The 244,315-nt window shown below is 44.3% G+C and overlaps 2 protein-coding genes across 6 annotated transcripts; one reads left to right on the top strand and one right to left on the bottom strand.

Annotated features, from left to right (window-relative positions):
* Nucleotides 1–27,774: 27,774 nt before the first annotated feature.
* Nucleotides 27,775–169,793, bottom strand: DAO (D-amino acid oxidase). Of its 5 annotated transcripts, XM_073582591.1 has the most exons (12): nt 169,731–169,755; nt 128,654–128,778; nt 82,245–82,457; nt 80,296–80,410; nt 79,583–79,659; nt 64,473–64,538; nt 62,978–63,032; nt 62,781–62,885; nt 49,713–49,795; nt 49,461–49,578; nt 33,938–34,036; nt 27,775–28,615 (listed from the first exon to the last, which is right to left on the bottom strand). In XM_073582591.1, the coding sequence occupies exons 3-12, from the start codon at nt 82,436–82,438 to the stop codon at nt 28,487–28,489; spliced, it is 1,041 nt and encodes a 346-aa protein (XP_073438692.1). In that variant the 5' UTR covers nt 82,439–82,457; nt 128,654–128,778; nt 169,731–169,755; the 3' UTR covers nt 27,775–28,486. The 5 variants fall into 5 exon arrangements, with proteins under 5 accessions (XP_073438692.1, XP_073438691.1, XP_073438693.1 ...); XM_073582590.1 differs by lacking the exon at nt 128,654–128,778 and having other exon boundaries at nt 169,731–169,793; XM_073582592.1 differs by lacking the exons at nt 128,654–128,778; nt 169,731–169,755 and adding an exon at nt 127,632–127,740.
* A 12,676-nt stretch (nt 169,794–182,469) lies between these two features.
* Nucleotides 182,470–244,023, top strand: SSH1 (slingshot protein phosphatase 1). Its single transcript, XM_073582588.1, has 15 exons — nt 182,470–182,850; nt 198,493–198,530; nt 209,673–209,776; nt 215,051–215,115; nt 219,483–219,604; nt 221,305–221,373; nt 228,285–228,350; nt 229,272–229,466; nt 229,634–229,727; nt 229,814–229,942; nt 231,206–231,252; nt 237,971–238,117; nt 238,850–239,050; nt 241,277–241,796; nt 242,573–244,023. Exons 1-15 carry the CDS (start codon nt 182,785–182,787, stop codon nt 243,608–243,610), a joined length of 2,901 nt encoding a protein of 966 aa, XP_073438689.1. The 5' UTR covers nt 182,470–182,784; the 3' UTR covers nt 243,611–244,023.
* The last annotated feature ends 292 nt before the right edge of the window (nt 244,024–244,315 follow it).

The following is a 244,315-nucleotide window of genomic DNA, read 5'->3' as shown; positions in this document are numbered from 1 at the left end:
TTTTTTTATACACTCGCAAACTTAATCTTAGGGTTCTTTCACAATGCGCTCACGCACCCATTTGGTGGCCCTTTTGGGGCTTACGCCCAAACCGCCTGCAAGATGGGATTTGTACATATGCGCCGATGGTGCCATAGACTATAATGGTGTCGGTAGAGTAAATGTGCACTCTGTCGTGAATCATTTTCAGGCGTGTAACTGTGTCTGAGTGTCCTCTACCAGTAGGTGTAAACGCCCAAAAATGATGCACGGCAGGGGCAGGAGAGCAAACCTTGGAGAACCGGTTTAGGACTATTGGTTTCAAGAGTAAGATGCATATGGCATTCGGGATCCGAAAATTGGACTGCAACTGAAGCGTTTAGGACACAGCACAGGGTTAATCTGCCTGAGAATCTATAACGGTACGGAGGAACAAACTTGTATGAAGGCACCTTCAGTCGAATGAGAAGATAACCAGACCTTATCTCTGGGGTGGTACTGAGGTGGCAAACTTTTCTTGTCTTCATGAATCTTCATCTGAGACCCGGTAAAACAGGCCAAATTAACCCCTGTCCAGATTAAACCCGGAACAATTTGGCCCTGGCCAGAGTATACCCCAGGGGATAAACTGTCCTAGGTCAAACTATATCTGGGGGTGTATGTAGGGAAGGTGACGTGACGGACGGACGTGTCAGCATAGAGAAAGATAGGTTTGCACAGTTTAGACAGGTGTCAGTTACTACAGTGGGAAAACAGCTAGGAAAGTGTAGTGGACGTGCAGTACCTTGGGTTGACCATTAGATGGCAGGGAGGAGTGTGAGCAAAGGACTTGACATCAGCTTAGGGCTTTAGAAACCGTTGGTCATGGGGGGCGGAGTTACAGTGACAGGGGACCGGGAGTGCTATAAATACTGAGGGAGGGTTCCAGAAGGTTCCAGTCCCCAGGGGGAGCTCCAGTGACAGGAGGACTGTGACAGTCTGTGCGCTGTAAAGAGAATCCAAACCAGGGGGACTGAGGAGAGAGAACGTCAGGGGGGTGGTCCTGACAGGAATACCGCAAAACAGACGAGACACAGAGGTTATATCGACGAGGCACAGAGGTTACGGATACCGTGTTAAGAAAGACGTTGTGACCAGTGAAATTACTGTTGGTTTACGGGCCTAAGGCGGCCACAGTGACGGACCTGTCAAAAGCGTCAATAAGAGTAAAGGGACAGTACGTATATATACGTCCCTGGCGAAAGTGCGGTGTTCTGTGGTGTATTGTAACCGGAGAGCCTTGAGGAAGATTGCGGAGTGCTGTGAGGCTGTCAGGCGGACAGCGAGCGAATAAAGCTTGGACCTGTTGCACCCAGAATCTGTCTCCATCTTGTCTCTGTTTCGTCTCTGCGTGGTGAGAAGAGGGACCACCCCCCAGCTCGCCCACCGACCCTACATGTACAATAGCCTAAGCCAAACTATACCCCTCCAGGCTACAATATATCCCTCTATTTTATGAGCCCTTGTAAATGAGATTAAGTTAGGTCCATATATATTCGGACAGAGATAACATTTTTCTAATTTTGCTGCTAGACATTACCACAATGAATTTTAAACAAAACAATTCAGATGCAGTTGAAGTTCAGACTTTCTGCTTTCATTTGAGGGTATCCACATTAAAATTGGACGAAGGGTTTAGGAGTTTCAGCTCCTTAACATGTGCCACCCTGTTTTTAAAGGGCCCAAAAGTAATTGGACAGATTAAACAATTGTAAATAACATGTTCATTTCTAGTACTTGGTTGAAAACCCTTTGTTGGCAATGACTGCCTGAACTCATGGACATCACCAGATGCTGTGTTTCCTCCTTTTTGATGCTCTGCCAGGCCTTCACTGCGGTGGTTTTCAGTTGCTGTTTGTTTGTGGGCCTTTCTGTCTGAAGTTTAGGCTTTAACAAGTGAAATGCATGCTCAATTGGGTTGAGATCAGGTGACTGACTTGGCTATTCAAGAATACTCCACTTCTTTGCTTTAATAAACTCCTGGGTTGCTTTGGCTTTATGTTTTGGGTCACTGTCCATCTGTAGTATGAAACGACGACCAATCAGTTTGGCTGCATTTGGCTGGATCTGAGCACACAGTATGGCTCTGAATACCTCAGAATTCATTCGGCTGCTTCTGTCCTGTGTCACATCATCAATAAACACTAGTGACCCAGTCAGCCATGCATGCCCAAGCCATCACACTGCCTCCGCCGTGTTTTACAGATGATGTGGTATGCTTTGGATCATGAGCTGTACCACGCCTTCGCCATACTTTTCTCTTTCCATCATTCTGGTAGAGGTTGATCTTGGTTTCATCTGTCCAAAGAATGTTCTTCCAGAACTGTGCTGGCTTTTTTAGATGTTTTTTAGCAAAGTCCAGTCTAGCCTTTTTATTCTTGATGGTTATGAGTGGCTTGCACCGTGCAGTGAACCCTCTGTATTTACTTTCATGCAGTCTTCTCTTTATGGTAGATTTGGACATTGATACACCTACCTCCTGGAGAGTGTTGTTCACTTGGTTGGCTGTTGTGAAGGGGTTTCTCTTCACCATGGAGATTATTCTACGATCATCCACCACTGTTGTCTTCCGTGGGCGCACAGGTCTTTTTGCATTGATGAGGTCATCAGTGCTTTCTTTCTTTCTCAGGATGTACCAAACTGTAGATTTTGCCACTCCTAATGTTGTAGCAATTTCTCGAATGGGTTTTTTCTGTTTTTGCAGCTTAAGGATGACTTGTTTCCTTCACAGCAAAACCTTCCAAATGCAAGCACCACACCTCAAATCAACTCCAGGCCTTTTATCTGCTTAATTGAGAATGACATAACGAAGGGATTGCCCACACCTGTCCATGAGATAGCCTTGCAGTCAACTGTCCAATTACTTTTGGTCCCTTTAAAAACAGGGTGGCACATGTTAAGGAGCTGAAACTCCTAAACACTTCATCCAATTTTAATGTGGATACCCTCAAATGAAAGCTGAAAGTCTGAACTTCAACTGCATCTGAATTGTTTTGTTTAAAATTCATTGTGGTAATGTCTAGAACCAAAATTTGAAAAATGTTGTCTCTGTCCAAATATATGTGGACCTAACTGTACATTTTAGAGGACATTTTTTAATTACTTAAAACTGACTTACATGATGAAGATTGATCGAAAAATACAATGTGACTAGTAACGGACAACAGTCATTATATCGGAGATTACACTGTTGTTCATTAAGATAAGTGCTTTTACCTTAGAATGCAATTGTAACTTGATCTTGTCACCACTGGTTTTCTAACTCTGTCTTTGATTGGTTGAAAAGTGTGTAGATCTCTTTCTATCATACTCAGACACACAGCTGCTTTTTTTTAAACTAAATTTTTATTACATTTTATATTTCACCAATTGAAAACAAAAATCCAAATAATTACACTCTGAACACTGACATGAACATTTTCCAGAAGACAATGAAAAGGACAAATACAAAAATTGAAAGGAGCCACAAGTAGAGCGTACAATAAACTGAAATACATCTGTCACGGTCACCCGTGGCTGGACACAGCGCCCCCAGCAGGGCGGCTTTAGATGACACGTGTATCCAACTGGATACACCGCCTCCAGTTGGGCGAATTTAAATAATAAAACGTGCAGCTGGATACGTCGCCTCCAACAGGCGAATTTAGGTAATACACGTAACACGTAAATCTGGAAACCCCGCCTCCAGTGAGGCGAAATTAAACAAGGGAAAACCTAGGTAACAATAACAATGGTGGCCCTGCGATAGGGAAACGGGGAAGTGGAGACCTCCTGCACTCCCCTGAGTCAGTGTCTCTACACTCCTAGCGTTCCTTAGGCCGGTTCCGCACCGGGCGCCGCTCAGGATACCTTTAAACCCTAGCTCGCCCTGCACCTAAACCCTCACTAGGGAAATGGTTGGTGCGGAAACTAATCTCACCACTGCACTAAACACGCATAAGGAAAAGTGACAAAACAGGGGAACACCACTTAGCTTTGCTCTGTTGCTTACGCTCCCAGCAACACAGCCCACCACCTACATGCATCTTTTCTTCCGACCGGGTCCAACACCATAGAGCAGCCTTGGAGCAAACAGAGTCCACCACCTATGTGCAGCTGTCCAGAAAACAGTCCAGCATACGAGTCCAGCTTTCCGCAAAAGAGTCCAGCATGTTGAGTCCAGCTTTTCAGCAACCGAATCCAGCATCATGAGTGCAGCTCTACACCATAGCTGCCACTCCACCAAGCCATGCGAGAACTCCTTGCTGACACCATAGCTGCAACTCCACCAAGCCATGCCAGCCCTCCTCGCAGGCACCATAGCTGCCACTCCAGGACTCTCACTGAGCTGCCCAGGACTCTCTTTCAGCTCCATCCTTCACCCAGGCTTGCTTTTAACTGAGGACTAATCACCAACCGTGATTGACACACCTGACACTCTCTTATAGAGCAATCACACCTTTTACATAATTGCATGCACCTACTAAAGTAACTAAGTGCAATAACGCTCACCACCACCGGGGGCAAATTTAGAACAAAAGACACCACAGTGCAATAATCCTAATGGCCACCGGGGGCAAAAACCAAACCTTAGCACACAGCCAAAGGAAAAAAAAAGGTTACTTTGTGCATTTAATCTGTCAGATCCAACCTGGATCATGACAACATATAGGGGAACACTTCCTCTAACGGTGGAAAACCAAAATGTTAAAGGATTTATTGAATATCAATAAATCTAGGATATTTCTCAATAAAGGATTATTTAATACCACCATGAGCTACAGTAGCTCCATCTGTTAATTAACTACTTGAATAATAATCCACACATAGAAAGACAAGACATAGGCAAGAAGGGGAAGGGGAGAGGCACGAGTCCCTATGGAGGAGACAAGAAGAGAAAGACCTAGACGCTAATCTGAGCCAAGTAATAGTCCCACGTGGCCCAGACTGTATCAAATCTGTCCACTCTCCCTCCCAGTAAGTCATATATTCGATCCTGCAAATATCAACAATTCTATTCAGTAAATGTTGATATGGGGGGAGGTCTGCTTCCAGTGTAGGGTTATCAATCATCTAGCTGCTGTAAGAATGTGGAGTAACAGTCTAGCTGAATTCTTTCTCATCCCCCTAGGAGAGAAATTTAGGAGAAAGATAGCCATATCCAACTCAACCTCCACGAAAAGAACTCTGTGAATTAAGGCTCTCATGTCTTCCCAAAAATTAACAATCTCCAGGCAGGACTAAAAAATGTGATACCGAGATCCCAGTTCTGAGCCACAAATACAACAGGGGTTCGAGACCTGAGGGTTCAGTCTTTGTAGGAGCTCTGCAGAATGATACCAGAACATCAGAATTTTATACTGATTCTCCTTGTAAATAGCACAAATAGAAGATTTAGCTGCTTTCTCACAAATGTGCTGCTCGGTCTGGGATGAGAGCCCCCTACCTAAAATAGACTCCCATCTGCTCATGTACAAATGGTTAACTGTTGACCTCCTTGAGAGCTATTTATAAACCAATATATCCAAGATCAATCCCTTAGTTGATGGTCCTCGTTTACAAATCCTATCAAAATCAGATGGTAGAGACACCTTTGACCCTCCATATAGCGATAGATCGAGATGTTTAATATGCATATACTAAAGAACTCCCTTTTAGATAAGGCAAATCTATCATCAAACGAAAGAAACTCCAGTGTGTCCCCCTCTACCAGGTCCGCAAATCTGAATAATCCAGCTGAGATCCCATGGTGAACCATTGCAGAGTCCATGCTATTTTGTTTCAGGGGTTGATAAATAAAAGATATCATTGGCGAATTGGGAGAAGAAAGTTTAAACCTCCTCATACACGACAGCCAAACCTCCCTCGTAAACTGCATAAGACCCAATAACGAAACTCAAACCTTAGTTGTCCACAGTAGGGAGTTTGGATGCATTGGGGCCAGCCATAGTTTTTCTATTTCCGGCCATTTGTTAAAAGCCAACAGTGAGACCCAAGAGGGGATCGTACGCAAATGGGTAGCCCCATAGTACCCCACAATATCAGGAATGTTGTGCATTTTATGGGAGATGAAGACACGCTTAAAAATTCGATGACGCTTACCATTCCAGATGAACCTCATTATAGCTGCCTGGAGGGACTTAAGTTCCCCCATGGGGATCATGACCGGGAGAGTTTCAAAGTAATAAATCACCTTGGCGAGGAAAGACTTTTTAAATGAGTAAATGCGGTCCGTGAAGGAAAGCGAGAGCAGCATCTACCTATCCAATAATTTTCTCAGATCGCTAAATAATGGGTAATTGCAAGAGTATAGAGTTCTAAAGTAGGAGGATAAATATACCCCCAAGTACTTGACAGCTTCCATCTAAACTTAAAGTTTAATTTTAAATGGTCGAGAACAACCGGAGGAATTCTGTCTTGGTGGTATACAACTTATATCCCAATAGGCCTTCATACACTTTTAAAACATCCATTAGGTTAGGTAGTGTAGTATGAAGTTTAGTGAGGGTCAAGAGGACATCATCTGCGAACAATGATAGCTTGTAGGTTTTGTTCCTAACCTCTACCACTGAAATATTAGGATTTTGTCGTATCATGGCTGCTAGAGGTTCTATGCACATAACATAGTAACAATAACATAGTTAGCAAGACCGAAAAAGACATTTGTCCATCCATTTCATCCTATTTTCCGTCAGAATAAATCCCTAGATCTACGTCCTTCTCAAGATCCTAATAACGGTAAGATACAATTTTGTTACGCTCCAGGAAGACATCCAGGCCTCTCTTGAACCCCTCAACTGAGTTCGCCATCACCACCTCCTCAGGCAGGGAATTCCAGATTCTCACTGCCCTTACAGTAAAGAATCCTCTTCTATGTTGGGGGAAAAACCTTCTCTCCTCCAGATGCATCGAATGCCCCCTTGTGACTGTCACATTCCTTCATATAAACATCCTCAGAGAGATATTTGTATTCTCCCCTTATATACAGTCATATGTTAAAGTTTGGGCACCCCTATTAATGTTAACCTTTTTTCTTTATAACAATTTTGGTTTTTGCAACAGCTATTTCAGTTTCATATATCTAATACCATCAGTTAAATTTTGTTTAAATGCAGATTGCACATTTTCTGTTAGTACAATAAACCTCATTTGAATCCAGAAATATAACTGAGTCCATCAGTTATTAGATATATGAAACTGAAATAGCTGTTGCAAAAACCAAAATTGTTATAAAGAAAAAAGGTTAACATTAATAGGGGTGCCCAATCTTTAACATATGACTGTACTTATACATGGTTATTAGATCGCACCACAGTCATCTTTTTGCTAGACTAAATAATCCTAATTTTGCTAATCTCTCTGGGTATTGTAGTTCCCCCATCCCCTTTATTAATTTTGTTGCCCTCCTTTGTACTCGCTCTAGTTACATTACATTATTACAGCAAAGGTGATAGGGGACATCCATGGCGTGTGCCTTTCGAGATGTTAAAAGGAGAGGATTGAAAAGGCAATTTAATTGAGGCAGAAGAAGATCTGTATAATGCTCTTAAGGGCCTGTCACACTAAGCGATATCGCTAGCAATATCGCTATAATGTCACTGGTTTTTGTGACGTTATAGCGATATCGCTATGTGTGATACTTACCTCCGACCGCTCCCCCGCTGGTTATCGCTGATTGCGCGAGAACTCCCTGGGCTGTTTCTCGTCGTCAGCTTCCTGCTGCGACGACGAGCGACGCGTGGACGCGGGCGGGAGGACGTCAGGATCGCCTTGTCTGACAGGTAAGTAGCGACCCCCGACCCCTGCGATGTCGCTGGTGAGATCTGCCTGTGTGGCAGCTCACTAGCGACCACTTAGCGATGTACCAGCGATCCTGACCGTGTCATATCGCTGGTCGGGATCGCTGGTGCATCGCTAAGTGTGACAGTACCTTTATAGCCGTGACAAAGGCACCCGAGATACCAAACGCACTCATAGTCGTAAACAAAAAGGACCCGTTTAGTTGATCAAACGCCTTTTCTGCGTCTAGGCTCAAAATAAGGGTTTCAAATATAAGGAGAAACATGAGTCAATGCTTTATCATTAAAAATCTTTTACATTTTATTAGAAAAATGTTAATAACAAAATTATACACATACAAATACATAGACAAAATTGAGCAAAAAATTAATAAAAGTGAGATTAGTGACACTAGAACCAAAGTAGGTAGGGCAAGGAGTGCTATGTGTGCACATAGCCCTTGGGTTAATGTCCACAAAGTCATCAAAATATTATAGCCATTTCATGAATAGTCAAGGTGATGGTGCCCATAGTAATAATATTTATACATGTGTCATTCAAGTGCGACATTCAGAGTGGACTGCAGCAGTATGTAATGTTGATATCAACGTGAAGTCAAATATTACTACATACCCACATCAAAGTCCTCACTGAAGGGGATGGTGCAATGTCACCCATGACATATAGTTACAAGAGTCAATCTAGTGAAGGTTGGCAGATACATACACATATTGATCAAATATAGCGGTCATTATCCATAGATGTAGACAGGCTAGCACTGTCCCCGACGCACGTTTCGCTAGGCGGTAGCTTCCTCAGGGGGCGTGGTTTAACATTTTCAATATCCCTCTATTTATATCCAGAGCCTCCGGTCAGCTGACCAGCTGGGGCCATTTATGACGCTGGTGCATGTGCAGCAGCCAGGGGTGGATTAAGGGTAGCAAGGGCCCCGGGCTGTTCAGTCTCTGTGGGCCCCCCGGTCATGTGACGGGGTCGGGAAGTCACTAGTTTTCATGACGCATACTGTGCATCAAGGAGCGGGAAGGGGTTAAATACTGAGGTAAAAAACTCAGAAAATACACGTGTGCATGAGGCTTCACAAATACTGAGGTAAAAAACACCAAATACTCAGCGTGTCCATGAGGTCTTACAAATACTGAATGAAAAACTCACCAAATACTCAGCGTGTGCACGAGGCCTTATAAATACTGAGGTAAAAACTCACCAAATACTCAGCGTGGGCACGAGGCCTTACAAATACTGAGGTAAAACCTCACCAAATACTCAGCGTGTGCACGAGGCCTTACAAATACTGGAAGGCTTCCACCCAATATCTAGTCCTGACTCACCTGTACCTAACATCGAAACCAGCTAATAGTCTGCAATCACCTGCTGACCTGGACCCATGACCTGTCAGACAAGTTACTTCACATGAGTCACACAGAGGCTTCTGCTTCATGAACTTCCCCAGATAGAAGAAGCAGCCTCCGGTGTGCAGCCTGTGGCCGGATACACAGGAAGAGACGCTCCTCGTCACAGGCTGTGCCCAACATGGCACAGAGGGGTTAACGCCACAGACAAGTCACCGTCTCCTCACACACTGGACACGACGCTGCATCCGCCGATGAACAAGGGCACGTTGCGCAATATTAGTCATGTCTCAGATGTTCCGCATGTGGAGGACCAGGGGGGGACAAAAAAGACCTCAGGATTGGAACAGGAGAATGGGAAAGTGGACGGCGGTCGGAGGGGCAGGGTTTATATAGGGGTCGGAGTAAGTAAATATATATATACTGTGGTGCAGTGACCACTGTGTCCACTAGGGGGCGCTGTGTGGATGTCCTAGGAGAGAGGATGAATGGCAGAATCCTGAATGAGCTTTATGTATCTCAAGGTGGGTGGGGTCACGGTGAACTATACGGTAGACAGAATGATATTTGAGGGGCCCATAGGTGGTGAGTGCCAAGGGGGCGGGATACCACGGGACTTAGTCTGTGCCTTGGAGAGGGGCCGGGACTTTGTCTTGTTTGATGATATATGGCAGGAGGATGGAGGCGTTCCTACTGTTGGGTTAGCAGACATGGTGACGGTGACGCCTGCTAAGCTGGACAGGTCAGTGGTAGAAGTGACTGGAAGAAGGGGTTCATCTGCCCAACTTACGGACCTGACGTCTCCTGACATGACGGATGGAGGGCTGGGAGATGAGATGACTGGAGTGGACACACGGTCAGAGGGTAACTGGAGGGTTCTCTTGGATGATCGGTGTCACTCAGACTCTAGGGGTGACTGTGGCTCTGAGAGAGGAAGCACAGACTGGATGAGCTAGAGAAAGAAGTCTTCGAGCCCAAAGGTCACCTGGCATCATGGCAAGGTCTGAATAAGTCCCTCAGAGAAGAGGTAGGAGCAGTCACAGAAACTGTAAGAGGTCTTCTGCGGGAGAAGAAGTGGGACGAAGACTTACAGCGGCCAGGCCTGAGTGATGAACAGAGTGAAGACAAGAAGAAATTGGAGAGTATGAAAGCAGAGATGATCCATAAGCAAGAGAAGCTTGCTGCTGCAAAGCATGCTAAAAGGCAAGCACAGCAGGAAAGAGATGAACTGGCTGATGTGATTGCCAACAACAGTGGTAAAGATGCTCTGGCTTTGGAAGAAAAGAGGCGGTTAGAGTCTCACATTGTTCAGCTGGAAAAAGAAGTGTAGGAAGAACAAGGCAACGTTGAATTAGCCAATAACAGGCTGACAAAGGCCACACTTCAGGTTGACCAGATGAATGCTGATCTGAAGACAGAACGTAGTAATGCTCATAAGAATGAGAATGCCCATCAGCAATTAATTCGCCAGAATCAGGAGTTAGAAGCAAAGGTTGCACTACTGGAGGAACAGCTTGATGCGGAAATTAAAGTGCGACAATCTGCAAGCAAACAAGTACGTCGTACGGAGAAAAAACTGAAGGTTGTACTACGGCAAATGGATGATGAAAGGCGTAGTTCTGAGCAGTACATAGACCTGGCGGAGGGAAATAATGTGTGTCTGAAACAGCTAAAACGCCAGGTGGAAGAAGCAGAGAAAGAGGCTCAACGTGTCAATACGTTACAGCGTAGATTACAGTGTGAACTGGATGATGCTACAGAGACAGCAGGTGCAATGAACCGTGAGGTTAATGTACTGAAAAGCAAACTTAGACGTGGTGGGGTACCATTTGTTACAAGACGCTTAGATAAAGAAAGGATGGTGACTAAACAGTGTCTGACGACGCAGACAGACCGTGACTGGAGGGTCAAAGACAACGACCGATATTTTGACCGCTGAGGGCGGGGGAGGCCTAACATAGGGATGAGGCCGTATGACAGATGGAGACAGTTCTCTCGACCTGTGGGGCAAGGTGTAATGAGTGCCCGGTCTCGAGATCCTGGTGTAATGTTGTGTGTTTAACCCCACAAGTTTGAACAGAGGGAGGAGGTATAGGGTGTAGTGACCACTGTGTCCGCTAGGGGGCGCTGTGTGGATGTCCTAGGAGAGAGGATGAATGGCAGAATCCTGAATGACTTTTATGTACCTCAAAGTGGGTGGCCTTGAGATGGAGACTTATGTGTGTGTTGATCAGCAGTGATACTGCTGAGGTGCTATTTCAATGTGTCAGGGAGAAGTCTCCAGGTAGCTGGGGAGACGGGCTGACCCAGTTACCTACAAACTCACCCAGGGGGTGTGTTTAAGAACGCTAGAAGGGCGTCGGCAGCCTTATATCCAGTCATTAACTCCACTCAGCCAGTCATCATCATCAGCCCCAGGTGTTTGACAATCAGGCTCACTACCTTTCTTCACCAGAAGAGGGAGTTCCTCGGGCCTCAGTAGTGAAGGGGAAAATGAACTCACAACAGTACCTCCCCCTTGAGGAGGGGTCACCGAACCCTCAACCACGCCACCAGGGCGATCAGGGTGAGCCCGATGAAAGGCACGCACCAATCTTTTGGCATGAATATCAGAGGCAGAGACCCAGGAATCATCCTCCTGACCATAACCCTTCCACTTAACCAAATACTGGAGTCTCCGTCTAGCCAGTACAGGGTCTGGAGGTGCAACCCCCGGAACAACAGGTTCAGCAAACCTCTTCAACAAAGATTTATGGAACACATTATGGATTTTAAATGTGACAGGAAGAGCCAAACGAAAAGAGACCGGATTAATAATCGCCAAAATCTTGTAAGGTCCAATAAATCTAGGCTTAAACTTAGGAGAAGCCACCTTCATAGCAATATTTTTTGATGATAACCACACCATATCACCAACCTTAAATTGGGGACCAATGGTCCTATGTCGGTTGGAAAACCGCTGGGCCTTTTCCTGGGAGAGAGATAACTTATCCACCACTTGGTCCCAGATCTGGTGCATTCTCTCCACCACAGTGTCAACCCCTGGGCAGGCAGAGGGCTCCACCTGCCCTGAAGAAAATCGAGGATGAAACCCAAAGTTACAAAAAAAAGGAGACATCAAAGTGGCAGAACTAGCTCTATTATTTAAAGCAAATTCGGCCAAGGGCAAAAATGAAACCCAATCATCCTGATCAGCAGAAATTAAACATCTCAAATATGACTCCAAGGTCTGGTTTGTTCTCTCAGTCTGCCCATTGGTCTGAGGGAGAAAAACAGAGGAGAAGGACAACTGAATTCCCAGCTTGGAACAGAAAGTTCTCCAAAATCTAGACACAAACTGGACTCCTCTGTCAGATACAATGTTCTCAGGAATCCCGTGCAAGCGAACCACCTGTTGTAAAAACAGGGGCACCAATTCAGAGGAAGACGGCAACTTAGGGAGTGGTACAAGATGAACCATCTTAGAGAACCTATCACAAATCACCCAAATAACAGTCATCCTTTGAGAGACAGGCATATCAGAGATGAAATCCATTGAAATATGGGTCCATGGCCTCTTGGGGACAGGCAAAGGCATCAACAACCCACTAGAGCGAGAACACAATTTAGACCGGGAGCACGTCCCACAGGACTACACAAAATTCCTGACATCACGAGACAAGGAGGGCCACCAAAAAGACCGACTCACCAGATCTCTAGTACCAAAAATACCTGGATGACCAGCCAAAGCAGAGCAATGAACTTCAGACATCACTCTCTTCTTCCACTGGTCAGGAACATACAACTTTCCACTGGGACAACGCTCAGGTTTGTCCTCCTGGAACTCTTCCAGAGCACGTCTCAAATCGGGCGAGATGGCAGAAAGAACTACCCCTTCGCCTAAGATGGTAGCAGGCTTGGTCACCACAGGAGAATCAGCAAAGAAGCTCCTAGAGAGGGCGTCAGCCTTGACATTCTTAGTTCCAGGAAGAAAAGAAACCACAAAATCAAAACGTGTAAAAAACAAGGCCCACCTAGCCTGTCTAGGGTTCAAGCGCTTAGCCGACTCTAGGTAAATCAAATTCTTGTGGTCAGTGAGGACCACGACTTGATGCTTAGCTCCCTCCAACCAATGTCTCCACTACTCAAATGCCCATTTCATGGCTAACAGTTCCCGATTCCCCACATCATAGTTACGTTCAGATGGAGAGAACTTTCGGGAAAAGAAAGCACAGGGATTCATTTTAGATGTTACAGGATCCTTTTGGGACAAAACAGCTCCAGCACCAATCTCAGAAGCATCCACCTCTACCTGGAATGGAAGTGAGACATCAGGTTGCCGCAAAACCGGGGCGGAGGTGAATCTTCCCTTCAGCTCCTGAAAGGAAGAAACAGCCTCCGGAGACCAATTTAACACATCAGCACCATTCTTAGTCAAATCAGTCAATGGCTTGGCAATACTAGAAAATTTTGCTATAAATTTCCGATAAAAATTAGCAAAACCCAAAAACTTCTGGAGGGCCTTCAAATAAGTGGGCTGAACCCAATCGTAAATGGCCTGTACCTTGGCCGGGTCCATTTCAATAGTTGACGGGGACAAAATAAATCCCAAAAAAGAAATCCTCTGTACTCCAAAAAGGCATTTAGATCCTTTGACATACAGGGAATTCTCCCTCAAGATCCGGAACACAGTCCGAATATGTTCCACATGAGAATCCCAATCCTTGGAGAAGATCAAAATATCATCCAGATAGATAATCAAAAATTTATCGACAAAATCTCGGAAAATATCGTTCATGAAGCACTGGAAGACAAGGGGCATTAGTGATCCCAAAAGGCATCACCAGGTACTCAAAATGTCCTTCCGGAGTATTAAACACCGTCTTCCATTCATCCCCATGCTTAATGCGAATAAGATTATACGCCCCCCTGAGGTCAAGCTTGGTAAAGCAGCAAGCACCTTTAACTCTGGAGAATAGATCAGAAATCAGGGGTAACGGATACTGATATTTAACAGTAATTTTGTTGAGAGCACGATAATCAATACAAGGTCTTAATGATCCATCCTTTTTGGCTACAAAAAAAAAAACAGCACCTAAGGGTGACGAGGATGGTCTAATATGACCCTTCTCCAACGCCTCCTTAATATAGGATCGCATAGCCTCGTGCTCGGGTACAGATAAATTGAAGAGCCGACCCTTGGGAAATTTACACCCCGGGCTCAGTTCAATTGCACAGTCATAACTCCTATGAGGAGGCAGAGGCGCAGACTCATTCTCATAAAAGTCCGCCAAATAATCAGGAACATCATGCGACTGAGGAGAGGTGGAAAACACCGGAGCCTCACTAAAGGCACACCGACAACCCCAACTCACCACAGACACAGATTTCCAATCCAAAACTGGATTATGAATTTGTAACCAGGGAAACCCCAGAACAATAGTATCATGCAGATTATGTAACACCAAAAACCTGCAATTTTCTTGATGGTCTGGGGCGACCCGCATTACCACCTGGGTCCAAAACTGAGGTTTATTTTTAGCCAAAGGAGTAGCATCAATCCCCCTCAAAGGGATAGGCGTCTGCAGAGGTGTCATCGGAAATCCACAACGTTTAGCAAAATCCAAGTCCATTAGATTTAGAGCTGCTCCCGAATCCACAAAAGCCTTGGCGGAAAATGTGGATAGGGAGCAGATCAGAGTAATAGCCAGAAGAAACTTAGGTTGAACACCACCAACAGAAAACGTGTGTGCAAATCGTTTCTCGCGTTTAGGACAGACAGAAATAATATGCGAGGCATCTCCACAGAAAAAACACAACTTATTACGCCTTCTGAACTCCTGATGCTGCTTTCTGGAAAAAACTCTATCACATTGCATAGGTTCAGACATCTGTTCAACAGGTGGCAACACCTCTCGTGCAGCTCTGCGTTCGCGTAAACGCCGATCAACCTGAATGGCTAAAGACATAGAATCGTCAAGACCAGAGGGAACAGGAAATCCCACCATAGTATCTTTTACGGCTTCTGACAACCCCTTCCGAAAGAGAGTAGCCAAGGCATTATCATTCCAGGTAGTAAGTACTGCACACTTTTGGAATTTTTGACAGTACAATTCTGCAGAATCACGACCCTGGTTCAATGCCAGCAGGGTCTTTTCAGCCTGATCAATGGCATTAGGTTCATCATACAACAACCCCAAGGCCTGAAAAAATGCGTTCACATTAGTCAGAATAGGATTATCTGGTTTCAAAGAAAACGCACAATCCTGGGGATCGCCACGCAGCAAAAAGATGACAATTTTAACCTGCTGCGCGGAGCTCCCTGACGAGTTAGGCTTCGAGGCAAAAAATAATTTACAATTATTTTTGAAATTCAAAAATTTAGACCGATCCCCAAAAAATACATCAGGTGTAGGAATCTTTGGTTCAGCAGCATGTGAATGAGCAAGGTAGGCGGAAATTCCCCGCACTTCCGCAGCGAGCTGCTCCACACGATCAGACAATTGCTTTATCTCCATTGAGAGAAAAAAAAATTCCCCCTACGGCCTCAGAGATATAGAGGAAAAAATATACACACCTTTTTTTTTTTATACAATTCTTTCCTGCTATTGAATACCCTAGAATCTGCGGTATGGCGGGTGATTCTGTTATGATTGAGTCACCGTAGGAGGCAAAAATAGAAATGCTAGCTAAGTCCAGAAAACCAGAGAAGTTGGCAGCTATCGGATTGCAGACCCCTGAACCTATCAACACAACTAGCAGCAGCCGTGGGGGGCTCCTACGATGCCCTAGGCCCCTCGATCACAGCCGGAGGACTACATAGCCTAAAGACAGAAAGGGAAATCTAAACTGCCCCAGAGCAGACCCCAAAGTAAAAGGCAGCCCCCCACATATAATGACGGTGAAGCAAAAAGAAAGAACAAAACACAGACATAAAAAGATAGACTGAGCAAAGATGGGGCCCACGCTAGCTTAGATAGGAAAGGACAGGAAGGCTGCTGTCTGCAATCCGTGAAAAACCCTATGAAAATAAGAGCCAACAAACTGACAGTAAAAAAGGCCCTGAAGACGCTAGGCTTCAAAAAAGCTATGTCAGTACTCAGGAATAATCTGAAGACAGAGCAACAGGCAAAAGGAGATTCAGCTAACCCCAGCAGGGAATGGCAGAATCCAGAAAAGCAAGGAAAACAAAACACTAATGCAAAAAGGCAAAGCAGAAATCTTAGCTTTAGATGAGCAGGAATCAGACTGGTTTCCTAGAAGTCCACAGAGAAATCGCCCGCAGGCCAGAAGGGCGTCGGCAGCCTTATATCCAGTCATTAACTCCACTCAGCCAGTCATCATCATCAGCCCCAGGTGTTTGACAATCAGGCTCACTACCTTTCTTCACCAGAAGAGGGAGTTCCTCGGGCCTCAGTAGTGAAGGGGAAAATGAACTCACAACACACACGGCTCCACTCCGTACACACACCCGGCTCTACTCCGTACACCTCGTAAACGCGTGGCTTCGCTCCGTACACCTCGGACACATACGGCTCCGCTCTGTACACATACGGCTCTGCTCTGTACACCTCGTAAACATGCAGCTCCGCTCCGTACACGTCCTACACGCTCGGCTCCGCTCCTTACACGTCCTAAACGCGCGGCTCCGCTCCGTACACATCCTACACGCGCGGCTCCGCTCCGTACACGTCCTACACGTGTGGCTCCGCTGCGTACACCTCGTACACGCACGGCTTCGCTCCGTACACCTCGTACACGCGCAGCTTCCCTCCGTACACCTCGTACATGCGCGGCTCAGCTCCGCACATCTCGTACATGCGCGGCTCCGCTCAGTACACCACTTACACGCTCGGCTCCTCTCCGTACACCTCGTACACAGGCGGGTCCGCTCCGTACACCTCGTACACCCACGCAGCTACATCCACCCTGTAAACCCCTCCTGACCCCACACATACTTGACTGATTCAGTACGATGACAGCCAGCACAGCAGAGTCCTGCATAGTTACATACATCAGGGCTGTGCGTGCGCACAGGACCTGTGATGAGGTCACAGGAGGGGAGGAGTCAGGAGTTACATGATCAGGGGCCTCCGACTGAGATGCCTGATCATGTGACCCCTGACTCCTCCCCTCCTGTGACCTCATCACAGGTCCTGTGCGCACAGAGCAGGGATATATCAGTGAGGGGCTGCGGTGGCCGGTGGCGGATTATAATGGGACAATTTACCATGGGCTGGTGGGCCCCCCCACTCCACTGGGCCCTGGGCTACCGCCCATATTGACCTCATTATAATCCACCACTGGCAGCAGCGTCCGCAAGATCCTGCAAGTGTGCGTCCGCCTGGCGCGGTCATGTGGGATGGCCGGCGCCTGACTGTAGCCACGCAGCCACACCAGGACAAAATACGTTTAATCTCCACTCTTAATTATGAATGGTTGTCAATGAAGGAAAGTCTTCAAAGGCATTGGAATGTCTTAAAGACTGACCCCACTCTGTCTAAATATCTACCACAACAGCTACTCATGACACCAAGGAGGAGTAATAACTTGGGCGACATTTTGGCGCATAGCCATTATGTTCCAACTATTAAAAACCCATTTAACTCACACGGACCTCCCCATGGATGTTTCCCCTGCGGCAATTGTATTGCCTGTAAAAATATCCAACGGGCATCCTCCTTTGATACCGCAGATGATACAAAAACTTATTCCATCAGACAATATACAGTATTACCTGTACAACTACACAGGTGATCTACTATGCAGTGTGTGGGTGTCCTAAAGTCTACATAGGTCTAACGTCACATCAATTAAAAAGTTGCACACGAGAACATGTGCGTGACAGCCACAGATGTGGAGCATCTGAAAACACTACCCTAAATCATTTAAAATAAGAGGCATCCAACACATGCAATGCGGTATCAGAGGAGGGAATATAAAACGTCTTCTTGCCCAAAAAGAGTGCAGGTGGATTACTACCTTGGAGACTATGACATCCCATGGCCTAAATGAGTCTCAAGGCTTCGCCTCTTTCTTATGAAGAAGTAGCAGGTTCCGCTGGTTCCTACATGGCTCCTCTTCTCTTTGCCCACCTTATCTGGTATTTTAATGTTTTTTTAATTTTGTGTCTATGTGTGTGACTTGTTCTTATTTTTACACATTTGTTTCTTTCACAGTGACACAGTATGTAAAATCTGTTTACACCATTCCAATTTTTTGGATACTTACCTTTTGCTCAGCACTTCTGACCAGCGTGTGAGGAATGACTCTACTCTGAGGGAGAAATCTCTGAAAAATCAACAGCGAATGTATGTTTCTATTTAATAGTATACAAAATATGGTTGTCCATTACTACACGGCATGATGTTACATCTATTGCATAATATGGTCTTATATGTAATTAATTCCATATAATATTGATATGCAAGCTATATATTGATGGACTTTAATATCATGTATATACAAAGCTATGCATTAATGGACTCTATCCTCATGTATATACATTATGCAACTGTAATGTTCGAATTGCTGTGTCCTTCATGCAATTATTGCATTAGGTATGCTACCAGCCCCATGTAGTACTACATTCGCATGTTGCTCACACCTATTTATCCACAGGGTGCCAGCTTCATGACGCGTGCGCCATCCCCTGGGGTCCTTCACTGTGCATCCTCCTGTCTCAATTACCTGGTGCGGCTGCGTGGCTACGGTCAGGCGCCGGCCATCCCACGTGACCACACCAGGCTGACGAGCGGACGCGCACTTCAAGGACATTATAAACAACAGAAACAAAGGAGTTCATCAGAAAACCATTAAATAATAAAATAAAATAAAGATATATCCTTTATTAATAAATCAAATGAAGTACAGACAAAATGAATCATTACCAGAAGTACCGTAAGTAGAGTGGAGGAAGCAGACATGTACACTAAGGGAAGATTGCAGGTCCACAGTAGGACTTGGGAAAGCAAAAAGAATTAGGCTGTCACATCCAGGTGCTCAGAAATCATATGCAAATAGTATCACTGAGTAGCCTATCCTGTAAGGTAATACACTGCACCTATTTACTGCCAACACGTACATTGCTACAATGAGGCAAACGCTCACCCATCATTAGTCCGGACCAGAAGCAGCCTCCCCACGACCCATGATGCACATTTCGCGTGCTCGCTTTATCAAAGGGGGAGTGGTAAGAATATCCAGTCTCTAATACTCTATAGGACGATACTTTGCTGACGTAGATGGCGCATGTGTGTCGGACTCCATACACATGATATCACCTACTCAGCTGCCGTCAGTACCCAGTGTGCATGCGGGCGACGTAGCACCCAATGATGTCAATAAACATGCGCAGTGCGTGTGTATTAGACGACAGTCGGAGAAGCGAAGTGTCGGACAAGTCTCAGCGCGCATGCGCACTATCAGCAGCTATTTTGTTGAGGAACAACGGGGTCGCAGCCATCATACCTGGTACCTAAAGAAATATCAAATCTCATATGGTGACACCATTATAGGTGCAGTAAAACGCTGCAGGACAAGGTAAGAAAATATAGTATATCGAATATTGCTGACATCAAAAAATCTGAAAACCTGTAAAATCTGCGGGGAGGAAAAATAAAAACATATTAGAAAAATATATAAGGGAAAGGGGAGTGATTATATTATATAATTAGTATCATGAGATAAACAACAAGGGGTGAAAAAAAATAAGTGCAATAATGTTAAATATTTAAAGGGAAAGAGAATAATATAAAAGTAAAAGAAGCCTAACAAATAATAGATCATCATCACAAATCAAAAGACAGTATAGATAAAAGTGACAACAGTGCAAGTGAACCACACTGTAATAATGCATATTTAAAGTGCTAACCAGGCACAAAGCCATCAAATGTTGTGCCTGGCATGTAGAATGAAGTATGGAAAATACAGACCATGGAAACTAATACATTTTATAATTATTGGTATTATTTGTATTGGTAGTTAGAGCAGTCCAATGGATCCCTCCCAGCCTTAGGAACAAGGATCAGATAGGAGTGTGACTGCGAGTCCGGAATGGGAGAACCCTCCATAAAAGAATTAAACATCTTGATCATATGAGGAGTAAGCTCCTCTGCAAAAGTTTTAGGGTATGTGCACACGGATGCAGAAAATTCCTGACAGAAAACCGGACTCCTTCCCAGAAAAAGCGTGTTTTTTTCCGCGCGTTTTTATGCGTTTTTTCTGCGCGTTCCCAGTCTCATAGAAAATAGCTAGAAATGTGGATTTTTCTGCAAAATTAATGAGCATGCTGCGTTTTTTACCGCGATGCGTTTTTTTCGGGGAAAAAAACGCATCAATATGTACAAAAAGTGCAGAATTCATTAAAATGAATGGGATGCCTCTTGTAAGCGTTTTTTAAGCGTTTTTACTGTAAAAACGCTTAAAAAACGCGAAAAAACCGCTTACGTGTGCATACAGCCTTATAGTACAAATAAGTCAGCCTATCCGGACCAGGGGATTTACCCAGTGGTAGATCTTTTAACATGTCTACAATTTCATTGTTAGTAACTGGTTGATTCAGAAATGTTATAGCTTCTGGGAGAAGGACAGGGAGGTTTAGACCTACAAAATAATTTTGCAATAGGTTGTCTCTAGTATCCTTATTTGGGGGAGGGTATCCTTTAGGCTATATAATTTGCAATAGAAATGATAAAATAAGTTTGAGATTTCAGCTGGATTATAACGAATCCTACCGTCACTCCCCCTAAGAGCCTAGGGATTAGAGGACGAGACCTTCTCCTTCAACTGCCTAGCCAATAATGTATGAGCCTTGTTACCCTTTGTGTTTTGTATATAGAAGTAGTTTATCAGCCTTACGTATGGAAATATCTTCTAGCCTACTCCTAATCCCCACCACCTTCCTCAATACCCCTAGAGAGGGTGAAGCAGCTAGTTTTCTTTCAACTTCCCTAAATTGGGAGGTTAGTTTCTCATATTCAAAGTTAGCATTTTTTTTCATTCTGGAGCCCTCCTGTATGTAATAACCCCTCATCACTGCCTTGTAAACCTCCCACAGAGCTGACGGAGAAGAAACTGAATCCTCATTAAGATGCAAGAACTCAGTGAGATGGTCCAATAAGGTATTTCTAATAGAAGGGTCCTTAACTAATAACTCATTCACACGTCAATAACAGGCCCGAGAGTGAGGTTGACCCATCTCCATTCTTTCCAGCATTCTAATAAATATGATATTAGCAAAAAAGAAATAAATTCTGGTATAGGTATGATGGCGAGGAAAGGAAAAGGCCCTATCCTTAGGATGATCTATCCTCCATAAGTCAAAGAGAATTAGCCCTAATTAATTTCCTAAAGTCTAACGCTAATCTGAGTTGTGTGATGGGGGCCAATTCCCAAGGGAATACCTATGGAATACCTCCGAAAACAGAATATTAAAGTCCCCTCCAACTAGTAAAGGCGCCAGCAGAAGTTTCTGTAAGAGGGAAAGCACTTTCTGTAGAAAACTAATCTGCCCTGTATTTGGGACATATAGATTACATAGGATAATGGGCCTACCCCTCAGAGAAGCTTTCAGAACAATAAATCTACCCCCATGGTCGATATGTGTCTTATTAACCTGCATGATGAAGATAATAGAATTGCTACACCTCTCCTCTTACTATTATTAAAAGCCAAATAAGACTGAGGGAAGGAGCTGAGGGCAAACTTACATGTTCTAGTATTATAATGGGTTTCCTGTATAAAGGCAATGTCAGCTTTCTGAGACTACAATTTCTGTAAGGCAAGCCTCCTTTTTCTAGGGGAATTGAGACCCCTAACATTCATTGATATTATACAAGTCATGTTGAGCAAGTGAAATACTCACATAAGCAGTAAACCCTAAATGTCTCCCTACTCAGGCTTCTCAGCAGACGTTGATTCTCTGAGCTCTTCAGATAGTCACCTTTCTTCTTTCCAAAATATCTTACCTGAACAAGGGTGAAAACAGAAGAGCAAGGAAAAGACAAAGACAAAAACAGACAAAAACAGACAAAAGAACAGAATGCGTCCGGACGCCTGCACTTGCCTGCTCCTACAGGAGAAATAATAATAATAATCTTTATTTTTATATAGCGGTAACATATTCCGCAGCGCTTTACAGTTTGCACACATTACCATCACTGTCCCCATTGGGGCTCACAATCTAAATTCCCTATCAGTATGTCTTTGGAATGTGGGAGGAAACCGGAGTACCCGGAGGAAACCCACGCAAACACGGGGAGAACATACAAACTCCTTGCAGATGTTTGTCCTTGCATCGAAAGCCGTCGCTGGGGTGGCTGGAGTTGCTCCCAAGAGCCCCAGAGTCTTCACCCTCCTGGGTCTCATATGAGCAGCGAGTAAGTAAGCCGGTACAAGCCACTTTTAATCCAGGCCCTGCTGGAGCTCCACCAACACACATTCATTCAGAATGGCATCCAGACACATCCCCCACACAGCTGCTTTTCATGTGTAGCTACTGAGAAGTGCGGTAGGATTGTTTACCTCATTATAGCTTTGTGAAAGTGTAATATTTTACTGATTGAAGTTTTTTCTGGTTCACGTAATAAATATCTATGTGTTTACAACTTTAAGATTTAAGTCAGTTATCTTCTCACATAACTTACCTGACAAACAAGACAAAATAAGATGTTGAAAAATTAAGTAATTCTTGTGTATACCATTCAACAGTGCTGATATCAAGGGTGTTATCTCTGGCTTGAGGAGGTATGAAATTGCCTAGGCCAATTTATACCCCGGAGTATAAATTAGCCTATGCCATAATATACCCATGGTATAATCAAGCCTAGGCTGCTTTAACCTCTGGTATAGTCTGGACTCGAGGTATACTATGGTTGGTTACACAAGCCTTCAGGAGGCAGGACGGAGTTTGTCTCCAGATCTGAAGGAAGTCGCCATAGGAGGACTCAGAGGCTGGCACCCTTGAGGAAGTAGATATAGGAGAGGATACTTGAGGATGCTGGTAGTATACCACAAAGAATGGAGATGCTCTGGAATATTCCCCAACAAGGTAATTGTAGAATAATTCCACCTAGGGGAGTAGTTGCAGCAAGTCATCCTGACGGACAGAGATGAATAGGGGACAGTAGCTCTCGAGGATCTGATTTACCCATTCCACTTGCCCATTGGTTTGCTGATGGCACGTGGAGAAGTTTGGATGGACATTCAGCAGTTTGCACGGGCTCTCCATAACTTAGTCTCTGACCATGGAGTCCAGTACACTTCTATGTGGAGATAAAGACAGTGGAGACTAAATACATGCTGTAAGAACTGCATGACGAGCTTAGGAGATGAGGGAAGGCCACTCACGGGTATGGAATAAGGCATCTTAGAGAACGGATTCACCATGACCCAGATGGTGTTGCAATCCTTGGTCCATGGTCAAAGCTAAGGTGAAAGGCGCATTGGGTGTGGCGGTGAAAGCAGGTAAACAGCATTCAGCACCATCTGGCACTTTCCTCTCCTTTCCTTACTTTCAAGCACTTTACAACTGGTCAGCTATTACCTCATACTGCCTTTGAGTACTTTATATGATGCTATGCCACTGTGGACACTGGTACTGACATAATATAAATAAAGTACTTGTAATATAACCTGCATTAAGTTATTTCACTACTTTTCGGTTACCAGTGTACATCTTGGATATATTTTGTCCCCTATCCCCATTTCATTCAGTTTTCATCCATGGAATTAAGTATCATTATTAATTATTTATTTATTATTTATTCAAATCCTTTCTTTAAAGCTAAATTTGTATTGAACTTGAGCAGTTTCAGGTTATTAGTCCTTTCCTATGATGCTGCTACAGGATTTATGATTACCCTGCAATATAATGTTACCTCCCATCTCCTGCACTCTTTACTGTTTAAAGTTTTTATCTGTTATTGTGTTTACATGTTGTGTATAAATATACTAATAAATATTTAATAATATTTAAGGTAGAGATAGGGGTATACACCCACACTCCGGGAGAAGTGCCAGGTAGGAGATCAATGTGACAATCATAAGGCCTGTGGGGTGGCAGGACCTCGGCCTTTTTTTTGCAGAAAACATCTGCAAATGCATGATAATGGATGGACAATGAGGCAAGGTTCAAAGACATAGAAAGCGGAGTCTTGGGCGTGACCTTGGCTAAGCAGTTGGCGGAACAGTGCGATGCCCAAATAAGTACCTGACTGGAGGACCAGTTAATAACCGATGTGTGTAGACACAGCTATGGAAGGCCCAGGAGAACATAATTCACCGATCTGGATAGCATATAGAAGGAGATCCTCTCGGTATGCAGCACATCGATCCACAGCGTAACTGGCAGTGTACTGTATCAAACAGTTTCAACCAGGAGTTGTCCATCTATGGAGGCAACAGATGGAACGATGAAACCTTTGTGTAGGGAGCTGAAGTCGACAGACGAGCTCCAGATGAATGAAGTTGCCCACAGAGCCGGAATCCAGATAGGCTACGAAGGAGAGGGACCGCTTCTGCCAAGTAATGGTAACTTCAGACATTAGTCTTAGAGAGCAATTATTGTCACCTACGGTCATTTCTCCTGCCAACCCTAGGTGCTGAAATTTCCTGGTCTCACTGGACATTGTTGAACAAAATGTCCCTTCCCTCCACAAATGCATATTAACATTCACTCTTTACCTCCGCTGTCGTTCCTGTACAGAAATTGTAGCCTGCTCAACCTGCATTGGTTCAGAAACTGGTGGTGTTACTTGCAGTAGCAAAGGAGCTCGAAAGTTCAGAGCCAGTATGGGAAGTACTCTGGCATGAGGAGACGCTGAAGCTTGTTCCAAAACTCGCTGATTGAATCAGAGATCAATCCTGGTGGCCAGGTGTATAATGGTGACCAGCAAGGAAGGTAAGTCTGTCAGCCAGCTCATTCTTAATTCAACCAGACATACCCTGCCACAAGGACAGAAAAATGAGGCAGCAGAGAAAGTATGGCCTGGAGCCTCAAAAACTGCACGGAATATCTCTAGGAACTGCTCAACATCGCAGGTTTACGGACCACAACGGCTTCTCCAGACAGCAAAGAACCATAAACTCTATCTTAGTCTGGTTCAAATTAAAGAGGTGAGCATGGAGTGTAAGGTGAATCTTACACTGATTAACTAAACAGCACATCTCCTTAGGATATCCATCAAACCGGGACAGAAGTTGAAGCTGGAGCTTAGCAGTTTCACCAGAAACTAGAGCATAAGGCTCATAGAGACCTACTGTCCAAAGAGGCTGGCTGAACATGGTACAAGTGGAGGGCAGGTGATACTCATGCTGAGAGTGGTCCTCCTCATACAATTCTTCTTATTTTTTTTGCTTATATAGCACTGTCATATTTTGCACCGCTTTAAAGACAGTCCGTACTGGGGCTCCCAATCTAAATTCCCTATTAGTATGTCTTTGGACTTTGAAGGGGAACTAGACTACCAGGAGGAAACCTACGCAAAGACAGGGAGAACATACAAACTCCTTGCAGATGTTGTCCTTGGTGGGATTTGAACCCAGGACAACATGCTGCAAAGCAATAGTACTAACCACTGATCCACTATGTTGCCCACATGTACAGTCGTCTTGGGAGCCTTTGGCCCTGATTTGTCAAAAAAGTCAATGGCCAAAATATTTTGTAACACTGGTGGCTGTGGACCCACTGCACCACAGACCAGGCTTACCAAGGAGGGGCATAAGTAACTGCCGGGTATTCGTTAGAGCCTCTGATGGTGAGGATAGGCTGGGCCGCAGGACCACTCCAAGGCAGTTCCCGGGTCTGCAGCAGCTACCTGGAAGGTCAGAGGCACGGTATGAGACACAGATGGGCAAAACAGAGGCATAGTCAAGTGGTCAGAGGTCAGGGCAGGCAGCACAGAATCAGAAAATGTAGCCGAGGTCGGGCAGGATGGGAATACTTGACATGTTGGTAACAGGGAGTGAAATAATAAGGAAATAACAAAATATATATATATATATATATATATATGCTCTGTGGCCTCCCCTCAAACACTCTCGCACCCCTCCAATCTATTCTAAACTCTGCTGCCCGACTAATCCACCTGTCCCCCCGCTATTCCCCAGCTTCTCCCCTCTGTCAATCCCTTCACTGGCTCCCAATTGCCCAGAGACTCCATTACAAAACCCTAACCATGACATACAAAGCCATCCACAACTTGTCTCCTCCATACATCTGTGACCTCGTCTCCCGGTACTTTCCTGCACGCAACCTCCGATCCTCACAAGATCTCCTTCTCTACTCCCCTCTTATCTCCTCTTCCCACAATCGCATACAAGATTTCTCTCGCGCATCACCCCTACTCTGGAACTCTCTACCACAACATATCAGACTCTCACCTACCATCGAAACCTTCAAAAAGAGCCTGAAGACCCACCTCTTCCGACAAGCCTATAACCTGCAGTAACCAACGATCGACCAAACCGCTGCACGACCAGCTCTACCCTCGCCTACTGTATTATCACCCATCCCTTGAAGATTGTGAGCCCTCGCGGGCAGGGTCCTCTCTCCTCCTGTACCAGTTATGACTTGTATTGTTTAAGATTATTGTACTTGTTTTTATGTATACCCCCCTCACATGTAAAGCGCCATGGAATAAATGGCGCTATAACAATAAATAATAATAATAATAATAATATATATACATATATATATATATATATACATACATATACTGTATATGTAAACCTGACTTTAACATTATGTTGTTTTCTGTTGATAGCTTCCCTTTAAATGTCATATATATACTTCGATTTACAGAGACATTATCTCTTAGGCTGTGTGCACACGCTGCGGATTAGGTGCGGATTCATCCGCGCGGATTTTGTAAAATCCGCAGGTGAAACCGCAGGTCAAAATACCTGCGGTTTTACCTGCGGATTGCTCTGCGGTTTTGCCCTGCGGTTTTTCATCTCCTCAATGGAGGAGATGGCAAACCGCAGGGGAATCCGCAGAAAGAATTGACATGTCAATTCTTTCTGCGGATTGAAAACCGCAGATAATCCGCGCGGAAAATTCCGCACCGTCTGCACTGCGTTTTTTGATTCCCATAGGGAATCATTGTACTGTACACCGCAGCGGCCAAAACCGCTGCGAGTCCGCAGCGGCCAAAACCGCTGCGGAACCGCAGCAAAATCCGCAGCGTGTGCACACAGCCTTAGAAACAATAACTTTGGACATGCCCACAGCCTACATCACCTGTCTTCTGATGGATCATCATAAAATCTAACAGGTAAACTGAATAAAACCAGAGGTGTTGGTATATAAGAGGTCCCATTTACTTCTGTGTAAAGTCCAAACTCGACCATGTCCATGAGCCCTAAAGCTGGTCGATCACATAAGATAAAACCGAACCCAAAGATAATAACAGAACCAGACAACTCCCTTGTGTACAGTGTAGAAGAGAAACAGGAATCTAACATGTCGGACTTTAACATGACTGATCCATGTGCCACAGAGATAGAAGATGATTACTGACTTAAAAAAAAAAAGCAATCAGTTTACCGAGCATTTGGCCAACAGCTATTGTGTGCTGATGGTTGTCTTTGGCTTGAGTCAGGTCAGATCTTCGAATGGCCCTTCATATAACTCAATTAAAAAATACACTTAAAAAAGTAATGTTGTTTTATGATGTTGATAAGAAAGCAAACTATAATGCAATAAACATACATTTCTAATAAAATTTACTTATTTTGTAATCAGTACAGATTCTGAGTTATTAACATTGAAGAAATAGGTGGTCGTTTGTCAGTTAGTGAATAACACGGTTCAATGTCTTTGAGATCCACCAGTCTGTCTCAGTAAAGGATTACATGATTTATTAATTGTTGTCAGTTATGCTTCCAACATTTAGTGAAAATCATATTAGTGGTATTGTTTCTACCAAGTCAGGATAATAGATTTTGGCTTAAGTGTTAGACGTTGAAGAGGAAAGAAAAATGATTGTGCATGATGTTAAAGTGAAAATATGAATGTGTTAATGAGTGTTGGGTAAATTTAAGGATTGTCAGGTTGTATTTTATTGGAGAACTTAGTATTTAAGCACTGATAGAGACCCTAAATTGTATTTTTTTTATTTTTCATTTATTGAAGAAAAGAGGAGGAAACTTGCCCTCCAGAATGTTAGCTTTATCCTAGTGTGAATAAGATATTTCTGTACTTAAGTTGCCATTTGAATAACAAAGTGATAAAATTAGATCAGCAACAGGATCAGACATCTCCTAATCCAGATAAAAATATAAATTTTTCGTATTAATACAGTTCCTTGATATTATCACAGATGTTGTGAGCATTGTCTAACTGTTCATTCTGCTCATGATCATAAAGAGGATTTAGGCATTCTTTTTTTCTTTTCTTCAATGATTTGGCCCAAAATTTTGGCTGCTTCCATAGCACACCCCCAATGGATGGTGAGGCCAAAACCACCATGGCCATAGTTGTGTATGATCTATGGAGAAGAATAAACATAGTTGTATAATATAGTAGTATATATAGTATAGTACACAGACTACATGCATCCTAATTGTACAGAGAACAGCTACATTAAAGGGAGAGGTCCTCATTGAAGTCTTTGCCACCCAGCACAGAAAGGGCCAGGTGTGCTGGGTGGCAAAGACTTCATTGAGGACCTCTCCCTATTCCTAAGTCAATTCCCTATGATCTTACTTGCATTTTCACTGAATGTAGTTAACTTAAACAAATTCTTACCACCAGCAGTGAAAGGGAAGGGACCGACCACTTGGCAAATGAGATTTAATGTTGACGAATGTAGAGTAATGCACCTAGGACAGAGTAATCCTATTGCTGCACACACAGTTGTGCTCAAAAGTTTACATACCCTGGCAGAATTTTTGCTTTCTTGGCCTTTTTTCAGAGAATATGAATATATGAATGATAACACCAAAACTTTTTCTCCACTCATGGTTAGTGGTTGGGTGACGCCATTTATTGTCAAACTACTGTGTTTTCTCTTTTTAAATCATAATGACAACCCAAAACATTCAAATGACCCTGATCAATAGTTCACATACCCCATTTCTTAATACCGTGTATTTCCCCTCTAACAACAATGACAGCTTGAAGTCTTTTGTGGTAGTTGTGGATGAAGTTCTTTATTTTCTCAGATGGTAAAACTGCCCACTCTTCTTGGCAAAAAAGCCTCCAGTTCCTGTAAATTCCTGGGTTGTCTAGCATGAACTGCGCGCTTAAGATGTCCCCAGATTGGCTCAATGATACTGAGGTCAGGAGACTGAGATGGCCACTCCAGAACCTTTACTTTGTTCTGCCGTAGCCAATGTCAGGTCAACTTCGCCTTGTGTTTTGAATCGTTGTCATGTTTTAAAGTCCAAGTACGTCCCATGCGCAGCTTCAAGGCTGATGATTGCAAATTTGCCTCCAGTGTTTGCTGATAACGTGCTGCATTCATCTTTCCTTCAACTTTGACCAAGTTTCCTGTGCCTTTGTAGCTCACACATCCCCAAAACATCAGCGATCCACCTCCGTGCTTTACAGTAGGAATGGCGTTTATTTCATCATAGGCCTTGTTGACCTCTCTCCAAATGGTTGTGGCCAAAAAGTTCAATTTCGGTGTCATCACTCAAAATTACCTAGTTCCAGAAGTTTTGAGGCTTGTCTCTGTGCTGTTTTACGTATTGTAGGCGAGGTACTTTGTGGTATTTGTGCAAAAATGGCTTTCTTCTGGCGACTCGACCATGCAGCCCATTTTTCTTCAAGTGCCTCCTTATTGTGCATCTTGAAACAGCCACTCTGCTAGTTTTCAGAGAGTCCAGTATTTCAGCTGATGTTATTTTGGGTTTTTTCTTTGCATCCCAAACAATTTTCCTGGCAGTTGTGGATGAAATTTTTGTTGGTCTACCTGACCGTGGTTTTGTTTTTACAGAGCCCGATTCTCCATTTGTTAATCACAGTTTGAATGCTGCTGACTGGCATTATCAATTCCTTGGATATCTTTTTGTATCCCATTCCTGTTTTATACAGTTCAACTACCTTTTACTGTAGATCCGTTGACAATTCTTTTACTTTCCCCATGAATCACAATCCAGAAACGTCAGTGGCTGGATGAAAGATGCAAGAGTCTGTCTGGATCCCAGAAACTCACTCAACTTTTATACACACACACTGATTACAAGCAAACAGGTCACAGGAGAGGATGTTACCTTTAGTAGCCATTCAAACCCATTTGTGTCAACTTCTGTTCATGTTATCAGGCCAAAATCACCAGGGTATGTGAACTTTTGATTAGGGTCATTTGGATGTTTTGGGTTGTTATTATGATTTAAAAATGGCTTCACCCAACCACTAACTATAAGTGGAGAAAAAGTTTTGGTGTTATCATTCATATTTTCTGAAAAAGGCCAAGAAATAAAAAATTCTGCCGGGGTATGTAAACTTTTGAGCACAACTGTACATTAAATGGAAGTATTCTGGGGACTACAGAAGAGAAGGAATTTGGTATTCTGGTTACAAGTAAGCTGAGCAGCAGTACTCAATGTCCAGCAGCAGACGCAAAAGCAAACAGGATTTTTGGATGTATAAAAAGAGAGATAAAATCCTGCAATCCCAACGTATTGTTACCCCTTTATAAATCACTTGCCGGGCCAAATCTAGAATAAGGGTTCCAGTTTTGGGCACCACATTTAAAAAGCATATTCAGAAGTTATGAGTCAGTTCAAAGGCTAGATTATTACAAGGGATAGAAGGCCTCTCTGTCATGATCCATGATGGATCATGTCAGATAAAAGCACTGGTAACCTTTTTTTTTCTCTCTCTAAGCTTTGTGCTTAGAGATAGTTTTGCCCCCGGTGGCCAGTATGGTCATTGCACTGGTGTCTTTAGTTCTACTTTGCCCCTGGTGGTGGTTAGTGTAGTTGCACGGGAATCACTAACAGGTGTGTTTACTCAATAAAGGTGTGTCAGTTGTGCTCACTCACGTTGGTGATATTGTTGGGCTTTCCCAACCATCCTGGGTGAAGGAAGGAGCTAGGAGAGTCCTGGAGTGGCAGCTATGGTGTCAGTGAGGAGTTTGTGTAAAGCATGGTGGAGTGGCAGCTATGGTGTCAGCGAGGAGTTCGTGTAAAGCATGGTGGAGTGGCAGCTATGGTGTCAGTGAAGAATCCTTGCAAAGCATGGTGGAGTGGCAGCTATGTTGTAGAGCTGCACTCAGTTGCTGGACTGTTGCTGGAAGCTGCACTCAGGTGCTGGACTCCGTTGCTGGAAAGTTGCACTCAGTTGCTGGACACTGTTGCTGGACAGCTGCACTCAGGTGCTGGACTCTGTTGCTCCAAAGCGGCACTCGGGTGCTGGACGCTGTTGCTGTGGAGCTGCACCCAGGTGTTGGACACGGTGGGAGGAAAATGTACTCAGGTGTTGGACTCTATTGCCAGGAGCAAGTGCATCAGAGCAAGGCTAAGTGTTTCCCTGTTTGTCACTTTTCCTCATGTTGGTGTTAGTGCAGCGGTGGGGCCAGTGCCTGCGCCACCCAGCTCCCTAGCAAGGGACAGGTGTAGGGTGTGCCAGGGCTACAGGTTCCTGAGCGGCGCCCGGTGCAGAACCGGCATAGGGAACGTTAGGAGCGTTAGGGACACTGACTCAGGGGAGTGCAGGAGGTCTCCACGTCCCCTTTCCCTATTGCAGGGCCCTCCGTTGTAAATGTTTCCCTATCCCCTTTGTCTTGTTGTATTAGTTACCGGCCTGCAGGCCGTGTCACACTGGACAATCACACGTGCTGTGTCCTGTTGTATTAGTTACCAGCCTTCTGGCCGTGTCACACAGGACGGGGCACGTGACACTCTCATATGATGAGATGTGTGGTCAGTACACAGGACTGGCACACGACTTATTCCTTCCAAATGTCAAACTAAGGACTAGGGGGCACTCATTACGTGGTGGAAGAAAGGCAATTCCGAAAGGGTTCTTTACAGTTAGAGCAGTCAGACTGTGGAATGCCCGACCACAAGAGGTAGTAATGGCAAACATTATAACAGCTTTTAAAAAAGGGCTGGATGATTTCCTCAGTATATATAACATTGTGGGTTTAGTGGATTTTTTAGTAGGATTTCCTCAGTATATATAACATTGTTAGTTTAGTGATAAAATGTATTATTGGTGGAGAAAGGTTGAACTTGATGGACCTAGGTATTTTTTCAACTATGTAACTATGGTTGAGTACCTTCCCTCTAAGGGCTGTTGTGAACTCTCTTAATCCGACTTTTGAAGCAGGGCTCCCTCTGGTGGATACTGCTGGTAGTGGAGCTGGTAAACAAGATGTTAATCCAACAGCTGCAGAGGATGATTGGAGGAGTGGGGGTAGTGACTGGGAGTACAAAAGCGAGCAAGCTTCTCTCAGTGGCTGCCGCTGATACTCCTTTCTCTGCTTTTTGAGGATATCTGTCTCCTGCCTGATCCTGCATTTTTTCAGCTAAGTGTCTTTTGCTAAATCCTTTGCTTTTGATTTTGCCTTGTTGTCAGGGGTCAGCTTGCTCCCACTGGGGCTGCTGGCTCCTGCCTTGTATTTTGCATCTTGTGTTTGTTTGCTCAGTCCCCTGCTGTATTAGCCTGTTGTGAGGCCCCCAGTTCACACCTGAGTGCTAATATAGTGGGGGCGAGGTTATGCAAACCTCAGTATATTTGTGCATCAGTCGTGTTGGAATTTTTAGGGCTTTTGCGTAATTGCAGACAGTGCCTTTTCTGTCCTGTCCTATCTAGTCAGTGTGGGCCCCATCATTTGCTCAGTCTATTTTCTGTCTGTGCTTCATCTTGTCTCACCGACAATATATGTTTGGGGGCTGTCTATTCCTTTGGGGATCTGCTCCGGGGCAGTTTAGATTTCACCTTTCTGTCTTTATGCTTAGTTAGTCCTCCGGCTGTGACGAAGTGTCTAGGGCATCATAGGAACGCTCCACGGCTAATGCTAGTTGTGTTGTTAAGATCAGGGGTCTGCAATCCGCTGAGTGCCCAACCTCTCTGGTGTTCTGGTGGCATAGCCTTTTGCACTTTCCTCCTCGGTGACCCATTCATAACAAAGGGCCTCATAGCAAATACCTGGTTTTACATTATAGTATGTAACCCATTTACAACAAAAACTACACACACAATGGACTCAAGGCCTCCACACCGAACCAACCATTATCATTAGGGTAAACCAACAATTTGCTGTATATGCGGGCCTCCCAAAATTGGAGGCAGATGACAGGGAGGAGATGATGAAGGGAGATGAGGGTCTAGCAGAGTGAAGGGTGCATTTACTCTGCATGAATTTAGGGATAAGGAGGGTTCATTGTTTAGGCTGTGTAGTGTAAACGGGCTATCACAGACACCGACTATCAATCACTATCAGGTTATCAATCACTGACAATAATCAAAACGCTCGTTCATTAGGTAAAATGATCTTTTGACTGGCTTAAAAAAAATCATTATTCTCAGCAGCACATCGGCCTATGTAAACAGGAACTGTGCTACCATGAAGGGTCACAGCGTATGCACACTGAACGGTCTATTGCTGATCTTTCTGTAGCAAAACCCTCCATGCAATGTGCTGGATAAGCAAGCACATGATTATTGTCTTGCCCTATCTCTCCCAGTTACTCTATCAAAAACCTACCGAACTTAAATAGGATAAAGGGCAATAAATGATATATACAGCTTCAGATTGTTAGCAGACGTTCTGGAGGAAATGCATACAAAGTATAGTGCGCATAATAACATTGGCGCTTTCTTTGTCAAGGCATTATTGCCTTCATTATCTACTTACATCACTCTTAACAGCTCCAGACGATAAGGCCTCTCTCTCCAACCGTACTTTGGAGCGTGCCGGTCTCAGTCCAGCCCAGTCGTGCACAATTTTTGCATTCTACAAGGGTGACAAAGATCAGCACACGTATCAGTCATCATATCATTTAGATAGGTAAGTAAAGCTGAGCATATACCTACCTAACTTATCAGAGTTAGTCAAAAAGGTGTAAATGCAAAAAAATGTATGGGATGAACCATGTTGTCCACTAACGCCTGTTAGGAGCATGATGGATTTAAACTTACTTGATCCTTTGCTTTCTAAAAATTAAACAATGACAGCTGTCTCACTTGTGTTTTTTGTCTTGTGTACAATTATTAGACAAGTGACTATTTTGACCGTATCATCATATTTATGCAGATTTTCCAACTCCATGCTGTATAAACCTGGATGCTTATTGGATAAAGCAGATCAGGTGATGTGTATTCGTGTAATGAGCGAGGGTGCGGCCTAAGGATATCAACATTATTTATCAAGTTCTGAAGAATTTTTAGGCAGCTTGTTTTCCTCAAGCAAAATGGGGCAAAAAGGAGATGTAACTGACTCTGAAAAGTCAAAAATTGTATAGTCTTGCAGAGGTATACAGCACTTTCACAATTCCTAAGACTTTGAGACGCGATCACAGAACCATCAAACATTTTGTTGCAAATCGTCAACAGGGTCGCAAAAAACATGATGGGAAAAATGCACATTAACTGACAAAAATTTCAGAATAATCAAATGTGAAGCGACCAGGAACCCATTATTCTCTAGGCTGCCATATTCCAGACCTGCAACCTCCCTGGAGCACCCAGAAGTACAAGTGTTCAGTGCTAAGAGACATAGCCAAGGTAAGGAGGGCTGAAACCCGACCAGCACTTAACAAGACATAGAAGATGAAATGTCAAGACTGGTCTAATCTGAAAACAGATTTTTCTAAATTTTTATGGACTGAAGAAATGAGAATGACTCTTGAAAGATCAGATGGATGGGCCTTTGGCTGGATCAGTAACAGGCGCAGACCTCCACTTCAACTCAGACTCCAGAAATGTGGAAGTGGAGTACTGCTCTGAGTTGGAATTATCAAAGATCCAAGTCTACACGGCTTGGCTGGCCAGCAAAGACCTTACAGATGAAAGAATAATGATATGGCCCCTTCCTCACTTGACCTAAACTCTATTGAGAACTTGTGGGCCCATCTTAAATAGGAGATTTATGGTGAAGGAAAACAGTCCATTTCTCTGAACAGTGTTTCTGAGGTTCTGGTTGGTACAGCCCAAAAAGGTGTTTTTCAACAGATTGAGGCTGGTTTCACATTAGCGCTTTTTAAGCGCACGCACGGCCGGGGGTAGCTCCGCCCCCGAGCCGGCTCTCTGCCCGGCGTGCCCGCCCCTTGCTTGTAGCGCCGCCTCCTAGCGCACAGCGGCGCCTGCAATCGGCGCACCCTATCTTTAGCATAGGGTGCGCAGATCGTGCGCAGGCCGTGCGCTAGTTGCGCTTTGACCTGCGCTGCGCACTTTTGACGGTGCGCCGTGCGCGCCAAAATCAAACTTTTCGGATTTCGGCGTGCTCGGCGCACCGTCAAAAGTGCGCAGCGCAGGTCAAAGCGCAACTAGCGCACGGCCTGCGCACGATCTGCGCACCCTATGCTAAAGATAGGGTGCGCCGATCGCAGGCGCCGCTGTGCGCTAGGAGGCGGCGCTACAAGCAAGGGGCGGGCACGCTGGGCAGAGAGCCGGCTCGGGGGCGGAGCTACCCCCAGCCGTGCGTGCGCTTAAAAAGCGCTAATGTGAAACCAGCCTGAGAAACTGACAGACTCCATAGATGGAAGGCTTATGACTGTTTTTGAAAAGGTGGTGATTATATTGGTCACTGATATATATTTTTTAAATGTCAGAAATTTATTTTTGCACATTTTGAGCTGTTTGATTATTATTCTCACCTTAACACATTAATGACCATGCCAATTTTGACCATAATGGCTAAGCTAAATTTTACAATTCTGACCATTATCACTTTATGAGGTTATAACTCTGGATGCGAGAGACCCTGAGAAAATTTGGTTTCCCCCCAATAGTTGTTGAAGCCATCTTCCAAATGTACAAATTTCCATCCGCAAAAGTAAGAGTAAATGGGGACTTCTCGCCCCCTTTTGAGATCAAAAATGGCACACGCCAGGGCTGTCCCCTCTCACCAGCGTTGTTTATCTTAACCATTGAGACATTAATACAGAGTATCAGACAACACCCGGCAGTAGAGGGCATTAAGATTGCGGGTACTCCACATGTAGTAGCGGGGTTTGCAGATGATCTTCTCTTGCTTCTATCGGACCCAGTGAGAGAAATCCCAGTGGTGCTGGAGAGGTTCGAGACTTTTGGAGAGCTCTCGAATTTTAAGATCAACTTAGAGAAATCTGAGGCGATGGGAATAAACATAAGTCCTAGAATAATTCAAAAGCTGAAAGCGGCTTTCCCAATTAAATGGAACTCTAAATATATTAAATATCTAGGTATTAAATTAAGCCCACTTTGGAACTCCCTCTTCGCACTCAATTTCGTACCCCTTCTCGATAACACTCTAGGAGCTATTAAGTCGTGGAGAGCCCCCTATGTCTCCTGGTTGGGAAGAAAAAAACCTCATCAAAGGTTTCCTATTACCCAAGTATAGCTATATCTCCAGAATGTTACCAATCACAGTTCCAAACATGTTTTTCCAGAGGGTCCGGTCTTTTTTCGGAAAATACATATGGGGGGGTCTAAAGCCTAGAATGAGTTATAGCACACTTTCCCTACCTAAACACAAAGGGGGTATGGGAATCCCAGATCCACAAAAATACCATGCAGCGGCGACTCTATCTCTTCTGATTGACTGGGTAAGGGACAGTGACCACAAACTCTGGATAGAGATCGCGAAAGAGTCGTTGTCGGTTCCAATTGCCACTCTACTCCATTCATCCATGGCATTTTTAAAAAAGTCTTCTCCCAAAATGCAATCACAAAGAATTTGATTAAGTCCTGGTCTACATTTTCATCCTCGCTGATGCCGCTCCCGTCCCCTTTGATAAAGGTAAAAGACCTACCTGGCCTCTACCTAGACCGTCCGGATAATAGAGACACAGATGCTTTACACAAGATAAATGACAACCTAGATGACTTCATGGAGGACGGAGCGATCCTCCCACTTCAGGATTTACAAGCGAAATTCCCGCACTACCACATTAACTTCCTTCATTATAACAGGCTCAAAAACTCGTTTAGGTCATATTTACAATCTGGATTCCCATTTAGAGAGCTGACTGCTTTCGAAAAGTTGTTGGCCCAGACAAAGCAAGGGGCGTGCTAGGCAAACTTTATCAGATGCTTCTTTCCCATGCTACCTCAGTTAAAAGAGCGTTCATATTAAAATGGGAAGGAGATCTTGGGGTGGAGCTACAAGAATGGGAGGTTGACAAGATTTATAAAAACTCGCATGGTCCTTCTGGATGTGTAAAGATCCAGGAAAACTGCTACAAGGTCCTTGCTAGGTGGTACGCCACTCCGGACATAAAAAAGAAATGGCAACCTGAGGCGTCCTCGGATTGCTGGAGATGTTTTGAGGAGATGGGATCTTATATACATATATGGTGGCAGTGCGATAAAATTCAGCCATTCTGGAGTAAATTGCTTAAAATTTCGACAAAACTCTGTCAGCTCCCAGACCCTCCATCCCTGAGAATGATCTTTTTGAATTGGTCAGGTGAAATAGTACAATCCAAACACAAAAAACTTCTAATGTATTTATTGGCAGCAGCTAAAATGTTAATCCCTTTATACTCGCAATCTCAGACCTGCCCTTCTGTGGCAGAATGGCTACACAAAGTTAACCAAATTTATTATATTGAAGAGATAATGGCCAGCACGACCTTTGGAACAAGTAAATTTAACTTGATCTGGGCGCCTTGGATACTTTTTAGAGAATCAGATGAGTACCTAAATCTTCTAAATGCACAGTAGAATGTATTCAATTTACCTGCAAGTCAATCATAAGGAAAGGTAATATAGGTTGCTTCTTCGTGCGGACAAGGGATTATCTCTGCTGACTGGACACTTACCTCCATTGTTTCCTACACCCCAAACTACCCCCAAACCCCTTTATTCTCTAGATTTCCACACTATTTTTTTCTTCTTTCCTGCTGCTTCAGTTAAAATTTACCCTACACTGTGACAAATGTAGGCATATTACTGGTAATGTATGTTAAAGTACCGATATTGTCTTTTTCATGAAGGCCCTGAAGAAAACACGGCTACTTGTTACACTGTGTGACAAGTGGTTTTGTTTGTAAAAGATAATATTCCAGTATTGGGTCAGGAAGATGGGCTAGGAAAGTGATGTAACATTTGACAAAGCATTTTATCTGTCACATGTATTGTTTTTTCCTTCTTGTTTAAATCTAATAAAAAGAAGTTTAAAAAGTAAAAGGTTATAACTCTGGAACTCTTTAAGGGATCCAGCTGATTCTGAGATTATTTTTTCATGACATATTGTACTTCGTGATAGTGGTAACATTTCTATGATATGACTTGTGTTTATTTGTGAAAAAAAAAACGGAAATTTGGTAAACATTTTGAAAATTTTGCAATTTTCAAACTTTTAATTATTATGCCCTTAAATCAGTGAATTATGACACACAAAATAGTTAATAAATAACATTTCCCACATGTCTACTCGACATCAGCAGAATTTTGGAAAAATAATTTTTTTTTGTTAGGAAGTTAGAAGGGATAAAAGTTGACTAGCGAGTTCTCATTTTTCCAACAAAATTTACAAAACCATTTTTTCAGGGACCCCCATCACATTTGTAGTGACTTTCAGTAGCCTATATGATAGAAAGTACCAAAAAGTCACACCATTCTAAAAACGGCACCCCTCAAGGTGCTCAAAAGCACATTCAAGAAGTTTATTAACCCTTCCGTTGCTTCACAGGAACTGAAGCAATGTGGAAGAAAAAAAATCACATTTAATTTTTTTCCACAAAAATTTGCTTTAGACCTAAACATTTTTTATTTTCACAAGGGTAACAGGACAAAATAGACCCCAAAATTTGTTGTGCAATTTCTCCTGAGCATGCCAATACCTCATTTGTGGGGGAAATCTACTGTTTTGTGCAAGGCAAAGCTCCGAAAGTAAGGAGCACCATTTGACTTTTTGAATGTAAAATTTGCTGGAATAATTAGCAGATGCCATGTCCTACACTAACCCTACCCCAATCCCAACCCTAACACAACTCTAATCCTAACCCAACCCTAACCTCAACTCTAACCCTAACCCCAACTGCAAAGAATGTAAAAAAAATATATATTTTATGATTTTTTTTTATAATTTTTAGCTAACTAAGGTGGTGACAAAGGGGGATTTGATTTACCGTACTTTTTTTCTTTTGATAACTGTGATAGCAGTGATCAAAAGGAACCAATAGGAAAAAATTCCTATTGTTGCTGGGTACCAGCCGGCAGAGTACTGCCAGCCATTTTCTGCCACCAGATTTCCTCCTGACATTTTTTTTCCAGGAAGATAACGCCGAGTCAGAGAACGGATCAGGAGGGCCCAGGAATGGCGGATGTATCAGGTGGTCTCGTGAGGCATAATTTCTCTCTCCTTTGACATGTATATCATGTCAGAAGAAAGAAAAATCATTGCAACAGCGGGTACACTTTTTTTTGTGATCGGGTACCGGAAAATACGGGCCTGATCATGTTCTCGGGGGTCTCAGCTACCCCCATTAGCTGAGACTCCAGAGATTTCTGGGAGTGTTACAGCCTTATTCGCGATTGCCGTTTTAAAATGGCAATGAGGGAATAAGTACCCTTAGCAGCTGCTGTTTTAATGTGTATCAGCGGCTGTTAAGGGGTTAACATAGGAAAATAAATAATTGTGATGGGAAAATTTAGGTTTTTCAATTGGTTACATAATAATTCTGCAAACCAATAGTTGTCCAATAATTATACAGTATACACATACAGTCATATGTAAAAGTTTGGGCACCCCTATTAATGTTAACCTTTTTTCTTTATAACAATTTTGGTTTTTGCAACAGGTATTTCAGTTTCGTATATCTAATAACTGATGGACTCCGTTATATTTCTGGATTCAAATGAGGTTTATTGTACTAACAGAAAATGTGCAATCTGCATTTAAACAAAATTTGACCGGTGCAAAAGTATGGGCACCCTTATCATTTTCTTGATTTGAACACTCCTAACTACTTTTTACTGACTTCCTGAAGCACTAAATTGGTTTTGTAACCTCATTGAGCTTTGAACTTCATAGCCAGGTGTATCAAATCATGAGAAAAGGTATTTCAAGTGGCCACTTGCAAGTAGTTCTCCTATTTGATTCTCTTATGAAGAGTGGCATCATGGGCTCCTCAAAACAACTCTCAAATGATCTGAAAACAACATAGCTTTTCAGGGGAAGGATACAAAAAGTTGTCTCAGAGATTTAACCTGTCAGTTTCCACTGTGAGGAACATAGTAAGGAAATGGAAGAACACAGGTACAGTTCTTGTTAAGCCCAGAAGTGGCAGGCCAAGAAAAATATCAGAAAGACAGAGAAGAAGAATGGTGAGAACAGTCAAGGACAATCCACAGACCACCTCCAAAGACCTGCAGCATCATCTTGCTGCAGATGGTGTCACTGTGCATCGGTCAACAATACAGCGCACTTTGCACAAGGAGAAGCTGTATGGGAGAGTGATGCGAAAGAAGCCGTTTCTGCAAGCACGCCACAAACAGTCGCCTGAGGTGTGCCAAAGCACATTTGGACAAGCCAGTTACATTTTGGAAGAAGGTCCTGTGGACTGATGAAACAAAGATTGAGTTGTTTGGTCATACAAAAAGGCGTTATGCATGCGCTGTATTGTTGACCGATGCACAGTGACACCATCTGCAGCAAGATGATGCTGCAGGTCTTTGGAGGTGGTCTGTGGATTGTCCTTGACTGTTCTCACCATTCTTCTTCTCTGCCTTTCTGATATTTTTCTTGGCCTGCCACTTCTGGGCTTAACAAGAACTGTACCTGTGTTCTTCCATTTCCTTACTATGTTCCTCACAGTGGAAACTGACTGGTTAAATCTCTGAGACAACTTTTTGTATCCTTCCCCTGAAAAGCTATGTTGAATAATCTTTGTTTTCAGATCATTTGAGAGTTGTTTTGAGGAGCCCATGATGCCACTCTTCATAGGAGAATCAAATAGGAGAACTACTTGCAAGTGGCCACTTTAAATACCTTTTCTCATGATTTGATACACCTGGCTATGAAGTTCAAAGCTCAATGAGGTTACAAAACCAATTTAGTGCTTCAAGAAGTCAGTAAAAAGTAGTTAGGAGTGTTCAAATCAAGAAAATGATAAGGGTGCCTATACTTTTGCACCGGTCAAATTTTGTTTAAATGCAGATTGCACATTTTCTGTGAGTACAATAAACCTCATTTGAATCCAGAAATATAACTGAGTCCATCAGTTATTAGATATATGAAACTGAAATAGCTGTTGCAAAAACCAAAATTGTTATAAAGAAAAAAGGTTAACATTAATAGGGGTGCCCAAACTTTTACATATGACTGTATATATTCTCATAAGAAAGACAAACCTTCATTTTTACTTTGTAAAATATTCTGGTTCCGGATTTATTAACCTTTTGGATAGAATGACAGCAATGTAGTAGTTCAATAATAAAATGAATCATCAAAAATACAAACTGACTAAAAACTGTGCACACAGTGTATAAAGTAGATGCTTGACTGATTCAGATATGCCTATGGCAAAGACAGGGGATACAGTATGGTCGATGGCTATGATCCATGTAGTCTACCTATAAAAACATTATATACCCCAAGTATAGATCTAATGTTGATTCACAGGCAGCTATCTCTCCTCTTTACCATCCAGGTGACTAGTCTAAAGGTATTGTCACACTTAGCGATGTACCAGCGATCCCGACCAGTGATATGACGTGGTCAGGATCGCTGGTGCATCGCTAAGTGGTCGCTAGTGAGCTGCCACACAGGCAGATCTCACCAGCGACATCATAGTGGTCGGGGGTCGCTACTTACCTGTCAGACGAGGCGATCCTGACGTCCTCCCGCCTGCGTCCACGCGTCGCTTGTCTCCACAGCAGGAAGCCCAGCAGGAAGCTGACGACGAGAAACAGTCCAGGACGATCTCGCGCGACCAGCGATAACCAGCGGGGGAGCGGTCGGAGGTAAGTATCAGACATAGCGATATCGCTAGCAATATCGCTATAACGTCACAAAAACCAGTGACGTTATAGCGATATTGCTAGCGATATCACTTAGTGTGACAGGCCCTTAAGAGGCAGATCCCCAGCGGCTTCTTCCCACCCCACTGTGATAAATTGACAGGTCTCTCCCTTTATGCAAACATAGTGGCGCACACGTCAGTCTAGGGGAGCCGGTGGAGAGAAATCACTGAGGACCCATGAGTTACACTTGTCATTGCAGATGCATTGTCCTCAGCCAGCTTTTGTTTTTTCTAAAACAACGCAGCATTAAAGAGTAAGGCCGGAGTCACACTAGCGATAAAATCGGACGAATCACATTGCAGTCGTCCCAATGTTATTCTATGGGGCAGCTCACATCATGCGATTTTTTATCGCATCCGATCCTCGGACCGAGACAATCGCAGCATGCTGCGATTGTCACCGATTTTCGGATCGGATTCAACAATGCAAGTCTATGGATGCGATTAAAAATCGCATTGAAAACGCACCACACCTGTGACTTGCGATTAAATCGCAAGACTTCTCCAGGTCAACAGGAAAGAGCATCAGGCATTGGCATTGGATGTCAATTTGATGCTTAGATGCGAATAAAATCGGTTCATCGCCGAAAAATCGGATGACAGACGGATCCATGGACAAGAAATCTTTGTGCGATTTCGTACTGTTAAAATGGGACCGATTTTTTATTCGTTGTGTGTGACTCCAGCCTAAAACATATTTAAGGGTGGTGGACAATGACTGTCGGGCTTCTGCCCCTGAAGACACCAATCGAGTCAATGCATTGTAATGTGAATAATGTCTTGCGTTATGTAAATATTGTGTAATGGGAAATGTAATGTGTTGTGACATAATATGTCGTTTGACTGTAGAAATGTTTGTTTATGGCAAATTTATCGTATCTTGTTAGACACACTCAGTAAACACTAGAGTTGAGCGATACCGTCCGATACTTCAAAATATCGGATCGGAATGGATCGGCCGATCTTTAAAAAAAAGTATCGGTATCGCCGATGCCGATACCGGAAGTCCCATTCAAGTCTATGAGACTTCCGGTATCGGAATTGGAAAAACCCTTTCCTGCCCTTGTACAGCCTCTCGGGGGTCTGTACGGGCCTTCCGGGGGTCTCCGCCGGCCTGCCGGGGGGCTGTGCCGGCCTGCCGGTGGGCTGTGCGGACTGCACCGGCCTGCCGGGGGGCTGTGCCGGCCTGCCGGTGGTCTGTGCACCCTGTGGAGTTCTGTACCGGCCTGCCGGGGGGCTGTGCCGGCCTGCCGGTGGTCTGTGCAGGCTCCGGTGGTCTGTGCCGGCCTGCCGGGGGGGCTGTGCCGGCCTGCCGGGGGGCTGTGCAGGCACCGGGGGGCTGTGCAGGCATCGTCCGATGGGACTACAACTCCCATCGGGCGATGCCTGCTACCATGACAGTGATTGACACATTAGCCAATGATGGGACAGTAGTAGTCCCATCATCCGGCTAATGTGTTACTTAAATGTAAAAAAAAAAAAAATACTACATACATACATACTACATGCATGCTACATACATACTACATGCTACATACATACTACATACATACTACATGCATGCTACATACATACTACATACATACTACATACATACTACATACATACTACATACATACTACATACATACTACATGCTACATACATACTACATGCATACTACATGCATGCTACATGCTACATATATACTACATACATACAACATATATACTACATGCATGCTACATACATACTACATGCTACATACATACTACATACATACTACATGCTACATACATACATGCTACATACATACTACATGCATGCTACATACAATACATTCATACAATACATACATAGACATACAGTACATATAACATAGAGTAACATACTTACCAATACTTGTCACATTGTTCCCCGAAGCCATTGTCTTTTACGGAATAAATATTAACATAACAAACCACAAAAATACTCACCCATGATCCGAAGCAGTCCACAAGTGTGTCCCACGACGATCTTGGGTAGAGAACTGCAGCATCAGCTGATGCTGCCGCTCTCTACGGGCTGCAGGAATCCAATGACGGAAGGTAGGTATCCTTCCGCACTGTATTCCTCCGCCACTTGAAAAAAAAAGTCCCTAGTCTCACTTTATGGTAAAAGCTGTGTGGGAATTTCCCACACAGCTTTTACCATAAAGTGAGACTAGGGACTTTTTTTTTCAAGTGGCGGAGGAATACAGTGCGGAAGGATACCTACCTTCCGTCATTGGATTCCTGCAGCCCGTAGAGAGCGGCAGCATCAGCTGATGCTGCAGTTCTCTACCCAAGATCGTCGTGGGACACACTCGTGGACTGCTTCGGATCATGGGTGAGTATTTTTGTGGTTTGTTATGTTAATATTTATTCCGTAAAAGACAATGGCTTCGGGGAACAATGTGACAAGTATTGGTAAGTATGTTACTCTATGTTATATGTACTGTATGTCTATGTATGTATTGTATGAATGTATTGTATGTAGCATGCATGTAGCATGTATGTAGTATGTATGTAGCATGTATTATGTATGTAGCATGCATGTAGTATGTATGTAGCATGCATGTAGCATGTATGTAGCATGCATGTAGTATGTATGTAGTATATATGTAGCATGTAGTATGTATGTAGCATGCATGTAGTATGTATGTAGCATGTAGTATGTATGTAGCATGCATGTAGTATATATGTAGTATGTATGTAGTATGTATGTAGCATGCATGTAGTATGTATGTAGCATGTAGTATGTATGTAGCATGCATGTAGTATATATGTAGTATGTATGTAGTATGCATGTAGCATGTAGTATGTATGTAGCATGCATGTAGTATATATGTAGTATGTATGTAGCATGTAGTATGTATGTAGCATGTATGTAGCATGTAGTATGTATGTAGCATGCATGTAGTATATATGTAGCATGTAGCATGCATGTAGTATGTATATAGTATGTATGTAGCATGTAGTATGTATGTAGCATGCATGTAGTATGTATGTAGTATTTTTTTTTTTTTTTTTTTTTTTTTTTACATTTAACACATTAGCCGGATGATGGGACTACTACTGTCCCATCATTGGCTAATGTGTCAATCACTGTCATGGTAGCAGGCATCGCCCGATGGGACTTGTAGTCCCATCGGACGATGCCTGCACAGCCCCCCGGAGCCTGCACAGACCACCGGAGCCTGCACAGCCCCCCGGCAGGCCGGCACAGCCCCCCGGCAGGCCGGTACAGGCCCCCACAGGGTGCACAGACCACCGGCAGGCCGGCACAGCCCCCCGGCAGGCCGGCACAGCCCCCCGGCAGGCCGGCAGAGACCCCCGGAAGGCCCAAAATGACGGCGCATCATGATGCGCACACACCGCGCATCATGATGACGTCATTTCGGCAGCCAATCAACTTTGAACTTCCGATTCCGATGCCCGATATTGAAAAAATATCGGATGTCGGTATCGGAATTCCGATACAGCAAGTATCGGCCGATACCCGATACTTGCGGTATCGGAATGCTCAACACTAGTAAACACTAATATAGCAAATATGTGAGAATTCTTCTAAAACAAATTTTCTTAATAATATTTAAAATTAAAACTCAAACAGACAAAAAGACAAAGGGTGGGTGCTCAAATACCTATGTACTGTGCCCTACAGTCCGATAACATTTATGTTATCGCCCGCCCGTAAGCGCAGTACAGAGAACTAGTGGAGTATATAATTAAACATCCATAATATCATTGCCCTTATTGGCCATAATTCTTTATTGTACAGAATCACCTTTCAGAAATAAAGGCCCCGTCACACAATTTTTGTGACACAACAGCGATCTCACCAGCGAGATCACTGTGTGTGACAGCGATCAGCGACCGGCCCCCCTGCCGGTATCGCTGATCACTGCAGGAAAGGCCAGGACTTTTTTTGGTCGCTGGCCTCCCGCTGGCCACCACGCATCGCTGTGTGTGACAGGCGGGAGACCAGCGATCAGCTGGTAACTAACGTACACATCGGATATCCAAGGGACATGCGTCCCTTAGATACCCGATGTGTACGTTAGTTACCAGCTTCCTGCATCAGCGCGCTGGTTACTAACGTGCACAGCGACGCCGGGCGCTCGGCGTCGCTGTGCTGATCGCTGGTGAAGCTGTCTGTTTGACAGCTCACCAGTGATCACATAGCGATTCACCAGCGATCCTGACATATTGATATCGTTGTCAGGATCGCTGGTGAGTCGCTATGTGTGACTCCAGCCTAAGTTTGATCACACAGAATCACATTAATCATATAGAATCACCTATCAGCAATAAACTTAATGGTCTCTCTATATCTATGTGGTTTATTAGCTTATGTAAGAGCAGAACCTGTCAACAGTGGTAAATAGGGCCGTTACTCATGAAAAACAGCATTCAAATGTCAAAAAGCTTCTTAATAATATTGTGTCTGCTTCCTGCTAGCAAGACAGGTAAGGAATAGAGTGCTGAATAAGTGGACCGAGAGTGCCACATTCGAGGGTGACTCTAAATAAGAGGAGTCCGAAGAGAAGGGATAACGAGATCCTGAGGTTAAGTGACAGAGACACAGAGTGGCCTTCCGGAGACAAGTCCTAGGAGAAGATGCCTAGCCATGAGACCTTGGGCTTGTAACAATTAAAGGTAACGGGCCTAAACAGGACTGAGAAGCTGGGACTAGTGAGTGGCCCCGAGTGGGAGTTCCATGATACCAGTAGTGGAATGACTTGAATGGAAAACCACTGAACAAATTAAGGAAATTTGTTAAACAGGACTGGAGTTAAAGATGGGTTGTGGGGAAGTAGGGAGAAACAGTGGATATAGAAATCCCTAAAATATACTACAGAGGAAGGATACTGTGTGTAAAATGCTTTATACTGTAAAGTAAAAGTCCATAAGCTTTGTATCTTTGATAAGGGTTATACAGAATACACGGGATAGCCTTACAAAGTGGCCATTCAGTAAAAAGTTTATTTATGAATAGTGGTCTCTCTCATTGAGCTGTGAACATCTAGTCCTGGCAAACGAGCAACATCGGTTACATATGGACTGCATGGGAGTAATGCCCTCACAGCACAAGTCCACACACCCAGCCAGGACCTCCACTTTCATGTAATGTGTCGGGGCATCACAGACAAGTGCCACGTCCGTGGCTACCACCCCACGGCACGTTACACATGCTGTAGAGTTTCACTCTCTCTAGTAGGCATTAGGCCTTAGGTAGCGTTCACACAGGCGATGCAGTGTTAGTCAAAACACATGCAGTTTTTATTTCTTTCCTCTGCCTGCACAGCACCAAAACAACAAAATCCTAAAGATAAATCCCTAGCCTTGAAAAGTTGATAACTAAACAAGAACAGACCCTGTCTACTCATACACTACTGACCTAGCCCCAACTTGCTCAAACAAAACAGCTACTGTCCATAGCAACTACTGATACAGTGGCATGCAAAATTTTAGGCACCCTTGGTCAAAATTACTGTTATTGTGAACAGTTAAGCAAGTTGAAGATTAAATGATCTCTAAAAGGCCTAAAGTTAAACATGACACATTTCCTTTGCATTTTAAAGACAAAAATGTATATATACTGTATATATTTTCAGCTTTTACATTTTAAAGATTACAAAAAGGAAAATGGGCCAATGAAAAGTTTGGGCACCCTGTATGGTTAGTACCTAGTAGCGTCCTCTTTTGAAAGTATCACAGCTTATAAAGGCTTTTTGTAGCCAGCCAAGAGTCTTTCAATTCTTGTTTGAGGGATTTTCATCCGTTCTTCCTTGTAAAATTCTTCCAGTCCTGTGAGATTCCTGGGTCGTCTTGCATGCACTGCTATTTTGAAGTCTAGCCACAGAGTTTCAATGATGTTCAGATCAGGGGACTGTGAGGGCCATTGTAAAACCTTCAGCTTGCGCCTTTTGAGGTAATCTATTATGGATTTTGATGTGTGTTTAGGATCATTATCCATTTGTAGAAGCATCCTCTTATCAACTTCAGCTTTTTTTTTTACAGATGGTGTTATGTTTGCATCAAGAATTTGTTGAAATTTCATTGAATCTATTCTTCCTTCTACCCATGAAATTTCCCCTTACCACTGGCTCTCTCTCATTGGTCAACAGGACTGGTTTCCAAAATTCATCAGGCTTGCCAGGATGAGGAACAGCATAGCAAGCTTGGCAGGAGAAGTAGGAGTTTCTATGGCCAATGCTGCAGTCCACTGACCCCCAACATTGTGGACCCCAGTTCAGATCTTCACAACTCCACTTGAAGAGAATATTGCCATTTCTAATTGCTCCCTCGAGCTGCATCAGCAACACCATAACACTGAGGCAATGTCACATTCTGACAGTACAGCACCTCAATGCTTTCAGACTGTGACTGCAACACTGTAGCTGCATTTATCCAGGACATTCAATCCTTACACTGTAATCGCCTGTTTTCTCTGGGATTTCACAGCCGCATTTCATACACCAATAGTAGCGTTTCAGTCTCTCTGGTAGGCTTTAAGCCTTAAGTAGTGTTCATACAGGCAAAGCAAATTTGGTCCAAACACTTGCAGTTTGTAATTGCCTTCCACCGGTTGTACATCACCAAAACAACAAAATCATAAACATAAATCCCTAGCATTGTTGATGCACTAACTAAAGAGAACAGACCCTGGCTACTCATCCACGACTGAGGTAACCACAGCTCGGTCATAGAAAACAGCGATTGTCCATAGCAACTACTGATACATGAGGTTCTATGCACACGACCTGCACAGACTCTTCTCAGAGATGCGTTCTTGCCTCTGTTACATCCAGCAAGCTGACTCTCCAGTGACTCCATTCAGAGAGGGACCCCAGCAAATATCTCTCTCAGACTACACCTCATATCTTGGCTGGTCACTCACCCAGCCTGTGCATTCAACTCTGCTTCATCAAGCAGATTGACAGTCTCTCAGGAAACTGACACTCAATGAATCTACTTCCTGCTTCTCAGAGATGCACTTCAGGTGCTTCTATTCAAACACTGCAGAGCTGGAGTTAAGCCTAGTTTTCCCAGCTATGCTACAATACACAGCTACAATAGCGCAGCCAGTGTCTTATTCCTGTTGTCCATGGTTCAGAAAACATAAATCTCCTGTAAAGTTCTCTTTAACTCTGAGGAACTAAAGAAGTCTACAGGAAGGGTAATAAGGGGATATTCATATTTCTTACCTTTAGGCTAGGTACCAGTTTACAACATTCTTCCCAAATCCAGTCATGATCGCTGGACACTTCCTCCTCATTCCAGTTTCCCAGTTGATAAATGCCTCCTAATGTCACCAGCTGAGATCTTCATGCACAGAAGACACAAAAATGTGTAAGAGAACTCTTTATCCATAGAGATTACAAATTGAAGCTTACAAGAGAGATTTTTAGCTTTTGTAAATGTAATATTAATATTTATGCATTTCATGTAGGACTCACCCTGGAATGATATAAGGTGTGGTATATACTCCTGTCTTCAGATCATGGGTTAGAATAAAATGCTTCATCCATGGAGCAGCCACCTAGGACACAAAAAAAGGAAAACCAATAGGATGATTAGATTTACTTAGACAAATGTCATGGCATTAAAAGGACCAAGTGTTCTAAGCAATATATCACCCACAAGAATTCAGGATGGTTGAGAATTGGTTGTTCGTCAGACACATTAGTGTGTTTTAACATGGGCAGAATTTTTTGCTCGAAACAAGGACTGAAGAACAATATATATGTCAATTACCACTCAGCTTCATTTACATGGGAAAAATCAGCAAGCTGTATGTTTATTTTAATTTACTCACTTGTATAGGGCCGTCATTTTACAGACATCTTTTCACTCCCCATTGGGGCTCACAATCTAAGTTCCCTATCTGTATGTTTGGGGAGCGTGGTTGGAAACCGGAGAACCCGGAGGTTACTCACGAAAACTCAGGGAGAGCATACAAACTCCTTCCAGATGTTGTGCTTGGATGTGACCGATGATCGGATGTGACTCTGTTGAGCAACATAACGCTGTTTGATTACCAGATATCTTTACATTGTCCAGTTTACTAAAACCAACGTTTGTCTGCCTGGTAATGGACTCCTGTTAGAGGTGTTTTGCTCCCCTATTTCTTTATCAAGTAGCTTAGAGGAATGCCTTAGATCATTGTCCTGCTGCATAATGAAATTTGCATAATTAAGGCATTCATTAAATGCTAACAAACATGTATTCCAAAACAGAGCATAAAGAAAGCACAAAAACGTATTAAAGGGCTTGCCTCATTATAATGATTAAAAATGAACAGTTTTTGTAAAAACAAGTAACTTTGTCATTATCGCTTTTTAAAAATTCTCTACATTCTTAAGAATGGAGGGATTTCTAATTCTGTAGTCTACTTCTCATTTGCTATTCTTCCTTTGCAGTCTTTGAGGTGGCCAGTTTTCTAGACAAGGAGCACCACTACGCTTGTCCGGATCACTGGATCCAGCCTGCTTCAATGCCCCTATCATTTTCTCATGCTGCACTGGCAAAGTAGCATGAGAGAGCACACAGTTGAGATCAGCGTTGTGGCCATACTGCTGGTTCAAACTGACAATCTTCAGGAGCGCACAAGTACTGTATCAGCAAGTAAGAAGCTGGGAGGCTGAGCAATGGGGCGCTCCTGAAGAAAGAAGATGATACAATCTCCTTAATATAAAAATTAATATAACTGGTAGAAAATAAAGCTTTTTTTTTAAACATATGCAAAGTTAGGTCACAAGAACAGGGCAAATGGAGCTGCCGTATAACATGTACAGGAATTTTCAAGAGTAACTATAGTTGAAATAGTCATCTTCAACAAATCAATAGGTTACCTGCTAAAGGTCAAAAGAAGTCTATGAAAAGGGGATGGTGAAGGAGGATGGAGATAATTCGAAGCAAAGAGACACACATGTCTTGAGCTTTTCCTTTGAACATGATTCACAGCTACACTGCTCAGTACTGCTGTATAATGTCCTTCATGCTGCTGTTCTTTCTAAGGCTATGCTACAGAGATAGGAGAGCAGAATCTCATATTCCCTATGTGTGTAATATATGAGAGAAATTATAGCAGATACTTTACGCCTACTCTACAAACTAAGTCAGAGAAAATTAACATACGTTTAGCAAACAGAAGAGTAAAAATGTAAAAAGAGTCACTTAATGACCATGTATACAAGTGATATCTTATCCTAAAAAAAATCTAATGACACTTTAAACTAAATTCCTGAAGAAAATAGGCAATGTGCTAGGGGATATTGGAGTAGCTGGCAGTTATGAAAGTCACAGCTAAAGAGATGGCTTTGCCGCATTGTGCTGCATGGCTTGATACCTTGAGAAAGTGGCAAAGTGCCACAAAAACAATGACTGGGATTGACTTTTTGCATAACTGTTAAGTATCTTATTTGCATGCAAATTGTACAGGAGACAATAAAATGCAAATTATTGGAGCTTGCTTGTTTTCTCTTTACTTTCTCAGCAATTATAGCAGATGTTTCAAGACTATATTCATGCCTGCAAACATTCATTATTGCTACAAATATGTTTAAAAATTCCTTTTTGTGCATACTGTTCCTATACAAAACTTATGTGACTCTATTGTTACAGCTCATAAATAATCTTTGTGTGTAGTCTGATCCTCCAGGCATATGTTATTCTCTTCTACGTCTACCTTCTTGTTGGATACCAAAGTAGAAAACTCCTAGCAACAAATGACTGCAGGACACACAGGATTTGCATGTAGTTTGTAACCAGAGAAGGGCATATGTCTGAATAGGAACCACATGACGATAGAATGTGTATTAAAATACAGACACGGGTAATGCAAAGATAAATGGAATATACACAAGTGCAATGCCCAGTGAATGTATTTATACAGTTAATCCCTCCAAAATAGGTTCAGTGGTGTAATTTGCTGATGGTGGTGTCAGCTGTATGAGTTTCTGGATCCCTGTACTGTCGGTTCAACTTACCATACCTATAACCTGCTGTGTTATTTTCTAAAAATCTTCACTAGAAAACCAGAAGACTCACAGAGGCAGCGGTCACCTCTGATGGTGACCCGTGCAGTATGGATTCCTGCTTTTCATGCGCATATTCTGCTATAAGGCTACCAGTGATGTCTGGAGTGGCTATATAGTATTTTAAAAAAGTTGCACCTTGGAGTTTTGCTACATTTTAGCAAAGTCTGGTGTTTACAAGACACTTTCTCCCAGTTCCACCGAAATGGGCTCACACAGCTTTAATAAATTTATGTATGTGGGGAAAATGGTACATTGGGTCATCTGTGGTGGTTTTGTCCAATAGTCACTAAATTTTGGGAGGGGGTAGCCGATCTTATTAAAAAGGTTCTCATGATGCAGATATTATTGGACTCCAGCTTAATGGTACTTCACATTGGAATGGATAAGGGTTTTTTGACCTTAGAGGTTCCCTAACTCACATTTTAATTGCAGCTATATTAACTCTCGTGGCTAAATGGAAAGATCAGAATGTACCTACTATTAGAGAAGTGTTTGAAAGAATTAACGTAAATTGTCAGCATGAATTATCTTTGGCTCAGTCCTTAGCAGGTAAGAATGGAATATCCCGCATATGGGATCCCTGGTTAGACAGTCCTATGTCCACCCCACTTCATTGAGATAGGGCGAGAATTAGAAAAGTAATGGTGAAATCTCCAGCTCCTATGTGACCATACACATGTTAAGTTTGGGTGTGATTATGGAGTAATAGTTCATATTGCCTCCTTGTCCACTACATTATGTTTACTGCTTAATATTCAAAAGTTAATATACAATACATAATTACTTGATGGAAAAGCTGAGAGTACAGTGTTATGGTTCCGCCAGCCTTGGTGGCAGGTGGCTTCTTTGTATTGAATTTTGAACAGATTCCATTTTGTGACAGTGGTATCCATCTTGTCTTGTAACCTCTGTGTCATGGTGATCAAATAACACTGATGGGTGGGGAAGTTTTACATTTCTATTCATGCCTGTAAAGTTTTTATTGGCTCATAGTTCAGAGAGAACTTTTCCTTTGTCCACAACACTACTTTATTTTACATGTGCTAATAAAGCAGAAGTCCTTAGTACATCGTAGAAGCCTGTGTTGTTTTGATTTCCCGAGCGCTATTAAGTTGGGGTTCAAAAAGCATAAAAACGATTGGATTTTGCTCACATGCTTCTTTAAACCATTCACGACCAATGATGTACCCCCTTTGATGCGGGCTCCAGCGCTGAGCCTGCATCTTTTCCGGCACATTACAGCTGATTTGATCTGTTGTCATGTGCCCCTATCAGCCACGTGTAGAATTGCCATCCACTCACGGCTGTTAACATGTTAAATGCCGCTGTGAATCTCTTACAGGTCATTACCCTTATCTGATTCCTGATTCTGATTCCTCCCCCACCCAGGGAGGTGAGGAGCCGAAGTGTATAAGAAAACACTAACCAGACAGACAGGGTTAACAGACAGGGAGAAAAGAAAGCTACAATAATACAAATACACTCACAAAAAAAACAGAGTGGGAAACAGAGGAAATATTTGAAGATGAAACCAAATGTGAGAGAATAAGGATAAATACGCAAATGAACTCTACACAGCAATCTCCAGAAAAACCCTCCAGCCGTCAACTCCAAACACAGAACTTTATCCTTCCACCTACCACCAAACCAGGAAGTAGAACTATCACTGGCAACTCCCAAGTGCCAGTGGCAAGCATATATACCAGAGGGGAGAGACCAACACAGAACAGCTGAGACAATTCAGAATGGCGAGCGCCAGGAGATCAATTGACCTGATTAACCCTTGCCATGACAGCAAGGAAACCTGCCTGGTTTAATAGGATGGTAAAGCAGTTCTAATAAGTGCAGGAATTTGTGTAACCAGATGTTGCAATCTTCTGGCTCCTCTCTGTCGTGGTATCCCCGTGACATTATCATTGCCCTGACTAGCTCCCTCATGCCAAGTTGTCCAGCTCTGCCCCCTCCTGTGCTAAACAGCTCACTGTCAATAGACTATGTACAAAAAGAACCTGGTGTGGGTGGGGGCAGCTTTCTCAGCTCTGCTCCATGATACATTTAAGACCTCTGATTTTCACAACTACTGCACCCTGTAAACTAAGTGATACATCATTGGAATCAGGGTCTGTTTTCATACACTATGCTGTTTTCAGATGAAGTAGCAAAATCCTAATGACAGATTCCCGTTAATGATAAAGATTCCTGCATCTAAATGCCCACATAAACATTAGACTAATGTCAGCTGAACCTGATGATATCGATGTGTTTAGTTCACAGTCTAATACAGGGATCCCCAACCAGCTTGAAACTGTATGTGATAGTGGGGAGGGTGTGCTTAAAGTGCAAGAATACAGAATGAAGGCAAACTAGGAATCCTTCTATGTAATTATACTGCTTATATAGGAGAGGGCAAAAGGTCTCCGTGTGCTTTCTGGGGGGAAGCTTTGGCTTTCATAATACTGGTGGGCTAGGAGTGTCACTACTGTGGGGAGAGGGCCTAGATGTGGCTCATAACCTCTTTCATAGTTGAATTAGACTGTCAAGATAAGAAAGATTGAGGACCACTGGTCTAATGTGTATGTCTGGAGAATTTAAACAATACCTTCCCACAAGTAGACACAAAGGTACAGCAATTAATTAGCTGCTGTGCTGGTGCAGTTAGCAATGGAAACCAGCTTCACTATACTGTCGCCATCCTGTAAGGAATTGGGTGAGACTGGGTCAGGGAGCACACCTTGTCATGCTTCACTAGATAAAACTGTCCAGGGTCAGCTGAGGGTTTAACGTGTCACACCAAATTGCCAGATGCAAACAACAGTCCCTGATAAAGACACAAAATAAAACTTAACTTTTAATTATTATGACATAAATCACAGAAAAAAGAAGTTTTAAAAACACATTCTAGATTAGGTTGGTCAATCATTAGTTCATTAAAGTGCTTGTGATTTTCTCAATAGTGGTCACTTGCCAATAAAGTCCAGTGTCAAGATTATATATGCTATGATGTTAAGCTCTTAGTAATTTAATTGATTCCTATAGCATTCATAGCCTCAATGATGACACCGCAAGTTGAAACATGTTGGGGAAGCTAAAGGCTGCTATTCTTTAACAGAATACAATAGCTTGGGACAGCATTTCTCTCTTACCCATGACAGCACCACGGAGAGAGGGGATCCACCCTTCAGGGACAGGAACCTACAGATAAACAGGGTGGAACCTCTCCTCCGCCTTCAGTAGGGTTCCAGTCCCTGACGGGTGACCCACAGTACGGCAGTGTTACACCCTCGGGCAGCGAACCTCCATTTAACAGCATGGAATTTGAGAGGGCGCTGATGAGGGACAGAGGATTCTCAGAGAACCTGATAACTACATTACAAAAAAGTAGGAAACCGGTTACGATGAGAGCCTATGGGAGAACATGGAAAAAAATTCTTATCCATTTCGGGGGCAAAGGTTCAGGACGGGGTTCAGATTGATAGGATCCTTGAATGTCTACAAAAGGGCCTAGAACAGGGTCTGGCGGTCAACACATTAAAGGTACAAATAGTGGTGTTAGGCGCCCTTTATAACCATGATGTGGCAGGTAACCCTTGGGTGGCAGGATTTATTAAGATCGCAACCAGATCTAGGGGAATAGCTAGTCAAAGGTTACCGTCATGGGACCTGAATCTTGTACTTTCCACACCGACAGGCCCTCCGTTCGAACCTATTCACTCGGCATCCCTAAAAATCCTGTCATTTAAAACGGTGCTTCTGGTGGCACTAACATCAGCTCGTAGAGTGAGCGATATTCAAGCCTTATCAGCAGGGCCACCTTTTACAAAAATTCTAGAGGATAGAGTCATCCTAAAATCTGACCCGGCCTATCTACCTAAAGTATCATCATATTTTCATTGGTCCCAAGAGGTAGTCCTTCCTTCCTTCTGCCCAAATCCAAAAAATAAGGGGGATAAGGGGGAAGAAAAATTCCACACCTTAGATGTAAAGAGGTGCCTAGTACAGTATTTAGAGGCCACCAAAAAATATAGGAAGGAAGGCTCTCTCTTTGTGTGTTTCCAGGGTCCTCGGAAGGCGCTCAAGGCATCTAAGAGTACCCTGGCAAGGTGGATAAGGGATGCGATTGCCCTGGCATATTCATCCAGTGGAAATACCATCCCGGAAGGGCTGACAGCCCATTCCACAAGGGTGATGGCGATCTCATGGGCTGAAAGATCTGAGGTATCGATAGAAAAAATCTGTAAGGCGGCCACCTGGTCATCACCTTCGACCTTTTTCAGGCACTATCGATTAGATCTAGCCTCTACGTCTGACCTGACCTTCGGGAGAAGGGTCCTTCAGGCGGTGGTCCCTCCCTAAGCTACCAATCTCTGTAATTCTCTCCGTGGTGCTGTCATGGGTTAGAGAGAATAGCTTAGTTACTCACCGATAACGGTGTTTCTCGGAACCCATGACAGCACCTGCTTATTCCCCTCCCCTTCATGAGTGTGGTAAGCACGTTTTACTGTTAGTAGAGTATTTCCGTTTAGGCACGGTGCTTCTTGATAAGTAAGCAATATTATAATGTTGTGTATATATTTCTGTTGTTTAACTAACCTGGAGACCCTCTGATGCTCTGTAACCAACTGAAGGTGGAGGAGAGGTACCGCCCTTTTTATCTGTAGGTTCCTGTCCCTGAAGGGAGGATCCCCTCTCTCTGTGGTGCTGTCATGGGTTCCAAGAAACACCGTTATCGGGGAGTAACTAAGCTATTACTTATAGGCATCTCATAGTTTAAGGTGTAGTAAGTGTCAGTGAATAAAACATCATGCACTGCATTCTGATCCAGTAAGTTAAGGAAACACAGGCAGAGCCATTGATAACAGGCCTGCTACTCCAAGAGTTAGCATAATCGGGTGTAGGTGCTATAGGAATCAATTATATTATACTAAGAGCTTAACATCATTGCATATCTAATCTTGACACTGCGTATTCTGCCTCTTCATGATGGCTGTATATTCCGATCGTTCTAACTATCAGCTTCTTAGATAATTGTATAACTCGTACGCACACCAGGCATCCGCAGATAGTTTAACTCCACCGGCAATGCAACTGTAGAAAGACCAGGAGAAATGATGCTGTTTTCTTCCAAAATCTTGTATTAGTTTACATTGAACAGTAGGTAAAAAGGAGTAATCTATACAGAGCAGTACACATGCATCTAGAGTAATGGCTGCTGTAGACTAAACTGAAGAAGGGAGGGCAACCTAATACAGAGTCCAGCTACGGGAGGGACATAGGGACAATCTTCACACAGTCTAATTCTACCTAGCAACAACAGAAAATTTTGCTAATTGGAGGAAAAACTAAACACAGAGAAATATACATTACAGGTTGTTCCCATTCATGGGACACAACACTGCGCCTTATTGGCAAGTGACCACTATTGAGATAAGCACAAGTACTTTAATGAACGACTAACCTATTCTACTAATACGTGCTTTTAAATCTTCTTTTTATCTGTGATTTATGTCATAATATTTAAAAGGTAAGTTTTATTTTAGGTCTTTATAAGGGATTTTTGTTTGCCTCTGGTAATTTGGTGTGCACCATGTCATGCATCGGAACCCTCAGGCTGGCCATAATTCCTCTTTCACACGTCCTAATATTTCAAGTACCGGAAAAACTGGTACTGGAGATATCTGTGTCCGTGTGTGTAATACGTGCAGCACACGTGTGGTAACCGTGTGCCGCCCGTGTGCCACATCAGTACCATATGGGTGGCCGCTGGGGAACAGCGCTTACTGTAGAGCTTCTTCCCCAGCGCCGTTGTCACACGAAGGACATCAATGTGTGTTCTACGTGTGCGGGATGTTTTCGGCCCGTGCTGCCGGTAAAAAACAGACATGTCAGCGTGCTTTGTCTACGGACACACGGTCTGTGGAAACATACTGACATGTGAACAGACCCATTCATTTAAATGGGTCTACGTGTGTCAATGTCTCACTGAGGCTACTTTCACACTAGCGTCGTGCACTGCACGTCGCTATGCGTCGTTTTGAAGAAAAAACGCATCCTGCAAAAGTGCTTGCAGGATGCGTTTTTTCTCCATAGACTTTTATTAACGACACAGTGCGACGCATTGCCACACGTCGCAACCGTCGTGCGACGGTTGCGTCGGACCGTCGCAACCAAAAAACGTTACATGTAACGTTTTTTGGTGCGTCGTCTGCAGCATTTCCGACCGCGCACGCGCCTCCCCGCACCTCACAATGGGGCAGCGGATGCGATGAAAAACAGCATCCGCTGCCCCCGTTGTGCGGCGCTTCCACACTATGCGTCGGTGCGCTGCAATGTCGCATAGCGACGTGCAGTGCACGACGCTAGTGTGAAAGTAGCCCGAGACGTTTTTTGTCTCAGTCAAAAAGACGGACGGTGACGGATCCGTCACCGTCCGTTGTCTGCTATAATGGACGCCTATGGGTGACGGATCCATCGCCGTCCGTCACATGACGGAATCCAGGGGGTTCCGTTTTTTCAACTGAGCATGCCTGGAAGAATTTCCCTTTCTTTAATTTAACCCCAAAATCAGATCTGGCACAGAAAAGTCTCTCTCTCTCCCTATTCCTTTAACCCCTTAGCGACAGAGCCAGTTTGCAGCTTAATGACCAGGCCAATTTTTACAATTCTGACCACTGTCCCTTTATGAGGTTATAACTCTGGAACGCTTTAATGGATCCCGCTGATTCTAAGACTGTTTTTTCATGACATATTGTACTTCATATTAGTGGTAAAATTTCTTCGATAAGTCTTGTGTTTATTTATGAAAAAAATGGAAATATGGCGAAAATTTTGAAAATTTTGCAATTTTAAAACTTTAAATTTTTATGCCCTCAAATCAGAGAGATGTGTCACACAAATTTCTTAATAAATAACATTTCCCACATGTCTACTTTACATCAGCACAATTTTGGAAGCAAAATTTTTTTTTGTTAGGACGTTATAAGGGTTAAAAGTTGACCAGCGATTTCTCATTTTTACAACAAAATTTACAAAACCATTTTTTTTAGGGACCACATCATATTTAAAGTCATTTTGAGGGGTGTACATGACAGAAAATACCCAAAAGTGGCACCATTCTAAACACTAGACCCCTCAAGGTGCTCAAAACCACATTCAAGAAGTTTATTAACCCTTTAAGTGCTTCACAGGAACTAAAGCAATGTGGAAGGAAAAAATTAATATTTAACTTTTTTTGCAAAAAATTTACTTCAGAACCAATTTTTTTTATTTTCACAAGTGTTAAAAGAGAAAATCAACCACAAAATTTGTTGTATAATTTCTCCTGAATACGCCGATACCCTATATGTGGGGGTAAACCACTATTTCAGCACACGGCAGAGCTCGCAAGGGATGGAGCGCCGTTTGACTTTTTCAACGCAGAATTGGCTGGAATTGAGATCGGATGCCATGTTGCGTTCGGAGAGCCCTTAATGTGCCTAAACAGTGGAAACCTCCAACAAGTGACCCCATTTTGGAAACTAGACCCATTAAGGAACTTATCTAGATGTGTGGTGAGCACTTTGAACCCCCAAGGGCTTCACAGAAGTTTATAACGTAGAGCCGTGAAAATAAGAAATCTATTTTTTTCCACAAAGATGATCTTTTCGCCCCCAAATTTTTATTTTTTACAAGGGTAACAGGAGAAATCATACCCGCACAGTTGTTATGCGATTTGTCCTGAGTATGCTGATACCCCATATGTGGGGGGGAACCACTGTTTGGGCGCATGGGAGAGCTCGGAAGGGAAGGAGTGCCATTTTGGAATGCAGACTTTGATGGAATGGTCTGCGGGCATCATGTTGCGCTTGCAGAGCCCCTGATGGGCCTAAACAGTGGAAACCCCCCACAAGTGACCCCATTTTGGAAATTAGACCCCCTAATGAACTTATCTAGATGTGTGGTGAGCACTTTGAACCCCCAAGCGCTTCACAAAAGTTTATAAACGCAGAGCCGTGAAAATAAAAAGTCTTTTTTTATTTCCACAAAAGTGATTTTTTAGACCCCAATTTTTAGACCCCCAAAGTTGGCAAATAGTGGAAACCCCTCAATTCTTGCTCCAACCCTAACCCCAACACACCCCTAACCCTAATCCCAACCCTAACCCTAATCCCAACCCTAATCCCTAATCCTAATTCTAACCCTAATTCTAGTTCGCCCTAACCCTAATTCTAACCCTAGTCGTGACCCGAGCCCTAACCCTAGCCCTAGCACAACCCTAACCCTAACCCTAGCCTAACTCTAGCCCTAACCCTAGCCCAACCCTAACCCTAGCCCAACCCTAACCCTAGCCCAACCCTAACCCAACCCTAACCCTAACCCTAGCCCAACCCTAACCCTAACCCTAGCCCAACCCTAACCATAACCCTACCCTAACCCTAACCCTAGCCCTAGCCCTAACCCTACCCTAACCCTAGCGCTAACCCTACCCTAACCCTAACCCTAATGGAAAACTGAAAAAAAAAATATTTTCTTTATTTCATTATATTGGCCTATATAAGGGAGTGATAAACGGGGGGGTTATGTACTATTTTTTTTATTTTGATCACTATGATCGTTTATCATAGTGATCAAAATAATGAATGGAATCTGCCAGCCGGAGCCGGCAGATTCCCGGCGGGCGCACTGCGCATGCGCCCGCCATTTTCAAGATGGCGGCGCCCATCGGAGGATGCCGGCGGGACGTGGGACCACCGGGAGGGGACGGAGGGCCACGGAGAGGTACCGGGGGGGGATCGGGGACCCTATTTCTCTCTCCTCTGATGTGCGATCACATCATAGGAGAGAGAAATTAAATGTAAAATCGCGGCTTTTTTTTTTGCGGTCGCCGTTATAGGGTTAATAACGGCGATCGCAAAAGCGGGGGTCGGTAAAAACCGACCGATTCATGTTCTCTGGGGTCTCGGCTACCCCTGGCAGCCGAGACCCCGGAGAAAATCCGACACTCGGGGGCCCTATTCACTTAAATCACAGCGCCGTTAATTAACGGCGCTGTGGTTTTAGTACCCTTAATTACCGCCGTTAAAAGGCGTATCGGCGGTCGTTAAGGGGATAAATTTCCAGCTGCGACGGATCCGTCAAAAAAACGGATCCAGTGCATCATTTTTTTTCCAATCTGCACTGGATCCGTTTTTTCACAGTTTGACGGATAGTGACTGACGCCAAAAGACTGAAGTGTGAAACAGGCCTTACATATAAATCCAATGTGACCTTACTCTAAAAGGTAAAAAAAACATTTTTACTATTTGCTACGTAACAATTATAAACAAAAAAATAAAAGTGTTCTCCAAATGATTGGATACTTATAAAAGAAAGACAAAAATAGTCTCTCCTAGTCCAAAGCCAGCTCCCCGCTGCAGCTCTGGTCTCCGTGTTTTGGTTACAGGGACGACTTCACAATTACAGTGCACACCACCACTTCAGCCAATCGCTGAGCTCAGAGACTCTGCTAATATACACGGCACAAGCTGCTGATTGAAATCAGTGATTAGGTGCAGCGCTTATGCGCGTTGTGGTGGTGACATCACTGCTGTTGCCAAAACACTGCAACCAGAGCAAAGCTGCAGGTCACAGAGAAGCAGAGTACCTGATGGGTTTGTTTTTTTACAAGTATACAATCACTTGGGGCTATTTTATTGAAAGTGTAAAACCACTTTAAATAATCCGCACAATGAACTAAATCAAAAACCTAAAATGAATTCTGAAATTGCTGTTTTTCTTCAATTTTTCCCCAAAAAAGAACTTTTGCAGAAAGTTTTTATCATACGATACCTTAGGCCGCTTTCCCACGTTTTGCAAAAAAAACGGATCCGAAATTTTTCTTGGCGGATCCGTTTTTCTTCCCATTGACTTGCATTATCGGCGGATCTTGACAGATGGTCATCCGTAGGATCCGTTCTTTCACGGATCCGCCAAAATTTTGGCGTCCGCTGACATGACTGGACGGACACTGAAACGTTTTTTTGCAGGCCAGTTCCGCATTTGCCCAGAAGAATTGCCTTTGCCGGAAATTTAACCCTAAATCCCGTTCTGGAGGCTGAGAATTTCTCTCTCTCTCTCTCTCTCTCTCTCTCTCTCTCTCTCTCTCTCTCTCTCTCTCTCTCCTTTTTCCAGGCACGGGTTCCTTTAAAGTTCAACCTTACACGGATCCGTCAACGCAACGGTCCGGTGCCACCCGTTTCTTTCAATCCGCCTACAGATCCGTTTTGCGCCATTTTAGCGGATTTCGAATGAGCTGAAAAACGGATGTGTGAAACAGGCCTTAATAGATGTTATTAGAAAATAAAACTAGTTAAAAAAAAAAATAAGCGATCAAGCAGCTATGTTGGTGGAGAAATAGAAAGTTGCAGCTCTAGCAATGCAAAGTTGAAAAAATGAAAGCAAAAAAATAATGAAGTTAAAGAAAACGTGAAAAGGGACAACTACCATTAGATCACATTGTATCACACTTGCCTTTATGATTTGTCCTCTTCCGGGTTTTAATTCTGGATCATGCTGCAGCTGCCCAGAACGTATGCCTGTGCAGTTAATGATGACATCTGCCCCTAGTGCGGCCAGCTGGGGATTAGACACAAGAACCATGGATATCCTCATCTTGTTGCTAAAAGCGCATTTTACGATGGCTCATACAACTCTGATAGTGAAGTTACCTCATCAAAGCTTTTGACAGTCTTGTGGATAAGCTTGACTCCTCTCTCTTCTAATCTACAGAATAATTCCAGACAGAATGAGACACAGGCACACTGCTAATTCCTCATCTCTTCACAATATTTAAAAGGAATCTGTCAGGAGGATTTTACTAATCAAACTAGTTGTAAGTCAGTATAGGTCATAGAACAATAATACAAATGAGAGATGTCTTTTAGTAATCAAATATACCATATCTGAAAAATAACATATAAACCTTCTACTAAGCCTGGAAGCTCCTCGGGGGTGTGTCACTGCACTCTGAGTTCTTTTACATACCTCCCATGCACTTCCTGGCTAGTTTAAAATGGCTTCAAAGCTACAAATGTAATTTTTTATTGATCGATTAGTGAAATCGTCTTGACAGTTTCTCATTAATGACACTTTTTGGTACAAGTGTATCTAATTAGGCTTGTGTATTTATGCTATCTGTTCTTGATTGTAATGTAAGGAAATCATCCTGGCAATAAAGAAATAAGCAGGGACAGGAAAAAAGATAGGTCACTGCCAAGAAGAGAGTGCATGGATGATGTCAGTCCACTGCACATGTGTGTATACGAAGGAGACTTGTCACTCAAGAAGAGTAGTGAAAAGAAAAAGGGAAAAGGTGCTACAAGTGTGTTACCCTCAATATGGGACACAGAAAGCAAAGGATTGTATATGCTTATCTGCCTAGATGTAACCTGGCTCATTCTGTAATTTTAGGAATGAAGGGCTGCTGCTCTGTGGGAAGAAACCAAACAGCCAAATGAGTGGCGATTCCTGTGCGCTGCCACAGAGTGAGAACAAGGGTGCGTGTTCTCTGGATCTTTATTCATACAACGTGCTTCGAAGTCGGGTTGACTTCTTCATCTGGTAGAGTGTACCTATTCTTGATGAAGGAGTCAACCCGACTTCGAAACGCGTTGTATGAATAAAGATCCAGTGAACTTACATGCTTGAATCACCATTCTTTTTCCTGTTAGGTTTGACTGTAAGGTGAATAGGGCAGGGAGAAGTTGTCTGGGACTAGCCCCTTGGATTAATCATCCAAGCCACACGGTATGCTTTACTCTGAAGTGCCACAATGCTAAAATAATCAATAAATGATTCATGCTGCCTTCGATTCTGGCACCGTGAATTATCTGTCAGATTCAGTTTAGGGCAAATTTAGGTATCAGTGAAACATGGTCTGAGTATGGACCGCCATGCACAGATTGGCCCGGGTTTTGAGACTCAAATGTGACAGTCTCATAGACATATACCGACGTCTAAATTCAACCTTAGGAAAACCTACAGTACAATACACACATTGGGGCAAGTTGTGGTTGAAAACAAACATTAGGGTTTAGGGTTTCCAAAATATACTCCACACACTAATAATGCATTGTATGACTAGGAATTTTACGATATATACATTGCCCTGTGTGTAAATGGCCTTAATGCAATACACAAGACAGTATCCGTGTTGGAACTTACTTTTTGGTCAGCCATGGTAAGTAGCTCTTCCCTTCAATCATCAGCGCAGTGTTGAACCACCCATAGCTGTAATGAAATAATGTAATATAACAGTTATTAAACATATACTGCAAAGAGTTCAATGTGTCCCATTTGTCTTCATCCCTGAAAAGCAGAAATCTCTTTAATAAAAGGCCTAATGGGCCAGCAATAAAAACTGTTATAAATTCTGAATTCCAATTTGCCCCCAGTAGCAAACATTCACATATCTAATTTCCATGATTATTGGATAAATGTGTTGGATTTGTACAAAAATTTTGTATCTGTGCACCTGTATAGTTAAATGCATTATGGTAAAAAGTGTTTATTTCTGGTACTGAAGGATTAAACTGTTATATTGTTTTACAAAAATGGATTTAAAAACAAACAAATAATGCCTCCCATTATCCAGTAGATGGCGCTCATTTTCTAGAACAGACTTGATTTGTTCTGTGCAGGAATAAGGAGCGACATATAAGATAATCATTACGTCTACAGCCACAATCATTGGGTAAAAGCGCTTTTTCGGATTGGTCCCTAAGGCATAATGTTTTGCATTTCTGCTAGATGAGAGAGAGGCCTTTTAGTTATTTTGGATATCATTTTTTTCAGCTGTAGGTACCTCGTACTTTATAACATTCTCCCTCGATCTGAGTTGATATGGTGCCTAAGATGGGGAATGATTTACTAAATGTAGAGTAAAATTGGGGCCTGTGTCATTAGGTTTTGTTGCATGTGCAGAACCCATTTACATTATAATGTTTACACCATTTGTGTACATCTTTTCATATCATGGCCAACACAGTAAGACAGGGAATTGCTTTTTTTATGCCGTACCTAAATGTTATATAGTGTATCTTCTAACCATTAACATCACAGGTTATTGAAAATATTAGCTCCTTCACTAGGAGAATTTTCTCTTTTTTTACTTTTTAATTCATTTTTTGGAAGGAAGGATTTAGCAAAGAGCAACAATTTTGGTATTTTTTATTTATTCACTATATATATATATATATATATATATATATATATAACATTTTTTTAGTACAAGTCACTACAAAGGCAGCAATACTAACTTTGTAAATGTTTTTATTAGTTTTTTTTCTCCCAACAAAACATTTTTAATTGTACAAAAAAATTGAGCTTAGTGTCCATGTGTAAGAGGAACACTTATATGTCTGTTAACCAGACTACAGTTATCTGAAGCCAAAATCACACATTATTGCATTACTGTCCGGGTACGGACTGCCATAAACCAACAGGCCATAGGTCTCCTGACCTGAGCTCGACTGCCTCATAGGCATATGAGCGGCTGTCTAGTTAGGGTCAGGAGGAGACCAACAATTGGTCCTTACATCACAGTGTGCACTCGGACCACAAAAAAAGGATGCACGAATGTGACCGAAGGTGTGAGGACAAATTCCAATGATTGATTCAATCTATCATCTGAGCAGTGCAGGTCAGGGGCAGACCTACCGCCCGTGCATTGAATGGGGCCCCCAGGGGAGAGGGGCCCCTCCCCGCCCCTCCCCTCCCTTCCCCTCCCCTCCCTTCCCCTCCCCTCCCTTCCCCTCCCCCTCCAGCACCGCATGGCTAATTATTTCAAAATTCAAATTAGCCATGTGCATTAGCAAGGAGGAGAGCAGCGCTGCAGGAGGCAAGGGTATGACTCCTCCTGAGCAGGGCTGGCCTTAGGGGCAGGCAGCTGCCTAGGGGCCCCCAGCCAGCGGCACATCACGCAGGGGGGCCTGCCTGCCCCCAGCGCCGACTTCACCCCCGCATTGAAGGAGGCAATGATGGAGGAGGAGAGAGTGTCAGCTGCCTCTCCCATCATTCCCCGCTCTGCCTCTGACACAGCGGGTGCGTGATGATGTCATCGCGCTCTCACTGTGTACCAGACAGTGCAGGAGAGGAGACAGGAGCCGGGAGCAACGCAGGCATGAGGAGAAGGTGAGGAGTGTTTTGTTGTTTTTTTTTTAAATCAGTGTGAGTACTGGACTGTGGGGCCATGCTGGGGGGGGCTATATACCATGCTGGGCTGTATTATACAATCCTGGGCTGTATTATACCATGCTGGGCTCTATTATACCATGCTGGGGGGGCTATATACCATGCTGGGCTGTATTATACAATCCTGGGCTGTATTATACCATGCTGGGCTCTATTATACCATGCTGGGGGGGCTATATACCATGCTGGGCTCTATTATACCATGCTGGGGGGGCTATATACCATGCTGGGCTCTATTATACCATGCTGGGGGGGCTATATACCATGCTGGGCTCTATTATACCATGCTGGGGGGGCTATATACCATGCTGGGGGGGCTATATACCATGCTGGGCTGTATTATACCATGCTGGGGGGGCTATATACCATGCTGGGCTGTATTATACCATGCTGGGGGGGGCTATATACCATGCTGGGCTGTGTTATACAATCCTGGGCTGTATTATACCATGCTGGGGGGCTATATACTATGCTGGGCTGTATTATACCATGCTGGGGGGGCTATATACCATGCTGGGCTCTATTATACCATGCTGGGGGGGCTATATACCATGCTGGGCTGTATTATACCATGCTGGGGGGGCTATATACCATGCTGGGCTGTATTATACAATCCTGGGCTGTATTATACCATGCTGGGGGGGCTATATACCATGCTGGGCTGTATTATACCATGCTGGGGGGGGCTATATACCATGCTGGGCTGTATTATACCATGCTGGGGGGGCTATATACCATGCTGGGCTGTATTATACCATGCTGGGGGGGCTATATACCATGCTGGGCTGTATTATACCATGCTGGGGGGCTATATAGCATGCTGGGCTGTATTATACCATGCTGGGGGGGCTATATACCATGCTGGGCTGTATTATACCATGCTGGGGGGCTATATACCATGCTGGGCTGCATTATACCATTCTGGGGGGGGCTATATACCATGCTGGGCTGTATTATACCATGCTGGGCTGTATTATACCATGCTGGGCTGTATTATACCATGCTGCGCTGTATTATACCATGCTGGGCTGTATTATACCATGCTGGGCTGTATTATACCATGCTGGGCTGTATTATACCATGGTGGGCTATATACCATGCTGTGCTGTATACCATGGTGGGCTGTATACCATGGTGGGCTGGGCTATATACCATGCGGTTCTGAGCTATATACCATGTGGTGCTGGGCTGTATAGTATGTGGCTGTGTTATATACCATGTGGGGTACATTTTACATTATATTCTATAGGGGGAGGCTGTGTTATATAATATGGGGGGCTACATTATTTTTTATGGGGAGGTGGGCTGTATTATATTCTATTTGGGGCTACATTATATTCTATAGGGGGCTGTATTATATTTATTATATTCTATGGGGGCTGCACTATACTATATGAGGAGGGCTACATTGTATTCTATGGAGGGGTTACATAATACTATAGAAGGGGCTGCATTATATCCTATGAGGGGGTTGCCATATATTCTATGGAGGGGCTGCATTATAGTATATGGGGGGGACTGCATTATATTCTATGGGGGGGGTTACATTATATTCTATACAGATATTATATCCAGCCCTACATAGCCTCAATATTAGATAACAACAAATAATAAATAACTTTGTTGCCCTATGAATGGCGGGGGGGGGGCCCGAAAAATTTCTTGCACAGGGGCCCACTACAGTCTATATCCGCCCTTGGTGCGGGTGAATCTGTGCCGATCAAGTTCGCTAATCAGCAATGCAAAGATAGCTCATTGCTAGTCACTGTTTTGATTGGTTCTAACCAGGACCGTAACGAGGGGTAGGCAGGGTAGGCAATCGCCTAGGATGCTGCTTCCTGTCTCCACGAGGTGGGTGCATTTTTGGAGTTAAAAGAAAGTGACATGGCTGAATGCCTGCAGCTTCTCGGCCCCTTGCTCCCGCCGCAGGCATTCAGCACAATGACAGCTGGGTCACGGGCACACAGGGGAGCAGTGTCCTGCCATGAACTCTAGCAGAATGCAGGCCACTTACGGCCTGCACTCTGTTTGAGACGGCAGACGCAGGGGATGTCAGATGGTGTGATACCGTGATGTCATCCAGCGTCCACTGTTGCACAGGAAAGAAGAGAGGATGGCGGTAGAGTAAAGGGAGCCTGGATTAGATCAGTACAAGCCTTTTTTTCATTGTATTTTGCCAATGAATAGGGGACATATGAGGGGCTGGATGTGTGGGAACATAAGAGGGGATGGCTGTGGAGGACATAAGAGGGTCTGGTTCTGGGGTAAATAAGAGAGGTTGTTTATGGAGATATAAGTGGGGCTGGCTGTGGCAAACATAAGAGGGGCTGATGTGGGGGACATAAGAGGGGCTGGCTGTGGGAGACATAAGAGGGGATGACTGTGCAGGATATAAGAAGGGCAACTGTTGGGACATAAGAGGGGCTGGATGTGGGGGCATATGAAAGGCTGACTGAGACATATGCGACAACATATGAGGGTCTGACTGTGGGAAACATAAGAGAGAATGGCTGTGGGGGACACTGAGCACACGCTGTTTAGTGTCTCTGCTGAATGACAGGCTATATGTTCGCATCATGCAACCATGCAGCCTGCCATCTAGATGTAACAGAGCGTCGGAGAAATGGATGAGGTCGTAAGTATGGTTTAATTAAGATTTATTAAAGGAGTCTGTGTCATTCTTTCAATTAAAGAACTTTATTTTGGGTGTCTGTGTTTTCATACAATGTGACTATGGGGTTTGTAATGGGGCATCCTATTGATGCCTCTCCATTACTAACCTTGGGGCTTGATGTCACCTGACAATACAAAGGTGACATCTACCCCTCAACTATCACCCCACTTCCCACAGCTAAAGGGCAAGTGGGAAGAGCAAGGCTAAGTGCCAGAATTGGCGCATCTTAGAGATGCCCCTTTTCTGGGGCGGCTGAAAGCTAATGTTTTTAGCCTGGGGGGGTTAGTATCCATAGCCCCTTCCTAGGCTATTAACCCATTAACCCCCAAGTGTGGTTTGCACGTTCATGACCGGGCCAATTTTTACAATTCTGACCACTGTCCCTTTATGAGGTAATAACTCAAACGCTTCCATGGATCCCGGTGATTCTGACACTGTTTTATTGTGACATATTGTACTTCATGTTAGTGGTAAAATTTCATTCAATAACGAAATTTGGTGAAAATTTTGAAAATTTCACAATTTTCCACATTTGAATTTTTATGCCCTTAAATCACAGAGATATGGCACACAAAAAAATTAATAAATAACATTTCACATATGTTTACTTTACATCAGCACAATTTTGGAACCCAAATTTTTTTTTGTTAGGAAGTTATAAGGGTTAAAAGTTGACCAGCGATTTCTCATTTTTGCAACACCATTTTATTTTTACGGACCACATCACATTTGAAGTCACTTTGAGGGGTCTATATGATAGAAAATACCCAAAAGTGACACCATTCTAAAAACTGCACCCCTCAAGGTGCTCAAAACCATATTCAAGAAGTTTATTAACCCTACAGGTGCTTCACAGGAATTTTTTGAATGTTTTAAAAAAATGAACATTGAACTTTTTTCACAAAAAAATTACTTTAGGTCCAATTTTTATATTTTACCAAGGGTAACAGGATAAATTGGACTGAAAAAGTTATTGTGCAATTTCTCCTGAGTACGCTGATACCTGATATGGGGGGGAACCACTGCAAAATTGGCTGGAATTCAGATCGGACGCCATGTCACGTTTGGAGAGCCCCTGATGTACCTAAACAGTGGAAACCCCCCACAAGTAACCCCATTTTAGAAACTAGACCCCCCATGGAACTTATCTAGATATGTGGTGAGAACTTTGAACCCACAAGGGCTTCACAGAAGTTTATAACGTACAGCCGCACAATTAAAAAATCATATTATTTCCACAAAAATGATCTTTTCATCCCCAATTTTCATTTTCCCAAGGGTAAAAGGACCCTAAAAGTTATTGTGCAATTTGTCCTGAGTACGCTGATACCCCATATGTGGGTGTAAACGACTATTTGGGAGCATGGCAGAGCTCGGAAGGGAAGCAGCGCCATTTGACTTTTTTGGCTGGAATTGAGATCGGACACCATGTCACGTTTGGAAAGCCCCTGATGTACCAAAACAGTGGAAACCCCCCACAATTGACACCATTTTGGAAACTAGACCCCCCAAGGAACTTATCTAGATTTGTGGTGAGCACTTTGAACCCCCAAGGGCTTCACAGAAGTTTATAATGCCCGGGCGTGAAAATAGAAAAATCATATTTTTTCCACAAACATGATCTTTTAGTCCCCAATTTTTTTATTTTTACAAGGGTAACAGGAGAAATTGGACCCCAAAAATTGTTGTCCAATTTGTCTTGAGTACGCTGATACCCCATATGTGGGAGAAAACTACTGTATGGGGACATGTCGGGGCTCGGAAGGGAAGTAGTGACGTTTTGGAATGCAGACTTTGATGGAATGGTCTGCGGGTGTCATGTCGCGTTTGGAGAGACTCTGATGTGCCTAAACTGTTGAAACTCCCCACAAGTGACCCCATTTTGGAAACTAGACCCCCCCATGGAACTTATCTAGATGTGTGGTGAGCACTTTGAACCCCCAAGTGCTTCACAGAAGTTTATAACGCCCGGGCGTGAAAATAAAATCATTTTTTTTTTCACAAAAATGATATTTTTGCCCCCAATTTTTTATTTTCCTAAGGGTAAAAGGAGAAATTTAACCCCAAAAGTTGTTTTGCAATTTGTTCTGAGTAGGCTGATACCCCATATGTGGGGGTAAAACACTGTTTGGGCACATGGCAGAGTTTGGAAGGGAAGGAGCACCATTTGACTTTTTCAACACAGAATTGGCTGGAATTGAGATCAGATGCCATGTTGCATTTGGGGAGCACCTGATGTGCCCAAACAGTGGAAACCCCCCAATTCTAACTCCAACCCTAACCCCAACACACCCCTAACCCTAATCTCAGCCCTAAACCTAACCCTAGCCCTAATGGGAAAATGGAAATACATTTTTTTAATTTCATTTTTCCCTAAGGGGGTGATAAAGGGTGGTTTGATTTACTATTTATAGCGGGTTTTTATTTTTGGCAGCTGTTATACGCTAAAAGATGCTTTTTATTGTAAAAATAGTTTTTGCATCACCACATTTTGAGAGTTATAATTTTTCCGTATTTTGACCCACCGAGTGAGGTGTTATTTTTTGCGAGACAAGCTGACGTTTTTATTGGTACCATTTTCAGGCACGTGACATTTTTTGATCACTTTTTATTCCGATTTTTTGGACACAGGATGAACAAAAACCAGCCTTTTAAGAATTTCTTTTGGGGGTGCGTTTACACCGTTACGCGTGCGGTAAAATTGATAAGGCGGTTTTATTCTTTGGGTCAGTACGGTTACAGTGATACCTCATTTATGTAGTTTTTTTATGTTTTGGCGCTTTTATGCAATGAAAACAATTTTATATAAAAAATAATTATTGCATCGCTTTATTCTGCGAGCTATAACTTTTTTATTTTTTCACTGATGATGCTGTGTGGTGGCTCGCTTTTTGCGGGACAAGATGACGTTTTCAGCGGTACCATGGTTATTTATATCTGTCTTTTTGATCGCGCGTTATTGCACTTTTTGTTCAGCGGTATGATAATAAAGCATTATTTTTTGCTTTGTTTTCTATTTTTATTTTTTAAGGGGTTCGCTAAGGGGGTTAACTCATGGGACAGTTTTATAGGGCGGGTCATTGCGGACGCGGCGATACCCCAATATGTGTACTTTTATTGTTTTTTTTATTTCCAAAAAATGAATTTATTTTTTTAACCTTATTACATTGTCCCAGGGGGTACATCACTGTCATGTGACAGATCGCTGATCTGTCACATCACAGATCGCTGTGACAGATCAGCGATCTGCGATCTGTCATAGGCAGTGCATAAGGCTTCCTCGTGCCTGTGCTTTGCAGACATGAGGAAGCCAGCTCCCTGCAGGCCCCTGAAGGTCCCCGCCGCCATTTTGGATCCGGGGACCTGCAGGGAAGGAGGCCCCTGGAGCAGCACTGCACATCTGGCTGCTCTGAGGGGCTCAGGGAAGCACGGAAGGAGCCCCCTCCCTGCCGATGCTTCCCTAAACCCCGGGTACACTGCAATCGTGTTTGATCGCAGTGTGCCAGGGGTTAACGTGTCGGGGGCGATCCGTGACCGCCCCTGACACATAGTGCTGGGTGTCAGCTGTGATAATCAGCCCACGTGAGCACCGCTGATCGCTATGACGTACTATCCCGTCCCCGGGAAGTAAGTCCCAGGGCACATAGACAGGATAGTACGTCATATGGCAGAAAGGGGTTAATATGAGCCCGCAGCTGTCTGCATAGCCTTTGCTGGTTATAAATTATAAGGTGACGCTACGTCATTTTTTAGGGTCCCCCATTTTAATAGCCAGTAAAGGCTAAGCAATTTGTGAGCTGATATTCATAGCCTGGGAAGCTCCATGGGTTTTACCCCCTTCCCAGGCTATAAACATCGACCCCCAGCCGTCGGCATTCCCTCTGCTAGTTACGAAAATTACACGGGAGCCCACGCCATATTTTTCAGAAAAATTATCTTTTATTAATTAGATATATGTACAGAAATCTGCACACACTGTACTAATAGTATTTGTCACAGACACCTATATATCTACCTATTCTATTTGTATTTACTGTATGTAATTCATCTATTCCATCCTGTTGGATCCTGCTGTGATTTTACACTATGTGGCTGCTGATTTACTGGCTTTTCTTGTATCTATCTATGTAATATATATACATTTATATACTGTATATATGTGTGTATCACTGACATCTATATAACGATGTATTCTTTGTGTATATATCTATTCGATCTATTCTATTCTAACCTGTCAGTGTGATTGCACTGTACGCAGCACATGAATTGCAGGCTTTTCAAAGGACACCGGGACACCGATGCATAAAAATCGGACAGCACTCGCATGGTCCGAGTGTTGTGTGATTTCTTTCTCGCTTCCATTGGCAAGTATCGGCCGAGTCTCGGTGACAGAAGCGGTATGCTGCAATTTTACACACACGTCAAATACACCTGAGAAAAAAAACGCTGATGTGAGCTGCCCCTTATTGCTATGCAATGTTTTTTCACATAGTACTCGGCCGTATTCTACGGTAGGGCTCATACTCGCTTGCGAGAAATATGGACGAGTGCAATCCATTAAAAAATCGGATTGCACTTGGACCAATGTTATTCAGTAGGCAACATCTAATTTGCGAGTTTTTTCTCAGCTGAAATCGGACTGAGAAAAAAAAACACAGCATGCTGTGTATTGCTGCGTATCTCGGACGAGACTCGCCAATGCAAGTCAATGGGTGTGAGAAAAAAAAATCTTACAGCACTCTCACCATCTGAGTGCTGTCCGATTTTTACGCAGCGGTGTCCTTTGAAAAGCCGTCAATTTATATGTGGCTATACAGTAAAATCACACTGACATGTTATAATACAAAAGATAGAATACATGTATATACATAGAATAGGTGTGTATATGTATGTGTGTGTATATATATATATATATATATATATATATATGTGTATATATATATATATATATAATGTCAGTGACACGCATACACATATCTATATATTTCATAGAGAGATACATAGTAGAAGCCAACAGGATAGGAGACATGGTATGCATACAGTAAACAATTGCAGAACAGTTAGGGTGTGTGCACACGCTGCGGATTCTGCTGTGGATCCGCAGCAGTTTTGGTCCTGCGGATCCGCAGCAGAATTAGCTGCGTTGTACAGTACCTTTATAGCCTATGGGAATTGAAAACCGTTGTGCAGATGGTGCAGAATTTTCTGCGCGGATTTGCTGTGTTTTTCAGCCGCAGAAAGAAATGACATGTAAATTCTTTCTGCAGATTCCGCTGCGGTTTACCATATCCTCCATTGTAGAGCTGATAAACCGCAGGGAAAACCGCAGGCTAATCCGCAGATAAACCGCAGGTCTTTTGACTTGCGGATTTTGCAAAATCCGCGCAGATCAATCCGCAGCAGAATCCTCAGCGTGTGCACACACCCTTAGATTTATATATGTCAGTGACTAATAGTGTTAGTAGCATGTGTGTGTAAAATTTGAAACCTGTATGTATTTAATAAAAGAATGTACAGTCATGGCCAAAAGTTTTGAGAATGACACAAATATTAATTTTTACAAAGTCTACTGCTTCATTTTTTCTAATGGCAATTTGCATATACTCCAGAATGTTATAAAGAGTGATCAGCTTAACAGCAATTACTTGCAAAGTCAATATTTGCCTAGAAAATGAACTTTATCCCCCAAAACACATTTCAACATCATTGCAGCCCTGCCTTAAAAGGACCAGCTAACATCGTTTCAGTGATTGCTCCATTAACACAGGTGTGGGTGTTGATGAGGACAGGGCTGGAGATCAATCTGTCATGATTAAGTAAGAATGACACCACTGGACACTTTAAAAGGAGGCTGGTGCTTGGCATCATTGTTTCTCTTCTGTTAACCATGGTTATCTCTAAAGAAACACGTGCAGTCATCATTGCACTGCACAAAAATGGCCTAACAGGGAAGAGTATCGTAGCTAGAAAGATTGCACCTCAGTCAACAATCTATCGCATCATCAAGAACTTCAAGAGAGAGGTTCCCTTGTTGCCAAAAAGGCTCCAGGGCGCCCAAGAAAGACCAGCAAGCGCCAGGACCGTCTCTTAAAAGTGTTTCAGCTGCGGGATCGGGCTACCGGCAGTGCAGAGCTTGCTCAGGAATGGCAGCAGGCAGGTGTGAGTGCATCTGCACGCACTGTGAGGTGGAGACTCTTGGAGCAAGGCCTGGTCTCAAGGAGGGCAGCAAAGAAGCCACTTCTCTCCAGAAAAAACATCATGGACAGACTGATATTCTGCAAGAGGTACAGGGAGTGGACTGCTGAGGACTGGGGTAAAGTCATTTTCTCTCATGAATCCCCTTTTCGATTGTTTGGGACATCTGGAAAACGGCTTATTCGGAGAAGACCAGGTGAGCGCTACCACCAGTCTTGTCTCATGCCAACTGTCAAGCATCCTGAAACCATTCATGTGTGGGGTGGCTTCTCAGCCAAGGGAATGGGCTCTCTCTCAGTCTTGCCTAAAAACACAGCCATGAATAAAGAATGGTACCAGAATGTCCTCCAAGAGCAACTTCTCCCAACCGTCCAAGAGCAGTTTGGCGATCAACAATGTATTTTTCAACATGATGGAGCACCTTGAAATAAAGCAAAGGTGATAACTAAATGGCTCAGGGAACAAAACATAGAGATTTTGGGACCATGGCCTGGAAACTCCCGAGATCTTAATCCCATTGAGAACTTGTGGTCAATCATCAAGAGACGGGTGGACAAACAAAAACCTTCAAATTCAGACAAAATAAAAGCATTGATTTTGCAAGAATGGACTGCTATCAGTCAGGATTTGATTCAGAAGTTGATTGAGAGCATGCCAGGGAGAATTGCTGAGGTCCTGAAGAAGAAGGGTCAACACTGCAAATATTGACTTGCTGCATTAACTCATTCTAACTGTCAATATAACCTTTTGTTACTCATAATATGATTGCAATTATATTTCTGTATGTGATAAAAACATCCGACAAACACACATAAAAGCTAGAGGGCAGCAGATCATGTGAAAAAATATTTGTGTCATTCTCAAAACTTTTGGCCATGACTGTATTCACGGGAAAAAATTGCATGGGCTCCCGTGCAATTTTCTGCACCAGAGAGGGAAAGCCAGTGACTGAGGGCAGATATTACAGCCTAGGAAGGGACCATGGTTATTGCCCCCCCCCTGGCTAAAGACAACAGCCCCCAGCCACCGCAGAAAATTCTGACACTTAGTCTCTCTCATCCCACTGCCCTGTAGCTGTGGGATATGGGGTAATAAGGTGTTAATGTCTCCTTGCTATTGTAACTCGGCAGCGTGGGAAAATGTTCAGAAACTTTCCGACGCTATAGAGTTCATGTCTGGTCAGGCGGGAGAGGCTGCACAGGCAGGTTTTCATTCATTACACAGTGGTTTACAGCCGAGACGGTAGCATTAGCACCGCTCCCGGTTGTAAACTATTTAACCCCTTGAGATGGATTGCAGCGTGGGATTTGACTGTACGTCAGACAGGTATAGGATATTGGTTTTTATTTTTTACAGGAGAACAATGGCTTCGCTTGGATTGGGAGTTTAATAAAGATGGGAAACCTGTGTGTTTAATTATTTCATTAAAAGACTTTATTCTTAATGTGTTTGTGTTTTTTTAACCCTTTCATACTCTTGGATTAATAATGATAGGTGTCTTATTGACACCTCTCCATTATTAACCGGGCTTAATGTTACCTTATAATAGCAAGGTGACAGTAACCCCTTATTACCCCATATGCCACCACTACAGGGCAATGGGAAGAGAGAGGCTAAGTGCCAGAATTGGCACATCTTACAGATGCGCCTTTTCTGGGGTGGCTGGGGGCAGATGTTTTCAGCCGGGGGTGCAAAAACAATGGTCCCTTTCTAGGCTATTAATATCTGCCCTCAGTCACTGGCTTTCCCTCTCTGGCGGAGAAAATTGCACGGGAACACGTGCAATTTTTTTCCATGATTATATTCTTTCATTTAACACCTACAGATCCAAAATTTTACACAAACACACTAATAAAATTAGTAGTCACTGCTATATATAAATCTCCCTGAAATACAATGGTTTACTATATGTAAACCATGTCTCCTATCCTGTCGGCTTTTGCAATTATTTTACAGAAGCCGACAAATGAATTAACGGCTATTCTGCTCTCTATCGCATATATACTGTGTGTGTGTATATATATATATATATATATATATATATATATATGTTTGTGTGTATGACACTATATATATGTATATACACTCACTGGCCACTTTATTAGGTACACCATGCTAGTAAGGGGTTGGACCCCCTTTTGCCTTCAGAACTGCCTCAATTCTTCGTGGCAGAGATTCAACAAGGTGCTGGAAGCATTCCTCAGAGATTTTGGACCATATTGACATGATGGCATCACACAGTTGGCGCAGATTTGTCGGCTGCACATCCCTGATGCGAATCTCCCGTTCCACCACATCCCAAAGATGCTCTATTGGATTGAGATCTGGTGACTGAGGAGGCCATTTGAGTACAGTAAACTCATTGTCATGTTCAAGAAACCAATCTGAGATGATTCGAGCTTTATGACATGGCGCATTATCCTGCTGAAAGTAGCCATCAGATGTTGGGTACATTGTGGTCATAAAGAGATGGACATGGTCAGCAACAATACTCAGGTAGGCTGTGGCGTTGCAACGATGCTCAATTGGTACCAAGGGGCCCAAAGAGTGCCCAGAAAAAATTCCCCACACCATGACACCACCACCACCAGCCTGAACCGTTGATACAAGGCAGGATGGATCCATGCTTTCATGTTGTTTACGCCAAATTCTGACCCTACCATCCGAATGTCGCAGCAGAAATCGAGACTCATCAGACCAGGCAACGTTTTTCCAATCTTCTACTGTCCAATTTCGATGAGCTTGTGCAAATTGTAGCCTCAGTTTCCTGTTCTTAGCTGAGAGGAGTGGTACCCAGTGTGGTCTTCTGCTGCTGTAGCCCATCTGCCTCAAAGTTCGACGCACTGTGCGTTCAGAGATGCTCTTCTGCCTACCTTGGTTGTAACGGGTGGCAATTTGAGTCACTGTTGCCTTTCTATCAGCTCGAACCAGTCTGCCCATTCTCCTCTGACCTCTGGCATCAACATGGCATTTCCGGCCACAGAACTGCCGCTCACTGGATTTTTTTTCTTTTTCGGACCATTCTCTGTAAACCCTAGAGATGGTTGTGCGTGAAAATCCCAGTAGATCAGCAGTTTCTGAAATTCTCAGACCAGCCCTTCTGGCACCAACAATCATGCCACGTTCAAAGGCACTCAAATCACCTTTCTTCCCCATACTGATGCTCGGTTTGAACTGCAGGAGATTGTCTTGACCATGTCTACATGCCTAAATGCACTGAGTTGCCGCCATGTGATTGGCTGATTAGAAATTAAGTCTTAACACACAGTTGGACAGGTGTACCTAATAAAGTGGCCAGTGAGTGTATATATATATATATATACACAGTATATATACACACACACCCATACTATGTGTATATATCTTTATCTATTCTATTCAAACCTATTCTATTCTTTACTGTACGCGGCATCTGCCTGCTTTTACTATATCTATCTATATGTATATCTATATACAAACATATATTTATATGTTTTGAAGATTATTTTGTTTTAAAATGATGTGTACAGTTTTTTTTTTACAATGCTATTTTAAGATGAGATTTAACATAGAGAGAACTGCTGTACATAAACGCTCATGTTAAAATCGCATTGCATACGGATTGCATATGCATGTCATACGGATGTTCTGTGGAAAAATTGCATGGAAATCGCATGACACTCGCATAGCACCTGTCCGTTTTTTCGGTCTGGAAATCGGACGGTTATTTTTCTCGCAAATGGGTATGAGACCGGTGTCTGACTCCAGCCTAGCATCCTCTATCATTACGTGAAAAAGGTAGCAGTATTCAGCTTACACGTCCCAGCTTGCAGCATTAAACGACTATCAATCAGCTACTTGGCAAATTGGCGGCCATTTAATTGCCTGTTTCGACAGACAGCAATTGCTGCATGCACTGAATGATCAGTAATAAATCGTTCATCTTACAGATGACAATGTGCTGCCGAGGACGATGATTTTTAAGTCAGCTGAAAAAATAATCTCAGTTTTGCACATTCTGATAATCGTGCTGTGTAAAATAAGGTTCATTCTATATTTATTCATATAATACACAAATATGATAATATATAGATAGATATAAGATAAGAATACATTGTAGAGATGTTTGAGCGGTATGACGCTTGACAGGAATGAGCGAAAGCAAGATATTATAATGTGAAGAATCAATTTTGCTTAGCTATTGGATGCGTTTTTTTTTAGAAGACTAACAAACCTGTATCCAGGAAATAATTCCAATTCTTTAGGTGTAAGGTGTCGAAAGCCAAGGACATCATCTTTCCATGACGGTTCCTGGAAAAATAGAGAACACAGGTGTGACAAACAGCGTAAGATTACATTTTAGACATAAAATATACTATTCTGGCAGGCTCCAGCCACAATTAGTAGAAGGATGGAAGCATACGGTATTATGGAGTTCTGTGCTTACCAGTATGCGGTAAGCTCCTACACGCCCTCTAACGGCGGATCCAGGTAAGCAGAACCATAACCATTTATTAGTGAAATGATCTTGCTGCACAAAAGATCACCATTCTACCATTCTCGGCAGCACATTTTCCGGTGTAAAAAGGAACTGTGCTACCGAGGACAATACGAGCCTTCTGAAATGGTAACCCATAAGCAGTATAATGGTCCCATTCCAACTAATGTGCGTTTTTTTACAATATATAGACACAATCTTCAGTGTGAGCTTCTCGGAGCATTTCCTTTAGCCCCCCATCAAGCAAATGCCATCGATTCCCGAGGCTGATTTTGATTGCAAAATGTGCAGCTTTAGATCAATGGAAAAAAAGAATGCTGTGTGAGCACACCCTTATCCTGTATTAATGCCTCTTGTCCAGTCTTTACATAGAAGAATACATTCATATCCATTATAGCTTTTTTATAAATAACTACAGGAAAAAGCCATAACACTTTCTCATTACGTACCGGTGCTGGTTCTTTTAGCAAATTGTATCCAGACTGCAGAAATAGCCCCATGTCTTGGGCATCCTCAGACTGTACAAATTTTAGCAAATAGTCAAAGGTGTCCTTGCTCCATCGACTTAAAAACAAAAAACATTAAGCATGATAAATACAATGAAACATTTCATATAAAAAAAAACAAGTGATTTTTATACGTAACTAGCTGAAGAGCCCGGCGCTGCCCGGGCATAGTGACTAACTACGGTTAGTTAGAACAAATTATAATGATTATATCTATATATATAAAGCTGAGTGTATAGTCCCACCCACTCCGCATAGCCACATTCACTATAATATCCCACATCATCCCATCAAAGCTACCGGACTATTACCTCTAATATCCCACATCATCCCGTCTGCCATAGCCACCGGACAACTACCACTAATATCCTATATCATCCCGTCACAGCCGCCAGACTACTACCCCTAATATCCCACATCATCCCATCAGCCAGAGCCACCGGACTACTACCCCTAATATCCCACATCATCCCGTCAGCCTGGGACAGAACCAGAGTGCTGAGTGGAATGGCCCTAACTTCCATACTGGGGATCCCTTTAAGAGAGGCCTGGCATCAGAACCAGAGCGCTGAGTGGATTTGCCCTGACTTCCATACCAATGATCCCTTTAATAGAAGCCTGGAGTGAGAATCAGAGCACTGAGGGATTTACCATAACTTCCATACCGGAGATCCCTTTAAGAGAGGCCTGGGGTCAGTACCAAAGCGCAGAGTGGATTTGCCCTCACTTCCATACCGGGGATCCCTTTAAGAGAGGCCTGGCGTTAGAACCAAAGCGCTGGATAGATTTGCCCTGACTTCCATACCAATGATAACTTTAATAGAAGCCTGGGGTCAGAATCAGAGCACTGAGGGATTTGCCCTAACTTCCATACCGGAGATCCCTTTAAGAGAGGCCTGGGGTCAGTACCAAAGCGCAGAGTGGATTTGCCCTGACTTCCGTACCGGGGATCCCTTTAAGAGGGGCCTGAGGTCAGAACCAGAGCGCTTAGTGGAATTGCCCTAACTTCTATACCAACGATCCCTTTAAGAGACCCTGGGTCAAAATCAAAGCACTGGATGGATTTGCCCTGACTTCCATACCAATCATCCCTTTAAGAGGGAAGATGTGCCTATGGGATGGAGGAGATGTGATGGGTATATGGTTACGGGAGGGGGTGATTCATTTCTGTCATGTGCTCGCTGCTCCTTTCTGGGGGGGCAGACAATGGCTGGGAGCTTATGTTTCTGGGGATGCTAGATTTCTCCCACCCCATCTGCAGAGGTGTTGTCGAGTGGAAAATCTGTTGCTCATAGCAAGCAATCACAGCACAGCTTCTTTGAAACAGCTATGGTGAAATGAAAGATGCTTCGTGATTGGTTGGTGATACACACTCACACACATTCAATTTTATATATATATATATATATCTTCTTATACAGTATATCGCTACTAGGACAGCAGATCACTCATACGTGTGAATTCCTTACTTACCTTTCTATTTTCAGTGTAGACGTAAAATGCACTTTTTCCTAAAATTAGAAAAAGCCCCTACAAATAACAAGGGTATTTTGTGGTACTTTATCATTTTAGGTGCTTGGGTTTCTTCAAAACCGCATACTCTCTGTATTTTTTTTGTCTGCTATTTTTCCATACGCTTCTCTAGAGGTCAGAAAGATGTCTAAAAACAAATGTCTAAAAAAATCCAAAATGAGCTTGTATAAAAATATGAAATTCTGAGCGTTTTTTTTTTTTAAATAGGCTTAATAATGCCATTGTCTCATACTTGGTAAATCATATGCACTAAGGAGTAATTGCTACTGCAGGAATAGTTACTAAAATGACACCCATTCTGTGTTTCTAAAAATGAAATAGAGGAATGAGAGGTCAAAAGTAGAGTTAAAAGAACTTACGTCTCCTGCCTGTTTCCATTGTCATATAAATATGGTTGCCACAGGCCTGCTGCTCCATCACTAGTGGTGAGTGGGGTAAACTTGTCTGCATACACCTCAATCTTTAGAGGATGTACTAAATTATGGTACTGGTTGTGAATACATAGGGCTGTGGAGAGTCCAATCACTCCAGCTCCTATTACAGCAACATGCATGTTCCTGGCGATTACTATCCTGCAGGACAAAGCACAGAATAGGTAAATGTTGAAAAATACAGATCCAAAAGCAGAACCTATTTATGTATTACCTGTATTTGTGGTGTCTCTTGAGAATACAGTATTGTGCCATACAAACTGTCTTAAATTATGCAGGAGTATCTAGTAGCTAATGCGCCTTGTAGCCAAACTGAGTTAGTCAGTCAGTAAGTGTGTGACAGTGTGCAGCACAGCCATTTTACATGGGTTCTGCATTTAAAGTTGGACGTACCTAATACAGGAGTGTCCCTGACACCTGTTGCGAAGAAGGATTGCAGACCACAATCAACACCCATAAACCTGCTGTAGACTGTCAATTTTGGGACTGCTGGAGAGAGAGTGGAGGATATCTATGGATACTTAAAGTGATTGTGAACTTCTTCCTAATGTGTACTCGCCTGTGTCATTAGAAAAAGAGATTTCCTGCTAATGAGGGAGTGTGGCTATCTTCTGGGTTAGTAAAACGTGAAAACCATGGGAAATGTATGATTCTTTGGATCAGTACTGCTAGTATATTCCACAAGAGTTAACCGCAACAACCTGCCTGCCCTGCAACCAACAATGATGGATAATTATGTGCACTGTGACAGTAAAGGAATCTGTGTATAATATAGCGTGGCACTACTACAGGGTGCACAAGTAGGTCACCCAAACCAAAGTAAATCGTGACAATAACTTGGCACTCAACTTTAGATGTCCTTAATCAGACGACAAATTTTTATTAATGCAGTCTGTACAACATTTCGGCCTATATGGCCTTCCTCAGTCCAACTGCTTAAAAATTGGTGGATAGGTGATGAAGCTTTGTATCAGCTCATAGTAAAATTCTGTGGTATGGAGTGTAGAAAGTGTGTCGGCTCTCTGTATTAGGACGGTTTCTGTGAATAGGCTCTGTATCAGGCCCCCGCAAATGTGGTGTGCTAATTACCTGTGAATAGGCTTTGTATCACACCCCTTCAAATGCTAGGTTGGTGCGCTAACGTATATAAGGCCCCTGTAATTCATTGGTGATTCGTGGGTATGGGCATGCAGGATGCGGCTTCCACCGCCTGTCTCGTGCATGATCTTAAATTGTGTTTCTCTCCGAAATTCGTTAATAAAGTTTTTCTTGAATGACTACCAGCCTACTCTGATTTTGTTAGAAATATCAACATCATCTAATACCTTCCACCAATATTTAAAAAAGATGTTTGGGTACCTCTAGTAAGGTAGGTGTTATCATGGAATAGAGTGACGCTATGGAAAGTGATTATTGGAGAGGAAAGGATGGTGGTTAACTCATTATGTCATTATGTCAAAGGTGACGTCTTGTAAGTTAGCCATGATGGAGGGTCAGATTTTTGCATGTTGTAGATAACGAGAGGGATGAAGGCGATATTTTTCTACCCAACTGAACTTAGGTGGGAGATATTAATTATACAAGCCTGATGTCACATTGAATAAAACTTATTCTTCATGCCCTGGGGAAATTCAGGGTTGTACCACAGGGGTAGATACTTTGAAGTTCTAAAAGACAGGCCAAACGTTTTCGCCACTGCTTTCCAGGTAGAGATAGTGTCTCTAAATACTATTGAGTGTTGAGCGCGGGAGGTACGGAGGCAATGCAAGAGTGAAGGAGTGCTGTTAAATTTAAAGGATGATCAAAATTAGACTTCAGTGTAAAATCTGAGCAGGTATCAGAACAACCCCTCTTAATAGTGCTTCATAAAAAGGTTTACGCTACCTATGTATGTGGATGATCAGTCTGTTTTCAGGTAACAGAATACATTTGGTGATTTCAATACCCCAGGCTTACAATGTCCTAAGTGCTGGCTATCCCATTTGGCAGAACTTTAGGTCCACTAAACTCACTGGGCATGCAGAGGGTTACATACTGACATCACATGTTCCCAAGTACATCTGATGCCAGCCATTGCTTGTTGTGGACGTTTTACTGAATGAGGTTGGTGCTTAGCCAGCTTCAATGGTGATTTCTCTATTATATGATTTAGCATTCTTGGAATGTTTAATATTAACTCAGCAGTCAGCATAAACCAGCAGCAATAGCAGGAAAAGTATCAGCATTTTCTGTAAACTAATTACAACTCTGAAATATTGGGGAAAGACTACTAATAGTATCTAATTAATAAACAGTGTAAACTAAATATGACAAATTTATCCTAGTGGTTCAGGCTGTTTGATAAATGTGGTTCATCTTTAGTCTGATTAGCCTTAGCTTACACAACCTATCAGTTGTCTTACTTTGTACTACTAATTTGCAGCAAAACATTGGCACAAAATGTCCCATATTAGGCCCTGCTCCATTACCCACTGAGCCACAACCACTTAATAAAAATAATAATTTTATTTCTATAGCGCCGACATATACTGCAGCACTTTATATTTTAGAGGGGACTTGTACAGACAATAAAAGACATTCCAGAATAACAATAATCACATAGATCATAACAAATACCAAGAGGAATGAAGGGCCTGCTTGCAAGCTTACAATCTATGAGGAAAAGGGGAGACAAGGAAGGTGGATGGTAACAATTGCTTTTGTTGTTCGGACCAGCCAAAGTGTAAGAATCGGACATACATGTGATGCTGTATGAACCGATTATCAGCCTATGTATGTAACAGTACAGACACAGAGGGCTAGTAAATGCATAAAGCGTGTGAGAATATGATGCAAGGAATCTGGTTATGGCAAAAGATTTTGAATGGGCAACACAGTTTAGGTTAATGCGTTGAGACGGTAGTCCAGTCTGAACAAATGCGTTTTTCGGGTATGCTTAAAACTGTTGGGATTGGGGATTAATCGTAATAACCTGGGTAGCGCATTCCAAAGAATTGGCGCAGCACGTGAAAAGTCTTGAAGACGGGAGTGGGAGGTTCTGATTATTGAGGATGTCCACCTCAGGTCATCAGCAGAACGAAGGGCACGGATAGGGTGGTAGACTGAGACGAGAGAGGAGATGTATGGTGGTGCTGAGCCATGGAGTGCTTTGTGGGTGAGGGTAATAAGTTTGTACTGGATTCTGGAGTGGATGGGTAGCCAGTGTAATGACTGACACAAGGTAGAGGCATCCATTTAACGATTGGTAAGAAATATGATCCTGGCTTAAGCATTCAAGACAGATTGGAGCGGGGAGAGAGAAGGCACATCTGTTGTGAATTCTCTTTCTGGCTTCCCTCCGGTGATTACTGAAGGTAGTGGAGCTGGTCAGATTGACAGAGGGGTTGCGAGTTCTCTTTCTGGGCTCCCTCTGGAGGTAGTGGAGCTGATCTGATTGACAGAGGCTTGCCACCTGATAATGAGGAAGACGATTGGAGATCTGGGGTTTCTGATTGGGATTTAAGACAGCTGACTCCCTCTATCCCTGCTGGTGATTTTCTTCCTGTGCCTTCTGAGGTCTGATGTCTTCTGCTCTTTCTCTGCATGGTTCAGCTAAGTGGTTCATTTGCTATTCTGTTTGCATTGGATCTGGTTTTGTCCATCTCTGCTTTGTGCGGGTCAGCCAGCTCCGGCTGGGGCTGTGCTGAATTACCGCCCATATGTTACTGCATGTGCCAGTTTGTTTTGTCCCCCGTTATATTGGTCTCTTTTTGCTTTGCTTTCAGAATATACCAGAGTGCTGATATAGTGGGGGTGAAGTCGTGCGACTTCAGTGTTTTTTGTGCATCAGACGTGTTGGACTTTTTGCAGGTTTTTTTGCGTGATTGCAGACAGTGTCTTTCCTTTCTGTCCTGTCTAGTCAGTGTGGGCCCCGACGTTTGCTCAGTCTATTTTTCTGCCTGCATTTGTGTTTTCATCTTGTCTCACTGACAATATATGTTTGGGGGCTATCTATTGCTTTGGGGTCTGCTCCGGGGCAGTTTAGATTTCCCCTTTTTTGCTTTAGGCTTAGTTAGCTCTCCGGCTGTGCCGAGGCGTCTAGGATCATCGTAGGTACGCTCCACGGCTACTGCTAGTTGTGTGGATAGGATCAGGGGTCTACAATCCGCTCAGTTACCAACCTCTCTGGTTTTCTGTGGCTTAGCCTGGGCCTGCTATCCTCCTTGGTGACCCATTCGTAACACACACCCCATTGACAGATATGACACAGAAAATGTCTAAAATACATAATAAATGTAGTGCAAAGCATGTGTAATAGTTTTGGCTAATGTGCTAAAATAGTCACATACTTATATTAATATACGGTAATATATTTCCCCTATTAATAAACTATACATGATTGGTATCTTCATACTCGTACATCCCTATTGTGTTTTTTTCCCTAAAGCCAAGAAAAAAATCCCTTAGGCTAGTTTCACACTAGCATATGGAGGAGCTGCGGAGTGATGTGTAGCTCCTCTGTTTAGCTCCGCCTCCTCGGCATGCTGCCTGAGTACCCCATCTTTAGAATTAGGTACGCAGGCCGTGCTGATGTATGCGGATGCCTTCGCATGTGTCGTTTTGACGGTGTGGCGACGTGTTGCATTTTGGTGCGGTCGCATCCCTCTGCAGCTCCTCCATATGCTAGTGTGAAACTAGCCTTAGATCCTTTCACTCATCAGCAAAATTTCAAGCTCAACCAGGTACTAAAAAAGCAACTGCATTCTATTTTTTTGTCCCATGAGAATGTATTGCCACCTGACTTTGAGCATAATGAGAAAAAAAAAATTGCAAGACCCTTCTCAAGCAGCCAATCCTAACGTCATGCCGGTAGGATACTTGTTCTGTCCAGCCATATAATTGCTGTCTAGAAAGCCTAGTCATTTTTTTTATGTCTCCAATTATTACAGACATTGTATTTTTGTGTGTATTAATCCTTCATATATTTCATGTTGTAAGGTAACAGCACCACCTGCTGCCCGTTTAATGCATAGATTCTAGTTTAATTTGCAGTGTCTTGTGGGAAGTTCCTAGGGCATTGTGGGATTGTTCCTGTTGCATCATGGTCTTATTTATGACACTGTGAAGTGAACAGCAGCCATTATTCCTCCATGTGTCTTAGGAGAAACTACACCATTCGTGTTCTTCATGCTCCTTAAACAGCCTGCTCTAAGCATAGTTGGTAAGCACTATCTAGGTGTTATAATCCTGTGTTTATCAATACGTTTGTTGTACTAAGTAGGTAATCATCAGTTTGTATATTACCTCATGTTACCTGTGTATTGCAGACTATTTGTGTTTCATGCTCTGTGCAGTTACAGTATATATTCTGAAATGCTCCTGTTATTGCATTCTATAGTTTCACCCTTTCCTGTCACATCTGCAATCAATAAAAGAAAGTTATAATTTTACAGCCTCTTTTCTTAAAGAAGACAGGGGGTTTAGCTACATGTCTCATTGCACACCCTGCTAACGTGTATGAGGACAGCATAATACAAGACCTGACAACCCCCTACTACCTGCAACATCTGGGACCCCTCATATGACTAGTAGACTACCTCAAAACATGCTGCAATGTAATGACTGTGGCAGCCTACTAATAAGAAGAGGTGCGGAGATGTTGCATTGCTTTTCTGCAAAATGCCACATTTTGTTGTGGTGTTTTTAAGCAAAAACTGATGTTGGCAGTTGGTTGTAAGCCAATAGGGATATACTAAATCCACTACTGCTTTCTCCTGTGTTGTCTTCCTTCACTGAACTTGCCTTTTTTGTGTCAGCAACTTTTAATTTTTCTAACGCAGCATGATAAAGGTATGGCTTTATTTTTCTCCTATTGTGATATATATAGCTGTCATGTTCGGGGTAAGATGCAGGCTCAGCATCGGAGCCCGCATCTTAGGCCAGGGTCAGACTTGCGTGTGCAATGCGAGTAACTCTCTCACATCTATACCCGGCATTGCCGATGGGGCTGGAGTGTACGGCTGCATAGAAATACATGCAGCCGCACACTCCGGTCCCGAGTGCAAGCGGCAGTGCCGGGTATTAATGCGAGAGACTTGCCCAAGTTTTTCGCATTGCACACGCAAGTCTGACCCTGGCCTTAGTCAGGGACACAACATATGATGTAAATATACATCATGATTAACACATACTAGGGTACATATAGTGAACATGGTAAATAAAAATTCTGAAAAACTATTTTGCAATTTCACTGCATTTGGAATTTTTCCCCCGTCTTCTAGTACACTACATGGTAAAATCGATGAGGTCATGCAAAAGTACAACTAGACCTGCAGAACCTGAAAACCCATCTTTTCATGAAAGCTTACAGCCTGCAATGACCATTCTGCCGCCTCATCACCCCCGACCTTCTGTCTCTTCCCCGCTATCCCGTAGAATGTAAGTCCGCAAGGACAGGGTCCTCTCCCCTCTGTACCAGTCTGTCATTGTAAATTTGTTTACTGTTAATTATATTTATAACTTTGTATGTAACCTCCCGTCTCATGTACAGCACCATGGAATTAATGGTGCTATATAAATAAATAATAATAATAATAAAAAAATCCAGCCCTCACACGGCCATATTGACAGAAATATAAAAAAAAGTTATGGCTCTTGGAAGAAGGGGAGGAAAAAACAAAAACGAAAAATGGCCCAGGGTGAAGGGATTTAAAAAAAAAAAAAATGAAGAAATTTTTATGCCTTTAAAGGGAATCGGTCTCGTGAAAAATGCTATTAACCTGCAGCTATGGAGGTTAATCTTCAAGTTAATAGTGTTTTAAACCACCCGGCGTTAGCACTTAGACCCCCACTGCCAGACGGAAATGAACTTTATTCATCCTGGTAACTCTCAGCTTCCAGCTATAGGGCCGGCGTGGCTTCAGTCAGTGTTCTGTGTATAGAGAGCAGCTGCTGTAACCTCATCCCGGCACTGACTGATAGCCTGTAGTGATGAGCAAATGTGCTTGGACAAGGTGTTATCTGAGCATGCTCGAGAGCGGAGTGTCTTCGACATGCTTTAATAATATGTTCGATTCCCTGCGGCTGAATGTTTTGATAACAAAATGGCAATCCCTGCATGTGTTACAGCTGTCGAACAGCCCAAAGACATGCAGGTGCAGGGACTCAAACATATTTTTCAAGCACGCCGAAGACAATCGGTTAGCACCCGAGCATGCTCGGATAACACGTTCATCATTAATAGCCGGCCCTTATGCTGAGCTGCTGTCAGTCAGTGCCGGGGGCGTAGTAACAGCTGCTGCTCTCTATACACAGAGGGGAGACTGAAGCTGTGCCGGCACCACCTGCACGACTGAGGCCTGATCGCTGTTGGGTTAAATAAAGTTAATCTAAGTATGTGCGCCACTGCAGATTAACCCCATATCTGCAGGTTAATGTTTTTTTTCAAGTAACATGATCTTTTTAAAAAAGGAATGAATTGGAAAAAAAACAGGTTGCATAGAAGAAGTGTGGTTGCAGATAGCAGCTACAAAGCTATCGCCTGTAAGCATGCCCGTAGCCCTGTAAACATGTCTAAACTTGTGCATGGTAAGTTGATTTTTAGCTGTGCTGTTCCTTTAAACTGTAATGACAAGATTTATACCACATGTTGCAGTTGGGGGTTGTGATGTTACATTGTTGGGCACTGAAATGCCAAGCTAATATCATAAGCATACAATGTGGCATGGAACAATAAGAAAGCAGTACCTGGCAGTGGGACCCAGACACGAAGAAGCGCCCTTCCAGAACATAGCTCCAAATGAATAAGTTCAGCTTCCCACATGCGAGCAGCTGAGCACAAGGAAGTGTCTCCTCCAAGTTTCATTTTCATTTGTAGTACTCTATGGTCTGAGCACATTGGGGCCATTGTCTGCAGCACTACAGTGGCTGAAAGAAAAACGACAACCTGCGCTATGGGAGAAAAGGGCGGCTGTAAGGAGGCAATCTGTAGCAGGCACTTCTTGGGACACTGTATTACTACGTCTTCTAGTACTATAAGCGGTATTATAGTACAGTATTATACTATAGTAGAGGACAGCTAAAACATGGGTTTCAAGAATGTGTCACATGTCAGGCTGTGTGCTTTTGTTTACTTACAATGAAGGTTTTATCACCTGATGATTGTCATTGCCTGGGCTACAGCAGTGTGTGCATGCTAGTCCAACTCCGCCCCTTCCTGTGATAAGCAGCTCACTGTCTATAAACAATATACATACAAAGCCTGGTGTGGGCGGGGTTCTCTTTCTCGACTCTGCTGTATTTCTAAATCTAAGAACTCTGATTCTGTCACCACTACTGCACCCAGTAAACTAAGTGATACGTTGTTAGATTCAGCATCTCTCTTTGCCTACTGTATTTTTCAGACTATAAGACGCACTTTTTCCCCAAAAAATTTGGGAGGAAAATGGGGGTGCGTCTTATAGTCCGAACACAGGCTTATGGGAGGATGCGGCAGTGGTGAGGCAAGCATCCCTTGCTCAGGAGACAAGCAGCGGCAGAGGTGTGGCGATGCTGATGCTCGGTGTTGGCGGTGGGTGGTGATGAGTGCATTGTTGTGGTTTCCCTGCTGCCATCTTCCTGAAAATTGAGATCTTGGCGGCAATTTTCCTGAAGTCGGAGGCCTCCGAGATCTCAATGAGCGCACACGCGGCCTCAGGAAGATGGCCACCTAGAAACCGGTGATGCACTTGACTCGGCTGTGGCGTCGCCACATTTCTTCTTTCGGCATCCTGAGTCAGTAATAACGTGAAGATGCTGCAGTGTCTGGTAAATCATAAATGACTCCAGGGTCTGCTACTTGATATCTGCTCTGCCTCTCCACCGACCCACAGCATCACACCGCTGGGATACCCCAGGACTGCAGCATTGCCCCACTGCTGCCGCCGCATTCCTGAGGGAGGGACCATGCCTCCTATGACCCCACTCTACCACCGCCGGCCCTCAGGTAAGATACCTTAAATTCAGACCATAAGATAGACCCCCATCTTATAATAATCTTTTTTCTGCTATTTGGGGTGCATCTTACGGTCCGGTGAGTCTTTAGTCCGAAAAATGCGGTATATCATGCTGCTCTCAGATAATGTAGCAAAATCCTGTTGGCAGATTCCCTTTAAGTCCCATTACTAACATGAAACTTAATTGTTCTGACTATCTGATCTTTTCAGTTGAGTATGTTCATTAAAAGTAATGCATTCATGACCACAAAACCACTGGGCTATAGTAGATTACAAAGGCTACTTGTGCACAAGTAATAAAATATACCAGTCATTTATGTCTCCATTGATTACAACAACCAAAGGACCACTAGAGATTATGAAGCCACTGAATGTATCATTGATACTGGACACCAGCAATAAGAGTATAACACAAGAATGTAGTAGAAAAAAAATCAGGATCTGGAGTATTTTCAATCAAGCTAATATTTTTTAGTGGAAATATGTTCAAGTTTCCCATTGGCTGAGGGTGCTACAACTTACAAGAAGCAACAACACACTGAGGCCGGAGTCACACTAGCAAGAAATACGGATGAGTGCTATGCACAAAAACAACGCATTGCACTTGGACCAATGTTAATCTATGGAGCAGCTCCTATCAGCCAATTTTTTTTTTCTCAGCCGTATTATACAAGCTGAGAAAATCGCAGCATGCTGCGATTGTCAGCGTATTACGCCCGTAATACGCCAATGCAAGTCTATGGGGGCGAGAAAACTACGGATTACACACGGACCAGACGTGTGACTTGCGAGAAATACGCACCGGTGTCCTTTAACAAAAGCCAGGTTAATAAAGAATAGAATGAATAGATATATACATATAGAATACATATTGTAAGTTAGTGCTTATTGTTAGTGTTGGGGGACACTCACTTGGCTGCGAAATTGATGCATACAGGAACACTTTCCACTTAGTGCAATTTATTATGCCTTCATAAACCGCTGAGAAACATGTTACACGCCACATGCTTACACATAGTCCATCACAATCCTTGGTACACGGCTTTAACACGCTGTCATTAAACACGCTGGACCTCTTTGTCCAGTTACTGTGGGGGACTGCCTGCCGAACAGTTCATTAGTGTCCATAGAACATCACGGGCACCAAGAGTTATATCCCCATGTCCGGGGTTACCTCACAGGAGCTCCTACTCCAGATGCTGACTCTTTGGTAGTCCTCTCTCTCAGGGAAGCTGCCGAACTGGGATCACCGTCCTGGACAACGCCTAGCTCACCAGGCCACCTGACAGTCCAGATCCACAGATGGACAGTAGCTCCCCCAATGCAGTGCCGTCACTGACTCTGCAAACACACGTGGCCTGTCTGTGTGCTATTCAGGATGTCCATCTCCACTTTGGAACCGTCCAACACACAGGCCTCACCGGGTGCTATTCAGGGATCCGACCCTCCCCCCAGGGTCTCCCAACACACCGGTCACCAGGTCCAGGGCCTCAGCGTGTGCTATTCAGGACGTCCGTCCCCTCCTGAGACAGTCCAACACTCACGCCTCACCAGGTCCAAGGTCGCAGCACATGCTCCAGGGATCCGATCCTCCTAGGATCTCCCAACACTGACCCTCCAGGATCTTGCACCCTGAACCATTCAGGTACACACTCTCTCCCATGTGACCAGACCTCAGGCACATTATATGGTCCATAGTCACACCCACAGGTGAGGTATGGATCACATGGCTCATGACCTCATTGCAGGTCCTTTCAACACACCCAGCCATACACACACAGGCTTTACATTTGGTGTTCAGACACACGCCCCTGGGTGGGTTTGTAGGTGACTGGTCCCACTCATCTCACCAAGTCACTTGGAAGCTTCCCTATTGTAAAACATAAACCATCAGCAGTACCTCTGCTGATCAATACACATTCCAGCTTCCATCACAAGGCACCCACCCTTGTGATACTTATCGGCCATTTACAATCCTGCCGCTCACTATTTCCCCATCACAATAAAGGGAACACCTGCATGCATGTCCTGGGAAGCCCACACAGCGCCCCCTAGCTGTCACAGGGTCACTGCATTACAATATATACATGTCATTGTCATACCACTGACATCACTGAGGTTGTGCGAAGTCCCCGGCTGACCGGAGGTGAACTGACAGTGTGAGAAAAAGTTCAGAAACTTTCCCACGCTTATTAGTTCATCTCCGGTCAGTAGGGCGTGCCTGGGGGGGGCAAAAACAAGGCTATTAATATCTGCCCCCACTCACTGGCTTTCCCTTTCTGGGGGAGAAATTACCATGGTAGCCCACGCAATTTTTTTCAACAAATTTAACCGTTAATTTAACACCTACATGTCCCAAATTTGACACACATACCCTAATCTAATTATTAGCCAAAGACATATATAAAACTAAATGAAATGAAATGGTTTACTGTATGTAAACCATGTGTCATTTCATGTCGGGTTTTGTAATGATTTTACAGAAGCCAGCAATTGATTTAGCGGCTATTATGCTATGGAGAACGCTATGAAATATATATATATATATATGTGTCTCAATGACATGTGTGTGTATATATATATATATATATATATATATATATATGTATTCTATGTGTCTATATCTAATCTTTTGTGTGTGTTTTAATCTGTCATTGGGATCCATTATATGTTCATTTTGCAAGTCGGCAAGAAAATCTCGGCATACGGATGCCATACGGATTACATACAGATGCTTACATGAGCAAAAAACGCAGTCACGCCTAGCCAACGGATGACATATGGATCACTGTTCAGGGAACATTTCTGCGTATTACGAATGTAAAATACTCACCGTAGTTTTCTACGTTGTGTGTGACTCCAGCCTGACATTTATTTACAAGCTCAAACTGCTGAAGTTGTACTAGATCTCCTCTCACATCAAGTATTTGTGGCACAACCACAGCTAAAGATAAGGACAACAGTCTAAGTGAGATTTTTCTTTTAGGGTATTTTTCCACGTTCAGGAATACATCCGGATTAGCTGCGGGTTGAGCGCTGCATTCAGCCACAGCGTTCAATCCGCAGCGTCCAGATGTTACAGCATAGTGGATGGGATTTTATGAAATCCCATCTCCACTATGCGTCCTAATATGCGGGTGACACACCCATTAAACCTGATATGTGGCGCGTCTTTTAGACTGCAGCATGTCTGTTTACCTTGCGGAGATGCTAAGTCTCCGCAAGGTAAATAGCCTACTCTATGTATACGCTGCGGAGATTCCGGATGTGTTCAATGAGCACATCCGGAATCACCGTGCGCACAGAAAGGGGCGGCGCTTTGGGCGAGTGGGGTTTCCACCTTAATGGTTGAAACCATATGATACAGTCACAGTATATAGAAATGCTCCATTCTTTTGTTTGCCAGGGATCTGGCTTCTACTTGCATCCATAGGTAAACAGCTACAGTAGAACAGGAGAACTTCCCTTGTCTATGCACCCTGTGTGATATTTGGTATAATAGGTGTGGTTGGAATTGCTGGAACTCTTTGGCACTGTTCTTTATTTTGGACTTTTTTTTATTTACCGGTATGTTTCACTTAGATCCTCTGCCATGTTTCCCATTGTCACAATGTTACCTGACATTGCATGCATGAAATGTTCTCTTAGGGTACCGTTACACTTAGCGATGCAGCAGCGATCCCGACAACGATATGGATCGCTGGTGCATCGCTAAGTGGTCGCTAGTGAGCTGCCACACAGGCAGATCTCAACAGCGACATAGCTGGGGTCGCTACTTACCTGTCAGACGCGGCGATCCTGACATCCTCCTTCCCGCGTCCACGCGTCGCTCGTCGGCGCCACAGGAAGCGCCCGATGAGAAATGATCCAGGACCCTCTCGCACGACCAGCGATAATCAGCGGGGGAGCCGGTCGGAGGTAAGTATCAGACATAGCGATATAGCTAGCAATATCGCTGCTACGTCACAAAATCGGTGACTTTACAGCGATATTGCTAGCGATATCGCAGTGTGTAATGGGGGCTTTACCCGCCATGTCAACAAATTTAATGTAGTAGATCTTTCTGTCATGAAGATGCATATATTAGTGCGTGTGGTTTGATTTCTCTTCTGTACCCTGCAGTGTAAATGCACATAGAGTTGTGCTCATAAATTTTCAAACCCCAGGCAAATTGTGGAAGATGTGTACTATTTTAATAAGGGGTGATGGTATCACCTACCTATACAGCAGATAACTTATGGATTGATGAAGGAACCACACTTATCAGCAGAACGGGGCACTGCTATACCAGTTAAAATCGATCGGTAGTGTGCATGCTTGCCGAGTTCAGCATGCGCACTGCCATTCCATTCTAAGGGTTCACTCGCACTGTCGAGTAGCATCCGATGATTCTCTCATACGAGATAATAGGATACTATTTGCAGATAACCCTCGGCTCAAAATCTGCTGTGAGAGTGAGCCAAGCGTCATTCTACAGTGATCCGATTCTCTTGCATGCAAGAATCACAGCATAGGTGCAGAGCAGTCTAAAAAAGTAATTTCTCCATCTCCTCAATTGCCAGAATCCGCTATTAAACGGACTGCACTCAGACTATATCCGAGTGCAGTCTGGTTTCAAATGAACCCACAGACATGTATGAGTGCATGCTATCCGACTCTCTGAGCTAATCCCAGGGTGCTGCGATTGTTTTCTAACGCTTAATCAGAATGAGAAATTACTCGCAGATATGCACTGCCCCATAGAATAACACTGGTCCGAGGGCTATGTGATAAAACATTGGATAGCACTTGACCATGTTATACGGGACCGGAATGTGCGGCTGCATGTATTTCTATGCAGCTGAATGCTCCGATCCAAGTGCCGGCAGCAGTGCCGGGTATAAACATGCGAGACTTGTCAGAGTTTCTCGCAAGTGTAACCCCGGCCTAAGGCTAGTTTCACACTTGCTTTTTTTTGCAGCGCGTTTTTCCCGCAAAAAAACGCATTGAAAAAACGCATACATAAGCATACAACTGCTGCGTTTTTTTCAAGCATTTTTATGAGCATGCATGAAAAAAACGCAGCGTTTTTATGCGTTTGTATGCGTTTTTAGTGCGTTTTTACCGCGTTTGCGTTTTTTTCCAACATTTTTAGGTGGCCCCTCACACTACCCAAACCATGACTTTACTAACCCTAACCCTGACCCTAACCCTAACCCTGACCCTAACCCTAACCCTTAACCAAATCATACTTAACCCTAACCCAAACCCTAAACCCTAACTAACCCTAACCCTAACCCTGACCCTAACCCTAACCCTAACCCTGACCCTAACCCTTAACAAAACCATACTTAACCCTAACCCTGACCCTAACCCTAACCCTAACCCTGACCCTGACCCTAACCCTTAACCAAACCATACTTAACCCTAATCCTGACCCTAACCCTGACCCTAACCCTAACCCTGACCCTAACCCTTAACAAAACCATACTAACCCTAATCCTGACCCTAACCCTGACCCTAATCCTTAACAAAACCATACTTAACCCTAATCCTGACCCTAACCCTGACCCTAACCCTAACCCTAACCCTGACCCTGACCCTAACCCTAACCCTGACCCTAACCCTTAACAAAACCATACTTAACCCTAACCCTAACCCTAACCCTGACCCTGACCCTAACCCTTAACCAAACCATACTTAACCCTAATCCTGACCCTAACCCTAACCCTGACCCTAACCCTTAACAAAACCATACTAACCCTAATCCTGACCCTAACCCTGACCCTAATCCTTAACAAAACCATACTTAACCCTAACCCTAACCCTGACCCTAACCCTTAACAAAACCATACTTAACCCTAATCCTGACCCTAACCATGACCCTAATCCTTAACAAAACCATACTTAACCCTAACCCTGACCCAAACCCCAACCCTAACCCTGACCCTGACCATAACCCTAACCCTAAACCCCCTTAACTAACCCTAACTCTAACCCAAACCCCTAAATTCCATGGTTAAAAAAAAAAACGCATATGCAAAAAAACGCATACATGAGCATGCCAGTGCGCACATATGCGCATCCATAGGCTATAATGGCCATTTTTAGCGCAAAACGTGCGCATATGTGCGCATGCGCTTTTTTGCAGGGCCAAAAAATGCAACATGCTGCGTCTGGAAAATCCCAACGCACACCCCAAAAAAACGCAGCGCATGAAAATCGCATACATGCGCTTACCAGCGCGCAGGTATGCGCACCCATGTTAAATATAGGGGAAAAAACGCATGCGCAGGTGTGCGTTTTTTTCCAGCGCTAAAAAACGCAAATGTGAAACCAGCCTAACAGAGATAAAGGGGCCCTTAACTGCTGAACTACCACCGTTTTATAAATTATCGCTTAGGCTAAGTTCACCCTTGCTTATGTTGCATTTCTGTGCATTCGGCGGCACGTCAAAACACCGCATGCAGACGCCTCCGCATACAACGCATGTCCCTGCGTACCCAATGTTAAAGATAGGCATGTGGAAGTAGGCGGAGCTTAAGGGAAGACGTACACAGCCATACGCAGACCAGCCATATGCAGGTGTGAACATAGCCTTATAGACCCGTTATTACTAGAGTTGAGCGACTTTGGACGGATCGGGTTTCATGAAACAAAATTTGAGTCGGATGAAACTGGTCCGACTAGGGCAAAAAAGTTGGAGTTTCATCCGAAACCCGACCCCCAATGCAAGCCAATGGGAAATAAAAGTCGGCATTGAGTGGATGACATTCATCCACTCAATGCCGACTTTTATTCCCCATTGACTTGCATTGGGGCCGGGTTTCGGACGAAACGCAGACTTTTTTGCCCTTGTCGGACCAGTTTCATCTGATTCAAATTTTGTTTCATGAAACCCGATCCGTCCAAAGTCGCTCAACTCTAGTTATTACTTATCGTTACTAGACCATGCCTTTAATGAAAGCCATGAAAAAAAAATGTATATTTTCAATGTGTTTCAAATTCATCTATGAGACATCATAGAATTTCACTATCATAAATAAGCCATACTGATCAAAAAATAATGTAGTTTTACTGTTCAAAAATTTCCATTAAAAGTATAACATTATTTTTTGCAATACATATTGTTAGATAGAATATTAGCAACAATAATCATAACAGCATGAAGGCTTTGTTCACATTTTGCATCAGAGCCTAAATTACAGATTCTGGCAGATTTGAAAGAAAGAATAGCTTGGCATGCACTGGTCGCATGCACTGGTGGCATGCACTGCAACTTGATTACTGATAAAAAACAGAAACTATGATGCAGTTGTGAACAGAAGAGGTATGATAAAATACAACCCAATCTATATTCCCTGATGATAATCTTATTTTCTTTGTATTTTTCATTATTTTGCCTTGAATTTTAGATTTGTATTTTAATTTAATAGCATGCAAAGCAATAAAAACATGTAACAATAGAAAATACAACTGAATACAGGTAATAAAGGCACGACGTACTGCCTGGGAAGGAATTGTCGACGTAGCATCTTAATAACCAGAACAAGCGATTGTGTAACCATATCAGTACAATACATGCCACTCTGAGAAAAAGGCAAATAATCACTAGACACAAAGTACTCAACACCAAAAATGCCCAGCATATGTATATTATTTTTATATTCTATAAGGCAACTCTACTCACTTTTCTCTCCACTAGATTAGGATGTTTTGCTGTAAAACTGTGTCACTGGATGTTGTGTAAGATTACTTATTCATAATCTTGCAGAATTAATGGGCATTAACATTACTCCACCCGCATCAGACTGTAACCACATCCCTGCTCCTGTTATACATGCAGAATTCAAGATTTCCAGGCACCTGATATATGAACACTTTTATTTATTCCATCTGAAAAAAAATTACAGTGTAGTTTTGGACATACTTGGCAAACACTGGCGATATTGACCACTGTATCTTCTTCTTCTTCCTCAGTTCCATCAGACTCATCATAAATAACTCTGGAGATAAGCAAAGGTTAAAATAAACCTGTTAACTTGGAAAGCTCTATACCTGAAGATATAGGGTTAATCTGCAGGTGCATACAAATTACAATGCTGCCTTGATGCCTTACTGAGAGTTTGGCTACAAGAAGAAAAAGAGCTTAATTCCTCCTAGGAGCTGCCAGACTTCAGTCATGGGGATGGTGCACGGAGCAGCTACAGTCACCACTCAGAGCACCACTCACTGTACGTTAAAAGGCACATTCCATCATTTTGATTGACAGTCAGCAGTGTGTATGTGCAGCGCAGAGCAAGCTGTCAATCAACTATCGGGAGATGTTTACAGTTGCCTCTTTGAAGCCGCTCTGGGCATGACCCAATGACTGATAACCAGTTGTTCTCTGGAGGATAAAAGATAATTTTCTCCTGGTAGCCTCACTTTCAATATGTCAGCCAAGGAGCATTGTAAGTTTATTATCCTGCAGATTAACCCTGTGTCTGCAGGTAAATAGTGTTTTCCAAGGTGACAGGGTTCCTTTTAAAAACATCTAAATACATCCATTCTACAGTATAGGTGTGATACTGAGTCACTTCTCACTGGCAAGCCGTGAGACAGGAAGTCAAGGATTCCGTGGTCAAATGCCAGGAGGGTACGTCATAGACAAAGGGATAATTCAAATGGATACTCAAAAGCAAAGTCCGGGGTCAGGAAAGCAAGCTCAGAGTGTGTCAAAGGGGTAATAAAAAGGGATAGTTAAAAAGGCAAATCCAGTTCCGGTGACAAAGACAAGGATATCAGAATACAGATCATAGAGAAAACACACCCCTACAAGGTCTGATAATAGCCAATCAGCTAAATAGCCAGGTAATCACCCAGAATGAGTGACACCTAGAAGACCCTGAAAGCCCAGCCAGATCGCAATCTGTCTATCACAATCAGGGCTGCCACTGGGAATTTCAGGGCCCCATACTGGCAAAATTTTCAAGCCCCTTTGAGACTCCACTCAGACTTGATCCTTGGAACCTTCCACAGTCCCACCGCCCACTCTTGGAAAAACTCAACTTCTGCACCACATCCTCACCAATCAGATATTAAAGGGAATCTGTCACCCTTTTTTTGCCCTATCAGCTGCTGGCATTGACATCAGGGGCTTATCTACAGAATTCTGTAATGCTGTAGATAAGCCCCGATGTAACCTGAAAGATAAGAAAAACACGTTAGATTATACTCACCGGAGAGGACGGTCCAGTCCGATGGGTGTCGCGGTCCGGTCCGGCACCTCCCATCTTCATACGATGCCGTCCTCTTCTTCCCTTCCTGTAGTAGCTCCGGCGCAGGCGCACTGCTCTGCCCTGTTGAGGGCAGAGCAGAGTCCTGCAGTGCGCAGGCGTCAGGAGAGGTCTGCACCTGCTTACTGCAGTATTCTGCTCTGCCCTCAACAGGGCAGAGCAGTGCGCCTGCGCCGGAGCCACTACAGGAAGGGAAGAAGAAGACGGCATCGCATGAAGATGGGAGGAGCCGGACCAGACCGCGACACCCATTGGACCGAACTTCCCCCTCCGGTGAGTATAATCTAACGTGTTTTTCTTATCTTTCAGGTTACATCTGTCACGATCCAGGTTGGATCTGACAGAGTAAATGCACAAAGTAACCTTTCTTTTTTCCCTTGGCTGTGTGCCAAAGGTGGTTTTGCCCCGATGGCAGTTAGGGTCATTGCACTGTGGTGATTTCAGTTGTAGTTTTCCCCCCGGTGGCCATTAGGGTCATTACACTCTTGTGCATGTAATTATGTAACAGGTGTGATAGCTCTATAAGAGAGTATCAGGTGTGTTAATCACTGTTGGTGATAAAGTATTCATTTGCAAGCGGGCCTGGGTGAAGGATGGAGCTGGGGGAGAGTCATGGGCAGCTCAGTGGGATCCCTGGAGTGTCAGCTATGGTGTCTGCAAGGAGTGCTGGCATGTCGTGGTGGAGTCGCAGCTATGGTGTCAGCAAGGAGTTCGTGCATGGATTGGTGGAGTGGCAGCTATGGTGTAGAGCTGCACTCAAAATGCTGGACGTTGTTTCTGAGAGCTGGACTCAAGCATGCTGGACTTTTTGGCAGAAAATCTGGACTCATTTGCGGGACTCTGTTTCTGGACAGCTGCACGCAGGTGTGGACTCTGTTTGCTCCAAGGCTGCACTATGATGCTGAGAAGGTCCGTTTCTGGACAGTGCACCCAGATGTCGGACACGGTGGAGGAAAAGATGCACGCAGGTGGTGGGCTCTGTTGCTGGGAGCGTAAGCAACAGAGCAAAGCTAAGTGGTGTTCCCCTGTTTTGTCACGTTTCCTTGTGTGTGTTTAGTGCAGTGGTGGGATTAGTTTCCGCACTGATCAATTCCCTAGTGAGGGTTTAGGTGCAGGGCGAGTCAGGGTTTTGAGGTTCCTGATCGGCGCCCGGTGCGGAACCGGCCTAGGGAACGTTAGGAGTGTAGAGACACTCACTCAGGGGAGTGCAGGAGGTCTCCACTTCCCCGTTTCCCTATCACAGGGCCACCATTGTTATTGTTACCCAGGTTTTCCCTATTCCCTTTGTCTTATTGTATTAGTTACCGGCCTGCGGGCCGCGTCACATAGGACAATCACACATGCCGCGTCCTGTTGTATCAGTTACCGGCCTGCTGGCCGTGTCACTCAGGACGGGGTACGTGACAACATCAGGGGCTTATCTACAGCATTACAGAATGCTGTAGATAAGCCCCTGATGTCAATGCCGGCAGCTGATAGGGCAAAAAAAAAGGGTGACAGATTCCCTTTAACAGCAGCTTGTTCTGGTCAAAAGCTTTTTTAAGCTGTCACCAAGAAAAGGTAGACTCTTTTGGCCAGGCCCTACTCTGCTCTAGCCTATTAAAAATTTCTTATAATAACAATACTCTTTTTATGTATATTTTTATGTATATTTATGTCACATATTTTTTTTAAATGACCATTAATACCACTTACAAGGGATAAATACCGTCCGTCACACCATGACCAGATCACATATTACCATCAAATAGTGACCAAATAATACCATATACAAGGAACAAATACTGTCACACTACGACCAGATCACATATTACCTCCACATAGTAACCGAAGACTACAATACTGATCATTAATAAAAAAATCACAATACTAAATGCCATTATACACAATGTCATGCCGTTCTGTCTGTATCTGCTTGTCGGCATGACAATGCATGTTTTTGCTTTAACCCTTTGGTCCAATTGAGCTGGGATTCTGTTGGCTGTTACCTGTTTGGAGCCTGCCCAGTTCCCTGCTCTGCTGCGTAGCCGTACATGTGTTGTTAGGTCTTTGCTCTGCTGCATGACCATCCGCATGAGCCGTCCTTGGTTGCCTCTGTGGAAGCTGTCTGTGGGTTGGGAGGTCATTTGCAGCTAGTGCATGACTTTCCATGTGTCTGGGCGTGCAGCCGCTGCCAGGAGTCCTGAGCCTCAGTTCCTGCACTGACTGTGCTGTTATGGTTTCTGTTTGTGCTTATGGCTTGCATGGCCACGTCTTCCCTGCTTTTATCAGGCTTAGCGTGTGTAATTGAAATGCTGTCCCCAAACAATTGCTGAGGGCCAACTCCTATATAGAGTTCCCCTGCCCTATGGATGGGGCCAGAGCTACTCATAAAGCTCCTGAACTTTGCCATGTGTGGTTTGTGTTCCTTGACCTCTCCTGTATGTTTTGGTACCAAAGTCCTTGCCTTGATTCCAGTTCCTGCGCCTGTCCTGGAGGCGGTATATCCAGGCCTGAATCCTTGATCCTGTACCTGACCCTATCTGAACTGTCTGTTGTGTTGTGTTCCTGGAATCCCTTTGTGTCTGGAGCCTCGCACCCAGAGATTCTGAGTCTCTTGTAACTGGTGTTTCCGCTAAGCATCTACTACCGTCTGCTCTGACTACCATGCGGTGCTAGTTCCAGCAATCCTGCGGTTCTAGCACCATCACGCTTGAGTTCCTTCCTAGGTCCGATGCCCGGAGCCTCATGACCGCAGTCTGGAACCTGATGACCGCTGCCTGAAGCTAGGAGCCTGATGACCGCAGTGGTGCCTGTAGGTCATGTCGGATGTCCGGAACCAAACGACTGCTGTCTGATGTCTTGCCGGTGTCCCTGATGTCTTGCCGGTGTCCTGATGTCCTCGTGTACCCTGATGTCCTGCCTGCGTGTACCCTGATGTCCTGCCTGCGTCCTGATGACCTTGTGTACCCTGATGTCTTGCCTGTGTCCTGATGTCCCGATGACCCGCCTATGTGTGCCTCGGTGATTCGTTGGTGCCTTGGGGTCCACTGGGTGGTACCCTTCTGGGAGGTGTGGAATCGGGAGCCTGGCATAGTCATGTTTGGCTTATGTACTGTGTGACTTTACTTTAGTAAACTTTATGTTCTCTATACCTGAAGTTGTGTGGTGTAATCAAGTCCTACGTGTCTTCTCATTGTCCACATGCTCAGCTGCCACAGAATCCCGGTCACTGCTCATTTCTGGTTCAGGGTAGTCCCGGGTCCCCCTCTGCAGTATAGAGGGTCCATATTGCGTCCCTGGGAGACGCCCGCCCCACACCGTCGTGGTCAGTCGGTGTGGGGGTGTTTTTGGGATGGGCCACGTCTGCGGCAGCAGTTTTCTTTGACACACAGGAGCTCTGTATTTACTGTCAGTGTACAGGTAATACAGGGATCACCAGTGACATTATACACAGGAGCTCTGTACATAGTGTACCGACCGCCATCACGTCTTCTAGCCCGGTCTCGTCTCTGCATAAAATAACACATAGTTACCTAGAGCCCTGCTTCCAGAGCACATTCCCCACTTTTTCCCTTTCTTCAGCTAAATAGAGACATGCACCCATCATTAATATTTAATTCGTTATTATGCAACCCACCATTTCAAATATAAATTATAATCCACCACTGTGACCCTACTAACTATGCATAGCCACTTTCCCCACCTAATAAATATATAAATTAATTAGCACTTGTATTCTTTCCAACAATTTATTACCAGTCACTGCATCCTCAGCGCCCACACTATGTGCTTCCTGCTCCCCCGATTCATTATATTTACATGCTCCTTCCGCCCCAATTTATTGTCATGTCTTCTCGCTCTCACCCTCTATTCATTATCAACTGCTCTCCCTCACATTCAATATATCATTTACTCCCCCACCCTCAAAATTCTCTATTATTTGGTCTCCCCCCAAGTCATCATTTGCTCACCCCACCCCGACCTTCAGTTCATCATTTGCTCTCCACACCCCGCACCTTGAATTCAATTCCTGTTCCCGGTCCCTCACACTCAGTTCATCATTTTCAGTCTCCCATTCTCCCCTCACTTAATTTGCCGTCCCCCCCACTTCATCATTTGCAGTCCCCTTTCAGACACACTTCATCATTTGCAGACCCCCCAGATACACTTCAACATTTGCAGTCCCCCCTCAGACATACTTCATCATTTGTAGTCCCCCCTCCCCCTCAGATACACTTCATCATGTGCAGTCTTCCTCACCCCTTCATCATGTGCAGTCCCCCCTCACCCCACTACTTCATTATTTGCAGTTCCCCCTCCTCCTTCCCTCACCCATTTAATTCATTTTATAAAGAAAACAAAAATGTTTTCATACTTACCTCAGGCAGGTGCAGTTCCGCTTCTAGTGTCCTAGTACATGTCGGCGTGTACGCAATGACATCGTTGCATACGCGCAGTCACCTGATCGGAAGTACAGAGAAGGTGAAGGGAGCTACAACTGCGCAGAAGGCAAGGTTAGACAGCCATGGAGCTTCAAGAAAGCTTGCAGGCCAAAGCGCCGATGTGTGCGACGTAGAGCACAGCACTTTAGTGCGTGACAGGGCCTGGTGAGCAGAAGCATAACGGGTGGGGCCCGGGCCCCCTTCTGTACTGCTGATCACCAGGCCCCATACAGCAGTAAAGGCAGTAATGCTGTGATGGCGGCCCTGATCAAAATACCGACAGTCCAGCACATCTCTGCTCAGATTGGGCGATTGGGCTGTCACTCACAAGACTGACAGCTCAACACGCCCCTATCCTATAGAGTGGCTGAGTTGTCACTCACATAGGTGAGCAATTCATACTTGCGTGCATAAGCCACATGCCTCATGTTAATTTTCACACTTGATATTTTTTGTATTGTTGCCATGCATAATAAATGTCATGCTGTCACTCATTAGCACTTTATATCTGAACATATACAGATACCGACTGATGACCGATTCATGCGGTGTTGCATAAATACCCTTATTTATTATAATGATGGCTGCTTCATATACTACAAACACTTTTTACCTACTGTTCCCCCCTACTTCTGTGTAGACTGAATCTAAAATAAAAACAAAATGAGTAAATATCCTGCAGTAAATAAATAAATAGCAATAATGCAGAAAAGTAACATAAGGTACTTAGTTAACACTGTTTTAAATAAAAAAACGTAAAAGACATCCCACCACGTCAAGGTGACCCTAATCCGGTACATACACTACATGCAATTTTACCTTCTGTTTCTCCTCTTCTTCCGAGTAGATTGTAAGCTCTTATGACTAGGGTCCTCACACATCTTATTTGAATTGGTGAACTATATATTATTCTATAATGTCTGATTTTGTTTGGATATGTAACCTCTGAATTGTAAAGTTCTGTGGAATATGTTAGCGTTATATAATTAATATTATTGTTAACATTCAGATACATTATAGTGAAGTGTTACTCATATATCCAGTGACTTGAATTTTTGAATTCTACAAGGTTTATCAACAGGTAGGAATGGCGAACCAAGTCTGGAAGGAGCCATACTATTCAATGTACACCATCTCCATGCTACATGTAAACTAACCATAGAAAAAGAGGTTATTCCCATCACAGAAAGTGATGGCATACCACTAAGATTTTCCATAACTTCCTAATCAACGAGGAGCCAACTGCCAGAACCCAACTGAAATTGAGGGACTTCATTTTGCACTGCAATTTCCAGTACAGTGAGTTACCAGGAGCACCAGCTTGCAGTGAAAAATTGTGGTAGGGGTTTCCATTTTAATTGGTCCCTTTATCATATAAATCAAGTTGTCTGAAATTAATGTCATGAATAGTAAATCTGCAAATCACTTAATTTGAAAAATTCTGTTGTCGTATCTCTATAAATCACTCCACGGGCCACTAGTGTGCTGGACACTCTTGTCTGTACAGTGCTTGGCAAGTGACCTGTCTTTAGCAGCCGAGATGCTGAGACAAGTACAGGAAGTGATGGTGGGATATTGTTTCCTCTGCTCCTCATCTATCTATGAAACTGCGCACAGACCTCACAGTGAAGTGAAATTAAGTTTCAGCTCATATAATGCAGGCAGAGTGCTGATGTTGAGGAACAGCTCACGAAAGTAGTGGATGGCAAGCTATAAAACATAAGAATCTGAACTCTTCCCGGAAATCCTAAACTGGTATATGCACCATAAGCTGTTTTAATTTGTTGTGGGAGATGAGGATAGCAAGATGATGTGTTTTGTACAAGTTTCGAGTGAAAGAACAGGTACAATGTAAATTAGCACTGTGGCCCTTTTAAACTGAGTATTGGTCACAGCAGTCAGAATCTGAGTTGGAAGTAGTGGCGTATTTTAGCAATTTGCATACATGCGGTCACATGCCAACTAGATGAGTGCAACGACTCTCAATAGAAGTGAAATGATCAATGCCTTCTAACTAAGTCTAGTCGGAATGTGGCCAGGAAGTATGCATATGACCGGCAGCTACTGGCACCAGCACTGGAAAATCCTGATAGCACAACCTGTGAAGATTCACAGGCTGGACAATTCCTTTAAGTAGTAGTATGAATATGTTTGGGTCAGTAGCGTAGCTACCGGGAGGGGCAAAGGGGGAGGGGGCCCACGGGAGGGGGCCCACCCAGAGCTACGCAGTATAGTCCCGATTTGGATTCCCCCCACCCCCCGCTGTCCCGCGCGGGATTTTACTTTCCCGCACTGAAGGGAGATAAGCCGCCACGCCCCCCCCTGCACCGACCCCATCTTCACCCTCCCGCAGAGACCCGGCCACCGCAGCTCCTCACAGCCTGCAATGATGTCGCTCGGCTGTTCTGAGTGCACAGGGCCTGTGATGAGGTCACAGGAGGGGAGGAGTCAGGGGTCACATGATCAGGGGCCTCCGTGTCTGCAGGACTCTGCTGTGCTGGTAGTCATGGTCCACTGCTGGATGAGGGAAGTTTATGTGTGGGGTCAGGAGGAGTTTACAAGTTGACGTATGAGAGCTCTGTGTGTACGAGGTGTACAAGCAGAGCCGCGTGTGTATGAGGTGTACAGAGCGGAGCCGTGTGTGTACGGAGCGGAGCCGTGTGTGTTCGAGGTGTACGGAGCAGAGCCGTGTGTGTACGAGGTGTACGGAGCAGAGCCAGATGTGTACGGAGCAGAGCCGAATGCGTACGAGGTGTACAGAGCGGAGGTGTGTGTGTACGAGGTGTACGGAGCAGAGGTGTTTGTGTACGAGGTGTACGGAGCGGAGATGTGTGTGTACGAGGTGTACGGAGCGTAGCCGTGTGTGTACAACGCGAACAGCAAGATCACCTTGGAATCAGGGATGTCAGCCAGGTGAGCGGATCATGATATGTCCTGCACCAGGAGGCTCAGGTGGGCATTACAATGGGAGCCGGGCTGCCTATGTATCTTTATAGAATCTTCCTTTCTCTCTCTGTTTTCTTTTGCTCTGTTCTTTCTTTCTTTCTATCTCTGTTCTTCTTTCCCTGTTCTTTCTCTCTTTCTGTTCTTTCTTTCTCTCTGTTCTTTCTCTCTCTCTCTGTTCTTTCTTTCTCTCTCTCTGTTCTTTCTCTCTGTTCATTCTTTCTATGTTCTTTATTTCTTTCCCCTTTTTCTTTCTCATTCCTTCTCTGTTCTTTCTTTCCCCTTTTTTTCTATCTCTCCCTCTTTTCTTTTTTTCTGTCCCCTGTTTCTTTCTCTCTGTTCTTTCTTTCTCTCTCTGTTTCTTTCTTTCCCCTCTTTCTTTCTCTCTCTGTTCTTTCTTTCTCTCTGTTCTTTCATTCCCCTCTTTCTTTCTCTCACTCTGTTCTTTCTTTCTTTCTTTCTCTCTGTTCTTTCTTTCCCCTCTTTATTTTTTCTCTCTCTCTCTGTTCTTTTTTTCTGTCCCCTCCTTCTTTCTCTCTGTTCTTTCTTTCTCTCTCTGTTTCTTTCTTTCCCGTCTTTCTTTTTCTCTCTCTGTTCTTTCTCTCTGTTCTTTCTTTCCCCTCTTTCTTTTTTTTTCTCTCTCTCTATTCTTTTTTCTGTCCTCTCTTTCTTTCTCTCTGTTCTTTTTTCTCTGTTCTTTCTTTCGCTCTGTTCTTTCTTTATTTCCTTTCTTTCTCTCTCTGTTTCTTTCTTCTTTCTTTCTCTCTGTTCTTTCTTTCCCCTCTTTCTTTCTCTTTCTCTGTTCTCTCTTTCTTTCCCCTCTTTCTTTGTTTCCATCTTTCTCCCTCTGTTCTTTCTTTCCCCTCTTTCTTTCCCTCTCTTTTCTTTTCTTACTTTCTCTTTCTCGTTTCTTTCTCTCTCTGTTTTCTTTTTTCTCTCTCTGTTCTTTCTTTCTTTCCCCTCTTTTTTTCTCTCCCACTCTCTGTTGTTTCTTTCCCCTCTTTCTTTTTTCTCTCTCTCTGTTCTTTTTTCTTTCCCCTTTTTCTCTCCCTCTGTTCTTTGTTTCTTTCTCTCTGTTTCTTTCTTTCCCCTCTTTCTTTCTCTCTCTGTTCTCTCTTTCTTTCCCCTCTTACTTTGTTTGCTTCTATCTTTCTCTCTCTGTTCTTTCTTTCTTTCCCTTTTTCTTTCTCTGTTCTTTCTTTCCCCTCTTTCTTTCTCTCTCACTCTCTGTTCTTTCTTTCTTTCCCCTCTTTCTTTTTTTTCTCTCTCGCTCTCTGTTCTTTTTTCTGTCCCCTCTTTCTTTCTCTCTGTTTCTTTCTTTCCCCTCTTTCTTTCTCTTTCTCTGTTATCTCTTTCTTTCCCCTCTTTGTTTGTTTGTTTCTTTCATTGCTTCTTTCTCTGTTCTTTCTTTCTCTCCTTTCTTTCTCTGTTTTCTTTTATCTCTCTCTCTGTTCTTTCTTTTCCTCAGTACTAGTCAATGTGCCAACAGTACCAGCTACTGTGCCCATAATGCCAGCCACTGTGCCCTCAGTACCAATCAGTGTGATCAGCAGTGCTAAATGGGTGGGGCTCTGGACATTATTAAATGTAAAGTGGGCACTTATTGTTATAGGGGAACTCGGGTAACTGTGACTGTCAAAGGGGCACACAGGGCGTTATTACTTTCTAGGGGGCAAAATGTGGGCACTGTTGTCTAGGGCACTTGCACCCGGCATCACTATATTGTAGAGGGTTGCTTTCGAATTTAAAGGGCACAGAGAACCACCCAGCAGGTGCAGTAATAGGGACACATACGGCAGCAAGGGCTCAGCATTGGGGTATCAGTAGGATGAGGGGTTTGCGCAGGTTGGGGATAGATGGTGATGGGGCTGGAATATGAGAAGTGAAACGTGTCTTTCTTGTATTCTCTGTAGCCAAGTCCTGGCTAGAGAATTGTCATTGTCGGTCTGGGCCAGATGGAAAAGACGTGAAAAGTGAACGATTCCATCAGAAAGAACGTCGGCGGTAAGACACTATCTGTAACTCTGCTGTAATCATGTGTTCTGTAGGACTGGTATCTACCACTGACCATATGGCGGTAATATCAGTATTGGTCTTTATATAGAGACTAGCTGAATAGCTCGGTGCTGCCCGAGCATAGTAACTAACTACGGTTAGTTATAACAAATTATAATGATTATATCTATATATATAAAGCTGACATGTGAAACAAGAGAAATAAAGAGCTACTAGGTAATAAATCTAAAAAAGGAGTATCACTTTATTGAGTATATGTAAAGGACTTACAACAATAGACTGAATAAATATAGAAATGACAAAAATGTGGCAGAATAATCCAGGTGCGACATAAAGGGGGACACCGCTGCCAATATATGCATAAATACCAAGACAATAAAGGGTTAATAACAAGTGTATACCCTAGGTAAAGGTAAGAATGCAGAGGGAGAGAGCTCAAAAATAAAATGGTCAAAGTATATAGGGAATTTGTCAAGTGATACTCCTTATGGAGATAAACCAAAAATCCCTGACATCCTTGGAACTAGAAATAGAGGAATTAAAGATTAAACTCCGCAGTGATATGAATAGTGATGATTTAAAAAAATTCAATCAAGAAATGGATACTCTCTCACAAAAATGGGCACAGGTGATACAGTCCACTAAGGCAAAAAAGTTCAAAAGAGATGTTGAGGACAAAAATAATTTCTGTGTCTACAGATGGCGGAATATGCCTGATCGATCACGATCGAAATATCGCGGTTCCTCATTTTCAAGATCAAGATCAACTTCTAGAAGATCTAATATGTCCGGGGATGACAACTTACCTATAAAACATCCCCCTAAAAATCCTTCCAAAAACCCCCCAGTGGGTGGTACTAATGGAGCGGGTGGCACAGCTATACGTGCGGTTACGAGGCAGACTATTAAAAACAAGTCCAATACGCCTACCCCTGCTCACTCACAGGGGGGTTTACAGGTACTCAACTTATCCGATCATGTTCTCAGTGACATTCAGTTGAGGGTCCTATCTAAGGGCCTTTCTTTTTCTCCCACCAACTCTTTTCATTTTTTTACAGCTTTGAAGGATTTGCATCTTTTTTTCTCGTAAGCTGCTCCTCAGGACACTTCACAATAAAAAAATGTCTCGTGGACCCATGAGTGAGGTCGAGAGAAAGGCTCTCCAGAATCTCGAGGATCTTCTCGGTGAACAGGCCACTCCTGATTCAAGTAGGTTTCCATCTTTCATTTTTCCCAGATCCACAAAGTTTCCCCCCTTGTCACTAAGTCCTGCCATTGAGATCTTCACTAGACTTGTCAGTGAGGAATTCAAGAAGCTTTCTAATCGGCGACATTTTGATAATTTGACTCGCGCTGAACGAGTTGCGATCACTCAATTACAATCATTACCTGATGTATTTAAACCGGCTGACAAGGGGGGAAACATAGTGGTCTGGCCCCATAAACTATACGAGCGAGAAGCCTTTCGTCAGCTAAAAGATATTAATACCTATACTCACTTACCATCCAGTCCTCTGGATTCCTTTTCTCTTGGCCTCCAGTGCATTCTCATTGATGCTCTGAATGATAATATCATCACGAAACAAATTTTTGATGGTCTGATTGTGAAGTGTCCTAAGGTCCCGACTTTTTATCTCCTACCCAAGGTCCACAAAGATGCCCTCGACCCTGCAGGACGTCCTATAGTGTCTGGCATTGATGGACCCTGTGACCGGATCTGTCATTTTATTGATTTTTATTTAAAACCTGTTGAAATAGTACCATCTTTCACACGTGACACTACTGACGCCCTGGCTAGGGTCGACGGCATCTCTGTGGACCCCAACACTCTTCTTGTCACTGCGGACATGGAGAGCCTTTATACTTGCATCGACCACTCACTTGGACTGGAGGCAGTTCGCTTCTTCCTCGGGGCGTCTGACCTGGGCGGCCCTTTGTGTGAGTTTATCCTCGGGCTGCTGCACTTACCCACAATTTTTTTGTTTTCAAGGATCGTTTTTATTTACAGAGACACGGCACCGCCATGGGTGCAGCCTGTGCGCCTTTGTATGCCAACCTATTCCTGGGTTTCTGGGAAAGATCCATCTTTGGCGACGGGGGTGTGCCGGACGCATCCCATGTTCTGTGCTGGCATCGATATATCAACGACATTTTGTTTATGTGGGATGGGACGGTGCAGCAGCTCGATGATTTTATGGGTACACTGAATCAGAACACATCCAACATCCGCCTTATATATAACTTTGATTATAAGCAGATCAATTTTCTTGATATTACATTGGATGTTGACCATCGTGGTCAAATACAGACCGATGTCTATCGTAAACCAACTTCGGTCAATGCTCTGATTCATGCGTCCTCAGCTCACAATCCTTCCACCATTAGGGCCGTCCCGGTCGGTCAGTTTCTGAGGATGAGGCGAATTTGTTCATCTGATGCCAGGTTTGAGGCTCAGGCCTCCGACCTGGCTTCTCGCTTTCGGGCCCGTGGTTACTCCAACAGATGCATCAAAAAAGGCTATGTTCGAGCTAGGGCTACTCCACGTGCCAGTCTTCTTAGGTCTGATGGGACTCAGCCGGTGCCCACAGGCTTTCGGCCGATCAGGTTCATCTCTACTTTCAATCACTGCTGGGATGACATGAGGCAGGTACTCCAGAAACACTGGTCTGTACTGGGTGCTGAGCCATCTTTGGGTACTTCTCTTGGTACCTCTCCGGCTTTGACTGTCAGGAGATCAAGAAATCTTAATGACCTCCTGGTTCATAGTCATTATGTCCCTCATGCCAAATGTCCGTTTGGCTCCCATGGTCCCGTACTTGGTTCTTTCCAATGTGGCCGTTGCCTCGCCTGCGCAAATGTCCTGCGCTGCTCCACATTCCAGTCCTCCGATGGCAAAAAAAGTTTTGATATACGGCACAGGATCACATGTAATACAGCAAATGTGATTTTTTATGCTACTTGTGACTGTGCAAAATTTATATTGGTTTGACATCTAGAGAGTTGAGACTGCGGGTGCGGGAGCATGTGCGGGACATTTGCGCGGCCAAGTCTACGGCTGACCCCTCTTTATTGAAAACAATCCCACGCCATTTCTTTCTATATCATGATTGTGATCCCTCTAGCTTTAAGGTTAGAGGGATTGATTGCATACATCTTGGCGTGAGAGGTGGAGATTATAAAAAGATTCTGGCACAGGTCGAAGCCAAATGGATAGTTACTTTGGGTACCATGACTCCCGCTGGCCTTAACGAATCCCTTTTTCCTCTTTTCTTTGACCACGGTGGGTGGATTCTTGCGAGATGTATCTGTCCGGGCGCAATGATTCCTATTACTATAGCCATTTTTGTCTCCACTTGTATCCCTGTTTGACCCCTATCCGGGTATTTTTGGTATCGTTGTTTTTAACCTTTTAACATTTATTTCTCTTTCATGTTTATGTTTTTAGTTGGACCTCATGACACGTCTTTTCTTCTTGGACTTTTCATCCATCTGGGCCAGTGTTCCGCTATTCCTTTGTGAACTGTTTCCTGTTATATGATTGATTTTTACTCTTTTGTAAATGTTGTAGTTTTTCACTATAACATTGTTGTTTCCATGAACAGTGTATATTATGATGTTTACATTATGATGTCTGTAATTTATGCATATATTGTTGCTTGCACGTAGCACTTTCTTTATGCTATATGCATATGTGCAATACTTATCATTGAAGATACATCTTGTTATTGTGATATTCTTATATATGGTTTATTTCTGTGGCTATTGCTACCAGCTCATATTTCGATGCCTGTGTATATATATATATATATATATATATATATATATATATATTGCTTTACGCATTTCTTTATATGCTTATGTGTAACACCTATTACTGCTTATACGCTATGTCATTATAACATCCTTCATTGGGTTAATTTTTGTGCCCACTGTTCTCATGGACACTTTCATTGTCCTTTGGCTGTGCCTGTGTGCGCATGCGCCTTGTGCTCACGTGTCCCGGGGAAGCGGGGGGCGTCTTCTGCGTCCTCCGTGCGCTCATTGGGAATTCCCCTCCCTCTGCGCGTGCGCCTGGAGACTTGACGTCTTCCTGCTTCTGCCGGGTCCCGTGGTGCGCAGCGCGCATGCGCCGACCTCAGCGCTGCCATTGGCCCAGTGATTACCTGCTGACCACGTCACATGTGTTATAAAGGTCCTTTGGTACACTTTTCGGATACTCCCCTTGAGAAAGCGGTGCTTTGTGCACGCAAAACGTGCGTTGTGGCTCTTCCACTCGGTTCTGGGGTCGTGTCCGCTGCCTTTTACATCTTTTGGTGAGTGTCTCTTCATTTGGTCTTCTCTGGCATTGGCCCTTATTAGACTCTTTTGGCGCTGACAGTTTATGTGCATACACACGTTGTTACCTGTCTCATGCTCACTTGCCAAATTCCCTATATACTTTGACCATTTTATTTTTGAGCTCTCTCCCTCTGCATTCATACCTTTACCTAGGATATACACTTGTTATTAACCCTTTATTGTCTTGGTATTTATGCATATATGGGCAGCGGTGTCCCCCTTTATGTCGCACCTGGATTATTCTGCCACATTTTTGTCATGTCTATATTTATTCAGTCTATTGTTGTAAGTCCTTTACATATACTCAAAAAAGTGATACTCCTTTTTTAGATTTATTACCTAGTAGCTCTTTATTTCTCTTGTTTCACATGTCTTGTTTGAGCGGGTATTTTTCCCTTTTCAGGGAGTTTTGGCATTTTGCCAATTGGCATCTTTTGTGCCATCAAGGTGTTTTGTTTCTACTATATATAAAGCTGAGTGTAGAGCCTCGCCCACTCCGCATAGCCACATTCACTATAATATCCCACACCATCCCGTCAGCCAGAGCTACCGGACTACTACTCCTAATATCCCACATCGTCCCGTCAGCCAGAGCCACCAGACTACTACCCCTAATATCCCACATCATCCCGTCAGCCAGAGCCACCGGACTACTACCCCTAATATCCCACATCATTTCATCAGCCAGAGCCACCGGACAACTACCACTTATATCCCACATCATCCCGTCAGCCTGAGCCACCGGACTACTACCCCTAATATCCCACATCATCCCATCAGCCTGGGGTCAGAACCAGAGCACTAAGTGGAACGGTCCTAATTCCATACTGGGGATCCCTTTAAGAGAGGCCTGATGTCAGAACCAGAGCGCTGAGTGGATTTGCCCTGACTTCCATGCCAATGATCCCTTTAATAGAAGTCTGGAGTGAGAATCAGAGCGCTGAGGGATTTACCATAACGTCCACACCGGAGATCCCTTTAAGAGAGGCCTGGGGTCAGTACCAAAGCGCATAGTGGATTTGCCCTCATTTCCATACCAGGGATCCCTTTAAGAGGGGCCTTGGGTCAGAATCAGAGCGCTGAGTGGATTTGTCCTAACTTCCATACCGGGGATCCCTTTGAGAGAGCCTGGGATCAGAACCAGAGAGCTGAGTGGATTTGCCCTGACCTGACTTGCATATCAATGATCCCTTTAATAGAATGCTGGGGTCAGAATCAGAGCACTGAGGGATTTGCCCTAACTTCCATAAAAGAGATCCCTTTAAGAAAGCCTGGGGTCAGTACCAGAGCATTTGAAAGCATTTGCCCTGACTTCCATACCGGGGATCCCTTTAAGAGAGCCTGGGGTCAAAACCAGAACGTTGAGTGGAATTGCCCTAACTTCCATACTGGGGATCCCTTTAAGAGAGCCTGGGGTCAGAATCAGAGCGCTGAGGGATTTTCCCTAACTTCCATAAAGGAGATCCCTTTAAGAGAGCCTGGGGTCAGTACCAGAGCATTTGAAGGCAATTGGCCTAACTTCCATACCGGAGATCCCTTTAAGAAAGGCCTGGGGTCAGTACCAAAGCACAGAGTGGATTTGCCCCAAATTCCACACCAATGATCCCTTTAAGAGAAACTGGGGTCAGAACCACAGAGCTGAGTGGAATGGTCCTAACTTCCATACCAGGGATCCCTTTAAGAGAGGCCTGGGGTTAAAACCAAAGCGCTGGATGGATTTGCCTTAACTTCCATACTGGAGATCCCTTTAAGAGGGAAGATGTGCCTATATGATGGAGGATGTGTGATGTGTATATGGGCACAGGAGGGGTGGATTCATTTCTGTCATGTGCTCTGTGCTCCTTTTTGGGGGGCAGACAATGGCTGGGAGCTTATGTTCCCAGGGATGCTAGATTTCCCCCACCATGTCAGTGTCTGCTGAGGTGTTGTCAAGTGGGAAAGCTTGACCATAGCAACCAATCACAGCTCAGCTTCTTTTAACCAGCTCTGGTGAAATGAGAGATGCTTAGTGATTGGTTGCAACGACAACTGTTGCTCATAGCAACCAATCATAGTTCAGCTTCTTTTGAACAGCTCTGTTGAAATGAAAGATGCTTCGTGATTGGCTGGTGATACACACACACACACATTCAGTTTTATATATAGAGATTATTTTCAGTAACATCGCAGTGATCTGCTGAGGTTCTCGAACCTCCACTATTAGGGTGCGTCACTGAGTTGTAATCAAAATTACCTGGTTAGGGGCCCACTCAAAAGTTTGCCCCCCCCCAGCTACTCCTCTGGTTTGGATCTTTATTTAGTACTAAAAAAGTTGGCCCATTCTTGCGCAGATCCAGTGATGAGGAAAATAAGGGTCAGGCTCAAGAAGCAAATCAAGAATAACAAATCACAATTTTGACTATACTGTATGTATCCAAGATATTCAAATGAATAGGAGTGGATCTGCAGTACCCTGCTGTGGCCATCATACAGCTGACGGAGCTGTGCTGTTCCAGTTCACAACTGATCACATGTGGGCTGTGGCCACTGGTGACACCAGAAACAACTGATTGGTGGGGGAGCCAAGTGTCACACCTCCACCGATATTAATGATGACCTATCCTTAGGATAAGCCATTAGTGTAGAAGTATTGTACAAACCCTTTAACAATTTTGTATCTGGTGTAGCTCTATTATCTGAGCTCTGCCTCTGCAGTATTTTATAGCAATGAGGTACAACAAGTAACGTTCCACATAATAACCAATGCAGTCCATTTGCACATGTTTGGTAATCTATCTTTCACAATTGTAATTAGAAAGGTGTGGTACGGGTATTAATCATATGAGATGTTGTGATCTAGCCAAGTATACACAAATGTCTGTACATTGTATGAACAAGTTTATCTGAGTAAGACCAGAATGCCACAGTGACAGATCATCCCTAATCTTCATCCTCTAGTATTTCACCTAGTCCAGACTATAAATCCAGGTGTCATTACAAAAGTCTAGCTTAACCCCTTCACCCCCAAGGGTGGTTTGCACGTTCATGACCGGGCCAATTTTTACAATTCTGACCACTGTACCTTTATGAGGTCATAACTCTGGAACGCTTCCATGGATCCCGGTGATTCTGACATTATTTTCTCGTGACATATTGTACTTCATGTAAGTGGTAAAATTTCATTCAAATAACTTGCGTTTATTTGTGAGAAAAACGGAAATTTGGCGAAAATTTTGAAAATTTCGCAATTTTCCAACTTTGAATTTTTATGCCCTTAAATCACAGAGATACGGCACACAAAAAACTTGATAACTAACATTTCCCACATGTTTACTTTACATCAGCACAATTTTGGAACCAAAATTTTTTTTTGTTAGGAAGTTATAAGGGTTAAAAGTTGACCCGCGATTTCTCATTTTTACAACACCATTTTATTTTTAGGACCACATCACATTTGAAGCCACTTTGAGGGGTCTATATGATAGAAAATACCCAAAAGTGACACCATTCTAAAAACTGCACCCCTTAAAGTGCTCAAAACCACATTCAAGAAGTTTATTAACCCTTTAGGTGCGTCACAGGAATTTTTTTGAATATTTAAAAAAAAATGAACATCTAACTTTTTTTCATAAAAAAAATACTTCAGGTTCAAATTTTTTTATTTTACCAAGGGTAACAGGAGAAATTGGACTGCAAAAGTTATTGTGCAATTTGTCCTGAGTACGCAGATACCTGATATGTGGGGGGGAACCACTGTTTCGGTGCATGGCAGAGCTCAGAATGGAAGGAGCGCCGTTTGACTTTTTCAATGCAAAATTGGCTGGAATTCAGAATGGACGCCATGTCACGTTTGGAGAGTCCCTGATGTACCTAAACAGTGGAAACCCCCTACAAGTGACCCCATTTTGGAAACTAGACCACCCAAGGAACTTATCTAGATATGTGGTGAGAACTTTGAACCCACAAGGGCTTTACAGAAGTTTATAACTTACAGCGGTACAATTAAAAAATCATATTTTTTCCACAAAAATGATCTTTTCACCCCAATTTTTATTTTCCCAAGGGTAACAGGACCCTAAAAGTTATTGTGCAATTTGTCCTGAGTACGCTGATACCCCACATGTGGGGGTAAACCACTATTTGGGCGCATGGCACAGCTCGGAAGGGAAGCAGCGCCATTTGACGTTTTTGGCTGGAATTGAGATCGGACACCATGTCGCGTTTGGAAAACCCCTGATGTACCAAAACAGTGGAAACCCCCCACAAATGACACCATTTTGGAAACTAGACCCCCTAAGGAACTTATCTAGATGTGTGGTGAGAACTTTGAACCCACAAGGGCTTTACAGAAGTTTATAACGTACAGCGGTACAATTAAAAAATCATATTTTTTCCACAAAAATGATCTTTTCACCCCAATTTTTATTTTCCCAAGGGTAACAGGACCCTAAAAGTTATTGTGCAATTTGTCCTGAGTACGCTGATACCCCACATGTGGGGGTAAACCACTATTTGGGCGCATGGCACAGCTCGGAAGGGAAGCAGCGCCATTTGACGTTTTTGGCTGGAATTGAGATCGGACACCATGTCGCGTTTGGAAAACCCCTGATGTACCAAAACAGTGGAAACCCCCCACAAATGACACCATTTTGGAAACTAGACCCCCTAAGGAACTTATCTAGATGTGTGGTGAGAACTTTGAACCCCCATGGGCTTCACAGAAGTTTATAACATAAAGCCATACAATTAAAAAATCATATTTTTTCCACAAAAATGATCTTTTCACCCTCAATTCTTATTTTTCCAAGGGTAACAGGACCCTAAAAGTTATTGTGCAATTTGTCCTGAGTATGCTGATACCCCACATGTGGGGGTAAACCACTATTTGGGCGCATGGCAGAGCTCGGAAGGGAAGCAGCGCCATTTGACGTTTTTGGCTGGAATTGAGATCAGACACCATGTCGCGTTTGGAAAACCCCTGATGTACCAAAACAGTGGAAACCCCCCACAAATGACACCATTTTGGAAACTAGACCCCCTAAGGAACTTATCTAGATGTGTGGTGAGAACTTTGAACCCCCATGGGCTTCACAGAAGTTTATAACATAAAGCCATACAATTAAAAAATCATATTTTTTCCACAAAAATGATCTTTTCACCCTCAATTCTTATTTTTCCAAGGGTAACAGGACCGTAAAAGTTATTGTGCAATTTGTCCTGAGTACGCTGATACCCCACATGTGGGGGTAAACCACTATTTGGGCGCATGGCAGAGCTCGGAAGGGAAGCAGCGCCATTTGACGTTTTTGGCTGGAATTGAGATCGGACACCATGTCGCATTTGGGAAAACTCCTGATGTACCAAAACAGTGGAAACCCCCCACAAATGACACCATTTTGGAAACTAGACCCCCTAAGGAACTTATCTAGATGTGTGGTGAGCACTTTGACCCCCCCAGTGCTTCACAGAAGTTTATAATGCCCGGGCGTGAAAATAAAAAATTCGTATTTTTTCCACAAACATGATCTTTTAGTCACCATTTTTTTATTTTCCCAAGGGTACCAGGAGAAATTGGACCCCAAAAGTTGTTGTCCAATTTGTCCTGAGTATGCTGATACCCCATATGTGGGAGAAAACTACTGTATGGGCACACGTCGGGGCTCGGAAGGGAAGTAGTGACGTTTTGGAATGCAGACTTTGATGGAATGGTCTGCGGGTGTCATGTTGCCTTTGGAGAGCCCCTAATGTACCTAAACAGTGGAACCCCCGACAAATGACCCCATTTTGAAAACTAGACCCACTAAGGAACTTATCTAGATGTGAGGTGAGCACTTTGAACCCCCAAGGGCTTCACAGAAGTTTATAATGCCAGGGCATGAAAATAAAAAAATTGTATTTTTTCCAGAAACATGATCAATTAGTCCCCAATTTTTTCATTTTCCCAAGGGTAACAGGAGAAATTGGACCCCAAAATTTGTTGTCCAATTTGGCCTGAGTACGCTGACACCCCATATGTGGGAGAAAACTACTGTATGGACACACGTCGGGGCTCGGAAGGGAAGCAGTGACGTTTTGGAATGCAGACTTTGATGGAATGGTCTGCGGGTGTCATGTGCGTTTGGAGAGCCCCTGATGTACCTAAACTATTGAAACTCCCCACAAGTGACCCCATTTTGGACACTAGACCCCCAAGGAACTTATCTAGATGTGTGGTGAGCACTTTGAACCCCCAAGTGCTTCACAGAAGTTTATAACACTCGGACGTGAAAATAAAAAAATCATTTTTTTCCACAAAAATGATATTTTTGCCCCCAATTTTTTATTTTCCTAAGGGTAACAGGAGAAATTGGTCCCCAAAAATTGTTTTTCAATTTGTCCTGAGTAGGCTGATACCCTACATGTGGGGGTAAAACACTGTTTGGGCGCATGGCAGAGCTTGGAAGGGAAGGAGCACCATTTGACTTTTTCAACTCAGAATTGGCTGGAATTGAGATCAGACGCCATGTTGCATTTGGAGAGCCCCTGATGTGCCCAAACAGTGGAAACCCCCCAATTATAACTCCAACCCTAACCCCAACACACCCCTAACCCTAATCTGAGCCCTAACCCTAGCCCTAACCCTAGCCCTAACCCTAACCCTAGCCCTAACCCTAGCCCTAGCCCTAGCCCTAACCCTAACCCTAACCCTAATGGGAAAATGGAGATAAATACTTTTTTTTTATTTTATTATTTTTCCCTAACTAAGGGGGTGATAACAGGGGGTTTGATTTACTATTTATGGCGGTTTTTATGTTTGGCGGCTGTCAGACGCTAAAAGACGCTTTTTATTGTAAAAATAGTTTTTGCATCACCACATATTGAGAGCTATAATTTTTCCGTATTTTGACCCACCGAGTCATGTGAGGTCTTATTTTTTGCGGGACGAGTTGACGTTTTTATTGGTACCATTTTCGGGCATGTGACATTTTTTGATCGCTTTTTATTCCTATTTTTGGGACGCAGAATGAACAAAAACCAGCGTTTCATGAATTTCTTTTGGGGGGGTGCGTTTACACCGTTCCGCGTCCGGTAAAATTGATAAAGCGGTTTTATTCTTCGGGTCAGTACGGTTACAGCGATACCTCATTTAGGTCGTTTTTTTATGTTTTTGTCGGTTTTATGCAATGAAAACTATTTTATATAAAAAATAATTATTTTTGCATCTCTTTATTCTGCGAGCTATAACTTTTTTATTTTTTCGCTGATGATGCTGTGTGGCGGCTCGTTTTTTGCAGGACAAGATGACGTTTTCAGCGGTACCATGTATATTTATATGCGTCTTTTTGATCGCGCGTTATTACACTTTTTGTTTGGCGGTATGATAATAAATCATTATTTTTTGCTTCGTTTTTTATTTTTATTTTTTAAGGGGTTCGCTAAAGGGGTTAACTAATGGGACAGTTTTATAGGGCGGGTCATTACGGACGCGGCGATACCTAATATGTGTACTTTTATTGTTTTGTTTTTTTTTATTATTTCCAAAAAATGGATTTATTGGGGGAATATTTTTTTTTTTTTTCTAATTTATTTGGCGATTTTTTTAAATTATTTTAACACTTTTTTTTATTTTTTTTTTACTTTATTAAATAGTCCCAGGTGGGACATCACTGTCCTGTGACAGATCGCTGATCTGTCACATCACAGATCACTGTGACAGATCAGCGATCTGACACAGGCACTGCAGAAGGCTTCCTCATGCCTGCGCTTTGCAGGCACTGAGGAAGCCAGCTTCCTCAGGTCCCCGAAGGCCCCCGTCGCCATCTTGGATTCGGGGGCCTGGAGGAAAGGAGCCCCCCGCAGCAGCGCTGCACATTGCGTTGCCGTGGGGGGCTCAGGGAAGCACGGAGGGAGCCCCCTCCCTGCCGATGCTTCCCTTTAACCCCCGGTACACCGCGATCATGTTTGATCGCGGTGTGCAAGGGGTTAACGTGTCGGGGGCGGTCCGTGACCGCCCCTGACACATTGTGCCGGGTGTCAGCTGTGATAATCAGCTGACACCCGGCCGCGATCAGCGGCGCTCACCACGTGGGCGCCGCTGATCGCGCCGACGTACTATCCCGTCCATGGGCAAAAGGGCCCAGGTCCCATGGACGGGATAGTACGTCGGATGGCAGAAAGGGGTTAAATAAGTCAAGTGTTTTGCTGGCTTCCCAACTGATATGGCAATTACATACTAGAAGATTATGCAACTTAGGGCTCATACCCATTTGCGAGAAAAAAATTGGTCCGATTTCCGGACCGAAAAAACGGACGAGTGTCATGCGAGTGTCATGCGAGTGTCATGTGAGTGTCACACACACACACACACACACATATATATATATATATATATATTTTGGAGAGAGAGCTAGATAGCAGAATAGCCGGTAATGCATTTGTCGGCTTTTGTAAAATAATTGCAAAAGCCGACAGGATATTACACATGGTTTACATACAGTAAACCATTGCATATCAGTTAGATTTATATATGTCCCTAAGTAATAATGTTAGTAGTATATATGTGTAAAATTTTGGAGCTGTAGGTGTTAAATTAAAGAATTAATTAACGGAAAAAAATTGCGTGGGCTCCAGCACAATTTTCCTCTGCCAGAGATGGAAAGCCATTGACTGAGGGCAGATATTAATAGCCTAGATAGGGATCATGGTTATTGCCCCCCCAATAATCGGATTGCACTCGTCCGTATTTCTCGCAAGTGAGTATGAGCCCTTAGAGATATGTTATAGATTGTGTGAAAACAAAATGTATAACTGCTGTTTTCACACAAGGAAATGCAGTGCAAATTTACACTAAATCCACTGACAATAATGTAATGCATGCAAATGGACGTTGCCTCACTGCAAATTTTCACCCATTACATACAGTAGGGTGAAATGTGTAGTTAGATCCAGATAGGAATCCAGATGGTGCAGATTTGATCAAGAATTCAAATCTTTTCCTTATTTGTTCCAACACATAGGACCTGTATTCTTGATGGCAGAATCAGTTGTTGCATAACAACCAGTCTGTCGGATATGTTACAATTTAAGGCGTTTTCTAGAGATAAAAAAAAAACTAAAATAGTAAAATAAACTTTTCAATTTACTTGCTTTAAGAAATCCCTGCTGCTTCTTCTTTCCCATTTTCAAGATGAATATAAAATGTGCAAGCCACTGCAGTCATCCATACTGTTGTTACTATGAACTAGTTCACACTGTGTTTATGCAGTGCCCCGGGAGGTTTACCTGAAGCTTGTCTATCAACTTGACGTTAACAGAAGCTGTAAAGTCACCAGTAGGAGTGGTTTGTGAAATTGGTGTCTGGCAGAAGAGGCAGGTACTGTAGTTAGCAACAACCTGCCTGTAAGTTCTTAGCCCCATACACAGTGGATTGCGAAAGTAATCACCCCCTTGGCTTTTTACCTATTTTATTACATTACAACATGTGTTTAAATATTTTTGTAATCCAATTTCCGATGTATGATGCATCAGTTGTAAATAGTCTAAGCTGGTGAAGTGAGAAAAATATAGGCATAAATTAAATTTATGGAATCAAATAACTAAAAATTGTTATGTGCATATGTATTCACCCCTTTCGCTATGAAGCCGCTAAAAATTTCTGGTGCAAGCAACTACCTTCATAAGTCACGTGCTTATTGATAGGATGTCCACCTGTGTGCAATCTAAGTGACACATGGTCTGTCAGTATATACACGCCTTTTCTGAAAGTCCACAGAGGCTGCAACACCATTAAGCAAGAGGCACCACTAACCAAACATCATAAAGACCAGGGAGATCTCCCAACAAGTCTGGCACAAAGAACATGGTACCACGACAAACCTGACAAGTGAAGGACGCCCACCAAAACTCTCAGCCCGGGCAAGGAGGGCATTAATCAGAAAGGCAGCACAGAGACCAATTGTAACCCTGAAGGAGCTGCAGAGTTCCCAAGCAGAAGAGACTGGAGAATCTGTCTGTCACGGTTCCACCCCTCAGTGTGTCTGGGATGCGGTTACTGACAGCTCGGCCATCAAATCTGGTATAGGGGTGTGCTGAAGCTGTAATACTTTGATTAACTGATCAGCCATCCTATCTGGTACAGGGGCGTGCTGAGCCGTCAGTGTGTTGATTGACAGCTCGACTATCCAATCTGTCAGCTGTTTCCAAGTGTTCATTATCCCAGGTGATTCCCATGCTACTTAACTTAGATGTTTCTCCCAGACCTTTGCCAAACATACATTCTGCTAGTGAGGTTTGTGATTCCTGTGCCTTGAGTTCTGTATGCTGGATTTTTTGTTGCCTGACCTTAAAATTCGTTCTGACCATTCGTCTGTTTAACCCCTTCTGCTCTGATCTGTTATCCTCCTGGTATTCTGACATCGGAACGTTACCTGACCACGCTTTTGTCTCTTCTCTTTGTTTATGACGTACCCTCCTGGCTTCTGACCTTGGACTACTTGACTATTCTGACTCACGGCTTGGCCGTGAGGAGTGACTAACGTCACACTGTCCATATGACCACAATAAGCCGTAAACCCCATACAGATAACCTTTATAGAAGAGTGGACAGAAAAAAAAGCCTTTACTTAAACCAAAAAATTGCAATGCTTGTTTTGAGTTTGCCAAAAAACATGTGGTAGACTCCCAGAATGTATAGAGGAAGGTGCTGTGGTCAGATGAGACCAAAATTTAACTTTTTGCCCACCAAAATAAATTCTGTTTCTGGTGCCAAACCAATACCGCTCATCACCCCAAGAATACCATCCTGACTGTGAATTGTGGTGGCATCATGTTGTGGAGATATTTTTCAGCAGCAGGCACAGGGAAAATGGTTGGAGTTGAGGGGAATATGGATGGTGTTAAATACAGGGATATTCTTGAGCAAAACCTGCTTCAGTCTGTCAATCAATAATTTAAAACCGTGACAGAGGTTCAGATTCCAACAAGACAGTGATCCAAAGCACCCTGCTAAAGCATTGGTTTAAGGGGAAATCTGTAAATGCTTTGGAGTGGCCTAGTCAAAGCCCAGACCTTAATCCAATTGAGAATCTGTGGTCAGACTTGAGGAATGATGTTCACCAGAAGAAACCATCTAACTTAAAGGAGCTCAGTCTTGAGTGTTGGCCACTCTCCTTTGCTATATATACTCGCCTCTGGTAATCAGAGATTGTCAGTGTTAAGACCCCGTCACTCATAGCGACGCACCAGCGATCCCGACAGCGATATGAACTTGTCAGGATCGCTGGTGTGTCACTACATGATCGCTGGTGAGCTGCGAAACAGGCAGCTTCACCAGCGATCAGCACCAGCGACAGGAGGGTAACAAGCGACGCACGTCGCTTAGTTACCCACTGTGTACCTTAGTTACCAGTGCGCTGGTGCAGGGAGCTGGTAACCAAGGTACACATCGGGTTTCCAAGCAGCACGCGGCACTTAGAAACCCGATGTGTACCTTGGTTATCAGCTCCCTTCACCAGCGCGCTGGTAACTAAGGTACATATCGGGGTTTCTAAGTGCTGCGCGCTGCTTAGAAACCCGACGTTTACGTTAGTTACCAGCGCGCTGGTCGCTGGTCTCCCGCCTGTCACACGCAGCGATGCGTGCTGGCCAGCAGGAGACCAGCGATCAAAAAAATGTCCTGGCCATTCCAGGACGATCAGCGATAACAGGTCGCTGATCAGTGTCATACACAGTGATCTCGCTGGTGAGATCGCTGTTGCGTCACAAAACTTTAGTTTCTTCCTGACTGCTTCTGGAATTGGAGATGTTGATTGTTTGAGGAGGACTTTGGAGTGTTGTTCAAAAGACTATTGCTTGGTGATTTGTCTGCGTGCATATCCTCATACTCTCCTATTTGTTTTTTCCTTCTTTTACTTACCAGTGTTCCACTCTGTTGTTTGTGAACGTATATTTGTATGATTAGTATTTTCATTTACCCTGTACGTCTTCCCTTGTTATTCTGGATTGTGTATTCTTGTACACTACAATTTCCCACTCCCCTGTGAGGGGGAAGGGACAGATAAGGGCTGATAAAGGATCTCAGCAAGGCACGTGGCCCCCTCGTCTTAACCATCAGAAATAATCCGGGGAGCAGGGATAGCTATGGCGCCCCTAGCTTTAAGCATAGGGAAAGAGCCCCTAGCCCCGGGATATCCTACAACAGTGCAGTAACACTTATTCAAAGTGACTTGCAGCTGTAATTGCTGCAAAAGGAGGCTCTACAAAGTATTGGCTTTAGGGGGGTGAATAGTTATGCACAATGAAGTTTGCAGTTATTTGGCCCTATTTGCTCCTTGCTTCACTTAAAAAGAAGACCAAATGTTCACAGTTGCAGGCATGCTCTTTACATGAACTGATACAAACCCTAACAAAAAACAGTGAAATTCCAGTTTGTGAGGTAGTAAAACACAATGTCAAGGGGGTGAATACTTTCGCAAGCCACTCTAGAAAAAAAATCAAAAAGTCATGGATATGATAATCTTTTTAAAGAGGTGTAGAGCTAAATACCCTTTTCAGTTTTTTTTATTCCCCTCACACTGCAGCACAGTCCTGCAGGTAAATGTGGCCGGCTACAGCTCCCTGTACAGATAAGCTGCCAGACGTGCTGTGTATGGAAAAGGTGAAATGGGTGCAGTACTAAACCACAGTACATTCTCATGATTGTTGGGGCACCAGAAGTCTAACCCTCACCGATCATGAAGTGATGGCATATGTTAATGAGCACTTTATGAGATGGGTTTGAAGTTTATTTTTTATTGCTAGTAATGTTACACTAACATGTGTTTCTTGATTTTGCACAAAGAATGCATTCAGGTTATAGGTTCCCTTTCTCTGGGAAAAAAAACCTTTTAAGGGATTTACCCTTCTTTTCTACAGTCTATATACAGGTGAGCCCATAAAGAATTGCCCGAGACCCGTTGGATTGGAGCAACCTCAGGAGTTATTTACAGGATTGACGTTGCACCACCTCTCCTTACAAAATGGGGCTGAGGGGCTTTAAGTCTCTAAGATAGTAAAACCCCAAGATCCAAAGAAATTAATTGAAATGAGCATGTTTATGGAGTGTGGGAGGAAGCTGGGGAGCCCACAAAAAAATCCCTTGTGAATTTAGGAAACCATAAGAACTTACTTATTTGTCGACTAAGGAAAGTTTAACGCTCTCAGGATAGGAAATGAAAGCCTTAAAAATAGTACTAAAGTCTAATCAGCAAAAAGTCGAGTAAAGCAGTCTGATTCCAATGCGTCCTTCCGCACTGAGCACAACACGAGCACAATTACACGTAGACAATACTGGAAAACTAGATTGTTAGGAAGCGAGCAAAAACATAACATGAAACAATATAAAAGTGCAACAGATGTGGCTTTACTCACTCATTTATTCATGTTCCTTTAATAGAGGACGTGCTGGTGTGCGATTACCAGTGACTCACTGTCTGCACAGCAACACATTGGCTGCAGCTAGAATGACAGACAGGCCGACCAACAAGATCGTCCTCGCTAACCAAAGCTCTGTTAACTGATTCTGTGCCGGATATGCTTGACAGTCCTGTAGCGTGTACAGCACATTCTTTCAAAAGTAAAGAGTTTTTTAATATTTCCACTTACAGGACGCCTTTTGTCAGGTTTCTTTCTATATTTAAATTCTGTCTTTGTAGCGGCAGGGCACATTATGCTGCTGGAAAAGGACACTGCCAATAAGAAATACTATTGCCATGAAAGGAAGTACTTGCTCTGCAACAATGTTTAAAGGGAATCTGTCAGCAGGAATTCACCCATTGTAACTAATTATATGAGCATGTCGCTCTATCAAAGACAAGTCCAGCAATATTTTTATATGGCCAGTCTGTTCCACTTATACTGATGTGTAAGCTTTAGAACTGACATGCAAATACAGTTGGAGAGCTATTTGTTAGTCTAAAGCCTCTGTCACTCCAGCTCTACTCCCTGTTTCCTCTTGCTGACTGACAGCCTCTATGCTGTGTGACTTCAGGCAAAAGGAGTTGTCAGTCAAGCTGGAGGAGGCGGCACTCGGCAGGTAATAGAGCTGGAGTGACCGAGACTTCAGATCTACCAATAGCTCTTTATTTGCACATTAATTGAAACACTGATTTCTCATGAATGGAGGAACAGACTGGCTATGTAAAGTTATTGCTGGACTTTTTCTTTTTAAAGAACTGCATTTGCAAGCTCTTAAATCAGGGGTCATCAAACTTTTTAAACAGGGGGCCAGTTCACGGTCCCTCGGACCATTGGAGGGCCGGAATATAGTTTAAAAAAACGATGAACAAATTCCTATGCACACTGCACATATCTTATTTTGAAGTAAAAAACAAAACAGGAACAAAAACAATATTTAAAATAAAGAACAAGTAAAGTTAAATCAACAAGCTTACCAGTATTTAAATTGGAACTATGGGCCTGCTTTTGGCTAATGAGATGGTCAATGTTCGGTTCCATATTTGTCACTGCTAGTCATAACAAGTGAAGCAATTTTTCTCTTTCTTGATATCATTGTTTCCTAGGGATTCCAAAGCACTATTAGTAAAATACCAATATATATACAGCGCTACAAAAACAATATACCAGCAATAAAATTGCCCACACAGAGACATACAAACTGCACTGCCCATCAATGCCATCTGATCAATGCCCATCAATGCAGCCTCATCAGTGCCCATATTGGTGGAACTCCACTTTAACCTCAGGCTCAGACTGGTGTGGTGTGAAGAGTCCCCAATAGACAGGTAAATGTCCCTAATAGGCAGCATAGGTCCCAATAGGCAGGTAAATGTCCCCAATAGGCAGCATAGGTCTCCAATAGGCAGCATTGGTTCCTAATAGGCAGGTAAATGTCCCAATAGGCAGCATAGGTCCCCAATAGGCAGCATAGGTTCCTAATAGCCTAATAGGCAGGTAAATATCCCAATAGGCAGCATATGTCCTCAATAGGCAACATAGGTCTCTATTAGGCAGGTAAATGTCCCAATAGGCAGTATATGTACCCAATAGGCAGCATAGGTCCCCAATAGGCAGGTAAATGTCCTAATAGACAGCATTGGTCCCCAATAGGCAGGTAAATGTCCTAATAGGCAGCATTGGTCCCCAATAGGCAGGTAAATGTCCAAAATAGGCAGCATAGGTCCCCAATAGACAGGTACATTTCCCCAATAGGCAGCATAGGTCCTCAGTAGGCAACATAGGACCCCAATAGACAGCATATGTCCCCAACAGGCAGGTAAAGGTCCCCAATAGGCAGGTAAAGGTCCCCAATAGGACCCGGTGTTAAAAAAAAAAGAAAAAAACTGTACTCACCTATGTCTCCCGCTGCTCTGAAGAGGCGCCTGCTGGTCTCCGTCTTCTTCCAGCACAGGCACAGCCGGCGTGGCGTCATCAGGCCAGGCACGCGGTGTGATGACAATCACGTCATCTGTGTGTGCTCGCTGCATACAGAGGGCTGCGCAATGCCTTTCCTTGGTGCCTCGTTGTTCTGCCCGTGATTTCAGGGTCCGCCGGCCTTGAACTGCAGAGAAGTTCAATGTCGGCCGAGCCCAGGGGGCCGGATAAAAGTCCTCGGAGGGCCACATGTGGCCCGTGGGCCGTAGTTTGAGGACCCCTGTCTTAAATAGTTTGTGGGGAAAAATCCTGGTGACAGATTCTCTTTAAGTTTGTGGTATGTGTCAAAGTAGCATCCACATGAATGACAAAACCCAAGGATTCTCATAAGAACATTGCCAAAGAGCATCACAACATATCTGTTACCTTGCCCTCTACCTAATGTGCCTCCTGGTGCCATCTCTTTCCTTGTCTGTCCTCAGGTTATAAAAGTAATAATAGTGTTTCATTAGATCAGCCACCTCGTTCTATTGCTCCATGGTCCAGCTCTGATGCTTATGTGCAGGTCGCATATGTTCTTTTAGATTTGGCAGACAACATGGGCACTTTTACCATAGTCTGTGCACCAAAAACTGCAATGTACTGTTTGGTCTGACACTTCTGTTACTTTCTTCTTCAGCAATTCACATTAACCCCTTCACTACCAAGGGTGGCTTGCACGTTAACTCCCGGGCCAATTTTTACAATTCTGACCATTGTCCCTTTATGAGGTAATAACTCTGAAACGCTTCCAAGGATCTTGGTGATTCTGACATTGTTTTCTCGTGGCATATTGTACTTCATGTTAGTGGTAAAATTTCATTCAAATAACTTGTATTTCTTTGTGAAAAAGACAGAAATTGGCGAAAATTTCGCAGTTTTCCAACCTTGAATTTTTATGCCCTTAGGCGTTTCACACTAGCGTTTATTCGACGCAGCACATGGCGCCGCTAAGCCCCGCCCCCTGCCAACTCCCTGCCCGCCCCATCCGGTCATCGCCGCCTACTATCGCACATGGACGCTTGCGATCTGCGGACCCTATCTTTAGCATAGGGTGCGCAGATCGTGCGCTGGCCGTGCGCTAGTAGGATTTTGGCGTGCGCTGCGCACTTTTAAAGGTGCGCTGTGCACGCCGAAATGCAACATGCTGCGTTCCATGCATTTTTAATAGAAAACGCACATGTTGTGCCAATGGTGCGTTTTTTACCGCTGCTGAATTGCTTAGCGGTAAAAAACGCAGCATGTTCATTAATTTTGCGGAATTGCCCGCGATTCCACATACCATCAATTATATGGGCAAAACCGCATGGGAAAACGAATGCAAAAATGCTTGACAAACGCTTGTCAAAAACCGCATGCGTTTTCCCGGGAGCAGGGTGTGCAATTCTGCTCAGGTTTATTCTGCATGAGAATCGCTACGTGGGCACATAGCCTTAGGCTGTGTGCACACGTTGCAGCCTGAGATGCGGATCCGCAGCGGTTTTGGCCTCACGGATTCGCATCATATCCACAGTGTAGTGCACAGCCAATGATAGTAAATGGGAAATTAAGAAGTGTTGTGCACATGGTGTGGAAAAATCCACGTAGAAACGCAGCATTTTTTTTTCTGCAGCGTGTCGATCATTCTTGCAGATCTGCAGCGTTTCTGCACCCATTGACTTCCATTGAGTCAGGCACATCCACAGCAAAACTGCAGATGTAAAAAACATCTGCGGATTTGCTGTGGATGTGGGTGCTAGAGATGCTGCAGATCGGGAGGAGGGAAGTGTGTGGGCGGAGCTATGTGCGTGTATGTGTGTGCGGAGGTCTGCATGAATCTGTGTCTGTGTGAGGGGGTCTGCGGGGCTGTGTGTCTGTGTATAGGCAGACTGTCATGGTCACTGTGTGTCTGGACGCAGATGTTTCCGTAAGGCGAACCCATAACACACGTGACCCTGGAAACACCGCCTCCAGTGGGGCGCATTTAAATAATAAAACGTGCAGGTGGATACGCCGCCTCCACCTGGCGAATTTAGGTATTACACGTTATACATACAATAATCAAATAATAAAGGGGGAACCTGGGAAACTTTAACAATGGTGGGCCCTGTGATAGGGAAGGGGACATGGAGACCTCCTAAGCTCCCCTGAGCCAGTGTCCCTGCACTCCTTACATTCCCTAAACAGGCTCCGCACCTGTCGCCGCACGCGTACCTTAATGCCCTTGCTCACCCTGACCCTAAACCCTCACTAGGGAATGGGTCGGTGCGGAGACTAATCCCACCACTGCACTAATAACACACATGAGGAAAGAGACAATACAGGGGAAACACCACTTAGCTTTGCTCTGCTGCGTGCACTCCCAGCAACAGAGCCCTCCACCTGAGTGCATCTTCTCCTCCACCCGGATCCATCACCATAACAGGATCCTTCACCTTAGTGCAGCCTTGGAGCAGAGTCCACCACCAGTTGCAGCTGCTTAGAACCAGAGTCCCAAGGATGAGTTCAGCTTCTGACCCGAAGTCGAGCATGCTTGAGTCCAGTTCAGCAGCCAAGTCCCACATGGTGAGTGCCACTCTCCATAGTCGCCACTCCACCAGCCCATGCAGACACTTCCCGCTGACACCATCACTGCGACTCCACCACGCCATGCCAGCCCTTCGTCCAGACACCATAGCTGAAACACGTCCCCCCTGGCTAAGCTGCGCAGGACTCCTCACCAGCTCCATCCTTCCTCCAGGCTCTCCAACTCAGAGTGAAAACAAACTCACAATATCACAGGCCGTGAGTGAACACCCTGAGCACACCTTTATAGGGTGTCACACCTGATCCATAATTAAGTGAACATTAACCTAAACCTAAGGTGCGATACCATTCCCCACCACCGGGCAACTTAGAATGAACGACACCACGTGTGATAATTCTAATGGCCACCGGGGGCTATCATGACACACTTTGAAACCAAAGGATAAAAAGTTCACTTAATGCATTTAATACCGCCAGATCCAACACAGGATCATGACACAGACATCGTCCAATGTGACTACTAGTCCCATCCGGCTATGCCTGCCACAGTGACACCATTGGCCAATTATGGCAAAGTAGTAGCCTATCATCCGGTTAATGTGTTGAGTGTTAAAAAAAAAAGCACATATAGTACACATAAAGCACACATATTTACCATATACACCTAATCCCCAAATCCATTGATCATCTGTAAATAAAATTAAAATAATAAACAAACAATATACTCCCTGTGTCTGACGAAATCCAATTAATAACGATTGTCTCATGACGATCTCTCATGGAGAGCTGTCACATCAGCAGATGCAACCACTCTCCAGGAGCTCCGGTGATACAATGACGGAGATAATCCTCCACACTGTATCACTCCGCCGCTAACAGGTCATCTGAGTTCATCCTGTCACTTGCGGCACCGCAGCGTGAGAATTTTCTCATGCTGTAGTGCAGTAAAGTGAGAGGCTTAACTCCGATGATACACTGCAGGAAGGTTATCTCCGGTCATTGTCATCGGAGGCCTTATAGAGCGGTCACATCTGCTGATGGGACTGCTCTATAGGGGAGATCATCGTGGTATACTCGTTATTAAAGGGATTACGTCGGACCAGGTTGTATTTTTGTTTATTATTTTAAATTTTTTACAGGAGATCGATGGCTTCAGGGAATTAGGTGTGCAATAAAAAGATGGAAAACTGTGTAATGTTTTATTTAATTAAAATATTTTTTTTCTGGCTGTGTCTTTTTTTTAACCCAATAATACCCCCTAATACTGTAAGGAGCACTGTGTGGTGCCCCTAATACTGTATGGAGGACTATGTGGTGCCCATAATACTGTATAGAGGACTATGTGGTGCCCATAATACTGTATGGAGGACTATGTGGTGCCCATAATATTGTATGGAGGACTGTGTGGTACACATAATACTGTATTGACGACTATATGGTATCCGTAGTACTGTATGGAGGACTATAAGGAGGAGGAGGAGGAAAATTACTTTGTAAGGGCTGCAAAGTTGTGAGATATGCTCTTCTGTGACTCTGCTGAATATTACGTTGTTTTGGCGGGAGCAGGGCAAATAGAACTTCTGATGATGATTTCTATGTATGCCCCTGCTCTGAAGACATCAAATGTACAGTATATGTGTACAGTGTCACAAGATATTACATACACTGTGTTAAGGTAATGTAAAATGTTAATATACAATATAAATAGTGTATGGCATAGGATAGCATAGGGTAACACATAACTCAGAACTTAGAATATAAGGTAATGACAAAAGACTGACTGGCAGCCATCTCCATATACAATAAGCAAAAAAAGTTGCACTGTATTGTGCTAAAGCATGTCAATATGAAATATATGAAATATGAATAGCAATACTTCTTATGGATACTAGGAAAAAACTGAGGCGCTTAGCACACAATTTGGTCAATTCATGCTTGCCCATTAGCCAACGACAAGGCGATCTCAGATCTGCTGGGTCCTTCGTGTCTAGTGTGAATACCTCTCTAAGGCTAGGTTCAGATTAGCGTTCAGGGGCTCTGTGGAGGGCTGCGTACTTCCTCCATTAAGCCCCGCCTACTTCCGCATACGTCCTGGTACCTATCTTTAACATTGGTTACGCAGGACATGCGGATGTATGTGGATGTATGCAGATGCGTTATTTTGAGGCGCCCGTCGTCTGTGCAAAACGCAACTTGTTGCATTCCCGTGCTGTCATCGGGCGCGTCATAACAACGCATCCGCATACATCTGCATGTCCTGCGTACCCAATGTTAAAGATAGGTACGCAGGATGCATGCAGACGTATGTGGAAGTAGGCGGGGCTTAACGGAGGAAGTACACAGCCTCCAAATCCTAATCTGAACCTAGCCTAAGACTGAAGTCTGAATTGACTGACCGGCACTTCAAAGCTAGTGATCAGGTGCATATTAAGAGCAGTTAAAACACTAAACTCATAAGACCCAGCAGATCTGAGACCACAGGGTGCAACTTTTTTTATATATTGCATATGGAGATGGCTGCTTCTCACATGCACCTGTTCACACCAGCTTGGAAGTGGCAGTCAGTCTTTTGTCATTTCTATATTAGATCTCTGGCCGAGCACTCCGCCCTTCAGCATATGGTGGATTTTAATTGCAGCAGGGTCTTACCTACCCTTAAATTCAGACTTAGAAGAGAGGTATTCACATGTACCCAGAAATTCAGACTTCAGTCTTAGAGAGGTATTCACACTAGACACGTTAGGACCCATCAGATCTGAGACCACCATGTTGTTAGCTGCTGGGCATGAATGAATTGGCCAAATTATATGCTAAGTGTCTCAGTTTTTTCTTAGTATCCATAAGTAGGTCTGCTATTCATATTTCATAGATTTCATATTGAAATGCTTTAGCACTACAGAGTGCAACTTTTTTGTTAATTTTTAAGGACACAAGGTAGTGATAAACGGATAAGACAGTTAGTGATAAGTTACTTAGATACATTGATGTTAGTTAGCTGATTTCAGAAGGATAAGACACAGTTAATATATAATACTAGCCTACAGTGGGTAGAGACTAGTGTTAGTAAAAAGAGGGCACTTCCTGGTCGTACCATTTGTTTGAGGCAGTGGAACATCATACTGGAATCCCGAGCGGATGCTCTTGTCATGTCCAGAGCCCAAGGTCTGGCGGGCACATCGTATCTTCTGGCATACAGGGAAAAATGGACAGGGACCTGTATAGAAGGAAGGTAATGGATTCCGTGTGCACTCCTGAAGTGGACAGGAAAATCAGGAGGCTGACAGAGTTAGATGGCTTAGGGATGGTCCAGGATGAATGAGTGGTAGGGCTGAAGATGTGTTGTACTAAGTAAGTAAGAAATACACTATCGTTAAAAAGTTTGGGGTCACCCATACAATTTTGTGTTTTCCATGAAAACTCATACTTTTATTAATCAAATGAGTTGCCAAATGATTTCAAACCTAGTCCAGACATTTACGAGGTTGAAAAAAAAGATTTTTATTTGAAATAATAATTTTCTCCTTTGCTTTCGTCAAAGAATGCTCCGTTTGCAGCAATTACAGCATTGCAGAACTTTGGCATTCTAGCAGTTAACTTGCTGAGGTAATCTGGAGAAATTTCACCCCATGCTTCCAGAAGCCCCTCCCACAAGTTGGTTGGCTTGATGGGCACTTTTTGCGTACCATACAGTCAAGCTGCTCGCACAACAGCTCAATGGGGTTGAGGTCTGGTGAGTGGGCTGGCCACTCCATTACAGATAGAATACCAGCTGCTTGCTTCTTCCCTAAATAGTTCTTGCTTAATTTGGAGGTGTTCTTTGGGTCATTGTGATGATACCACAGGGTATGGCATGGCGTTTCAAAATGGAGTGAAAGCCTTCCTTATTCAAAATCCCTTTTACCTTGTACAAATCTCCCACTTTACCAGCACCAAAGCAACCCCAGACCATCACATTACCTCCACCATGCTGGACAGATGGCATCAGGCACTCTTCCAGCATCTTTTCAGTTGTTCTGCATCTCACAAATGTTCTTCTTTGTGATCCAAACACCTCAAACTTGGATTTGTCTGTCTATAACACTTTTTACCAATCTTCCTCTGTCCAATGTCTGTGTTCTTTTGCCCATATTAATCTTTTCCTTTTATTAGCCAGTCTCAGATATAGCTTTTTCTTTGCCACTCTGCCCTGAAGGCCAGCATCCCGGAGTCGCCTCTTCACTGTAGAAGTTGACACTGGCGTTTTGCGTGTACTATTTAATTAAGCTGCCAGCTGAGGACCTGTGAGTCGTCGATTTCTCAAACTACAGACTCTAATGTACTTGTCTTGTTGCTCAGTTGTGCAGCGCGGCCTCCCACTTCTCTTTCTACTCTGGTTAGAGCCTGTTTGTGCTCTCCTCTGAAGGGAGTAGTACACACCGTTGTAGGAAATCTTCAGTTTCTTGGCAATCTCTCGCATGGAATAGCCTTCATTTATAAGAACAAGAATAGAATGTCGAGTTTCACATGAAAGTTCTTTTTTTCTGGCCATTTTGAGAGTTTAATGGAAACAACAAATGTAATAATACAGATTCTCAACTAGCTCAAAGGAAGGTCAGGTTTATAGCTTCTCTAATCAGCCAAACTGTTTTCAGCTGTGGTAACATACTAGCACAAGGGTTTTCAATGGTGTTCTAACCATCCATTAGCTTTCTTAAACAGTTAGCAAACACAAAGTACCATAAGAACACTGGAGTGATGGTTGTTGGAAATGGGCCTCTATACACCTATGTAGATATTGCATTACAAACCAGATGTTTGCAGCTAGAATAGTCATTTACCACATTAACAATGTATACAGTGTATTTTTGAATCATTTAATGTTAGCTTCATTGGAAAAAACTGTGCTTCTCCTTCAAAAATAAGGAAATTTATCGGTCGTCCATGACAGCACCACCTGAGAGAGGGGATCCGCCCTTCAGGAACAGGAAACCTACAGATACAAAAGGGCGGCACCTCTCCCACGCATCAGTTGGTTTCCTGTTCCTAGAGGACGGGACTTCCTTCAGATCGTCCATCATGGAGTCGCCGAGGGATTCCCAGGCCGGCTGACCGACCCAGGTAGCGAGGGGGTCTCCTACCTCGGTCAAGCTCGGGTCCCTGGAAGCGCCACGGTGGGGCCGGGTAGGTCGCCACGACGGTGGTAAGAGCAGGTGGAGCAAGGGTCCGGTGGACAGCCGCCTCCATAATGCCAGCACCAGGAGGTATGTATGTCTCGGGCCCCTCCTGGTGCGCTCTCCCCGTGGTCCGGTCTCTCTTCCTCTCCGGGCCGGCGGTGGCGCCTGGTCGGCGGGCGCAGGCCGGCGCGCGTGGGGGCTGTGGCCTTGCCTGAGCCGGTGGCGCCGTGCCGGCTCCCTCTGTGCGCTCCCTGCAGGCCCCAGACGGGCGGCGGAAGTGACGCGGCGGAGGGGGCAGGGCCGGGGACGCCAAAATCGGAAGTCGGGTGCCGGCCGGCTTCCTGCGTGCGCCACATGTGCGCGACGGTACTGGGCGTCGCGCGGTGCCCGGGGCAGGGGGGGATGGCCAGAGCATGCGGGGGGAGGTCGCGGGGGGAGGTCCCGGGTGGGAGGTGCCGCGCCAGAACCCTGCTGACCCGGACAAGGAGGCCCTAAAAGGCAGGAGGTGACGCTGCTGGGGTGCTTCTGAAGGCCCAGCGATGGATACGACAGAAGCCCCCATACAGCAGCTGGACGAGGTGCAGGAGCACCCACAGAAACAGGCCACAGTGAAACCACATGTGAGTGGCCAGCAGAAGAAGAAACGGACGGGCGAACAAAGCCACAGAAGTTCCACCAGGCTAAAGGACCCTCCTGCCTCCCTCCATGATCCGGTACCTGCCTCATCTGCATGGGTAAGAGATCTCCGTGAATGTACCCTGATGCAGTATTCCCTTATGTTTCTTTCGCAGGGGAAGAAAGCTACGGGAAAACAGAAGCACAGGGAATGTGCTCTCTGTAGTTGCCCCTTGCCGGACGGCCACCCTAAAAAGTTGTGTCAGCCATGCGTGAGACAAACGGTAGGGGTGGAAGGGGACGTTGGCCCAGGGGTAGATTGACAGGCCCTTACACTCTCCCCCGTCCATACAGGTAGCGGAAGAAATGCCGGACTTCACCACAAGCCTGAGGGACATAATCAGGACAGAGATAAAGGCCCTATCTAAAAAGGATTCTTCTAGGGGAAGAGAATTTAGTTTCTCAGGTTCGGAGTCTTCGACCGCCCTATAGATCGATGACTCTTCAGATTCCCCGGCCTCCACTTTGTCTTCTTCGGAGGAAGACTCGAGTCGATTCTGCTTCCCCTTAGACCAGATGGATAAGCTAGTTAAAGCAATAAGGTCCACCATGGGGGTAGCAGAGACAAAACCGGAACTTTCAGCTCAGGACGTGATGCTCGGAGGTCTAGATCCCAGGAAGCGGAAGGCCTTTCCATTAAATGAAAACGTCCAGAGCCTAATAGATAGGGAATGGAAGAGACCTGAAAAAAGGGGCTCCTTACCTCCTGCCTTCAAGCGGAGTTACCCGTTTGATGACCCAGTGGTAAACAGATGGGATAAGGCCCCTAAGCTGGATGCGGCAGTAGCCAAAGCCTCCAAAAAATCCTCCATACCCTTTGACGACATGGCCTCCTTAAAAGACCCCCTGGATAAGAAAGCGGATTCTTTTTTGAAGGGAACATGGGAGATGTCAGCAGGTGCTCTAAGACCAGCGATAGCTGCCATATGCACGGCCAGAACCATGATGGTCTGGCTAGACCAATTGGATTCCCAACTAAAGGACGGAGTCACAAGAGCATCTATCCGGAAACCGCTGCCAATCATCCAAAGTGCGGCAGCTTTTTTGGCTGATGCTTCAGCGGACTCTGCGAGGATGGCAGCTAGAACTGCGAGTTTATCTAACGCAGCTCAAAGGGCCCTTTGGTTAAAATGCTGGCCGGGGGATATCCAGGCCAGATCATGACTCTGCTCCATTCCATGTGAGGGTGAATATCTGTTTGGCCCAGTCTTGGATGAACTCTTAGAGAATGCCGGGGATGATAAAAAGAAGTTCCCCAGTCTACCGAATCCTTCTTACAGACGTCCCTTTACCAGGAAAGGCTATTTCCGTAGAAGGCCGTCCAGAGATCAGGGCAGATGGGATGACAAAAGAAGGAGAGGTACAGGTTTCATGTTCGGAGGAGGGGGGCGTCAAGAAGGTCCAGCACGTGACACTAAAAAACCAGCCCAATGACTAGTTGCTCCAGTAGGGGGGAGACTAGCTGCCTTCTACCCAGCCTGGTCCATGATTTCCAATAGCAAATGGATACTGGGGGTGATAGCTGCGGGTCTACGCCTAGAATTCGCCCGGGTTCCCCAAGATCGATTTAAGGTCACCCCGCTCAGGTCTTCCACACCAGAACAAGCTGCCCTGGAGGCCGAGGTGCATGATCTCTGCTGCAAGAGGGTCCTAACGGTGGTCCCAGAGGGAGAAACGGGGAAAGGGTTTTACTCCCCCCTGTTCCTGGTCCGTAAACCAGACGGGTCCTTTAGGACTATAATAAATCTTAAATCCCTCAACGAATTCCTGGTCATACGCCCGTTTAAGATGGAGACAATTAAATCAACAATAAAATTGCTGTTTCAAAACTGTTTTATGGTGGTGTTAGATTTAAAGGATGCTTACTACCATATTCCCATTCATGCAGCTCATCAGCGGTTTCTCAGAGTGGCGGTTCAGCTGGATGGGTCAGTCCAACATTTCCAATATGCGGCCCTCCCCTTTGGGGTGGCAGTCGCTCCCCGTGTGTTTACCAAAGTAGTAGCGGAAGTTATGGCCCATCTACGTGAATCAGACATTCTTGTGATCCCCTACTTAGATGACTTCCTGATCGTAGGGAAAACAGCAAAACATTGTTTGGAACAGCTACAAAGGGCAATGTCTGCCCTAGAGGGGTTAGGATGGCTGCTTAACATTAAAAAGTCTCAGTTACAGCCGGTGAGAGTCCAACAATTCTTGGGCCTGATCCTAGATTCTGAGAAACAGGAATGCTGTCTGCCCCCGGAGAAGCTTGTTCGCCTACACTATCAGGTCCTGAATGCTTGCAATAACCCCACCATGTCCCTCAGGAAAGCCATGTCCCTTCTGGGTTCCCTCTCGTCCTGTATCCCGGCACTCCAGTGGGCACAGTTTCATACAAGAAAACTGCAGGGCGAGGTCTTAAGGCATCAAAGAATCCTTGAGGGTTACTTAGAGGGCCAGCTAACCTTGTCCCGAAACACAAGGGAGTCCCTAGAGTGGTGGCTAGACAAGGATAATTTATCCAAAGGGGTCCCCTGGGAGTATGACATATCCCGCATAATCACCACGGATGCTAGCCCTACCGGTTGGGGGGCTCATATGGGGGAGATCCTAGTCCAGGGCCTATGGGAGCATCATCAGATAGAAATGTCATCTAACCTGAAAGAGTTGACAGCAGTAGAGCAGGCAGCTAAGGAGCTACTTGTGTATCTACAGGGCCATCATGTGCGAGTGTTCTCCAACAATCAGGTCACCGTGGCTTATATCAACCACCAAGGCGGGACTCGTTCCAAACCCCTGATGAATGTGGCAGAACGAATGTTCCGGCTAGCAGAGCAGCATTTTCAATCTTTAACAGCTCTACATATAAAAGGGAAGGAAAATATCACAGCAGATTTCCTAAGCCGCAATCCACTAAAACAAGGAGAATGGTCCCTAAACACCTCCATCTTCGACCTGATTATACAAAAGTGGGGACAACCAGAGGTAGACCTCTTCGCTACCAGGGAAACAGAAAATTAAAACAATTTTGCTCCCTAATTCCCAGAGAGAACCCCCTGGCGGTAGTTGCCTTTCTGATAAAGTGGGACTTCGGGCTAGCATACGCCTTCCCTCCCCTATCGCTACTCCCCCTGGTGATGAAGAAAATCAGGAGAGACAGAGCAAGGGTGATAGTTATTGCTCCATTTTGGCCCAGGAGGGCTTGGTTTTCTTGCCTCAGGACCATGTAGGTGTCCGACCCTTGGGTCCTTCCGGACATCCCGGATCTCCTATCCCAGGGCCCAGTGTTCCATCCTCAGGTGGCTGGCCTACATCTGACGGCGTGCAGTTTGAACGGACACTGCTGAGAGAAAAAGGCTTCTCCCCAGACCTAATTAACACCCTACTTAAAAGTAGAAAAGTCATCACTACCAAAATCTATGTCAGAATTTGGAAAAAATACCTGCAGAACTCTGGAGTGGTCGCTGGCGGTTCGGCACCTGTAAAACTATCAGAAAGGTCTGGATATGGGGGCTCTCCACTAGTACCCTTAAAGTACAAGTATCAGCCTTGGGGGCCCTCTTTAGCTGCAACATCGCGGGTAATTACTGGATCAGTAGATTCATTAAGGCAGCAGGTAGATCCAGGCCAATAGCGAAAGATAGATTCATGCCGTGGGACTTGAACCTAGTCCTCACGGCTATGACAGAAGCCCCATTCGAACCTATCTCATCAGCTTCCATAAAAAACCTGTCCCTCAAAGTAGCCTTCCTGGTAGCTCTAACCTCAGCTCGTAGGGTAAGCGACATCCAGGCATTATCTAGACGTCCTCCTTATTTACAGTTCAAGGACGATAGGGTAATACTCAGACCTGATCTGGCGTATTTACCTAAGGTAGTTTCCAGCTTTCATAGGACACAGGAGATAGTCCTTCCATCTTTCCTCCCTAATCCAGCTAATGAGAAGGAAGAGAAACTTCACACCTTGGATGTTAGGAAATGCCTCATAGAATATCTGGCAGTTACCGATCCCTGGAAAAAAGATAATGCCCTGTTTGTCTCCCATCAAGGCCCTAGGAAAGGTTGTAGAGCGTCAAAAAATACACTAGCCAGGTGGATTAGAGAAGCGATCTCAATAGCATACACCTCAAAGGGCAGGTCGCCACCCCGGAAGCTGAGGGTGCATTCCACCAGAGCCATGGCGACCTCGTGGGCCGAGAGATCAGAAGTTTCCATTGACCAGATATGTAAGGCGGCTACTTGGTCCTCTCCGAGCACCTTTTATAGTCATTATAGGCTAGACTTGGGTGCTTACACAGACCTCTCCTTTGGTATAAGGGTGCTGCAGGCTGTAGTCCCTCCCTAAATAGGTTTACTCTCTGTAATTCTCTCAGGTGGTGCTGTCATGGATGACCGATAAAGTCTTAGTTACTCACCGGTTAACGGTGTTTTTCGGAGTCCATGACAGCACCCGTATATTCCCTCCCTTTAGTTTAATTTGGGTGTGCACTTCTTCCTCTTGTATGTACACTGGTAAGGAATAGTTGTGTAAAAGTATTGTATATAAATTATGCTATTAACCATTGTGGTCCTCTTGTGCTCTGTAATCCAACTGATGCGTGGGAGAGGTGCCGCCCTTTTGTATCTGTAGGTTTCCTGTTCCTGAAGGGCGGATCCCCTCTCTCAGGTGGTGCTGTCATGGACTCCGAAAAACACCGTTAACCGGTGAGTAACTAAGACTTTCTAAGTGACCCAAAACTTTTGAATGGTAGTGTATGAAGTTTTGTGCCTTATCCCACATGTTATAACCTAATGAACTTGAACTGACCAGTAAAAGGTGCTTGTTGCAATGAACTTGGTGTCCCCTGGATTATGTGCGCGGCTCCTGAGGATGGAGGCCCGGAGACAGTGGAGACCTGTGCTCTACAAGTGACTGTGATGCACCCCACACTCGATAGGACACTGGGACTGGGACACTGCTTTCCTGTAAAGTGCCAGAATTTAACAGACAGCAACTTGGTCATGACTACTGCTCTTGGCAACTTTACACTTCTGTCAGGGAAGAGTCGGGAGAGACACATACAAGTTAAATGGTTGTCTGAGACCTCCCCAATAGGGGGTTTGGTCGACTTTTGACTAATGTGTATTGGAGCGTTAACCTTGGAGCTAAGCTGACCTACAGTATGTGATGGCTCTCCAGAACTACACAGACTTGTCTTTTTAACCAGATGGGGCCAACATGCTAAGTGGTTGCTTTTATGAAACAGTACTGTAGATTGCATGCAAATGTAAAACAAATTTAACTGAAGATTACGTAAGCGGTATAATTGACCATTCTTAAGCAATAGTTGTCGGCACATTTAACAGCCGTTTATTTTACCTTATCATAGGCATATTTATTTAAATGGAGAGAGATAAGTGAATCACTGCCAGGCTGCTTTAGTTGAGCCAGGCAGCTTGCCTTTCCCATTGTGCAGTGAATTGGGCCTGGTCACTAGGTGCATGCAACAAAATAACCTAATAATTTATTACACACATATGATGTGAACAGTGCTAGTGATAATGAGCACATTATTGTCCTGAATCAACTACCAACACAATCTCTGTGATAAACGTATTCCTTTGTCTCGTCTATTGGTGCTGAGATGTTTAACGCCTACACTGCATAAACATCACTCCTACTGGTCGCTGCATCAGTAAACTCTATTGGCTTCATTTATACAATGAGTTCCTTTTATTCTATGAAAAGATTTAGAATAGAATGGAAATGTATGTATCGCAGTTATTGTGCTCCATAAATGTTTGTAGGTGTACAGAAAAACAAAAGATCAATTCACCAGTGATCAGTCCCTCTGTAAAAATAAGCGCTTAGGCTAGTTTCACATTAGCGTTTATGGCTGCAGCGTCAGGCTGCGCACGGCCGCCACTAAGCCCCGCCCCTGCCACGCCTCCGCTGGTAGCTCCGCCTATGGGCGCATGACGCTGCATGCGTCCTGCGTCCCCTATCTTTAGCACTGGGGACGCAGGCCGAGCGCAGGTATGCGTTTGGCGGCACATGCGTCCTTTTGACGCTGCGCCGACCAGCGCCAAACGCAACCTGTAGCAATTTGGTGCGGTCGGACCAGCGTCAAAAGGACGTATGCGCATGCCCGACGCTGCGGCCGTAAACGCTAATGTGAAACTAGCCTTAGTCGTTACTCTTAGCGCTCACGCAGATGAGTGTATTAAGCAGACGTGTGCTATCCGATTTTTGATCTGACAGTACACTGACCCCATGTTATTCGATAGGGCTGTTCAGACAAACAATTATTCTTTCGGTCCGATTGTCCAACAGAAAAAAATCACAGCATGTGCTACTTTGGACTGATTTACGGACCAAAATAGTACATGTAAATGGCAGGCAGTTCCTCGACTCATCCAATGTTCAGAAGAGCACAGGGAGATTCACTTGGAACCAGTCATGTCTGTAATTGGAACAGGGGACAAGCCCAAGGCTCATCTTCAACCAGCTTCAAGGATATGGTTCTTGAAGGGTTGGATCACTATACTTTAACAAACATGTTGGAGATATGATTTTGTAACACTAATATAGAGGTATTACAGGTTCTCCTCTGTCACAATAATGGCTGCTAGTGGAGAAGCATGTGACCAGACCTGTTCATCAGTTTCTTCCAACTGAAAAATATTGCACATGAAAAAGGTGTTTTTCTATTGGATGCGGTTTATTGACTGGTATGGTCTGATCACATGCTCATCCATCACTAGCAGGGGTGTAACTATAGTAGGTACAGAAGTTGCAATGACATCCGGACCCTTGAGTTTAGGGGGTCCAAAATGTCCCTTTAGCCAACATTAAAATAATATTACCATTGATGACCTTTAATAGTTGGGGGCCCTTTTGGAGATTTTGCATTGGGGCCCATTAGCTTCACGTTACACCACTGATCACTAGCCATTTTATAGATAGAAGTGCTGTACAGTTGTAAAGAAGGAGCACTACTTAGGACATGTGCACTAGTTAAGTATTTGCAGCATTAGTCTCTTGGTAGGAAAAATGCTGCTAAAAACATGTGATTTTTGCCCCATTTGTGCCTGCGTTTTTGATAGGTTCTTTTCCCATTCATTTGAAGAGTTGACATGCTGCAGATATGAATCTACTTCCAATCTACAAGGGAAAAATGAGCAGGACACTCAGCACATTTTACACATGAAAAGAAGGGGAAGAGTTTTCTACTGCTCATGTCCACAGGCACCTCTAACCTTCTAGGACAGGTTTCTATCACGCAGGTGGGTATGGAGCCACTGCGCCATGGACCGGGCTTACCCTTGTGACTACCTAGTCTTCACAGAGCCTCTGATGGTGAGGTTAGGCTTGAGGTGCAGGTATCCGCCAGGTACCACCCCAGGGCGGTCTCCGGTACTTCAGCAGCTGACTCCAGGGGTCAGAGACACAGATACAGACTCGGAGTGTCAAGCAGAACAGGATCAGGATCACTGACAGTATGGATACTGGTGCCGGTTCAGACAGAATGGATTCAGGTTTGGACAGAATGGGTTCAGGTTCTGACAGAATGACTTGCTCAGACAGGATGGACTCAGGATCACTGGACAGGTACAGGTACAGGCTCAGGTACAGACTGGGGGTCAAATTCAGTCCTGGCATTTGAAATCACACAGGCCCATGTTGTCCCCATCCCCATGAACCAGATGGGATATATTACTAATATTACCCTGGATGGAGGAAAGGAAGATTTTCTACAAGACCAATATTTCTAATGATACTCGTGGCCTGCTGGGGTAAGTGACGAAGTCAGCAACTTTATGTTCCGTCACAACTCTTAACAGTACGGGTACCTTGAGAACACCAATTCTGTTAACAACGTAGTAAACAAGGCAGCCTATGACCAGACAGAATTGCCAGATGGCCAGTCCGGCCCTGTACAGGATCACAGAACAAGTTTAGTAACAGTGACATGACAATGGACTAGTAGGTAGACGACAAACTAAGTACAGAAATTGCTCAGACACCTCCCTACAAAGGAGGGTGACTAAAATACCTAATGCCTTCTAGATATAGGCTGGGGACACCTCTGGAGTACGCGCACTGCACCTATAAGAAGCGGGGAACCCGTGCACCCTAAACGCATTGCCGTGACATGCCCGAGCCCTGGAACCTGGGAGCCATGGGGGAAGCTTGAGCAGGAGACACCACTGAGTGGCTGTGGCGGAGGGCATGTTGGCGTCCATGCTGGAGGGAGGGAGAGGAACAATGGAGGGATGCCGGTGTTACAGCATCTAAGGCCGGAGTCACACTAGCCCTCCGTCAGGCGCAATAGATCTGACAGGCACACAGTAATTAGTTTCACTTCTCTCTCCTTGCCCACTTATCAGAAAACCCCACCCCTCCTAGTTATCTTCTGACTCTACATGCTCTGTGAAACCTGATATCACAGTGACTCAGCAGACCTTCTAGTGCAGGGGTCCCCAACCGCCGGTCCGCGGCCCAGCACCAGGCCGTTGCAGTGCCCTTGCCGGTCCGCGGACACAAGGGGAGCCGGGGGGCGGTGCAGCAGCTGATACTCACCCTGCATCCCGCGGCGGCTTCATCCAGCGGCGGCTTCATCCAGCGCTGAGCGGTCACGTGCTACCGCTCATTTAAGGTCATGAATATGGACACCACTCATCTCCCATAGGCGTGGCGTCCATATTCATGGACCTTAATGAGCGGTATCACGTGACCGCTCCGCACAGGAAGAAGCTGAAGCGCCGCGAGATGCAGGGACGTGCAGCGATGGGAAGGAAGTTCAGCGACGTGAGGGTAAGTATGATGGGGAGGATGGGGGAGCCGAGCGGAGCCATAAGGGAGGGAGAATGGGAGCGGAGCCATATACACAGGGGAGGGAGAATGGGAGCGGAGCCATATACACGGGAGGGAGAATGGGAGCGGAGCCATATATACAGGGGAGGGAGAATGGGAGCGGAGCCATATATACAAGGGAAGGAGAATGGGAGCGGAGCCATATACACAGGGGAGGGAGAATGGGAGCGGAGCCATATACACAGGGGAGGGAGAATGGGAGCGGAGCCATATACACAGGGGAGGGAGAATGGGAGCGGAGCCATATATACAAGGGAAGGAGAATGGGAGCGGAGCCATATACACAGGGGAGGGAGAATGGGAGCGGAGCCATATACACAGGGGAGGGAGAATGGGAGCGGAGCCATATACACAGGGGAGGGAGAATGGGAGCGGAGCCATATACACAGGGGAGGGTGAATGGGAGAGGAGCCATATATACAAGGGAGGGAGATTGGGAGTGGAGCCATATATACAGGGGAGGGAGAATGGGAGCGGAGCCATATACACAGGGGAGGGAGAATGGGAGCGGAGCCATATATATAAGGGAGGGAGAGTGGGAGCGGAGCCATATATACAAGGGAGGGAGAGTGGAAGCCGAGCCATATATACAAGGGAGGGAGAGTGGGAGCGGAGCCATATATACAAGGGAGGGAGAGTGGAAGCCGAGCCATATATACAAGGGAGGGAGAGTGGGAGTGGAGCCATATATACAAGGGAGGCCGGGAGAGTGGGAGCGGAGCCATGCATACAGGATGGGACAGGGGAGCCATGTATACAGGATAGAAGAGTGGGAGCAGAGCCATGCATACAGGATGGGAGGATGGGAGCGGAGCCATGTATACAGGATGGGAGAGTGGGAGCAGAGCCATGTATACAGGATGGGACAGGGGAGCCATGCATACAACAGGGGGAGCCACACAGAGCTGGACGGGGGGGACCACACATACATTTTCTGATGATTAGAAAATAATCAGCATGTACAGTACTCCAGTACAATTGTTCTTAAGTGCTCAATGCTCCATTTCCTTGTAGGTTCCAATCATCATTAGCAGTGACGGTCATCAGTAGAAGTAGCCCAGTGCTCCCACTGAAACAGAGAAACAAGCCAGGTGCTCACACTCATTCAAAACCTATGGTGAGTTGAGTCACATTAAAAATGTTATAATTAAATGATAAATATGCACTGCTAAACTACAACCGCGTCCATAGCCCCGCCCCCTTATGACCAAAGCCCCGCCCCTGTCACACCTCCATCCCCGCCCTGCCGGGCCATGGAAGAATGGTCTTGGTTCAAGCCGGTCCCTGGTGCAAAAAAGGTTGGGGACCACTGTTCTAGTGAGCAGATATCAACACTTTGGCTTCTCAGGCACATTGCGCCTGATTTCAACACAAATTGAAAGGTTAGTATTTTCTTTTTTTATTCATTACGATTGTGTATTTAGCTTGTTTTATGAAGGATTAATGCTAAGTTAGTGTACATAAGTACTGTTTTCTTAGACAAAAGGAGGGTGGCTTCTAAGGCACATTGCGCCCTAACACATACTCTTTCTCTCTTGCTTCAGATTTTCTGCTGCAATGGCCAGAAAACAGTATGATTCATCTAAACCCCTTCATTTAGAAGAAATGAAGATTTTTTTGTTAGAAGATGATGAGGAAGAACCAGCAGTAACTGAGGATTTAGAGGAATCTAGTGACATTTCATCTGAAGATGAGGTAGCAGAATGTAACACTGATTCTGGAACAGAGCAGGATGGTGATGACACTGATACAGAGGAAACAGACACAGATCTAGCTTATTATTTGGGCAAAGATAAAAATACTAAGGACGTCCCAAGGACGTTCCAGAACAAACACCGACTCTACCACCTTCTAAAAGACGCAGTTGTACTACCTGCTCATTTGTATCTGGTTTCAGAAGGCTTTCTAAATATGACTGCAAAATATGTAAAGAATCAATCTGCCTTTCCCATGCAACTTTCGTCTGCCAGCCTTGCTTTTCTAAGTGTACCTGTGCTGCTTCTGCTGCAATTGAAACCACTGAAGATGAGTAGAAAATAATTAAGTAACATCTAAGTGCAATATCCTTTAAGTTTTTTTTCCATAATTTTATATTTAAGCAATAGTTAAGTAAAGATAACTGGAGCCTATTTGGCGGTACTACCGAAAAGTGGTACTTTTAGTTTTAATAAGTTTATGGTTAATAAATGTTTTTTTTTGCATCTGATTTGGTGTAATCTCTTTTAATACATTCCTATGAAGGTCACTGACTACTTCTATAGTCCTGAAATTGAAATATGTAGCTACTATAGGTGGTTTTCTGACCTGTGCTTGTCAGGCACATTGCGCATGAACTGAGGAGAATCTATATTGCGCCTGACGGAGGGCTAGAGAGGAATATGGGCGAGTGCTATGCGATAAAAAATCGCATAGCACTCGAACCAATGTTAATCTATGAGGCAGCTCCCATCCCCGTTATTTTTCTCAACCATATTACACGTGTGAGTGAAATTGCAACATGCTGCAATTTGCACCATGTATCGGCCGAGTCTCGCCAATGCAAGTCTATGGGTGCGAGAAAAAAATGGACAACACATGGACCATGCGTGTGACTTGCGAGAAATACGCAATCATTCTCCAGGTGACAGGAAATTGATCAAGCATTGTCAGGAAGCTTTGGAATGCAAATTTCCCTGGCAACCTCTAGAAAAATCCAGGAAACATGGAGTACAGCCTCATGGCCACACACATAAACAAGGAGATGCTCATAGTTCTGGTGCAAGAGAGACCAGAACTATGGGATCAACGGGACTCACACTACGCAGACCGGGCACATAAAGAGGCTGCATGGAGGAGAATTTGCACACAAATTATTCCCCGATTTTGAGGAAAGACCTCGTGAGGTCCAGCAACAAATTAGTAAGTACAATCATAAAAAAATAAAAAAAATAATATGTAAAGTTTCACTTGAGGTACCAAATTAAAATAACCTCTTCATATGTGATGTGGTTTGTAATAAGTGGCATATTTCAGATTATACACATGCTAAGTAGCAGGCCATATTACACTGAAGCCTATATTTGGAAGCCACAAACTGTGATTGAAAGTTAATACATTTCTTGTGTTTGCAGTGACTGATGTCACAAGACGCTGGCGAAGTTGCCGAGACTGGGAACAGCAGCATTGGGGCCGGAATGGCGATGCAGCCCCCAAGAAACACAAATACAGTGGGGAAAAAAGTATTTAGTCAGCCACCAATTGTGCAAGTTCTCCCACTTAAAAGATGAGAGAGACCTGTAATTGACATTATAGGTAGACCACAAATGAGAAAACAAATCCAGAAAATCATCTTGTCTGATTTGGCAAGATTTATTTAGCAAATTGTGGTGGAAAATAAGCATTTTGTCATTAATAAAAGTTCACCTTCATATTTTGTTATATATCTATCCTTTGTTGGCAATGACAGAGATCAAAAGTTTTCTGTAGTCTTCACAAGGTTGGCACACACTGTTGGTGGTATGTTGGCCAATTCCTCCATGCAGATCACCTCTACATCAGTGATGTTTTGGGCCTGTCACTGTGCAACACAGACTTTCAATTCCCTCCAGAGGTTTTCTATTGGGTTGAGATCTGGAGACTGGCTAAGCCACTCCAGGACCTTCATATGCTTCTCATGAAGCCACTCCTTCGTTGCCCTGGCAGTGTGCTTGGGATCATTTTCATGCTGAAAGACCCATCCACGTTTCATTTTTCAATGCCCTTGCTGATGGAAGGAGGTTTGCACTCAAAATCTCACAACATGGCCTCATTCATTCTTTCATGTACACGGATCAGTCATCCTGGTCCCTAGCAGAGAAACAACCCCAAAGCACGATGTTGCCACCCGCATGCTTCACAGTAGGTATGGTGTTCTTTGGATGCAACACAGCAGTCCACTCGTCGTATTTGGAGGATACAGAATGCTGTATCCTCCAAATATGATGAGTTTTGTTTCTACCAAACAGTTCTACTTTGGTTTCATCAGACCATATGACATTCTCCCAGTACACTTCTGGATAATCCAAATGCTCTCTAGAAAACTTCTGATGGGCCTGGACATGTACTGGCTTAAGCGAAGGGACATGTCTGGCACTGCAGGATCTGAGTTCCTGATGGCGTAGTGTGTTACTGATGGTTGCCTTTGTAATGGTGGTCCCAGCTCTATGCAGGTCATTCACTAGGTCCCCCCGTGTGGTTCTGGGATTTTTGCTCACCGTTCTTGTGATCATTTTGACCCCACGGGGTGAGATATTGCGTGGAGCCACAGATCAAAGGAGATTATCAGTAGTCTTGTATGTCTTCCATTTATTATTATTGCTCCCAAAGTTGATTTCATCACACCCAACTGCTTGCCACTTGCAGATTCAGTCTTTGTTTCTGGTGTCCTTCCACAGCTCTTTGGTCTTCACCATAGTGGAGTTTGAAGTGTGACTGTTTGAGGTTGTGGACAGGTGTCTTTTATACTGATAACAAGTTCACACAGGCACAATTACTACAGGTAATGAGTGGAGGACAGATGAGCCTCTTAATGAAGACGTTACAGGTCTGTGAGAGCCAGAAATCTTGCATGTTTTTAGGTGACCAAATATTTATTTTCCACCATAATTTGAAAAATAAATCTTCCCAAATCAGACAAGGTGATTTTCTGGATTTGTTTTCTCATTTTGATTCTCATAGTTGTGGTCTACCTATGATGTCAATTACAGGCCTCTTTCATCTTTCTAAGGCTATGTGCACATGTTACGGATTCCGCTGCGGATCCGCAGCGTTTCTGGCCCTGCGGGTCCGCAGCAGTTTTTTCACGTCCGCCATGTCTGCCATGTCTGTTTGTCTCAAGAACTCCTGGAGCGATGTGCATGCGCATGTTTTGTCTGCTGTCCTGCATGTTCCCTAGAGCAGTGTGCAGACTCACCTCATGTCTGAGCTGCAGGATGCCTGCGTTTCTGCTCTGCCTTCTGTGATCTTCTCGTCATGTCTGGAGTCCTTGATCACGTGACGTTTCTTAGGATCCTGCAATCATCTCATCATGTCTAGAATCCCGGATCATGTGTTCTTCCTAGGATCCTGCACTGGTTGGTTCGGTGATCATCTCGTCATGTCTGAAACCCTGATCATGTGACGTTTCCTAAGATCCTGCACTGTCTGGTTCTGCTATCATCTCGTCATGTCTAGGATCCTGGAAGTGCTCCCCTGGTCCTGACCTGGAGGAGGAGGTGCTATGCCCTATATCAGGCCGCCCCTTCCTATGCTCAGGGCCTGATTATTGTGTTGCTTCCCTGCAAGGCTCTGGGTCTGTGGGGTTGCTCCCTCTATTCTGTGCCCTTGCACTTTGCTCTGTAGTGCGTCTCTGCACAAGCTCCGTGCTCGTATTCCGCCTCTTGTCTTGTGCCATGTCTTGTGTTGTCTCTCGTGCCATGTTTGTCTTTGCCTTGTAGTCCTTTTGCTGTTCTCTGTCTTGGTCTGTTTTGCTATGTCTCGCCTTAGCTATTCTTTGACTTGTAGTCCTTCCTCTGTTCTCTGCCTCGCCTGTTTTGCCATGTCTTGCTTTAGCTATGCTTTGACTTGTAATCCTTCCTGTGTTCTCTGCCTCGCCTGTTTTACCATGTCTTGCTTTAGCTATGCTTTGACTTGTAGTCCTTCCTGTGTTCTGTGCCTCGCCTGTTTTGCTATGTCTTGCTTTTGCTATCCTTTGACTTGTAGTCCTCCCTGTATTCTCTGCCTTGCTATTCCTTGCCTTGAGTTCCTCCCTATGGTCTCTCTTCGCTTACTCCGCCTCGCTCTCCTATGGCGCCCTGTAGTGCTCCCTGGCACACGCACCATTTCGCCTCTCCTTAGTGCTCTTTCCTATGTCTAGTCCCAAGGTCTTCCCTTGGCCCGGCTCTGGGCTTCTGCCTACGCTCCGCTGCTAGACTCTGTCCTCGCTCTGACCTGGCTCTGTTTCTGCTTGTGTTCCTTGCCTTGTTCCCTGCCATGTCCTTGCATTGAACCCTGGAGTGGGTTCCCCTTGGCCGTCTCCTGTGCCGTGGTAAGTTCCACGTGTTTGTGTACAGCCGTGTGCACTGGCCAGTGTGGCGTGCCCCCTGCGTGGCTCCTAGCACGCAGCCCTTCCTTGTGCCCTGGCGTGGCTCCTAGCACGCACCCTGCCTTGAACGCTGGCGTCGCTCCTAGCACGCACCCTGCCTTGAACCTTGGCGTGTCTCTACACGCACTCTGTCTTGTACCTTGTGCCTTGGCGTGTCTCTACACGCACTCTGTCTTGTACCTTGTGCCTTGGCGTGTCTCTACACGCACTCTGTCTTGTGCCTTGGCGTGTCTCTACACGCACTCCGTCTTATCCTATGCTTTGGCGTGTTCCCTAACACGTGCCCTGCCTGGATATCTTCGTGCCTCCTTGCCTGGACCCTGGTCTGCCTGCCGGATGCCCGGAACCTGTCGATCGCTGCCAGAGATCACGAGCTGGATGACTGCGGCCTGACCTCCGGAGCTGATGTCCGCAGCCTGATGCCTTGATGATGTCGATCATTGCCAGCAGTCCGGAGTCCGATGCCATTACCTGTACCTAGGCGTGCCACCTGGCACGTACCATGTTATGGACCTTGGCGTGCCCACGCGCGCACCTTGCATGTTTTGCTTGTTTACACTGTATGTGATCCTGAGTTATTCTAATGAAGATACCTTGCACCTACGTCTAGTCTCGTCTTGCTTCCTGCTCGTCCTTGTCGTCAGACACTCGTCTAGTGTCCCCTGAGCCGGCCGTCTGGGCCCAGCAGTCGTGGTGGCTCACCCCCTTGGTCTTGCCCCTGACACTCCCTGTATAGGGGGTGGATTCTCACAAGGTCAGCTCGCCCTCGGTGGGTGGGTGCCACGACCCAGAGGGTCCACTCAAAAAAAAAAAATGGGCTCAGCAGGAGCTGAGTCCGTCACGAGTTTCTGCTGTGTTGAACAGTACCATTGTTTTCAATGGTAATGCCAAAAACGCTGTGCACATGCTGCGGATTTTTCAGCGCGGATTTGCTGCAGGTTACAATCCGCAGCATGTCAATTCTTTGTGCGGATTCCGCTGCGGTTTCACACCTTCACCATTGTGAGGTGTGAAACCGCGGGGCTAAACCGCAGGCTGATCCGCAGATAAACCGCAGGTATTTTGACCTGCGGATTTTTCAAAATCTGCAGCACTTCCAACTACGTGTGCACATAGCCTAAGTGGGAGAACTTGTACATTTTGTGGCTGAGTAAATACTTTTTCCCCCACTGTATCTCTACTATGACAGGCTCAATTTTCTTGCATCGGTGATGGATGTCAGACCATAAGTGCATGCATGACATCACATCTTTTAAACATGCTCTAACGGGGATATTTTATTTTTTTTCCAACTTTGTGTTTTACAACAGAACGGAGTCAAACCTTTCAGAGAGGAAGACAGCTTCGGACTCTGAGGTCAACACTGACCCAGTTGGGGAAGGTGACGAAGTGGCTGGCCCAACTTCGGCAGCACCCACCCACCACTACCAGCAGTGTCTTCTGCCACACAGGAGGCAAACCCAGAGGACAAGGACCGGGCCCACAGCAGCAATCCAACTTTGCCTCTGGATACCTCACCCCAGCCTTCTGCAATCCCACGCCGTGGGTGGCGCAGGAGGAAGCTACCCACCACAGGCAACAGGAGGCAAGTGGACACTGGGATGTTGGACTATTTGTCCAGGACTGTTACTGACAATGTGGAGGACGCGTACACACGCAGTTTGGCATGCTACTTACTGCCCATTCCACGTGAGGTGAGGCTGCGGGCCAGAGATGCCATACAAATTCTTATTGATGCTTGCACACCCCCAAACAACCCTAACCCTGTTTTTCTGTTCATGGAAAGGTGGAAAATGTCATTAAATAACCTTCTTTAGATGCCAGGAATCACAGAAGAGCAGGCAGGATCAGTCGCTGTGTGGCACCCCCAGGAGTATGGTCGCCACAGTGGCATTGCCTTCCTCCAGGGAGGGTGATGTCAGGCTTGGAAGCAATGAAGGGTCTCTCTAGCAGTTAACCATAACGTGCAACACAGTTACCACTCCAGGCCAGCAGAGGGAGCTCTGAACCAGAATTGGGGGAGGAGTGCTCTCTGAGGGCCAGGAAGGGAAATTAGTCAGTTCTGTGAGGAGGCTGAAGTGTGTAGACGTGGAGAGAGAAGTTGGGGGGACTGAGCAGAGTTGAGAGCTCGTTCCCAGCTGGAGTGCATGATCTGGAGCCTGGTCTCCACGGTTGTATGGATACTAATGGTCCTGCAACAGAAACCAGAGGAATAGGAAGCTGTAAATGCTCTATTTCCATCTAAGACTCGGAGGCACAACAGCAACGGGTGAGCCAAGAGAAGAGATAGAAGGCTACAGCTGTCTGCCATACGAGGTAGATCTAAAAGGAAACAAGAAGGAGGAACTTCAGTGTAACACATTACTGGATGTACCTCAAGTAAGCGTTAGGAAGGAGACTACACAACCTATCTGCATAGACAGATTCCTGAGTTGCTTCCAGGCTAATTAGCTCCTGTGCCATCTGTAATCTGGACCCTGGACTGCATTTACCAAGCAAAGTAAAGGTAAAGAAACTGCACCCTGTTGTGTCCTTGCCTCCTTCCCGCAACATCTTCAGCACTGCTACATCTCTGTGCCAGACACTGCACCCTCTTCCTAAACACCTATCCTCGCTGCCCTGGGACTACAGACCTGCCTGTGGAGGGCTACAACATCATTGCTGCACCACACCATCTGTCTCAGAGGATCTGTTTGCAGCGTCGGCTTAACACCTTCCTTGCCGAACACCACAGGTGAGGTCACGAATCATCCACTCACAAACTTTTTTCCCATCAATTAATCCCTTTCACATGGGCGCCCAGGGCCACGGACCGGTTCACCGCTGCTGTGACATTCCCCTCTGAGAGACCGGCCCAGTACCGAGTACCCCACAGCCCTGGGAGGGCGACCCAGCTGCACCAAGTCTTCCACGTATGGCACCTCAGCCAGAGCCCATCCCGAACCAACATCAGCCCCAACCTGTGCAGGTTTATGAGCGTACAGCACCTGACCAATATGGCCACTTGAACAGACCCTCTGTTGGAGGCTGGTCCCACAAAGTAATGCTCGACATGGCCATATTGGGGGGTATGAACAAATTGGCCACTCCACTACCCAGGAGTTCATTCAGCCATACCCTCAAACCCACTATTATGCTCAGCAACAGGATCGATCCTTGGTCCAGAATCCTGCCTCCACATCTTCCATAACACAGATTGACAGTCAGGTTGGACAACAACCTAGGCCTACTAGCTCACATGCTGCCCTCCCGCCATCACCACCCCCAAACTACCAGAACCTGTAAGGTTCATTGGAGATGGCCCTTTTTTATGTGCCATATGATGGAAATATGGTTGATTGTTTAAGCCTTTGCGAGCGATGACATCCGTTCTCACGGGATCACAAAGTCTCGCGGTCATTCGCGTGACGTCATCGCGAATGACCGCGAGAACAGACGTCAACGAGGTAATTGTCGCAAAGGATTACTGGGACCGGGAGAGCGTGGAGAGGCGGGAAGGCTGCGCAGAACGTCGGAAGGTGAGAATAACAATATATATATATATATTTTTTTTTTTTTTTTATTTTTTTTTTAACATCCTATCTTTTACTATTGAGGCCGCATAGGCGGCCTCAATAGTAAAAAGTTGGTCACACTCGTCAAACACTATGTTTGATGAGTGTGACAGGTTGGTCAATCAGTTCTCCAAGCGATGCTCCAGATCGCTTGGAAAACGCTAGCAATTCTGCAAGCTAATTACGCTTGCAAAATGCTAGTTTTTCTGCGGGAAAATCGCGGGAATTTAAAATGCGATTTTCACGCGGAATGGAATTCCGGAATTCTCGCGGTAATTTCCGCGAGAGTTCCGTTACGTGTGAACCCAGCCTTAGTGTGACTCCAGCCTAACAGTGTAACAAAATGGCGGTCATTCAAATGTACAATAGTAATTAGCTTCTTAGACAAAATGAGTATGTATTTTCTATTCTTGCAGAAGCCCCATAAATGAGTTGCCTTATGAAAAAAAACTCATGCTCCTATGTCCTACTAAATAAGAAAATCAGAAAACTCATTTACATTGATTGTACAGATTGCTACTGTAATGTAGATGCCAAATACAGCTAAGTTCAGAAATATTTGGCCAGTGAACAAATCTTTGTGATTTGGGCTCTGCATGCCATTATTTCTGATTTGAAATTAAAATGAGATGCCATGCTTTCAGTTGTTTATTAAAAGGGTTGTACTGAAATATCCGGTAAAACATTTTTGGAATTGCCACGATTTTTCTCAAAGCCTCAGTTTCTCGAGGGCTCAAAAGTAATTGGACAAATTAACTTTGCCTTAAATAAAATGTTAATTTCTAAGGCTGTGTGCACACGCTGCGGATTCCGCTGCGTTTCCGCAGCGGTTTTGGCCGCTGCGGACCCGCAGCAGTTTTAGCTGCGGTGTACAGTACCATTCAAATGAATGGGGAAAAAAAAACCGCTGTGCCGACGCTGCGGAAAAAACCGCGCGGATTTGCTGCGGTTTTGAATCCGCAGAAAGAATTGCATGTCAATTCTTTCTGCGGAAACCGCTGCGGGTTCCTATCTCCACCATTGTGGAAATAGTGAATCCGCAGGACCAAACCGCAGGCAAAACCGCAGATAATCCGCAGGTCTTTGGACCTGCGGATTATCTGCGGTTTTTGCAAAATCCGTGCGGATTAATCCGCAGCGGATTCCGCAGCGTGTGCACGTACCCGTAGAGAATCATTTGCAGGGTTGCCTGAAGTTTTGCTGCGCTGGGTTTCATCTTTTGTGATGCTTTGCAGGCCTTATGTCATGCTGTGACGGTCTTCGGTAAGGAAGGGGAGGCGTCAAATTGTCCCTGGAACTAGGACCCTAACTATCTCTGTCCCGGAGCACTCTTATTTAGAAAGGCCTGAATGTCTGACTTTAATATGCTCCTGTTAATGTCCTAAGCTGTCCTTTCCCCCACCCCCAGGAGGCCTGGTACAGATATGTACTATATATACACGTAAGACAAACAGGGATAAAAAAAGCAACTTCAATACAAAAACACTCAGCAAGGATTGAGAGGAATAAACGGAAGGATAAGAATGTACAAACCAAATGGGAATAGGATAATGGGGAAAGCATACACCCAAAAACAGCAGACAACAATCTCCAGCAGCAACTACGAACTACAACTTCAGAACACCAGCAAACCAGGAAATCAAATTTTCACAGGCACTTCTGGCCAGGTTTTATAGAGGGAGAAAATGAGCAGGTCAGGAGCAGCTTTGAGATGGAGCTGCGTGTTTCTAACCGGCATACAAAGAGTTGTTAACCTCTTCAGCATCAAATGAAACTAAGTCCATTTAATTTGAGGAACAAAAACACAAAGGCTAAATGGAATATCTGTGATTTACAGTACGTAAAGATCGCCTAACCCCAGATCTCCGAGGAGGACGTGACACATTTGTGACACCTTTGTTTCAGCTGACTTCAGTTGTTGCTTATTTGTGGGTCTTTCTGCCTTAAGTTTTGTCTTAACCCCTTTCTGACATCAGACGTACTATCCCGTCCATGGGACCCGGGCCCCTATGCCCATGGACGGGATAGTACGTCTAGCGCGATCAGCGGCGCTCACGTGGTGAGCGCCGCTGATCGCGGCCGGGTGTCAGCTGATTATCACAGCTGACACCCGGCACAATGTGTCAGGGGCGGTCACGGACCGCCCCCGACACGTTTACCCCTTGCACATCGTGATCAAACACGATCGCGGTGTACCGGGGGTTAAAGGGAAGCATTTGCAGGGAGGGGGCTTCCTCCGTGCTTCCCTGAGCCCCCCACAGCAGCGCAATGTGCAGCGCTGCTGCGGGGGGCTCTATCCCTGCAGGTCCCTGAATCCAAGATGGCTACGGGGACCTTCGGGGGCCTGCAGGGAGCTGGCTTCCTCAGTGCCTGCAAAGCGCAGGCACGAGGAAGCCAAGGGAAGTGCCTGTGACAGATCACTTATCTGTCACAGTGATCTGTGATGTGACAGATCAGCGATCTGTGACATGACAGTTATGTCCCCCCTGGGACAATGTCAGGCTGGTTTCACACTTGCGTTTTTTTTTCGCGGTATTTTAGCGCTAAATAGCGCATGCGTTTTTTTTTTCCTATACTTTGCATGGGATGCGCTTATGTGCGCATACACATGCGTTTGTACGCGTTTTTCCGCGCATTGTTTGCGTTTTTTTGCGGTATGCGCTCGGGCGCACAAAATGCAACCTGTTGCATTTTTTGGTGCGTCCGACTTGCCTCAAAAAAACGCATGCGCGCGCAATGCGTTTTTTTACAGCAAGACACCCATTATAGTCTATGGGTGCGCATATGTGCGCATTGGCATGCTTATGTATGCGTTTTTTTGCACATGCGTTTTTTTGTTAACCATGGAATTTAGGGGTTTGGGTTAGAGTTAGGGTTAGTTAAGGGGTTCAGGGTTAGGTTTAGGGTCAGGGTTAGGGTTAGTTAGGGTTTAGGGTTTGGGTTAGGGTTAAGTAGGGTTAGGGTTAGGGTTAGGGTCAGGGTTAGGGTTAGGGTTAGGTTTAGGGTCAGGGTTAGGGTTAGTTAGGGTTTAGGGTTTGGGTTAGGGTTAAGTATGGTTTGTTTAGGGTCAGGGTCAGGGTTAGGGTTAGTTAGGGTTTAGGGTTTGGGTTAGGGTTAAGTATGGTTTGGTTAAGGGTTAGGGTCAGGGTTAGGGTTAGGGTTAGTTAGGGTTTAGGGTTTGGGTTAGGGTTAAGTATGGTTTGGTTAAGGGTTAGGGTCAGGGTTAGGGTTAGGGTTAGGGTCAGGGTTAGTTAGGGTTTGGGTTAGGGTTAAGTATGGTTTGGTTAAGGGTCAGGGTTAGGGTTAGGGTTAGTTAGGGTTTGGGTTAGGGTTAAGTATGGTTTGGTTAAGGGTCAGGGTTAGGGTTAGGATTAGGGTCAGGGTTAGGTTTAGGGTCAGGGTTAGGGTTAGTTAGGGTTTGGGTTAGGGTTAAGTATGGTTTGGTTAAGGGTTAGGGTTAGGGTCAGGGTTAGGGTTAGGGTCAGGGTTAGGGTTAGTAAAGTCATGGTTTGGGTTAGTGTGAGGGGCCACCTAATGTTTGGAAAAAACGCAAACGCGGTAAAAACGCACTAAAAACGCATACAAACGCATAAAAAAGCTGCGGTTTTTTCATGCATGCTCATAAAAATGCTTGAAAAAAACGCAGCAGTTGTATGCTTTTGTATGCCTTTTTTCAATGCGTTTTTTTGCGGGAAAAACGCGCTGCAAAAAAAAGCAAGTGTGAAACCAGCCTAATAAAGTTAAAAAAAAAGTGTGAAAATAATTTTTAAAAAATCGATAAATAAATTAAAAAAAAACAAACAAACAATAAAAGTTCACATATTTGGTATTGCCGCGTCCGTAACGACCCGCCCTATAAAACTGTCCCATTAGTTAACCCCTTTAGCGATTTATTATCATACTGCCGAACAAAAAGTGCAATAACGCACGATCAAAAAGACGCATATAAATATCCATGGTACCGCTGAAAACGTCAGCTTGTCCCGCAAAAAACGAGCCGCCATACAGCATCATCAGCAAAAAAATGAAAAGGTTATAGCTCGCAGAATAAAGCGATGAAAAAATAATTATTTTTTATATAAAATTATTTTCATTGCATAAAAGCGCCAAAACATAAAAAAAGACCTAAATGAGGTATCGCAGTAACCGTACCGACCCGAAGAATAAAACCGCTTTATCAATTTCACCGCACGCGGACCGGTGTAAACGCACCCCCGAAAAGAAATTCATGAAACGCTGGTTCTGCGTCCCAAAATCGGAATAAAAAGCGATCAAAAGATGTCATGTGCCCAAAAATGATACCAATAAAAACGTCAACTCATCCCACAAAAAATAAGACCCCCACATCACTCGGTGGGTCAAAATATGGGAAAATTATAGCTCTCAATATGTGGTGATGCAAAAACTATTTTTACGATAAAAAGCGTCTTTTAGCGTGCGACAGCTGCCAAACCTAAAAACCCGCCATAAATAGTAAATCAAACCCCCCGTTATCACCCTCTTAGTTAGGGAAAAATAATAACATTAAAAGAAAATGTATTTATTTCCATTTTCCCATTAGGGTTAGGGCTAGGGTTAGGGCTGAGATTAGGGTTAGGGGTGTGTTGGGGTTAGGGTTGAAGTTATAATTGGGGGGTTTCCACTGTTTGGGCACATCAGGTGCTCTCCAAACGCAGCATGGCATCTGATCTCAATTCCAGCCAATTCTGCTTTGAAAAAGTCAAACGGTGCTCCTTCCCTTCCAAGCTCTGCCATGCGCCCAAACAGTGTTTAACCCCCACATATAGGGTATCAGCCTACTCAGGACAAATTGCAAAACAACTTTTGGGGTCCAATTTCTCCTGTTACCCTTAGGAAAATAAAAAAAAATTTGGGGGCAAAAATATCATTTTTGTGGAAAAAAATGATTTTTTTATTTTCATGCCGGGCGTTATAAACTTCTGTGAAGCACTTGGGGGTTCAAAGTGCTCACCACACATCTAGATAAGTTCCTTGGGGGTCTAGTTTCCAAAATGGGGTCACTTGTGGGGAGTTTCAACAGTTTAGGTACATCAGGGGCTCTCCAAAAGCAACATGACACCCGCAGACCATTCCATCAAAGTCTGCATTCTAAAACGTCACTACTTCCCTTCTGAGCCCTGACGTGTGCGCATACAGTGGTTTTCTCCCACATATGGGGTATCAGTGTACTCAGGACAAATTGGACAACAACTTTTAGGGTCTAATTTCTCCTGGTACCCTTGGCAAAATAATAAAATTGGTGACTAAAAGATCATGTTTGTTGAAAAAATACGATTTTTTTTTTTATTTTCATGCCCGGTCGTTATAAACTTCTGTGAAGCACTGGGGGGTTCAAAGTGCTCACCACCATCTAGATCAGTTCCTTAGGGGGTCTAGTTTCCAAATTGGTGTCATTTGTGGGGGGTTTTCACTGTTTTGGTACATCAGGTGCTTTCCAAACGCGACATTGTGTCCGATCTCAATTCCAGCCAAAAACATCGAATGGCGCTGCTTCCCTTCCAAGCTCTGCCATGCACCCAAATAGTCATTTACACCCACATATGGTGTATCAGCGTACTCAGGACAAATTGCACAATAACTTTTAGGGTCCTGTTACTTTTGGGAAAGCAAAAATTGGGGATGAAAAAACTTTTTTTGGAAAAAATATGATTTTTTAATTGTACCGCTGTACGTTATAAACTTCCGTGAAGCCCTTGTGGGTTCAAAGTTCTCACCACATATCTAGATAAGTTCCTTGTGGGGTCTAGTTTCCAAAATGGGGTCACTTGTGGGGGGTTTCCACTGTTTAGGTACATCAGGTGCTCTCCAAACGTGACATGGCGTCCGATCTGAATTCCAGCCAATTTTGCATTGAAAAAGTCAAACGGCGCTCCTTCCCTTCTGAGCTCTGCCATGCGCCGAAACAGTGGTTCCCCCCCACATATCAGGGATCAGCGTACTCAGGACAAATTGCCCAATAACTTTTGAAGTCCAATTTCTCCTGTTACCCTTGGTAAAATAAAAAAAATTGAACCTGAATTATTTTTTTTTTGTGAAAAAAAGTTAAATGTTCATTTTTTTTTAAATATTCAAAAAATTCCTGTGACGCACCTAAAGGGTTAATAAACTTCTTGAATGTGGTTTTGAGCACCTTAAGGGGTGCAGTTTTTAGAATGGCATCACTTTTGGGTATTTTCTATCATATAGACCCCTTAAAGTGGCTTCAAATGTGATGTGGTCCGTAAAAATAAAATGGTGTTGCAAAAATGAGAAATCGCTGGTCAACTTTTAACCCTTATAACTTCCTAACAAAAAAAAATTTTGGTTCCAAAATTGTGCTGATGTAAAGTAAACATGTGGGAAATGTTACTTATTAAGTTTTTTGTGTGCCATATCTCTGTGATTTAAGGGCATAAAAATTCAAAGTTGGATAATTGCGAAATTTTCGCCAAATTTCCGTTTTTTTCACAAATAAGCGCAAGTTATTTGAATGAAATTTTACCACTAACATGAAGTACAATATGTCACGAGAAAACAATGTCAGAATCACCGGGATCCATGGAAACGTTTCAGAGTTATTACCTCATAAAGGGACAGTGGTCAGAATTGTAAAAATTGGCCCGGTCATGAACGTGCCAACCACCCTTGGGGGTGAAGGGGTTAAGCAACAAATGCATGCCATTGCAGAATATTCCACTTCTTTGCCTTAAAAACTCTTGCGTTGCTTTCATAGTATGTTTTGGGTAATTGTCCATTTGTGAAGCACCAACCAATCAACCTTGCTGCATTTGGTTGAATCTAAGCAGAAAATATTGCCCTGTACACTTCAGAATTCATTCCGCTGCTTCTGTCTTCAGTCACATCATCAATAAACACTAGTGACCCAGTGCCATTGGAAGTCATGCATGACCATGCCATCACACTGCCTCCACTATGTTTTACAGAGGATGGGCTATACTTTGGATCATGAGCTGTACTGAGCCTTCTCCATACTTTCTTTTTCTCATCATCCTGGTACAGATAGATCTTTGTTTCATCTGTTGAAAGAATGCTTTTAAAGAACTGGCTAGCTTCGTTAGAGGTTCCTCTTTTGCAAAATCTAATCTGGCCTTTCAATTTTTAAACCTGATTAATGGTTTATACCTTGTGATGAAACCTCAATATTTGCACTCATGAAGTTTTCTTTTAGTGGTAGACTTGGATACTGAAATAACTAGATCCTGGAGAGTGTTCTTCACTTCAGTGGATGTCGTAAAAGGGTATCAGGATCCCAGTGCGGGTTGGACCCGCATGCTTGGGGTTAATGTCTGGAACCAGTGCTGGTGGACCTGCACTTCTGGGGTTAATGTTATGATCTCAGTGCAGACTCTTACCTGCACACCTGGGGCTTATTATTGTGGCCTCTCCTTGGTTCTGGGAAGGCTTCTTATAGCCTCAGGAAGCTCCTATCCCCGTCAGTTATACTTTCGCCCTTGGCAGAGTGTGTTGACCCCTGAGTGTGCTTGTGCTGTGTTCTGGTTGCCTGATACTTTGGTTTTGACTCGGTCTGTTCTCTGGATACTGCTTGTTGGATTCTGCTTTGTACCTTCTATGTCTGTTTGGTTTTGACCTCTGCTTGGCCTTGACTATCCGTTCTTTCTCATCCCGGGTACTTTACTGCTATCTCTTGGTATGACCCCGTTTGCCTGACTTAGAGCATTCCTGTAGTTGTGTCCTGCCGATCTCTGGCAGCAGGACGCTAAGCCCCGCCCCTTGCAGTCACATGACTGTAGGTCCTTCACTGCTTGCTAAACTTCAGCGTCCCCAGGTCCTATTTGTCTGAGCTTCCCGGCCGTACCTGCCCCCGGGCCCCCCTACAGTGCGGGTGAGTCCCTGCTCTGCGGAGGCTGCACGCAGGTGCTGACAGGACCCTGACATTGGGTTTTTCTTCACCATAGAAAGGATTTGGCGATCATCCACCACTGTTGTATTCTGTGAAGATCCTGGCTTGTTTGAGTTCCCAAGTTCACCGGTGTGCTCTTTTTTTGTGTGGAGTGTACCAAACTGTTGATTTGGCTACTTCTAAATTTTCTTCTATCCCACTGATAGATTTATTCCTTTTTTGCAGCCTAATGATAGTCTGTTTCTCTTCCATTTAAGAGCTCCTTTGACCGCATGTTGTGGGTTCACAAAAACAGCTTCCGAATGCAAATGCCACACCTGGAATCAGCTTCAGACATTTTACCTGCCCTATTGATAATTGATTAACGAGGGAATAGTCTATGCAACCAATTAAAAAACTTTTTAGATAATTGTCCAATTACTTATTTTTCAATTAGATCCTTTTTTTATTGTGAAAGATACATTCACATTTTAATTTTGTGTTTAGAAACAATTAAAACTAAAAGCAAACACACAAATGAAAAAAACATGCAAGTTAGTCCAATTACATTTAGTCCTTTTAAAAAGAGGCAGCTACATATCAAAAAGCTTAAATTCCTAAACCCTTACTCCAATTAGGATGTGAATACCCAAAAATTAAAGCTGAGAGTCTGCACTGTATGTGTATATTGATTATATAACTGTATCAAGAATATGTTTTCATAAACAGCTACTTTGCGAAAACTTGTGTCACTGTCCAAATATTTCTGGGCTGTATATATTGGTCTATTAAAGATGGCATATTTCTTACCAGCTTTATGTTTTGAAGACTTGAATATTGCATATAAATGTCTGTAATATTGATGATAACCTTGCCTTGGGTAATAAGCGAACACAGCTTTACTGTGTCTCCCAGAAAGTTTAATATTAAATCCAAGCTAGTGAAATTCAGCAAAGTTTATAGCAGGGTAATCATCATAAAAGTTAAGTGTCTTAAACTGCTGAAATTAATAATTCCCTAACGCACCACATTATATATTAATATATATTGTGACAAAGTCACTGGCAAAGTACTGGAGGGGAGATATGTTTCACTGAGGCTGTTTGCTTCAGTGATCTGAAACCTAGAAGTTTTCTTCAGCCCACTGAGAGGTGTTAATCAACCTTTTTTTTAAGGGCTATGCTTTTCATTGAACATCTTAAGAAAGGGTGGGAGGCTGTTCACCAAATCTCCTCCTCAGGGTGGTGTTTAGAAGGTAAATAGACATCCTTCTGAATCGTTTGGTGTGCCGAGAGCCGGCAGATCCAGAAAAATGCTTTGTGTTAAACTGTACTTAACCCAGGTATATCCTGAGTGGGTAGATTCCCGCAGCTGCAGAGACTGCATACCATTTTGTTTTGTTTACCTGTTTTGCCTGAAGGGCCATGTTTATTTTCACCATGCACTGGTTTATACTGCATGTATATGTGGCATTCCCATGTGGTGTATGAATGAGGGTTGTACTCCTGACAGGGTATGATGTATCTTATGGTGACCAAGCTTTCTGTCAGGAGAAAAGTCTTTCCTTTTCAGACGGCACGCACACAGTAAACTCCACAATCAAATGTTTGCACAGTAACTGCCACTAGGCAGAAGATGATGATGGTGGTAATAGTTGGTGCATTTGAGCCCCAGTCATGAAGCAGCCATAAGAATTTGAAACAGAAGTCTTTTTACTGAAGGTAATGGGGCAAATTATTATTCATAAACAGTAGTAAACTGAGGTACAGGATTACACTCACGGTTGATGATTGCTGTGTACCTGCAGACAGGCAGATCTTAGTAACCTCTGGTTTTATTAAGTCTGAATATCCCTTCAGCACTGTGCTCTGTTTCTGCCCTGAGGTAATTCTTCTTCCTAGAGGTGCAATGGTAGTCTTCCTCATATGAAGACTTTTAACTCCACTTATCGTGCCAGTCCCTTTTTTAGGCAAAGCCAGCAGGGAGAAAATAAGTGATTCCTTCACCTACAAAATGGCTTCCTCTTCTTAAGATGTCTGACCACCAACTGCTACTTAAAATTTAAGACTCTCCCCCAGGACTTGACTCCTTCCCCTTCTATTTGACTGTAGAGCTGACTGCCTTGAGGCGTTTTCCAGAACTTTCTGCATATTAACACAGAGCTGGGTCACCTGATCAAACCTGGGAGGGAAAGATTAACCCTTTTTGTGCTGCCTGTCAGCAGGTCTCACAATGTATTTAAAATGCACAGTCCACATAAAAGTTCACAGTTCACAGCATTATATGAAAACACACTATATATCCGGTATCCCATAGAAATGGTCACTTTGTGAGATACCACATATATAATAAACCAGTGGAAGATTTAAAGAGACAGTGTACCTGTTTCTAACTTCGTGTGCAGCCAAGTGAGCCAATCTACCACAATATATACATATACAGTTGAAGCCAGAAGTTTACATACACTATATAAAAAGACAAATATGCTTATTTTTCTCAATATATGACATGAAATCAGAATAAACCTTTCCCATTTTAGGTCGATTAGGATTACCATAATTATATTTCACAATAATGAGAGAATGTTTTAAGGCATTTTTATTAATACTGCAAAGTCAAAAGTTTACATACATTTCATTAGTATTTCATACCATTGGCCTTAAACAGAATGACTTGGGTCAAACATTTGGGATATCCTTCCACAGGCTTCTCATATTACCATATTTTTCAGACCATAAGACGCACTTTTTTCCCCCAAAATATTCCCCCAAAACTTTTTTTTCCCTGGAATATACTTAGAAATACTGTGGTGGCGGTCCCAGTCCAACACTGCAGGACGATGCAGCCTCCCTTCTCAGACTGGTGCGGCTGTGGTGTTGCAGTGGTGGTCCTCTGTGGGGCGGCAGTTGTGGTGCTCATCTGTGGGGCGACGGCAGTGGTGGTGCTCTGTGGGGTGAAGGGGCTCCACCGGCATTTCGTGAGAGCCCGGAGGCCCCACAGATCCAGTGCTGCGATACAGTGGCCTCCAGAAACATGGCCGCCGGGGGCGGCACATGCTCAGAATCAGATCTCAGCAACGAGATCTCATCCTTGAATCTGAGCATGCGCCGCTGCCGGTGGCCATTTTCCCAGAGGCCGCTGCATCGCAGCACTGTATCTGCAGGGACCTACGGGCTTTCACGAAGTGCCGGCAGAGCCCTGCCACCCCACAGAGGAGCACTGCTACCCCACAGAGGAGCACCACCACTGCTGCCCCACAGAGGAGCACAACAGAGCGCTACCACCGCCGTACCTGATGCAAAATGGCAGTGGAGCCCCACTGTACCACAGAGCAGCACCACAGAGCACCACCGTCGCACCAGCCTGGGATGGGATTTCCCGGAGGCCACCGCACCAGCCTGGACACCAAACAAACCATGTGACCACTCCTCCACCTGTGCCGATCCCTCCGGTAAGCTGAATTTGGACTGTAAGACGGACCCCCATTTGACACATTATATTTTGTTCCCTATTTTCCTTCTGAAAATTTGGGGTGCGTCTTATGGTCCGGTGCATCTTATAGTCCGAAAAATACAGTAGTTGGTCGTAATTTGGACCCATGCCTCCTGACATAGCTGGTGTAACTGATCCAGGTTTGTAGGTCGCCTTTCTCGCAGCTGCCTTTTCAGATTTGCCCATACATTTTCAACTAGGGGCAGGTCACTGACATGTCAGAAGCCATACAGATGAATACCTAATCATAGCACCACATGAAGACCCCCCTACAGGCTGCGCCGGAGCACGAGCATATCATTAACTCAAAACTGAATATAAAGATTAAACAACAACCACAAGATGGATTTCATCAACCAGGGTATCATTTTAATCAGTAAAATGACACCGAACTGACAATGTGTGTAGGTTACCGTGGACAATCCTGCTGACAGGTTCCCGGTAATTGCTGAAAAGGTATAAAAAATTAACACCAGAATTGCCATATTTGGTTTGTGCACTTGAAAAATGCAATAAAAAACAATCAGCAAGTCTTGGGTATCCCAAAATAGTATGAAAAAATTGTCAGCTCAAGGAGCAAAAAACAAGCCCTCAGCATCAGTGGCAGAAAAAAAATGTATCCACTAAAAATAATATTTTTTCATCACTAAACTATTAAAAAATAATGGTCAAATTTGGTATCACCATAATTGTACTGACCTGGAGAAACATGTTGTCTGGTCAATGAGGTCAACCAGGTTTTGTTGGCACACAATGAGTGCTGTAAAAACAACCCCCCCAAAAAAACAACGGCAGCATTACAAAGGTTTCCTATTTTCCAGTATGTATGGGGTAATACAAAATTATTCCTCATCACACAAAAAAGTTACAACAAATAAAAAACGCTATTGAAGCAAGGGGATGAAAAAAATCAAATGCACAAAAAATGAAAAATTCTCTGATCTATAAAGCATTACGGTACTTGATCCAAAAGTAGAATAATTCTTTTCATATGTACCTCTGTACAACAGCATTCATTGCTGCATCCTGTCGAAAACGTATATGTTCCTTCCTAATGCCAGATCCAATTATTTATAAAATATTCCTTCAGGTTGGAAGAAATCATCAGCAGCCACAGCTAACTTTTAGATTGATTAGGGTCCTAATACTTCAACTGGGGCACTTTATCTTTTTCAGAATGGAGTGGCAGTGCGCACATGCGACCACCGCTCCAGTCATTCTTTATGGGCTGCAGGAGCCATGTACTCAGCTTTCTCCAGTTGTTCTGTAGAGAATGAATGGAGTGACTCTCAGACATATGCACTGCCGCAATATTCTAATGAGGACATAAGTGCCCTGCTCATGCGATCATTGAGAATCCCTGCAGTTGGACCCAAATTAATCTAAATGTTATCAGTTACCCTACGATGGGAAAGTCTACTTACTTCTTCTAATTTAAGCATGTGTCTGTCATGGAGTCAAATCTGCATTAAAATAGGTAATACATTTACAAATATCTATAGGGGAAAAAGTCTTTTTTTACATGTCCTTATCTATTGCTAAAATTAGAAGTCAGCGTCTAATATCAATACACAGCCTCCGGTTCAGAAGTATTATGCTGAAAATTCAGGAGGCGCACGTGATAATAGTCTACACCACAAAGCAATTTACAAAATGACAAAGTATGAAAACGCTGCACCAGAAGGTCTCCGGTGTCAGATATTTCTGATACAATTGAATCTGCATGTAGCTACTTTGATACTAGTACAACACTCCATGATACTTCTAGAAATCTGAAACAGTGAGATTATTATCTGCATTTTATTGCCATCACAGACTATCACTTTATAGTGCAGATGACCAGAGACTTGCCCACACATGGCACAGGCTTATAATACAATGGATACACCAATATCTGTACAGAGCAGTGCAAAAACTTACTTGTGAAAAGCTCAGCAAAACAGCAGCAGGCGGTCTGCACATGCCAGACACTGTCCTCGGTTTATACACCAATAATAAAAACCAAAGGTTAAGTTATAAAAGAGGGAAAAGGTTGCTCCGGTCACATGTCACAATGTATTATGTACACAGCGTCAAATACAGAGGACGGTATTGCCATGTAATACATTAATTATTATCCCCAGTAAACTGACAAGAATTAACAGCTGTGGAGACACGAGGGTCAGTGGGTGCTCTCGTCCGTCCGCTGGCCTGGCTGTCTTTAGAAAGATCCCAATGGACCTGGGCTCATTACTCCTTTCTCGTTGGCAGAAATCTACTCAGACAACACAGGGTGAGGGTAAAACAGTGTGGCAATACTTTATTGAACCACCAACAGACAATAACATATAGAACAGTCCAGCAAGTACATAAGATGGTGCAAATCAGTCTCATCCTTCTGCTGGCTTGCCAGGATTAGAGCATCTGCAACGTCAGGGCTTCCAGGGCCAACTACCCCCACCAGTGGCACCCCGCTTTTGGCGGGCACCCACAGGTAGGAGGTAACGACAAGCTTAGGAAGCTGACAGTTCATTGAGGTATGTGGCCAAGTGACCTGATTGTTCCACCCTGGTTTCGCCAAACATCTCCAAGGGGCCAGGTGACCGGAGGGTCCTAACGTGGCTTCTCCAAACGTCTACATGGAGGCAGGTGACCAGAGAGTCCCAACGTGGCTTCTCCGAACGTCTCCATTCAGTGATGGTCAATGGAGCAGATCTGTATTCTTCCAGCTAGGGCCCTTAAGCTGGCATCCTGTAGAATGTAAAATCTGTATTTCTCTTAATGGAATGTCACTACCCTATCAGTGCAGATGATATATCACGGTTGAACAGGGTAACTCACCCACAGCTGCGAGGGAGATCGAGGTCTTGCGTCACGGAGGTGTGTAGGCGGACAGGACCTGGGGGCTGGGGCTCTCCGAGATGCAGTGAGGTACCGGGTGCCGGCAGGACCTGCGATCACGTGAGCTCCTGACGAAGCCACTTTGCGGCGGCGACATGCGTCGGGCATCTCCACAAGCTCCCCCTATCTGAGCGGTATTGTATTGGGACAGAGCGTGCAGGACTTTTTTTTTTTTGAGATTTCTTTTTGCAGGCAATCCTTATTTGTGTCCTGATCCATTTCTATTGTTCCCTTTTCCTGCACGCTGCACATATATTTTTGACTGTCCATTTATTTCAATACATGTGGCTCTTTTTTCATTATCTTGTTGGTCCAATCATTTTCATGGGCTTTGCTAGCATATGACATTTGTTTGGGTATTTTTTACAAGCCTTTATTAGCATATGGTACTGCACTGGGAAATCGTGTGCAGGATTTACACCTAGATTTTGTGTGATATTTTTTTGATGACTCTCATTGGTGCCTGTGTCCATTCTCAGAGTGTCTTGACCTGCACATTGTGTTTTTTGGATATTACACCAGCACATTTGGCTATTGTCAATGATGACGATTGCCCATTCATTTCCATGGGCTTCGTTGTCCCAATAGTTTTCATGCAGGTTTCCTTTGTATAGTCATACATTATTACCAAGTATGCTAAGTTTGTTTATGAAGTGTTCTATAACAATTTGCGCATAAATAATATTTTATATGGTGCTATTTTTGCACGTATGTTGTTTTGAACATTAAGCTATTTGTAGTATACTCATCACTGCTCACTTTGGGGTGTGTCTTCAGAGCTTCATTATGAGCTTTCCTTGGTGTTTTGTATATATGTCATGTTTATGACTTTTTGAATGATTTTATATGGTGTTGTCTATGTGTACCTAATAAAAATTATTGTATTGAGGTGATCCCTGCCTTCTGGTCAGTAGCTTTTTCTTCATATCTTTTTTTGTACTTGTTTATACTGACTGTAGGAGTATCCCTATGTCTATTTAGTGGTGCCCTCCTTAGTTCATATTATCACGTGTTAGAGGAAGGGGCGGGTTTACCGCAAAGCACTGCTGGGAGCCGGCCGTCCCGGAGATATGCGACGAAGGAATAGGAGGACAGACTCAGGTCAGACAAATCGAGGGGTCATGCACAGACAAGACAGTGCAGTACAGAAGGGGCAGGCAAAGGATAATCAAGACGTAGCCAAGAGGTCTTACACAGAGAGGGCAGCGCAGTACAGAAGGAGCAGGCACAGGATAGTCAAGACGTAGCCAAGGGGTCATACACAGATAGGGCAGCACAGTACAGAAGGGAAAAGCAGAACTCTTAACAGGGACAGAACCAAATCAGAACCAGACTTTCATATAGCAGCACAGGCACAAAGCACAAGCACAACAGGGTCAAACACACTCGGCCAAGGGTCAGAGTATAAGCGACAAGGGATGGCCCACAATGAGGCTATAAAAAGCCTCCCAGAATCCCAGAGTGAGTCCATCCACATGGACTTATACAAAAGGTAATCAACATATTAGCAAATATGATTGTTCAATGACCCTGACTCCCTATCCTTCAATGATAGCAATACAATAAACTGCAGGAGCTGATATAATCGACAATTCACAAACATCAATCGAAGAGTCAATGTTCAGACTCATATAGTCTATGTCTCCTGGCCTAAGGAAAATATACATCTGACATAATTAAGATTAAATGCTGTGTGGTCACTACAACTAAGAGATAAGGCTCTATTCACATTGCATTTAAACTTTCAGTTCATCATTCAGGAGTATTTCCCTATGAATGATTGATGGAAAACCTAGACGTATTTCACTGTTTAGACATATATTAACATACATTGTCGATGTGTTCTTATGTTTAACCCCTTTCTGCCATCTGATGCACTATCCCGTCCATGGGACCCGGGCCCTTATGCCCATGGACGGGATAGTACGTCATAGCGATCAGCGGCACTCACGTGGTGAGTGCCGCTGATCGCGGCTGGGTGTCAGCTGATTATCACAGCTGACACCCGGAACTATATGTCAGGGGCGGTCACGGACCGCCTCCGACATGTTAACCCCTGGCACACTGCAATCAAACACGATCGCAGTGTGCCGGAGGTTTAGGGAAGCATCGGCAGGGAGGGGGCTTCCCTGAGGCCCCCGCAGCAGCGCAATGTGCAGCGCTGCTGCGGGGGCCTCCTTCCCTGCATGTCCTCGGATCCAAAATGGTGGCGGGGACCTTCGGGGGCCTTCAGGGAGGCGGCTTCCTCATGCCTGCAAAGCGCCGGCATGAGGAAGCCTGCTGCAGTGCCTGTGACAGATCGCTGATCTGTCACAGCGATCTGTGATGTGACAGATCAGCGATCTGTCACATGACAGTTATGTCCCCCCTGGGACATTGTAATACAGTTAAAAAAAAAGTGTAAAAATAATTTATAAAAGATCGCTAAATAAAAAAAAAAAAAAAATATTCCCTAATAAATTCATTTTTTGGAAATAAAAAAACAAAACAAAACAATAAAAGTACACATATTTAGTATCACAGCATCCGTAACGACCCACCCTATAAAACTGTCCCATTAGTTAATCCCTTTAGCAAACCCCTTAAAAAATAAAAATAAAAAACAAAGCAAAAAATAATACTTTATTATCATACTGCCGAACAAAAAGTGCAATAACGCGCGATCAAAAAGACGGATATAAATAACCATGGTACTGTTGAAAACGTCATCTTGTCCTTCAAAAAATGAGCCACCATACAGCATTATCAGTGAAAAAATAAAAAAGTTATACCTCACAGAATAAAGCGATGCAAAAATAATTATTTTTTCTATAAAATTGTTTTCATTGCATAAAGGTGCCAAAACATAAAAAAGACATAAATGAGGTATCGCTGTAATCATACTGACCCAAAAAATAAAACCGCCTTATCAATTTTACCGCATGCAGAATGGTGTAAACGCACTCGCCCAAAAGAAATTCATGAAACGCTGGTTTTTGTTCATTCTGCATCCTAAAAATCGGAGTAAAAAGCGATCAAAAAATGTCACGTGCCCGAAAATAGTACCAATAAAAACGTCAACTCGTTCCGCAAAAAATAAGACCTCACATGACTCGGTGGGTCAAAATATGGAAAAATTATAGCTCTCAAAATGTGGTGATGCAAAAACTATTTTTACAATAAAAAGCGTCTTTTAGCGTGTGACAGCTGCCAAACATAAAAACCCGCTATATATAGTAAATCAAACCCCCCGTTATCACCCCCTTAGTTAGGGAAAAATAATAAAATTTAAAAAATGTATTTATTTCCATTTTCCCATTAGGGTTAGGGCTAGGGCTAGGGCTAGGGTTAGGGCTAGGGTTAGGGTTAGGGCTAGGGTTAGGGCTGAGATTAGGGTTAGGGTTAGGGGTGTGTTGGGGTTAGGGTTGGAGTTAGAATTGGGGGGTTTCCACTGTTTGGGCACATCAGGTACTCTCCAAACGCAACATGGCGTCTGATCTCAATTCCTGCCAATTCTGCTTTGAAAAAGTCAAACGGTGCTTCTTCCCTTCCAAGCTCTGCTATGCGCCCAAACAGTGTTTTACCCCCACATATGGGGTATCAGCCTACTCAGGACAAATTGCAAAAGAACTTTTGGGGTCCAATTTCTCCTGTTACCCTTAGGAAAATAAAAAATTGGGGGCAAAAACATCATTTTTGTGGAAAAAATATGATTTTTTTATTTTCATGCCCGGGCGTTATAAACTTCTGTGAAGCCCTTGGGGGTTCAAAGTGCTCACCACACATCTAGATAAGTTCCTTAAGGGGTCTAGTTTCCAAAATGGGGTCACTTGTGGGGGGTTTCCACTGTTTAGGTACATTAGGGGCTCTCCAAAGGCAACATGACACCCGCAGACCATTCCATCAAAGTCTGCATTCCAAAACGTCACTACTTCCCTTCTGAGACCCGACGTGTGCCCATCTAGTAGTTTTCTCCCACATATGGGGTATCAGCATACTCAGGACAAATTGGACAACAACTTTTGGGGTCCAATTTCTCCTGTTACCCTTGGGGAAATAAAAAAATTGGGGACTAAAAGATTGTGTTTGTGGAAAAAATACGATTTTTTTATTTTCACGCCCGGGCGTTATAAACTTCTGAGAAGCCCTTGGGGGTTCAAAATGCTCACCACACACCTAGATAAGTTACTTGTGGGGTCTAGTTTCCAAAATGGTGTCATTTGTGGGGGGTTTCCACTGTTTAGGCACATCAGGGGCTTTCCAAACGCGGCATGTCGTCCAATCCCAGTTCCAGCCAAAAGAGTCAAATGGCGCTGCTTCCCTTCCGAGCTCTGCCGTGCGCCCAAATAGTGGTTTACCCCCACATGTGGGGTATCAGCTTACTCAGGACAAATTGCACAATAACTTTTATGGTCCTGTTACCCTTGGGAAAATAAAAATTGGGGGTGAAAAGATCATTTTTGTGGAAAAAATGTGATTTTTTTAATTTTATGACTGTACGTTATAAACTTCTGTGAAGCCCTGGGAGGTTCAAAGTTCTCACCACACATCTAGATAAGTTCCTTGGGGAGTCTAGTTTCCAGATTGGTGTCATTTGTGGGGGATTTCCACTGTTTTGGCACATCAGGGGCTTTTATGGCGTCCAATCTCAATTCCAGCCATAAAAGTCAAATGGCGCTGCTTCCCTTCCGAGCTCTGCCATACGCCCAAATAGTGATTAACCCCCACATATTGGGTATCAGCGTACTCAGGACAAATTGCACAATAACTTTTGGGGTCCTGTTACCCTTGGAAAAATAAAAATTGAGGGTGAAAAGATCATTTTTGTGGAAAAAATGATTTTTTAATTGTACGGCTGTACGTTATAAACTTCTGTGAAGCCCTTGGGGGTTCAAAGTTCTCACCACACATCTAGATAAGTTCACTTGTGGGGGATTTCCACTGTTTAGGCACATCAGGGGCTCTCCAAACATGACATGGCGTCCGATCTGAATTCCAGCCAATTTTGCATTGAAAAAGTCAAACGGCTCTCCTTCCCTTCTGAGCTCTGCCAAGCGCCGAAACAGTGGTTCCCCCCCACATATCAGGTATCAGCGTACTCAGGAGAAATTGCACAATAACTTTGGCAGTACAATTTCTCCTGTTACCCTTGGTAAAATAAAAAAAATTGGACCTGAAATAATTTTTTTGTGAAAAAAAGTTAAATGTTCATTTTTTTTAAACACTCAAATAATTCCTGTGAAGCACCTGAAGGGTTAATAAACTTATTGAATGTGGTTTTGAACATCTTGAGGGTGCAGTTTTTAGAATGGTGTCACTTTTGGGTATTTTCTATCATATAGGCCCCTCAAAATAGCTTCAAATGTGATGTGGTCCGTAAAAATAAAATGGTGTTGTAAAAATGAGAAATCGCTGGTCAACTTTTAACCCTTATAACCTCCTAACAAAAAAAAATTTTGGTTCCAAAATTGTGCTGATGTAAAGTAAACATGTGGGAAATGTTACTTGTTAAGTTTTTTGTGTGCCGCATCTCTGTGATTTAAGGGCATAAAAATTCAAAGTTGGAAAAATGCGACATTTTCAAAATTTTCGCCAAATTTCCGTTTTTTTTCACAAATTTCACCACTGTCTATCATGTCAACTCATCTGTGCCCTGCTATCACGTCATCAATAGATGCCCACCCCCTGCCAGCATGCTGAAAATGCTGCTGTCAGCGATTGAAAGTGGCATTAACTAGGTTAACAGCTCCACCCGTGGCTGTTAGAAGCAGTTGATGGCTGAATATCACCCATATGACAGGGAAGGATGCAGACTCAATTCTCAGTTCAAAGTCAGGGAGCCAGCATATGACATAACTACAGTGGGGGAAATAAGTATTTGATACACTTCCAATTTTGCACGTTTTCCCACCTACAAAGAATGGAGAGGTTTGTAATTTCTATCGTCAGTATACTTCAACTGTGATAGACAGAATCTAAAAAAATTCTAGAAAATCACATTGCATGATTTTTACATAATTTACATTATAGTGCATGAAATAAGTATTTGATACAATAGAAAAACAGAACTTAATATTTGGTACAGAAAAGTTTGTTTGCAATTATAGATGTTTCCTGTAGATCTTGACCAAGTTTGCACACACTGCAACAGGAATATTGACCCACTCCTCCATACAGATCTTCTCCAGATCTTTCAGGCTTCAGGGTTGTCACTGGTCAACACTGAGTTTCACCTCCCTCCAAAGATTTTCTATTGGGTGCAGGTCTGGAGACTGACTAGGGCACTCAAGAAACTTGAAATACTTCTTATGGCGCCACTCCTTAGTTGCCCTTGCTGTGTGTTTCAGGTCATTGTCATGCTGGAATACCCAACCAAAACGCATACTCAATGCTCTGAGGGAAGGGGGTTGTTATCCAAAATTTTGCGATACATGACCCCATCCATCCTCCGTTCAATACAGTGCAGTCATCCTGTCCCCTTTGCAGAAAGGCACCCCCAAAGTGTGATGTTTCCCCCACCATGTTTCATGGTTGGGATGGTGTTCTTCCATGGCGAGTAGAGTTGATACCAAAAAGTTCTATTTTAGTCTCATCTGACCATATGGCCTTCTCTCATGCCATCTCTGGATCATCCAGATGGTCATTGGCAAACTTCAAATGGGCCTGCACATGTGCTGGAATAAGCAAGGGGACCATACGTGCACCAGAAAGATTTTAATCCATGGCGTGTAGTGTATTACTAACGGTAAAGTTCGATACTTTGGTTACAGATCTCTTCAGGCCATTGACTAGGTCCTCCCGTGTAGTTCTGGGCTGATTCTTGACCTTTCTCAGAATCATCCTTACCCCACGAGGCAATTCTGGCATGGAGCCCCAGACCAAGGATGATTCACAGTCATCTTATGCTTCTTTCATTTTCTAATAATTGTTCCAACAGTTTTTGCATTCCCACCAAGCTGCTTGCCTATTGTCCATGTAGCCCATCCTAGCCTTGTGCAGGACTAGAATTGTGTCCCTGGTGTAAATAGACAGCTCTTTGGTCTTGGCCATGGTGGAGAGGTTGGAGTGTGATTGATTGTGTGAATAGGTGTGTACAGGTAAAGAGTTCAAACAGGTGCAATTAATACAGGTAATGAGTGCAGAGGAGAAGAGCTTCTTAAAGAAAAACTAACAGGTCTGTGAGAGCCAGAATTCTTGCTGGTTGATAGGTGATCAAATACTTATTTCATACAATAAAATGCAAATTAATTATTTCAAAATCATACAGTGTGATTTTCTTGCTTTCTTTTTAAATTCTGTCTGTCACAGTTGAAGTGTACCTACGATAAAAATTACAGGCCTCTCCATTCCTTGTAGATGAGAAAACTTGCAAAATTGGCAATGTATCAAATACTACCTTCCTGATTTGCTATTCTTTTGCATGTTTGTCACACTTAAATGTTTCAGATCACCAAACAAATTTAAATATTAGACAAAGATAACACAAGTAAACACAAAATGCAGTTTTTAAAGGAAGGTATTTATTATTAAGGACAAAAGAAATTCAAACCGACAGGGCCCTGTGTGAAAAAGTGATTCCTCCCACTCAAAACACAAATTAACTGTGATTTATCGCATACATGGGAAGCTGAGTTCAAATTCTCTAGCCATACCCAGGCCTGATTACTGCCACACCTGTTCTCAGTCAAGAAGTCACTTAAATAGGACTTGCCTGACAATGTGAAGTAGACCTAAAACTCCTCAAAATCTAGACATCATGCCGCGACCCAAATAAATTCTATAACAAATGACAAAGTAATTGAGATCTATCAGTCTGGAAAAGGTTATAAAGCCATTTCTCAAGCTTTGGGACTCCAACGAACCACAATGAGAGCCATTATCCACAAATGCGAAAACAAGGAACAGTTGGTGAACCTTCCCAGGATGGTTGGTCGCCCAAAATTACCTGAAGAGTGCACCGACAGCTCATCCAACAAATCACAAAAGAACACCCAAGAACATTCAAAGAATTACAGCCCTCACTTGCCTCAGCTACGGTCAGTGTTCACGACACCACCATAAGAAAGAGACTGGGCAAAAATGTCCTGCATGACAGAGTTCCTAGATGAAAACTGCTGCTGAACAATAAGAACATAAAGGCTCATCTCAATTTTGTCAGAAAACATCTTGATGATCCCCAAGACCTTTGGAAGAATATTCTGTGGACTGACGAGAATAAAATTGAACTTTTTGTAAGGAGTATGTCCCATTACATCTGGCATAGAAGTAACACAGCATTTCAGAAAAGGAACATCATACCTACAGTAAAATATGGTGGTGGTAGTGTGATGGTCTGGAGCTGTTTTGCTGCTTAAAGACCTGGAAGACTTGCTGTGGTTAATGGAACCATGAATTCTGCTGTCTACCAAAAAATACTGAAGGAGAATGCCCGGTCATATATTTGTGACCTCAAGCTGAAGCGCACTTGGGTTATGCAGCAGGACAATGATCCAAAACACACCAGCAAGTCCACCTCTGAATGCAAAAAAACAAAATTAAGTCTTTGGAGTGGCCTAGTCAAAATCCTGATCTTAATGCAATTGAGATAATGTGACATGACCTTAAAAAGGTGGCTCATGCTCAGAAACCCTCCAATGTGGCTGAATTACAACAATTTTGCAAAGATGAGTGGGCCAAAATTCCTCCAGAGCTTTGTAAAAGAATCATTGACAATTATCACAAATGTTTGATTGCAGTTGTTGCTGCTAAGGGTGGCCCAACCAGTCATTTGGAAACTGTATTTTGTGTTTACTTGTGTTATCTTTGTCTAATATTTACATTTGCTTGGTGATTTCTCAAAAAAATGGCTTGGGGTCCCAGGAAATTTTAGTAACCAGCAGACAGATAGCGGACATCTGGGGGCAGATGTTTATAGCCTGGGAATGGGATAATGTAGCGCCCGCTTCTCTGCCTGCAGTCCCTCTCTCCCTGCAGAGACATCAGCGTACTCATCGCCAAGGTCCCACGCCCTGACCCTTCTGGGTCTGCTGCTGCCTGGGGTGCGTGCACTCCTAGCAGGCACTGTGCTTAGAGCGCGTTCACACACTTCCTCTTTCTTAAAGGGGCCACGCACGTTCCTCTAAAGTGTCCCCAGCCAAAGGCTGGAGGTCTCTTACCATTTAAAGTGCCTCCTCCAACATGGAGGTGCCTGTGCAATGTTGTGAGTTTGTTCCTAACATGCTTGTCATTTCTCAGGTCCCAGTACGTGTATCCTAGCCTGCTGCATCCGCTAGTGCTTTCTTCTACGGCAGCTGAGCCAGATGCACCCATCAGTGCTCATCTCAACGGCAGCCAAGCCAGCTACACCCGCCAGTGCTCACCTCAATGGCAGCCAAGCCAGCTACATCCGCCAGTGCTCACCTCAACAGCAGCCGAGCCAGCTACACCCACCAGTACTCACCTCAACGGCAGCCGAGCCAGCTGCACCCACCAGTACTCACCTCACCGGCAGCCGAGCCAGATACACCCACCAGTACTCACCTCAACGGCAGCCAAGCCAGCTGTACCCACCAGTGCTCACCTCAATGGCAGCCGAGCCTGCTGCACCCGTTAGTGCTCACCTCAATGGCAGCCGAGCCTGCTGCACCCGTTAGTGCTCACCTCAATGGCAGCCGAGTCATCTGCACCCGCCAGTGCTCACCTCAACGGCAGCCAAGCCAGCTGCACCCACCAGTGCTCACCTCAACAGCAGCCAAGACAGCTGCACCCCCCAGTGCTCACCTCAACGGCAGCCGAGCCAGCTGCACCCACCAGTACTCATCTGTCCATTAGACTGTCCTGTCTGGACCTTTGGTTCCTGTCATCTTCTCTGCCTGCTGCATCTGTTGGACATTCCCCCAGCTGACATGACATTCTGCATGAAGTCCAGGAATTTGCAGAGGACTGAGATAAAGTTATTTTCTCTGATGAAGCATTCTGCTTGGGACATCTGGAAGTATGAAGAAAGGATGAGTGCCACCATGAGTCCTGTGTCCTGCCAACAGTAAAGTGTCCTGAGACCTTTCATGTAAGGGAGAGGGCTCCCTCACAATTCTTCCCAATAACAAAGGCATGAATAGCTCATAATCTAAACATCCTCCCAAACCAACTAGTCCCAATGGTCCAGGAGCAATTTGCTGATGAGTTTGCCAAAGCTGTTTCCAGCATGACGGAGCAATAATGCAAAAGCAAAAACTAACCAGAAAAATGTACAGTTTGGGTCCATGTCCAGGAATCTCCCAAGATCTCAATCTGATCTGATCCAATGCCGGGATGAATTACAGAAGTCTTAAAATATAAGGGTCAAGGCGTAAATATTGAGTCTTCCCATTAATTTGATGTATTTGGTAATAAAACTATCAAAACTTATAAAAAGCTTATAATTGTTCTTCAGTAACTATAGAAACATCTGAAAAAAAATATGAAACTCTCAAGCGGAAAACTTTGTGAAAACCAAAATCTGTCAGGCTCAAAACGACAACTGTATGTATACATGAGTCCAGTGGGCGGTCTTACTAGTGATTGACAGCTATCGCTGCATGCACAGTCATAGGGAGAAGACTGTCAATCACTAGTAGGACCACCCACTGGACTGAAATAGATGCAAACAGCAGGGATTTCGGTGAAGAAAATACAAGTTATAGTGAAAATGTTCCAACAGAAACGTAAATCAGCCTGCTCCTCTTGCTCTATAACATGCTGCCTAGAGGTCACATACCATTCTCAACATGAGAACTTCCCTTTTAAGGGCTTGTCCTAGTCCATGACATGTGTACAGGGGCCATACATAGGTTACAAATCAAACTCGCCTGTCATACCCTCCTGCTGGCACTCCAGAATCGGATGTTCTCTAATGCTGTGCTGTTCTAATCACCTTACCGCTGCAGCTAATCACAGGCAGCAGCGGTCGTGTGACAGAAGAACGTGACCTGGTGCCTTCAAGGCTGATGCAGACCACCAGAGCAGCCTGCAGTGGATCCAAAGGGTGCAGGCATGTTTGGTTTTTTAACCCATGCATGGTGTATGAGTGACATATGGTCTTTACAGAGGCTTCACAACCCCTTTAAAGTGGTTAAAAAATAAGCCTGCAGTCACTCTGAGTGACTTATGAATCCCCAGCGCACGCCCTGTACACTGTGGGGACTGGCCGGTATTCAGAAGGCTCCTTATCATCAGAGGCAGGATTATAACGACCGCAGCTGACAACACAGGATCCACCAGTCACCCTCCTCCCTTCACACTGACCTTTGCACACGCTCATTAGATGCTTCAGTACAAAGCCTCGGGTCAGAGTTTGACCATTGTGGCTATGTACATGTGTTGTTTCCTGAAACAAAAGGAAATTGAGAGTCTAACACCGCTCCAGTAGCCAGTGTGAAAACTGCAAGACTTCTAGATTTAATTCAGATTGTGATAAAGAAAAGAATTGCCCTCCAAAAAATAAACATTTATTTAAAAAAAAAAAAAAATGATTCAAACAAAAGGTAATTTTCAAACACCAGCTTCCTTTTAAATGATCCTCCTCACTGGAGGCATGTAATGAGTAGGAAAAGGGGCTTGGGACCAACGTATTGCTGGCTTCTCCATAGCCGGTGCTGCTTGTGTCCGGCGGATTAGTGGGGTGCAGGACCCCCGACCTTATGGCCCGTCCTACAGATGTCGGGACCTTTGTAATCTAATAGACATTATTGGATGGAGAACCCCTCTGATTTGGGGTCTGTGATGCTTTTCCCACTACTAAGACTAAAGCCTGATAATTGTCCACTCCGGGATCTTCCTAAGATCCACAGTGGGAGGTGGGGGTCTCGCATGTACAGCACAGGAGGACCCCCGGGCCATGACTGCCTGCAGCGGTGACCTGGGCGCGTGCACCTCTGACCCTCCACCTCCGGGAGGAGGAGTCAACGGTCTGTGCGGGGACTGAGCATCACACCGGGGCCAGGAGCAGCGCCCGCACCGGCCATCCCTGCTCAGCCTGGGCGGGATACGTGTGCTGTGGGCCCGGCACTGGGAGCCGGCCTGTAGAGCAGCAGTGCCAGCACCTGCCTCCCGCACGGCGGGCACCCGGGACACACTGCCCGTCTGCTGACCCCTCATCATGGCCTTAGTGACTCTCCAGCGATCCCCGACGCCCAGCGCCGCCTCCTCCGCCAGCACCAGCGAGGTGAGAGCGTCCTCCCGCAGCCGGGGCTCAGGAAAGATCGGGGCAGCTGCAGCATACGTAGGCCCCGGCCCGGACCTGCCACTGCCGGCTCTGTGCCAGCAGTGTCACTTATCACCGGTGCTGGGTACCAGGCTGAGGATGCCCATTGCTGCACTTATAATGTACTGATGGGACTTGTATCAAAATAGGCTGTCTGGTATTGTTTTATAGACTAATGGCACAGCTAATACTATCAGATCCCCTGTCATGGGCACAGCTGATGCCAAGTATCAGATCAGATCCTGGCATGGGCACAGCTACTGTCAAGTATCAGATCCTGTCATGGGCACAGCTGATACCAAGTATCAGATCCTGTCATGGGCACAGCTGATGCCAAGTGTCAGATCAGATCCTGTCATGGGCACAGCTGATGCCAAGTATCAGATCCTGTCATGGGCACAGCAGATGCCAAGTATCAGATCAGATCCTGTCACGGGCACAGCTGATGCCAAGTATCAGATCAGATCCTGGCATGGGCACAGCTGATACCAAGTATCAGATCCTGTCATGGGCACAGCTGATACCAAGTATCAGATCCTGTCATGGGCACAGCTGATACCAAGTATCAGATCCTGTCATGGGCACAGCTGATGCCAAGTGTCAAATCAGATCCTGTCATGGGCACAGCTGATGCCAAGTGTCAGATCCTATCATGGGAACAGCTGATGCCAAGTATCAGATCCTGTCATGGGCACAGCAGATGCCAAGTATCAGATCAGATCCTGTCACGGGCACAGCTGATGCCAAGTATCAGATCAGATCCTGTCATGGGCACAGCCAAGTATCAGATCCTGTCATGGGCACAGCTGATGCCAAGTATCAGATCCTGTCATGGGCACAGCTGATGCCAAGTATCAGATCCTGTCATGGGCACAGCTGATGCCAAGTATCAGATCCTGTCATGGGCACAGCTGATGCCAAGTATCAGATCCTGTCATGGGCACAGCTGATGCCAAGTGTCAGATCCTGTCATGGGCACAGCTGATGCCAAGTGTCAGATCCTGTCATGGGCACAGCTGATGCCAAGTGTCTGATCTTGTCATGGGCACAACTGATGCCAAGTATCAGATCCTGTCATGGGCACAACTGATGCCAAGTGTCAGATCAGATCCTGTCATGGGCACAGCTGATGCCAAGTGTCAGATCAGATCCTGTCATGGGCACAGCTGATGCCAAGTGTCAGATCCTGTCATGGGCACAGCTGATGCCAAGTGTCAGATCCTGTCATGGGCACAGCTGATGCCAAGTGTCAGATCCTGTCATGGGCACAGCTGATGCCAAGTGTCAGATCCTGTCATGGGCACAGCTGATGCCAAGTGTCAGATCCTGTCATGGGCACAGCTGATGCCAAGTGTCAGATCAGATCCTGTCATGGGCACAGCTGATGCCAAGTGTCAGATCAGATCCTGTCATGGGCACAGCTGATGCCAAGTGTCAGATCAGATCCTGTCATGGGCACAGCTGATGCCAAGTGTCAGATCAGATCCTGTCATGGGCACAGCTGATGCCAAGTGTCAGATCAGATCCTGTCATGGGCACAGCTGATGCCAAGTGTCAGATCAGATCCTGTCATGGGCACAGCTGATGCCAAGTGTCAGATCAGATCCTGTCATGGGCACAGCTGATGCCAAGTGTCAGATCAGATCCTGTCATGGGCACAGCTGATGCCAAGTGTCAGATCAGATCCTGTCATGGGCACAGCTGATGCCAAGTGTCAGATCAGATCCTGTCATGGGCACAGCTGATGCCAAGTGTCAGATCAGATCCTGTCATGGGCACAGCTGATGCCAAGTGTCAGATCCTGTCATGGGCACAGCTGATGCCAAGTGTCAGATCAGATCCTGTCATGGGCACAGCTGATGCCAAGTGTCAGATCAGATCCTGTCATGGGCACAGCTGATGCCAAGTGTCAGATCAGATCCTGTCATGGGCACAGCTGATGCCAAGTGTCAGATCAGATCCTGTCATGGGCACAGCTGATGCCAAGTGTCAGATCAGATCCTGTCATGGGCACAGCTGATGCCAAGTGTCAGATCAGATCCTTTCATGGGCACAGCTGATGCCAAGTGTCAGATCAGATCCTGTCATGGGCACAGCTGATGCCAAGTGTCAGATCAGATCCTGTCATGGGCACAGCTGATGCCAAGTGTCAGATCAGATCCTGTCATGGGCACAGCTGATGCCAAGTGTCAGATCAGATCCTGTCATGGGCACAGCTGATGCCAAGTGTCAGATCAGATCCTGTCATGGGCACAGCTGATGCCAAGTGTCAGATCAGATCCTGTCATGGGCACAGCTGATGCCAAGTGTCAGATCCTGTCATGGGCACAGCTGATGCCAAGTATCAGATCCTGTCATGGGCACAGCTGATGCCAAGTATCAGATCCTGTCATGGGCACAGCTGATGCCAAGTGTCAGATCAGATCCTGTCATGGGCACAGCTGATGCCAAGTGTCAGATCAGATCCTGTCATGGGCACAGCTGATGCCAAGTGTCAGATCAGATCCTGTCATGGGCACAGCTGATGCCAAGTGTCAGATCCTGTCATGGGCACAGCTGATGCCAAGTGTCAGATCCTGTCATGGGCACAGCTGATGCCAAGTGTCAGATCCTGTCATGGGCACAGCTGATGCCAAGTGTCAGATCCTGTCATGGGCACAGCTGATGCCAAGTGTCAGATCCTGTCATGGGCACAGCTGATGCCAAGTGTCAGATCCTGTCATGGGCACAGCTGATGCCAAGTGTCAGATCCTGTCATGGGCACAGCTGATGCCAAGTGTCAGATCCTGTCATGGGCACAGCTGATGCCAAGTGTCAGATCCTGTCATGGGCACAGCTGATGCCAAGTGTCAGATCCTGTCATGGGCACAGCTGATGCCAAGTGTCAGATCCTGTCATGGGCACAGCTGATGCCAAGTGTCAGATCCTGTCATGGGCACAGCTGATGCCAAGTGTCAGATCCTGTCATGGGCACAGCTGATGCCAAGTGTCAGATCCTGTCATGGGCACAGCTGATGCCAAGTGTCAGATCCTGTCATGGGCACAGCTGATGCCAAGTGTCAGATCCTGTCATGGGCACAGCTGATGCCAAGTGTCAGATCCTGTCATGGGCACAGCTGATGCCAAGTGTCAGATCCTGTCATGGGCACAGCTGATGCCAAGTGTCAGATCCTGTCATGGGCACAGCTGATGCCAAGTGTCAGATCCTGTCATGGGCACAGCTGATGCCAAGTGTCAGATCCTGTCATGGGCACAGCTGATGCCAAGTGTCAGATCCTGTCATGGGCACAGCTGATGCCAAGTGTCAGATCCTGTCATGGGCACAGCTGATGCCAAGTGTCAGATCCTGTCATGGGCACAGCTGATGCCAAGTGTCAGATCCTGTCATGGGCACAGCTGATGCCAAGTGTCAGATCCTGTCATGGGCACAGCTGATGCCAAGTGTCAGATCCTGTCATGGGCACAGCTGATGCCAAGTGTCAGATCCTGTCATGGGCACAGCTGATGCCAAGTGTCAGATCCTGTCATGGGCACAGCTGATGCCAAGTGTCAGATCCTGTCATGGGCACAGCTGATGCCAAGTGTCAGATCCTGTCATGGGCACAGCTGATGCCAAGTGTCAGATCCTGTCATGGGCGCAGCTGATGCCAAGTGTCATATCCTGTCATGGGCACAGCTAATGCTAAGTATCAGATCCCCTGTCATGGGCACAGCTGATGCCAAGTAGTGTCAGATCAGATCCTGTCATGGGCACATCTATTGCCAAATGTCAGATCAGATCCCCTGTCATGGGCACAGCTGATGCCAAGTATCAGATCAGATCCTGTCACGGGCACAGCTGATCCCAAGTATCAGATCAGATCCTGTCATGGGCACAGCTACAGCCAAGTATCAGATCAGATCCTGTCATGGGCACAGCTACAGCCAAGTATCAGATCCTGTCATGGGCACAGCTGATGCCAAGTGTCAGATCCTGTCATGGGCACAGCTGATGCCAAGTGTCAGATCCTGTCATGGGCACAGCTGATGCCAAGTGTCAGATCCTGTCATTGGCACAGCTGATGCCAAGTGTCAGATCCTGTCATGGGCACAGCTGATGCCAAGTGTCAGATCCTGTCATGGGCACAGCTGATGCCAAGTGTCAGATCCTGTCATGGGCACAGCTGATGCCAAGTGTCAGATCCTGTCATGGGCACAGCTGATGCCAAGTGTCAGATCCTGTCATGGGCACAGCTGATGCCACTATTGTGAGTGCAGTGACACATCTGCATACATCAAGGGACTGTAGGAGAAATCAGCGCAAATAGCATCGTATGTCTTATCAGATATACACAGTAAGCTATTACTTTACATTAGAATAACCTGATGTATCCATAGAATAAGCCTGGAATGTGAGCGTCAGCTGCAGCGCATCCACGGGTCAGTCAGTGACCATTAGGCGTCAACTAAAGGGATATTTGTGGATGGTTTCCGTGCTTCTAGATAAACGTTAGACATATAATGTGGAGAAATAAGTGAAAGGTTTACTCCACTAATAAATCACTACCTTTCACTTATTTCTCCGGATTATATGTCTCACGTTCATCTAGAAGCACGGAAACCATCCACAAATATCCCTTTGACGTCTGCATACATGACAGGACATGCCTCACCCCCATGAATTATAGCGAGGGGAAGATATGAATATTGGGGGGTGGGGGGACACAACCTGAACCCATTTTAGGTCAATAGTCACCTAAGCTGCCATCCGTGTGGTATTTTGCCAACGTATAGACCAAATTTCTCATGAAAGGAGCCTAATACAGTAATCTTTAGGTTTTAGTCACACAGTTTTTTGGCCAAGTGCAGTCCTCAGTTCTCTCTGGCAGTCCCATAGACCAGAATAGAGCAGTGGTGCACAGGCCCGGCCATTGCTCTATTCGAACTTATTATTTGAGCATGCCGAAGACACTCGGTTAGCACCAGAGCATGCTCGGATAACACCTTATCCAAACACTTCCGCTCATCACTAGTGGCGAACTGATTTCAGCCCGGTCAAAGATGGCTGGCATATCAGCCAAATTCTTGTACTGGGCTGCGATGTGTTACCTGCCCCTGCACCAGGCTTCTTTGCTACGGGAGTCGGTGCAGCGCCATGGATGGCCACCACTAGCTAGTTGTGCATCTGAGAACATAATTGTAGTTCTGGTAGATAGGAGACATGACTGATCACATATTACCGGATATGAAGTGTGATCTGAGCCATTATGTAATGATCATGTTTCCGAATTCTGTAATTTTTCCTATACACAATTGGCGTGCTTCATATTATACAATCAGCTTGGCATTGGCCCTCGGTGGGAATGCCGTATTCATGGTAAACCAGTAATAAGGTGGATTTACTGTGCAAAATATCCAGATGGCAGGAAGCTTAGATCAGGCGGAAATGTGGACTGAGGTTAGACGTGAGCTTATGTCACATGCCTTGTGTCTGCGTGTGCTGTGCTCCGGTATTTTCTACCCTTGGCCAACAGGAGCTCAGTGTGTCTCCTAGATGTGATCCAAGCCCATTGATCTCACGGCAAAGTGGCTCAGACATTCCTGCTCCCGATCCCTCTAGTGAAGTTTTGCTTTGAAACGTCTTTTCTGTACAAATCAATGCCATGATGGTATTGGAAGCGCAAATAAAGTCCGTGGAGCCTCATTTAAGATTCTCAAACACAGGACTAGCCAGATCTTCCTCCAGGGAAGGACCCAGCCAAGGGGTGGCTCCTTTCGGGAACCACCATTACTCCACAGACTTTATTTGCATATTTGTATTTCCCAGGGAGTATTGCACCTAGGATTTCACTGATTGAGCTCCTTTGCCGGCTGCCGCAGTGTTTTCTTTGACTGGTCTCCCTGAGGACAGTGATTGTTTCGTGGTATTGGTCTACTAGGCATTGCTCCGACCTAGCCTGAATCCTACTCCACACTGATGAGGGGCAACACCCCGAAACAGCTGTCTGTGGATGGATACCTGGCCTTGGTATTTCCCTTGTCATATCTGTAAACTCCTAAAGAGCTGGATATTGACTTAAAGGGCCACTTAATATGGTGGTAATGGTGGTTTCCGAAAGGAGCCACCCCTTGGCTGGGTCCTTCCCTGGAGGAAGATCTGGCTAGTCCCGTGTTTGAGACTCTTAAATGAGGCTCCACGGACTTTATTTGCATACTTGTATTTCCCAGGGAGCATTGCACCTAGGATTTCACTGATTGAACGCCTTTGCCGGCTGCCGCAGTGTTTTGTTTGACTGGTCTTCCTGAGGTCAGCGATTGTTTCGTGATGTTGATCTACTAGGCATTGCTCCCACCTAGCCAGAATCCTACTCCACACTGATGAGGGGCAACACTCCGAAACAGCTGTCTGTGGATGGATACCTGGCCTTGGTATTTCCCTTGTCATATCTGTAAACTCCTGAAGAGCTGGATATTGACTGAAAGGGCCACTTAATATGGTGGTAATGGTGGTTTCCAAAAGGAGCCACTCCTTGGCTGGGTCCTTCCCTGGAGGAAGATCTGGCTAGTCCCATGTTTGAGATGCTTAAATGAGGCTCCATGGACTTCATTTGCATATTTGTATTTCCCAGGGAGCAGTGCACCTAGGATTTCACTGAGCGCCTTTGCCGGCTGCCGCAGTGTTTTCTTTGACTGGTCTCCCTGAGGTCAGTGATTGTTTCGTGGTATTGGAAGCGCCAAACATGTGCGAGTATATTATTACTCCAAGGGTGCATATTTATTAGGAAGTGTACGAACATGACACTTGAAATTACCAGGGCTGTTGAGTCGGAAAGCCAAACCTGCGACTCCGACTCCAACTCCGACTCCCACATATATTGCTTATATTTAAGTGAAAAATTTATTGTAGTACAATGTGAACATCAGACATTTAATCATTTCTATGATACAATAATCAAGATATTTAGAACATAATATCTATTTATTGGAATACAACTTTAGAACACAAAAAACTGTAATAAATTGTAAATATGTAATACACTGTATAATATCGATTACATACATACGGTACAGACCAAAGTTTGGACACACCTTCTCATTCAAAGAGTTTTCTTTATTTTCATGACTATGAAAATTGTAGATTCTCTCTGAAGGCATCAAAACTATGAATTAACACATGTGGAATTATATAATTAACAAAAAAGTGTGAAACAACTGAAAATATGTCTTATATCCTAGGTTCTTCAAAGTAGCCACCTTTTGCTTTGATTACTGCTTTGCACACTCTTGGCATTCTCTTGATGAGCTTCAAGTTGTAGTCACCAGAAATGGTCTTCCAACAGTCTTGAAGGAGTTCCCAGAGATGCTTAGCACTTGTTGGCCCTTTTGCCTTCACTCTGCGGTCCAGCTCACCCCAAACCATCTCGATTGGGTTCAGGTCTGGTGACTGTGGAGGCCAGGTCATCTGTCGTAGCACCCCATCACTCTCCTTCTTGGTCAAATAGCCCTTACACAGCCTGGAGGTGTGTTTGAGGCCATTGTCCTGTTGAAAAATAAATGATGGTCCAACTAAACACAAACCGGATGGAATAGCATGCCGCTGCAAGGTGCTGCGGTAGCCATGCTGGTTCAGAATGCCTTCAATTTTGAATAAATCCCCAACAGTGTCACCAGCAAAGCACCCCCACACCATCACACCTCCTCCATGCTTCACGGTGGGAACCAGGCATGTAGAGTCCATCCGTTCACCTTTTCTGCGTCGCACAAAGACATGGTGGTTGGAACCAAAGATCTCAAATTTGGACTCATCAGACCAAAGCACAGATTTCCTCTGGTCTAATGTCCATTCCTTGTGTTCTTTAGCCCAAACAAGTCTCTTCTGCTTGTTGCCTGTCCTTAGCAGTCGTTTCCTAGCATCTATTTTACCATGAAGGCCTGCTGCACAAAGTCTCCTCTTAACAGTTGTTGTAGAGATGTGTCTGCTGCTAGAACTCTGTGTGGCTTTGACCTGGTCTCTATTCTGAGCTGCTGTTAACCTGCGATTTCTGAGGCTGGTGACTCGGATGAACTTATCCTCCGCAGCAGAGGTGACTCTTGGTCTTCCTTTCCTGGGGCGGTCCTCAAGTGAGCCAGTTTCTTTGTAGCGCTTGATGGTTTTTGCCACTGCACTTGGGGACACTTTCAAAGTTTTCACAATTTTTCGGACTGACTGACCTTCAATTCTTAAAGTAATGATGGCCACTCATTTTTCTTTACTTAGCTGCTTTTTTCTTGCCATAATACAAATTCTAACAGTCCATTCAGTAGGACTATCAGCTGTGTATCCACCAGACTTCTGCACAACACAACTGATGGTCCCAACCCTATTTATAAGGCAAGAAATCCCACTTATTAAACCTGACAGGGCACACCTGTGAAGTGAAAACCATTTCCGGTGACTACCTCTTGAAGCTCATCAAGAGAATGCCAAGAGTGTGCAAAGCAGAAATCAAAGCAAAAGGTGGCTACTTGAAGAACCTAGAATATAAGACATATTTTCAGTTGTTTCACACTTTTTTGTTAATTATATAATTCCACATGTGTTAATTCATAGTTTTGATGCCTTCAGAGTGAATCTACAATTTTCATAGTCATGAAAATAAAGAAAATGCTTTGAGAAGGTGTGTCCAAACTTTTGGTCTGTACTGTATATATATATATATATATATATATATATATATATATATACACACACTGTATGTGTGTGTGTGTGTGTGTGTGTGTGTGTGTATATATATATATATATATATATATATATATATACATATATACACACTATGACTTATCTCGGCTAAGATAAAGCCTAGATCCTCAGGCTACATTCACACTATGGGCATAGCAAGGATCAAACCTAGGGGGGGGGCAGAACCTCATACTGTTCCGCAGAATTTCATACTGCACACCTCAGCTGCTGCAGAACCTCATACTTCACACCAGGGCTGTGGAGTCGGTAAGCCACAGTTGCGACTCCGACTCCTGGATTTTATCAGGCTCCGACTCCGGCTCCGACTCCGGCTCCGACTCCTTCATAAATGGCCAATTCTTAACAACAAATTTACTGTTGTAAAATATTAAACATCGTGCTTATTCAGTTTCTCACCATCATATAAGTAATCAGACCACTTAGAGCAAAAACTACATTTATTAGAATACAATTAGAATATAGCAAATAACTTTTATAAACTTTTCTAAACTGTAAGTAAATATGCAATAAACACTTTTATGCAGTTAATAAGAAGAAATCTATAAATTTGTCCTCAGAAAAAGTATTGCCTCTGTCAGATCCTACTTCATGGATACCCTCAAATCTGATCTAATTATTTTGAGAGCAGAGAACAACCTCTCTACACTAACTTGTGTTGGTGGCAAAGCAGTAACCACTCTGGCAACATCTCTGACAATGTCAGGATACAGAGGAATCGCTTGTTGCACTGTTATTTTTGATGAACGGTCAAATTTCTCAATTTCTTTTAGTGCACATGAAAAATTCTGCTGAAATGTACTGGCTGTGTTCCTTGATGGGGATGACTCTTCTTCTATGCGGGAACGCTTTGCACGGTCCTTGTGATCCAAATGTTTTTCGAAATTAAATTCTTCATCAGTTGATGATGAGGGTGAAGATGTGGCAGGACGACCAAATTCTTCTTGTTCCTCCTGACTGTTCTGCAACCCTTTCATCCTTACTGCTATTTCAAACAGAGCTTATTTTCCTTTACTTAGATGTTGATCATCTAGAAGAATCCGATGCATTGGGTCTACATAAACAGCTGCCAAAAGAATGTTATTTTGTAATAGTAGCTCCTCTCCGTTTCATTGATGTAGCAATGCCACTTGCAATTAACCCTCCTCTTTGGGACAGGAGAAACATCAGGTTCTTCCACTCCTTTAAGAAAATACCTGGAGTTAAGTCCTCTGCTTGTAATTTTTTAGTCACTGTAAATGGGTGCTCTAGCAATTTTTCCAGCTCAGTCACCTGATTCCACTGACTTTCATTTAGCGTCAGTTGAGGGTTAGCCATGTCTACAAGAAAGGTTTTCAGTTCAACCAAGTGCTGAATCATTAAGTAAGTACTGCCCCATCGTGTGGCTTGATCAATAATTGCCCCTTTTCCAGCACGTCTCTTCAAAATTGAGTCAACTTTAGGGGTTCTGGCAACGGTAGCCAATTTTCTCACCTTGCCAATCAGTGCAGCAGCATGTCCTTCTTGCAGACTGTCTCTTATAGCCAGCTGTAGCGTATGCACAACACAGCGCATGTGATGAATGAAAGAACATATTGACACAGTTTCAACAAGATCATCTAAACTATCATGTTGCTGTTCATCTGAAGCAACTTCAGTTTGCTCCTCAGTTACAATACTGTGTTCCTCTATTTCAAACATTTCTGTGTCTGTGGACCCAGAATGTTCTTCTAGCTGCTGGTCACCATCATTACTCTCATTCATTAGCTTAATAGTACTTATCATATTTGAAGCATTGTCAGTTACGACAGAAAGAACTTGCTCTTTTTTAAGTTCATAGTCTTGCAGAACCTTTTCCACCAAGACCTGCAGAAACTCACTGGTGTGATGAGCTTTGGTGTCTTTTACTGCCAATGTCTTGGTAACTATTTCATTTTTGTCACAAACAAATCGGACATTGATGGCAAAATAGTTCACTCTGTGACGTGTGCAGGCATCCATTTTAAGAAACAGAAAGCGTCCCTTGAGAGTTTTTTTAAGTTCTTCCTTTTGGTTAAAAGCTTCTTCGATTACTAATTTTCTAATACTCTCTCTCTCCAGAGAAACACCAAGCTTGCGGGCCATTTCCCCATTCAGATACATAAAAGCTGGTCGTGAAAATAATGAAATAGGCACACTATCCTTTAAAACAAGCTCTATGATCTGTTTTTTAAATGTATCTACTGTCATTGTCACAGTAACTTTGTCACTGACAAAATATCTTGCAAGTTCTCTGCTCCTTTGTTTGGCTGGAATAGCTGGGCACTGGTTCATTGGTTTGGATGCAGTCTCTCTCATCCACTGCTTTCAGTACTTCTGGATGAAAGCGCTGTAAATGTCTCTTTAGATTAGAAGCTCTGGTAGGAGCATTTTTATCTTTGCCTGAATATGCACTCATCTTGGCTTCACAGCATTTGTTTTCGTCTGGATCATTTGTCATACACTGACAGACATAATGTTTTCTATCTTGAGTGATGGTGAAATGTTCAAATACAGCTGATTTAATGTGATGCTTCTTTGACATTCTCAGGTTTTTAATTCTGCATTCACAATCCAAATGACAATTGTTTTTCCTAAAAACAATTGTACAAAATTATTGCCAGGTCGTACAACTGATATAGTGGTCAGTAATACTGTTATTATTCCTCATGTACTCACAGTTAACTGATGCAAAGTTTGTTGAAAGGATAATACTTCTTACAGTCTTCCTCTTCTGAGTAGCAGGCAGCTGTGAGATGCTTGGAAGACGCACACCTAGTATGATCTAGTCTAGAGGAGGAGCTTTACTACTAAGAATTTGCAACACATTTTCACTTTCAGTTTCATACATTGTAAGTAGGGGGGTTGGGGCAGCATGAGGTTAACCAAGTATAAGATTAGATAAGGGCAGTGGAGAACAGTGACACACAGGAAGTAAGAAATGTCTCTATCTCCAGCAGAACTGCTCATCACTGTTGTTCATAGTTAGATAGAACATATATATTTGAGTAACATTTATAAAATTCATATGAAAGTTCAATTATGAAATATTAATACATTTTTTTTAAAGCTGGAGTCGGTACATTTCTACCGACTCCGACTCCAACCAAAACTGACTCCGACTCCACAGCCCTGCTTCACACCCCTACACTTGAAAATAAAGCCTGCACCTTAAGAAGATATGGTGAATGCAGTCTATTTATTTCAACTATCAGTTGATGTTGATGTTACTGAAGACGAGCAATGCCTGTCCTTGGCGTCCTTTTGGGCAGCTATGAGGTGTACCTGACTGGTGCTAAAAAAAAGGAGTGTTAAGGGCCTGTCACACTAAGAGATATCGCTAGCAATATCGCTATAACTAGTGACGTTATAGCGATATTGCTAGCGATATCTCTGTGTCTGATACTTACCTACGACTGGCTCCCCCGCTGGTTATCGCTGATCGCGCGAGAACGTTCAGGACTGTTTCTCGTCGTCAGCTTCCTGCGGCGCTTCCTGCTGTGAGGACGAGCGACGCGTGGAGCCGGGCGGGAGGACGCAGGATCGCCTGGTGTGACAGGTAAGTAGCGACCCCCGTCCCCAGCGATGTCGCTGGTGAGATCTGCCTGTGTGGCAGCTCACTAGCGACCACTTAGCGATGTACCAGCGATCCTGACCGCGTCATATCGCTGGTCGGGATCGCTGGTACATCGCTAAGTGTGACAGTACCTTAAGTCTGTGTGCTACCCGACTATCATTCTTTTTGGTACAGATACGATATGGATAGACAGATATGGATAAATGGATAGATAGAGCAGATTTCTAATCTGCTTTTGCTATTGAAAACATTATCTATGAGCTCAAAAACCTTTCAGGTGATGCGGTTTTTTAAAAAGCTGACCTGCTTTTGCAACTGAAAAACGTATCCTCAAAAAGCGCAGCAAAAACGCTGTGTGTGAATGTAGCCTTAGATCAGGAATAGAACAGTCATTTATAGGACATTTCATAACTTTTCCAAATTCCTATGAAAAAATATTCAGCACATTCTGCATTGAGCTACTGTACCCAATTTATTATATATTTTAGGAGTCGGTCCATTTTATACCGACTCCACCAAAATGAGCTCCGACTCCACGACTCCGACTCCACAGCCCTGGAAATTACAACGCCAAGAAGAAAAAGTCATGGAATTATGGAAATCACCAGATGGATGAACATGTTACTGATAAGAACATGATGAAAAAATGGAAACAAAGAGCCCAATTCATCAAAGCTTTATGCTAGAATTCTGGTGTAAATGCTTTGATAAGTCACAAAATTTAGGCCCAACTCTGAGTTGGGAAGGGGCTTGGTAGCCACCATAACAAGTGGAAGCGTTCACTATGCCACTACTGAACGGGCTGTCACATTGTAGAAGGATCATCTTTATTCTCATTTGCACAAGGAAAGACTAGAAGCAATGGGATGAAACTGAATGGGAGGAGACACAGATTAGATATTAGAAAAAACTTTTTGACAGTTAGTGATCAATCAGTGGAACAGGCTGCCACGAGAGGTGGTGAGTTCTCCTTCAATGGAAGTCTTCAAACAGAGGCTGGACAGACATCTGTCTGGGATGATTTAGCGAATCCTGCTTTGAGCAGAAGGTTGGGCCAGATGACCCAGTAGGTCCCTTCCAACTCTACCATTCTATGATTCTAAGTCTTACTCTAGTAGGGGCTGGAGTAGGATTTGTGGAGGGGGACACACAGAGGTGTACGCTGCTCGTCTGGAGCTCCTGATTCATGAAGAGGAGTACGCCTGACTTCAGCATGCCCCTCATCAAGACTGCGGTGAACAATGGTGGTGTTGATGAATTGGGCCCAAAGCTTTAAAACAAATCTCGATTTATTCAGTATCGAGTATGAGCGCCAAGTTCAGAGATGCACACACTTCACGCCACTTGGTATGTTATCAATGAAGTTATTAAAGGGAACCTGATATCAGAAAATTTCCTATGAAACTAATCCTGTTATCCTGAGCCATTGGGGCAGTACAGTGCACAGGTCAAGTCATCGAGTCATGGTGTGAAGAGGCATCCGTTCCCTTTAATTGATCTCTCCATTCACATGACATCTGTGAAATCCAGTGCTTGGTCCGGGCCCAGAGCTCCTCTGTGCCTAGTGAGTTTGTTGAGGCTGAGGTGTATGCTCCTGGGCTTACTGTACCCAACGGAGGCGCTCTGAGCCCGGGTCACGTAAGTCTATGTTCTGGATTTTGAAAATGTCGATAGTAACGTCACCTGGCTGGAGAGATCAGTCAAGGGGAAAGGACCCTTTTTCAAGCTTGGTTGGTGACTTGGCCAGTATACTGTGCTGCCATGGAAAGAAGTGTCAGCAGAACTTACCTATGCCCAGGTAACACTGGTACTGCAGCCTATACCAGTTCTATTGATTATCACGATTTCCGTAAAGTTTAGGGGTCGAGTAGCATGGTGGAATTGGCGTGGATTTGCACTATGGATCTGCTGCAAGTTTTAATACAAAAAACACACATACAGCGGAAAAATCAGCTTGGAAAGGACCATGGTGTGGATTTTCTGATCTGTAGCATGCTTGCTACAAGGTGGAAAGGCTGCATATTTTCATTGCATTTCACTGGGTGTAATCTACAGCGAAATCCGCATAGAATACTTGGATTTTACCCCAAATTTGTAACGACCCTGCCCAGGATCCACTGGAAAACCAATGACTGAGGAAATCTAACCAATCTGGACTTCGCCCAAGGTCTCAGTCACTCGTCAAAGTTTCACTTATGTGTTCTGTTTTTTCTTTCCTGCTAACAGAGCACATACAGGTGACAAGGACCATACATTAAATGTATTTTTTATTGTGTGGGCTGGTGGTCTTCCAAAAAAGAGACAAGACATGGCCTATGTTGTTCTGATTTGCAGACCAAACTCACCCAGACAAGTAAATTGATCGGCAAAAAAATGGACATTAAACCGATGCCACCTGAGTTGCATCCGTGGACTGTCCGTTTTTCACTTATGCTAAAAGAAGCTTGGGAAACCCCCATATTTTTTTTCCTATGTGAGCCAACCTTATGACACATAGATGGTAAAGAGAAATAACCAAACCAAAAATAGCTGAAAATTCTGTAGATCCGTGTTTATAACTACAAGAAAAAAATACTGAAATGTGAATTCAGCCTAAGGCAATGTTTAGGCAGGATTTTGTGCAAACACTTCTCCTTAGAGGGGTTTCCCCACTAACAAAAGCTCATTTTAATTCATATATCTTGGAATAATAATAAGTTCCATAATTGGATGTGTTAAAATAAAATGTTCCTGTGCTGAGATAATCTTATAAATGAGCCCCTGCTGTATATTGTGTAATGGCAATCCCACACAGGGACATGGTCTGAGCATACCACAGCTCCTGGGCAGGGGAGGAAGCAAATAAGTATACAGACAGGACAGTACTGGATCACAGCTAATTCTTTGTTTTAGGCAAAACATTTTTAAAAACAGGCAGTGAAATGTTTTATCTCACAAAAGAATCAGCTGTGATCCCGTGTTGTCCTGTCTGTATACTCTTTTCCTTCCTCCCCTGCCCAGGAGCTGTGGTATCATCAGACCATGTCCCTGTACGGTCACACTCAGCCATTACATAGTACACAGCAGGGGCTCATTTATAAGACTATCTCAGCACAGGAACATTATTTTTAATCACATCCAATTGTGGAGATAATTTTTATTCCAAGATCTATTGATTAAAATTAACTTTTTTTTGTGGGGAAAACCTCTTTAAACATAAAAAATTTAAACCTAATAAGAATATAGAAAAAAAATCCACATAAATATAATGACATAAACTTGCTTGATGCGAAAATTCAAATTATTTTGACGCTTGTTAATTTTTGTTCTACAGGAGTTTGGCAATGATGAAGAGCGCAAGACAAACCTAAGGTGAGCGATGCTTGTGTAGTCCTGAAGATAACAGATAAAGCGATTTGATGGGAAATATTACTTGTTCGTCTAACGCAGAAGTGGCGACAATATTACATCACCACAGCCGCCAGCTTAAAGGGGTCATCTGGGACTTTGCTTATGTTTCCCTATGGGGCAAAGAACTTACAGGCAGGGAGTTGCTAACTACCAATCTCTGCCGCCTCAGAGTAGTCGGGGGCCGCTTCTGCCGGCAACTCTGTAGCGTCCGGTGATTTCACCTCAACAACAGCATCTTCTCTCTCTCCCTTCTCTGTCGATATGGCATTACCGCCAATGTTGTGCTGATTGACAGCTGGCTCCCTGCTACCTATCTGCAGGGAGCCGGCTGTCAATCAGCTTGACGTCTGCAGTGATGCCCTGTCGAAACAGCGGACAGGAAGAGCTGATGTGAGGTGAAATGAAGCAGCAGAATTGCCGGCAGAAGCACTCTGTGACCCCTAAGGGTGTGTGCACACGTTTCGGATTCTGCTGCAAATTTTTCCGCGCAGATTTGTCAGGTATATCTGCGGATTTACTGCGGATTAGCCAGCGGTTTGACACTTGGCATGGAGCAGGTGCTAAACCGCTGCGAAATCCACACAAAGAATTGACATGCTGCGGTTTTGAAACTGCAGCAAATCCACGTGGAAAAATCCGCAACCTGTGCACTGCGTTTTACATTTTACATAGACTTGTATGGTACTGTACGACACAGCAGAAAGTGCTGCGGATCCGCAGGGCCAAATCCGCTGCGGAGCCGCAGCAGAATCCACAACGTGTGCACACACCCTAAGGGTCATCAGAGATCGGCGCCAGGCAGGCAGGTAGCTAACAACAACCTGCCTATAAGTTCTTGTCCCACATAACCCCTTAACTTTTACTCGTGACCAGGCAAGAAAAGTTCTCAAGGCCATCAGTAGAAAACCCTGGCTAGATCCCAATCCTGTATTTCATAGCATGTTGGTTTCTTGATTCTTGGGATTTGACCTGCAGTGAATATGCTTGACGTGCAGTCTAATCATTTGGCCGCTGCACTGCAGTTGCTGCTGTCGCCACAAGGTGGTGACACTTGGTTACGTCACAGCTACAAACTTGTCCCTAACTCATTGTATGGTGCCTGTCTTCTCTAAATGGGTATTGCAGTGAACGGGAACATAATTGAGCCTTGTGTCTATTATTCCGAGAAGCGTTATGTCACTATTCTATTTGTTTTTGATGGAAAGTCATTTTAAAGTATCTGCACTTTGATTAGCTTAGTGCCTCTTTGATAATGTCATTTCTTAGCTGTCTAATACGTAGATCTCCAAATTTGTTTTATGATTTATATTTTTTATTTGATTTTTTTTGTAAATGTGAAGTTTAGATGGGTTTTTGAAATTCCTATCCCATTGTGTTGTATTGTGCATTGCTGCAGATTTGTGAGAACCCTTTTAGAAGGAATGTAGTATTCAAAAACATGAGATTTTAACTCCATACGTCAGGAAAGGGTGATGCACTACCCAAATCTGAAACATACTACTTTTTTTCAGCAGTTGGTAGTAAGGTAAGGTGCCACGGATTCCGGAATGGCAGATGGGTGAAGGGCTTTCTAGTAGGAGCTCTCAGTGCATTGTTTCAGATGCATCTCAAAGAAGTTAAAGGGTTATTCTCATCATTATTAGTTGTTAAAATTGGAAAGTGCTTGTAAAACTATCCACTGTGCAATTTACTTATTAAAAATCCTCTTCGTCTTCTAGGCCTGGAGGATTTGTTAATTTTATTGTTAACAGCTTGTTGCCTAGGTTACTGGCCATCTCTGCAGCCTATCAGGGTGGTCGTTCTTATGCAGTGGTTTCAAGCTGTTTAAAATAGAGCTTGTAAGCGCTGCTCCCAATCCCGGCTAGCTGCAGACCCCTCTGCTCCTCTGATACTGCAGGGCACATTGAAGAGCGCACATTTCGGGCCAGCGGTCCAAACTGTCAATCAAGTAGGAAGTCGGACGTAGATGAGCGGAGCACTCCTGTAGAATAAATTGAGACAACTTCTTTCAGTAGAAATGACTTAAAAAATGCATAAATAAAATGTTAAAGTGTATATACAACCTCAATAAAAAAAAAAAAGTTGGGATTCTTTGTAAAAATGTAAAGAAAACAAGAATGTGATGATTTGGAAATCTCTCATAACCGTATTTTATTCACAACAGAACATAACGCACGGACCAGAAGGTGAAAGTGAGACATATTCCCATTTCTTGTGCAAAAATTAACTTATTTAGAAATTGGCAGCATCACCTCAAAAAAGTTAGGAGAGGCGCATGTCTACCATTGTGTAGCACCTCTCTTCTTCTTACAGTAGTCTGTAAACCTCTGGAAAGTGAGGAGAACAATTTCTGGAGTTTTGGGAGAGGAATGTTGTCCCATTCCTGGCTGATGTAGCATTCTGGCTGCTCAACAGTTCTGGGTCTTTGCCAGATTTTTCTTTTCATAAGTCACCAAATGTTTCCTATTGGTGAAAGGTCTGGACTGCAGGCGGCCAGTTCATCACCCGAACTCTGCTTTTCTGAAGCTATACTCCTCTGATCAATGCAGTATGGGGTTTAGCACTGTCTTGCTGAAATATCCAAGGCCTTCCCTGAAATAGACAGTGTCTGGATGAGAGCGTATGTGTCACGCGGGCACTGTTTGTAGTCACTTGACAACTCCAAAAAGGCAACCATGAACAGGCTTGGTGCAAGCTACTCGGTTTCCCAGAGTTCGGGGTTTGCCCTTGCCTGGCCTTCACTGTTTAACCCCTGTATAGGGATCTGGACTTACACAGGGGTCCCTGGGCAAGGACCACAGAGTCAGCTGCTGTCTGGTGACCGCAAGCTGGCAAGAAGGATTGTCCGGTAGCCAGATCAGATCCAAGAGGTCGCATCAGGAACCGAATCATAAGACAAGTGGATTGTCAAAATTGACATGTAGCTAAGAAAACTGGAGAAATCAAGAAAACATTGGAAGCAGAGCACGTCAGATAGCAAAAACTAATAGACTGGCTGTGGAAGTCAGAGACCCAGGGGTTTAATAGCAAACAGCCCAGCCCAAGGCTCTCAGAAAAGAGTAATTAAAAAGCCAGATAGTTAGCCCCAGAGCTCCCTGATCTAGCGGCACCAAAAGTCCCAGGAATTAAACAGGATCGATCCTGTCACTCATCACCGGCAACAAAGGCATGGCGCTGCCTAGCGGCCAAAGCAGGGACAAGAGGTACAGGAACCAGCACAGATGTCACAATGTTTCTAAATCTGTATAATGCCCATGCCATAGACACTAATGTAACCCCATACCACCAGAGATGAAGGCTTTTGAACTATTCTCTGTTAACAAACTGGAGGGTCCAATGAGTTTTCAAGACCATAATGAATTTCAATTTTGATTCGTGACCATAGGATAGTTTTCTATTTTGCCTGAGTTCATTTTAAATGAGCTTCGGTCCAGAGAAGATGGCAGCATTTCTTCTTTGCATGATATAGCTGTAACTTGCATTGGTAGATTGCACGGAGAACTGTGCTCACAGACAGTGATTTCTGGAAGCCCATTCCTGAGTGATTTGCACAAATCATGCTTGTCTTTAATGCAGTGCGGTCTGATGGCCCCTAGATGACAAGCATCCAATATTGACCAATTGTCCCTTGTGCACATGGATTCCTCTAGGATCTCTGAATCGTTTGATGACATTATGTAATGTAGATGGTGGGATATTCAAAGTCTTTTATATTGAGTAACATTTTTCTGAAATTGTTCCCCAATTTTTAGATACAGTTGATAATATTGGTAGATTTCTGACCCTCTTTGCTTCTGAGACTCTGCCTCTCTAGCATGCTCTTTTCATATACAGTCATGTGACTTACCGTAGGTGAAAACTGACCCTCCATCTGATTTTTATTGGTACCACTTACTTTTCCAGCCCCTTGTTAACCTTGTGCCAACTTTTTTGAGATGTGTTACTGCCCCCAGATTCTAAATGAGTATGTTTTTCAAATGAAATGGAGAAATGTCTAAGGCCACATGCACACATTGAGTATTTGGTGAGTTTTTTACCCCAGTATTTGTAAGACAAAACCAGGAGTGAGTGAAAAATGCAGAAGAGGTGTAAATGTTTCTATTATGCTTTTCCTCTGACCGTTACACTCCTGGTTTTGGCTTTCAGATACTGGGGTAAAAAAACTCACCAAATACTCAGTGTGTGCACTTGGCCTAATGTTCGTCTTCCGATGTTTGTTCTGTCCTCTGTTGTGAATAAAATATGGCTATAAGAGATTTCAAAATCCTTGCATTACATTCTTCCCAAAATTTTTGGAATTGGGTTGTACACGAAGTATGTGTTGTACTCCTTACACTGGTTAATATGCCCCTAGTAGTGGAAATGCATGAATCATATCCTGGCCATGGTGGGCAGGCGTTCCTACTGCTAAAACTTACCAGTACATTATAAATGGCACAAAACCTCTGTTCATTCTGTACCTAATGACTTCCCTCAGCGATACATACCCATTAAGAGCCACTGATTTACTCTCTGTGCTGTTCTCTGCGGATGTGGCCAATGACAGATCATAAACCCTGGCTTTCAAAAAGTAATAAAGGCACCTTAATGTGATGGGTAATGATGTAAAGGCTCCATTGTCTCTCCATCTGCAAGCCAGATATAGATAAGAGGCATGTTCACAATTGGCTAATAGCATGAAATGTATGTCTGGAAGGTAGAAGTCCAAGGTTTATGTCTACAATATCATATATGACATCGGGCTTATCATCGTCTGCTGCCAGGAAGAAAAAAACCTTTGGTCGGCAGACTCCCCCTTCGCAAAAGCTGCCTTTGTGCCTTATGCCCACCCGCAGAATCGATTCATTTTGATATTTAGAGCTTTTTTCTTTATTTGACCAATACCTAGGTGGACAGTTCAACTTCTACTAAAGCCCTTTTCATTAGGGCATCATGGATCACAGTGAATAGTATACATTAGTTTAAGGGGTTTTCTAAGGTATTAAAAAAAAATGTACCTAAAGGATGTAGATGCCATAAAAAAAGGAAAGTGAACATTATATAACTGAATCCCATATGGCATGTCCAGACGTGACCCTCCAGCCTGTCATTGACCTCTGTGGTGGTGGCACAAGACCGTAGTGACCAGTGACCTATGCAGACTGGCGGAGGTAGTAATAGAGTGTCGTCACTGGCGTGACCTAGGACACCTGTATTACTGCTCACCAACTCTAATAGAAGATGGTCCTGAGCAAGAACCCTTCTGTGTAACAACCATACATCCGTACAACTTGGGTTGTCCTCCTGAAAGAACCCCTCAGTCATAGCTGCTCAGGTATGGAGTACATTAAAGGAATTCTCATTTACATTTTTGGAACTAAAATTTTGAGAAATATATATTTTACCCAGAAAAATGACCTTATACCCCTAACTCACACCTTAATAATAATCTTGACAAATGCTGAATATAAGGGAGAATTTTACCATAAGCTTCACTCTAACACAGAGGTGCACAACCTGCAGCCTTGGAGCCGCATGCGGCCCACCATGCCTTTCCGTGCAGCCCCCATCCATATGGACATAAAAATGCTTGACTGACCGGTTGGATCTAAGCTTATGGTTAGCTCTATGTGAGCAACCACACACAGGAGAGTAGTGGCCGGCAGCGGAGCAGGGACTGAGAAGTACCAATGGTGCACTGTGTAGACCTCTCTGGATGCCTCCTACATCATGAAAATGGGGTGTCTTAACACGTTTGGCACTGCAGAAAGGAGCATATGAATTATACAGGTGGGCTTACGTCATAGAGGGTAATACCCCTTTAATTTGTAGTGTGGCCCCCAGATTGCTTCTCTATGATAATCTGGCCCTTGATCTAACAAGTTATAGATGAACATCATGGTGGGCAGAGTACATGGCATATAATTTAGTTTGTGCACACTCCCAACTCTGGAGGCTATCAATGTTTGTGAATGTTTTTGATTTTTTTCCGAAAAACCAGTGCTCCCTGTAAATTCTTTATTATTTGTCCTAAAATAGAGCACATTAATGCAAAACTTATGCATGTGACGTCAGAAGGCGCAGCTGCCGCAGGGGTGTACAGCTCAGCACAATGGGTCCATATTTTACAATGGATGCGGCAAGACAAGAAAAGGTTAACACTGCCAGTAATTTTGTGCTTCTTTTAGCCACACAGCAGGATCTTTTTTTTCTTTTTTCTTTTTTTTTTTTTCCTGCAGCCACTTTTCTTTGTATTTCTTCCTCAAAAGGTCACTAACTGAGGCTGAGTCAGAGCCAGACGGACAATGAACCGCATTTCTTACTAGAAGAGGGGGCTCTGAGACTTAATCTGCTGACTCATATCATCAAACGTGACACACTGGGAACGCCACCATCTGGGAAGGCCAAATATCATTTTATTAACTCGTTCGGATCTTATTCTGTATACGCTTCAGGGCTTGTCTTCTTGTAATCTGTCATGGCAGCCAGACTCCAACCATATGGTAACATAGGCTGGCGGTATAATCCTGCAGAGTCACTAACCCTTAGACCCCACTCCTGGGATACGTAGTCCTTTTTACCATCATATCTTGTACCTATATCCGTCATTATTACTAGGATATATATGTTGTTACTTGGGCTTTTCTCTATTTGTGTGATATGCCTCCAGCTTGGGATGTTGCTTTTTAATTTAGGCTTATCGCGTTTTGAAATATCAGCTAGTATATTTCATCATTTGATATATTTTCATAAAGTTCTGAACCCCGACCACCATTTTCGTTTAAGTTTTTAATTTTCATGTGAATTTAGATCTTTTTGACCAACGATGAATTATTGGTGAACAGCTGGTATAGTGCAGCGGCCATTAGATGCCTCCGGCGCTCCAGCTGTTGTGAAACCACCGCTCCCAGCATTCCCTGAGAGGTAGATTAAGGGTCATGAGAATCATAGCTTCACGTGACCTGTAGTGTTGGAGATACAAGGAGAGTCTCCCCTAAACCTTATCAATAGGGCTGGTGTCACCATGTGCGTGTGGCTCAAGAGGAGAAGATGTTCACCCCTACCAAGGGCAGCATGTATTAGAGCCTGACTGCACGATTGCAGCCGGTACGTTTTATTCTGCAACACTTTGATGACATTTCAGAGAAAACTTACTTTGATAAGCCATGTCGGGACTATGGGGCCAATTCATCAGGACTGGAGTAGAGAACATTCACGCTATGGCAGTCTTTCTGGCGTAGAGAATTCATTAGGAGGCACATATCACTTAATGAATTCTGCGCCTCTTTTGAGTGGTGTGTGCCTCTAAGCGCCATGCTAGAACTGCTACTCCAGTCAGGGATGTACAAAACTCAGGCCCTTTTGATAATTGTCAGGCAGACGTGGCTACGCCCCTGTCCTGCTTAGCTTCTCCATAGCGCTGCCCATTTTATCAGACTTAATTGCACACACAGCCCCCAGAATGGCAAAGTTTCAATCGCTCAGCCATTTGTCTGATTTGTGCTGCCTGGGGTTCAGACATGTATCTGATTGTATATTTTCTTTAACAAAAATTCCATACATCATCAATATATTAAACTTACTAATATATTTTTACTCCCAACACAGTACCATGCTCGACACAATGCTGTGTGTGGAGAGCTGACTGATTTCCGTAGCTAGGCCAGTCTCCTCCTGTGTCAGATGACAGAGAAGGGCGTGGTTTGCCTATTGAAATGAGCAAGGTAGCCAGTCCCCTTCACAGCGCCAATAACTTGGTTACATAGTCCTGTGCTCGCGTGTCAACCGTGGAACCACAAATGGCCTGGATGTGCTGATGGCTGAAGATAAAGGCACGTTGTTGTGACCGAGTCTGCTGATACCATGATAAATGGATCGTATGTTACTTGAGAATTTTGGAAAGGAGTAACCACCTTGCCAGTAGCATAGAACATGGAAAAAGGATTGTATTGTTATGTTTCCATGCTCTTCAGTAAACGGTGTGCTTTGTTGAAGCCTCCAAAACTTCAATGATAGAATCCATGCACCTGTCAAAAAAAGATTTCAGATCCATGTTTTATTTTTCCACGTTGACAAGCTTAAAGCTTCTTTCTTGGGAAAAGAAGCCTAAAGTCCTGAAATAAAAATTCTGACACATCCTACACAATGCCAGTTACTGTTCTAGGACTTAAAATAGCCAACTTGTTCATTACCTCATTCTCACTGTACTAAAGAAATGTTAAGAAAACTGCCAGTGACATCACAGGATGCAGATCTTCTATAGTTGGACTTTTAGTTCTTGAACTGGGTTTAACGCTGTGTGCTAAAGGGTCCAACTGGAGGCCAAAAATGTAATTCCTAGGGGAGGACTGAGCCCTGGTGCTTGTTTCCACTGTACACACCACTGACCAGGGCTGTGGAGTGGGTAGGCCAAACCTCCGACTCCTCAATTTCCATGACACCGACTCCAACTCCACCAAAATGGGCTCTGAATCAACTACTTCGACTTCACAGCCCTGCTTGGGCTGTGGAGTAGGTAAGCCAAACTTCCGACTCCTCAGTTTCCATGACTCCGACTCCACCAAAATGGGCTCAGACTCCACGACTCCGACTCCACAGCCCTGCCACTGACTACAATATTTCTTGACTTGACATTGCTTTGCACGTACTCTGATGGTGACAGAACCTCTCTACTTGCCTTAGTGCTGGGCCACTTTTGGGTTGCAGTTCTCCTGACATGTCCTTTTTACTACATATGTAGTATTGAGCATCATTTCCCATATCTCTGCATGGTACTGTTCCTCTTATTCCTCCTGGAATTTTTTTTTTTTAATTGACAGCTGGGTGTCACCAATCCCCTTGTGTCCCTACGCTGTCAGAGATGTCAGCACTAATTAGAAGGTGTCAGACTGAGTCGGAATATGTTTTCATAAAATACTCCAATAGGTGGTGTGGTACATTAAACAATATACTGACAAATCGCCCTTGGGCAACAGTTTATCTAACAACTTTCACCTTCTAATTAAAATATAACTTTTATTGATTATGCTTAAAAATTAGTGTCTTTTCACCATCCACATCTTTCAAAAGTGCATTTTAAAATCGCAAGGTGTGGACAGCCTCATCTATGTCATTCACCATGTGGGGAGACAACTGTACTGCAGTAATCATAAATTAAATTAGTTGTGGTCTGCAGGCTAGACCACTATTCACTATAAATTTGAGGCTGCTAGGATATGTTTCGCCAACAAACAAGTGTAATCAGGGGTACAACAGGGCAGTGGCTTTTTATTAATCGCGTATGCTTATGCTCAGTGATTGGCTTTGTTATGATTCATTGATAACAGTGAGGGCACAACTACTCTCTCCTTTATTGTTGGATACATCTTGTCTTGGAGGGCATTGGGAATTGATAAAAAGCCCCTTTACTGGCATGCTCATGCCGTTGTAGTATTGATAATGCCAATGTGTTGGTGAAACATATTAAGGTGGGCATTACTTTTTTGACTAGGAATGTCACAGCAGCCTGAAATTTATAGTCAGTGAAACATGTTTGGGGGGTATTACTACTTACCATTTTACCTTTTAAGGACTGGGTAGTCTGATATTCTGGCTGGGATCACACTTACAAGAAACTCGCACGAGTCTCGCGTCTCAATACTCGGGACCGGAGTGTGTGGCTGCATGTATTTCTATGCAGCGGAGCGCTCAGTTCCCGAGTGCCGGCGGCAGTGCCGGCTATTGAGACGCGAGACTCGTGCGAGTTTCTCGCAAGTGTGACCCCGGTCTCATAGTGAATTCTGGTGGACACAACTGATGTTGGTCTCGGCACGTTGTGATATGAATGAGGCTGCCAAAACCTTGGGAATATAGAATGCACTTTTGAGTGATTTGGATGGTGGTAAGATATGATTTTTTAAATAATTTTTTAGGCATAAGTGATAAAACTTGTATTTTAATTAGTAGGTAGACTTTACTATTAATCTTGTCCACCAAAATGTCACTTTGCTAATGTATAGATTGAGTAGGAGTACTTTCCCAGTGTGACGAGCCATGATGTTGTAGTTTGTGGACAGCCACAGTGAAAATGCACAATGGACGTCTTTTAGATGGATTCACAATACCTAGCAAAATCAGTAGTGATGAAGGTGCTTGACCAAAACCTCATCATGATGGTAAGGCATTCATGGTCCTTTTCTAAACATTGGGTAATGGCTAAAAATGGCATGCAATGCAATACTAAGTTCTGACTAGTATTTGTGTCTCTATAACATTGCCCAAAATAATCTGTAAGATATTATTGGTTCATAAAAATGCAACCATAAATTCAATGTGTATTCCACCATAGTATTCCAGGTGAATCCTTATTATGAGCTGCTTATTCTACCTGCTATCTGAATGGTTCACCAGCCCAGAAGTGACGTAATGATACTGCATTAGGATGACTTACAGAAATGTGGTCATCATCCCTAAGTAAAGAAGATGGTGAGGGAATCTATTCACTCTGGACCATTGGCTGTCTGGCAGTGAGGCAGTGGCTACAGGGCCGCAGGAGATCTCCAGAGAATATCTGTCTTCCATCGGACTTGGAATGAGTCTTAGAAGACCCCTGCTTGGGTGCTGGAGAGATGCTCATGTCTTCGCCTCGCACTTGAACATGGGTGATGCCAAATTCACAACAGCCAAGTTACTTCCATTGTAGGTGGAGACATCTGTAGGCTAGTGGTATTGGAAATTATAACACTGCGGTGGTCGTTTATTTTGGGCTGTACTCCAAATACTATGCTGTCTGGATTGAAACATACTCTTAAAGTTATCTCTTTACTTAGATTTTATGTATCTGGGATATTGCGGAATGTTTGGTAGTTGAGGACTCGATGGTTCTTGTAGGTGCTGGATTTTGAGAAGTTACCTTTTCTGTCATTATATGAATATATGATTCACGTCAGAGCACGTAATGTATAAACCTTTTCTTTCCCTCTTTTGTATTCTAAATGGTATAGGTTTATTAATTACTGCATTTTTAGGCAGTATTAATGCAGAGCGGTGCTGTAAATGTAATGTCGTCTGGCACAGACCTAATACAAGTCGTAATGGTTTTCTGTGTATGTTCGATGTAAATCTTACAGGATCTGTTTCTTTCAGCTTGAGTGACAGTTTCTTCATGGTGAAAGGAGCTGCCCTCTTCCTTCAGCAAGGAAATAGCTTCCAAGGACAAAGAAGTCTTCTGCACTTGCACAAGAATGCTGGTACGGGGTGGCCGTAAGGTCAGCAGCTTTCTGAGGGATACGGGCAAGAGGTTGGCTTTGCTACTAATTGTGTTACTTGGATCCCTCGGGGCAGATCACACGCATGCTTGTCAGCGTGACAGATGTTCAAGGACCTAACCTTCTGCATTATCCCATATACTGCTAGCCGACCTCATGGGAAGATGATGTCAGAATTGTCTGAGCTGTAGCTAATGCATGGGAAGTCAAGATCAAAAATCTCTTGTTCTCCTCTACTAAGAATGGATATTAATTTAGAAATTTGCATTTTATTGAGCCGATAACCATATTACTATAGAAAGGGAAGTAGGCTGAGAGTAATTTTTAATATTTTATCTAAAGGATATCCCTGTGTGTAAACCCTGAGCTCGGACTTGTAGAAAGGTTCACCAGCCAGATAAAAGAAAATGTGTATATTGTGATAGCTGCCCCAATGTCCCAATTTTTAGTTTCAATCCACTCTACTTCTGGGTTCAGTCCGTCAAAGAAAGAGCTTCCATTTATGTCAACATGTGACACGTGAAGCGGGGCTGGCTGATTGGTTCAATGTAATAGCTAAGGCCTCTTTCACACTTCCGTTTTTTACAATCAGTCACAATCCGCCAGGTTTTGAAAAAAAACGGATCCTCAATTTTTTTTTGAGGATCCGTTTTTTTCCCATTGACTTGCATTAATGGCGGATTGTGACGGATTGCTGTCCGTTGCATCCGTTTTTTGTGAGGATCCGCCAAAAGTTGCTGTCCGTCACCATCCTCAAAGATTTCAGAACGGAGCTTGTAACGTTTTTTTCTCTGGCGGATCCTCCAGACACTCATTTAACCCGAAATTCTTTCTGGGTGCCGGACAAAAATAAAAAAAATTCTCTCTCTCTCTCTCTCTCCTTCTCTCTCTCCTTCTCTCTCTCTCCTTCCCTCTCTCTCTCCTTCCCTCTCTCTCTCCTTCCCTCTCTCTCTCCTTCCCTCTCTCTCTCCTTCCCTCTCTCTCTCCTTCCCTCTCTCTCTCCTTCCCTCTCTCTCTCCTTCCCTCTCTCTCTCCTTCCCTCTCTCTCTCTCTCTCTCTCTCTCTCTCTCCTTCCCAGCCAGCGATTCCTTTAAATTTCTTCATTTTCAGGATCCGTCTGAAAACGGATCCTGTGCCATCCGTTCACATCAGTTTAGAACGGATCCGCTTATCCGCCTTTTTGGCGGATTATAACTGATGCAAAAAACTGAAGTGTGAAAGAGGCCTTAGCGAGCTCCTTTTTCTGTCTCTGCATATACACAGCTTAATATCTGAACAACGACCCATTTAAAAATGACATAGTCTCTGTCTTATCCATGCATGTAGAGGCATAGATAAAAATAAAGCCCCCCATACACTTTAGATGGCTGCCAGCTGAATGATTGGCCAAACCGCTATCTCACTGAACTTTCCTGTACACTGGAACCTTTGCTCGGTTGAGTGCTCTTGTGCCGTTTTGAAAGAGCCGCTGCCAGACATCTTTGGCAGCACCTTTTCTAAGGGAGAACAAAAGGATTAGCGATTGAAATTGAATATGTCAGATCTTTATTTGTACCAAAATCCTCTGTCCGTTATTTAAAGCAAATAAAATTACAGTAGATTAGCTTGTCCTTGGGCCAACTATGATTTGGAAACAAATACCGATTGCATGGTCTGTGTTAGACCATGTGTATACATACAATACCAGTCAAACGTGTGGACACACCTGTTCGAGCACTGGTTTTCTTAGTTCTGATTTGAATGTGCACATTGTAGATTCAGGTTGGCAGGAAAAGCGCAAATGAACACATGTAAAAATAAGCCATAAAGAAATGTGTGAGAAGCAAATCGGAATGTGTTGTACTTTGGATGCTTACTCTTAGGCCAGGGTCACACTTGCGAGTGTGATGTGAGAAACTCACGCGAGTCTCTCTCCTCAATACCCGGCACTGCCGCCGGCACTCGGACCTGTGTGTGCAGCTGCATGTATTTCTATGCAGCCGAACACTCCGGTCCCAAGTGCCGGCGGCAGTGCTGGGTATTGAGGTGCGGAGACTCGCGCTAGTTTCTCACACCACACTCACAAGTGTGACCCCGGCCTTACTCTCTTATTCTGATGACAGCTGTACACCTCTTTGGCATTCTCTCAAGCAGCTTCATTAGGCCGGGATCACACATGCGAGGAATATGGCCGAGTTTCGCATGTTAATACCTGCTACTGCCGCCGGCACTCAGGAGCGGAGTGTGTGGCTCCATGTAATTCTGTGCGGCCACATGCTTCGCTCCTGAGTGCCGGCGGCAGTGCCAGGTATTAACATGCGAAACTCGGCCATATTCCTCGCATGTGTGATCCCGCCCTTAGGTAGAGACCTGGAATGGCTTACCAACAGTCTTGAAGGAGTTCCAAGACATGTTGAGTACTTCACTCTGTTGTCCAACTCATCTCAAATTATGTTGGTTGGGTTAAAGTCGGATGATTGTGGAAGCCATGTCATTTCACACATCACTCCATTACTCTACTTCTTGGTCACATAACCCTTACATAGCTTGAAGGTGTGTTTTGGGTCATTGTTTTGTTGCACCACCAATGATGGTCCTACTAAGTGTAAAGTAGCTGGCATGGTGTGTCATTGCAGAATGCTTTGATAGCCATTCTAGGTAAGTGTGCCTTGTACTTGGAATAATCAACAGTGTCACCAGCAAAGCGCCCCCATACTCATCACACCTCCACCATCTTGCTTCACTGTGTGCACCACACATGTAGATAACATACACTCACCTTTTCGGCATGTCATAAAGACATTCAGTTTAATACTGAGAAACTCAAATTTTGGCTTGTCAGACCACAGTACAGATTTCCAATAATCTAATTCACAGTCCTTGCTTTGCTTGGCTCAAACAAGTCTTTTTTTCTAGTTTGAAGTTGTCAGTAGTGGCGGCTTTGTAGCAATTCAACCATAAAGACCTGTTTCTGTCAGTAATTCATGGACCGTTGATGTTGATATGTGTTTGCAATTTCATGTCTGTGCATCATTTATGAGGCCTGTGATCTGAGGCGCTCTCAATTAGCGGTTTCTGAGGCAGATAACTGATGAACTTACCTTCTGCAGCAGAGGTAATTCTTGGCCTTCCTTTCCAATGGCAGTCCTCGTGCGAGTCAGTTTCATCATAGCAATTGATGGTTTTCATGACTGCATTTGAGAATACCTTCAAGGTTCTAGCAAGTTTCCAGATTGAATGACATTCATATCTTAAAAGTAATGAACTGTTGTTTCTCTTAGTTGAGTGGTTCTTGGCATATTTGGACTTAGAAAAGTTGTGGAATAGGAATCATATCCGCAAAACACATCTGTTGGATGAAAACACTTTGTGAAGGCCAGTGAATCTAGAAATAAACTCTTCACGAGTTATACATGTTCATTGGTAGTTATCACACATGACTACTGGATAAATCTGCTTGCAAGAAAACCAAGGGGGGTGTAAATCTGTCATCAGGTGAAAAGAGACGTACTTTTAAGGAATCTTAAGATTTAATACGTATTCTGGTTTGTTTCAAACGTGTTTGTTTAGTCTGTGTTTCCATGTGTATTTCATGCCTTTATCCTAAATCTACAATGTGCACATTCCAATTAGAATAATGAAAACCACTGCATATACAGTGGGTACAGAAAGTATTCAGACCCCTTTACATTTTTCACTCTTCGTTTCATTAATGTACACCCTGCACCCCAACTTGACTGAAAAAAACAGAAATGTAGAAATTTTTGCAAATTTATTAAAAAATAAAAACTGAAATATCACATGGTAATAAGTATTCAGACCCTTTGCTCAGTATTGAGAAGAAGCACCCTTTTCAGCTAGTACAGCTATGAGTCTTCTTTGGAAAGATGCAACAAGTTTTTCACAACTGGATTTGGGGATCCTCTGCCATTTTTCCTTGCAGATGCTTTCCAGTTCCGTCTGGTTGGACGGTGAACGTTGGTGGACAGCCATTTTCATGTCTCTCCAGAGATGCTCAATTGGGTTTAGGTCAGGGCTCTGGCTGGGCCAGTCAAGAATGGTCACAGAGTTGTTCTGAAGCCACTCCTTTGTTATTTTAGCTGTGTGCTTAGGGTCATCGTCTTGTTGGAAAGTGAACCTTTGGCCAAGTCTGAGGTCCAGAGCACTCTGGAAGAGGTTTTCATCCAGGATATCTCTGTACTTGGCCGCATTCATGTTTCCTTCAATTGCAACCAGTCGTCCTGTCCCTGCAGCTGAAAAACACCCCAGACAGCATGATGCTGCCACCACCATGTTTCACTGTTGGGATTGTAATGGGCAGTTGATAAGCAGTGCCTGGTTCTCTCCACACATACCGCTTAGAATTATCACCAAAAAGTTCTATCTTCGTCTCATCAGACCACAGAATCTTAATTCTCATAGTCTGGGAGTCCTTCATGTGTTTTTTAGCAAACTATGCAGGCTTTCATATGTCTTGCACTGAGGAGAGGCTTCCGTCTGGGCACTCTGCCATAAAGGCCCGACTGGTGGAGGGCTGCATGATAGTTGTCTTTGTGGAACTTTCTCCCATTTCCCTACTGCATCTGTGGAGCTCAGCCACAGTGATCTTGGGGTTCTTCTTTACCTCTCTCACCAAGACTCTTTTCCCACAATTGCTGAGTTTGGCTAGATGGCCAGGTCTAGGAAGACTTCTGGTGGTTTCAAACTTCTTCCATTTAAGGATTATTCTTTTGTAACCTTGGCCAGATCTGTGCCGTGCCACAATTCTGTCTCTGAGCTCCTTGGCCAGTTCCTTTGACCTCATGATTCTCATTTGATCTGACATACACTGTGAGCTGTGAGGTCTTACATAGACAGGTGTGTGCCTTTACAAATCAAGTCCTATCAGTTTAATTAAACACAGCTGGACTCCAATGAAGGAGTAGAACCATCTCAAGGATGATCACAAGGAAATGGACAGCATGTGACTTAAATATCAGTGTCTGAGCAAAGGGTCTGAATACTTATGACCATGTGATATTTCAGTTTTTCTTTTTAAATAAATTTGCAAAAATTTCTACATTTCTGTTTTTTTTCAGTTAAGATAGGGGTGCTGAGTGTACATTAATGAGAAAAAAATGAACTTTTTTGAATTTATCAAATGGCTAAAATGAAGCAAAGAGTGAAAAATTTAAAGGGGTCTGAATACTTTCCATACCCACTGTACAGATGTGTCGGACCTTTTGACCATTAATGGACATGAAGATGTTATGTATGATGATTGCTTTTTCTTCCCAGGTGATCTTCCTCAGCATCTTCAGGTTATGATAAATCATCTTCGGTCTGAAGATCGCATCAAACTAGTAAGTTGTTGATTCAAAATGAGTTTTGAGCTGAGATTAAGGCGATCATTCTGATCAGTGGTATGGTTAAGACAAGTCTGACATCCCTAAGACTCAAATTAAAGGGTTTGTTCAGTGTAAAATGAAAAGTCTGAAGTCACTCCATGTGACTGCAAACCTATAAATTCCCCCAGAACACGCACTGTGCGCTGCGAGGATTTGATGGCTTCTGAGCCAGGAGCGGCGGTGATGTATGAGATTAATGCATACTCTCGGGCAGAAGCCGTCTAGTGGGCGCGGACTCGCTCCATACACTTGTAAGGGTGAGGCTGCGACACTAGACAGCGTCTGCGACACTAGACAGCGTCTGCTTGGGAGTATGCAGATCGCATATATCACTGCCGCTTCTGGCACAGAAACCGGTGAGTCCTCGCAGCACACAGTGCGTGCACTGGGGGAATTCAAAAGTCTGCAGTCACATGGAATGACTGCAGACTTTTCATTTTAGGACACACAACCCATTGAAACCATTTACTAAACCATTTTGGTGAATTAGCACTTATAAAAATCATACTTGTAGTCGGCTTCAGACTGGGTTGGCAAAGGTCCATCAGTAACATTGATTCGTGGGGCCCACTATTCGGCTACATGCAAAAATAAACTGACCCTACTACACAAATATATATTGTGCTTCTATATAATATCAATTTGGCTAGCTTCTATAACGAATGATTAGATGATACCTTTTTCTGCAAATTGTGATTCAAGTTTAATAGCACTGCTTATTAACAGTTCTTCATAGGGGCCTACCAGAGGATTCTCCGGTTCTCCTGTGGGCCAGTCCAAGCCTGCTTGTAGTGTAAACTTAACGTGAAGTGTTTTTCTCAGATAAGGGCATATGTATCCGCCCTCTGAACTACAATCCTCCGCACTTCTCATTAGGTTAATTTACAGCGCTCGCTGTGGAGCGCTGCCTGCATTGAATCCTCAGCCCTACAACTGACACTGCAGAAGCTGAGCACATACACTGTGTCAGTGTGTGCAGGTGCATTTTTCTTCCTCTCCTGTCAGCTTTGACCACCTGCTACCGTGTGATCGTGCAGCTAGCGGCCACTGCAGACAGGAGATGGATCGCAACCCCACACTCTGTGTGTGCTCACTGCTCTTGCAGTGTCTGTGTGTGGAGGGCTCATTCATTTCAGGCTGAGCTCCAAAGAGAGTGCTGTGAATTAATAAAAGGGGGGGTGCAGAGAATTGTAATTGACAGGCTGAAACAGAGCTCTGGGCCATGCCAAGGTTACACCGAAGCCCCCTCGTTAACATTTTGAATAAAACTTTTTTTATATAAAACACAATAAGTAAAGTCTATACTACTAGTAATAGTGTGATCTAGTATGATATAGGTGGCTATATCCCCTATATGAATGTAAAAATGGTTTATTTTGAGTTTTGGTGATGATTGACCTACAGAGCTTTATTCATGTACAGCAATATATGAATGGTCTCACCTACTGGAGGCTGCAGTGTAAGGTGATTTGCTCCAAGAAAATCATCAGAGCTTCAACCCCTGAATAAGTGTTGAAAATAATTCCTAAATAAAGTAAAATAATATTGTTATGCACTTACATTGTAACTATTGCCAAGCTTTCTAAAACTCTACAAGTAATCATTGAAGACTTTCAGTCCAATGCATATTCGTGTTAAAATTACTGTTTCAAACTTCTCGTGTTTCCTTCCTCTACTAACAAACCAATACTAATATTGCAATTTCCTTGCGTGGCTCAACCATAGCTCCAAAACGGAACGTTCATTGTCTTGGGTCATATTTAACATAGAACTTTCCTTTATTCCCTATATCCAATCACTCGCTCATATTATCTGCACCTTAAAAACTCTTATTCATTCTTGTCTGGGCTACTGCAACTCTCTACTAAATGGTCTCCCTCTTACCAAACTTTCTCCTATCCAATACATCCTGAATGCAACAGTCAGGGTTGTATTTCTGTCCAGCCGCGTCGGTGATGCCTCCACCTTGTGCCAGTCATTGCACTAGTTACCCATCCGCTACAGAGTACAATATAAAAATTGTCACACTCGACCACAAAGCTCTCCACAGTTCTGAAACACCATACATCTGTCTATCACTCTACCTTTCCCTCCGTTCTGCAGCTAATTTAAGACAGCCTCCATAATCTGAACCTCCCACTTCTGTTTCCAAGACTTTTCCTGTGCTGCGCCACTGTTCTTGAATGCCCTACCCGAGACAATCTGATTAAGGCTGCGTTCACACGTTCAGGTTTTTTCTCGTTTTTGCGGCGGTTTTTACCGCGAAAACGCAAAAAACCCAGCATCCCATGCAATCCTATGGGATTCCGCATTGCTGTGCTAATGCTGCGGATTTTCCCGCGGCGGAATCGCATCGCGGAAAAATCCGCAGCATGCTCATTAATTTGCGGAATCGCGGCGATTCCGCCCACATAGGAATGCATTGTTCTGCTTACTTTCCGCATGTGGCTGTGCCCACCATGCGAAAAGTAAGCAGATCATTTGCGGATTTTACCCACGGTCCGGAGGAGAGGAGACTGTCCTCCGGGCTCTGGGTACCATATCCCTGTAAAAAATAGAATTAAAATTAAAAAATCTGGTTATATTCACCTTCCGATGTCCTGCGCAGCGTCCCCAGGCTTCAGCTATACACGCGGCAGGTCGTGTTCCCAATAATGCATTGCGATGACCTTTGCTGACGTTGCGTCTCGCGATGCTGTAGCGGTCTCGCGAGACCGCGATGTCATCAAAGGTCATTTCCGCAATGCATCACTGGGAACGGGACCTGCCGTAGCATCGCGGAGGCATGGGGACGCTGTGCGGGACGTCGGAAAGTGAATATAACCCGATTTTTTTTTTTTTATTATTATTTTTAACATTGGATATTTTTACTACTGATGCTATTGAGGCAGCCTCAATAGTAAAAAGTTGGTCACACTAGTCAAACACTATGTTTGACGAGTGTGACCAACCTGTCAATCAATTCTCCAAGCGATGCTACAGATCGCTTGGAAAATGCTAGCATTCTGCAAGCTAATTATGCTTGCAAATCTCTAGTTTTTCAGCGGGAAAATCACAGAAATTTAAAATGCAGTTTTCCTGCGGAATGGAATTCCGGAATTTTCGCTGTAACTTCCGCCGGAATTCCGCTACATGTGAACCCAGCCTAATACCTCGCCCCCACATTTTAAGCTTGCTTTTAAAACATATCCTATCACCTCACTTCACTAATCTAAGGGTGTGTGCACACGCTGCGGATCCGGCCGCTGCGGATCCGCAGCAGTTTTTGCTGCGGTGTACAGTACCATTATTCCCTATGGGAAATGGAAACGGCTGTGCAGACGCTGCAGAATTTTCCGCGCGGATTATCTGCGGTTTCCAAACCGCTGAAAGAATTGACATGTCAATTCTTTCTGCGGATTCCTATCTCCACCATTGTGGAGATGGTGAAACCTCAGGGCCAAACCGCAGGATAATCCGCAGATAAACCGCAGGATAATCCGCAGATTTATCTGTGGATTTTGCAAAATCCGCACTGATGAATCCGCAGCAGATTCCGCAGCGTGTGCACGTAGCCTCACTCTTCCATGTTCCCCATTTTTAAATGTTTTTCAGAATCCAGTCCCTCTTATTCTTCTGTGTCCACTTCCTCCATGCACACAATAGCACTTGGTAACTGTACTTGGAAAGATACTGGCCGATGATCGGCTCATGCATCTTTATTTGAAAACCCAGAGTTATTATAGTGATGGCTGGACCATACACGAATAGCACTTTGTACCTATTGTGTCCCCCCCCCCCATTTCTTTATAGATTTCAAGCTTGAGAGCAGGACCCTCACTCCTCCTGTATCTGTTGCGTTGTATGTTACTTGATGTCTTTATTGTCTGTACGTGTCCTCGCTTAATTGTATAGTGCTGCGGAATCTGTTGGCACTGTATAAATATGGGCCTGTATCTATCTCCTGACTTTGCGAAGCCTAATCTTACAATTTGGACTATTGATAAATAGAGAATATGAGCTGTCGGTAATATTTATGACTTAGTGTCTTCATAGATGGTAGGGGGTCCTGGGTTTTGCTATGCGATAGCTAATATAATGTCTTTGGTAATGCTGTTAAGTTATCGTCTTACAGTATTGATGACATGGTCTTGCAGCTTTTAAAATATTTTTTTTCCTTCTTTGGCATAAAGGTAAAATGAATTGTATTACTGCTAAACATAAGAACATCTGTTACTGAGAGGGCATGGACTATCGTCCTGGACCAACAGATGGTGACAAATGCTCTTTATGTTATACGTATTTATTAGACCCCTCTACAATGGTTTGTTCTGTTATTTTAGGTTGTCCGCCTAGAGAGCAGCTGGTCAGATCGTGTACGTTACATGGTGGTGGTCTACAGTAATGGACGTCAGGACACAGAAGAGAATATTCTACTTGGCGTAGATTTCTCCAGTAAAGAAAGGTAATTGTTTACTATTATTGCCACAGTTATAAATGTCGCTTTGTTATTTAGAACATGTTTCTGCTTGATAGGAGATAAATGTATCATATCTCGATTACAAAAAAAAATTGAAGCTCGACCTTTTAAACTCCCTACACAGATTAAAAAGCAAAATTGAACAGGGAAACTTCACACCTTGTCATCTTCACATTTGGCCAAGATACCCAAACAATTCTGAAAACTAGTAGTACGAAGACATATACTGTTCATTTATGTATAATGGAGAAAACTATCTACAGCCTATAATTGTAACCCAAAGCATTTGTCATTAAAAAGGTTGTCCCCTAAAAGTACAACACCTTCTTGATCTTAATGTTTACCCCCATTAAAATGAAAAAGCCTATACTCTCTTCCCGTGTTGGTGGCTTTCCAGTGGTGTTGACACTTGCGTTCCTGGTGCTTGGTGAGCCCTACGCCTAATCAGCTCTGGCATGCCTATCCCCGCCTACGGGCGTATAAGAAACCAAGAGCAAGTGAGCGGCCAGCCGCAGCTCTCGCTACCTCTTGATCACATAGACGTTCAAAGGCGAGGACAGTGACACCAGCATTGATTGGATGCAGTGCTCACATGTCATAACCGCACATGGGCCCCGGGAACGCAAGTGCTGGCACCTCTGGAATGACGCCGGTATAGGACGCGAGTATAACTGTTTTTATTTTCATGGGAGCAAAAAGTTAGATGGAGAAGGGGTTGTACTAGTAGTGGACAACCCCTTTGGCTATGTTATCCTGAGCTTACACATGACTCTTTATTGGTGTCAACAATCAAGAAAAGAGGAGAGTGCAGGATTGTGGTAATCACAAAATGAATAAAATCATATTCGTTTTAATAAATACAATTTAAAAAAACATCTAAAAACACAACAGACACAATCAGATTAGCAGGTAAAGGAAATTTATGTGGTTTCTAAAGCACCCCTTCTTCCCTCCATACAAGTGTAGAAAATACAGGAAAAAGTAGAAAGAAAAGTAACAAGCACATGATAACAAATAAATATCAAGAGAGCGGTGCCATAATAGACCAGTTAATGCCTTGAAAGGAAAGGGGAAACCTAAGTAAATACTACAGTAGCATGATACAACAATGGGTCACCCACCAAACCCCCCCGGAAGCACGTTTCGTCTTTGTGTCGAGTACAAGGGTACTCTAACTAGGATAGTTTATTGTTTGTTCACAGGATAGGTGATAAATAAATGCTAGGACCTTCAACAGTCACTAAAACAGAGCTCCTCCTCGCCAAAAGTCGGGGGGCTCAGGATTTAGGCTTCAGTGACGATAGGAGTCCCAGCAGTCTTTTATCACGTCCTTTTACATTCCATATACTGATATTACCACTATTAGTGATGACATTATTAGCTGATTCTTTCCTTTAGCAAAGTAGGAGTCATTTAAGTTTCGTGATGAGCAGATGCCGTCATACTGTCCGAATAGCCACAACCAGCGCAGATTACTCATTCCTCTCTTCCTCTTATAACCAAAATTGCTTGCACTTGTAAAAGGATACAACCCAGGTGATATACATTTAGACATTCTCGTAGATTCAATCCTTAAAATGTAAGCGAGATTTCAAGGTAAATCTTCGTTATCAGTTAAACAATGATTTTCTGAATCCAACAATCTCTTGATCGCAGATGTTCCTCCTGTTCTTCCCTCCTTATAGTAAAAGTTGCACTATTGGCATGGTCCTGCACTTGTGGAGCGACACCACCATACGTTTGGATGGAGATGGGTAAGTGACTGCAGCCAGCACACAATCATTGCATTTTATCCAGATGTCAGGGATGATAAATGTGTTTGATCCCACAGAGATAGTAGGAATGTGATATGGTCTCTCACCAGGCGTGTTTCATCTTCTCATAGTAGCGACTATTAATGGTTTTGTAAGGTAAGAAAACCTTTAAAGAAGCACTCCCATCAAAGTATTTTTCTATAGCAACCTTCCACGACAGCATAGGAGGTTGTCTCCACGCCCTAATGGGGGACAGGAGTACAAGAGGTTAAAAGGTCCCACCCACCTCCCTCTCACCAGTGTCTTTCCTGTCCCCCATGGGGCATGGAGAGGTTCGGTATGCTGTGTGGCCGGCTGCTGCAGCGTACCTGGTATCCTAAGCCAGGCAGTGGTGGTCGGTGGCGCTGCCTCCCCTCCTCCAGACTGCTCCCGTCTTCTTAGAATTCGGGGCCGTTCCTGGCCCACCCGCGCTCTCCCAGGGGTAGTAAAGCGGGCCAATGATCCCCGACTGGAGGCCTCCCGCAGCTCTCCGGTCTCTCCTCCGCCTGCTGCGCGCTGTGCGGTGACCCGGAAGTGACGTCACGCGCGGTCACTTCCGGGGTATGTCTGACGACTTCCTATCATGGCGGCCCCCATTCAGCTGCCGGCGCATGGAGCTCGCCAGCACCCGCTGTGCCTGCTCCAGGACCCAGGGAAGAGGATGGGGAAAAGTGAAAAACTGCGCTGAGGGCGGGGTTAACCCCTTATTAACCCGCCGGAAGACGCTGACAGGTAAGACGAAATCCCCTGTCAGCATGGACGGTTCTTCCTGCCCTGCGTCTGCAGAGCCCAGCGCTGCCCCAGCCACAGTGAGTGTTACCTGGGGTGGGTCCTAGTGGTGCGGTCCTGGGATAGAGGTCCTCAAAATGCTTATCCCCCTTTTTTATAGGGAGAAAAGTCTGCCCACAAAAGCACCAATACCACCAGCAAGTCAGCCAAGTGTGCCATATACAGTGCAAAACTTCCCTCAAAGTGGGTGAAAAAACTGTGTCAGGCTTGCACGGACAGGGTGATCAGGGCTGAGCACCCGTCACTAATTGGCGAAATCCACAGCCTGGTTACTCATCAGGTCCAGACCTCTCTGGCTGCCCTGTCTGCCCCACCACCACCTCCTCCTCCGATTGTAGGCTCCCCAGCCCCCAAAAAATGGAAAATACAAATAGAGGACTCGGAATCCGAATCAGAGAGGTCATATAATTCAGGCTCCGAGAGTTGGGAACAACCGGGAACTTCCAAATCAGCCGAAACTAGGAGATACCTCCTTTCTGCGGGATATGTGGAGGAGCTGGTCAGTGCTGTGCGGGCCACCATGGGCCTAGAGGACGAACCAGTTACTCAGTCAGTACAGGACCGCATGTTCGGAGGATTTGAGGGACCCAGACAAACAGGTTTCCCAGTTCATAAGAGCATAGTAGACATGATCTCTCAGGAATGGGAGTCCCCAGAGAAGCGCTACTCAGCCCCGTCGGAGCTCAGGCATAGATTCCCCCTGGAAGGAGAGGAGTTTAATTGGGACATCCCGAAGTTTGATGTCCAGGTGGCGAGAGTGGTGAAAAAGACGGTCCTTCCATTTGATGACGTGTCCCAGCTTAGAGACCCAATGGACCGTAAGGCAGAAAGCCTCCTAAGAAAAGCCTGGGAAACTTCTGCCTTCTCCCTAAAATCAGGAATAGCGTCCACATGTGTCTCTAGGTCTTTCTTCCAATGGATAGAGGAACTAGAGAGTCATATTTCCTGGGGAACCTCAAGAGGTGACCTCCTTAACTCCCTTCCCATACTACAGAGAGCTACAGGCTTCTTGGCCGATGCATCAATGGAGATGATCCGCACCTCTGCCAGAGCCATGGTCCAGTCCAATTCTGCAAGACGGGCCCTTTGGCTTAAAACGTGGAGCGGGGACGTGACTTCCAAAGTTAAACTCTGCTCCTTACCCTTCAAGGGTGAACATGTCTTTGGCCCAGCCTTAGATGAAATTCTTGAAAAGGCCACAGATAAGAAGAAGGTGCTTCCTGAGCAGAGGACCACAAAAAAGCGGCTTTTTTGAGCCCCCCAGAATCAGCCATCCCAGCCGAGAGGCAAGGGAAAGACGGGAAGATGGAGTTATGCTAAGGGGAGAGGCAGGAACATCCTGGTCCCCCAGCAGCAGCCACAAGAAAAGCAATGACTCGACCCCGGTGGGGGGAAGGCTTTCGAGGTTTATTCACTCTTGGCAGATGATTTCCAACAGCCCCTGGGTCCTCAGCGTGATCAGGGAGGGCCTGCTGCTATAACTCGAATCCTTCCCCCCGCGGGGTATAAGAGTTACCTCCCTACCACCTCGGGAGTCCCCAGCATTAAAAACTGGCATCCAGCTCCTGCTCCAATCAAACGCCATCTCTCCGGTCGCTGTGGAGGAACGGGGAAGAGGGCATTATTCCAGACTGTTCCTAGTAAGAAAACCCACAGGAGAGGCAAGAATATTAATAAATCTGAAGGGCCTCAACCGACACATCGTATATCACAGATTCAAGATGGAGTCGGTGAAGACCGCCATTCCTCTGATAGGGCCGTCTCACTTCATGGCAACCATAGACTTAAAGGATGCCTATTTTCACATCCCCATACATCCTTCTCACAGGAGGTATCTGAGGTTTGCGATCCGCCAGGGTACAGAAGTCAGGCACTATCAGTACAACGTGCTTCCCTTTGGGATATCCTCTGCCCCTCGAGTATTTTCCAAGGTTATGGCAGAAGCTGTGTCCCACATCAGAGGGCAGGGCATATGCATTGTGCCCTACCTGGACGACCTGCTGATAATAGGAGCCTCCTACCAGATCCTGGAAAGCCAGGTGACTCAAACCCTGAGTATTCTTCAATCATTGGGGTGGATCCCGAATATAAAAAAGTCACAGATCCAGCCCTCCCAGGAAATAAAATTCTTAGGAGTCCTCCTAGATTCAAGACAACAAATGACCTTCCTCCCAGAGGAACATCAGAGGTCCATAATATCAAGGATCTCAGCTTTCAGGGAACAAAGGTCCCCAACCCTCAGGTCAGCCATGTCTATACTAGGGTCAATGACCTCCTGTATCCAGTCAGTGCCTTGGGCACAGGCCCACTCCAGAATACTCCAGTCCCACATCTTGGGGAGCTGGAACGGGGATCATATCTGCCTGAACAAAAGAGTCAAGACCCCAGGAAAGGTGAAAGCTTCACTAGTATGGTGGATGGACCGCAAGAATCTGTGCACGGGAATCAACTGGTCCCAGATTCCCCTGGTCACGGTAACATCAGATGCCAGCAAAAAAGGCTGGGGAGCTGTGGTGTCCCGACAACCATTCCAGGGGTTGTGGAGCCAGAAAATGAGTGCAAAATCCTCAAACTTTAGGGAGCTGAAGGCCGTGGAGGAAGCTCTTCTGGCAGCAAGACACCTAGTCCAGAGCCATCATATCAGAGTCTATTCGGACAATGTAGCAACAGTGGCCCATCTCAGACACCAAGGCGGCACGAGATCCAGCAGCCTAGAGGGCCTTTCTTGTCAAACATTTTGCTGGGCCGAAAGACACCTCCGTTCTCTAACGGCAGTCCACCTAAAGGGTACCTCCAATCTTCAAGCAGATTTCTTGAGCAGAAAATGCATCCAGCCTGGGGAGTGGAGCCTAAACCAAAGAGTCTTTCAGAGGCTCGTCAACAGGTGGGGTCTTCCAGAGGTGGATCTACTGGCCTCAAGAGAAAATGCCCAAGTGAGAAACTACTTCTCCCTGAACCCCAGAGACAGCTCCCTGGGGGTAGATGCCTTCGCCCACAGGTGGAGATTTCGTCTGGCGTATGCATTCTCGCCAGTTCCAATCCTTGCCGCAACCCTAAGGAAAATCCGGGAGGATCGGACCCAAACCATTCTAGTAGCCCCGCTATGGCCAAAGAGGAGCTGGTACTCTCTAATTATGGAGCTGCAGGTAGACGGGCCATTCCACCGACCCCTGGAAGACGACCTTCTCTTGCAGGGCCCTCTACATCACCCAAACCTCCGGGGAATGAAGTTAGTGGCCTGGTTACTGAGACCCAGATCCTGAGGGCCAGGAGGCTATCAGAAGCAGTAATAAAAACCCTCCAGAAATCTCGGAAACCGGTCACCATTGCTATCTAGTACAAACTTATTACCCTCACCCACAAAGCCCTTTATGGCTCAGCACCACCCTACATCTCCTCCCTTGTTTCAGTATACCATCCTACCCGCGCCCTCCGTTCTGCTGATGACCTGAGGTTAGCATCCTCAATAATCAGAACCTCTCACTCCCGTCTTCAAGACTATACACGTGCTGCGCCAATTCTTTGGAATGCACTTCCCAGGTCAATACGATTAGTCCCCAATCCCCACAATTTTAAGCGTGCCCTGAAAACGCATTTATTCAGACTGGCCTATCGCCTCAACATATTAACCTAATCTATCCCTGTGTGGCACAGCCAAAAGTTTTTTATCATAACCAGGTTCCCCGCATCATGTTCTCACATGCTTTATGCATCCATTAGCCCTTTGCATCCGTACTGTTACACACTTAACATTATGGCTGGTCCATACAATCAGGGCAATTGTTACCACCCACCTTTCGTGTCTTCCCTTTTTTCCTCATAGATTGTAAGCTTGCGAGCAGGGCCCTCATTCCTCTTGGTATCTGTTATGATCTATGTGATTATTGTTATGCTGTAATGTATATTGTCTGTACAAGTCCCCTCTGAAATGTAAAGTGCTGCGGAATATGTCAGCGCTATAGAAATAAAATTTATTATTATTATTATTATTATCTATAACAAAATATGGAAAAAGTTTTCCTCATGGTGTCTGCCAGATTTGGCTGACCCAGAAAACCCTAACATTTCCCGTATCCTGGATTTTGTACAGAGGGGGCTTGAGCTAGGTCTAAAACCCAGCACGCTTAAAGTTCAGATATCAGCATTAAGTTCCATGTTCGACTGTGACTTGGCCAACCACAGGTGGATAAAAAGATTCATCACATCAGCCACTAGGCTACATCCAAAAAGGCTAGTCGCCATTCCACCTTGGGACTTGAATGTGGTACTTACGGGACTCACTCAATTACCCTTTGAGCCCCTGCCATCCTGTACTTCTCAGCTGCTCTCCTGTAAAGTGGCCTTCCTTATAGCAATAACCTTGGCAAGGCGAATAGGAGAGCTCCAAGCTCTCTCAATCAGGGATCCCTACCTAACCATTAGGGACCATTCCATAGTTCTTTCCCTTGATCCATCGTTCCTACCAAAGGTTGTGTCTGATTTCCATAGATCGCAGGAAATCATTCTTCCCTCGTTTTGTCAAAACCCAGCGAACCCTAAGGAAAAGGTGTTTCATACGCTGGACGTGAGGCGCATAATTCTCTACTACTTAGAGTGTACCAAACCCTATAGAATTGATCACAACCTATTTATCCATACTTCTGGTCCAAACAAGGGAAAGAAGGTAGCAAAAAAACACCATTGCCAATTGGATTAAGAAAGCCATCTCCGAAGCATACCTGGCGCAGAACATCGCTCCCCCTACTGGGATCAAAGTGCATTAAACACGAGCTACCTCTACTTCATGGGCTGAGAGGGCAGGCGCATCTTCGGAGCAGATTTGTAAGGCAGCAACCTGGTCCTCCTTACATACTTTCACTAAACACTACAGGTTGGACCTTGTGTCCAACAGGGATCTAGTCTTTGGCCGAAATGTTCTTCAGGCCATTGTCCCCCCCAGTGCAGTATAGGTTGTTATGCCTCCTATACTGTCGTGGAAGGTTGCTAGAGAAAATAGAATTAGACTTACCGGTAGTTCGGTTTCTAGAAACCTTCCACGACACCACTATTTCCCTCCCTGCATTCTTGGACAAAATTCTGAGAATCTTAAGGTAACAGGTGCTATGGTAATCAGTTATAAGTCACTGGTGAGAGGGAGGTGGGTGGGACCTTTTAACCTCTGGTACTTCCTGTCCCCCATTAGGGCGTGGAGACAACCTCCTATGCTGTCGTGGAAGGTTTCTAGAATTACCGGTAAGTCTAATTCTATTATCCTCTTAATATATTGCAGGCATCATATTATATGGCACTGTGGACTTACAATTGCTCTTTTTGCCCTTCTACCCAGTAAATGATTCTCTTTTCCATTAGATCTGTGACATCACACAATTAACAACGGTCTAGCTGAATCCTGCTAAGCTCTATGTAGAAACTGGAGGTCAATTTTCCGTGTATGACTCGTGAGTCACAGCAAAAGTCCCTGGCAGGGGGGAGGAGGGAGAAGCTGGGTCAGGAGCTGAAGACGGTAATGATAAATGCAGGGACAAGAGACTTCCTGTTTCTACATAGAGCAGAGAAAAGAGAAGAATTAACTGGGTAGAAAGGCAAAATGAGCAATTGTATGTACACAGTGCAATATAATATGATAACTGCAATATATTAAGAGGATAAAAACTTTAATGAGAGTGCTTCTTTAAGTTAGTCATGGCAATATCATTTTCCATGAGAGCCTTCAACAGCCTGCACAGATAATTCTTAAAAGAATCCTATATGTGTAAAAAATTATTACAAAACCAAGCGATAAGAAATGCAAAAAGAACTTTTATCAGTGTTTATTTAGCACACACATGCAGTTTATTTTTAAAAACTGCGTGGTCACGAAGTCATAAAAATAACTGGAAATTACACTACTCATTCATTGCCGCTTTCCCTCCTATTTAGAGAGGTTGAGGTGATGAACTGTTGAAAATCGGATCATCTCTGCACTCTGCCACATTATACAGATTGTATTGTCTTTCTGTTTCTAGAGCTAGAATATAATGTCTCTAAATGGACAAATATTATTTTTCTTTTGTAATCACATGATTTTTTGTATTTGCTTCTAGGGGCTTTAGTGTCAACACTGCTGGAAGAACCCATGTGTTCAAGCCAGTGTCGGTCCAGGCAATGTGGTAAGTGACTGTAATATAATTTTCATCACTTTTGCTTTTATTACTAAAGGACTAGTAATCCTGTTGCCATGTAGTCCTCCATGTTCATGTGCTCTGTATAACCCCGCCCCGCAGCTTTCTGCCTATGCACAGTGTACACAGAAATCTGTGGTGTGAGCGTGGTTATACAGAGCTCAGCATTCAGAGAACTGGTAAATCTTCAGCAGGTAACAGTGCTTTTATCAAAACTGCACCAAGCAGCCCAGTAACTGATTCATCACTGGAATCAGGGTCCCTTCCCCTACATCATGGTGTTCTCTTGTTGGAAATGGAGCAGCTGAGACCTGGGACCGAAGATGATATCTTCAGATTGGGATATCTTTCTTGATAAAACTGGAAATTGTAATTTAATTACACTTGCAGTTTTGTTTTTTTCGCAAGTGAACATTTCCTTTACCTTCCCCAGTGCCCATCAGTTTAAAATAGTGTAATAAATTGAACCATTTTCTATTTTTCTGGCAAAAATTCCAGAATCTGATGCAGATGTGAACCTAGCCATATCTAAAAGGCCAGACCAGATATATATATTTTTTTACAGATTGGTAAACTTGAGAATGACTATTACAGTTTGAGGTTTGTGGAACAGAAGTGTTTGGTTTGTGTAATGCAATCTACACATACGATCCAGTACTTTAATGGAGCAGAAACCTAGCAGACATGGGGGAGGCGGTGATAATTGCTTGGTGTAGACATTAGGTTCACATTTGCCTGTGATAAGGAGAATGAAGATAGTATGAAAGCAAACAGCGCATACCAGACACTGCATCCAATTGCTCCTGTAATGCTGCCATATGGTAAGCCGTAATGCCTTTTGTATGTAATGGTTATTGCCTCCTGTTTCCTCTTGGAATGTGTATCCTTACGTGACTCTGCATCTAACAGGTCAGCACTTCAGATCCTCCACAAGGCCTGTGAGGTCGCCCGACGATACAATTACTTTCCTGGGGGACTTGCACTTGTCTGGGCCTCATATTATGAGAGCTGTATTAGCTCTGATCAAAGCTGCATCAATGAGTGGAATACCATGCAGGACCTGGAGTCCACTCGGCCAGATTCTCCCATCCTCTTTATGGAGAAGTGAGTGTATGTTTTATTATGAACCAAGATGTTACTTTATGGTAAATGATGGTTTTAGATCCCATTTCTAGAATGGCTTGTTTAAGCGCTAGTGGGGTTATGGCTTAGAGGAATTCTTGATCCTTTTGTGGTTTTTGTTTGCTGTGCTAACATCTTGTCTGTTGTAGACCTAGTGAAGGAGAAAAGACTGAATGGGTCATAAAAGCAACACTGAGAAGCATCATGATGAGCAAAGACTTGGAGAATGTGACCTGCAAAGAGGTGAGGTTCTTAAAGAAGGCTACCATTTTTACAACATCCATGTTTGTGGTGTGAATTACTTTCTGAGCCTTGTCTTTCTTATTTAGATCCGGAATGAGCTGGAAAAGAAGTTAAGCTGCAATTTGAAGGAGTACAAGGAGTATATAGACAATGAAATGTTACTAATCCTTGGGCAGATGGATAAAGCTTCTCTTATCTTTGATTACCTTTACTTGGTATGAGGGAAAAGTAGTATAAATACATTTAATAGACAGATTAGGATAAATCTTCATTCACTCCATGTGTGTGTAGTATCTTTGGGTCAAAAAGAGTCATTTGTTATTAAGATACGATTGGCTTACTGAGCACTTGGCCTACCGTAAATGTGGCAGTGATGTTCATATAATAACTTTAACCTTGAGCAACAGACCGCCTAAGTAGCAAAATTTGTCAAAATTGGACATACACAATGGGTTGTTCCCATCATTTTAAAGAGATTTTTTTTTTCATTTTGCAACAGAAGACTTGAGGCCATATCCAACTGATTATGGCTGCAATCCTTTGACCATTCTTTTTTTTTTAACTCCATAACCCCATAAAAACTGTTAAAAATGATGCATTTGGCAGATTATAGCTTGTCTTTTTTTTTTTGCACAAAGTAGTGATCTATGTGTCAGCACGCATATGTTTTATGCATATGGTACATAACATTTCCCTAGATAATATTATTAGAACGTCACATGCTGTTTGGTTGAGTCTTGGACAAATACCGTATTTTTCGGATTATAAGGTGCACTTTTTTCCCCCAAATTTGGGGGTAAAATGGGGGTGCGTCGTATAACGTGTATATACCTTACCAGTACCGTTGCTGCAGGCCGCAGACTTGGATGGAGGGGGTGTCCGGTGGCACTGAAATCTCATCTCTTGAGATCTTGGTGCCAAGATCTCCATCTGCGCATGCGCCGCCCCCGGCTGCCATTTTCCCGGAGTCTACCGCACAGGAAACGATGGAATTGCCGGGGCTCTGGCCTTTCACAAAATGTCGGCAGAGCCCTTGCAGCACCGGAGGCACCCACAGCACCGCCGGGCATCGGATACACCTGCACCCGTATCGGGCAGCAGCACCGGACACCGCAGCAGCACCAGACACCCGCAGCGGCGTACTGCACATTGGACACCCCATCATCCCAGCCTGCAGCATCATACCATTTCTGCCTCCTCCAGCAGCGACCCTGGGACCCCGCTTCACCGCAGCCACCACCCCCGGTAAGCAATAAGAGGCACAGATTATAAGAAGCGCCATCATTTTATTTTAAAAAAAAAAAAAACTTCCTATTTTTCTCCTCAAAATTTGGGGTGCATTTTATAATCCGGACCATCTTATAATCCGAATAATACGGTAAATGTTTGAAATCAAAAGGAGAAAATGGTGAATACATTATTTAATATTTTGGGAAGAGAAAGGGCATTGATCTGGTTCTCTGGGCTTTGTCTTTTAGGGCTCTGAGTGGAATGCATCAAACTTGGAAGAGTTGAATAACGCAGGGTGAGTATAACCAAATTCATTTGTTTGGCTGCTTTATTCTTGAAGTGAAACATTAGGGTACAGGCGATGTTGCTCCTATTCTTTATTAGTGAATGTCCTTGGTACAGCTGCCAATTACTCTTTCCTCCTACACATACAGTGAGGAAAATAAGTATTTAATACACTGCCGATTTTGAGTTTCAGCGTCCTCCAACAATTTTCTATTGGGTTCAGGTCTGGAGACTGGCTAGGCCACTCCATTACCTTCAAATGCTTCTTTCTCTAGTCACCTTCCACGACGGTATACGGAGGTTGCCTCTTTGCCCTGATGGGGGATAGGAAACACAGAGAGGTTAAAGGCCCTCCCACGTGCCAGTGTCTTTCCTGTTCCCCATGGGGCAGGAAGAGGTCCCTATACTGTGGTGGCCAGCGACTGCAGTAGCGTGGAACAGGGGTTACCTGTATCAGTTTGCCGGGCAGCTGGTGGTCGCGTCTCGCCTCCTCCTCGACGTTGCTCCAGTCTTCCCCTTGGGTGACCTCGGGACCCCTCTCTGGCCTTCCCGCGCCCCCGTGAGGGCAAAGCAGGCCAGGGATCCTCGACCGGGGGCCTCCGGGAGCTCCCCGGTCCTCTCCAGCACGCGGCATCTGGGCGTCCCGGAGGTGACGTCAGTGGTTTGCACGCGTCACTTCCGGTACCGGCGCTCCTGGAGGACGCTGACTTCAGGCTAATGGCCGCCTCCACACTGCGAGCAGTGCCCGCTTCTAACGCCGGCACATGGACCCGGAAGGAGGAGGGGGTAAAAACCGCAACGCTGGAGAGCAGGTGCTGGCTCCGAGTATCATAAAAACCCTGCTGAAGTCTATATGGAGGTAAGACAGATCCCTCAACATGGATAGCACTTCATGCCCTGCGTCTGCAGAGCCCAGCGCTGCCTCTGCTACAGTGAGTGTTTGCAGGGAGGGGGTCTGTGGGGTGGTGATATCATTTAGGGGGCCCCCCTTTGTCCTGACCTCTCTTTCCCTCTTGTTTTAGGGAGAAAAGTCTACCCCCAAAGCCGGAACTAGGAAAAAGTGCCCAATCTGTAATATTAAAATGCCCTCATGGGATAAAAAACTTTGCCGGTCTTGCACCGACAAAGTAGTTAGAGCGTAGCAGCAGCCCCTTTTAGATGAAATTCGCTCCCTGGTCAGACAAGAGGTGCAGTCTTCCCTAGCGGCTTTTACTCCTCCACCACCACCATTCACCAGGAAAGAAAAGGAAAATACAGGTTGAAGATTCTGAGTCTGACCTGTCTCATACATAGTCCGATGGGAGGAACCCGTATCGCCCAGGGCCTCTGAGATCCCAAAATACCTCTTCTCCTCTGACTATATTGAGGATCTGGTATCTGCATTACGCAGCACCATGGGGTTAGAAGAGGAACCAGAGCCTCAATCCATTCAGGATCAAATGTTTGGCGGGCTTAAAACAGAAAAACGCATAGGTTTCCAGGTGCATGCCAACATACTGGACATGATTTCGCAAGAGTGGGAACTGCCAGAAAAACGCCTCAGCACTCCCTCAGAAATGAAACATAGGTTTCCCCTGGAAGGCGATTCTGTGAAGTGGGACGTTCCCAAAGATGACGTTTAGGTGGCAAGAGTCGCAAAAAACTGCGCTCCCACTTGAGGATTCTTCACAATTGAAAGACCCGATGGACAGAAAAATAGAGAGTCTCCTAAAGAAATCTTGGGAGACATCTACGTCCACTTTAAAGGCTAACATTGCCTCCACCTGCGTCGCTAGAGCTCTGTTTCGTTGGCTCGAGGAACTAAAAACCCATATATCTCAGGGTACCTCCAGGGGTGAGTTATTAGACTCCCTCCCAATCCTTCATAAAGCTACTGGGTTTTTAGCGGATCCATGGAATCCATTAGGGTGGCCGCTAGATCTCTGATACAATCCAACTCAGCCAGAAGAGCGCTCAGGCTCAAGATGTGGAACGGTGACATCACCTCCAAGGCCAGACTATGTGCCATACTCTTTAAGGGGGAATATGTCTTCGGACCGGCCCTAGACAAAATCCTAGAGAAAGCCACTGACAAGAAATAAGCTGTCCAGAACAAAAGCCTTTCAACTGCTTTTTCGTGCCCCACAGACTCAAACCTCCCAAACAAGAGGCAAAGGCAAAACGGAGATGGAGCTACCCAAAGGGTAGAGGAAAAAATATTCTTGTCCCACAGCAGCAGCAGGCCCAACCAAAGAAGCAATGACTTCGACCCGGTGGGGGGGAGACTCTCAAAATATGTACATCAGTGGGAAAATATCACCCGTTCCCACTGGGTCCTCAATGTCATCAGGGAGGGCCTATCGATAGAGTTCATCTCCGACCCCAGAAGATCAGACGACACTGCGATTAGGTCTCAGAGACCTCTTGGGATCAAACGCAATCTCCCCAGTCCCAGAATCAGAGTGGGGTCAGGGCCATTACACTCGGTTATTTCTGGTAACCAAACCCTCAGGTGAGGCCCGTATTATCATACATTTGAAGGGACTGAACCGGCACATAAAATACCGAAAGTTCAAGATGGAATCAGTAAGATCAGCCATCCCCCTGATCGGGCCACACTTCCTTATGTCGACCATTGACGTAAAGGACGCCTATTTTCATATTCCAATCCACCCGAGACACAAAGTATCTGAGGTTTGCGGTACAGGGGAGTCGTCAGGTGGAGCACTATCAGTTCAACGTCCTTCCATTTGGCATTTCCTCAGTGCCAAGAGTTTTCTCCAAGGTAAAAGCAGTGTCATTCATCCAGAGTCAGGGCGTCTGGATAGTGCCTTACCTGGACGACCTACTGATAGTAGCTTCCACCTAGACAACCATGGAAGCCTAGGTATCAAAAACTCTGGATACGTTAAGATCTTTGGGATGGATCCCAAATTTGAAAAAGTCTCAGCTGGTGCCCTCCAAGACCAGAAAGTTTCTGGGGGTTCTTTTGGACTCTGCAAAACAAATGTCCTTCCTTCCACACGACCACCGTCTAACCTTAGCTGTCAAAGTTCAGGAAGTTCAGGGACATGAGGTCCCCTATGCTACGGGAATACATGTCGGTCTTGGGCTCTATGACAGCGTCTATACAGTTGGTAGCCTGGGCTGAAGCCCACTCCAGAACCCTTCAGACTCACATCTTAGAAAACTGGAACAGTCATCCTGGTACTCTGAACAAGAAAGTGCACACGCTGGGTTGAGTAAGAGCCTCCTTAGCATGGTGGATGAACTCCAGAAACTTTGCAGAGGTGTAAGTTGGAACCAGGTCCCACTGACTACAGTCACGTCAGATGCCAGCAGAAGGCACTGGGGGGTGATGATAAATCATATTCCGTTCCAGGGGCTCTGGGATCAGACAATGAGCGGGAAATCGTCCAATTTCAGGGAACTGAAACCTGTGGAAGAAGCCCTTCTGGCGGCTGGTCACCAGATTACTGGACATCACATCCGAATATATTCTGACAACATGACCACAGTTGCTCACATCAAGTACCTGGGCAGTACAAAATTCAGCAACCTGAAAGGATCTCCGCTCAAATATTCTGTTGGGTCGAAAAACACCTGTTGTCCCTGACGGAGGTCCATCTAAAGGGCACCTCCAACGTACAGGCAGACTTTCTAAGTCACCAGGACATCCACCCTGGGGAATGGAGTCTAAACAGCAGAAGCTTCAGATTGCTGGTAGACAGGTGGGGCCTACCGGAAATCGACCTTTTTGCTTCTCAACAAAACGCGCAGGTCGAAGCCTTTTTTCCGTAAACCCCAGGGACAATTACAGGGGAGTGGATGCCCTTGCTCAGAATTGGGACTTTCACCTGGCCTATGCCTTCCCACCATTTCCAATCCTGGTGAAAGTCCTGAGGAAGATACAAGAACACCGGACCCCAACTATCTTGGTAGCCCCGTGCTGGCCAAAAAGAAGTTGGTTCAACTTGATTGCCGACATGCAGGTAGATGGCCCGATTCTCTTGCCACTAGAAAAGACTACCTCCTCTCACAGGGGCCTATTCTTTACTCAAATCCTCAGAAGTGGAATCTAGCAGCATGGTAACTGAGATCCAGAGGTTTGTCAGATCCAGTAATTGATACACTACAAAAATCCAGGAAGCCAGTTACCAACGCTATCCACAATAAAATCTGGAAAAAGTTTTCATCATTCTGTCTACCTGACTTACCGGATCCGCTCAGGCCAAATATGTCACAAATTCTGGATTTTTTACAAAGGGGCTTAGAGATAGGCCTTTAGACCTAGCACCCTGACGGTCCAGGTCTGAGCTCTCAGCTCTGTTTTTGACCAGGATCTGGCAGGTCATCGCTGGATCAAGAGATTCATGATTTCGGCCATCAGAATGAATCCTAAGAAACAAACGACAGTCCCTCCATGGGATCTGAACTTGTTGCTCCAGGGGCTCACAAGTCCACCCTTCGAACCTTTATCTTCCTGCTCTCCTAAAAACCTGGCATACAAAACAGTATTCTTGGTAGCCATAACCACAGCCAGGAGAGTAAGAGAATTACAAGCCCTATCGATAAGGGAGCCTTATTTGCTTGTTAGAGAAGACTCAATAGTCCTTCGTCTCGATCCTTCCTTCCTTCCTTCCGAAAGTGGTCTCTGAGTTCCACCGTTGCCAAGAAATTGTCCTGCCATCGTTTTGCTAAAACCCAGCAAACTCTAAAGAGAAAAAATTCCATACTCTGGATGTCCGGCGCATGGTTCTGCATTACTTGGACCAAACCCGTACTTGCAGAGTCAACCAGAATCTGTTTGTCCATTCTTCAGGCCAAAACAAGGGGAAAAAGGTAGAAAAGAGCACTATAGCCAATTGGACAAAAAAGCTATAGTGGAAGCATATATCACTCAAAATATGCCTCCCCCAGTGGGGATCAAAGCCCATTCAACCAGGTCCACTTCAGTCTCCTGGGCAGAAAAAGCAGGTGCATTTCCAGAGCAGATATGCAGGGCAGCAACGTGGTCCTCACTTCATACCTTCTCAAAGCATTATAGACTGGATGTATCATCCAGTAGGGATCTAGTCTTCGGCCGAAAAGTTCTCCAGGCCGTTGTTCCTCCCTAGTGCCAAATTAGTTGGTATTCCTCCGTATACCGTCATGGAAGCTGACTAGAGAAAATAGAATTAGACTTACCGGTAATTTGGTTTCTAGGAACCTTTCCACGACGGCACTAATTACCACCCTATACTCCTGAATAAAAATCTGGGAACCAGAAGGTAAACCAGTGCTATGGTCTCAGTTATTATCCACTGGCAGGTGGGAGGGCCTTTTAACCTTTCTGTGTTTCCTGTCCCCCATCAGGGCAAAGAGGCAACCTCCGTATACCGTCATGGAAGGTTCCTAGAAACCGAATTACCGGTAAGTCTAATTCTATTTTCAGATCCACTCCTTAGTTGACCTGGCTGTGTGTTTCGGGTCATTGTCATGGTGGAAGACCCATCCATGACCCATCTTCAGTGCTCTTACTGAGGGAAGGAGGTTGTTGCCTTAGCTCCTGAATCTGCCCTCAGTCTGTACCCTTCCTTCACCCAGGGAAGAGGGGAGTAGTAGTGTACTGTAATACACCAACCAGACTAACAAGGTAATACAAACAGGGATAACGAAAAATACCAAACATACAAATATACTCACACATGTAACAGAAGAATGCATCGGGGAGTGGAGGATGGGATAAATCCATCAAACGCCTTCTCCAATAACAACCACCAACCACCTCCAGCCATGCAGCAAAAGCTACTCTGGCAATGAGTGCTAGCCATGGCCCAGATTATATAGGAGATGGAAGTAACTAACAGTGCACAGCTGAGAGCCTTAGCTACAGGAGCTCTCAACTGAGCAGATTAACCCCTGCACCGCTAAAAGAAATTTACACTGTTTAATATGAAGCAGAAGTGTTTCTAATGTGTGCAGGAGAAGGCGAAATCAGACGCCACGGTTTTCTGGCCCCTCTCTGTCGTGGTAAACCCGTGGCACTTATTTCATGCAATAAAATGCAATTTAGTTATTTAACAATCATACAGTGTGATTTTCTGTTTTTGTTTTTTTGTTTTTTTTTAGATTCTGTCTCACTCAGTTGAAGTGTACCTACAATAAAAATGACAGACCTCTCCATTCTTTGTAGGTGGGAAAACTTGCAAAATTGGCTGTGTATCAAATACTTATTTTCCACACTGTAGTTTTTTTTAGTATCCACAGAGCGCCATTGGAGTGCATGCTACTTTGCATCAATAATTTTGTGAGAAGCACCTGTACTACAGTAGTCATAAACTGTAATTGGAGATATATTTGAGAAACACTACTGAATGTGGTTGACCTTTAGGTTGTTATCCAGGAGATTCTTGGAAAAGACTATATCATTTTGCTCTAAGAAAATTGTAATGGGTTGAAGGGGGAGATTCGGGGTATAAGTCTTATACAAATACATTTGTCTATTCTGTATGTTTATACACGATTTGTTTAAGTTTTAAGAAAAGATGTAAAATGTTCAAGTGGCTAATAAAAAAAAAAAAAAAAAAGTATGATTTGTATATTGGCTTTCTTGGCATAATAAATGAAGATTTATGAGCATATAAGTACAGACATGAGTATGAGCGTCTGTTCTACTGTATTACAGCAGCTTGTAGCATATATACATATAAATAGGATATCATTTATCTCACTGAGGATGTAATTATAATTTTTTTTTGTCATTCCAGAGTTGGCTACATCCTGAATGTGACCAGGGAAATAGACAACTTTTTCCCAGGCCTTTTTGCTTATCATAATATTCGAGTATATGATGAAGAGTCCACTGACTTATTGTCACACTGGAATGATGCCTATAACTTTATCAATAAAGCAAAGTTAGTATTGGTTTATACTTGTATAGTAGTGCAAACACATTGGAGAAGATTTAGTAAGCTAAATATTCTAGAATTCTGGCTGAATTTACATCAAGAAATTGACATACATGCCAGGTGGCAGATTTTTTGTGGATATCAGGAGCTTTTTGCACCACACTAAGCAGTGCCTACTGACTCTGGCTTAAATAAAATGATTAAAAATTGTACCAATATTTTAGCTCAGATTGTTGGCATAAAATAAAATAGGAAATGTGTCCAGCAAGATGCACCAAATTTATCATACAGCATTAACCACTATGAAAAATTTGGCATGTCTGTCTGAATGGTCAAGTTTTAAAGGAGCATGTCATGTTGAACATGGTATCTGACCTACAGATAGGATGTTATACAGTGTAATACAATAATAAATCTGCACCAATGAGCTTGTCCATAGCATAGGTGGTAAGCATTTGCTGGTTGGCGCTTCCTCCTCTGGGATCCCCACTGATCACCAGCATGGGTGGCCTGAGCCCAGTTCCTACTAGCTGAGGTCGAGATTATCCAGAGCAGCATGGTCACACAAGTGGACCTGTCAGCTCTTCTCCTCCAGGAAACTGAAAAAGCCAGTTATAAAGTCTGTAGACCAAAGTGTTAGTGTTACACAACATGGAGAATGACATATTGTTTTTTATGACGTGTTGTTGGAACATTACGTTAGCATTATGACTTTTCATTTTGTTATTTTGCCAACAGAAAAAATCACTCCAAGTGTCTGGTACATTGCAAAATGGGAGTCAGTCGCTCAGCTTCCACAGTAATTGCTTACGCAATGAAGGAGTATGGCTGGTCCATGGAGAAAGCATATAATTACGTGAAACAGAAACGCAGTGTAGCAAGACCAAATGCAGGTTTCATGCGTCAACTCTTAGAGTATGAAGGAATCCTTGATGCTAGGTGAATTGAACTCATCTTTTGTGTAGCAAATGCATTTTTACTGTGAGCCTTTAATTTACACAAATTATACTGATTAATAAATGTAGAATTGGAAGGGATCTGATTGCGAGGACTCCCACTGAGACCTGCGATGCCATGTTCTTATATGAATGGAGACGCAGTGCGCAATCGGGAATACATCGAAATTTACTTGTATGGGTCTGTAGGAGTGGATAGAGTGGTGGGCACCATGCATATTTCCAATTCATATACACTGCAGACATGTGACTCCTGTTCTTGTGACCTCAGCAGTTCCAGTCATCAGACTTCCACTGTTCAACTGTTTTCAGCTCTGGATTAGGCCGAATGTGAACAGGGCTGAACAGTGGAGCTCTGTTCACTGTAGTGCCCGATGCCAAGAACTGCAGCTCAGCTCCTATTAATTTCTACAGGAGACTGAGCTGAAACATCTGAGAATGACATTGGATAGTGCACATTGGGCTCTGTATATAGTGTTTATTTTCAGCCAAGTGTCGGCCATCCATCAATTTGTTGTTAGGCTAGGTTCACATAGCGTTATGGCAGTCCGTTTAAGGCATGCGTTAAGCGGACTGCGCTAACGCTACTCTTCTTTTGATCGTGTTTGAGCGATCGCATTAGCGCAGCTGCTTCTTCTGCGCTAGCCGTGACGGACCCTCGAACACTGTAGACAGCATCCGAGGTCTGTCACAGCATAGCGGCAAATCGCTAACGCATGCCGATTATGATATGCGTTAGCGATGCGCTAGGTTATGGCAGTCTATGGGTGCGTTAACGGATGCGTTACATCGCGTTAATGCTTTTTTTAAATTATTATTATTAATATTTATTTATATAGCGCCATTGATTCCATGGTGCTGTACATGAGAAGGGGTTGCATACAAATTACAGATATCACTTAAAGTAAACAAATTAACAATCACAGACTGATATAGAGGGGAGAGAGGACCCTGCCCTTTCGGGCTTACATTCTACAGGATGGTGGGGAAGGAGACGGTAGGTTGGGGAGTTGCAGCAGCTCCAGTGATGGTGAGGCGGTGGCTCCAGTAGTGGTGAGGGGGCAGCGGGGATCATTGCAGGCTGTAGGCTTTCCTGAAGAGATGGGTTTTCAGGTTCCGTCTGAAGTATCCGAGTGTGGTTGATAGCCGGACGTATTGGGGCAAAGAATTCCATAGGATGGGGGCTATTCGGGAGAAGTCTTGGAGGCGGTTGGTTGAGGAGCGAATAAGTGTGGAGGAGAGAAGGCGGTCTTGGGAGGATCGGCGATTACATGAGGGAAGATATCGGGAGAATAATTCAGAGATATATGGAGGCGACAGGTTATAGATGGCCTTGTAGGTCAGTATTAGTAATTTGATTTGGATACGCTGAGGGAGTGGGAGCCAGTGAAGAGATTTGCAGAGGGGAGAAGCGGAGGAGTAGCGAGGAGAGAGATGAATTAATCGGGCAGCAGAGTTAAGGATGTGAGGGTGTTAGAAGGGAGGCCACAGAAAAGGATGTTGCAGTAATCGAGACGGGAGATGATGAGGGCATGCACAAGCATTTTGGTAGAGAGGGTTGATGAAGGGACGGATTCTGGAAATATTTTTGAGCTGGAGGCGGCAGGAAGTGGAGAGAGCTTGGATATGCAGTTTGAAGGACAGGGCAGAGTCAAGGGTTACTCTGAGGCAGCGGACCTCCGGTACGGGGGAAAGCGCGATGTCGTCAATTGTTATAGATAGGTCAGGTAAGGAAGATGTGTGAAATGGGGGAAAGATGCTGCTTTGTAACGCATCCGTTTAACGGACTGCCATAATGCAATGTGAACCTGCCCTTAATCACCTATCCTGAAAATATCATCAAAATCTTGCGCCGACACTTCCCCTTTTAGGTATGCTGACTGATACTTGGCCAGCATATGCCAAAAGAGCCCAAGGTACCCCTTGGATATATGCAGCTTATGTGGCAGAAGCTTTCCCAAAGCAAACATGGAACATATTTGACCCATGGGGTGTGGACAGAACTAAGATTGCTGGAAAAAAAAAAAGCAAAGCTCATGAATATCAAGATCCACCTAGCGGTAGTATATTATTGAGAGGACTAGCAGAGCTGCAGCAGATAAGCCCAGTAAATAGTTCAGTTCTGGAATCAAAACTTATGCTTATACTAAAAAAAAAAATATAATCCAGATAAATGACCATCATTTTTTGTTTTTATTTTTAATATTAGTAAACAGCGACACAATAAACTATGGAAGAAGCACGTAGAACAAGTTGAATTTGAGTCCATGTTTCCATCTGCCTATCAGCCACCTAATCTGGAATCTGACCTTCAATACAGAATAAATGAGGAAGATGATCAGGTTTTCCCTGAAAGTAGATGTTTAGGGAACCTTCCAGAGCCTCATGGCTTTCTTGAGCCAACTATGCTGCTGGAAGTCCAAGATCTCGAGCACGATGCCTTAATAGTAGACGCTCCTTTTCCAGAATCATTCTGCACAGTAGAAACCAAAGATAAAACTTGTAACAAGGCTGGAAGAGATTTAGATCTCCGAGTGCGGGAAGTAAGAAAAAAGTTGGACTTTGAAAACGGTTTAAATCCAAAGTACCTTGAAGATGACCTGAGTTCTGGAGAAACTGAGAGACGGAAGCTATCTGCACACATGATGTATTACAAAGACGATCTGCGTGCTGGCAAGGAACCTTCCAACAATAGCAGCAGTAAAAGAAGCTGTCCAAAAGACAGTGAGGTAAGGAGGTCTTCCATTTGTATTTGCATTACTTGCTGGGACAAGAGGTTTTCCTTTACAATATTCATATACTGTTTACAAAGTAGAGGTTCATGAAGTAAGCAAGTAACATGGATGCAGATGTGTAATTAAGTATAAATCAATAGCCTCAGATTTGGTCCCAAATAGCTTCTCTAGTGGCCTAAATCAATAACCCATTTAGGACACTTCTTGTATATAACACTTTTTAATAGTTATCTCATTATCAAGGACAGGATTATAGTAAAAGGTCACTCCTATATATAGATATCACTGGATCCACCATTTACAATAGTTGATGGTCACAGCTTACCTGCTACTCCATCCTGCACATTGACTATTTCAGAGATCACAGAGCATACCTAGAAAACTCCCCCCGTAGATGTACTGTCAATGGGCATCTCCTGCCCATTGTGTCTTTGGTCAGTGTACCTGCTGTAAAGTATATTACTTAACAGCCCAGGCAAGATGGCTACCCCCATAAGAGATGTAAAGAAGATAAAATCCTAAAAATCAACCTCTAGCAAATAAAATAAAAAAATTATAATATGGTTTTAATGAGAAAAAAATAACATTGATACCCTTCCTGTGAATAACTGATATATCCTTCCAAAGAAGAAAAGGCAAAATTGTGTATTATAAGTAATGTTTTGCTCATTTAATGTAACAACACACATTGATTTTTTAGATTTATATGATGCTCCGTTTCATTCTTCTACGTAGAATTGTGACTTACATAAAGTTCTTTGATTTTGTAGGAAGATGCCATATTTGGAATCCTCAGCAAGGTCAAACCACCGTATCCATCTTGTACGGACTGTATGTACTCCGAGTCGCAGGAAGAATGCCAGGATTTGGATGCAGCTGGCATACCTGAAGCACCCACTGTTTGCACTCAGCCAGCACTATTACAACACATGACTTCGGCAGTTTTGGACAGGATGCATGGACACAAACTGGTTAAATCGACACCATCGCAAACCGATAACAGTGATTCAGCTACACTGCATGAAACTAGTGGTCAAGAATTCTGTGAAGATTCAAAAAGAGATCTCAAACAGGCTAAAGATCTGAAATATTTATTTTTTAGCAAGGACTTGGAAAAACCTATTATGCATAGCTACTTGATGCAACACCAAGAATCTATTATCCAGCTTCAGAAAGCTGGTTTGGTCAGAAAGCATACCAAAGAACTGGAACGTCTTAAGAGCGAAGGCTCTTCTGCACTAAGAGAGAGTCCTTTAGAAAAGACAGAGAGCCCTAAACCTGAGGCTGCACCACAACTCGCTGTTCAGTCTATCAAGGAACAGATGGATAGTGATCCGTCGGATAGCATGTTTCAGAAGACATCCACTCCATCCTCCTGCAAAACTGATTTGATAAGTAGCTATACAAAGGACTTCCTGAAGACAATCTGCTACACTCCAACATCGTCTTCAATGAGTTCTAATCTCACCCGTAGTTCGAGCAGTGACAGCATCCACAGTGTCCGCGGCAAGCCTGGCCTAGTCAAACAGAGAACGCAAGAAATCGAAACTCGCATGCGCCTAGCTGGTCTTACTCTTTCTTCGCCTCTTAAGAGATCCCACTCACTAGCCAAATTGGGGAGTCTCAATTTTTCTACTGATGATTTGACATGTGACCCTGATACTTTTCAAAGCTCTGAGTGCAAGAGCCCGAGGCTAAGAGACCATCTCTTCTGCACGGACACTCCTTCGTCATCATCAACATTGGAAACTCCATCCGGTCACCTAGAGTCTAATAATTCATCAATGACTGAGACAGATATGAGATGACTTTTTATCAAATGTTACTTTTATTGTTTGTCCAATGTAAATGTAATGGACAGAATTGTTTGCGACCAATATTTTGTTGCTTTTATACCCATTGTGGATTTACTTGATTAACTGTGCACATAATATTATTGCGTTCTTTACTAATGTTTTTTTTTCCTTATTTTTTTGTATTGTGGATTTATTTCTATTTTTATTGTTATTGCCAATTAAGGTACTGTTTTTGTATTTAAGTTACTTTTGGACTGGGTACCACAATATTGTTACAATTTGTAGACAAAAATGACTAATATATGTATAAATATATGCTGCACTTCACATTTCCTGAATGCTACCTCCATTTACTTTAGTAAGGCTTTATCAAGGTACAATGATATCCAGTGCTGTACAATTAAAGAGACTCTGCTGCCAGATTACACCCTGGCTTTTCATTTGCGTAGCATGTTGCATTATACTTTTTATGTATTTAGATGCAGCCAAATAGATAATGATAATCTTTATTAGGACTCCAACATAAGAAAGTTTAAAAGAAAAGGGGGATAAATGTGACCTGGAGACACCACCTATCCAGGACATAGATCAACAGGAAAAGGTAAAAAAAAAATGCAGCCCAACTAGAACGTACAGGACTCAAGACTACATATAGCGAGGCCATTGAGTAGCTTAAACAAGGGCACAACAGAGACCATCAATAATATCCCGCAGTGG

This window comes from Dendrobates tinctorius, unplaced genomic scaffold (assembly GCF_039654945.1).
Source record: "Dendrobates tinctorius isolate UK_male_01 unplaced genomic scaffold, ASM3965494v1 ptg000073l, whole genome shotgun sequence".
In the NCBI taxonomy this organism is placed as follows: Eukaryota; Metazoa; Chordata; class Amphibia; order Anura; family Dendrobatidae; genus Dendrobates; species Dendrobates tinctorius.
This window is presented reverse-complemented; position numbering and strand designations above follow the sequence as displayed.

What these genes read in the sequence shown, in the direction of transcription:
- SSH1 (XM_073582588.1), top strand. Translation starts at nt 182,785, where the DNA reads ATGGCCTTAGTGACTCTCCAGCGATCCCCGACGCCCAGCGCCGCCTCC. An exon ending in GTGTCGGTCCAGGCAATGTG is followed by an intron (nt 228,351 to 229,271) that starts GTAAGTGACTGT and finishes TGCATCTAACAG; the next exon opens with GTCAGCACTTCAGATCCTCC. An exon ending in AACTTTATCAATAAAGCAAA is followed by an intron (nt 238,118 to 238,849) that starts GTTAGTATTGGT and finishes TTTTGCCAACAG; the next exon opens with AAAAAATCACTCCAAGTGTC.
- DAO (XM_073582589.1), bottom strand. Translation starts at nt 90,085, where the DNA reads ATGTTCTGGAAGGGCGCTTCTTCGTGTCTGGGTCCCACTGCCAG. An exon ending in CTGTCAAAAGCTTTGATGAG is followed by an intron (nt 62,886 to 62,977) that starts GTAACTTCACTA and finishes TCTAATCCCCAG; the next exon opens with CTGGCCGCACTAGGGGCAGA. An exon ending in AACTGGTACCTAGCCTAAAG is followed by an intron (nt 34,037 to 49,460) that starts GTAAGAAATATG and finishes TCACCCTTGTAG; the next exon opens with AATGCAAAAATTGTGCACGA.